The sequence below is a fragment of the Marmota monax genome, unplaced genomic scaffold, assembly GCF_021218885.2.
Source record: "Marmota monax isolate L192 unplaced genomic scaffold, Marmota_monax_Labrador192_F-V1.1 WCK01_AAM20220418_F8-fsc00071, whole genome shotgun sequence".
Lineage (NCBI taxonomy): Eukaryota > Metazoa > Chordata > Mammalia > Rodentia > Sciuridae > Marmota > Marmota monax.
Genome location: NW_026695217.1, coordinates 8,798,720 through 9,078,830, shown reverse-complemented (window position 1 = coordinate 9,078,830; position 280,111 = coordinate 8,798,720). Strand labels below are relative to the sequence as shown.

The following is a 280,111-nucleotide window of genomic DNA, read 5'->3' as shown; positions in this document are numbered from 1 at the left end:
CACACTTCCCTAGCTTTGGTAAGCTCTCCTTTATACATGTTTCCACTGACACATATTCTGGCTTCATTTTTGCCACCTTACATACTGGAGAGAAGGCTAAGGATGTAATCAGTCATCTTCTAAAAGCCTTTTCCTCCATGGGCACCCCACGATGCCTCAAAACCGATAATGGTCCTGCATATGTAAGCCAGGCAGTTCAACGGTTTTGCACCTAATGGGAAATTAATCATAAGACTGAAATCCCTTATAATCCACAGGGACAGGCTATCGTGGAATGAGCCCATCAACATTTAAAAACTTATTTACAAAAAACAAAAGAGGGGGAGATATACCGGAATTGTCAGGGACCACAAGCACTTCTAAGCATAACCTTATTTACTTTAAATTTTTTACTCACTGACACTGGAGGGCGCACGGCTGCACAACGCCACTTTTCCCCTCCCACTGTACAAGATGCTCAAATAAGGTGGAAAGATTTATCCACCGGAAAGTGGCAACCCCCGGCTCCACTCTTAGCTAGAGTGAGGGGAGCTGTATGTGTTTTTCCCCCAGGAACTGAGAAGCCCATTTGGATCCCGGAGCGCTGCACCAAACCGGTGAATGAAAATTCAAGACAAAATGAAGTTCCCAAGATGGCTGATCCTGCCGCTGTTGTTCTCACCCCTTCAAGTGAGTGCCGAGACACACCTCATGAGCTGGACCCCGCTTGTGACATTCATTCTGGACAGGTTTGCTGAAGGAGGGCTTGACCCCCCCCACCTGGGAATATTCATGAATATCTTTTTGGAGCCCCTTGCGAGTGTAAGGGAGGGCCCCGGCACTCGGCCCCCTCTGGTTATATCCAGAGCATTGATTGTGGGACTAAAGTAGCCTACATGGCGGCTGAACTCAATGAAAACATCGGAGGATTTAAGCAACCAAAATGGGTATGTGTTAATAAGCCCGGACTTGTTGTCCCTAATCCTACTGAGACTCTTGAAAGCCGTCCCGCCACTTGTCATTACACCCCGGCAATGCACATCTCCTGTTATACATCAGCCTCAATTTGTGTTAATAATCAAGGAAAACAATATTTTGAGGCCATCCTAACTAACACCCGTGGAGAATGGGGGACCACTTATAATTATATTCCTTTTCTTGGTGACCGGGGAGGGGAAGGCATCACGACTCGGTTAACGGAGGCGGGATGTGAGGGCGTCGTGGGTAAACCCTCCTGCTGGCCCATGCAGGCCCCTATCGGAATCTCTGACGGAGGGGGACCCACTGATGCTATCAAACACCTTCAGGTGATTAAGCTTTTAAAGCCAGAGATCCCTAAGCCTACATACCACCCCTTGATATTGCCCAAATCCCAGCTTCCTGATTTAGATGCCAATATATTAGATATCCTAGAAACTACCTTTTCTTTACTTAACGGTTCCAATCCTACATCATCCTAGATGATGTGCAAACCCTATCAGGAACCATTAAAGACTTACAAGACCAGATAGACTCTCTAGCAGAAGTAGTTCTTCATAACAGGCAGGGTTTAGACTTGCTTACTGCCAATCAAGGGGGAATTTGTTTAGCCCTTGGGGAGAGGTGCTGTTTTTATGCTAACAAATCTGGCATAGTTCGCACAAAAATTAAACAACTCCAAGAAGACCTAGAAAAAAGGAGGAGGGAATTATTTGGGAACCCTCTCTGGACTGGACTTAATGGATTTTTGCCTTATCTTCTTCCCTTATTGGGACCATTGTTAGGCCTCCTTCTAGTAGTGGCAATAGGACCCTGCATTGTAAATAAGATAGTACAATTCATTAAGGATCAAATTAATATCTTAGCCTCTAAGCCAATACAGGTTCACTATCAACGCTTGAAGATGGATGATCGCCCCTCTGAGATATACTTCAGACCGATCCGAAGATGAGTGTCCTCCTTAAAAGAAGAACTCCTGCCATATCTTTTCTCTATGCATACCTCTCCCTCTTGCCTTCCTGTACTAGGATCTTTGCTGTCTAATCTCTCCGTCCAATCACATCTGCCATTCGGTGGTGAAGGTCGTGGGTCCCGTGGGTGGAGACGGTTAAGCGTTTACCGCAATAATGTCTTGATAGGTCATAACACCTTGAGCTGATCTTGTAGTACCCAGTGACGGGCAACTTTCACGCTTGCTGTGCGACCTAAGCCAGGGAATCGGGGCCTTCCCAGAGACGGGTAAGCATCGCAAGGGCTGTGAACGACCTAAGACAGGGGCTACTTGATTCCCACTGGCATGCAAAAAACAAAAGAGGGGGACTTGTTGGCAACAGGTCCACCTTGGCCCCTGGAGCCCTACCTCCACTAGTTTGTTCTGCATGCCAGTGTGGCCAGCTCACAAGGCCATGGCGAACTTGCGGTTTTTCTGTTCCTGCTTGTCCGTCTGAGACATATGTATCCCACGGGAATGCCTTGACCTTTTCTGGTCTGATGGACTTATTGTTAAGGGAGGTTTCGGTACCTGACAATAATAGATGTTGAAACTAAATTTCTCCCCCCTCCCTCCTGCTTTTGGGTAGTTTTCCACTTCTGCTGCTTGGGGTATAAAAAAAGGTGTGTTAGCAATAAAGATTATTATTGACTCCTGGATGAAGAACCTTGGTGTCCTGTGTGTCTTTTAACCTCGCCGTCCCTCACCGGACTCGGCTCCCTTGGCCGGACGCGGCAATCCATGTTGCCCAAAATGACAGAATTCCTCCTCTTTTTTTAAATTAAATTTAATTTTTTTTTAGAGAGAAAGAGAGAGAGAGAATTTTTTAATATTTATTTTTTAGTTTTCGGCAGACATAACATCTTTGTTTGTATGTGGTGCTGAGGCTCGAACCCGGCGAGCCAGGCGAGTGCACTACCGCTTGTGCCACATCCCCAGCCCCAGAATTCCTCCTCTTTTTCGTGGCTGAATAGTATTCCACAGGGAACATACACCACACATGGGTTATTCATTTGTCCACTGACAGTTGCCTTGGGCAACTCTGGATCCAGGCTTTGTGAACAGTGCCGGGGCAGTCCTGACAGGGCAGGTGTCTCTTCAACACACTGACTTCAGTTCCTTGGAAACACCCAGCCCTGGGACTACGCTGGGCCAAATTGTAATTCTGCTTTTAGTTTAGCTTTTTCTGTGTGAAGTGGCGATCAAACCCAGGCCTTGAGCCTACCAGGCTAGTGCTTTACCACCAGCTACATCCAGCCCTATTCCGAGTCTTTGCAGAAAGCGACATGCATTTTCTGTGATAGCCATACATCAGAGTTACGGCAAGTGGCACATCCAGGCAGTGAAATATTATCCACCCCTGAGGAGAGTGGAGTTCTGCATCAGGCTGCAGTGATACAAGCCAGTCACAAAAGCACTCGCCTGCCCCGAAGTCAAATTCAGAGAGAGAAAGCAGAGCTGAGGTTTGGGGAGGAATGAGCTTCCAATGGTCTCTGTCCACATGATGCAAAGTTCTGCGAAGAAGCACCATGATGGCTCCATTGACAAAAGGACTCGACTCCTAGACCCGAGAAATGGCTAAAGTAGCCACAGCTGGTGGGCATGGAGGACTGAGGCACGGAGGGCAGGTGGCATGCAAGTCAGGACAGGGCCTGGCACACTGAGTGTGAGCCCACGGGAGCACAGGATGCTTTTCTCTGCCAGAAGGTGGGTTTCTACAGTGGGTCAGGGGCCAGCTAGGCACCTGGGCTAGTAAACAGCTAGGCCAGCTGCATGAGCAAGGTAAGGCAGCTGACCGTCCACCCTGACCCACCCCCAGCTCTGCCTGACACAGCCTCCACTCCACCCGCCCCTTGGCCTCCTCCCCCTCCCTCCTGAACTCTGATCCACATGAGCCAGAGCCCAGGGCCCACAGCCTCCCCCAGGACCCTCTGCAGCCCAGGCAGCAGTGCCAACCCCCAGGGGCACTGTCGGAACAAACACTCCATTGTCCCTGCTGGAGGTGGAGGAATGGGCTCCCCTCCTCTCGACCTTTGAAGACACGTTGGAGGTGCCTTCTCCACTGTGAAATGTGTACCAAGTCCTTTCAACGACTGGGAAGACCTTCACCAGCAGTAGGACCCAGGAGTGTCCACAGGCCCCGGGGCATCTCCTGGAGACGCCCCTGGGGGTGCGGCCCTCATCTGCCTGTCTCTGTGGGGGGGAGCAGGAGAGCCACCCGAGGGGCGCCAGACCCGGGAGGCGTTGCACACCTGCATGAAGATGTGAGAAGCTCTTTGTGGGGTTGAGGGTCCCCAGCTGCCCGGGTGTGGCTGGGGTGGGCTGCGAGACGGGTGCTGCTGCCCAGCCCTCCCAGGCAGGCTCCTCTTCTGGGGGCTCCCTGACAGAGGTAGGCAGCCCCTTCCCACCCCTGGGTTTCTTAGCACCGGCTCTGGCGAGCAGCGTTCTGGGTCTGTGTGCTCCGCCATCAGGGCTTGCTTTCTCTGCTGCCCCTGCAGTGGGAGACGTCAGCTTCAATACTGTGCTTGCGGCAGGGGACACCCATGGCTCTGGGACATCCCCAGCCTCCTAGCCAGGCTCCTGCTGCCATCTACCACTGTGTCCTCCGAGAGCAGTGCCACGTCCCCTCTCCAGCAGCAGGCCCCAAGCCCACCCTTGGCAAAGGCACCTGGCCTGCTCCTGGCCACCTGCGGTCACTTACACCATCCAGCCCTGCCCTCCTCTCTGTCCCTGCACTCCGTGACCCAGTCACGCTGGCCTCGCCCTGTACCCTGAACACAGGGACCCCATCCTATGCTGGTGGGACGCTGCTGTTCCCACCACCCAGCCTCGTCCTGGCTCTTTGTCCCTCGTTCAGCTAAGATTTACCCTGAAGGGTCCATGTCCACCCGAAGTCCCGCGCCCCGGCTCACGACTGCACTTCTGTGCCTGGGATCACATGAAATGGCACCACCGGTGCCAAGAGCAACCTCCGGGAGAGCCTTCTGTCATTAGAATGACTTTCCCCCTGAGCGGCTGGTGTCCACTGACATGCCAAGGCTGTCTCCTCTACCGCCACTCTGAGCTAGCAGGTGCCAGCAGAAGCTCGTGAGGGACAACCTTCCCCCTGAAGAGCCTGGGCATGCAGCTAGGTGGGGCCAAATCCAGGATCATGCGTTTCTGCAACTATTGTGCTTCTCTGGTGTGATGGGGCCACTGGAGGGCCCAAGGACTGGAGCTGTCCTCATCCCGTGGGCCTCCCAGTCCCCACTTCAGTGTGGCGCCTTCCACTTGGAGGCCATGCCCCAGAGGTGCTCTGCCAGCGACTCGGGGACCTCACCCGTCCTCAGGAGGAGAGGCTGGACCAGGAAACAGGCTGGGTTCCGCTCCTGAGGTGAGCAGGTGGGTTGGGGTAGGCCACCAGCAGCCTGCCCTTCGTCCCTGAGGGCCGTTTCCCGTTTCTCTTTCACAGGCGACCCTCCAACCCAGGCATCCTCAGTACGTGCTGTGGTCTGAGCGTGAAAGTGTGTGTGTGTGAGACTGCCTGTCCATGTGCACACACACATACACACACACACACACACACCACTGTTCTTGCTGTCTACAGGGCATCCTTCAGATACACACATCCAAGGACGTTGGCGTCCCCTTATCTATTTGCACATAATCTACGCACACTCCATGCTCTCCAGCCCTCTCCAGACTCCTTGCACCTGGGAAGGCCACGGAAACACTGTGTCAACTGTCGTTACACTGTACCATTTAGCTATGCAAAGAAAAAGTGCTTTCACTTCCAGCAGATGAGTGTCTTTCCAAACATGCGCCATGCCTGGTTGGTTGCACCCCTGGGTGCTAAGGGCTGACTGTGACAGGAGGGTTCCCCCCCCCCACCATGTGCAGGGCAGAGCCGCCCCCTGGGAAGAGCTGGCTTCACAGCCAGGACGCACAGCCTAAGGGAATACAGGCCCCTGCAGAGAGGCAGCAGAGGGCTGAGCTGGGCTCTCTGCAGGTAGCCTTCATGATCCAATGGGACAGTGGTCAGCTGTCTTGCTGGCCAGCAGGACCTTTCTTCCTGGCGCAGCAAACTGCAGGATGGGGATGTGTTTGTCCCTCCTGTCTCCTTAGAGTGAACCAACCTGGCCTCACTGTCCAGGGTTACTGGCTAGTGCACAAAGGGAATTCTCACCAAATTTCCAAACTAACTGATTTCGTTTAAAAGTTACTATGGAAATGATAACACAGTCCTTTTTCTTTTTTTCTTTTGGTACTGGGGATTGAACCCAGGGTCCTCTACCATGGAGCCACATCCCCTTCCTTTCTATTTTATGTTTTGAGACAGGGTCTTGCCAAGTTGCCTTCGATCCTTCTACCTCAGCTCCCAGAGACCCTGGGCACTGGGATGGCAGATGCGTGCCAGCATACCTGGCTACACAGTCCTTTTTAGATCATCCCTCCTGCCCACCCTTTCTTGGCCCCACCTGAAGGAGGCCTGCAGCCCCGTCCCCCTGGCCCTGAGCTGGCCGTCCTGAGCCCCTCTTGCTCTGCTTGCCATCCTCTTTGCCTGACTTGGGGTGCTGGTGGAGTCCCCAGCTTCCTGGACCCCTACTCTGCAGCCTCTCTCCCCAGCTGGCCTCAGGGGCCTTGTCCTCCCTCAGCTCCCTGTTATGAAGCTGCTCTGCTCCCCGCCTTCAGATGGGGCCCAGGGTGCCTGCTGCTCAGAGCCCAGGAGGCCCTGCAGGCCAGGATGGTTTTTGTGAGCACAGTGCATGGCCACCCCTGAGACCTTGCCTACTGTCCCTTCAAGTCACGACCACCCAAACACAGCCTGAAGACAGGGGGCTCCAGAGTGAGGAGTCCGCGAGACACTATTGCTAAGAGCCATAGCCGAGTAGGAGTGACGCATGGCATTTTTGGTTGAAAGGTGACACCAGCAAGCCATTGAGATGAAAATGATTATATTAAGATGTACATTCAATTGGAGATTAGACCCCTGCTGTCTGCCTTGGCCTGCTACTTTGGAGCTCTGGGGGGGGGGGGACTCCCGGAGAGTTCCCATTGGTTGGGGAAGTGCAGTAGGAGGGATTTCGGGAGGAGGGATTTCCTGTTGGTGTGGTGTGTCCCAGGAGAAGGCCGCATGCATGGCGTTCGCGGGAGTTTTGGAAATAAAGTTTGTTCCTGCTTGAGTGGCTCGTGATTTTGTGCCCAGCCAGACTGCGGCACACTATGGTCTTCGTTACAACGGGTGGTGGCCGTATTGGCCAAGCTCCCTCCCTGGTGCTGGAGCTGAGTCCTGGCTTTCTCCTGTGGCCAGGGCATCTGCTGGGGTCTGGAGCCCCTGGGGTAGGGCTCTGCCGCATCAGTCCAGCCTCCCCTGCCCCCATTCTCTCTCCCCAGGACCCTGACTTCCCTACTCTAGAGAACTTCTGCCACCCTTTAGCTGGGGGTCAGGAAGTGTTGAAACTTCAGGAAGGACAGTGCCATCCCCAGCCAGAGGGCAGCTTAGCTCTTCTCACTCTGGCCAGGGTGGCGAGAAACTGGTTCCTACAGCTATTTCTTGCTATCAAGTCTTGGAAAGGATTCCTCAATTTACATGTGAATGTTTGGTCTGAAGTTGTTTCTTTTTTCTAACTCAGTTGACTCCTTATCATTTTGGTCTTGATCATAAGAGTTATTTTTCAATATTTTGTTCTCTCTCTTGGTTTTTTTTTTTTTTTTTGGTACCAGGGATTGATCCTGGGGGACCCTTAACCACTCCACATCTCCAGACCCTTTTATTTTGAAACAAGGTCTTGTTAAGTTGCTGAGGCTGACCTTCCTTTGCAATCCTCCTGCCTCAGGCTCTGGAGCTGATGTGATCATAGGTGTGCACCACGCACCCAGCTTTTCCTGTATTTTTGAAACATCAAGGGGTGTGAACATAGGTCTCCAGTTCAAAGGGGGACTGGGCAAGGAAGAGACATCATTACTCTCAGCTTTAGGACTTCACCAGATGTCACTTCAACCCCAGGGTTGTTTCCCGATCAGCCACATGATGCCATCTAATGTGGTTTAATTTTTTGAACAGTAGTGAAGCCAGGCCCTTATCCTGGAGTGGCAGGGTAGCAGCTGGAGCCGGTGGGAGTGCAGGCACAGAGCTTGGGCGGTAGCCACAGGGAGCCCGCCATGCCAGCGTGAGCCTGACGCCCAGATGAGGCAGGGTGCACCAACCTGCAAGGCAGAGCTGCCCTACTTGGCCCTCCATGGAAGCCCACAGCACCATATCCACAATCCAACAACCTCAACCTCCCGCTTCCCAACCACAGGGAGACAGGGAACGGAGCAGACCTGCCTGGACGTCCAGACTCGAGGTTTAACCAAAAGCATTGGTACTTTTGCAAACCCTGATTGGCATAAGTTCTAACTATTAGCATCAGAAATTTGCCAAACCTGATTAGTATAAATTTGGACCAATAACAATGACACTTTTCTGCTGAGGGCCACAGCCGAGTTGGAATGGCCCCTGGCATTTTGCCAATAGTATTGGTTGAGAGGCAAGCCATTAAGATGATGACTTTTGAGTTCTCACGGAGTTCCCATTGAGTTCCGGTTGAGCTCTCGTGGGGATTCCTGAAGAGTTTGCATTGGTTGGGGAAGTGCCGGAGGAGGGATTTCCGGTTTGTGGTTCCTGGAGGAGCCGCATGTTGTTTGGGAGAGTTCCCAGGAGCGTGTGTGGAGTGTGTTGGTGGAGTTCATAAATAAAGTTTGTTCCTGCTTCAGTGGCTCGTGATTTGTGCCCAGCCAGACTGTGGCATTTGGCAGCCCGTACGGGGAATGCCTGAAGCTCAGAGGTAAGTGAAATTGCTCTCCCCTAAGGGAAGGGGAGAGAATGGGTGACCATTTCAAAAAAAATGTGTTCTTGTTTTGAATTGTTTTGTTTTTGTTTCAAGCTGCCTATCCCTAGAACTTTCTCAGGCAAACTGGGAAAAATGGTTGGCTCAAGGTTTGAAGTTGTTCGCCCCTGAGGAAGAGATAGAGATAGACCACAAATGCACATGCCAAGAAAATAGGAAAATTGATACAATGATTTTTTGTTCCATTTTTGTTTCATTCTGTTTCGGTTTTGTTTTGTGTTTTCTTGTTGGGATGCGTTATCTTTATAGTAGATTAGAAATTAGTAAAAAACAAACTGAAAGAGTGTTAAGTAAATTGTTAGAGGTTCAGACCATGGTGAAAGACATTTTAGATCAAGCAAAAGAGAAGGTCTCTCGAGCTAGTCAGACAGAGGAAGAAAATTTAAAGGAAAAGGGGCTATTAGGGAAAAAGCTACAACAGGAGGCTGCTACTAACACTGTTCTATCACCAGAGGGCGTAATTCAACCAACAGCTCCACCTATGGAGACAGCTGAGTGGCCCTCAACCCCCATAGTTGATTGATGGGATCCTGAGACAGAACCTCAAAGATTAGCATGCCCTGTACTTGAGCAGGCAGGAGGGCAGCGAATTCACCGTGCTTTAGATTTCAAAACAGTGAAGCAGTTAAAGGAGGCTGTAACAACATATGGTTCCCAAGCACCCTTCACTGTAAGCATGGTTGAATCCATTACCAACTTGGACATGACGCCAGCAGACTGGGCTAGCATGTGTAAATCTGTGCTAAATGGAGGACAATATTTGTTATGGAAGGTTGCCAATGAGGAATTTTGCAAGGAGACGGCTAGGCGAAACGCAGCAGCCGGTTACCCTCAAAGAAATCTAGATATGTTGTTAGAAATAGGACCTTAGAGGGTCAATGGCAACAAATTGAATATGATCCTGCTATATATGCACAAATTGCTGCAGATGCAGTTAGGGCATGGAAGACTTTACAAGGACATGGAGATTTACAAGGTCAATTGTCTAAGATAATACAGGGAGCCAATGAACCTTACGCTGAATTTGTAGATAAGCTTATTCAAACAGCTACCAGAGTTTTGGGGGATACAGAACAAGCAATGCCATTAATAAAACAACTGGCTTATGAGCAAGCAAATCGTTGGTGCAGAGAGGTCCTTAGACCATGGAAACATGGAGATTTAAACACATATATTAAATTATGTAGAGACATTAATGAACAAGGGCAAGTCTTGGCAGCTACAGTACAACAGCCTTTAGATGCCAGGCCAAAAACATGCTACAATTGTGAACAAACAGGACATTTTAAAAGGAATTGCCCCATAGGAGGAGGATTTAACAAAACTAGGTATCAAAGGGGTAGAATACCGGGTATTTGCCCACGATGCCATAGAGGGAGACATTGGGATAATGAATGCTGTTCTCAAACCACCATAGAGGGTACTCCATTATCAAAAAATGGACAAGGACCAGGTGTTTACCCATGATATCGTGGAGAAAGGCATCGGGCTCCATTGCCAAAAAACGGACAGGGGGGCCCAATGCTCCGGGGCCCATGACCACAAATATATGGGGCACTGGAGGAACCCAAAAACACCATGAAGGAACACAGCAAGACAATCAGGGTAGTGCCCAGGACACATTATACATCAGATCCCTCATCAGACAAACCAGAGGGAGCACAGGGTTGGACATCTGTGCCTCCGCCAGAGCAGTACTAACTCCAGAGATGGGAGTTCAAATCAGTCCCACAGGAGTAAAAGGACCTCTTCCCCAAGGAACAGTAGGCTTATTATTGGGACGCAGTTCTTCCACTCTAAAAGGACTTATTATAAGTCCTAGGGTAATTGATCCTGATTATGAAGGTGAAATAAAAATGATAGCTAGTTCTCCAAGAGGTATATCATTAATTTCACCAGGAGATAGAATAGCACAGTTATTAATAATACCCAGCCTGCATGATAAATTTTCCAGTCGTACTGTACAAAGAGGTTCCAGGGGATTAGGCTCCACAGGTGTAGATTGGGCTATGCTGTCTTTAAATTTAGATTCTCGACCCATGCTAAAACTAAATATTCAAGGACATGAATTTAATGGACTACTGGATACAGGTGCAGACTTTAGCATCATCTCTCGTAAAGAATGGCCGAAACATTGGCCATTACAACAAGCCATTCAAACGCTTCGAGGCCTAGGAGTGGCAACTAATCCCCATAGAAGTGCAATGGTATTAGATTGGAAGGATCCTGAAGGATGTGAAGGAACTATACAGCCATATGTATTGGATCATCTTCCTATAAATTTATGGGGACGAGATGTCCTAGATCGATTAGGTTTAACATTAATAAATAACATCAATCCAAATGTGCCCACTATTAGGGCTAGATAAGGTTTTAGGAAAGAAAAAAGATTAGGAGAACAAGAACAAGGTATAGCAGCACCAATTCAAATAGATCAAGGAATAAATAGACATGGATTGGGTTTTCAGAAGGGGTCACTGAGACAATCAAAATTACTTGGAAATCAGAAAGACCAGTATGGGTTCCTAAGTGGCCCCTGACTAAAGAAAAGATACAAATATCCCAGGACCTGGTCGAACAACAATTAGCGGAGGGACATATACAACCTTCCATATCTCCCCATAATACTCCCATTTTTGTCATTAAAAAGAAATCTGGTAAATGGAGATTATTGCAAGATTTAAGAGCCATTAATAATGAGATGGTTATTAAGGGACCTGCTCAATCGGGGATTCCGCAACTGTCTGCTTTGCCAAAAACCTGGAATGTTTTAGCTATAGATATTAAAGATTGTTTTTTTTTCAATTCCAATTCATCCTGAGGATAGTCCATGTTTTGCATTTACTATCCCTGCACTGAATCATGAAGGTCCCGATCAGAGACATGAGTGGAAAGTACTCCCTCAAGGGATGGCTAACAGCCCAACTATGTGTCAAATTTATGTTAACAAAGCAATCCAGCCACTTAGAAATCAAAATCCTGAACTACAAGTATTTCACTATATGGATGATGTATTGTTAGCACACAAAGATAAAAACACATTGCTAGAATGTTATGCCACACTTACAAACTAATTAAAAAATTATAATCTAGAGATAGCAATAGTTAAATTACAATTAAATTTTCCAATAAATTATTTAGGAGTTCTATTATCCTCAACCATGATCCGCCCACCAAAAATTCAAATACGAGTAGATCAACTCAAATCACTTAATGACCTCCAAAGGTTATTAGGAGACATAAATTGCATAAGGCCTTATCTAGGCATACCAACAGGAGAGTTGGGACCTTTATTTGATATCCTAAAAGGTCCATCAGATCCAAATTCACCCCGCATGTTAATGCCTAAGGCAAGAAAGGCATTAAAAATTATTGAAACATATATGGAAAATATGCATTTGGATAGAATTGATATAAGTTTGCCTTTATTATTTATTGTAATACCAACAAAAAAATATTCCTACAAGAGTATATTGGCAAGAAGGTTCATTATTGTGGATACATTTATCTTATTCTCCTAACACTATTCTTACTAGGTATCCTGAGGCTGTAGGACAATTGATACTCAAAGGAATAAAAGCAGCAAAGGGAGTGTTTGGAATTTCTCCCAATAAAATTATTACCCCATATACTATAGATCAAATTAATGAGTTAGCTAATGAGTTAAATACTTGGACAATAATCATGTGTAAATCTAATGTTTCATTTGATAATCACTTACCCTCTAATCCTTTGTTGTCTTTTTGGTCTTCGCATCCTGTAGTTTTTCCAAAAATGATAAGAAAAACCCCTATCATGAATGCTCCAAATATATTCACTGATGGGTCAAATAATGGTACAGCATCAGTAGTTACCCCTGATCAAACTTTTACATTTTTAGTAACCAATCAGCTCAAAAGGTAGAGCTTAATGCAGTATTATAAGCTTTTGTGATGTTTAAAGATTCTGTATTTAATTTATTTTCTGATAGTCAGTATATAGTTAATGCTATAGTATCCCTTGAAGATGCTGGTCGGATTTCCCCTTCCTTTACTGTTTTCTCTTTGTTTTCCATATAGAAAGTCTAATCTGGGACAGAAAAGATCCATTCTTTATAGGACATATCAGGGCACATACAGGATTGCCTGGAGCCCTTAGTTTGGGCAGTGATTTAGCAGATAAAACTACACATGACATACATATTTTCTCTACAATAGAAGAAGCTATAAAATTTCATAAAAGGTTCCATGTCAATGCTAATACTTTATAAAAGCATTTTAAAATAACTAAGGAACAAGCTAGACTATTAATAATAAAACAATGTCAAAATTGTGTGACCTTTTTACCACAAGTTAATCTTGGAGTCAATCCTAGAGGATTGATACCTAACCATATTTGGCAGATGGACATCACACACTTGCCACAATTTGGAAAATTAAAATATTTGCATGTTACTGTTGATACTTTTTCCGGATTTTTGATGGGCTCCCTTCATGCCGGAGAAAAAACTAAAGATATTATAGCTCATTGCTTACAAAATTTTGCTACTGTGGGCATTCCAAAACAGTTAAAAACAGATAATGGTCCTGGTTATACTTCTACCTCTTTTAAACAATTTTGCTCATCATTTGGCATTACTCATATAACAGGAATTCCATACAATCCACAGGGACAAGGCATAGTTGAAAGAGCTCATCAATCTATTAAAATGTACTTATTAAAGCAAAAAGACGGAATTGGAAAGGGGTATATATCCCCCAAAGATAAACTTAAAATAACCCTTTTTACTCTAAACTTTTAAAATTTGCATTCATCAGGGCTTAGTGCTACAGAAAGGCATATGTGTCCAAAAAATGTACATAAGCCTAAGGTATTTGGAAGGATATTTTAACAGGACAATGGAAAGGTCCTGACCCAGTGATTGTCTGGAGTCGGGTTCTGTTTGTGTGTCTCCACAGGGAGAACAGCAGCCGATTTGGATTCCAGAGAGACTAACCAAAGCGATTTCTACAGACCAAAAAGAATATGATTTGACTCAAATCCATAACACCTGATATCCAGAGCTCCAGCTTGGCTATTCTTACATCTGCAACAGTGGTTCTCCCACACCTGGAGGCTAATGAATAATGAACACCATTAAGGCCTATTTCCAATGTAAAAAACCTTGGGGCTTGCTTGTGGGAATACCTTCAGACCCATATGCAAGTTACAGGAAAAAGGATGGGACATCCAAAGCAGAGTCAAACCCAGGTGGTAACCAGGATGCTTTTTTCAATATCTATTTTACTATTGCCTTTTCCCACATCATAAAGTTCTATTTTATTTTTTGAGCTCATACAGACCTAGGTTAATGTTTTTCTGATCAGTTCTTATTTTTTGACTGTGGAGTTTTTAAACATTGCAATGGAAATTTCACCTGTGTAAAGCTACAAGGCCTTTACTATTGTCTTATGTGTTGTATGTATTGTATTATGTGTGCACACTTGTGTTTTGTGTTGTATGTCTGGATGTGTATATGTCCATATATATGAGGAGCGCTCATGAAAAAATGGATCCAAATATTTTTATCATTCACGTGATTTAAATGGTTTAATTTAAATTGGGTAAACAGCTGTTGAGGATTTTTTTAAATATGTGAATAAATAAGGAGGTTAACAGATCTGTTTGTTTACTTTCACCTTTCCTTTTCATTATATTTAATAATTCTATTCAGGATAATGTAAATTGTTCAGAAAATTGTTTTCTTAGTACCTGTTGGAATGTTACATAATTTTTTTTTTTAGCCATCATTGCCAGAATTCCTATCTTCATCCCAGTGCCAGTGAAGACAAAGATAAAAAGCTATCACAGTAGACTGTATAAACTGATGCATCAATGAATAATAACTCAACAAGTAATGCTCAATCAAGGAGTCGATTTACTTTGGGAGGAAATGGACATATTGATAGATTCCTCTGCTTTGACCTGCTTGCAGAACTTGCCTGGTCTATGTATCACTTGTATACATTATGAACTATCTGTTGGTGCAGCGAATTGTGGTAGTGCTGGCATATCTTTGCTGATGGTGTCATCGGTGGTACAATTTTTCCAAAAAGAGCCGTCATTTGGCTTGGTGTCGTGGCATTTTGCATCCTTCTCCCTTCTGCTAGTGATGGTCTAAAATTTGGGGGCCAACAGAGGTGAGGCAAAGAACCTCACCCCCCCACCAGCACCAAGGCCAAATTTGGGGGCCAACGGGGGTGAGGCAAAGAACCTCACCCCCCCACACACTGGTGCATAGGCCTATCCACAAGTATGGCTGTATGCTAGACCAGTAGTCAGTGACGGGTAAGATCCAATTGCAGTGGTACCAACCTAAGACAGGAGGGTTAGGGTTAGGGTCAGCTCATCCAATGACGGGTAAGGACCATATGTTGTATTAGACAACCTAATAGGCATGGTCCCTAAGCCACATTGCTTGTTGTTTAATTAAGCAGAAGGGGAGAGATGCTGAGAGCTACAGCCGAGTCGGAATGGCCCCTGGCATTTTGCCAATAGTATTAGTTGAGAGGTGAGCCATTAAGATGATGACTTTTGAGTTCTAGCGGAGTTCCTGTAGAGTTCCGGTTGAGCTCTCGCAGGGATTCATGAAGAGTTTGCATTGGTTGGGGAAGTGCCGGAGGAGGGATTTCTGGTTGGTGGCTGGAGGAGGGATTTCCAGTTGGTGGTTCCTGGAGGAGCCACGTGTTGTTCGGGAGAGTTCCCAGGAGCGTGTGTGGAGTGTGCTTGTGGAGTTCAGAAATAAAGTTTGTTCCTGCTTCAGTGGCTCATGATTTATGCCCAGCCAGACTGCGGCACTTTTCCAAACCCTGATTAACATAAAATTTAACCAATAGCATCAGTCCTTTCCCAACATCTGGGTTAGCGTAGACCTGGAACCTCATAGTGACCTGGATGATCTCCCAGGCAGCAAACTCCATGCAACCCCCGAGGTCTCCTGTCACCAGCAGAAGGCTTGATTCTGATCTTCCCACCTGGGCAGATCTGACTCCTGCTGTTCCCATCCTTCAGAATGACAGGTGAGGACCTGGCGGACCTGGCGGGGAGCTGCTGCCATGAGCCACACCCTGGAGAGCAGCACTGCTGTGAAAAGCACCACACACAGAGCCACTGTGTGCTACCAAGGGCAATGCCCGGCTGAGACCCTTGGAGCTGGTGCCCACCACCTGTGCCACTTACAGTGAGAACCTGACACACACTGGGGTCTTGTGCCTGGGGTACCCTGTGCAGTGTACAAGAAAAAATAATATTTAGAAGCTATCTGTTGTTATTGGAATTAACTGAGGCTCTCAATGGGACACGGCTCCTTTGTTTATGTTGCGCTGTTGAGGTGGGATCCACATGCCATGTGGTTGTCTTTTAAAATGCAGCTTGAGGGAACTGTGACCACGCACAGAGCAGGCCCAGCGGCCTGCTGAGGGGCAGAGCCGCCCCCCACCCCCCGAGCCTGCCAGGTAGGGGAACTGTGACCACGGACAGAAGAGGCCCAGTGGCCCGCGGCGGGACAGAGCTTCCAATCACTCCTGCAAGGTAGGCGGGCCTGCGACCCACCGGCAGAAGAGGAGCAGCGGCCTGCTGAGGGGCAGAGCCGCCCCCCCCCACCCCCCGCGCCTCCCAGGTAGGTGGAACGGTGACCACCGACAGAAAAGGCCCAGTGGCCTGCGGCGGGACAGAGCTTCCAATCACTCCTGCAAGGTAGGCGGGACTGCGACCCACTGGCAGAAGAGGAGCAGCGGCCTGCTGAGAGGCAGAGCCGCCCCCTCCCCCTGCGCCGGCAAGGTAGAGGGAACTGTGACCACCGACAGAAAAGGCCCAGTGGCCCGCGGCGGGACAGAGCTTCCAATCACTCCTGCAAGGTAGGCGGGCCTGCGACCCACCGGCAGCAGAGGAGCAGCGGCCTGCTGAGGGGCAGAGCCGCCCCCCACCCCCTGCGCCTGTCAGGTAGGCGGAACTGTGACCACTGACAGAAAAGGCCCAGTGGCCCGCAGAGTGGCAGAGCTTCCAATCACTCCTGCAAGGTAGGCGGGCCTGCAACCCACCGGCAGAAGAGGAGCAGCGGCCTGCTGAGAGGCAGAGCCGCCCCCTCCCCCCAGCGCCTGCAAGGTAGACGGAACTGTGACCACCATCAGAACAGGCCAGACCTGCAACCGAGAGACAGAACAGGCCCAGTGGCCTGAGGAAGGGTAGAGCCGCGCCCCCCCCCCGCGCCTGCAAGGTAGGCGGACCTGCGACCCCCTGGCAGTACAGCCCCAGAGGCCTGCAGAGGGGCAGTGCCACTGCCTGCACCTGCAAAGTAGACAGAACTGTGACCACCGACAGAACAAGCCTAGCGGCCCGCAGAGGGACAGAGCCGCCTCCCGCGCCTGCGAGGGAGACTTTGCAACTATACAAGACCAATATAAATATATAGGGGGAAAATTCAATAGCACAACAGTTTCACCAAGTAGAAAGGAATGCGAACAGTATGAAGAGACAAGGAAAGAAAGGACCACAATCATTGCAGGTCAACTCAACGTTAGAAGAGGTAATAGCTGCAACAGATGGAATGTCAGATAAAGAATTCAGGATATACATGCTTCAGATGATCTGGAGTCTCAAGGAAGACATCAGACAGCAAAATCAGACAATGAAAGATCACTTCAACAATGAATTACATAAACAAATCCAAGAAGCAAAAGATCAACTATACAGGGAAATAGAGGTTATAAAAAACAAACAAACAGAAATCCTAGAAATGCAGGAAGCAATAAGCCAACTTAAAAACTCAATTGAGAATACTACCAGCAGAGTAGAACACTTAGAAGACAGAACATCAGACAATGAAGATAAAGTATTTCAACTTGAAAAGAACATAGACAGCTCAGCAAGACTGTTAAGAAACCATGAGCAGAACATCCAAGAAATATGGGATAACATCAAGAGACCAAATTTAAGAGTCATTGGGATACAGGAAGGGACAGAGTTTCAAACCAAAGGAATGAGCAATCTATTCAATGAAATAATACGAGAAAACTTCCCAGACTTGAAGAATGAGACAGAACCCCAAATCCTAGAAGCCTACAGGACGCCGAATGTGCAAAATCATAAGAGACCCACACCTAGACACATTATAATGAAGATGCCCAACATACAGAATAAGGAGAGAATTTTAAAAGCTACAAGAGAAAGGAAGCAGATCACATTTAGGGGTAAGCCAATCAGGATAACAGCTGATCTTTCAACACAGACTCTGAAAGCTAGAAGATCCTGGAATAACATATTTCAAACACTGAAAGAAAATGGGTTCCAACCAAGAATTGTGTTTCCAGCGAAATTAAGCTTCAGGATGGAAGATGAAATTAAAACCTTCCACGATAAACAAAAGTTAAAAGAATTTGCAGCTAGAAAACCATCTCTTCAAAACATCCTTGGCAAAACATCACAGGAAGAGGAAATGGAAAATAACAATGAAAACCAACAGTGGGAGGTAGGACACTAAAGGGGGGAAAATAATCAAAGAGGAAAACAAACCATGTTTAGTAACATAAATAAACAAATATGGCTGGAAGAACAACCCATATCTCAATAATAACCCTAAATGTTAATGGCTTAAACTCACCAATCAAGAGACACAGGCTAGTAGAATGGATCACAAAACAAGACCCAACAATATGCTGCCTACAGGAGATGCATTTGATAGGAAAAGACATACATAGGCTGAAGGTGAAAGGTTGGGAAAAATCATATCACTCATATGGACTTCGGAAACAAGCAGGAGTATCCATACTCATATCAAATAAAATAGATTTCAAGCCAAAGTTAATCAAAAGGGATAAAGAGGGACACTACATACTGCTCAAGGGAACCATACACCAACAAGACATAACAATCATAAATATATATGCCCCAAACAATGGTGCAGCTATGTTCATCAAACAAACTCTTCTCAAGTTCAAGAGTCTAATAGACCACCATACAATAATCATGGGAGACTTCAACACACCTCTATCACCACTGGACAGATCTTCCAAACAAAAGTTGAATAAGGAAACTATAGAACTCAATAACACAATTAATAACCTAGACTTAATTGATATATATAGAATATACCACCCAACATCAAGCAGTTACACTTTTTTCTCAGCAACACATGGATCCTTCTCAAAAATAGATCATATATTATGTCACAGGGAAACTCTTAGACAATATAAAGGAGTAGAGATAATACCATGCATCCTATCTGATCATAATGGAATGGAACTGAAAATCAACGATAAAAGAAGGAAGGGAAAAGAATACATCACTTGGAGAATGAACAATAGGTTACTGAACGATCAATGGGTTATAGAAGACATCAAGGAAGAAATTAAAAAATTCTTAGAGATTAATGAAAACACAGACACAACATATCGGAATCTATGGGACACATTGAAAGCAGTTCTAAGAGGAAAATTCATTGCTTGGAGTTCATTCCTTAAAAAAAGAAAAAACCAACAAATAAATGATCTCATGCTTCATCTCAAAATCCTAGAAAAAGAAGAGCAAAACAACAGCAAAAGAAGTAGAAGGCAAGAAATAATTAAAATCAGAGCTGAAATTAATGAAATCGAAACAAAAGAAACAATTGAAAAAATTGACAAAACTAAAAGTTGGTTCTTTGAAAAAATAAACAAAATCGACAGACCCTTAGCCATGCTAGCGAAGAGAAGAAGAGAGAGAACTCAAATTACTAACATACGGGATGAAAGAGGCAATATCACAACAGACACTTCAGAAATACAGAAGATAATCAAAAATTATTTTGAATCCTTATACTCCAATAAATTAGAAGATAGTGAAGGCATAGATAAATTTCTTAAGTCATATGATCTGCCCAGATTGAGTCAGGAGGATATAGACAACCTAAACAGACCAATATCAATTGAGGAAATAGAAGAAACCATCAAAAGACTACCAACTAAGAAAAGCCCAGGACCGGATGGGTATACATCAGAGTTTTACAAAACCTTTAAAGAGGAACTAATACCAATACTTTTCAAGCTACTTCGGGAAATAGAAAAAGAGGGAGAACTTCCAAATTCATTCTACGAGGCCAACATCACCCTGGTACCTAAACCAGACAAAGACACTTCAAAGAAAGAAAACTACAGACCAATATCTCTAATGAACCTAGATGCAAAAATCCTCAATAAAATTCTGGCCACTCGGATACAAAAACTTATCAAAAAAATTGTGCACCATGATCAAGTAGGATTCATCCCTGGGATGCAAGGCTGGTTCAATATATGGAAATCAATAAATGTTATTCACCACATCAATAGACTTAAAAATAAGACTCATATGATCATCTCGATAGATGCGGAAAAAGCATTCGACAAAGTACAGCATCCCTTTATGTTCAAAACTCTAGAAAAACTAGGGATAACAGGAACATACCTCAATATTGTAAAAGCAATCTATGCTAAGCCTCAGGCTAGCATCATTCTGAATGGAGAAAAATTGAAGGTATTCCCTCTAAAATCTGGAACAAGACAGGGATGCCCTCTCTCACCACTTCTGTTCAACATAGTTCTCGAAACACTGGCCAGAGCAATTAGACAGACGAAAGAAATTAAAGGCATAAAAATAGGAAAAGAAGAACTTAAATTATCACTATTTGCAGATGACATGATTCTATACCTAGCAGACCCAAAAGGCTCTACAAAGAAACTATTAGAGCTAATAAATGAATTCAGCAAAGTGGCAGGATATAAAATCAACACGCATAAATCAAAGGCATTCCTGTATATCAGCGACAAATCCTCTGAAATGGAAATGAGGACAACCACTCCATTCACAATATCTTCAAAAAAAATAAAATACTTGGGAATCAACCTAACAAAAGAGGTGAAAGACTTATACAATGAAAACTACAGAACCCTAAAGAGAGAAATAGAAGAAGATCTTAGAAGATGGAAAAATATACCCTGTTCATGGATAGGCAGAACTAACATCATCAAAATGGCGATATTACCAAAAGTTCTCTATAGGTTTAATGCAATGCCAATCAAAATCCCAACGGCATTTCTTGTAGAAATAGAGAAAGCAATCATGAAATTCATATGGAAAAATAAAAGACCCAGAATAGCAAAAACAGTGCTAAGCAAGAAGTGTGAATCAGGCGGTATAGCGATACCAGACTTCAAACTATACTACAGAGCAATAGTAACAAAAACAGCATGGTACTGGTACCAAAACAGGCGGGTGGACCAATGGTACAGAATAGAGGACACAGAAACCAATCCACAAAACTACAACTACCTTATATTTGATAAAGGGGCTAAAAGCATGCAATGGAGGAAGGATAGCATCTTCAACAAATGGTGCTGGGAAAACTGGAAATCCATATGCAACAAAATGAAACTGAATCCCTTTCTCTCGACATGCACAAAAGTTAATTCAAAATGGATCAAGGAGCTTGATATCAAATCAGAGACACGCCGTCTGATAGAAGAAAAAGTTGGCTACGATCTACATACTGTGGGGTCGGGCTCCAAATTCCTCAATAGGACACCCATAGCAAAAAAGTTAATAACTAGAATCAACAAATGGGACTTACTCAAACTAAAAAGTTTTTTCTCAGCAAAAGATACAATAAGAGAGGTAAATAGAGAGCCTACATCCTGGGAACAAATCTTTACTCCTCACACTTCAGATAGAGCCCTAAGATCCAGAGTATACAAAGAACTCAAAAAATTAGACAATAAGAGAACAAACAACCCAATCAACAAATGGGCCAAGGACCTGAACAGACACTTCTCAGAGGAGGACATACAATCAATCAATAAGTACATGAAAAAATGCTCACCATCTCTAGCAGTCAGAGAAATGCAAATCAAAACCACCCTAAGATACCATCTCACTCCAGTTAGATTGGCAGCCATTATGAAGTCAAACAACAACAAGTGCTGGCGAGGATGTGGGGAAAAGGGTACACTTGTACATTGCTGGTGGGACTGCAGATTGGTGCAGCCAATTTGGAAAGCAGTATGGAGATTTCTTGGAAAGCTGGGAATGGAGCCACCATTTGACCCTGCTATTCCCCTTCTCGGTCTATTCCCTAAAGACCTAAAAAGAGCATGCTCCAGGGACACTGCTACATCGATGTTCATAGCAGCACAATTCACAATAGCTAGACTGTGGAACCAACCTAGATGCCCTTCAATGGATGAATGGATAAAAAAAATGTGGCATTTATACACAATGGAGTATTACTCTGCATTAAAAAATGACAAAATCATAGAATTTACAGGGAAATGGATGGCATTAGAGCAGATTATGCTAAGTGAAGCTAGCCAATCCCTAAAAAACAAATGCCAAATGTCTTCTTTGATATAAGGAGAGTAACTAAGAACAGAGTAGGGTCGAAGAGCATGAGAAGAAGATTAACATTAAACAGGGATGAGAGGTGGGAGGGAAAGGGAGAGAGAAGGGAAAATGCATGGAAATGGAAGGAGACCCTCAGAGTTATACAAAAGTACATACAAGAGGAAGTGAGGGGAAGGGGAAAAATAATATAAGGGGGACAAACGAATGTCAGTAGAGGGAGCAGAGAGAGAAGAGGGGAGGGGAGGGGAGGGGAGGGGGGATAGTAGAGGATAGAAAAGGCAGCAGAATACAACAGACACTAGTATGGCAATATGTAAATCAATGGATGTGTAACTGATGTGATTCTGCAATCTGTATATGGGGTAAAAATGGGAGCTCATAACCCACTTGAATCAAATTGTGAAATATGATATATCAAGAACTATGTAATGTTTTGAACAGCCAACAATAAAAAATTTAAAAAAAAAATAAAATAAAATGCAGCTTGATGCTTGGTATGTGTTGTGACAAAGAAGGCAGTTCTAGAACATTCTGTCATTGAGAATATAAGTTCTCCAGCAATTACCCTACTCCCCTCAGCTCTAGGTATCCACCATCCCAATCGGCTCCCTGATCTAGAGCCACAAGGAGCCAGCCACATGTGGTCCCTCACTAGGGTGACACCTCCAGTTGGTCCTCTACTGTCCATCGTGGCTGAGGGTCTGCACCTGGGACTCAGGTGTTCTGTTTGGCCCGCAGCCTCCTGGTGAGGAGAAAGGACCTCGTCTGGGGCTGAGGGAGGCTCCCAGTAGGCCCACTCTGGGTCCCCGGCCGCTCATGCACTAGCAGCTCCAGGCTCTCTCCAACCCAGTGGTGGGTCACGGTCTCTAAGGCCACTGCCAACCCAGTCCCCACCAAGCAGCAGGGCACAGCTTGTCCTGCAGCATTGAAGCCAGATTTAAAGATAGGTAGTCAGTGTAGTTAGGTAAATTGGGTCTAATATTTAGTAAAATCAAAAATTAAGGCCATGTTGAGAATGGAGTCTGAGAAAAGCAGAACAACTCTTGGAATGTTAATGTCCCCAAGGCCCAGAGCCCATCCCAAAGAAGTGTTAATGAAACAGCTCCCAGCAAACTTGGAGATGCTAACCCTAAAGTCTTTCCTGCCTGCTGCAGTCCGGCTGGGCAGAATAACCGGGAGGTGACAAGCAACTTGAAGGTTGAAGCAGGAACCGCTTTATTGCCAGGAAACTCAGCAGGAACTGAGCAGGAACTCAAGGTAGTGGGCACCCAAAGTAGCAGGAGGTATATATACCTAACTGGTTACACACAGCTTGACTCAATTAGCATCTTCCAGTTTCGGCAATCAGCCAATAAGGAATCTCCATCAACTTAATGGCTTGGTGGCTTTGCTTCACAAACCACTCCTCCAGGCAAACTGCTAGGCGCCATCGTGACTTGATTTGCAGTCCCCAACATCTCCTCCCTTTTGTTTTAAACAACAAGTATGTGGATTAGGGACTGTGCCTGTTTTAGGTTGTCCAATACTACATATTGTCCTTACCTGTCATCGGATGGTCTTACCTCAAATCATCAGCCTCCTGGCTTAGGTTGGTACCATTGTAATTGGATCTTACCCATATTTGACTACCAGCCCAACATATTTAGCCATACTTGTGGATAACAACCATAGTGGTTTTTTATACAAACACCATAAACAACCTGCCACAAGCAGAAGGAGGAGGATACAAAATGCCACAATACCAAGCCATTGACGGCTCCAAGTGAGAAGCCCTTGGAAAAATTGTACCACCGATGACACCATCAGCAAAGATACCCTGGTACTATTACAATTATCAATAGATTAGTTCATAATGCATATAAGTGATACATAGTCCAGGCAAGTTCTGTAAGGAGCTTAAAGCAGAGGAATCTATTAATATGTCTATTTCTTCTTAAAGTAAATCAACTCTTTGATTGAGCATTACTTGTTGAGTTACATTATTCATTGATGCATCAGTTTATACAGTTTGTGGGATAGCTATCACAGAAGCTGCAGCAGTAGCAGCAGAAACAGCAACAGCTGTGATGATGGTAGCTGTAATTCTGAAGTCTCATTTGGTTTCTATTTTTGTCTTCACTGGTACTGGGATGAAGGTAGAAATTCTGGCAATGATGGCTAAAGAGAATTGTGTAGCATTCCAGCAGGCACTAAGAAAATAATTTTCTGAACAATTTAGTACATTATCCTGAACAAAATTATTAGATATAATAAAAAAGAAAAGTGAAAGTAAACAAAGAGATCTGTTAACCTTCTTTTTGTTCACATTTTAAAACAATCCTTGTCAATTTCTGAATTTAGGTAGATTATTTCATAGACATCAACATTTTGAACACCTAGAAAAACTTGCAAGCTTAATTTTAAAGATATCTTTACTTTCATCTGTTTACCCAATTTAAATTAAACTGTTTAAATCATGTGAATAAAGGATATTTGGATCCATTTTTTAAATTTACATGAGCGCTCCTCATAAGTGATATATGGACATACGCACATACAGACATACAACACATAACACAAGTGTGCACACATAACACAATAGTAGAGGCCTTGTAGCTTTTCACAGGTGAAATCTCCATTGCAATGTTTAAAAACTCCACAGTTGATCAAAACATAAAAGTGATCAGAAAAACATTAACCTAGGTCTGTATGAGCTCAAAAAATAAAATAGAAAAAAGCATCCTGGCTATCACCTGGGTTTGACTCTTTTTTTGATATCTCATCCTTCTTCCTGTAACTTGCATATGGGTTTGAAGGTATTCCTACAAGTAAGCCTCAAGGTTTTTTACATTTGAAATAGGCCTTAATGGTGCTCATTATTCATTAGCCTCCACATGTGGAAGAACCATTGTCGCAGATGTAAGGATAGCTAAACTGGAGTTCTGGATATCAGCTGTTATAGATTTGAGCCAAATCATCTTCTTTTTGGTCTGTAGAAATCGCTTTGGTTAGTCTCTCTGGAATCCAAATGGGCTTCTGTTCTCCCTGTGGAAACAAACAAACAGACCCCGACTCCAGACAATTACTGGGTCAGGACCTTTCCATTGTCCTGTTAGAATATCCTTCCAAAGTACCTTGGGCTTATGTACATTTTTTGGACACATGTGCCTTTCTATAGCACTAAGCCCTGATGAATCCAAATTTAAAAAGTTTAAAGTAAAAAGGGTTATTTAAGTTTATCTTTGGGGGATTTATGTCCCTTCCAATTTCCTCTTTTTGCTTTAATAAGTACATTTTAATAGTTTGATGGGCTCTTTCAACTATGCCTTGTCCCTGTGGATTATACGGGATACCTGTTATATGAGTAATGCCAAATGATGAGCAAAATTGTTTAAAAGAAGCAGAAGTATAGCCATGGCCATTATCTGTTTTTAACTGTTTTGGAATGCCCACAGTGGCAAAATTTTGTAAACAATGAGATATTATATCTTTAGTATTTTCTCCGGCATGAAGGGAGCCCATCAAATATCTGGAAGAAGTATCAACTATAATATGCAAATATTTTAATTTTCCAAATTCTGGCAAATGTATGACATCCATTTGTCATATATGATTAAATATCAGTCCTCTAGGATTGATTCCAAGATTAACTTGTGGTAAAAAGGTCACACAATTTTGACATTGTTTTACTATATGTCTAGCTTTTTCCTTAGTTATTTTAAAACGCTTTTGCAAGGTATTAGCATTGACATGGAAGGACTTGTGATAATTTGCAGCTTCTTCTAGTATAGAAAAAATGTGTATGTCATGTGTAGTTTTATCTGCTAAATCATTGCCCAAACTAAGGGCTCCAGGCAATCCTATATGTGCCCTGATATGTCCTATAAAGAATGGATCTTTTCTGTCCCAGATTAGACTTTGTATAGTGGAAAACAAAGAAAAAACAGTAGAGGAAGGGGAAATCCTACCAGCATCTTCAAGGGAATTTATAGCATTATCTATATATGAACTGTCAGAAAATAAATTAAATACAGAATCTTTAAAGATCATAAAAGCTTTTAATACTGCATTAAGCTCTACCTTTTGAGCTGATTGTTTGGGTACTAAAAATGTAAAAGCTTGATCAGGGGTAACTACTGTTGCTGTACCATTATTTGACCCATCAGTAAATATTATTGGAGCATTCATGATAGGTTTTTTTCTTGTCATTTTTGGTAAAACTACAGGACGCGAGGACCAAAAGACAACAAAGGATTAGATGGTAAGTGGTTATCAAATGAACAAATAGATTTGCACATGATTATTGCCCAAGTATTTAACTCATTAGCTAACTCATTAATTTGATCCATAGTATATATAGTAATAATTTTATTAGGAGAAATTCCAAACACTCCCTTTGCTGCTTTTATTCCTTTGAGTATTAATTGTCCTACAGCTTCAGGATACCTAGTAAGAATAGTGTTAGGAGAATAAGATAAATGTATCCATAATAATGGACCTTCTTGCCAAAATACTCCTGTAGGAATATTTTTAGTTGGTAATACAATAAATAACAGAGGCAAACTTATATCAATTCTAACCAAATGCATATTTTCCATATATGTTTCAATAATTTTTAATGCCTTTCTTGCTTCAGGCGTTAACATGCGGGGTGAATTTGGATCCGATGGACCTTTTAGGATATCAAATAAAGGTCCCAACTCTCCTGTTGGTATGCCTAGATAAGGCCTTATCCAATTTATGTCTCCTAACAACTTTTGAAGATCGTTAAGTGTATTAAGTTGATCTACTCGTATTTGAATTTTTGGTGGGCGGATCATGGTCGAGGATAATAGAACTCCTAAATAATTTATTGGAAAATTTAATTATAATTTATCTATTGCTATCTCTAGATTATAATTTTTTAATAAGTTTGTAAGTGTGGCATAACATTCTAGCAATGTATTTTTTATCTTTGTGTGCTAATAATACATTGTCCATATAATGAAATACTTGTAGTGCAGGATTTTGATTTCTAAGTGGCTGGATTGCTTTGTTAACATAAATTTGACACATAGTTCGGCTGTTAGCCATCCCTTGAGGGAGTACTTTCCATTCATATCTCTGATCAGGACCTTCATGGTTCAGTGCATGGACAGTAAATGCAAAATGTGGACTATCCTCAGGATGAATTGGAATGGAAAAAAAACCCAATCTTTAATATCTATAACTAAAACATACCAGGTTTTTGGCAAAGCAGACAATTGAGGAATCCCTGATTGAGCAGGTCCAATGATAACCATCTCGTTATTAATAGCTCTTAAATCCTGTAATAGTCTGCCACAGTCTGGCTGGGCACAAAACATGGGCCATTGAAGCAGGAACAAACTTTATTTCCGAACTCCTGTGAAAGCCACACACGTGGCCTTCTCCCAGGACACACCACACAAACCTGAAATCCCTCCTCTGGAAATTCCTCCTTCCACACTTCCCCAACCAATGGGAACTCTCTGGGAATCCCTGGAGAACTCCAAAGTAGCTCAAGAACTCCAAAGTAGCAGGCCTAGGTGGACAGCAGGGGTCTAATACACAATTGAATATACAGCTTAACATAACTATCATCATCTCAATGGCTTGCTGGCATCACCTCTCAACCATTCTGTTCTGGCAAAAATGCCATGTGTCATTCCGACTTGGCTGTGGCTCTCAGCATCTCCCCCTTCTGTTTAATTAAACACCAAGCATGTGGCTTAGGGACCGTGCCTGTTAGGCTGTCCAATACTACATATGGTCCTTAGTGGTCATCAGATGAGCTGACCTCAAGGCGTCAGCCTCCTGTCTTAGGTTGGTACCACTGCAATTGTATCATACCTGTCACTGACTACTGGTCCAGCATACAGCCATACTTGTGGATAGACCTATGCACCAGTGGGGGGGGGTGAGGTTCTTTGCCTCACCTCTGTTGGCTCCAAAATTTGGCCTTTGCACAAGTGAGGGGGTGAGGTTCTTTGCCTCACCTCTGTTGGCCCCCAAATTTTAGACCATCATTAACAGAAGGGAGGAGGATAGAGAAATGCCACGACACCAAGCCAATTGACAGCTCCTTTGGAAAAACTGTACCACTGGTCACACCATCAGCAAAGATATGCCAGCACTACCACAATTCGCTGCACCAACAGATAGTTCATAATGTATACATAGACCAGGCAAGTTCTGCAAGCAGTTCAAAGCAGAGGAATCTATCAATATGTCCATTTCCTCCCAAAGTAAATCGACTCCTTGATTGAGCATTACTTGTTGAGTTATTGATGCATCCGTTTATATAGTTTACTGTGATAGCTATCGAAGAAGCTGTACTTTGGTTTTATCTTTGTCTTCACTGGCACTGGGATGAAGATAGGAATTCTGGCAATGATGGCCAAAAAAAATTATGTAACATTCCAACAGGTACTAAGAAAACAATTTTCTGAACAATTTACATTATCCTGAATAGAATTATTAAATATAATGAAAAGGAAAGGTGAAAGTAAACAAACAGATCTGTTAACCTCCTTATTTGTTCACATATTAAAAAAATCCTCAACAGCTGTTTACCCAATTTAAATTAAACCATATAAATCACGTGAATAATAAAAATATTTGGATCCATTTTTTCATGAGCGCTCCTCATATATATGAACATATGCACATACAGACATACAACACAAAACACAAGGGTGCACACATAATACAATACATACAACACATAAGACAATAGTAAAGGCCTTGTAGCTTTACACAGGTGAAATCTCCATTGCAATGTTTAAAAACTCCACAGTCAAAAAATAAGAACTGATCAGAAAAACATTAACCTAGGTCTGTATGAGCTCAAAAAATAAAATAGAACTTTATGATGTGGGAAAGGGCAATAATAAAATAGTTGTTGAAAAAAAGACATCCTGGTTACCACCTGGGGTGACTCTTTTTTGGATATCCCATCCTTTTTCCTGTAACTTGCATAATGGGTCTGAAGGTATTCCCACAAGCAAGCCCCAAGGATTTTTACATTTGAAATAGGCTTTAATGGTGTTCATTATTCATTAGCCTCCAGGTGTGGGAGAACCACTGTTGCAGATGTAAGAATAGCCAAGCTGGAGCTCTGGATATCAGGTATTATGGATTTGAGTCAAATCATATTCTTTTTGGTCTGTAGAAATCGCTTTGGTTAGTCTCTCTGGAATCCAAATCGGCTGCTGTTCTCCCTGTGGAAACACACAAACAGAACCCTGACTCCAGACAATCACTGGGTCAGGACCTTTCCATTGTCCTATTAGAATATCCTTCCAAATACCTTAGGCTTATGTACATTTTTAAATTTATAGGAAGATGATCCAATACATATGGCTGTATAGTTCCTTCACATCCTTCAGGATCCTTCCAATCTAATACCATTGCACTTCTATGGGGATTAGTTGCCACTCCTAGGCCTCGAAGCGTTTGAATGGCTTGTTGTAATGGCCAATGTTTCGGCCATTCTTTACGAGAGATGATGCTAAAGTCTGCACCTGTATCCAGTAGTCCATTAAATTCATGTCCTTGAATATTTAGTTTTAGCATGGGTCGAGAATCTAAATTTAAAGACAGCATAGCCCAATCTACACCTGTGGAGCCTAATCCCCTGGAACCTCTTTGTACAGTACGACTGGAAAATTTATCATGCAGGCTGGGTATTATTAATAACTGTGCTATTCTATCTCCTGGTGAAATTAATGATATACCTCTTGGAGAACTAGCTATCATTTTTATTTCACCTTCATAATCAGGATCAATTACCCTAGGACTTATAATAAGTCCTTTTAGAGTGGAAGAACTGCGTCCCAATAATAAGCCTACTGTTCCTTGGGGAAGAGGTCCTTTTACTCCTGTGGGACTGATTTGAACTCCCATCTCTGGAGTTAGTACTGCTCTGGCGGAGGCACAGATGTCCAACCCTGTGCTCCCTCTGGTTTGTCTGATGAGGGATCTGATGTATAATGTGTCCTGGGCACTACACTGATGGTGTTGCTGGGTTCCTCCATTGCCCCGTATAAAACAAAACCAAAGCAAAATGAAACAAAAATGGAACAAAAAATTGTTGTATCAATTTTCCTATTTTTTTAAATGTATATTCATGGTCTATCTCTATCTCTTCCTCAGGGCCGAACAACTTCAAACCTTGAGTCAACCATTTTTCCCAGTTTGCCTGAGAAATTTCTACAGATAGGCAGCTTGAAAAAAAAAATCAAAACAAGAACACATTGTTTTTTGAAATGGTCACCCGTTCTCTCGCCTTCCCTCAGGGGTGAGCAATTTTACTTACCTCCAAGCTTCAGGCGTTCCCCGTACCGGTCACCAAATGCCACAGTCTGGCTGGGTACAAATCACGAGCCACTGAAGCAGGAACAAACTTTATTTCCGAACTCCCGTGAATACCATACACGCGGCCTTCTCCCGGGACACACCACACTAACTGGAAAGCCCTCCTCCAGAAATCCCTCCTCCCACACTTCCCCAACCAATGTGAACTCTCCAGGAATCCCCGCGAGAACTCCAAAGTAGCGCGAGAACTCCAAAGTAGCAGGCGGAGGTGGACAGCAGGGGTGTAATATACAATTGAATACACAGCTTAACATAACCATATCATCTCAATGGTTTGCTGGCGTCACCTCTCAACCACTCCATTCTGGCAAAAATGCCATGCGTCTTTCTGACTCAGCTATGGCTCTCATCAATAGTGTCCATTTGCCAGATTTCTTTTTGATAACAAAAATGGGAGTATTATGGAGAGATACAGAAGATTGTATATGTCCCTCTTTAATTGTTGATTGACCAGGTCATGGGCTGCTTGTATCTTTTCTTTTGTCAGGGACCACTGAGGAATCCATACTGGCCTTTCTGATTTCCAAGTAATTTTTATTGTCTCAATGACCCCTTCTGAAAACCCAATCCAAGTCTATCTGTTTTTTGATCTATTTGTATTGGTGCCGCTATACCTTGTCCTTGTTCTCCTAATCCTTTTCCTTTCCTAAAACTTTGTCCAGCCATAATAGTGGGTGCATTTGGATTGATATGTGGATTGTTATTAGCTAATATTAATCCCAATTAACCGAGAACATCTCGCCCCCATAAATTTATAGGAAGATGATCCAATACATATGGCTGTATAGTTCCTTCACATCCTTCATGATCCTTCCAATCTAATACCATTGCACTTCTTTGGGGATTAGTTGCCTCTCCTAGGCCTCGAAGCGTTTGAGTGGCTTGTTGTCAAGGCCAATCCCTTGGCCATTCCTGATGCTAAGATCTGCACCTGTGTCCAGGAGTCCATTAAAATTTTTTCCTTGAATAGTTAAGTTTAACATAGGGCGAGAATCTAAATCCAAAGAAAGCATAGCCCAGTCTATACCTGTCGAGCCAAATCCCTTGGAACCTCTTTCTACAGTATGATTAGAAAATTTGTCATGCATACTAGGTAATATCAATAACTGTGCAATCCTATCTCCTGGTGAACTCACCAAGGTACCCCTTGGAGAACTAGCTATAATTTTTGTCTCACCTTCATAATTGGGATCAATTACCCCAGGACAAGTCCTTTTAGAGTAGAAGAACTGCATCCTAATAATAAGCCTACTGTTCCTTGGGGAAGAGGTCCTTTTACCCCTGTGGGAATGATTTGTACTCCCATCTCTGGAGTTAGTACTGCTCTGGTGGAGGCGCAGATATCCAATCCTGCGCTTCCTCTGGTTAGTCTGACGAGGGAGTTAATGGATAATGTGTCCTGGGCACTACCCTGATGGTGTTGCTGGGTTCCTTCAATGCCCCGTATATTTGTGATTGTGGGCCCCGGGGCATCGGGCCCTCTCATACGTTTTTTGGCAATGGAGTACCCTCTATAGTAGTCTGAGAACGGCATTCATAAGCCCAATGTTTTCCTCTATGACATCGTGGGCAAATACCTGGTATTTTTCTTTTTTGATCATACCCAGTTCTGTTACTTGTTTTAAACCCTCCTCCTATGGGGCAATTCCCTCTAAAATGTCCAGCTTTACCACAATTATAACATGTTTTTGGCCTGGCACCTAAAGTCTGTTGTACTCCCCGGGTTACTGCAGCTGCCAAGACTTGCCCCTGCACCACTGGTTCACCAATATCTCTATACAATTTAATACATACATTTAAGTCTTTATATTTCCCAGGTTTAATAGCCTCCCTACACCATCTATTAGCTTGTTCGTAGGCTAGTTGCTTTACTAATGGCATCGCTTGTTATATATCCCCAAAGACTCTGCTTGCTGTTTGTATAAGCCTATCCACAAACTCAGTGTAAGGTTCATTAGCTCCTTGTGTTACCTTAGATAATTGACCTTGTAAATCTCCTTGTCCTTGTAAAGTCTTCCATGCCTTAACCGCATCTGAAGCAATTTGTAAATATATGGCAGGATCATATCTAGTTTGTTGCTGCTGATTCTCATAAGGTCCTTCTCCTAGCAACATATCTAGATTTCTCTGTGGATACCTGGCTGCTGCATTTCGCTTGGCAGTCTCCATACAGAATTCCTGATTAGCAACTTTCCATAACAGATATTGTCCTCCATTTAGCACAGCCTTGCACATGCTAGCCCAATCTGCTGGTGTCAAGTTATAATTTGCAATGGATTCAACCATGCTTACAGTAAAAGGGGCTTGAGGACCATAGGTTGCTACAGCTTCTTTCAACTGTTTTACAGTTTTGAAATCCAAAACCTGATGATATCACTGCCCTCCCTCATCCTCAAGTACAGGGCATGCTAATCTTCGAGGTCCTGTCTCAGGATCCCATTCTAACAATTATGGGGGTTGGGGGCCACCCAGCATATGTTGTCTCCATAGGTAGGTGGAGCTGTTGGTTGAATACTTAACGCCCTCTGGTGATAGAAAGGTATTAGTAGCAGCCTCCTGTTGTAACTTCTCCCCTGATAGCCCTTCCTCCTCTAAACTTTCTTCTCTTGTCTGACTAGCTCAACAGACTTTCTCTTTTTACTTGATGTAAGATGTCTTCTCCTTCCTCTACCATAGTCTGAATTGAAGGATTTGGACTAGGCAAAAAGATCATATCAACGTCCATAATGGTAATGTGCCAACTGGCAGAGTTCCTGGGCTTTTCTTTTCTATCTTTTTTAAATCTTCACCATGTGGTCCTGTTGTGATATATTTAACAACTCCTCCTTAAAGAGCCATGGGCTACATTTTTGTATCGTATCAACGTATGCCCTAACTATTCTTGGTTTTATTGCGGTGCCTCCTTCCTCTAGCAATTTACTTAACACCCTTTCGGTTTGTTTTTTACTAGCTTCTGATCCCATATTTCCATAACAAAGATAACGCAACCCACTAAGATAACACAAAACAAAACCGAAATAAAATGAAGCAAAAACGGAAAAAAAACACATTGTATCAATTTTTCTATTTTCTTGAAATGTCCATCTGTCCTCTCGCCCTATCTGTTCTCCCACAACATGAGCCCCACCCCGGCGGGGAGCGAGCGACGGCGGACGACACCACGGCGTCCCGCGGCTCGCTGCCGGGGCATGCATCCTCTGGGGCACGGCCACACGTGCGCCTTCCTCAGGGGCGAGCAGCTTTTCTCCCCTCCTATTTATTTCTAGGGACAGGCAGCTTAAAAATAAAACGAAACAAAATGAAACAAGAACACACTGTTTCTTGAAATGGTCACCCATGCTTAGGGGCAAGCAGTTTACCTTGTCACTTACTCCCAAGCGTCCTGGAGTTTCCCTGTATGGGCCACCATATGCTGCAGTCCGGCTGGGCAGAATAACCGGGAGGTGACAAGCAACTTGAAGGTTGAAGCGGGAACTGCTTTATTGCAGGGAAACTCAGCAGGAACTGAGCAGGAACTCAAGGTAGTGGGCACCCAAGGTAGCAGGAGCCGCCTTATTGCAAAACAGCAGAGGTATATATACCTAACTGGTTACACACAGCTTGACTCAATTAGCATCATCCAGTTTCGGCAATCAGCCAATAAGGAATCTCCATCAACTTAATGGCTCAGTGGCATTGCTTCACAAACCACTCCTCCTGGCAAACTGCCAGGCGCCATCTTGACTTGATTTGCAGTCCCCAACACCTGCCCAGATTACTCCTTTGGCCCACCTGTGCCCCACCCTTCTGGCCTGCCCACTTACATTCCATCACTGAAAGATAACAGAACAGAGGACAGGAATGTGGGAAAGCTAAAAAGACCTTAGCTATAAAAGAGGAAGACCTCCCCCCTTCCACGGATTGCACCTCTTGGGTCCCCTTATTCCTCCTGGAGAAGTCTTTTCTGCTGTCCTTTAATAAAGCCTCTACTTTCCACTCTAACCTTGCCTCTGCGTGCTTCTCTGGTGTTATACTTCAACATTGGGGAAGCAAGGTAACAGCATGACCATGCACTGGAGCAAGCTCTCTTCTCCAGGAGCAGCCGACCCCAGTCAGCTGAGCTGCAGGCTCTTTTGCTCAACTCAAGTTAGGAGGGTCTGTGGTCAGCTTGTGACCCTGTGGCTTCCCAAGGCCTTTTCGCCTCTGTAGCACCCTCCCTGGTCAGAGCCGTCTGGGCTGCTCCCCGAAGCCTGAGTCCTTGTTAGACCCTCTTTTTGGAGATTTGGGTACCTGAGTGCTGCCAGGTCCCTGGAAGCACTGGAGTTGGACTGAAACCGGAGTAACCTCTGCTCTCTTATTGGGTGGAATCTGTGTGCTGTAGGCCTGTGCAGCCAAGGAAGCCATGTCAGTGACCGCAGCTGACCATAGCAGGGACACCTGCTGCATGGGCTGTGGATGGCAGCCAGACCCTTCTCCACCACCAAGGGTGCAGGGTCACCGCTCACCCAGCAGCTCTCCTCTGACAGATCTGGAGAATGGAGTTCACCCAACAACAGAAGGCAACAGCAGATAGGAACAGTCGCTGGTATAGGCTTAAGAACCCCAAAGGCTGGCCCCGAGGGTGCTAGTCCAGGGTTTATATAGCACTTGGGTCACTGCTGTGGGTCCAAACTTATGCTAATTGGGGTTTGGAAAAGTGCAATTTCTACTGGTTCAAACTTATAGTCATCAGAGTCTAGCAAAGTGCACCCGCAGCTCCAGGCTCTCTCCAACCCAGTGGTGGGTCACTGTTGGCCAGGCCTTGAGCCTGAATCTCCCCCCAGCTCTACCCTGCCTCTGTCTCCCTGCCACTGGTTGGGAAGTAAGAGGGTGAGGTCGCAGGACCATGGACGCTCAGGGCTCCTGCTGTGGTACTATGGAGCAGGCCTTGCCCCGCCCAGGTCAGCCTCCACCACATGACAGGTCGGGTGCCCTGCTCACCTTGGCCCTGGCTGCCTCACCTCAGGCGCACACTGGCATGGCGGGCACAGCCCATGCCCACTGCCCAGCCAGGCCACCACTGCACTGCCCCAAGACACCTAAGGCCAAAGATGAGGCATTACCCTGAAGAACAGGGGGGGCTGGGGAGATCTGGGTGGGCAGCCGTCACCTCAGGAGATGACCTTCCCCCACAGGGCCTGGACAGGTTCATTCCCATGGAGCGGGAAGCTTGTGGTGGCTGGTCTGTGACAGGGCAAGGCGGGGTGCAGGGGTGTTCCAGGAATCAGGTCACAGGAGCAGGAAACGAGGGTCTCACTGTAACCTGGGTGGTGGTGTGAGCACAGGAGCCCCTGCGGCAGTGACAGCCAGCACACGGATAGCTTGGGGAAGCAGGCAAGTGCCGCAATCTGGCTGAGCACAAATCACGAGCCACTCAAGTAGGAACAAACTTTATTTCCGAACTCCACCAGCACACTCCCCGGGAACTCTCCCGAACGCCACCCACGCGGCCCCTCCAGGAACACACCACACACCAATTGGAACTCCCTCCCCCAGGCTGCGCGCGCACTCACTCTCGGAACCCCGGGAGAACTCAACAGGAACTCCAAAGTAGCAGGCGGGCTATCGAGGCAGCAACAGCCATCCTATTACTGGACAGTAAAGGTCTAATATACAATTGAATCAATCCAGCATCATCTTAATGGCTCGCCTCTCAACCATTACTTTTGGCAAAATGCCAGGGGCCATTCCGACTCAGCTGTGGCTCTCAACAGGCAAGTGGCAGCTCACAGTCCCTGTGGGAGTGAGAGTCCACTGTGCTTAGTACCTGCGGACTGAGCTGGGGTGGGGTCAGATGCCACATCACCTGCACAGTGAGCTCTGCAGGAAAGGTCAGCACAGTGGGGCTGGCTGCCTGCGGTCGGTCACGGCTTCCCAAGGAACAGGACTTGGGGGCTGGGGAGGATGCCCCAGTGGTGACAGACATGGCGGGGTCCTGGGGAGCAGGGGCAGGCTGAGCTCAAGCCCTGGCTGCTGAGCAGGCTGCAATCCTCCCCTCAAGGTTTCTGGCCGCAGTCCTGGGACCTCAGTGCAGCTGACTGCCTGGCAGCTAAGGTGAGGGGACAGGCTCTTCCTGCGTAGGCCCAGGCGGGAGGACGGGAACACAGGTTCCTGGAGCTGGGACAGGAGCACACCAGGCAGCCCCGCACAGCCCCCGACAGTGCCAAGTACACTCCAAGCCCCTTCCCCACGCTGGGGCCCTTGAAGGGGACACTTCATTTCCCTGCTGAGGGGCCACCAGAAAGCGATGTCTCTCGCCTTGCCCGCCTGTCTCCCTGGTGGCCCTCCTGGATCCTACAGAAGGCGCTGTCTGATGGGGCAGTGGCAACTGGCCGCTGGCAGCTCTGCCTTCTTCAGAGTCCTTAGGACAGATGGACTGGCCCTGCACATTCCAGAGTCCTTCACTGAGCCTGGAACACAAGAGAGTGAGGCTCAAAGGGTCCTGAGAGCAGGGTCTGGGGGTGGGCAGGGTGCAGAGAGGACAGGGAAAGAGAGGAAGCAAGCTGCTTTGTCCATGATCCCTGTGCCCGGGAGCAATGCCTTTGTCCTGGTTCATCCTGCAGAAGCAGGCGCAGATCCTGAGCAACTCGGCTGAGACCCCAGGCAGATGCTGGGGGTTCCCGCTGAGGCAGAGCCCCCCAAGCTTGTATCAGTCCATCCCAGTCGCTGTAACAAAACACCACAGACCAGAGGCTTAGAGACAGCAGACAGTTGTTGCTCCGGTTCTGGAGGCTGGTTCTGGAGGCCAGGAGTCCAAGGCCCCCAGCTTCAATGGGCCTCCTCGCTGCAGCCACACGTGGTGAGGGACACGGGGGAGCTCTCTGAGGCCTGCTGTGAGAACACCAGTTGCATTTGTGAGCGCCACACTCATGATCTAAGCACCCCCCCAAAGATCCTGCTCCTGACACCATCAGGTGGGGGTTGAGACTTCGGCATGGGTTTGGGGCAGGGTTGGGAGACAGTCATTCAGGCCACAGCAGAGTGAGCCTGAATCTCCAACCTCATGTCAGCACCTTTCTTTTTAATGACAACTTGCAGGATCCCTGAACAGAAAACCCGTTGGACCCAGTGACCACTGCTGGTCACAAAAAATTCTCATCAGTCTTGGTTGCCCCCAGCCACTGCAGACTCCTATCACAGAATCACACAGAGATGGTGACCGCTTTGGGAGTGCATGGGGCTCCCAGGTGGCTCGCACTCTCCTTCAGCTGTCCGCGTGTGGGGTTTTACCCAACCAGGGGCTCCGAGCTGATAGCTGGAGAAGAAGCCCAGACAGGTGGGGCTGTGACGTGACGTCCTCTGAGCTCACCTGCCTCTGGTCACACAGGGTGACACTGGCCTGCCTGCATGTATAGGAAGGCTTCCTTGGCTCCCTCGTCCACTCACAGGAAAAGGCTTCCGAGCCCGCTGTGGGTCACTGGGAGGACTTAGAGCCTGCAGCTGTTGTTACAGGGCACCTTCAGATGCACCAGCTCCCCCGCTCCACCCCCGACCCAAAGCCCTGCCAGGCTCCAGCCAGAGACAAGCTCAGACACAGGCTGTCTGTCCCCACTGCCGCCTCCTGCACCAGACTCTTCTCCTCCTCTTCCCATGGGGAAGCCCTCCTCCCCCCAGGGTTCCCCAGTGCGAGAAGCTCAGGTGCTGCCTCCATGGAGCCCCAAGCCGGCCCAGGGCGCTCTCTATTTGCCATCAGGGTGTGTCCCATGTCCGTCTAACAGGGAGGCTCCCAGCAAGCAGGTGGAGGTGGGCGGCCCAGCCAGGGCCTGGGCTACTCCTAGCTGACCAGCACACAGAGCCGCACAGCTAGCCTCTGCCCTTCTTTGCCTCTGCCTCCCACCCCTGCCTGCCAGGAAGCAGCCATGCCTTACCTGCATGGGCCCCCGGGGCTGCAGGCCCATCCTGTCCCCCAGAATGCCCGGACCACTCACTCCTCAGGCCAGAGCTTTGAGCAGCTGAGGCAGGGCTCCCTGCAGACGGGCAGCCTGTTTGAGGACGTGGACTTCCCTGCCAACAACACCTCCCTGTTCTACAGTGAGAGGTCCCAGGTCCCCTTTGAGTGGAAACGGCCAGGGGTGAGTGGGGTGAGGAGGGGGTACAGGGTTTTGTGGCTCAGCGGCCCAGAGGGAGGGTGTCAAGCTCCAGGGGAGGGAGAAGCAGGAGGGAGGGCTCCCTGCACGCCTGTGGCCCAGGGCTCTGTGGCGTGCGGGCAGGAGATGGTGTGTGGGCTAGGGTGGCTCAGCCTGGGCACCCCGGGTGTCTGGGTGCACCCCTCACCTCCTGCTTTTCACTCCCACAGAGGCTGGGGACCAGACAGAGGGGCTATGTGTGGGGAGCTACTGAAGCCTTATCAAAAAGAGCCATCTCTGGGGTCTGAGGCTGGGGCTCAGTGGCAGAATGCTTGTCTAGCAGGTGTAAGGCTCTGGTTCCGTCCTCAGCACCACATAACAATAAATTAATAAGCAGAGATATTGTGTGTCCTTCTACAACTAAAAAAGTGTATATATATATATTATAAATATATATATATATATCATAAATATATATATATTATATATAATAAATATATATATTATATATATATATAAATATATATATATATATATATATATATATATATATATATATATATATATTGCACATCTGTGTGACGTTTCCCCCAGAATTCAGGGGAATCGAGCAACCAGGGCCCAGGCATTCAGAGGGTGGCGATGCAGATGTGGCGCACCTGTGGGCTACGGACACTCCGTGTGGACAGATGTTCACGTTCAGCACATGCAGACTCCCAGAGCCTTTGCCCCTTCCCAGAAGGGCCAGAGTGGGGGCCACCCCACCTTGCAAGTCCGGGGGTGACAGGTCTCAAGAGGCGCCAGCTGGGGCTGGGCGCCATGTCAATATTTACAGTGCGGGTTAGTCAGGGCCCGCCTCCGACCTGGCGCCACGGCTGAGGCTCCTCTGGGCAGGTCCTGCCCTGGGAGCAGCTCCTGTGAGTGAGGAGGGACAGTGCAAGGGTGCCAGGCCTGGACGTGAGCCCCAAATGCCAGTCCCATACTACCCTGTGACCCTGAGCCTCAGTCTGCACACCTGTGGAATGGAGTGGCTTGGCCTAGACGGCTCCCTGCCCAGCACTCAGGACATTTTCAGTAAAGGGCAGCTGAGGTCATGTTAACCCCACTGCCATCTACAGATCTGGAGCACACTCGGATGGGGGAGCGAAGGGCCCCCGCACATATCTCCCCGTCTCCAACAGGAATGGCCACGCCTCGAGTAAACACAGCAATTCTAAAAAGCACACGCTGGAAACAGCTGGGCTCCTCAGGGCGGGACCCGCATGCACAGCTGTTATTCCTGAAGGGGTGGCCTGTGAGGTCAATTCCTGATGTGGGCAGAGTGGGATTCATGTGCATCATGCATTAGGTCACGTGTGTGCACATGTGAGCAGGCATGTGTGTGCATGTGTGGGTAGGGTTAGACCACGCCTTGCAGGAGGAAGGACACTTCCAGAGTAACCGAAGACAAGAGTGGCCCTGAGGGCCTTGCCAGTCTGCAGTCTCTTGCTTCCGGCCCATGGCCCCTGAACAGCTGGGCACGGGGCTGCCCCAGACTTCGGGATGGGTGCATCTTTAACCGAGGGGTGGGAGTCCTTGGAGTCAGGATCCCCAGGGAAGGTGATGCCCCAGCCCAAGGGACTAGAGCCTGGTGTGGCCACTGCAGCCTTTTCTCCCTGGTGCCCAGCAGATACCAGTGCTGTCTAAAGGCACAGTGCAGGCGGCGGGGGGTGGGGGGGAAAAGAGCAGCCACCGCAGACCTCAGCTTTCTCTCCATGAAGGGGGACAATGATGGCCCCACCTCTGGGGTCACAGTGAGGACGCCAGTCAGTGTGGTAGAGTGCTGAGCCTCTACTCTGCACAGGACCAGCAGGTTTAGTGCCGCTGCCACTACTGCCAGTTCACGCCATCCTCCTTCCTCTCCCATTGGAGGCCCCGCCTTGCAGCCTGCAGAGGGGCTGGGTTACCTCTGGAACTGCCACCTTCTGCTCCCATCCCTACAGCAGGGCCACCGTCTCACCCAGGGACTTAGAGTCTCAGACTCAGCCCTGATGTCATCTCGGTTCTGTCCCCAGATCTGGGGAGGCCTTGCTCCACAGCCAGGACCCCAGTGCCTGCAGCCCCTCCACGGTACCCTGCCCTCTCCACTGGGACTGACAACTGTCCCCGTGCATGTTTAGGCCTCCTGTTGGCTGCCTGCCTGTGGCCTCGCTTCTCAGTGGGGCCTGCCAGCCTCTCCTGTGTATGCACCTGAGACTGTCCCCACCGTCCGCTCCAGTGACTGCCTCTACTGTCTGTTCCTGTTCCCACAAACACCTGCTTTCTGTCTGGAGCTCTGCAGTCTACCTTACAGATGACCATGGGATCAGGAGCCAGGCAACTCCACAGTCCTGAGGGGGTGTCCTGGGTGCCCGGTTCCCCAGAAGGCCACTGGGCTCTGCCTACTGTGCAGCCTCATTGGTGCGAACTCTCCAGGTGACACCGGCTCCCTACCCCAGCACGCCTTCTTGTCAAACAGAGCTGCGCGCGGGGAGGGCAAGCACCTAGCCAGGGCAGCACTGGAGGGCAGTGGCAGGCAGGCTTGCCTTTAGCGGGGCCTGGGGATGCAGGGGCCAGGGAGCTGCCAGCCTCAACTTGGAGGGAAGCAATGAGCCAGGAGGCAGCAGCAGTGGCGGGGACATGGCGTGCCTCGTACAGATGCAGAGGGCCACCCCGGCCAGCCAGGACACAGACTCTGGGAGCTGCCCACTGCCTTTGGGCCAGTCCTCCCACACTGGAGAATGTGGTCCTTTGATGAAAAGACTACAGGGCTGCCTGGAGCCAAGGGAGGAATGCGAGGACGTGCGGGGCCTCACGGAGAAGGCGCTGGCCCCAGGCTGGTGTGCCCCTGCCAGGCCTTGAGTTTCTGGGGCATAGCACAGTCTTTTTCAGAAGTCCTCTTGGTAAGCTTGTGTGGGCATTTTGGAAAAGAATAAGACCATGCAGCCTTCCTGAGCCGCTCTGGGCCCACCATGGCAGCAGGCTAGCACAGGGCGCCACCAGCTTAGACCTCCGCTCTGCTGGAAATGCCCTGGGATTAGCATGATCCCCACCCGCTGATTCCCTGGGACCCATGAGCAGAGAAGAAGCAGGGTCTTGGCAGGCTCGAGGTGGTGGGCTCAGGGTGGTCTCCAAGCAGCCGCACCTGGGGCTCCTGCAGGATGGGCTGAGGGGCTCCTGGCACTTCTGGCCTCCAAGCCTGGTCCTCCTCAGTCCTGGAGCCTGGAAGGAGGTGGATGGTCCCTTCGTCACCAGTACCACCCTGCTCTTGTCACCATGGGGTCTAGGACGTGCTCTTTGCCATCCCCATCCCTACATAGCACCCACCGCAATTGCTTGGGCCTCTTCGCTGTCAGCTCCCCAGAGCCCCCTGGCCATCCCACCCCCTCCACCGGGCACTTGCCCCTGGTTCGTGGTCTGTCCCTGTGAGTGCGGAGACTCTTTCTTATCTATTCTGCAGTCTGGTGCCAGGGACAGATACTGGCACTGGGAGAAAGATGGGAAGTCGAGGCAGGCTGAGCGTTGAGGCATGGGCTTCATTTGGGGAGAAGTGGGAGCCCTCCTGGCCCAGAGAGCAGTACTAGGAGGTCCCGCGCACTGGCCGCACCAGCCAAGCAGAACCACCCAGGTCTGCAGAACCACCAGGTCAGCAGAACCACCAAGGTCTGCAGAGCCACCAGGTCTGCTGCCCGGCGTCCCTTATTCACCCCAGAAAGAGTCGCAGTGAGCGGGAGGGGCCTGGAGGGTGCCCACCCTGGGGGCCAGGACCGCCAGGGTGCCAGGTGAGTCCATCTATCACTCCTGCTTCTGGGCTCCAGTCTCAGGACCTCATTCTCGTGGCCTTTTTTTATTGGTTCCTTTTAGTTACACATAACATTAGGATTCATTTTGACATAATGGCAAAAGCATGGACCATGATTTCCCCTAGTTCAGTCCCCAGAGCTTCCCCTGCCCTTCCTCCCCCTGCCCTGTTCCCATCTCCTGCTCTATGAACTTACGGCTTTTCACTCATATCTGTCTTTAGTCTTTAATCTTTAGAGGCTGTGGACGTACCAATGGTGGGGTCGCTGTCCATGTGTGTACCCAGGAAGGTGCCGTCCCATCCTCTACTCTCCTATCCCACCCCTCCCTTCATCCCCCTTCCTCTCCTCCTCTGATCTTTCTTCTATCCCCCACCCCACCCCCCTGACCTTATTTTGGGTCAGCTTCTGCATATTGGAGAAAGCATTTGGCCTTTGACTTTTGGGGACTGGCTTATTTCACTTAGCATGACATTTAAAATAGTTTCTCAACTGTATGGATTTTATGAAAATGCTTTCCAATGCTGTTTTTGTTTAATGTTTTATGTTTATCTTTTATATTATTCATACAAACATGAATGATCATATCAATATGGACATAATTAACAATTATAAAATATAATAACATGTAATATGCAATAAAAATACAGTGTACTTGGCTGAGATCGTATGCAAGGCTGCACATCCCTCTATGCACAGATTTGAATTTGACCTAAATGCTGGTCTGAAGAGAGCAGCTGGCAGGGCTGAGCTTGGTCTGGACACTGGCCTATGCAGCTAAACCTGTCGCCTCTGGGCAAGACCAGGAGTCCAGGGCCCTCAAAGGTGGCAAGGTTCACAGTGAGCAGTGCTCGCTACAGACCCTCCAGCCTCCACATAGGGTCATCCATGTGGGAGTCTATGGCAGAGGAGACTGTGGCAAGAGGCTGCTTTCCCTGGGGACAGGACATACCAGAGAGAAGCCCGGGCAGGGGACTTGGAGCCTTCCTCGGGCCCACCCCTCTGTGGGGTCCATTGCTGCCGTGCCCGCTCTTTCTTGCTGCCCACAGTGGTGGGCCTTACCTGACTCTCACTCCTCCAGGAAATCGTGGAGAAGCCTGAATTCATCCTGGGAGGGGCCACTAGGACAGACATCTGCCAGGGGGAGCTGGGTAAGTGGGGTCACACCCTGAGGGGCCTCCAGGGCAGGAGCAGCAGGGGTCCCCAGGATCTCCGCTCCCCTCTCCCTTCCCCCTGAGCTCACCCCCTGAGCTCCAGGCCCCTCGCACACCTGCTGGGCACACCTGCCATCCCTGGGCCCCACCCAGGAGTCCCCAGAGAGCAGCCCCTCCTGTACCTGACCTGTCCTGCCCTAGGAACACAGCTCCCTCCACGACACAGATGAAAACTGGGGCCAAGGGAACAAGCCACTGGCCCCATCCTGGAAGTGGCAGGTGGGCAGTCTGACTGTGGAGACCTGGCTCCTGCTATGGTGTCTCACTGGCCCATCCTGAGCCCCTCTCCCCAAAAGTACAGCTGGACCTGTGTGGCTGCAGCACGGGGGGTCTGCCCATGCTCCCACATGGCCACTGCATGCTGCCCACACGGACACTGCACACACGCAGCCGTGAGCTTAGGAAAGTGGGGCTGGGAGTCGTGGGGCTGGTGCCTGGAACCCCAGGGAGCACCCCCACCCCTGGGCTAGAGAAGGGCAGGCGGGGGCAGGGAGGGGCCAGAGGCACTGCTGGCCTCTGTCCTTGTTCAAAAGCACAGAGCTGTGGCCTGGGGGACTCCCCACAGCCTCTCTGGTGTTGCGTCTTGCCAGCTGCGGAGGAGGAGGACGCAGGCTGACTGTGGCCCTCCTCGGCAGGGGACTGCTGGCTGCTGGCTGCCATCGCCTCCCTCACGCTCAATGAGAAGGCGCTGGCCAGAGTGGTTCCCCAGGACCAGAGCTTTGGCCCTGGCTATGCCGGGATATTCCACTTCCAGGTGAGAGCAGCGGGGCCAGTGGGTGCCCTCTCAGGCCAGCAGGGTGCCACTGCCCCACTGCACGCAGGAACAGCAGGCTGGAGCACCCTTGGGGGCGTGGCCTGGTGGCCCTCAGGGAAAGCATCCAGGGAAACTCTGGGGGCTGCAGACCTGGGCCACAGGTCAGGGGGTCCCAGAGGTGTCTCTGCTGGGAATTCCTTGAACTTTGAGCATAGAGGCCAGAGAAGCATCAACCTCTGTGGAGCTGGATTATTTCCCCTGAACGGAGGTTTGGAAATGTAAATTCGGAGACCTTGAGTGAGTTTAAATATAAAACCTGAGATTTGCCACCAAGGTGCCCGCGGGATCACCTGTGACCCACAGCGCAGCCTGCCACCAGGACTGTCCTGGCCTGCTCCCGGCCATCTCCGCTGTCCTCTGCCCGGGGTCCTTGCCCAGCGTCCAACCCCATGCTAGTATGTCATGGGCCGGGCACTCAGGCAGCCTTTCCCGTGAGGCCAGCCTCTGCAGGTGTCCCTGGGGAGACAGCCACCAGGAGCCCAGGTGCAAGGCAGGGTGCCTCACAGTGCGGTGGCTCCTGCAGCCCTGTCCCTCCACCCCAAGGCCTGCTCTCTGAGGCACTCTTGGGCCTAGTGACAGAAACCTGGCAGGGTTTAAGGCAGACTGGCAGCAATGTGGGCAGCAGGTCCCCCACTGTGACAGTGGCAGGCTCCCCAAGCCTGGGGCACAGCCCCTCTGGGCCTGGGGAGCCCTCCCCTCCCCCACAGACCCGTCACACTGGCAGTCTCCCCTCTCCCACTTCTGTACACCACTATGCTGGCTTCGCAGTGCCCGCGCCTGGCCCTGCAGACCCTACAGCCCGTCAGGGTGGCAGCGGGCTGCTTGAACCTAACCAGGCCCTGCTCCCAGCACCAGCATCTGAGCCACTCCCCAGGGAACAGTGTCCTCCCCATCTCCCAGAACTCCATAGTCGGCAGGGCCCCCGTTTTCCCCTCGTGACTCTGAGGCCAGGGAGAGAAGTGGCTGACCAAAGTCACAAAGTAACGAGCATAAGCAGGACAGCCCTGAGCCTGGCCCTGGGCCTTGGGCTCCACGGGCCACCTCTGACACCCTGTGTATGCCTATGGCCCTTGGACCTCCCTCTCCCTGTCCTTCTTCACTCCTCCTGTTCCCTATGACCCCTGGGCCTCCACCTTCCTGACCTCCTGCAGTGTTCCTCTGTCCCACAGCACAGCCACACTGTGGATGAGGGGACCAGTAGTACAACAGAGCTGGCCTCTGTCACCCATAGCCTCTCAAAGCCCTCTCTGTGCATGGCCACCCCTGAGCACTCCTCTCCCGTCCCCCAGCCCAGGGGAGCTGGTCTGGACATCAGCAGCACTGCACCCAAAGCCACAAATACCTGAGAGCCTCAGGGAGAAAGGACTGGGCATGAGTCCTGCTTGGCACGTGGCAGGACAGCCCCTAAGACACACGTGGCCTCAGCCAGACACGGGGGCAGCAAAGTCCAGCTGGGGAGAAGCTGCCACAGGAGTGGCCCAGAGTGCCCTGGCAAAGAGCCCTGGGACATGGCCCCCAGGCCACTGCCTGTGCTCCCTGTCACCTCCCTCACACTTGCTACCATCCTGAGGGGCGCAGCCCAGTACACCAGAAGGAGCCAGAGGAGGAGGTCCCTGTTCACACTAAGAAGCACAGAGGGACAGCGGCGCCCAGCCTTGACTTGCTCCCGCCTCCCTGTCCCCTGTGAGCACACGGGCTGGCACATGTGCACTTAAACAAGCACTGTGTGCACACATTCACACCCCTGTACACTGGGACCCATGTCCACTACACCCACACCCCCACGTCCACACCTGGCTCCCTGACTCCCCTGCTGCTCTTGGCTCTGCTCTGGGCCCCACCAAGGCACAGTCTTGGGCTCCACCAATGGGCCAGCAGGGAACTGAGGAGCGAGGGATGTGGAGCCAGACCCCAAGCTGGGCGGGAGGGCAGAGGCTGCCTGGGCAGGGGCAGAGTGCTGCCCTCTCCTGCCAAAGCAGACTGCGCAGGAGAGTTCAGAGCACCGAGGCAGCCAGAGGCCACCAGAGGCCACCAGCAACTGCCACCCACTGCTGGGGGTGACACTGGTCCTGCTGCTGGTGTCCGTGCAGGGTTGAAGGCCCAGCATGTGGCCTATGGACTCAGGTGGCCCCTCCTGGAGCCCAGGGACTCTCGAGATGAGTGTGCAGCTTGCTCAGAGGGGGCTACAGGCGAGCATTTGCTGGTGGCCCCCTGACTCTCCCGCTGCTCCTGGCTCTACTCTGGGCTCCAGTTCTGGCAGCACAGCGAGTGGCTGGATGTGGTGATCGACGACCGCCTGCCCACCTTCCGTGGCCGCCTGGTCTTCCTCCACTCTGCCGACCACACCGAGTTCTGGAGCGCCCTGCTGGAGAAGGCCTATGCAAAGTGAGTCCCTGCGGGAAGGCCAGCGGAGGGGCCATGTGTGAGGCGCGGGAGGGGATGGGGCTGGACAAGGAGTCCCAGGAGCAGGCTTCCTGCTGAGGCCCAATGTACCTGGGGCCCAGGTCCACTCTGGGCACATGGCCACACCTGCCCCTGGGTCTCCCTGAGGGGTGGAGGTGGACTTCAGGAGAGCTGGCGGGAGTGGACCTGGGAGAGCTGGGGGAACTTCAGGCTGTGCTGATGCTTGCGGCTCTTCAGACCCCCCCCAGACATGCCTGGGCTGCTTCCCACCTGGGCGGGGACCCAGCGTCCACACAGGATGTGCTTTTCCTTTGCTTGTTAAAAATGGTAGGGGCAGAGCTGGAGGCTCTTTGATGTGCCAATTTCCCTGGAGATGGCTCATGACATGTGATCAGGTCACGGGGTCAGGGTGCCACTGTGTCTAGTCTTGGGGGTCCTCCCTGTGAGGGTCTTAGGAAGAAGTTCCATCTGCTGAGCTCGATAAGCTCCCACGTCTGATGTTCCTGGTAAGATTTCAGTTGGCCCCTGGGCTCTGTCCACATGGAGTCACTCGGGGGCCAAGTGCTGCACTGCTTTGCAAAGTGGACTGGACACTAAGAGCAAGGCCTGGCCTCTGCAGCGCAGTTCTGTGCATCAGGGAGTCACGGCCCAGAGGAGCCTAAGGAGAGGTGAGGACAGCGGCCATGGGTCCTGCAGGGAGCCTGACACAGGAAACAGACATGGGGTGAAGGTGCAGGGCCCTGGAACCTAAGGCCAGCATGAGCTCAGTCGCCCTCACAGGTGTGCCCATGCCAATGCAGGATGCCACCCAGAGGAAACCTGGGGGCAGGGTGTAGGGATGCGACTCTTCTGGCATTTCTATGAACCAGAACTGCTCTGCTGGGGTTATCTCGGCCTTCATGCAGAGAAAAAGCAAGCACAGCTTTAGGAGAGGCCTAGGCAACTGGCCATGGTCATTCTGCCTGTTGGGGAGCTGGGTCTGGAGCCCTGACCACCTGGGGAGTCCTGTGCCACCCGCCCACTGCTGCCCCAGGGACCAGGATCGCGGCCTCCTCCAGCCAAGCAAAACTGCTCCCACCCCCCTTGTCCCCGTCCACCTGCCCACAGCCACCTGGCCCTGCTGCCCTCGCAGGCTGAACGGGAGCTATGAAGCGCTGAAGGGGGGCAGCACCCTGGAGGCCATGGAGGACTTCACCGGGGGTGTGGCGGAGACCTTCCTGACCAGAGAGGCCCCACAGGACTTCTACACCATCCTGGGGAAGGCCCTGAAGCGCGGCTCCCTGCTCGGCTGCTCCATGGATGTGAGTAGGGGCTGCCCTCACTCAGAGCATGGGGTCTCTACCAGGGGCCCTGGCTCCTCAAGAGGGTGTGTAACCATGGTGGGAGTGCTGGTGCTTATCTCTTCAGCGATACTCAGGCTGCTGCTTAGCTTTCCTGATTAGGTTAGAAGCATTTGGCTGTTGGGGCACCGTGAGCAGCCCGCATCTCCTGCTTGGCCTCCTGGCCCTGGCCAGCCCACCCCTCAGCCCTCTGACCCTGCAGACGGGTACACACCCACACACAGGCTGGCTTGATTTCACTGATGGGGCATCTGCCCGTGCAGCTTTCTGAAGCTTGCTGCCTCCTACACACACTAGGAAGAGAGCCCTTCGCACTGACAGGAAGACACCTAGTAGCACTTTTCTAATTTCTCTGTACGCACAGACGCACACACAGGGCAATGTCGTCTGATGGTTTCTGGGAATTCATCCCTTCTCTCTTGGATTAAACTCGGGGATTTTTTCCTAATGAATTAGCCATTTCCTCTGCACATTCATGTTTGGGGCACAGGGACACACATTTCCCGTACCTGGCAGCATCTCTTTGGTACGTGCAATGGTGCCTCCTGCCTCAGGACTCGTGGCCAGGACTCGTGGCCACCTTCTCCCTGGGGGCAGGAAAGTGAGCTTCTCCTTTCTGGGGAGGAGGGCCTCTGTGCCCTGGGAGAGTGTGCCTGGCTGTGCCCTAGTTAGCGGGTCTGCACACCCAGTTCATGCAGCAAGGGGAGCAGGACAGGCAGCATGAGCTCAGTGGTATGGGGCTGGGGCTGGCCTGGTGGGGAAACCTCAGCTCAGATGAGGGTCTGACGCTGTTCTCATTTCAGATCAGAAATGCTGCAGAATCTGAAGCCCGGACGCCTTTCGGTCTCATTAAGGGTCACGCCTACACCATCACGGGGCTTGACCAGGTGGGCAGGACCGGGAAGCGCCTCAGCCCTTCCTTATTGCACTGCAGTTCAGTCGCCTTCCGGGCCTCCTGAGTTCCCGCACCCAGAGAAGGCAGATGAGGTCATAGCAGCGAGTCCCCCATGGCACCACGCGTCAGCCAGTGGGGGGCCTGGGCCGCGTCTGGGTCTGTTTTTTCTTATCTGCTATTGCTTCCCAAATCTACACTAGAGGGTTTCCTGGGGTGTAAGACCACAGGAGAGTAAGGACGTGCATGGCCAGGTGCTTCAGGAACTGGCCAGATCATTGTGAGCCGCAGAGTCCCACAATTAGCCGTCCAAGTTGGAGATGCTGGGAGGCCACCGCCTGGCTCCTGGGCAGTCAGAATGGGGCCTGGCACAGGGGGGGCTGCGCGACCTCCCAGGCCCCAGGCAGGAAGCAGTGTCCTGGCCCCGCAGCCTGGGAGCACTCCCTCCTCTGCCCCTCCTCTGCCCTGCTCAGGGCTTCTGCAGAGGCCTGAGGCCCCGACACAGGGAGGGCTCCCTGCTCTGCTCAGTCTACCAATTAAATTCCACTCATCCAGGGACACCCTCACAGGCACAACCAGGACAATCTCCTAAAGCAGTTGAGTAAGTGGAGGAGAGGGAGGAAACGGAAGAGGGAAAGAGGGGAAACCAAGGGCTCCACCCCCGGCTCAAGTGCAGCGAAGTCCAGGGTCCTGCCTGGCCCACCCCTGCAGCTGGGCATCTCTGCTCCCTTCTGGGGCCGTCACATCCTGGTAACACACCACGAATGCGTGGCTGGAGCGTGGAGGAAGGCCCTTCTGTGATGTGAGCTGTGGGAGACCCCAGGGGATCCTCTGCTGATTTCCAGCTTGAGCTGGTCCTTGTGTCCACCTGCCCCTCGAGTAGGCATGTGGTTGTTCTACGCATTATTCCAAGCAGAGGTCTCCCTCATCCTGCTCACAGGTTCTGCTTCCTCTCCACCAACAAGGGGCCTGCTTGCTCTGAAGCACCTCAGATCAGGGAGCTCCTGAGTGGTTCCCATAGGCCGCACCAGGCGCTCTGAGAGCTGATATTGCTGGGAGATGTTGACCAGAGCAGGACAGCTCTGGTGGCTGGGGTCTCCACTGTGGATGAGCAGAGGTCCGTCCGCCATGCTCTCCCTCCAAGACCCAAGGCCTTGGCCCCACTCCCTGCCACAGCAGTGCTGGAGGGCCTGGTGCAAGAATCCCCTGGAACAGCAGGTTCCTTCCTGTGACCCAGGGCAAAGCCCAGGAAAAGGAATCTGGCCTTCCTTTGCTGCATTCCCAGCCTGTGGCCCTGTGGTCCTGTCACCCCCTGGGGCTCTGCGAGCTCATCTGAGGACGCTCTATGCCACCCAGGTGCTGAGGGAACCCAGAAAGCCACGATGCAGGGTTCTGTGCCAGAGGAAGCTTCCAGCTTCGTGTTGATAGGGAGTCACTGTCCAGAGGAGGTGTGGCCATTCGCGGGGACTACTAGGCCCTCACTGGAGAGGCTACCGCCTGTTTTCAATAGAAATTCGGAAATTCCGCAAGCTGGTTATGGATGGATGAGTCCGCGGAGAGGGGCCCAAGCCCACGATGAACACAGCCAACCTCCGGTCTTCTCACCTCCCACCTCCCTGATGCTTCTCCCTTCTAGGTAGACTTCCGGGGCCAGAAAATCGAGCTCATCCGAGTCCGGAACCCCTGGGGCCAGGTCGAGTGGAACGGGCCGTGGAGCGACAGGTCAGAAACAGCACAGGTGGCTTGGGCTGCTGCGGACTGGGCACCGCCAGGGTAAGGAGGGGGCTGCTGTGTTTGGAGTCGTGCCAGGGTCACAGATCCCACAGGCCACTCGGAGCCTCAGCCTGAGTTTGGAGGGTGGTGGGCAGCTGCTCCCCACCAGCTCTCCCGAGTCTTCCTGCCCGTGGGTCGGGTGTGCCCACCTCACAGAGCCTGGCCTGACCTCTTCAAGGCTATGCAAAGGAGGGCTTGTTATGAATGGCAGCCTTGGGCAAAGGAGGAGTAGAGGTCACTCTTGCTCCTGGCACCAGCAGGCTGGAGGCCACGCTGAGCTGGGGCTTTTGTGGGATCCTCTGCCCCCGCCCCCCGCGGCCACTCACCTCCTTGCCATTTTCCACTGTGTCTACTGAGCAGGCCCCAGTGGCCAGGTCCTTCCCTCAGCAGCCTTTGGACATGCACTTCCACATTTGGGGACCTGAGGCCAGTGAGCCTCTGCATCCTGCGTGCATTTCTGGGGCCAGTGAGAATTCACTTGGCAGGGCAGCCGCACAAGCCAGCATGGCTCCTGGGAGGACCCTCCTGGCTGACTCCACCCTGTTGCTCCTAGCTCCCCCGAGTGGCAGTCCGTGGGCCTGGCTGACCAGAAGCGCCTGTGTCATGCTGCTCTGGACGACGGGGAGTTCTGGTACAGCTCATCCACTTCTGTTTCTGTTGAGTGTGTGTCACGGCCTGGGCGAGGACCACCACCTCTCCCTTCTCTCTCTCTCTCTCTCTCTCCTTTACTCTCTCTCCCCTCCTCCTAGCTCTCCTCCTCCTCCTTCTCGTCCTCCTCTTCCTCCTCCTTCTTCTTCTCTCTCTCTCCTCTTCTCTCTTTTCTTTCTCTCCTTTTCTTCCTCCTCCTCTCTCCTCCTCTCTCCTCTCTCTCCTCCTCTCTCTCCTCTCTCTCCTCCTCTCTCTCCTCTCTCTCCTCCTCTCTCTCCTCTCTCTCCTCCTCTCTCTTCTCTCTCCTCCTCTCTCTTCTCTCTCCTCCTCTCTCTCCTCTCTTTTCTCTCTCTCCTTTTCCTCCTCCTCTCTCTCCTCTCTCTCCTCTCTCTCCTCCTCTCTCTCCTCTCTCTCCTCCTCTCTCTCCTCTCTCTCCTCCTCTCTCTTCTCTCTCCTCCTCTCTCTCCTCTCTTTTCTCTCTCTCCTTTTCCTCCTCCTCTCTCTCCTCTCTCTCCTCTCTCTCCTCTCTCTCCTCCTCTCTCTCCTCTCTCTCCTCCTCTCTCTTCTCTCTCTCCTCCTCTCTCTCTCTCCTTTATTCTCTCCTCCTCCTCCCTCCTCCTCCTCTCTCTTCTTTTCTCTCTCCTCCTCCTTCTCTCTCTCCTTCTCCTCTCTACTCCTTTCTCTTCTCTCTCCTCCTCTCTTCTCTCTCTCCTCTCTCTCCTCCTCTTCCTCCTCCTCTCCTCTCTCTCCTTTTCCTCCTTCTCTCTCTCTCTCTCTCTCTCTCTCTCTCTCTCTCTCTCTCTCTCTCTCTCTCTCTCTCTCTCTCTCACACACACACACACACACACCATGGCCCCCAGGCTAGCAGGGAATCTAATCTCAGTGACATTTGGGTGGGGACCCTCCCACCTCCAGACCCTCCCACCTCCATGTCTCTTTATGAGTCTCTGGAGAATTGATGTCATCCAGAAAGCTGGGCAGAGCCTCTGGTGTGCAGCCAGCGCCCTCCTCTGACCTCTGCTGCCCCAGTCGGCTTGGCTGAGTTTGAGGACAGGCAGCATGGCCCAGCACCTTGCTGGCCGAGACCTGAGCCAGGAGGTTGCCCCCAGCTCATCCCTGGAATCCAGGCCAAGAGGGAGGCGCTTCCTCCTGCCAGCCTTTGCAGCTCTGTCGCCTGGCGATGGACCCTCTCTGGCCCCACGTCCTCCTGTGTGGGATCTGGAAGCCCACCCTGTGGCTTCCGGCCTGCTCCCTGCATGCTCCCGCGTGGGCCCTTGCATGAGCTCATCCCTCTTCCCACACCTTGTGAACCCCAAGCCAAGACCACGACAGCAAACCCCCAGCTTCCCTTCTTTTCTTTCCTGCCCAGGCGCATGGGCCCTGTCCTGCCTCCTGTGTTTGCAGTTGTCTTGGGAAGCAGCCTTTCCAGGTGGTTCTTGCACTAGAGAGGCCTCCAGCTTGCCTGGCGACCTGGGCAGGACATGGCCTCTCTGCTCAGTAGCTTGAGGTGTGGGCATAGTGCTCTAGGACCCAAGGCCCTCTTGTGGGCTTCTTGGCAAGGTCCCGTCCTGTCCCCTCCTCCCTGCCCTGCTAGCCCTGACACCCTTGGCTCAGCCTCTCAGAGAGGCCACTCGGCCTGCCCTCCAGAGCCTCCCTCCCACATGGCTCTGTCCCACCTTCCCTATCCCTTTCATGTTCACCCTCAACCATCAGGACCTCTGGGCTCTGCCTTCAGATCATGCCTCCCTGTGGCCACCAGCTGGACTGGGCACCCCCTTCTCTTGCCATGACTTCCCAGCTGGCCGGTCAGCTTCACCTGTGTCCCTAAGGTCTGCTCCACACAGCAGCGGTGGACCGGGTTACTCTGCTCCACACCCTCCAAAGGCTTCCCCGTCCCCAGAGTCAAAGCCACGCCCCCTGCTGACCCAATGCCCACGACCTTGCTCTTCGCCTGCCTGGACCCCAGCAGCTGCTCCCCACAGGCCTGCTTTCCATCTCCTCTTGAAGGGCGCCTGGTCCTGAGGCTCCCAGCTCCCGAGGAGGGACACCCCACCCCATGCTGCATGTGGCCCCACCATGGCCCATCACGCCGTGTGACTGTCTTTTTCTCCTTTTTGAATCTTCACTTTTGTCTGTGTTCAGTCCCCAGTTGAGCCTCCCCGCCCTGGAGGACGGGAGCTGGATGGTTGGAGGGAAGGATGGTGGGCTGCCACTGCCCTCCCTCACCCGCCTGACCCTCTGTGTGCAGGATGGCCTTCCAGGACTTCAGGGCCCACTTCGACAAGGTGGAGGTCTGCAACCTCAGCCCCGATGCACTGCAAGAAGACGCGCTGCACAGGTGGGAAGTGGCCGTGCACCAGGGCAGCTGGGTCCGCGGCTCCACCGCAGGGGGCTGCCGCAACTTCCTGGGTGCGTGGCCTCCCTGTCATTCTCTCTTCCATTTCCAAGAGTCCAGTCCATCCTGGGGACATCAAAGGGCCAGGGCAGGACCCCAGAGAAAGCTGGAAGTGGGTAGTTGGTCTGCAGGACCCCAGGGAGACCTGGACATGAGGGCTTGGTAGAAAGCTGGACAAGAAGTACTCATGGAAGCACCCTCTTCTGCCACTTGGGCCATTTTCCAGTATAAGAGACAGATCACCGCTGGCCAGATCGGCTGTAAAGAGGGCTCACCGCCCTGCTGGCCTGACAGTGCCGGGCAGCAACAAGATGGGCTTGGGGTGCAGCTCAGCTTGGCCCTCTCCCCTGGGCTTCTTCCCTCTGTCTGGCCGTCTTCGTGAGCAGGGCCAGGGGCTTGCCTCAGCATCAGGCCTTCCACAGGCCTCACACGCACTGCGAGGTAGCCTCAGAGCCCTGACCCCCTAACTCCTCAGCCCCATGGTGCCGGGGCCCTGAGCACTGCTCAGCTTTGCTCCAATTCTCTGCGGCAAAAGGGATTGCCAGAGACTGGAGTTCATCCCTGGGTTGGGGACGAGGTCAGTCCTACCCAAAGTGCACAATCAACAAAAAGAGGCAGGAGGATGACCCCAGGCCAACGCAGGCCCCCCTGAAATTCCGAGTGGGAAACATAGGGTGGAGCAAACTTCAGCAGGCTAGACCCGGAGGAAGACCCTGGAAGGCTGAGAAGTGGCTCAGAAGGTGGCAGGAAAGGGAGGCCCCAGGAAGCAGGGCCCGAGAGCTGATGGGAAAACCTCAAGTTGGGAGGACTTGGGAGGGGAGGGGAGTGGAGTGCACTTTGCTTTTTTGTTTTGTCCCCTCAAGGAAGGGGCAGTAATCCTTCTCTTTCAAATGGCAGATACCTTTTGGACCAATCCACAGATAAAACTGTCCCTGACTGAGAAAGACGAGGGGCAGGAGGAATGTACTTTGCTTGTAGCCCTGATGCAGAAAGATCGAAGGAAGCTCAAGAGGTTTGGCGCTGACATGCTGACCATCGGCTATGCCATTTACCAGGTGGGGAGCAAGGCCACACTCGGGTCCCATTAGGCTTCTGCATTCCCAGCTCTTTCTCAGTTTTGTGCCAGAGATTGTAACCCATACCAAACTCTGCCTGAGGAGCAAGGCCAGCCTCAGAGAGCCCCCTCCTCCTCCTACAGAGCCCTGGCAATGACGAACACCTGGACAAAGACTTCTTCAGGTACCATGCCTCCCTGGCTAGAAGCAAGACGTTCATCAACCTGAGGGAAGTCTCCGACCGCTTCCGGCTGCCCCCGGGGGAGTACATCCTGGTCCCCAGCACCTTTGAGCCCCATCAGGAGGCTGACTTCTGTCTGAGAATCTTTTCGGAGAAGAAAGCCATTAGCCGGTGAGGAGCAGAGGCGGACCCCAGGCCCCTTCCTCTAGCATCCAGGCACTGGGGCCACCAGGATTGCGAAGCCGGGCCCTTTCCATCCCCCTGGGAATCGAGGCTTTTCAGCCCTTCTCTTCCCTCCCCAGGCAGACCTGCCAGTCTCCCTCCCAGCTGCCAGTCCTACCCCCAAGGCCCTCTTGGCAAGACCTTGGTTTTCTCAGACCCTGGAGTGGAGGCACACTTAGGGATGCTAGACTCCCACCCACAATGAAGAGGACTGTCCCCTTACCAGACTGGCGGGTTCCCTCAGCTCCAGTTTAAAGATGCTGGCCAGTCTGAACTGTCTTACACTCCGCCACGCGTCTTCACAGTATCCTGGTGAAGCTTGTATCCGTTACTTCTAGGGATAAGCTTCCCATGACCGCCCTGTGCTGGTTGCTCTGTGGCAGAGGGGAAGTGCTTGAGAGGCAATGACCCATTTCCTGAACCAGCGAAGCTGTTCTAGAGATTGTAGCAAAGTCTGCCTCCATATTTTAAGCTGGAAAATTCCCCAGGAAGGGACCAACCTGTGTAGAGGTAGAGAAAAGGCAGTGGACGCCGGGCTGCTCTGGCCTTGCGCACAGTGAGGCCGAATCCGAGGGCCGACCAGTGGGCTTCCTCCCAGCTCTGAAGCCTGTGTTCTCCTGGGATGGCTGGTGTGTCCTTGGGAGTGCTGCAGGTCTGGATGTGTAAGACCTGATTCCTCCAACTGTCCCAGCATTGGCAGGAGCCAGGACAAGGCTGCCCCTCCTCTTAGTATCACAGCTGTCCAAACACTGAGGGCCCAGGATGAGAACAGCAAGAGTGACAGTTGCCACCTTTCTTCCTCTTTTCCCCAAACACAAGTGACACACATGACCAGGACTGGGAGTGTGGCATGCAGGCTCAGGTGGCTCTTGGTCTTGACTCCAGGACTCATCCTCTTGAAGTCCTTCCCAGCTGAGTGACAGGTCTCAGCGTCTCTCCTCTGGAGATGCAGAGTTTCCCGCATAGTGTGCAGAGAGCCTGCTCCGCTCCACATGCCACCTCCACCGCCCTCATTGGAGGATACCAGGGGATCAGGGAGCACATCAGGGTTAACTCTGTTACCTGCAGAGCCCAGGATTTGCAGGGTGTCCTTGGATGAGGGCAGCCAAGGGGAGGGTCTGAGTGATGGGGGTGGCGTGTCCATGCATGGGGTCTGCAAATCCTGCAGGACATAAGGGCAGTGAGCCAGGAGGGCTTCCTGCAGCTCAGCAGATGGCACATGAGGGTCCCCCATGAAACACACAGTGGAGGCACTGTGCTCTCTGCCCCTACAGGGACCTGGATGGCACCGTGGACATCAACCTTCCTGAGGTGAGTGCACCCCTGGCTAGGGAGGGTGGGACTCGGTGGGAGGCTGAGGGCCTTCCTCTGACCACGGTGCCACCTTGAGCTCATGTCCAGGCCGTGGGGTCAGTGCCTATGCTTGACTGACCTGCAGGCTGAGCCTGGGTCCTCTGTCCCTCACACAGACAGGACTGCCAAGGTGAGACAGGTTGTGGATGTCCTCTTTCTCTGGGATTCCACCTCCGTGGAGAGGCACCTGCCTCCTGTGAGGGGGCAAAATGAATGCATTTTAATAAAAATAATAAAAAGAAACCAAGCAAATGGGTAGGTCCTCTCTGTGGACTCAAGGACACGAGTCCTCCCACTCTCTGAGTGTTGGGAGGAGGGTCCATTTCATCCCGTCCAAGGGCCATGAGACCTTCAGGAGGCACCAGGGTGTGGTGCTCTAAGAGGAGACCTGCAGCTCCATGCTGGGAACAGATGTGAGGCAGCGGGAATCGGGGCCAGGGCTGAGATGAGTATGACTGCTGGGCCTGCCCCTCTCTGCACATGGGGCTGAAGGGAGGCACTGGCCCTGATGGTCTCTCCGGGATGGGGCCACTCATGCTGGAGTTCATCCCCCACATCGACACCAAGTCGCTCCTCACCTGGGAAATCAGAGCTACGGAGCTACACCCCACCCAGGCCCCTGCACAGAAGGACGCCCTGCAGCCTGAGCACCCTGAGGAAAGTCACCTGGACAGGCAGGGCACTGACCGGTTGCTTTGTGCTCTGCTGATTCCTATTCCTGCTCAAGCTGCCACACCACACAGAGCTGCTCTGGTCCACAGGGTGCTAGGGATCCATCCACAGCGGGCTAGGGATCTATCCACAGAGTGTAGAGACCATTCCTAAAGGCCAGCAGATCTTTAGACTCCATTCGTGATGGTCTGCCTCCTGGAGTCTGAGACAGAAGGGTGCAATGAGTCTAGCTAACCAGGTCCTCCCAGACTCCTCGTCCTCGTCTTGAGGACTTCCTCTAGAGGCTCCCTGAGCCCTTGAGGCTGCTGCTCCGTGGGCAGCAGCTGGTGCACACTGTGTCCATGGTGACTGCTGGCACATGAGGGTCCTCGAAGTCCTGGCTTGTCCCTTGGGGCAGCACTGTGTCCATTCCAGGGCTTTTCTTTCCTGTGTTTCTTTGGGAGAGCAATACCAAGTTTCTCTCCTGCGGGTCCTTCTGTGCCCACCTCTGGCTATTTTTTCAGCCCTCACAGCCAAAGCCACCTGAACAGGAGACAGAGGAGGAGCAGCAGTTCCGGGCCCTGTTCCAAAGAATCGCCGGCGAGGTAGGGTGCACCTGACCAAGGCCTGGCCTCTTCCCAGCAGAGGGTGTTGGTCATGGGGTTTGACAGTGGTGCCTCCCTGAGGCCTCGAGGGGCTTGTTGCAAAGTGACCCCAGCCCTGGTCAGTAGATGCCCAGAAACAGCCTGTCCACACACCTGGCACCATTGCTCCATGGGGCAGCAGGGCCCATGGTGGCTCAGAACTGGCCCAGAGGTCTCTTGTGACAGATTGGGGAAGGCTTGAAGAGGAGGGGTCTCTGAACTCTTCTGCCCTGAAATCACTGCCATTAAAATGCTCTGTGTTCTGCTCTGTGCTGTCCAGGGAGGCACACTGCAAACTGCGTGCCCAGGAGAGAGTTCCTTGGTGCAAAGCATTTCCATCCATTAACACCAGAGGGTGTCCAGGATTGGCAGCCAGGGCCAGGCTTAGGCCACCGAGGAAGGACTCCTGTCCTCAGTGCTGCCCTCATCCTCAGCCCTGTTGCTCAGCTTCCTTGCTGGGCTCATGGCCTCCTGGGGGCCTGGGAAAAGCCTCCTGGCCCCAGGATTGTCCTTCCTCTCAGGGGAAATGGCCCAGCCCATTGTGTAGCCTGGTGAACTGATGTGTGTGGAGGTGCCGATGACATCAGTAATCTCTGCTTCCCCTGCCTGGGGCCCCTGGTGCGAAAGGAGCTGGCTGGTAGCCTGACCTGAAGCTGGGGTATCTAGTGCTGGACTGGGGCCTTGCAGTAGCCAAGCAGGGTAGGAGATGGACACAGGGTCTGGGCCTTGTGCAAAGCGCAGCAGGAAGAGCAGCCACTTCCCTTGGGCAGGGCACAGCATGGGGGCCAATCCCCAGGTCAGGTGCTATCTGGAGATCTCAGGAGGTGACAGGTCAGAGCCAGCATGGTGGCCTCTCAGCTACTGAGATGAAGGGCAGGGACAGAAGTCGTCAGAAGTGGAGTGGGTGAAGGGGGAAGGGGATGCGGGCAGGAGGTCTGCTTCCCACTCCCCCCATCCCCCAGTGTGGGTGCGGGCTACATCCACCCTTCTCACAGGGTGAAACATCCAAACCCAGGACCAGGAGCTCCAAGCAGAACCAGTGATACCGGTCCTGAAAATCAGGATCAGGCCTCATTCCCCAGGTGTTGAAGATTAAACACCGGAGAAATGCCAAGGCAAGAGCAGAACAGTGTCTTGCCCTTTTATGGATTTCAGGTTTCCTTTCTTCTCCTTTCTACTGACCAAAAGGCAGGAAGAGGCCACCTGCTTGTGTTTGGAGAGTCTGACCCTCCCCTCCCCAGAGGCTGGTGGTCAGGAGTCATCTGCCCATTTCCTTTTCCTTGGTAATCAGCCACCTATCCTTGGCCCGTCTCACCAGCAGTTGTTGGTTAAAGCCGTTGTACAGGGGGTCCCCCTTGCTGGCCCAGCTCCTGGACAGATGAGCCCAACAGCAGTGCCACCCAAACTTCCCTGCACATGAAAGCCCCCCAGGGACCCGGCAAGACTGAAGACCCCCTTCTGTAGGTGTGGGTCCAGGCCGGCTGCATCCGCCTTGAGCTTCTGCTCTGTGGATGCTGCTGTGGGTGCCCTTAGATCCCCTAGAGGACTTGGAAAGAGCCAGCAGCCACAGTCCTGGATCAGGTGACCTGACAGTGCCTGGGGCGCTCAGGAGGGGGAGTGTCCAAAAGGGGCGTGCCCAGGAGGGGCGTGTCCTGGAGAAGGCTGTCCAGGAGGGGCGGCAGTCCAGGAGGGGCGGTTCCAGGAGGGAGTGTCCTCCGCTCTGCTCCCCAGTTGCAACTTTGCAGGAGGCTGGCCTGCTCTCCAGCTCCCTGCAACACCTCCAGGGCCATCTGAGCTTTGCCAACCGCTCCAGGTATCTCTGATCCTCGGGAAGGTGGCAGCATGCCAAGCCCAGTATTCTGTGTCCACCTTGGGTGGGCCTCTGCTGGTCAGCTGGACCTTCCCCAGAAGCTGGTGGGCAGCAGCAGCTACCCAGAAGACGGGTGATCTGCTTGTGGCTGTTTCAGGAGGGCCAGTCTGTCCCTTGAGCCCAGTCAAGCTGGAGCTGACAGAGACTCACGGGAGTCCTGAGGGCCTAAGGAGCAATGTCTTCACAGGACATGGAGGTGACCGCAGAGGAACTGGAGTATGTCTTAAATGCTGTGCTGCAGAAGAGTTGAGTGAACCCCTGGGGGCCATGGGGTGGGGGACCACACTGCCAGCCTCTAGACCTCTGCGCTGGGCTTCCCAGGACTTCAGAAACAGCTGTCATTGTTTATTCCCTGATTCCAAAAAAATGACACAAGTTAAAGGTGGACAATTCTAAAAGATGCACAAAAGCCTACTGGCCAAGGTGAAGATCACCAACCCTCACCACCAACAAATCACTCTCTCTTACCAGTCAGTGTGTGGGCACGGGCTCAGTTCCAGGACATTCCCTCCCCTCAGAGGGAGACCCTGTGCCCGCTCACAGCCCTCCCCGTCTCCATCCTCCCCGTCCTCAGGAACCACTGCTCTGCTCTCTCTGGATCTGCCGATCCTGGGCAGTTGGCAGGAGGCCTTCTGGCCTGGCTTCCTTCTCTCAGTGACTTCCAGGTTCACGCCTGCCACCGGGAGTCTGGGCTTTGCTCCTTTTCATAGCCACTGGCATTCCCTGTGTGGCGTGCCCCTTTGTCTCTTCATTTGTCCACTGACGTGAACTTGGGTACCGCTGCAGTGGACCTCGGTTTCCAATGGGCGTATTGCTTTCCTCTTCCCTCCACGGTGAGGAGAATTTCTGTCGGAACTCTGCACTTGATGTTTTAGCGCCCAGCCGTTTTCCAAAGGGACCGTTTGACATTTCCACCAGCAGTGTATCAATGTCCAAGTTCCTCCGCAAGTTTAAATTCCACCTTAAGCTCACTTTGTGTGAGCAGTTCATCCAGGAACACAATTTCCATGGGTATTGCACGTGTGGGGAGTGGCCTTCGTCCTTAGCAAGGCCCTTCCTTCAGTCATCGATTCATTTTCAAGCTTCTGCCCTTAAATGACCTAAGAGAAACCTTCATGGGCGATCTGTCATTTAGAATTATTGAATTAGAAAAAAAAAATGATGAGAGAGTGATCCCTGTTTCAGTTGTTGGGTTTGGGGGTTGGGGGTGTGTGTTCTAGTTTTGCAGTGCTGGGGGCTGGGTCCATGGCTTTGCGGGTGCTGGGGCAGGCGTTTTATCACTTAGCTGCAACCAGCCCGACATTCCCATTTTTTAAGCTTTTTTTCATATATTATAAATTTCCCCCTATTCTTACCACCATCATAAGAATGCCCACGTCACAGTCCAAGAGCCTGGCTCTGGCCACCCTGGGCTTCAGCACATTTGACTGAGGGTCAACCAAATTCAACTTTCACATGTGATTTCAGGGAAAGACCTCAAGTTCAAGAAGCTGAGCCTGATCTCCTGCAGAAATATCATTTCCCTGATGGACGTATCCTTCCCAGCAGGCTTAGGGCCTGCAACTTCCGACAGCACTCTGCCCAGGGTTTGAGGCGCACAGTCTCCATGGGCAAATTCAATAGCTAGGGGACCCCTGGTGCTGAAGTCCATCAGAATCAAGTGGCCTGGGTCCGTCCAGGGGGCAGAGGTTTCTCAAGGGATTTGGGACCTCATTGGCACTTGGTTCCCTTCGCAGGAAACAGAAGAGCTATTTCTGTGCTTTTGAAACCATCTCACCTTCCATATACCCTCTTCAGAGAACCAAGGTTCAGTACTTAAAGCCACCTCCCCAGGGCCAGCACTGACACCCACACCACCAGACCAGCCCACAGGCCATCCTGGGTGCCCCAGAGCTGGCCCCTGAGGACCCTGGGTTGAAAGGTCAAACTTCCTTGACCCATGCGGCCAGACCAGCGGCAACGGGAAACTGGAATTCAGTGAATTTCTAGTGTTCTGGGACAGGCTGAAGCAGTGGATCGTATGTGACCTGGCAAGAACCCCAAGCCTAGGGCAGGGGGGCAAAGGCCAAGGCCACAGGCTAAGTGATGGTGGCAGGGACGAGGAGAGGCACCAGAGTAGAATCCTGATGCTTGCATCAGTCCCCTAGACGGAAGGGAAGACAGGGGCGCTGGGCTGGGGTAGCTGGGGGTGGGGGGCTGGCCTGGGGGAGGCCCTGGGGGAAGCCTGGCCTGTGGGAGGCCCTGGGATCCATCTCCAGCGCTGCTCACACAGGAGGGTGGCCAGCCTCACTTCTCAGGGCCCTCGGGGCCGGCTGCCCTCCAGCTGCTGCTGCCCAGGCTGCCCTTTAGCCACTCCTCCCATCCCTGCCGGCCCCACCCCACAGAACCTGTTCATTCAGTTCGACGTCGACAAGTCCGGCACCATGTCGTCCTACGAGCTGCGGACTGCACTGAGAGCTGCAGGTGAGGACCTGCTGGGGCGTGGGGTTGCCTGAGGTGGGGCCAGTGTGCTGCCTTCTGGGCCCTGGCCCTGGCCCTAGCTGGTGGCCAGTGGTGGGCCTCTGAGCTGAGCTGATGCTGCTTAAGTCACAGACCTAGCACCCCAGGTCTTGAACCCTGCATTTGACAAATAAGGACACTGAAGCCGTGCACCCCCAGCCAGAGAAGCACTAGGCCAAGCCTCCTGGCTGCAGCCTGGCCCCTCATAAGACCCTCATTTTAAACCACTGTGAACAGGGGCTGGAGGGTTAGAAGTATCTTCCAAGAATGAACGTGGCCTGCCCCCAGAGGCCTCTGGCCGTGTTCTCCACTGCAGAGTAACCAGGGACTCTGTGGTGGCAAGCATACTACTTCCTGACCTCTAAGTTCTGCATGGTGATATTGTTGCCATGATGAGACAGCCCATGTCCCCATGCTTTGGGGACCTGCGTGTCCCTCTGCCACCTGTGACCCTGTGCCAGCTTTGTCAGCAACAGACCAAATCCAAACCAGATCATTCCATTGACACTCTGCTACCTTCTCACCATCCACCCAGCATTGCTGTGACTGTCCCAGGCTCTGAGGCCTCGTGTCCTGTGCACCCAGCTGGGGTCTCCGTGTCCCCTTTGCATCTGACCAGCACAGTCGTAAACCAGGACCTGTGCAGCTTCAAATGGGGCCCGCTCCCAGGCAGCAACCCCTGGAAACATGCCCAGGGTCAGGCCTGCTGAGGGCAGAATGTGCCCAGCAAGGTTGCTCGGTCCTTTGTGAGGGAGAAGAACACAGGAGAGCTATACAAGCAGACCACTCTCCTGGGGTCAGTGATCCTGCTCCCAGGGCAGGAGGGACAGAGCAGGGACCCAAGGGAACCTCCAGAGAGGATGGTGTGACCAGGTCCTCCTACCCAGCTCTGGTGAGGGAGGTCCCAACCCTGCCTCTTCAGCCCGCCAAGGCAGATGCCAGGTTCTGGGCAGCACCAGGGCATGGGCCCAGCACTGAGCTCTGAGTCAGAGCAGTCTCCTTCTCTGGCTGCAGCTGGGAAAAACAGCAAAAAACAAAAAAATAAACAACAACAAAAACAAAAAACAGTCCTGGGACCACCTGCACTGAACCTGCAGACCAGGAGGAAGGAGGGCAAGGATACTGCTCCTGAGAGTGTCGAATCAGGGCTGGAGTGCTCAGTGGTGAGCGTCTGCCTGAGCATGTGCAAGGCCCTGGGTTCCATCCCCAGCACTGCAAAATAAACAAGTTGCATATGATTAGACATCAAAGTGCTAAACATGCTACAGGGTTTTCCGGGTGTTCAGACACCTTGAACCCAGCATTTGACAAATGAGGACACTGAAGTCGTGCACCCCCAGCCAGAGCGGCACTAGGCCAAGCCTCCTGGCTGCAGCCAGGCACTGTCCCTCCAGCGTGGGTGTGCAGGAATCAGCAAGCAGCATGTCCTCTCAGGACCATTTCTAGCCCCCTTGCCCTTGGGTTAAAACACCCTGGAGAGTCAGTCATACCAGGTGCCACCCTGGAATCCTCAGGACAGGACCTGACAGAAGTGAGCTCAGACAGAACCAGAGGGGAGGCTGGCAGGACTCAGCATGGGGCTCAGACACTGACCACTGGGAAGGTGCCTCAGGAAGCCTCCTGGAAGGTAGACCAGACCCCAGGGGTGATGTTGGTGAAAAACCAAAGCTGAGAGCTCACTAAGCCCACAGTGTCAGAGCACCTGTGAGCACCTGCCCGTCCTGGCAGACACCTCCATGCCACCCAAACCAAGCCAGGCCCCCACCAGGAAGCTCTCACCTTGCCAGGCAGAACACGCTCCTTTGGCCAGTTCTCCCTGGCCACATGGGACTCCCTGGCCCACAGTGTGGTCCTCTGGGCTGAGCCAGTCCTGGGGCCTCCTGTTCCTCCACAGGCTTCCAGCTCAGCAGCCGCCTCCTGCAGCTCATCATCCTCAGGTACGCCGACGAGGGGCTTCAGCTGGACCTGGACGACTTCCTCAACTGCCTGGTCCGGCTGGAGAATGCAAGCCGTGAGTGTCTTCCACCCGGGTCCACCCCAGGTCTGGTTACCCTTCATGAGCACATACAAGCAACCAGCAAATATGGCAGACAGACCCACAGGGCCATTGGGAGCTATGAGACACATGACCCATGTGGCTGCCCAGGACAGGTGCAGTGTCATGTACAACGTCCAGAGATCCCTGTTCCCCACCTGTCCTGTCTGTGTGAGGACACTAGGCCAAGGTGGGCTCGTGCCCCACCATCCCAGGGAAGCTCCCACCTCAGGTCAGGTCCCAACAATGTACAGAATCAGAATCTTGGTCCCCTCTTCCCTCCCTCATGGACCCAGTTACCTCAAAAGAGACTTGTCCCACCAAAAGGGACAGAGATTATGTGTAGGTGCTGTTTGAGGCTGCAGCCACCTCCTTTACAGGATGGCTAAGAAGGGACACTGCATGTGTCCCGGGCAGCTCAAGCATGCCATCCAAGCACAAAGGGACCATGTCTCCAAGGCACCTTGTGCTGAGTTAAATGCTCTGAAGTCACCATCCTGAAGGTCTTGACTTTTGAACCAGAGGCCCTAGTCTTCCATTTTGCATGAGTCTTGCAAATTATGTATCTGGTACTTCTCGGAATTTGCTAGCTTGATGGGTGACCTCACGGCACCTGGTAAAGCAAGGAGGGGTCTCTGTGGCACGGTGCTACAGCTCTGTTAGGCAGGTGACAGTTCTGATTGCCTGAAGCTTGTTTCTGTGACCCGCAGGCTCAGGGTGGGCTGAGGCCTGATGCAGGAGGCTTGAAGGGGCCAAGCCAGCTGGGCCTGAATGCTGGCCCAGGTCACCAGCAGCTGTGGAGAAGGGACCACCTATAAAGATGGCATAGACACACAGGGTGGGCAGAGCTGACCCTAGAAATTGGAGATTTGTCCCTTCTCCCCTCCTCCTGGCTGCAGCCAGGAGGCTTAGCCTAGTGCTGCTCTGGCTGGGGGTGCATGGCTTCTCCTTTCTTGGACCGCTCAGGCCTGACCCTCCCCACCACGGGGCCCTCAGCGTGTTCTGTGGAGCACCAGGGATCAGGGCCCAAGGCTTCCCAGGCCATTTCAACTTCCCATCAGACAGCTGCAACATCCACTGCATGGAAAGAATAAAACCCCACACTCAGAGCTTCCCAAACTCTACTACAGCCCCTGTGGGAACTCAGACAATCCAGACAGAGGCAGGGTGTGGCTCCAGGCAAAGCCCTTACCCACACTCACGAGGCCCCTGGCTCTGTCCCCAGCACCATGGAGAGGGGAGGAAAGCCACAGGAGCAGGCCATATGTGGCCACGGCCACCTTAGAGAGATGTGGGGGGACAGCAGCAGGTCTGCATCCTGTGCGCAACACTTAGCCTTAACACTCATCACCTGCGACTTCCCCCCCATGTCCCCAATACATCCTTTCCCCCAAGTGGGTTGCTAACCCATCTCGGGCCTGCCCTCCCCTCTGTAGATTTTTCCAGCCAGTAGACTTGGCCTTGTAAGATGGAGCTGCCATTTGCATACCTGACCAAGTTCTCAGGGACCCTCGACGTTACCTAGTGCCAGTCCATGCTGGAATCCCCAGTGGCCTCTTGACTGCTCATTGGCCACCCGGGATCTGGACTCAGGTCACTTGGTTGTTGGGTCTCCCCGTCCCTCTGCTCCGCAGTAGTCAGTCCCCTCTCCCCACTCTGTCCTCACGTGAAAACTTGAAGCCAGGAGTGGTCAGCTCTTTCTAAAGTGGGAGGCTGAGGCCTGGGGACACACATGATGACCCCAACCAGCTCAGCCTGCTCTCCCTGCTGTCCCTGCTGCCTGTCCTGTGACAGCCCCAAGTGCCCCCACCCATGAGGGATTAGACACAGAACAGCTTTCAGACTCAGTAAAACCTTGGATACAGGCACTTGTTTTCTGGGGTCATGGATTTCAAGGGGTCTGTAACCCCAAGGATTAGGACAGGAAGATGTTTTGGACCCAGGAGTTGGCCAGCAGACTGGCATAGGGTAGAGGCCAGCACTGGCCAGCACGGTCCTGCCTGCTGTGCCAGAAGACCCCTGATTCCCACTAGAGGGAGCAGCTCCCCACAGTCAGCCCAGGCTGGCCCTGGGGCTGGGAAACTCCTCCTCTCTCCCGGCAGGGGTATTCCAGGCACTCCGTATGAAGAACAAGGACTTCATCCACCTCAACATAAACGAGGTACGACACAGCCTTCTGCCCAGGGCCCCGCAGAGCACATCTCCTGAAACGCGCCAAATGCACAGTTCCTGAGAGGCCTGGAGTTCCTGTGGGTGGCTGAGATAACACAGTGCCCAACAGCTCTAAGGCACTCTTCACTTGGCTCACAGGGTCACTGTCAAGGTTAAATCCACTGCTGAGTGCCCATAGCGCCCCATTCTGCAGAAGTGGAAACTGGGTCTTAGAAATGAACCACCTAGCATGCTGGCGCCCTCCCTGGCTCCTGCCGCCTGGGCTCCTGGCCGGCCTGCTCCCAACTTCCCTCCCTCCACTCCCCCGCCCAGGTGGTCCTATGGCTGCCCTGGGCGCACGCCTGTGTGTGCACCTCCGCACTTCAGACCCAAGGCGCCCCCAGGGAGGATGCTGGGCTAGGAGAGCATGGGCCACTTTCCAAATCTCGGAAGGAGCATTGGGGCTTCAGTGCACCCCCCCCAGAGGACCTTTCCCAGCTGCCCTGCTGCGGCATGGGAGACCAGCCCTGCCCGAGGAAGCAGGTTAGAAACATAGAGTCCAGACCAAGGCATCGGAATCTTGTTTCACGGGATCCTGTGATTCCTGCATATGTGAGGTTTGGGAACTGAAGCAGGTTCCCTGCCAGGGAGGGAGAGAGGACTCCCCACAGCTGTGCATAGGCATCATGCTGCCATGACAAGCCCGGTGGGAAGCAAGGCGGGGACCCTGGAGAGGGGTGAGAGGAAGTCCACCTCCTGCCCACCAGGCCACTGCTGACGAGCCCCAGTCGCTCCCGCAGCCCTGCTGTGATGGAGGGTTGCCTCCCTCCTGAAGGCAGGGGACCCTGCAAAGGGGAAGCTGCTTTCTGTTGCCCTGGTCATGGGGCCTGAGTGAGGCTGCCCCTCGAAAGGAGAGAGGATATTCCACTGTCCCTGTCATGCTCTCTGGTCCCATCGTACTCTCTGGAGTTACGTGGGGGGATAAGCCCTCATTCCTCTCTCTCTCTCTGCTTCCAGTTCATCAACTTGACAATGAACATTTGAGGCTGCCCTGGTGGGAGGCACCTGTCCAGCTGCCCACTTTCGGAAGGTGGACTGCAGTGCTGCTCCTGGTGGATGGTCTCGCCCAGGGCTCTCTCCTTCCCTTGTTCCACGCCCACTGCCCACCTGGGAGAATGAAATCTCTGCTATTCTCTCGGACTCTGTGCTGCTTTTTCGTAAGATCATTGCCTTCTTAGAGGCACCTGTGCCCATGACCAGGCTCTGCTAGCATTTTCTCCCTCCATGTCCCACTCCTCCCATTCACAAGACGGCCCTGACACGAGGGTCCTGGCTCCAGTGTGCCATGGCCACCCCCTCAGACACCTTACAGAACAGTGTCAATACTGAGTGTGTGAGACAACTCTCCAGGGAAGGTGCTTCCCTACAGGGTGACATCAGCTCACCTCCTCTACCCCCAACGGGTCCACATGGAGATGGCTCCCCTCTGGGAGCTGGTGATTGAGATAGCCTGTCCAAGCAGAGTCTCTCTGTGCCCCAAGCCTGGGGCGGGAGAAGCCGATGGCTTTGCCACTGAGCCACACCCCAGACATTTTCATTTTTTATTTTGAGACAGGGTCTCACTAAGTTGCTTAGGGCCTCACTGAGTTGCTGAGTCTGGCCTTGAACATACGATTCTCTTGCCTCGGCCTCCTGAGTCTCTGGGATTACAGGTGTGGCCACCGTGCCAGGCTCCACTCTTAATTATTAACAGAGCACTGGACAGAAGGTCAGCAAGGATGCAGAAGGCCTCACAGGCCCCCAAACAACTTGCTCACTGACATTGGTGGAGCGTCTGCCCCAAAGCAATGAGCGCACACTGAGGCTGGAGAGCTACACACTCGAGGCCTCGGAGCTAGTTTCAAAATATTTAAAAGAGTTTAAATCATTCAGAATACATTTCCCAGCTACTAAGGAATTCAATTAGAACTAGAAAAAGAAACTTCTAAAAGATTCATGAGTTAAAGGGGAAAAAAATCACAATGAAGTTTGGAAATAATTTGAACTAAACAAAACAAAAATATAACACATCAAATTTAACAACACAGGGCTAGAGTAGCACTCAGAAATACAGAAAGTCCTCAAACCAACAGCATAAGCTTCCATCTCAACAGAGGGGGAGGAAGATCAAACCCAAGAAAGCAAAAGGAAAAGACATAGGTCAGAGCAGAAATCAACTAGAAAATGGAACACAACAGAAAAAATCAAGGAGATAAAGTTTGTTCTTTAAAAATATCAACAAAATTGATTTCTTTTTTTAAACTAAACCAACCAAGGAAAAAGAGAGAAAGAAACTAACAAAGGCATTATGCTGACCCCAGGGGGAGAAGTGTGTGTCAGGAACAGCTTCATGCCACCAACTAGCAGCTCAGGTGACATGGAAAGTCCCGACCTGAGGAGACAGAACCCTGAATAGACCCAGACAATAAGGAACCTGAAATCACAGCTTTCATGTTCCCATGAAGAAAAGCACAGGCCTGGCTGCCTTCCCTGGTGAATTTGGTTACGTTTGAAGTAGTGCCAGTCTGACACTACTCCGTCAGGACAGACAGGGAGAGGGACGACCGTCCAGATCATCTGGGGGGTCAGCACTGCCCTGGAGAAGCTGGGCCCAGGCTGGGTCCTCACAGTGCAGCAGCTCTTTCTCAGGGCCCCGCGCAGGCTAGATGGTGCTCTACCACTGACCCACCCCCAGCCACGGGCAAAAGTGCTGATCGAATGCTGCAGGCGGAACCCAGCAGCATGAAAAGAAGGGAGGCAGTGGGTCCCAGGAAGACAAGGGTGGTTTACGTCCCCAAGTCAGTGACTGTAACATACAAATGGAACAAAGGACAGAGCCCACAAGATGGTCTCAAACAACACAGAAAAGTCCTTCCCATGGTAGAATAGGAGAGAGCTGTCCCAGCTTCATAAAGGGCATCTGTGGAGAGCAAAAGACCAGATGCTTCCCCCACAGGCAGGAAGAAGGCAGCCGTGCTTGCCCACAGCCCTGGGTGAGAAAGCGCAGCGGCAGGCTGTGCCTGAAGGCTGGAAGGGAAGGCCTGGCGGTACGCCGCCTGAGGCAGTCCTGGAGACCCTACTAAGGAGGACTCGAGGGAAAGGGGGTCCCCACACAGGTGCCCCTCCTGGAGGGAACTCCCTGCAAAGCAGCCGTGATCAAGGGAATGTGCTCAGTGGAAATCCACAGATAAATCTTCCACCAAGGCCAGTCAACGGCTTACCACGGCCTCAGTCAGCTTCCAGTGGAGGAAAGAGGGTCTTTCTGCAAACAATGTGGGGACAATTGGATCGCCAGGTACCCAGAGGTACAAACAGAGAAGCACTGTGTTAGTTGACTTATTTTCTACTGTGACCCAAGCGCCCGACCAAAACAACCTAGAGGAGGAAAGCTTTATTTGGGGCTCGAAGTTTCAGAGGCTCTGTCCACAGACAGCTGCTCCATTGCTCTGGGCCCAAGTGAGGCAGCACATCCCTGGGGAAGAGCCCCGCAGAGGAGAGCAGCTCAGCTCATGGTGGGGTCGGGAGGCAGAGAGAGAGCTGGGGGAAGGGGCCACAGGGCAGATGCTCCATTCCCAGGGACCCCCTCCTCAGCCACACTCCACCTGCCCACAGTTACCACCCAGTCATTCAAACTAGAATGGACAGATTAGGTCACAGCTCTCACAATCCAATCACCTCTGAACATTCCTGTGCTATCAGGAGATTTGGGGTTCACCTCACATCTAAACTATAACAAAAACTGAATTTATCTCACACCACACATAATCAACTCAAAATGTAGCATACTTTTAAGAACTGAAACTATCCATTTTCTGCAACAAAATACAGGAGTAAGTCTTTGTCACCTTGGATTAGGCAAAGATTTCTTAGATAGGACACCAAAAGCACAGCTCATTTATAGAAGAAAAAATTGGCAAATTGGACTTCATTGCAATTGAAATATTTGCTTTTGCTTTTTAAAAGTCATTATTATAAAAAAAAGAAAAAGAAAAGTGACAGAGTGGAAGGAAATCGTCACAAATCATGTCTGATAAATTATTTGTATCCAGAATACCTAAGAATTGTAGTCAGTAAGATAAAAAAACAGCCCAATTTTTTTAAATGGGCAAAGATTTGAACAGATATTTCTCCAAAGAAGATACACAGTGGCTAAATAAGCACATAAAGGATGCTTAGCATTGTCAGTCACTAGAGAAATGCACCCCCCACCCCCGTGTTGCAGCCACAGATCCCCACAGACCTCCAACCCCTGTGAGGAGGGCTGACCCGTGTGCGGACAGGCGGGGCCCAGGCAAGGCCTACTCCAGTCCCAAGGGAGCTGAAGGAGTGAACACAGCCTGCAGTCCCTAAAATGAAGCCACACCTGATACAGAGCTTAGTGACCCCACCTCCAGACCATCCACCATGGACGGATGTGCCAAAACTTGGCAGTGCCAAGACTTGGCAGCCTCACTCATGAAGCCACCAATCAAAAGTGTCCCGTGGCTGGGGAAGTGGGCGGAAGGGAGCAGATGAACAGGGCTCCTTCCGTGGGATCCATTCACATTCACAGCCAAGGAGCCGACCACTGACACACACTTACCCCACTCACCTGAGGCTTTCAGAAAGTCAGATGGCAGAAACTAAAAGCAAGTCGGGGCACAGCAGCTGGAGGCTGTGCTGGGTGACCAAGGACAGCAGGAGGGAACTTCTTGGAATTCTGTTAAAGACAGGGCCTCCTGACGGGGTCAGGCTGGCCTCACACTGCTCTGCCTCGGCCTCCTGGCGGCTGGGATGGCAGCACACCCCTGGTGAGGAACTGTTCCCAGACAGGACTGTGCTAGCGGTGGCACAGGCTCCCATATGAGAGACAGATGTGAGAAAAATAGATAATGTCGGATTGATGGATATTCTCCTCCACAAATGGTTTTGTCCAACCAATCACAATGAAATCTGAATTTGTGGGGTATTTTATTTTTGAGAATGACCGTGACTCCCACCCTCTTCTGGGGGATAAGAGGGCTTGCTTGGGGTCAGGCCCAGCGGCCAGCAGCAGGCAGCATGAGCTGAGCTTGGTCCTCGGTCACTACATTGCCACTAGTTCTCAGTGTTTTGATGGCAGACACCAGCGGGGTCGTGCGAAATCCGTACACATCCAGATTCTGTCCCCAACTCAGAGGTGACGTCCACCATGTTTGGCAGCCACATGGACACTGCTGAGCCCTGTGTTGAGTGGATTTAGGCCCTGTTGTCCATCTGGACCTCAGAGGGACATCTTAAGTACTGAATTGAGAGTTGTTTTTTTTTTTTACTTTAATGCTGTCCTTATGAATCCTAACATTTCCAGCACACTACCATCGTCAACACGGAACGAACATTCTTGAATGTCCTCATTGCTGCCCTGTCACTGGGCTCCTTCTGAGTGATCCTACCTGTCTGGAACGCCCGTGCTCTACTGCAGGAGCTCAAGGTGCTGAGAGTGCTTCCTGACAGAGGCCTGGTGGTGACCTTGGGAAATTCCAGAGCAGCTCAGTTAACATTCAGAGGGTCTTAGCTGTGCTGTCCTCAGCTCCATGCAACAGTCTTTAAACCCCACACTGGGGCCTGAGGGGCTGGCAAAGAAGCAGAGGAAGGAAGTGGCATACTGCCATGGGCCCTGCTCATGGGACACTGGGCAGAGGTGTGGAGAGGAGGTCTCCCGAGGACCAACCTGGACAGCAGTGGGAGGCTCACCTGGCCCTGAGCGTCTCCCCTGCTTACATTTTGAAGCCGGACAAAAGCCTGAAGCTCCAGGAAAGATTCTCCGGCGGAGTCCCAGGCTCAGAGGTGAGGACCAGGCCGGCTCAGCACAGGAGCAGCCATTGACCCCTGTGTGACACTGTACAAAGGACGATTAATTGAAACTCACAGAACTCGGCAGCCGAGTGAAGTGATGAATGTAATACAAAGAGGGGAATCCCGAAGCAGAGCCCAGACAGTGCCGCCGCCCCCCAGCCGCTTCAGGCCCGAGCACCCACGGTCCCAGCATCTCTCCCACAAGGCCTTCCCAGGCCTGGGCTCCATCCCAAGAGACCCAGCCCTCTGAGCACCTGGAGTCTGTCTGTAGTAGCAGTTTTCTGTTCCTGACCACTAAATTATCCCTGCATCGCGCTGGGTCTGTTTCAGCCGACTGGCTTCTTTCCCTTCACCGTGGCTCCGTTTTTCCTGCTCCTCTGCATGATCAGGTACTTTTGATTGATTGTCGATGTGATGGGTCTTGCCCAGCTGGTTAGGTCATCTGTATCCCTAAAAATATTTTCGAGCTCTGTCCAGGGATGTAGCTTGGCTACTTGAGGTCGATTGACCCTTCTGAGTCGCTCCTGTAGGTTTGGTCAGGTGGAAACACAGCCGCTTGTAGTTTGGGGCTAATTTTCCCCACTTCTGGGTTCACCCAGAAAACCCGGGGAACCTGCCTGTCTTAGGGTATGGAGTCTTGATTATAACCACAAAACGCCTTTGCTCAGGAGACACACTTTTCTGGGCATGGACATTCTTAGGGACTATTATTGGGCCAAACACAGGTCACTATCTAGTGCCCAAAACTTGTGTCTGTCTTACACAAAAACAGCCTGGTGCCCAGAAGCCAGTCCCTTCTGCCAAGTCACCAGGACTGGAATGTCAAGACGCGCTGCCATGAGCTAGGATCCTGGAGCTGGGACCCGCTCTATGCTCTCAGCCTCATGCCAGGCCAGGAGCAGGAGTGCCCTAGCCTTCTCTCCTCACCTCCTCCAGAGCCCTCCTGTTGCCAGCACCCATGGCAGGTGGGTTGCCAGGGTACCCACAACTGGGACACTCGCCCAGCTGTGTATAGTACAGCCAAGGCCCCTCTGCCTCCCCACCCTCGTGTCTTCCAACCAGCCCATGGAATCCCTGGGAGTAAGGGGCCAGGGAGCTCATCACCAGAGGCCCTAGAGTGCTGCTAAGGGACCCAGGCTGACAGCAACCTGGTGTCTGAGGGATGCCTCTGGGTTGGGCCCCCTGCAGGGGCTGGGGAGGCTTTGAGTGGCAGAAGCCCTGGGTGGTATGGACAGGAGGCAGGCGGGCAGCAGGGGCGAGCCACTCCTGGGTCTCCCCTGTCCCTCTAGGCCCCTCCTGCAGGCCTCACAGGAGCAGCTGGCAAGGCAGAGAACCCCCTCACTGAGCAGGGGGTGTGAGCCTGAGTGTGGAGCCCTGGTCCTGCCAGCTGGACCTCCACGGTGGGACATCAGGTGCAGAGCAGCCGTGGCCACGTCAGTAGGCATCCCATGGCATCACTTTACAAGAGCCTCCCACCCTTGGCCTCTGATGGGTCCCCCCCACCCCTGCCGTCCCGCTCCAGCACCCCTCACCCAAGGTCTCCTCAGAGGGGTTCTCCACTCCCTCTATTCCATAGCTGTAAGTCTCACTCTTGCTTCTTTGTCTTACTCAGAGTTGAGCCAAATCTCTCCCTGAATGTCTCCAAGGCTCTTGTGCTGAAGGCTCGGTCCCCAGTACAGCAGTGTCCAGAGCGGGGGTTTGGGAAGCAGCTGGGTGGTGAGGGCTCTGGCCTCCCGACTGGATTAATCCACTCCTGGACATGCAGCCGAGTGGACTCCTGTGGGGGCAGTGGAAGCTGCCCGAGCGGGACCTGGTTGGGAAACGTGGGTGCATAGGGGAGTGGCCCCAGGGTCTGTCTTCTCCCTGGACCCTTCCTCTCTGCTTCCCAGCTGCCTTGAGGCAAGCAGCTCTGCTCCAGCTCTGTCCCTGCCACAAGGCTCTGCCTCACACAGGCCAGAGCATTGGAGCAGCTGACCCTACCGCAACTCTGAAACCGTGGCCAGAAGAAACCCTCCTGCTCCACGTTGCTCTCCTCAGGTGCCCGCCACAGGGACAGAAACTGACCCGCACTCCCCCTGCACACCCCCACCATGCTCCCCAAGACCAAGAGATGGTCCTGCCAGACCGTCCCTCACGAGTGTCTGGCAGAGCTTCTCCCTGATATCGCCCCTCACCCAGCATGCCCACCTGCACCCTGTGGCCCACATCAGACACTCTCCAAAAGGGACATGCAGGACTGTTTGTGCATGGCCTCCTTCCCAGCCCCCGTCCCTGAATCATAGGTCTCAACTTTCCAGACTAAAAATTTCTTCAAACAAACCCAACCACAGCACACGTGGCCAGTGTGTTTTCATCCCCGTGGTGCTGAGGAGACAGCAGAGCTCTGCAGAGGCACGCACGGGTCTGGAGAGCCATGTGGTCGTTGGGTATGAAATCCCACAGAAGAAGGCTGAGGCAGCACGTATCGCCAGAGTGATGGAACCGTATGTGCCTTCTGAGGACAAGCCTGCACTGACCAGAGACAGCATGCTCTGGAAAGAGCCTTCCTCCTCTGAGCTTTCAGAGGATGGAGGCCAGGGCTCCCGAGAACCTGCCCTGCAGGCATGGGGCTAGCATAGCTCTCACCAAGAGCAAAGAAGCACAGATGCTCTCAGATCTTGTGCCCTCAGGTCTCCAGACCCTGTGTGGTCCCGCTGACAGCCCATGACCTGGACAAAAGCCAGTCCACATCTCATTTCCTCACTCCACCAATCCAGGATTTCGGTCATTGTCTTCAAGGGAGGGTGGAAGGTCACAGTCATGTCTTCACCACCATCTAGAGGAAGGGCTGCAGGCCAGGATCCATGGGGACAGACAATCATTGGGGCAGACAGGGTGGCTGACCTGTGACCCAGGGACAGGGAACACTGCTAAGCTGATGGGAAGCTGGAGAGGGAACCCGCTGCAGGCTAGTAGACTGGGGTCCTTGTGGAATAGCAATGTGAAGATGTCACTCTAGTAAATGGTATTCAGTCTGGTGATTTGAATCTGGATAGTACCAGTTCAGATAAGTCAATTAAAAGTCAAGTGTCGGCTAGGGGTGGTGGCAATGCCTGTCATCTCAGCTACTCAGGAGACAGAGGCAGGAGGATGGAAAGTTAAAGGTCAGCCTCAGCAACTTAGCAAGACCCTTATCTCAATATAAAACAAAAGGGGCTGGAGGTAGCTCAGTGGCAGAGCACTTTGCCTAGCACACATGGGGCCCTGGGTTTCATCTCCTGCAGCACAAGTTAAAAAAAAAAAAAAAAAAGAGGTGGGGATCACAGTTTCACAAGAAATCTAGTGCAGACAGAACACCCAAGAGATGGAGGCTTAAGGCGCTGGAAGCTGGGATGGGGACGCAAGGAAACACTTTAAAAATGCAAGACGGAGGTGCCGTCAGAAAGGAAGGAGAGGTGCCACACTGCCCGGGGCTGGCTGGGGCAGGGCAGGGGATCCCAACCCCTGAAGCCAAGCCAGGGTTGCCCGTGTGGCCTCCAGAGCAAACGCAGTTGCCGACCCAGCCACTCCCTCTTCCTGGGATATAGAGTCTTCCAGAGAGGGGTCAACCTCAAGGGCCGCAAGAAAGGGCCCTTCAGAGGTCGCAGAAAGTGGGTGGTCAGTAGGCAAGGCCTGCCTGGAGAGCCACTGAGTCCACAGCAGAATGAGGCCCTTAGGAGGGGCCTTGTTAGGAGACACACAGCCAGAAGCTGCTCAGAGGCACAGCGGCAAGTTAGACAAGGTCCTTCCTGTGGGAACTGGAGCTGGCTGGGTGTGAGCAGGGGGCCAGGGCACACACCTCCGAGCTGAGGGCCTGCTCTGTGGGCAGGACAGAGCCTGCCTCAAGGGGGACTGGCTGCACGAAGCTCCCTTCTCACCTGCCAGTGCCTGGCCCAGCTCTCTTTGAGGGACCTCCCCTTTTACTTGGGAGCTAGCCAGGGGACACGGTGGCTGTGGGACACAGCTGGAGCCTGGAGGAGCACATGCTTGGTTTGCCCTCTCTGGTTCTCACCCTCCACCATGAGAACTTGCTCGTGCACTGTGCCCACCTGCCAGAGGCAGAGATGCTCGGCAGTCACCCTGACGCCCAGTGCCCGCCAGCCACAGACATGTGCCCCAGTCCCAGGTACAGAGTCCTGCCAAGATCCCCAGCCCTAGACCGAAGATGAGGAGCAGGGTAACTGCCTCTTGCTCTGAGCCATGGAGTGTGAGTGGGGGCTCCTGGGGTCCCAAGGCCATGGGTAACCAATGCACCATTTGAATCGGAAGAAGGGGCACTGCCCTCTGACGGGCACTCCAGGGCAGTGAGGGTGGCAAAAAGGCATGAAAACAGAGAAGGGATCCCATGCTACATAAGCAGAACAGCAGGTCCTTCACAGTGTGGGCATGAAGGGATCCCATGCTACATAAGCAGAAAGGCCGTGTCCTTCACAGTGTGGGCAGTTCGTGGCGGGGCCAGGGCCCGTCACTTGCCTGGCTCCCACCCACACAAGAGCTGTACAGCTGGCTGGAAGGCAGCTCTTGGGCTGCAGGGCATTACCTGTGAGGCGTAAATAAACCTCTCCATCTTCCGCTGAGTGACGGTCAAGGCATCAGACCACTCTAAGGGGCAGAGAGCTACAGGAAAATGCAGACATGGACCCACAGTGAGAGGGTCCAGTGCGTCCCAAGGAGCTCCTGTCCTGGGCAGCCAGCCACAGCCTGGGACCATGGCCCACTTGCCTGGGCTCCAGAGTCTGGGCAAGGCCAGCCAGCCTGGGCTCCACGCCACCCCACTGCTCCTCAGAGTCCAGTTTCTCTGTATTGTACTCCAGGCCCCAATGGCAACCTGTAGCTGGAGGCCTGGAGAGACTTAGAAAAGAGGCCACGAGACACAGTGTTCCATTCTGAGGCTGGCTGTCTCTGCCCCATCTGGGAGGCTGAATTCCCAGGCCCCAGTAGCCTACCATGACCTCTGACCTGGCCTGCAGGCAGCAGGAAAGGCAGGGCTTAAAGGGAACTGAGGCTGTCATCCGTGAGCATCTAGGAGCTGTGGACAGTGAGAGCAGCCCAGGTGATGCCACGGCTAGGCCAGATCCACCCAGAACCAAGACACTGGCCATGCTGGACAGGGCTCTCTCCCTGTGAGGCCCGTCAGTGACCTTCCTGATCTGTGGACAAGAAGCCGAAGGACATGGTGCTAAGGAGGAAGATGGTCCAATCACCCAGGAGCAACACGGAGGTGCCTGTCCTACCACACCAGGGTGGCACACAGGGGTGGGGCCGTAGACCTCCTGGAAGCTTCCCTCTGAGTCACTCTACCAGGGCTGGCAGGACAGATGCACCTGAGGCCTGAGGCACCTGTGACCCAGAGCCTGGGAAGGCCACGGCTCCCCTGCAGAGCGACAGAGTTGGGGCACTTTGGGAACGGGGTTGCTGACGGTTTGCAGGGAAGGGCTGGACTTCAGTGTTCCCAGCCCCCACTGTTCCTAGCTGCTTGGTGGCTCAACGTCTTCCATGAAGGACTGCCACCTCCCGGTGTCTCCTACTAGAACCTGGGTCTGGAGCCCCAGCACGGCCTCCAGAGTTCCATTGGTGGTGTGTGTCCAGAGTCTCAGAGGGCAGCTGAGCAGGCTTCTCTGGCAGCTGGGATTCCACCCATGTGCTGGGCGTGCAGGGAGGGCAGGGCTCACTCCCCAGGTCTCAGTGTGGCCAGGTCCTGGGGCCCTAATGAAGTCCCAAGGTGAAGAGTGAGGTGTTTCCAGGCCCTAAGTGTTGCCTAACTGACTGACTCACCTGGTTATTAAGTCACTGAGTTCCCTGGGAACCCTTGGGAGATGTCATCGTGCTCCCTGGCCACTGACATGGAACCTGTACCCTCTGGATGCAAACCCATCTCCCAAGGTCTGGGGAGGGGCAGTGACTGGCACTCTGACATGAATGTCCAGCACAGCCAAGCTGCTTTGGTATGTTCCCCTAAGCTGGGGAAGCCTGCACACCTTCTAACCCCAGGCAGTGGAATCGGGGTCGTGACCCCAGACAGCCCCCACCACTGTTGGACAGGAGTTGCTAGAGAAGAATGTCAGTGACCAGGCCATGAGGACAGACACCCACCATGCTGGGCACTGCTCCAGGGGCTGACAGAGCTCCCCAGGAGCCCATGTGGAGGTGGACTTGCAGGCCAAGGGGCTTTTCACTGGCCCTGCCCATCCCAGCGATGTGATATGGCGTGATCACTGAGACCCCAAAGAGCAGAGAATGTTATTCCTGTCCATTTCCGTTAAAGCTGAATCCCGAGTGTTCAGAAATAGCCGCATGAGTCACCATCAGAGTTGTGTTTCAGGACAGAGAGCAACTTGCTTAGCAAGGGCCCAGGGCTAGGAGGGGCACCTCACAAGCCCAGGGCCCACGGTGTCCTGGACATGGACCTGTGTGTCCACCCACACCTGCTGCAGATGACAGCTTCAATGCAGAGACTCCACGACTCTCCAAGCTGTTCATGAAGAGGTCAAAGTTTTAGGGGCAGGAGATGGGCTCAAGGAGTCCAGTGTGGCCCTCCAGTAGTGCTTGGGCTGGGTTCTGTGAGTGTGTCCAGCTTTGCTCCTCTCATCCCACCCAGCCCTGCATCTCAGAGCCACTATTTTACTCAGGTCACAGACAGGAACCTGGGGAGCAGCAGAGGCAAGCAAGGAACTGGGTGCTGAAACCCTGCAGGGCGGCCAGAATTCCTCAGCCCTGTGCACCACAAGGATCCCAGGCTTTCTGTGTGGGGTCTGCTTCTAGAAGCAGGTTGTCATGAAACAGCACACACTCCTAAGTGACATTGCAGAGTCCTATGGGACCTGGGACGCTGGCAGAGGGGAAAGGGAGGGAGACTGTCCTTTAGGCCTGTAGAGCTCCCTGAAGGCAGAATGCAAAGTCAGCTCTGGGGCCAGATGCAGCAGATGCCAGGTAAGTGGTTCCACAAGGAACCAGCTACTCCACCTGCCTCCCGTGGGACCATGGCGCCTCCCAGTCTGCCTGGCACAACAGAAGCAAGAGAGCCAGGGAACAGCTGAGCAGAGCTGGGTGCAGGGTCAGGGCCCTCCAGCTGCCTGAGGTCATCCAGGGCTTCTCGGCCACCAACATACACTCATACCGCCCAGGTGCTGCCAGGCACTGAACACCCTGGAGGAGGAGCTGGGCAGACCAGGGATGGGAGGCTGGGAGCTGGCACTTGGTGGGACCTGGTGAGGCCTAGAGCCAGCACCAGACACCCCTCTGCACATCAGGCTCGGGGAGCACAAACAGGGAGGGGCAGCCCCCTCCTGCAGAGAGGCCATCGAGCAAGGTGGCACAGGGGCAAAGTGGCACAGGGCCAAGGTGGCACAGAGCAAGGTGGCACAGGGACAAGAGGCGACAGGGCCGCCAGGGACTGGAAATGGGAACACTCATAAAAGTGCATCATGGCCTAGTGATGGATGGCCTGGCTTTGGAGACAGGCGAGGACCCCAGAAAGAAAGTGACCAGCTATATAGAACTCACTGGGCACCAGCACATGGGCACCTCTACCCTCTCCAGCTGCCTCCCCGCCATTGTGTGACGGCAGGACAACACCAGCTGTGGATGCGGCATCGACGCTGCTCTGTGCCTTGGGTGTGCCTGCAGCAGCCAGTCAGCCCTCTCGGAGACCCTGTGAGGCCGCCTGTCCTTGAGCAAGGAACAGCACCTCACACAGCTCCCTCTGGCTTGCTCACCCCTGAGCTGAGACTGCAGGTGGTGTCCAGAGCTGAAGACCAGAGACCCCGTGTTGGTGACCCTGTGGGCCAGGAGAGCAGAAGCCCACTGTGGGTGGACACGCTGTGCCAAGGCTGCAGGAGGCAGCGCTGGGATTCAGGATGCCTTGCCCCCTAACGACACCCTGCCATGAGCAGGGCTGGGTGGCTTCAGCTGCCAAGCCACAGGTCAAACCGGGTCCCCCTCCCCGGTCCACAAGGTCCTCCTACCCTGGAGCAGAGGTAGGAAAGGGAAGTGACCTCACCCAGGACAAAGACTTCTGCTCCCAGCAAAATAGAATGGCCACCCCGGAGTTAGGAGACACCTTGGTCTGAACCTCCATGGCCTCTCATCCATGCACACAGTCTCCAAGGAGGCACTGGGCCCAGTGGCCAGCCCGAGCCCACCATCACCAGGCCTGGGACGGCCCTTCCTGCCTCCGCACCTGCTCCCCGACCCTGGAGGCTGCTCTGGTGAACGGAATGTGCAGTCAGCCTCTGTCCTTCCGCTTCTTCTACAGGAAAACAGAACCATGGTCCCTGTCCTTCTGGGTCCCTCACCCCTAGGGATGGCCCGGGGGGCTCCATCCATGGGCGACTTGGGAGAAAAGCTGTGGCCACTGTTTCTTGCTGCATGTGTTCCGGGTTGGTATTCATCCCCCTGGCTCACCAACCTCAAAGCCTGGGCTGGACCACAGGGCAGACCTGCCCTTTCCAGGGGTCCTTCCTGTCACATCGATGTGACAACTCACTGGAGTGGTGGGTTGGCGGGGAGCGTGTCCCCTGAGATGAGTGGTGGAATCCAACAGGAGAGGAGATGGATGATGTGCAGGACCCCTGGGCCCCAAGTCCTGTCTGGAAAGGCTGTTCCTCTGGCCATGAGAACCCTCTGGCCCACCCGCCACGAGCACGGGTCTGTCTCACCAGAGCTGCGTGGTGCTGTCAGGCAGGGACTGTCTCCCTGCTCACAGTGTCCACGTGTCTCACACTGAGCAGCGCACACCCTGACCCCAGCACAGAGCTGTGCACAAGTCTGGCAGGAGAATGCAGGGAAGGCCCGTGTGAGCTGATGGCGCTCGCTGCAGCTGCCCCCCAAGAGACAAGGCCAGCCACCCGGTGGTTTTTACTTTTCAGATGGTCATATTTTAAAAGAAAAGCAAAGTTGATCTCAATTAATATTTCATTTTATTTAAGCATATGTATCCAAAATATTACTTCAACATGTGACCAACATGGCAAGATTATCCAGGAAATATCTTCCCTTATTTTTTTTTAATATATATTTTTTTAGTTATAATTGGGCACAACACCTTTATTTTATTTATTCATTTTTTTGTGGTGTCGAGAATCAAACCCAGTGCCTCGCACGTGCTAGGCGAGCGCTCTCCCCCTGAGCCCCAGCCCAGCCTCTTCCCTTATTTTTTGTGTGAAGTCTTCAACATCCCGTGTGTGTGTCTCTTGCTCCCAGCACTTTTTCGTCAGCTGCAGGCCTGTCCCAAGCTCAGTGGCCACGTGGGACTGAGCTGGGCTGGGGAGGCAGGGCAGGAACCTCCTGGGGGCGGCTCCTGACCTGTGGAAGGACACATCCCATGGGGACCCCACTGCTTTGCTTCCGACTTGGCCCCGAGGCTTCCCTGAGGTCCCCCTCACCTGGGCCCAGGCTGTCCCCCTCCCTGCTCACTTTGGCCCCTCCAACCTGGTGTTCAAGGGTGCAGAGCCCCTTCCCCAGCACTGAGGATGAACCCACAGTTTCGTTTCTACACCAGAGACCCTCCCCACCTTTCTACTGGGTTGTCCTGACCTCTGACCCCATCTCGACGCTGTCTGTCCTGCGCTCCTACCACAAGCCAGGCTTCTGCCTGGAAGGTCCTCTCACAACCAACAGCATGATCCCCACTGCATTGCTTCTTCAGTGAGTTGTTTAGAGTTCAAAGTAAACTTGTCAAATCTCTCCAAATGCTCATCTGGAGCGTTCAAGTCTTTGCACACTTAGCTTAAGTTGGCTCCTGGAAATCCTGTACTTTTGGTCACCATTATGAGACGTACTTTTTGTTTGATGCCAATCAAATGTCCCGCCCCCAAATTCATATGTCGAAGCCCTAATTCCCAGGACTTCAGAATGCGACTGCAGAGGTGGGCTTTTTTTTTTTTAAATGTTTATTTTTTAGGTGTAGATGGACACAACACAATGCCTTTATTTTCTTTTTTTATGTGGTGCTGAGGATTGAACCCGGGTCCCGCCCGTGCTGGGTGAGCGCTCTACCGCTGAGCCACAATCCCAGCCCCAGAGATGGGCTCTTTGAAGGGCAATTAAGATGTAAGGTTGGGGTCCCTGATCCAGTGACTGGTGTCCTGATACACATGCAAAGGGATGGCCACGTGAGGACACAGCAGGAAGAGGGCGTCTGCAAGCCAGGAGAGGGCCGGGGGCCAGGTTAGGGCACCCTGAGCTGGGGCCTCAGCTCCAGGGTTGGGACAGAATATAATTTCAGTTGGACCCTGAGGTGTGTACTTTACTGTGGCAATTGACTCCCTGCTCCTGGTGGGGCAAGTGTATGCCCAGGACTGCTTGCTCTCTGCCTGAGTGTGGGTGGACACAGAACCACGGGTTCCTGAGGGGAACCCTCTCAGCGTCAGGGCACCTGGGGAGCTGGCCAGCTCACCAGAGGATAGCTGGAACATCATTCATAACAAAGAACTCACCAGGAACTCCCCAGGTGCCTCCAAAAGGCAGCAATGTCCCTCAGATATGGTCTCCCTCCCTGGCTACAGAGTGCCCAGTAAGCTAGGCGCTGTCTCTGCGTGGAGGACACCCTGAAGAGCAACACATGCTGAGCATGTTAACCTCACACACCAAGCGACCCCAAGCCCCAAACCCAGGAGCCGCCCAGGAGGCTTGGCGACAGTGGAAAGAGGCCCCAGGCTTTGGGCCACACGGAGCCCCAGCACTCAGGTGGCTCCCTGAATCCTCTCTCCAGACGCAGGGCACTCTGTGTCCCCGGGAAGTCAGGAGAGGCCTGCCAACCCCACCAACATGCTTACACATTCTGACTCCAAGGATGATTTGATAGAGGAAAGTGACATCTACACTTCTCTCTCATCTGTGGCGAAAACTTCAAGCTTGCACTCTAATGAATGGGATAGGATGAAGGGCCAGGCTTTGTGATGAAGCTCCTCAACCGCGAAGCTAAACAAACACCCCCAGATTTGACTCACTCAAGTGAAAGCTTCCGGGGCCGCTTTTGCTCTGCAGGGTCCCAGAGACTCCAGAGACTCGATGCGCTGGACCTGTCCTGGGAGCCCTGCTGTGGCTCCCATGTCACTCAGGGCTGCGCCCGAGCCCCCCAGGCAGAGCTGCCCTCCTGTCGGGCAGGCACCCAGTGGCCATCGCCCGGCTCTAGCAGGCTGCAGAGGCCGTATCCAGACTGTGCCCTGGGCTCCTGCCTGTGTTCAAGTACCATCGTCCCAGCAGGCCTCCGGGATCCAGCAGAGGCCAAGACAGACAGGCTGGCATTTTTAAAAAGGCTTTATTAAAGGCAATTAGTATAAAATACAACCAAGTTACACATTATAAGAACTCATCATCTCTGAAAATGTGTATCAAAGGAAGGAAGACCAAAGGGAGCCTGCTCCACTCCCCCCATGGGCCACACCCAGGCCGGAGGGACAGGAGCAGGCCCGTGACACTGACCCTGGTTCTGATGTCCTGGAGGGCTTCTGCAAAAGCAGTGAGAGCAGGGCGCTGGTCCTCAGCCGAGACCTAGGTGCAGGACCAGACACAGGCTTCTGCTGGGGAGTGTGCTCATGAGCTCCTTCTTTGACAGACCCACCTGGAGTCTGGGGGAGAAGCACGTGGAAACAGGGAGCTTCAACCTGGGGGAGGGAAAGTCGCCTCTGCACCGACCACCCATGTGGGGGATGGTCACCCGTCAGGCAGGATGAGGACTGCACTTCTCCCGAAGACAGAGCCAACATCACGAGACCCCTCAGGACTCCCTGCTGAGGCTTCCACTCACTTATGGGGGGCTGCCCCCCAAGAGTAACTAGAGCTTGCAAGGCTGAGACAAAGGGACCAAGAGCATGGAGTCCTCAGAGGCTCCACCCCTCAGCTCTGAGGACGACCGGAATGCTGAGATTCACAGGAAAGTTGGAAAGAAAGGGGGACTTCTGGCAAGGAGAGAGATCGCTGACCAGGTGTGCCAACAGGAGCCCTCTCTCTGCTGCCCACACCAGCAAGCACCCCCACAGCAAGGAGCACCCTGGCCTCCAGCTCAGCCGCCACCCTGAGGCGGAGGTACAGGCAGGGGGGAGGCCCTGGGTTCCCTGTGTGACAGTGCTGGCCCCTAGGGGGCTGGTGCCCAGCTGGGCTGAGCTGGCGGGGGTGGGGGGGGGGATGCGTCAAGAATGCTCACGTGGTACAGAGGGATGTCTACCTGCCACACTGCAGTCAGGGACCAGAGGAGGGAGGTAAAACCCACGCCCCGCCCTGGGGCACAGAGCGAGGGTGGGGACCAGCACAGTTGCTAGCCATGGCTTTGGCAGAGACTTTGCTGCGGGTGGAAGCGGTTGGAATCAGATGATGTCCTGGAGAGTACTTCAGAAGGGCCTAGGAAGCGTATTTTTAAAAGCCCCCCTTTGGTCCTAAAGCTTGCTGGCAGGGGTCCGAGGGAATAAGGCCTTAGGTGAGGGGACACAGTGGCAGTGGTGTGTGCACGGCACAGCACAGGGCGCCTCCTGCCAGAGCACAGGGCAGGGCACAGTGAGGGCAGTGACCTCCAGCTGAGGTCTACCCTCCTGCCACACAGCCCGGGAATCTGCTCCAGCCCCAGACAAGCCCTGCTGGGGTGCTGTGGGGCCCCAGGGCACTACTGCTGGGGCCACCAGCCACCTCTCCCACTCTGCTGTGGTCAGGGCTGGGAGGGCCCATCTTGACGCAGCCTGAGCAGTTGGGGGTGGGCAGCCACAGCCCGTCTCCTCTGGAAAGCAGCAGTAGTGAATCAGAGGGGCCTCTGCCCCAGCAGCACTGCCACCCCGACCATTCATGTGCAGCATGGGGACAAGTAGCAGGTCACATAAGTGCTGGGAGCTTCCTAAAAGAAACTGGTACAAAACCAAGCAACGTGGTAGCCCACAGCTGCTGAAGCTAGGTACGGATAACAGGAGGTCGGCGCACGACTCCAGACACGCAGCTCTTGTTAAACAGGATCGATACTTCAGTGACCATGGGCAGCTCACGGATGCTGTCCACCGCGTGTGGACGGACTGTTTCCTGGAAGCTACCCAAGGTGGCGGGTGGCACATGGTGCAGGATGTGCCTCCAGCAAGGGGCTGTGAGCACTGGGAGCTCGTGAGGGCAGATCTTCCTGTGGGAACAGCAGCAGCCAACATGCGGGACCGAGGTCGTGGCAGCCACCACCAAGGAGACCAGCTGCGTAGGGAGGGCACGAACAGGAGACAGGATTTGGTGGGGACTTGGTGACGTTGGTGAGGAGGCCTCCTGAGACGAGGGTCATGGGCAGAGCTGGAAGGGCTTACTAACAAGATCCACTAAATTCCTAATGGTCCTTAAAAATTCCAGATGTAAAACTTCCATTACCAAATTGTTGAAAATAGCATATATATCTGGTTTTAACAAAATGAAGAAAAAACTGGCAAATTTACCAGCTTCTAAAAAATCAATAGTAGTGAAACCAGGAAACAGGCTGCAAACCCTTCCTGGGCACAGCACCCTGGACACCTCGGCTCCCGGCTGCACTGTGCCCGACACCATTTACCAATTGTCCAGAAAGTCGAAGCCGGTCTTCAGGATGACGCTGGAGCCAGCCTGCAGAGACAGGAGCACAGTGAGATGCAGCCCTCGGATGTGGGGCTAAAAACAGCACCTCATTTACAGTGGCCCAGATGACGCTGCCTGCTTCCCTCTCGGGCCCTGACCTCGAATTGAGAACAGCACAGCAAGTCCAGTGCCAGCACCCCCACCTGCGCCCCACGGTGGCCCACGCGGCTGTGCGGCACAGGTGCGCAGAGCCAACCAGCGTGGCACAATCCTCTGCATCACTCGGCAAGAACAGAGATGTTCTTACACACGCAGAGAGGAAGGCAAGAACTCTGCGAAGGCTAGTGTGCACGAGTGGGGGAAGTGAAAGGTCATGGAGTGGGTCTCTGAGAGCAGGGACAATCCAGGGATGCGGCACTGGCTGGGCGGCCCCTGAGAAAGCAGGCCAGGCCCCTGCTGCACCATGCTCAGGGTCAGCTGGGTCCAGCGGGGAGCCGCCTGCTGGGCAGTGACCCTGACGTGCTACAGCACACAGGAAAGGCTGGGCAAGGTCAGTGGCTTCCCGGGACACGTGTCTTAGGCCAGGTGTGCTCACCTGAGATGCCACGGAAGGAGCAGTGTGGTCTATCCCCTTCCCTTCCCTCCTGCCTCCTGGATGTGGTGCCGCAGTCTGTGCCTTGGTCCCCGTCACAGGTCCACAAGCCTCCGGGCCCCCATGGAGCCGTCCTACTTCCCGTCAGAGCCAACAGGTGGCATTTGGCACAAACACTTCCTGCAAAGCCCGCAGGACTGGAGACAGGGACCAGGTGGGGCAGCAGAGGACAGGCTGGGAAGAGCAGCCTGCAGAGATGGCTGTGGAGCCGTGGGAGGGAGAAGGTGCTGGAACTGTGGGCTGCACCTCCTCAGGAGGCGCAAAGGATCAAGGATTCCTCAGGAAACCCAGAGTAACCAGAGACCACCTCGATCCAACAGCAAACCACAAACACCCAACTTAAAAGTGAGCAAGGGAACTTAGTGTTCTTCAAGGAGACGGCCACCAAGCTCAGGAAAGACTCACTCACACGTTAGTGGCCAGGGTGAGAGCCACGTGCCAGTCAGGAAGGGCAGACGCAGAACCTCACAAGCGCTAGGGGGACAGTGGGACGGTGCATCCGCCATGGGAAAGAGCAGAGAGGCTCCTCAAAAACACTGATAGCGGGCTGGGGCTGGGGCTCAGTGGTAGAGCGCTCCCCTAGCATGTGTGAGGCCCCGGGTTCGATCCTCAGCACCACATAAAAATAATTAAATAAAGATATTGTGTCCAACAGCAACTAAAAAATTTTTTTAAAAAAATATATCACTGATAGCCCAGGCAGTGCCCTCAGGAGGCTGAGGCAGGAACATCAAAATCTTGAAGCCAGCCTCAGAAATTTTAACAAGACCCTAGCCAACTAGCAAGGTCCTGGGTCAGGAAAAAGAAAGGACTGGGGATGTGGCTCAGCGGCTGAGCGCCCCGGGTTCAATCCTTAGTACAGTCATCCTGCATCTGGGAGGCACGCAAAGAACAGGGACTCAGAAAGATCTGCCCACCCACGTCCCAACAGCAAAGGGAGGAAGCAAGCATTTGCCCACAAATGCCGGGCGACCACAGCAGCAGGGCATTACTGGCCACTCCACTCGCTAAGTGAAGCAAGCCGGTCACCAAGCCAGGCAGCTTCTCAATGCCAGCCCGCGTCTCCAGGGGTGCAGGGGTGTCATAGCAAGTCTGTCTGGTTGTGAGCTGGCCCAGGGCACTGAGGAAAGCTCTGGTTCAGAGGAGGCGGGGGCTTGCATGACGCTGACACTGCTCAGGGCCACTGAACCCCACACTCAGAAAGGGCAGGAATGACGTGCTCATGTCCCGTGTACTTCAGTGTGAGTTTTAAGTTTTAAAGATGTTTAAAACCAAAGAAAGTGTGACCATCAGATGACCACAGGGTCCCACAGGCCAGGAGGCCTGACTGCTAACAGCCACGCCCTGGGGCGCACAGCAAAGCAGCTGGGGTGCAGTGGGCTTCTCCATGTGCCTGTATCCTGACCAACAGGTAAATCAGACAGCTGGACGGCAGCCCCAGAGAAAAGGCCTGGTCATGGTGGAGAGTGTGCAGGAGCGCTGACCTGTTTGAGGGCGTTTCTCATCACCATAAGGTTCTATTGTGCAGCCAGCACCAATGGGTGGACACTCCTAGGAGGCCAGGACCCTCGTTTCCTGCTCTGGCCATGCCAACCTGTTCCCGTCCTCCCTCAGGACTCCTCCAGTGAGGCTCTGCAGGTCACAGCCAGGGAGACATCACCAGGCAGCACAGCACCAGGGGGTGAGCAGGGCCATCTCAAGGACGGACGACAGAGCCCTGTTGGGGCCTCGGCCACCCATGATGCCCAGAGCCAGCTCCCAGCCGCTCACAACACAGCACTGTTCGTGAACAATGCCCCAAAGCCAGCCTCCTCTGGAGAGAAAGGCTCCCCTGTTTCTGCGTCCTGGCTGCAAGCAACCCTCCAACACTAGCGTCATTTAGAATCGCCACAAACATTCCGTCTTCACTCTGCTGTCTCCACCTCGTCAGTGTCACAGACTGCCCAGGAAAGATGACAGGGGCCACTCCTACCAGGAGTCAGGGACACTCCAGCCACCAGCAATTCATCCCTCTCCAACACCCAGCACCTCACCCTGAGGGTTTAGCAGACCTGGCCTCTGCATCTGTCCACGCCCTGGAGAGCTCCTCTTTCATCCCTCCTCTGGACACCCCAGCCTGTGCTGCAGGCAGGAGGGCAGCAACCCCGGGTCCCCCCTGCTTCTCCAGGCCTTGGGATGCTGTTCCCAAAGCCACAGCCTGACGCCACAGGCCCCACGGAGAGGGCAGGCCTCCCAGCCTCCCCACACTGACCCTTCCTCCCAGACTCCCCCAGCCCCTCCCCACCTGCCCACAAGGGAGGGCTGGAGCCATATGGCCAGCAAACTAGTCAGAGTACCAGGCTGGGGTGGAGCCAGCTGTGAAGGCAAGTGAGAGGGCAAGCAGGGCGAGGAAGGCCACATGGACACCCTGCAGCCATACTCTGGGGTCCCCCTTGGCTGCCCCTGGAAGAGGCACCTGGACAGAAGAGGCCCTGGCACGGGCCGCCCACCTGTGTAGGCGTGGGCTCTGAACCCAGAGCGCTGTCCTCGTCCTGTGTGGTATCTAGGGACAGTGGTTTCCCCAAGGGTTCAGAGAGTTGGTCCTCGGGCAGCATGCCAGAGGTGGCTTGGGCAGGCGGTGGTCTCTCCCGGTCCACATTCACACTGGGAAGGACCCACTGCTCCTGCCGGTAACAGGCAGGCAGGACCTTCTCCCCCTTCTCCATGGACTTGATCTGGCTGGGGGTCAGCGACTGGAATCCGGCCTCGGGCCCCTCCCGGGATCTCTCCGCATTGATTTTCCAGAAGGGCGCCTCATCTTCCTTCCTGGCTGGACCCAGGGCGTCCAGGCTGGACGACCTGCTGCCCTGGGTGGGCTTGAGGGCCTGTGGGCCCTGGGAGACCTTGGGCAGTGGCCTCAGCTCACTGGTGGGAGTGCCGCTGCTCGGCTCCTGGATGCACAGGGAGGAGAGGCTGAACTCCATTTGGCTCTGCAAAGAGAAGGAAGATGGAAGCTCAGCAAGGAGCAGGCGGTCAGCCCCTCACCACCTCCCCTGCTCTGGACAGACACTTCAGGAGCTGCTGGCCGTGCACTGCCCGTGTCCTGAATGGCTGTTTGCAGGACTGTGCTTGCATACCCGAGACACAGCCATCTCGAGGCACAGCCTCACCACGCCCGGCCCTGCCAGCAGCTCCAAGACCCTGAGTCCGAATCTGGCTGAGGCCAGCAGTACACAAGCCTCCTGCAGGCCCTGTGAGTTGCTGCCCACAGGTGAGGCCCCAGGAACATGAGGAGCAAGGACGCGGCCTACAGAGGGCCAGGTTGCATCCTGCCACCCAGCCTCCAATGGTGACCACAGGGGAGGAAGGGGCAGGGCAGGTACCAGCCACATCTGAGACCCAGCCTCCCGCTGACCAGAGCCACCTGGGACGTGCTGCCAAGCAGAGCTGACAGAGTTTCACTCTAGGGAAATGTTCAGTGGCCACCACCTCCAGAAGAGCCCACTGGAGGCCATCACATCCCCAGCTCTGCAGAACAGGGTACCTGCTATCCCATCATTTCTGAAATCAATTCTGAAAATTCCCCTTGCCCCCACCTCCACTTCCTCATACCTGCCCTTTTCATAAGTAAGCAAGCTGGGTGCAGTGGCCCACGCCTGTGATCCCAGCAACTCGGGAGGCTGAGGCAGGAGGATCACGAATTCAAAGCCAGCCTCAGCAATTTAGCGAGGACCTAAGCAAGACCTTGTCTCAAAAAAAAAAAAAAAAGGCTGGGGACAGCGGTTCAGTGTGGAGTGCCCCTGGATTTAATCCCCAGTTCTGCAAAAGAGTGAATAAATAAAGAAGCAATAAAATGATGTCACAGAGAGCAGGGGAAACAGAAGACTCCAACATAGCCCCTGCCCTCCCACGCCACAGCCACCTTTAGGCATGCTGCCCCTCTAGCTCGTGTGCTAGGAGGGGGCCTCCAGCCTGCAGCTTCTCTCAGTCTTGGGCACCACCCACGCTGCCGGGTGCCTGCCGTTGCCCTCCGTGCTGCCAGCTTTTCCTCCAGCTGCCTGACACCTGGTCAGCACTTCCCGCTCACACAACATTCTCCTGAGTCCTCACTGCAGGAGTCGGGGGCCAGGGACACTGCGTGCATGGCACTGTCCCCACTTCTGGGCTGCCATGTTCGGAGAGGTTTCCAGAAGTGAAAAACCAACACACAAAGGTGGTATACAGTTCTGGACACCAGCTGTCCATCTGCTTCCCAGGGAGCCCATCTCCCTGCCCCGGCCATGCGTGGACACAGAGTGAGTCAAACCATCTGGCCAACCCAATCGCTTCTAGCTCTCCAAGATACCACACGGGCTCCTGCACTTGGTAAATGTCCTCTTTGGCTCTCACGTTCTTGCAGTCTCCCAGGACTCTCCCCATGGGTGGGACATGCTGCCAGAGCGAGGGGGACAACAGGCCCTGAACAGAGAGCCACCCACTTCTCTGAACGGAGGTGCTCCTGGATCCCAGGCTGGTGGCCAGGAGTCACCCCTCTGGGCTTAGGACAGAAGACAAAGAGCTCACATTCACACCGCAAGGCAAGGTCCTGGGTGCTCGGTGTTGGAGGAATAGACCCGACACACAGCCATCAAAGCCAGCCCTGCAGAAGACATGTTCAAGAGCACATGGACATCCCGGGCATGCCCCGGGCACATGGAGTGCAGTTTTTAAATTATTTTCATCCTATAAATGAGGAAATGGAGGTCTGGAATGACTCAATTCCCCAGGTCATGAGTCTATCAGGAAGCTGTACGCTAGGACTTCAGCCTGACCCAGTGATCCCAAAGCCTGGCTGCATGGACCCAAAGCCAGTGGCCACCAGGTGCGGGGAAAGCAGAGCTTGGCAGGACCCACGGGACCTCTGCATGTCCATCCTCGGTGATGCAGCCCTTAATGGACAACTTCTGAGTGAGACTCTGAATACACTGCTCATTTTTTAATTCCACAGCAGAACATGGGGACACCATGGGTGCGCAGATGACCTGCTTCAAACAGGCGGCCTACCCCATGGAGATGGGGCACTATGACCAGGAAACTCTGTACAAAGGCTCTTCAAACCGAGCACCTTGTTGAACCGCAGGCTCTTTTGGGATCAGCAATTTCTCTGGCCCGTGTAGGACGAGGCCGGAGGGTCTGCAGACCTGGGTGCAGCAACAGGCTGAGCCAGGCCACTGTGGACAGAGGCCATTGGCAGCCATTCTTAGGACACATCACTGTGGGGAAGAAACAAACAGTGACAGGTTGCTCCTGGGGCTTCACGGGTCCCAGAGGCCTCAAGACGGAGGCCTCGGGACAGCTCCCCAGGAGGGCCTCATCTGGGCAGAGGTCAGGCTGACCCAAGCAGCTGCCTAGTTTGGGGACTTTGGAGGTGAACAGGGAAGACAGGGAGTCAGAAGAAAAGCTCTCACATGCCTGCTTCTCCTGTATTCTTAATTCTAAAAACAAAGCATGGCTGCAATCCCCTTTAAACCATGCCATGTGAGAGGGTCTCTGGCCCACTCCCTACCCCACGGGATCTGGGTTTGTTACCCAGAATTTCCAAACACAGCCTCCCGTGTGGTCCGCGACCACCCAGCTCAGCAGCCCCAGGACCCACAGCAAGAACTCTGGCAAGGCCAAGGGGGTGGAGAGCCGCCCCTCCCAGCCCAGGGTCCCCTGGGGCCCTGCTCATGGGGACACCCACAGCGGCCCTCGCACCCAGCCAGGCAGTGTAGCCGTCGGCCAGGTGGACACAGCCCCCTGCCATCTCAGAGCAAGTCCCATGGGCTTCTGCTCTGTGACTCCGCGTGTGGGAGTGCCCTTCCCTCCCAGACCCAGGCTTGTCCTGGGCTGCTGTCCACTTCTGGTGGGAGCCATCTGAGTGCCTCCCAGAGCCCACCAAGGAGCTGAGGCAACTTGCCCTCTCCAGCCCAGACCCAGCTGCTCCTCCTCAGGAAGCTGCACACCCCACAGCACCCTGCCCTGTCCCTGCATGGCCCTGGACGCCCTCCCCTCCCCATTCCTGTGGTCACCAAGCCAGCTTGGGGCAACAGGCACCACACCCAGGGAACCAGAGTGAGGCCTGAGAGGAGCCAGAGTCTGATGGGGATCCATGGGGATCCGGGGGCTGTCCCACAATTCGGGGTCCGAAGGGGAGGTTTGCTGACCTCAGACCATGCACATCTAGGAAGAACAGCTCAGGTAGCCACTCAGTGAGCACCTACTGTGTGCCAGGCACAGGTGGAACCTCCAAACACACTCACTCACATGGAGGGACCAGGACCACCACTCTCACTCACTAAGCAGGGCTGGAGCAACAGCCCCTCACTCATCTGAGGACCCACAGCGGCTCCTCTGCCTGGCCCCAGGCCCCTGGCAAGCTCAGGGCTGGGAGAGGAGGTGGGAAATGGGAAGACTGTGAATCCGCAGACAAGTTCCTCATCTCTGGAAAAAGTCCCTTTCCAGACAAAGGAAAAGAGCTGGGTTCTGGGGAAAGGAGGTCATGACAGCCTCTCCGAGCATGGGCAACACTGCATGGAAAACCGTAGGAGCTGGTGGCCAGTGGACACCACTGGTCATTGGTACCTGCGACAGGCGGAACAGCGTGGGACTCAACACAGTTGTTCTCTGTTACCTCCACACAGGGAGACGGGAGAGTGAACAGGAGGCCCCTCCACTCTCAGCCCACCTTCCACACCCTGAGGAGTCCGGCCAAGCTGGGCAGGGCGGCAGTCAGCCCACATGGGGACCAGGGCTCAGCGGGCCACGTCTCTTCTAAAAACAGCGAGGCCACAACAGAGCACTGTGTCTATTTTTATGTCCCACTCACTGGAGAGGAATGCGCGATATTCCAGCAAGGGGTGTGCCCGCTGCCAAAACTAACTAGTGGGCTTGGCAGCCTCCGACAGGCCTCACTCACAGGGACGAAGCTACAGGGGTGCGGCTGGACAGTATCGCAGCGCTGGACAGATCCTATAACCTCACTGAGCTGTTATTCTTCTTACCTCCTCTCTACACAGGCAAGGACGGGAGGAGCAGGAGGCACATAGGAAAACCTTCAGAATCACAGCCCAACAGGGACAGGCCAGCGGGGCCAGACCCAGGTGGGCAGGGCCTAGCAGGGTCCAGGTGTAAATACCACATGCCAGTGTGTTTACCAGGCAAAGGGCACAGGCTGCTGGGGTGTGCAGAGGCAGGCGGGAGAGGGCAGAAGAGGCCCTCACTGGGGCCACACAGCCCAGCTGACCTTGGGGCACGGTGTGCCCACCTAGGGGCTGAGCCTCACAGGGACAGAGGCACACCAGCCCTGGCCTCTCTCCTGGGCACTTCCTGGGGTAACAGGAGAAGGGGCAACAGGGGCTGCAGCAGGTGGGCACACAGCCCTGGAGGAGCACTGCCTGCCCTTGCCCATGGGCCTCGGGCACGCACCCACAGGACTCAGCACAAGTGATGCACAGCAGGGGAGCCCCAGCACGGCGACCAGGATCAGGATTTGGGTAGCACTGGGGGCAGGCGAGGAGGTGAGGAGGAACTGGCCTGCAGGAGGGCAGCACAGGCTGAGGGCTGCAGGACAGACTGGTGGCTTCCGGGGCCAGAGAGCAGGTGGAACCACAGGGATCAGGGAGCCTGGGGAGAGGTCAAGGGCAGGGGACTGGGAGCTGGGCCCTGGGCCTCAGGAAGGGATTAGGGAGAGCCCAGAGGGAAGGAGGGAGGGACAGGCAGAGGAGGGGACTGCAGGGCAGAGATGGGGACTGTCGGTGAAAAGGATCACACTGGGGGTGCAGCCAAACAAAGCCACCACCTGTGCAAGATCACCTCTCCTATAGAAGCTGACCCTGCAACAGGACACAGGCTCCTCTGCTGTCACTTGACCCCGTGTAGGGCAGAGCCAGCTTGTATCAAAACCTCGTGGGCAGGAGCCAATCCCAGCTGTGGCCCTCTCCCATACCCACCCTGACTTTAAATCAGCTAACTGTGTAGACCATCCCCGAGCCCTTCCTGTCAGAGCAAGGGGCAGAGGCTCGTTAGGGACAAACCCTGGGGAACTGCCTGCCCAGGTGTGCCTGCTCACAGGTTCCCTTCGGGGGCATCTTCTGCAGAAGTACAACTTCTGAGCATGTGTGGTACCTGGGTATTCCTGACCCCTGGAAGCAAAGGAACCCACTACCTGGAGGGAAGGCCCCTTCCCCGCCAGCAGCAGATGGTGCAAGCCTCAGACAGACCCAGGCTCCCTTCTCTTCATCCACCCTGACTGCCTGCCCTGAACTGTGGCGTGCTGACCAACGGAAGGAACGGGCGACTGAACCCAGCCTGCACAACCCTGTACTGGGACACACCACGGAGGACATGAGCCTGCAGCCCCACGGAGGCCCTGGAAGGCTTCCCTACTCTGGATGCCCTAACTGGCCCTCAGAATGAAGGAACGGATCCCCACCCAGCTCGCTTACCACCCCCAGAAAGAGAGCTGAACACCCGGGCAGACACAAATAAGCCAGGCAGCCTGGGCAGGCTGAGGGTCCTGGGGCCAGCTCTGCCTGCCCAGCCCCCCCAGGCATCTCCAGACCCTCCAGCCCAGGCGGCCAGGGAATGCAAGGAATCCTCTGCACTCCGGCCTCCTCCAGGAGCACTGGGCGCTGGTTTTTCCTCTTGAAACTTCAGTAGCATGAGAGAAGAATGCAGCGGGTGGGGTACCACCCCTCCCCGGCTCTCCGCCAGGCCGAAGGACGGGAGGAAAAGATGACCCTTCCAGGGGGCTGTGGGAATAAGAGGGGCTGGGGACTTGCTGTTTAAAGGGCAGTGTCGGCTGTGCAAGGTGGAGAGCTCTGGGGACGTCACTAGCTCAACTCACCCCACAACGCACAAGACCCCACGCTGCACCCCACAACACATGCAGTTTACAATAAGGCATCCTGGAGGTGGACGGCGGGGTGGCTACAGGATGTGGGCTGCTCACCTAACACGCTGACGGCTGGGGAGAGCTCTGCATAGCCCAGGTCAGTGGCCGCTGTGCCCCAGGACGCCCATCACACTGGGCAATGAAGGTGATTGTCCCCTGGACGGCTCCAGGACACACAGTGGGGGGCTCCACGGGCCCATGAGACCTCGGCCAGCACCTCTGGATGCCTGGCCTCGTCTGCCTCACCCTGTCGTGTCACCAGACCAAGGGCCCAGAACAGGACAAGGAAGGCCACCATGCCCGAGGCTGGCACTCCTGACAGAGCCCCTGCTCCTCCCTCCACAGCTTCCCCTGCAGATGCTCCTGCCACTCTTGTGGCCACAGAAGAGGAAGAAGAGGGCCTGGCTGAGCACCAGGGTGCGGAAGGGCTGCCTGGCCACCCAGCCTGCTCTGTGGCCTCGGGAGACAGGTCCATGTGGGTGGCAGCTACTGTCATTCCAGGCTGCTCCCCGACACCCAGCCCAACCCTGGTCACCCTCCACCAGTGCCAGTCCCTATGCAGGCTCTGGCTCCCATCAGACCACTCCCACTCCCTACCCTCTGCACGGACCTGCGTTCTGCACTAATCTACAATGAAATTTTGAAAAAGATGTGCAGGGTGTAGATGCCAGCATCTTTAGGATGCTTGGGGCCTGGTGCGGTAGTGTCAATGGCAAAGGGAACCTACACTTTCCAAATGAACATGCTCCAGTGAGCGCATGTCGTACAACCCCCAAACCTATCTCTAAGGTTTAAAAATAATCTCCAGGACACCATGGCACACACCTATAATCCCAGCAACTCAGGAGGCTGAGGCAGGAGGATCCCAAGTTTGAGGCCAGCCTCAGCAACTTAGAAGTAAAGGGCTGGGGATGTGATTCAGTGCAAACATACCTCAGCTGCACCCAGTTTGCATGGTCTGGTCAGCCAGCATTTGTAGCAGTTAGCAGCTGCTCACTAAACACTGAACAGTGTACTGCCAGCTGCCCAGCACCTGGGGAAATGGCTCATTTCAGGACAGTTCCCAGCGGAAGCCTCACAGTCTGCTCAAGGACTCCTCATTCCTTTCTCCCCACCTATTCTCCCAGCTGTTCCTGGATACCAGGGCAGGGCTCTGATCAGAAGCTGTGGGGACAAGTGACACAGGCCCCTTGAAGTAGCAGCACTTGAAAACCCCAGTGTGAGCTGGGACCCGCCCAGGCACAGCCACCTCTGCTCGCACACGCTGCTATGGCCACTGCCCACCGGCACACAGCCTGTCTGCCGCTTCTTTTCCTGGTGTGAGAGGCAGCTCCCGTAGTCACTGGGCCCCTGTCCCTCTGGGGCAGCAAGACGGCTGAAGGCAAGGCACAGAGACCATCTGGACCCCTGCTCCTGAGCCACTCTGGCAACGGAGACCCCGGTGCCTGGAGGCCAGGCCCCCGCCCACAGTGGGTTCTATCAGCCACGAACCAACTAGCTAAGTTCACCCCACCACAGGTTCAAAGCTGTGTCACCAGCCCCCCACTGTGGTGCCAAGTGCTGGTGGGCAGAGGGATGGGCAGAGAAGGGCCCCCACAGGGCAGCCCAAGCCTGGGCATCAGGGGTGTCACAGGGCCTTATGGGCCCAGGCTATCAGACCGACTACCACTCTGCCACTGCACACGTGTCCGGCTTTTCACAACCTCTCCTCCCTACCACGATGGGCTGCCTGCTGCCTGCAGCCGGTGTGGGCCCCGCTCCCCATGTCCATCCAATGCTGCAGAAAAGGGTGAACTACTCAACTCTGCTTCAAGGGACGGACCTAAGTTTAGCCAACTTACCCGAGTTTCCCAGGAGAAAGGAGCAGAGTGCTCGTCCTGCCAGGTGATGTCCTGGAACAGAAATTCAAGAATGAATCCAGACCTGGGCCATCCCCGTGCAAACGCCACCCAGGACCGTGGGAGCAGGGACAGGCACAACCCAGGCACAGCCTGACTATGCTAAGCAGCCCAGGTCTCCAGCCTGCCCTGGAGGTTGAAGCCCTTCCCTGGGGCTCCTCCCTCACCTTTCCCACTGGGGCTGCCACCCCTCTAGACGCTGAGCCACTTCCAGGGGATGGAGGCCAGTCCGGCAGGGAAGCTGCATGGGAAAGGAGCTGGCCCAGCAGTCTCAGCTACCAGCACAGAGCTGCCTGCTCGTGGACCATGCCTTAGACTGCCCAGCCTCAGTTTCCTCCAGTGAAGGGAGAATCGCACCCCCGTTAGCCGACCTACGAAAAGCATGCCAGGCACAATCTGCCAGCAGCACCAGCCACAGTGGGGCTTCCTTCTCCCCGAGGGCCAGCAGAGAAGGCAGGCCTGGGTCAGCAGGACAGTGGAGAACGCCCTGAGACGCAGGGCCTCCTTCCAAGGTCTCTGGCACCACTCCCAGGCCTCACCAAGCAGGAAGAGTCCCGGGACAGTCCCTGGGATTTGGCCTTGGGGCCAGGGGTGGGGGGTGGGGGGCAGGGCAGATCTTTGGGATCTGACCTTGGACCTGCAGGTTTTGTCCACTGGCCTAAATCCACGGCTAGGGGGGCCTCCTGGGCTCCCCTCTGCTCCCTGCAGCATTCCTGAGCTAACAAAGACCTTATCTGCACCCTGCTATTTAGGGACCCAGGTTCTGGACCAATGTGGGTCACCACGGTTGACACAGACTGAAAATAGGATAAAGAATTTTAACTGAAACTGGTATTAAAATTATATCCAGATCTCACCACCCACCAATAAAACCCAAGTAACTATGTATTTCCATGAAGAACCCAGTGCATTCTGTCTTCCACACAGAGCAGTCCTGCGCTGCCGTCAGGGACCTGCCCCACCTCCATGGTCCTGCCAGGGCCCTCCACTCAGCTTCCAGCAGAGCCCACCGCACCCCAGCCTGGCATCCAGCATGGCAGGGACTGGGGAAAACCCCAGGGCCCGCAGGCAGAGCCTTCAACACAGCCGCTCTGCCAGGCCCAGCTGGGTCCCCGCAGCCAGCCTTCTCTGAGATGAACAGCACGGGGTCCACTGCTGAACTGTAATGATGAAGGCCATGCTGGGCCCGGGCAGTGGAAGGCCTGCTCCCCCAGATGCAGGAGGGGGGAGCCGTGATGGTCCGCAGGCCCCACCTATGGCTAGCACTGGGCCTCCCAGGACCACAAAGGCTGTTCCTCCCCCAGCCCCAATGCCTGCCCATCGGGGTCCACACCCAGTGACGCCCTGGCTCTGGTCAAGCCATACCTTCCCACATCTCACCCTAACGTGGGACACAGAGCCCAGCTCTTCTCGCCTCTGGCCCAGGAGTGACATGTCCCCTGCACTAGGCCCCTCTGTGGACCCTGAGGACAAGGGCAAGGAGGAGCTATGGGGAGACCCAGGTTCAGGCCTTTAGCTGACCACAAGTGTGCCAGGACAAGGATGGCACAGCCGTGAGCACAAGCCCTGGCCCAGGCGTGAGCCGTGAGAACCAGGCCCCAGCAGCGGGAGGGCACCTGGGGCCTACCCCATCAGAGCCCAGGGCAGGTCCCCCGCAGTGGAGTGTCACCACACGTAGCAGCATTCAGGGGTGGTCCTAGCTTCAGAGCTGGCTTGTGCTGTCTATTTGCCTCCTGGCCACCAGCCAGGACTTTCAAGATGAGAAGGACGGGGTCACTGCCATCCCCTTTGTAATTTCAGTTCAATCCCAACTTTTTCTGGAAGGATGTGCACTACCACGCCCTGGAGCAGAGGTTCCAGGCGGAGCCAGGGTCAGCCTGCTATTGAGGCCCATCCACGTCTCTGGGTGCCTGTTGAGGGAGGGGACCGTGCGTTAAATGACCTGGAAGTCTCTGAAATTCTGTGCTGTTGGGACCCTGCAATCCTCTTAGAAGTAATAGCACAACAAGATCTTTGTTCTTAGGGGGAGACAGAGAGCCCTGATGCCTTGCCTTTTGGATGTCACCGTGGGGACGGCACAGGAGCCATCTGAACAAAACCCTCTGCACTGGGCTGCCAGCCTCACTGCCTCCAAGGATGGAAGTGTGTGGGGTCTACAGAGTGGAGGCAACACGGGACCACCAGCACAGGATGGGGCACATGGGAGCTAGACTCTCACAAGTCACGTACATAACTCGAGTCCCTTGAGACTTAGAAAGATTAGACCAGGAAGGCTTTTGGTTCTGGAATGTGACTGATCCCTGGGGAGCACAGGGTCAGCCAGAGCTTGGGAGGCCAGGTCCCAGTGGTCGCAGACCAGGCCAGGTGAAATTCCATGGGGATCACAGACGGAGACATGTCACGCTGAGATTTTTTCCCCAGCTTCGTGTCAGTAGTATTTTGTTTGCTCCAGCAAGAAACTAAGTCAAGGGGCAGATTCCTTGGATTTCTGCAATTCTGAGTCCATAAAAGAAAACAGTAAAGTACTTAACAAAAATAAACTCACCAAACAAAAATGTGACAGGGGCTGTGACGTCAGCCACCAGCTGCACACTCCAACCGCAGGAGTGCTGGTGGGAGGAACGGGCTCCCAGGCTTCGCGTGAACATGGTGCCGACTCCCAAAGGAACAGCACCCATCACACGCCCACCCTCACTCGCACATTTGGGTGCCCGGACACACACTCCGACACACACCACAGCACAATGCTGTCCCTTGTCCTGTGCTCCTCACGTTCCTACTTCCAATGGATACCTAACAATAGTGACCTGCCACTGTGGTGCAGTCCACATGCCCCTCGGGCTGCTCTGGGCCCCAGGGCTGACACTGCACGGAGGGACACCTGCTACTCAGACCATGGACAAGACCAGTGGGCTTCGCCCTGGAGAGCACCACCCTCAGAGTCCAATTCCTCTCCGTGAGAGACGTCCACTCCACAGGCCAACTCAGCCCAGAAGCACGCTCAGGTCACCAAACTCCAAGGGAGAAAACAAACAACAGCCACACGTTCACCCATCCTGCAAGAGCTGACTATGAGGCACTTCCCCTTCCTGTAATTCCGCACAGCCATCATTAAAGGCTGAGCCATGCAATCTCACAGCTGAACACATTAGGACAGAGGTGAGATGCTCCACATCCATGAGGGTGGCCACCATCACAAAACGGAAAACAGTGAACCCCAGCAGGCCCACAGAGCCCGGGGCTCTGCCGGGGCAGAGGAACAGCACCCTGGGGAGAACAGGGTAGCGTCCTGCAGGAGGTGACTCTTCTGTCCCACTGTCCCAGAGGTGGCCCACCACAAAACTTAAATACAGTGTATGATGTGGAACGATGCAATAATCACGTTGTAATCACCACCTAACCTCTGGAGGACAACATCAGCCTATCTCAACACATCTGTGTTGACCAGCAACATGGACCCCATGGGACACAGAGTGAGCAATTCACCCAGCAATTCCATCCCAAGGTGTGTGCCCCAAAGAGTTGAAAGCAGGGGCTCACACGGGCAGTTCCACACCACAGTCACAGCTGCAGGATTGACCGGTGCAGTCCCTCGGTGCAGCAGCGCAGTGTTCAGTTTGAGGAAGGGAGGAAACACTGGTGCACACTCCAAGGTGGTTGGATCCTGAGGACACTGAGCCCAGAGGAGAGCTAGGCAAGAGGCAGACACTGCAGCACCACTTGCACGAGACAGCAGCAGGAAAGCAGAGGCAGAGGCAGAGCTGGCTTTCAGGGGCAGGCGACGGGCACTTGCTGCCTAAGGCGCTCAGGGCTTTGTTCCTTACAGGGCGCAGAGTTCCATCATAAAATGGCAACCTCTGGAAATGGGTGGCGGTGATGGCCACGGGCACTGAGCACACAGGCCCCTGCACACCTAAGAATGGTTAAAGTCACAGCTGAAGGTTGTGTGCTTCGTCAGAATAAGGCCACGGAAGACCTGAAAGGATCTTAAGAACCAGTGCCCACGGGAGAGGAGCCCTCTGAAAAGCCTGCCTGGCTCTGCCAACCACATCCTGGGGAGACAGCAGGGTGGGGGGGAGAAAGCTCAGCAGCTGTGGGGGCTGGGAAGAGGAGGCGTGGACAGGCGGGTGCAGAGGACCTGGGACAGCAAGTCCAGCACATATGACCCTAAAACATGGCCCTGTGGTGAGTGGGACGTGGGGAGACGCTGACCACATCCTGCAGGTTCTCTGATGAGTGTGGCAGGCTGATTGGGGAGGCTAATGATGGAGAAGGCACGTCTGCTCCAGCGAGTCTGGGCGGAAGGCTGTGTGCTCATTTCTGCTGGGAAACTAAAACTGGACTGAAAAACAGTCTAACTTTTAAAGGTGTTTCTCCTCTAAAAAGGGCTATGCTCAGGCTCTTGCTTCCCAGGTACATCAGCACATGGTGCCACCATCTGCTCCTGAGCCTGCTGCGCCTCTGGCTCCTGCAAGCTGCCTTACAGTACTGCTGCGCAGACTCTGCCACAGCTGATGCCGTGCAAAGGGCCTGTGCCAGATACCAAGGTTGGCCCCGCCTCTCTCAGAGCCAGGTGTCAAACATCTACCAGAACACCACAGCTGCACCCAGCAGCAAATGGACTGAAGTCCATCACAGGCTATGGTGAATGTGATTTCTGCTATTAAAATTGAAAATGATTCCGGTAATATCGCTTTTGAGATTATCTAGCTCACTCAATTATAGTTGGTTGTGATTTCTCTGTAAAAGTCATGACTGTTGCAAAATTATTCTAGAATGGGGAACTCTAGACTTCAAATTCATTTCAAATGGGGTGAAATTTTATAAATATTAACATTTCCTCTAATTGAAGTTGATGAGAAACCATTATGCATTTAGTCTTTGGTAACGTTCTCTCTGATTTTAGGACCAGTATGTCTGGGCTTCCAACTTGTAAAATGGACAGGTCCCCCAGGCCCTGCTCAAGCTGATCCAAGAAAGGCAGCAGGGCAGGAGCAAGGGGCTTCCTTGGCGGCCTCTGCACATGGCCCGGCAACCAGCAGCCAGCAGCCAGCCACCTCTCATGGGATCCAGTAGGAATGACCCCCAGGACCCCAGGGCCCTAGGTAGCCACTGAACTCAAGACTCTGAGAGCCCTAGCCCCACAGTTCCCAGATTTGGCTACAAATCAGAGCCACCAAGGGTGCCGTTTTCAAAAGCAGAATCTGTGTATTCCACTCAACTCAGTCACATCAACAACAGGGGCTGGGGAAGGAGCTCAGTGGTAGAGTGTGGGAAGCCATTCTCGCACGTGATTGGGCACCTCCCGGATTGGGTGTGAGGCGCTCTGGCTAAACTGTGTCGGAGCTTTCCCCACCCTCTCCAGGTGCGAGAGCCTGTCAGTGTGGGGTGTGACTGACCACTGACCCTGAGGCCAATCACTGACCCTGACCTTGGAATGCTGCCCCCCTCGACCTTCACTGGATGGAATTTTCCCCTGAATTTCTTGTTCCCCAATAAAAGGCCACTCCCTGGCATGCTGTCTCTCTCTCTCCTGCTAGCCCTGAGTAAGCCTTGCTGCCCTACCGGGTGGTTCGAGGTGTGAGCCAGAGAGATGAGAGCCGTCTCGGACCTGGTCATAGAAAAAGGTAATTGAGTCTGTGTGTTTTATTTTGATCTCACTAGTTAACTTTTATGCCACGAACCTCTTTAATGAAACCAGTGTGCTGGTCGCCTGGTGGAAGTAGAGCACACGCTTAGCACGAGCAAGGCCCTGGGTTCTATCCCCAGCACCACTTGGAAAACGAAGCTCCCTAGGAAACTGTTTCTGGTGCAGCTCCTCCCCAGGCAGCCCTCTGGTTCAGTCACTCACAGGACCCATGGACCCTGAGCACGCTCTTAGCCCCAGGAGCTCAGGAGCTCCTGGCCATGCCGCGGCACAGCTGCTGGTGCCCAGAGGCCACATCTGTCTGGCCAGCTAAACTAGCCACAGCATGCACAAGGCTCTCACAATCTTCCAGTGGACTCCCTTGAAACCCCTGGTTCATGTGGGTCCAGGCCAGGCCTGACCACCCCCCAAGGCAGAATTACAGCTGTACATCCTAATAACCAACCAGGGCAGCATACCCGCGCCCAAGGAGCCGCAGGACTCAGGCCACCTCCTAAAGGCTTCTGTTCCAACTGGCGTTTGCAGACTCCATACAAAGAACTGCAAGTACCCGTTTAACAACAATGTTTCACTATCTGCTCGCCCAGAAGCGGAACAGCACAGACTATCAACCACCACCTCTTACCAGGAGTGCCAACTTCCTAAGAATAAGAATCCCAACTTCCAATGCCCCACACAGACTCAGGTTTCTTGGGAGATTCAGAAGCAGCATCCAAAAGGCTGCAAGGAGATCACGGGACCAGGAATGGCCACTTTCCTCCCCAAGTTTTCACATTAGAGGAGCTTCTGAGTTTCTGGCAAGTACACAATGGCATCTTGCTTAAGCTGGGAAATGCTATAAGTTAGAGAGATGAGACTCAGAGAGCAGAGCCTGCAGGAAAGGGAAAGACAGGCCCCACGCATGGCTGGTGATATCAGGTGGCCAGGAGCTTCTCGGCCCAACCAGGCAAAGCACAAGGATGCAGGTGAGTCGTCCGAGCTGCAGGGACAGAAGAATCCTTCTGCGGACTCCACTGAACGGCACAGCACCCTGGGCCTGTCAGTCAACTGAAAACACACAGCTCAAGGCAAATCCATCTACACTTGTGTTGACTTCTCCTGCTAAAGAACGAGATCTTTAAGGCAATCTTGATTCTTGGTGTTGGAAGTTAAAAACCTACCTCCGCACAAAGACTTGCACCAGGACGTCTACAGCAGCTTTACTCATAACGGCCAAATAGTGGAGGCCATCGAAACATCCTCAGCAGGCGAGTGGACAAGCTATGGCCCATCCTGGCACTGAGTCAGGAGAGGCACAGAGGGACCTCACACACAGCACCAATGCAAGAAGCCCCTCTGAAGAGGCCGCAGCCTGAGCGACCCCGGCTGTGACACCCTGGGAAAGGCAGAGCTGGGGAGAGGCAGAGAGGGGTGAGTAATGGGGTTGGCAGGGGGTTGGTTCTCAAGCAGTGAACCTGGTCTGTGTGATGCATTGTGGTGGATCCTGTCTTTGCACGATGGGCGAGGTCCACAGACAGTGCATCAGCCATGGTGAACCCGAACACGAACTCTGACCTAGGGTGATGAGACATCAGCACAGGGCCGTGACCACGGACCGCCATGACCATAGACTGCCTGCCCATGGGGGTGCACTAGGTGAGCGAGGCTGCCTGCGAACCAAGGGTAGGTAGGAACTCTGAACTTTCCACTCATTTTTGCTGTAAATCTAAAACTGCTCTAAAAAAATTAAATCTATTAAAAAGGGGAGGAGTAAAGAATGATAAAAATATGCTTTTTACCTATTGCCTATTCACAGCAACTGTACACACTTATGGTATCTGGCTGTTTGTTTCCTTTAACTGGAATATATTTAACTCTGCTGAGATGGGCCTTTCCATAACTGGAGATATGAGTGCAGCTCCGAAGACAGAAAGCAGCTGTGATGCAGTCCTGGGTGCGTCCACTGTGCACGCGGATCCAGAGACTCAGCTCCACACAGCAGAAACAGAACCGAGTGCCTCCACCATGGTGACAGGCAGGGTGCAGAATGGGTGGAGCATGCTTCAAGGAAGGAACAGAACGTGGGCAGGAGTCTAAGGAGACAGGTCTGGCCTGCACTCACCCACTCCTTATTTATTTATTTTGAAGAAAATATTTTTTTCAGTACTATGGGAATGTCTTGGTCAGGGTGTGAGCGATTCCTAGTTACCTGCCTGCTTCCTGCGTGACTGTGAACAAGTCATTTCATTTCTTTGTAAAACCTGTACCCGGGTGCCACTGGAGCCGGCAGGCAAAGGCACCTAGGCAGGGAGGCCACTCTGCCTGTGCAACCAGGGCACGCAGCCAGGTGCTGATCAGGGTGGAGAACCCTCAACATGCCAGGGAAGCTTTCAGGCAGCCCACGGTCTGCGCCTAGCAGAGACTTCAGAACTGGCTCTGGCCATTTCTCAATGCCTGCCCAGTGGCCATACAGAGCCCCAGCCAGAGACACAAAAAGCCACACCCACTCTGTCATCTTTTCTAGATCATGCACGGGTGCACCACACAGAGGGGGGATCAATCCACACATTCTACCTCCTGAAAAAGCAAGTCCAAAATACTGAGACAGCAACTCCCAAACTACCTTCTTTTTAATTTTAACAAAATCTGAAAAAAAATAAAAGGCCAAAGTGTCAAAGTAAATGAGAAGGGAGACTTCAGGAGCCGCAGGTCCTGCAGCTGCCTGCTCTCCCCAGCAAAGGCTGCTTCTGCGGGGCTTGAGACAACTACCATACTGATGTATGCAACTTGTTATAATAAATCTGTTTACTTGACCAAATATCTAGGCTGTGCAGGACTCAGGCCCACAGGCCCTCCAGAACCTGGACCCTCAAAAGCGGGCAAGGCAGGTCCTGGGCAGGCAGCCCCTGGAGGATGGCCGCTGACAGATACTCCACCCCTACGACACCTACAGGTCCTCCCGCTGTGGACTAGGAAAGCCACCAGGACTTAAAGGGCCTAGGACAGTGCAGGAGATGTCTGGGAGCCCGGAGACCAAGACTCAGCCTCAGAAAAGGAGGTAAAGCCATGAGGCGTGAGAGAGTGGCCAGCAAAGCCCTAGGTTCCCGCAGCAGGAGAGGGATATGGGTCCAAGGATAGCAGCCATCATGCTCAGCTGCTGAGGAAAGGGCGAAACTAACTGGTCCTAGGGTCTTAAAACTCAGGTATGGCCGGGAGCAACACTGCAGGTCTGAATCCCAGCCACTCAGGAGGCAGAGGCAGAAAGAAAACAAGTTCCGTCCTGCCTTGGTAACTTAGACCCTGTCCCAAAATAAAGTAAAAAGGAGTGGTGGTGTAGCTCAGTGGTAGAGCACCCTGGTTTCAATTCGCAGTGCTGGGGGTGGGGGGCACTCCCCATGCAAAACCCAGATCAGGGTTCTGAGGATGGGTGTGAGGAAACGCCACTCCTGCCCAGCCCCACCTGCTTCATGGAGAGGTAGATGCAGCAAGCAGATCCACACAAAGGAGCTGCCCGGGCTCAGGCCTCCCAGTCATCTGCTGGCCTGTTGTAGCCAAGAGGGCGGCACCGGGTGAGCAACTCTGCAGCCTCCCACACCTACTCAGATCTTGCTGGATGGGTGGCATGGAGTTTGGGGGTGGGGACAGGAAGCAGAAAGCAACACAAACCCAAGAGTTCAATTTTCTATGGATAACAGGAAGCAGAAGAAGCATGCAGGGTGTTCCCTAAACCCTTAGAAAGCAAGAACCTTTCCTCTCCCCAGGTCAGCCATTCCCAGCACTCACAGCCATCAGGAGCGCGGACAAGCCAGACTGTAAAGAGCCTCCACCTGCAGACAGGCCTTGCCATTCTCACCGAGATCCTCCACCAGGAGGGAGCATGCTGTGTGCACCTGCTCCAAGCCAGGCCGACTCCAGGGGGCCAAGGGCCCGCAGGAGGCAATACCTGCTGCTGACTGCGGTGAGGACCTGGGTCCCAGATGTGGGGGCCCCTCCTTTGTGTTGAGCTTTCCTCCAGCACCAGCCGAGGTTTACCACACAGGAGGGCCTGGGGCCTCGGGGAGGCAGGAAGGCTGGCACTCTGGGCAACATTCCACTCTGTAGATATTTACTGAGGTCACAAGCCGGATTTTTAAAGGAGCTGGTGAAGACTAAGCTAAGATGCCGTTACTTCCTAATACAATAGGACGTGGGGAATACTTGCTCAATTGATTACGAAGAAAAAATGTGAAACCTGGCAAGTACCTCAAGGCCTCAACAAGGACAGCCACCTTCTTCTCTGCAAGGGGCCAGATTAAATCATCAGAGCATGGGGACCTGAGCCAGCCCAAGTTTTCCACCTCACCAGGCATGGAAACTACACACACACACACACACACACACACACACTGCTGCACCTGTCCTGCACACAGGCAACTTCAGTGCATGAACTGAGCCCCTGACCACACCCAGAGCCACTGAGATCTGTGGTCACCATCATGTAATCAGACTTCTATTTATTCCAGTAACACATACAAATAACTAGATTATGGTCATTATGTCTGCATTCACTGACTTAGGATATTGCTATGTGGGACACAAAAATGTCACTGGCAATGAGGGAGTATTCAAAGAAGTAGGCAGCACCCTTCAGGGCAGCTGACAGGGCATGGGGACCCCTGTGACCACAGGAGAAGACAGATCAAGTGGGAAGGGACAGCCCTACTCAAGCTAGTCCTTTGCTCAAACCTGGGGCCACCCAGCTGGGGGTCATCTCCCATTTTGTCCTATCCATCATCCCTTATGCCCAGGAGCTTGCCCTCCTCCACAAGTGATCTCCCGTGAGCAACAACGAGAATGCAAACTCCACTTCAGTGCCAACCCCTTGCCTCGTCTGATGGCATTTAAACTACCCAGCCACCCTGGCAATGTTCCTGCAGACTTCTCCTAAAACCAAGGCTGTGCCTGTGGTGGCCACCTGTGCTGAGTTTGTCAGGGGTAAGCCAGGGTATGGGCAAGCTCTCAACATGTGTGAGAAGCTGGGATTCAATTCTGAAAGACAGGGCTGGTGGCTCTGGGAAGCTCCCAGGCGGCCGCAGCGGTTCCCTTGTTTTTATGTCACACTGGGTCTGCAAGTCCAGAAAGAGATCAGTCTAGCTCCAGATAGGGACCCAGAGTAGAACTTCAGCCTGGTGGAAGGCTGTCCCTGCCAGCGATCCTGAGCTGCAACGTGGCCTGGCTTTTTGATGACAAGCAGTCATGCCACTGCTCTCAGCTGGACAAACCCAGGGCCAGGGCTAGGGCCAGCCACTCTCCAACATCTGCAAGGAAATTACAGGCTTACTGCCCTCAGGTTTATTTACTTATGCCTTCCAAGGGCCGCCTGACTTCTCACACCCAAACCTGCACATCTACAGAAGTGCACATCTTCCCCCTGGGCTGTTTCGGCTCTGGAAGACATTTTAAAACCTATATTTTCCTTTTCCCAGCTTACCACGCCCTTGTTTTTCCTGGCAAGCCTTCGAGTTGAAAGTCCAAGGGGGAGTTTTCTATTAATTCCATGAGAATCCGGGCGCTGCTGGCAACACAGTCCTATACTTCACACTTCCCGACCTGACGTCAGAGTGAATTTATGGCCACAGACATTCTGCATTAACGAACGTTTCCACATATCCAAGCCTGCAAGTTTGCTCTAAGCCTCATTCTGAACTTGAGTCCCTTCACAGTCCCCAACTTCCCGGGAAAACCTCCCCCGGCCCCTCCCCTCAGCAGCCTGAGTAGCAGCCTCAGCGGAGTGGACCCCACTGCTGCTCCTTCTCACTTCGCCCCTCCAGGCAGAAGTCAGACCAACCGCCAAGCGAGGTCCCAGGGCACGGAAGGCTTCGGGGACACTCACTCCCAAGCGCACCAAGCTTCCTAGCGCACAAATCCCGGGCCTCCCAACCCCGAACTCCCTGCGCATAGCAGGGGTAGACTTGTGGCTGAGCCTGCCCTCCCCTCCGAAGGGGCGAGGCTGTGGAGCGCATCTAAACTCCTCTCCCAGGATCTTTCCGTAGAAAAACAGGGTCGCCACGCTCGCCGCACAAAGCGCATCGTGCCCCCCAGTCGCACCTCGGGACGGTGGGCTCGGGACGGTGGGTCCCTGTCTTGGAAGGCGCCCCCTCCTCCCCGAGACCGGCCTCTCAAGCCTCATTCCCCACGGAGCTCACGGCCCGGCACAAGTACTAACTGACACCGCGAGCTGAGTGCCTCGCGGGTGGGCGCCATCCCCGTTTCACTCGAGGAAACTGAGGCTCTAAGACTCTCCCTGGGCCACACAGCTGCCAAAGGACAGAGCTGGGGCAGAACCCAGTTCAGCCGGCCTTAGAATTCCCGCTGTCGCCACTTTGGTCCGCTTTGCTCAGTAAGTGGCCTTTAAAGCCCCCCTTCCCTTCTCCCCGAGGCGCCCCCAGCCCCGGCGCCGCCCACGTCCCTCGCACGGGGCGGGGGTCTTGGAGCCCCAGTCTCCGCTGGGCCCCTCTCGCCGCCCATTCCCCCTCGCGCGGGGCGTGTCCGGAGCCCCACCTCATCGCCGAAGCGCACCACCTTCTGGCCCGTGGGCCCGCGCAGGCCGGGGAAGCGCGCGGGGTCTTCGGGGTCGCCGGGGTACCCCGGGTCGGCGGGCGCCGGGGCGCGCGGCCCCACCAGGCAGCGGTCGATGATCGCGTCCTGCTGCGCGGGCGGCAGCCGCGCCCACTCGGGCCCATACTTCTCGCGGATCTTCTCTTTGTCCTGCATGATCTTCCTGGCCATGGGGCTCAGCGACGAGAAATAGGTGAAGCGTTTCCGCTCCCGCTCGTCCAGCGGCCGGTTCCCGCTCATGACCACGGAGCGCGAGGCCGCGATCGCTGCCGCCATGGACGCCATGCCCGGCCCGCCGCGCCGCGCCCCGCCCGGAGCGCCGCCCAGCGCCGGCCGCCCCCGTCCCGCCGGAGCGCCGCCCCCTGGACCCGCGCTGGGTCCCCGCCCCGCCCGGAGCACCGCCCCCTGGGCCCGCTCGGGGACCCGCCCCTCCGGAGCACCGCCTCCTGGGCCCGCGCTGGGTCCCCGCCCCGCCCGGAGCACCGCCCCCTGGGCCCGCTCGGGGACCCGCCCCTTCGGAGCACCGCCTCCTGAGCCCGCGCAGAGTCCCCGCCCCGCCCGGAGCACCGCCCCCGGGGCCCGCACTCAGTCTCAGCCCGGAGCGCGGTCCCAGCAGGGCCCTCCAGACCCGTCCTCCGCTCTGGGTGCCGCCCGCACCCCCCCGCCCGGCCGGTCTGGGATGCCGCCCTTCGCTGTTCCGCGGCGCCGGCTTTTCCCGGGCCGGCTTTGGCGGGGCCGGCGTAAATCCGAGCCTGCGCCCGGTGGTGGTCAGGCTGCTCCTTACTTCGCGGCGGGCGCCAAATGGTCGCCACTGACAAAGGAAACTTCTTCACGTCCCTAGCGAGATTGGGCCCCGGGCCTCGAGGCAGCCGAAGGGCCACCTGGGAGGCGCAGCCCTAAGGAAAGTGGAGTGGGCCCTGCTAGTGGCTTGGAGAGTAAAGGAAGCGCAGGAGGCCAGGCCTTTCCCCTCTCTGAGCTGAGCTGCCCAGTCCACCAGCGCAGTGCCTGACTCTTGGACCAGTGCCCCACGCGTGGACCACAGGGGCTTTCCCCACACCGGCTCAGCCCTTGCCTTCTCTGACTCTTGTCATTCCAAAGCAAGCTCCCAGATGTTCATTAATGAATTTCAAGAGTGCATCTTAAAACATCACCAATGTTATGAAACAGGGATTAAAGGGGGAAAATAAGTGGATCAGTGTACTGAGGCTATACAGCATCAATTTAAATGGAGAATAACACCACCAAAAAAAAAAAAAAGAAAATCCCAGACACAAATGGAAGTCAGTTTCCTGGGTCTCAGAAATCACAAGAACCCGTGCAGCTCACTGTTTGCAAACAAGAGGGAGGAAAAGTTTTCATACAGAGAAGCAACATCCCTACAGGGGAACTGGCCTGTCATTCGGTAATATCTTCCTTTCAGACCAAAAAATTTTAAATTACACAACACCACTCCACCCACCCACCAAGTCTGCCTGACCTGGACTGATTTTAGCAAGACTTAAAAGTCTCAGGTGAGAAGTGAGTGTCCTTAAAAGAACTCCAGTCAACCCATGCCTAGGGACTTTGCCTCTGAAGTAGCACTTGGAAAATTCCAAACATGAGGGATTGTGGTTGTAGCTCAGTGGTAGAGTGCTTGCCTAGCAGGTGTAAGGCCCTGGGTTCAATCCTCAGCACCGCATATAAATAAATAATAAAATAAAGGTATTGTGTCCATCTACAATTAAATTTTTTAAAAAATCCAAATGTGAATGCAAAGCTCTGTTCCAAACATGAGACACCCCATCTTCCCACTAGAATCCTAAGATTTTTTTTTGGAATGTCACAAAAGTGGCAGGATGGCAATAAAAGATATTTTTATCAAGACTATTACCAGCATAATATGTACAAGCAATGGGAAAAGCAAGTGCCCCAAGTGAGAGCCAAATGGCCTGTATGTACAGGCTTATTTACAAAGCCATAAGCCTGCAAGCCTACTTCGTGGGTATTATTATTCTCATTTGAGTTGAAGCTATATAGGCAGAGTTGACTGACTGGATCTGCTAATTTATCCCTCTAATCCCTGTTTACTAAGGCAAGGGGTGTTTAAAAATGTACTCGTGAAATTTAATTAACATCTGGCCCCTGCTCTGAGAGTCACATTAGAGGGTGATTGGACCTTGAAGATTTATGTCCTTGGGTCCATTCACTTGAAATACCATCAGCATACCAAGAGGACGTGAAGACTTGCCGTGCTGATGGAGAAGTGAGGGTCTGCGTGCCAGGAGGTGAGGGGGAGCAGCTCCTGCCCTCCAGTGAGAGAAAGCCGCTACCAGTGCCTAGGCCAGCCCTCAACAGACAGTTTTGAGATGAGTAATTATGTACACTTGCCATGGCAGCCACTCGGGAGGCTGAGGCAGGAGGATCTTAAGTTTGAGGTCAGTCTGGGCAACTTAGCAAGACCCCGTCTCAAAAAAAAAAAAAAAAAAAAAAGGACTGGGGATGTAGCTCAGTGGTAGAGCACCTCTAGATTCAATCTCCAGTACCATGAAAGAAAAAGAGAGAGAGAGGTAACCCAGCCCCCAGATACGATGGTGTAACCCAGCCATATACTCTTCCCTTAGCTGTCCATGGCCACCCACAATCCAGGTCCTGCCACTGGGACTACTGGGGGCTGATGGCCTCCCACCTGGTGCTTCCTTACATTCCCACTTCCCTCCAGTCTCCTCCTCCACATACCTCCCTGGGGGTCTCCCTCTTGCCATCACTTGAGGCCTCGGCCATCTTTGGCCTCGGCTGGCCCTCACCTGTCCCTCACCTGGACTTTAGTTCACCCAAGGGCAGGCCCTGCCTTTGTGTGGCTCTCCTCAGCCCATGTGGCTGGGCTCCCCAGGTTCTGTCCACCTGTTCCTGCTCATTGGTGTGACGAGAAATGTCCTTCCTTAGCCCAGGAAGGCTGAGAGAGGCGGTGGGCCCTCTGGGGCTGCCTAGGGCTTAGCTGAAGGCCCCTCTGTAAGAACAGGAGCTGGCCAGCCCTGGACACTGAAGTTCTGGGAGGGCCAGGAGTTGCTCCCCGGGACAGACCAAAGCTGCTTTCTCTCCTTCTGCCCGGGCTCCTCCCTGCACCCTCAGAGGCTCTGAGGCTGCATGGCTGAAGAGCCTTGCTGTCCCTCTGTCATTTGGGCCTGTCAGGACTTGGCCTTCTTCCTCTCTCCCAAGCCTGGACTGTTCTTTTCCTTAGCACCGATTGCATCCCGCCATCTCTGCCCTCCCTCTGCCCCACTGAGCCAAGGTCACCTCAGCATCCTGAGGTGAGACTCCACCCTTAGCACCTTCCTTCAGGACAGTGGGCTGTGGCGGTTCTGTCCCCATAGGAAGCTCTTCCCTCAGGCTTTCTCACTGACCTGAGTTGTTTCTGCTTCCCCCTCCATTCCTTCTGTTTCCTTGCTCTCCCCCAAGACCCAGTGCCCGGCCTTCCTTTCTACAGCTCCTGGGCCTCTGGACCACCTGCAGCCTTCCCTCTCCAGGGCTCCACAGAGAGGACATGCCCTGCCACAGCCACGAGCCACTCTGAGCATGGAGGTCTAGAGAACAGAGTGCCACTCCAAAACCTAAATTATCTGCCTCATAAAGGAGCGCTTGGGGTTTACTTGTAGCTCAAGGCCTTCTGAGAGCAGGAGGCTGTGGGGGGGTGGGTGGAAGGCCGGTCACAGGAGAAGGCCGTGCTCCAACGATGATGGTGCTCTGGGGCCTACCGCTTATGCATGAAGCCCTTGCTGCTTTCCTCTGCATTTGGGAACTGGACTGCAGGCCCTGCTGGTCACCTCACCTGTGCAGCCCAGCAAGGGCAGGGCTGGAGGGCAGCATAGCGAGTCTCATGCACCCAAGGGAGCAAACTCTCAGGATACATATCACACCCTCTTATTTTGAAAACTGCACCCGCAGAAGGTCCTGAGGGCCAGGCTTGAACTTAGACTTTTCAGAATCCCTGGGTTCCACCTGACCTGGGGTACAGGATCAGGCTTCCCCGACCCCTCCCTGGCACAGACATCACACAGCAGCACTTGGACATGGGTTGGTCATGTGCAGGACAATGATGGCGGGGTTTATGCTCAGATCACTGGGATCGTGGTGGAGTGAAGAATGGAGGTGAAGGTCTGCAGGGAGAGGGGTTTCTGAGGAGTATGGCAGGGCTGGAGTTTGAGAGAGGAGCACAGGGACAGAGGGGAGCTGCCAGCTGGGAATGTGAGGTCCACGCCAGGAAGTACACAGAGATGCTGGTGAGGACAGGCAGGGTCCGTGCGAGCATGGCACACAGGAACCTGGGGCAGAGTGTGGGCCCAGTCAAAGTGGCACAGAGCAAAGCATACCCTTCAGAGCAAAGCTTCACCCATCCTTGCTACTGAGGCCGAATCGTCTTCTCAAGTCTAATCAGTTCATTCCCATGCTTCAGAATCTGCCCACAGAAGGTGAGATCCACATTTCCAGGTCTGACCACAAGACCTCTCCCTCTGCCCCACCCACAAGCCACGCGGGGCATACCAGGCACTTGCCCTCTGAGCAACTGTGTCCCGCACCCCTCTGGCCTCTGCTGGGAGGGTTCTCTCCATCTGGCACATGTCTCACCCCCAAGCCCCAGGACTCCCCGCTCTGTGCAGCCTTGCCCAGCGGCCCAGGGAGGAGGGCAGAGCTGTTGGCCCCTCTGTCCTCGCAGCACGTGCACCACTTTGTCACTGTTTGTGTCTTCTCTTTGGATCCAGCCTAAGACCAAGCAATCCAGACCAGGGAAGCGAGTCGGAGAACCAACAAGAAAGCCAAGGCAGGCAGCAGAGAGACCAGGCTGGTCCTGGACAGCATAGGAGGAGAGTGTCTCTGGGAGGTCACGGGGGTAAGCCTACTGGAGGAGCTGCCCAGCTGCAGAGCTGGGGAAGGGCAGCAAGCAGGCGGGAGCTCCACTGAGGCAGCAGGCAGGAGGGACAGCTCTCCGGGCCCTGCACTGACCTCCCCAGAGACCGTGACCTGCTTTTCTAGTTTCTCCTGCCTTTCCTGGCTTTCCCGTATTTGGCCCATCTCCAGGACTCCAGGGACCCTCTTGCAGCAGGCTCCCTGGAGGCCCGGCTCCCTCCCGGGGCCCTCCCTTTCCTGCGAGATCCTGGGACCCCTCACCACATCCACTGTTTGGTTTGCTATTCCTAAACTGCATTCATTCTGCACTGAATACACGGAGTCGGCTTTTAAAGATGTTTTGGAACCTGTTTTCTGCAACACTTCCAGGCTGGGACCTTCTGGAGGTCTTGGCTTTGCAGGGACCATTAACTAGAAAACAATAAAACCTAAAGAAAAAACACTGAAATGGGTCCTCCAAGTACTAAAAAGACTACTAACTCTTTTTAGGAAATTGTAGTGCATTTATTTGTATATGCCAACATTAGAAATGATTTCTGATTCAGAATACAAATTAGATTTTTTTACATTCCTGACTCAGTTAACTTCCCCCCGCCCCCACAGTGCTGGGGCTCAAACCCAGGGCCTCTTGCATGCTAGGCAAGTGCTCTACCCCTGAGCCACATTCCCAGACCCTTGTTGGTTAATTTTTAAAAATAACCATCTAAAAATAATAACTAACAAAAAATTTGGAAAATAAACACAATATACAACTATGTGAACATTCTATTTTATACACTCTGGTCTTTCTCCACATATATCAGTAAGTGTATGTCCTGTGCTGCTCCTTGTCCGTGAATTGGAAAGACCCTGAGAGATGGAGGAAGGCTGTAGTACCTAAACATTCTTTGTGCAAAATGCTGTCTCTTGTCCGCTTTGTGATGTGCTTCACAGGGTCCAGGTCACAAGGCGGAGTGGGATCCGTACTCTGCCTCCCACTTTGGACGGGTCCAGGAGTGCCTGAAATTTCCACCTCTGATCACATGCCCGCCCTCAGGCACCCAGCCCTGTGTCCCAAGGCCCCTCATGAACCATACCCCGTGACATCAAAAGCTTACTGTGTGCAACAGAAGGTGGCCCTCTCACCCCACCACTCAGGAAATTCCAAGGGCTTAGGAGCTATGTACCAGAAGCTGGGGACAGAGACCAAATATATATGTTACTTACATTACAGTTTTTTTGTGCAGTTGCTTCTGTGAATCAGAATGTTCAAACTTAGAAAAAAAATCTGGACCAAAATTTGTTAGTAAACTAGGAATTTAGTGTGTACTATTTTGGTGTAGAAAGTATATAAGGGACCAGGCGTGCTGTCACACACCTGTAATCTCAGACCCCAGAGGCTGAGGCAGGAGGATCGCAAGTTTGAGGCTAGCCTCAGCAATTTAATGAAGCCCTAAATAACTTAGCAAGACCCTGTCTTAAAAATAAAATGGGCTGGGGATGTTGCTCAGTGGTAGAGCACCCCTGGGTTCACTCCTAGTAGCAGGAGAAAAGAATATGAGGGACAGGAAACGTACCTCCAACCCTAATAATTACCTTTGGTAATAGGGAAGGACAGGAACATGATTTACGTGGACCAGAAGAGAGCAGGATCACCCTCAGAAGCCTCACATGTCCCAGGCCAGCAAGGCGTGACAGATTCATGAGCATGCTGAAGGGTCTGTCACGGAGCCGCTGTGGTTCCCCTTCCCTTCCTTGGATCATAGTGACACTGAACCGGTGTCCGCACCAGCCCTTCCTGGTCCCCACATTATACCTCACAGCTCGCTGTCAGAGGAGGAGGTCCAGCTTTGTCAAAGCCATTTAAACTGACCTGTTGAGAACCTACAGGGCTTTGTGGCGGCTCGGTTATTCGTGCCCAGCCAGACTGCGGCACTGACCCAGATCAGACAACGTACAGTGGGGTTCCTGAGTCTCACCAGTGGCATCTCGAGGGCTCAGGAGACACACGTCCAGCAGGCACTGGATGGCGCTCTGCCCAGAAGACAGTTCCCACCACACTGCTGTGTCAAGGGACGTCCTGCTGGGCAGGGTGGTGCCTGCCTGTAATCTCAGCAGCTCGAGAGGGTGAGGCAGGCAATCCTGAGTTCAAAGCCAGCCTCAGCAAAAAGTGAGCAACTGGAGGATGTGGCTCCGTGGTCCAGTGTCCCTGGCACCGCCCCCCCCCCCCCACACACACACAAAAGAATGTCCGAAGGGGCTTGGTCATAGGTCTAACTGGCTTTTCCCTGCGAGGCAGGGGCAGAACGGTGAGCTCATCAGGTGGGTACACAGAAACAGGGAGAAAGCTAATTGCTCACCAAGTTACCGCAGGTCACTTTTTCCGCAAAGTTAAAGCCAGGGGAACCCCCTGTCAGGCAGACTCGGGTGGACTGGAGCCTCCTGTTCTGGGATGAAGCCACTATTTGGGGTTCAATCGCTTCCTTACACTCTGGGTTTGATGAAGTGGCACTTGAAGCAGCGGCTCTCCTGGCCTGGTCTGGCTGTGGGGCCAGGGCAGTTGCTAGCCAAACACGGCCTCCCATTGTGTCTGAATGGAGATGAGGGTGGGAGTCCCTGTGCACTCAAGCAAAGTCCAGGTTTCAGGGGGATTAGAGTAAAGGGTGTCTGGTGGCAGCCTGGGGAGGCGAGTGGGAAAGCAAACCTCTGAGCCTGGCCTGGAAGCTTTCTGTACTTTGCTGGCCGAGAGCCCGCCCCAGGGCCTCAGTCAGACTTCAGGAAAATCCACCTCGATGCCCCGCTGCCATTATGACTACTGTAATTCTGGTTAGGATCATGGTAGCTCTTCTTTCTTCAACCCATGTTCTCATAAATATAAAATTTCTGCAGTTCCATGTTTGCAAACAAACGTTACTAGTGACACTGTACCCAGCCCTCCTGCCGTAGCCATCAACAGTGCCACTTTCAAAGCGCCTGGCCTGAGTGATGGTTCATGTGCCCCTGAGTGGCCTTGGGTCTGGTGTGTGTGAAAGTCCAGGGACTCCATCAGCCCCCATGGCACCTCCTCCGGCCCAGCACCCACTAGAAGCCAAGCTGTGTGCTAGGCATTGGAGACAGAGTGTCTAATATGCTGGAACTGGTGAGATCTCTAGGAGCCATCCCGGCACAGGGAAGGGACCCTGACGTACAGCAGCTCAGACACAGAGGCCTGACTTGAGACGGGGGTCTGGGAGCGGCTCACCCTGAAATCAGGACTTTGTGAGGAACTCGGCTCCTGGGCACAGCCCATCTCCAGGGCCCAGGCACAGGGCCCCCTCCCTCTGGTGGAACTCCACACTGTGGGGAGGCATAGAGCAGGGGCTAGGGAGAGTGGCGAGGGGGCTGGGCGCAGGAGACCCAGGCACTTCAGGGTGACTGGAGCTGTGGGGTCTGAACAGGGAGCAGCGGGAGGGAGCCAGGACCTTCTGCATGGCCTGGAGGAAATGGGTGGTGTGGACCCTGGGGCTGACCCCTCCAGGCCCTTTAATACTCCTCTCAAACCCCTCAGGGGGAAAAGGTCCTCCAGGGACAACCAGGGAACCACCTGGGGGTTTCCTGTGATGAGACCACACCACAGGGCCAAAGCACAGGCTGCAGTCAACCCACCAGGGGTTAGAAATACTCAGGAATGTGTAGAATGCATTCTTGTCATCCCTCCCTGAGCAAGGCAGTACGTCAGCTACCTAGGTGGCTTGCATGCTGTATCAGGTAGCAGAGGTCTCACAGGAGGGGCCCAGCACTGGCGTGATATGCCCGAGGCCCAGGGCTCCATCCCCAGCACTGCAAAACATAAGGAAAAAAGGCACTTCCAGGATACAGGAGGCTCTGTGCAGGACTTCCACAGCCCACGGCCCCATGAGGGCCTCATGTGCAGTCTGGTCATGGAACCTGCGTCCCCACCATCAGGGAGCACAGGACCTGTGTCCCCACCATCAGGGAGCATGGCTGCTGCCCTCTCAGTCTTCACCACAGCTGGGGCGCTGAGGGGCTATGGAGCCACAGACACCTCCAAGTCCTGCCTCCCACTCCACAGACTCAGGGGGCATAAACAAGCATCAAGACACACTGCAGGCATTTCCTAGAAGGAGAACCTGGACGCTGTTGCCATGCCTGGGACTGTAATCCCAGGACTCCTGGGGCAGGAGGACTGCAAATTCAAGGTCAGCATCAGCAACTTAGTGAGGCCCTAAGCAAGTTAGCAAGACCCTGTCTCAAAATAAAAAATTAAAGGGCTAGAGGTGTAGTTCAGTGGCAGAGAACCCCTGGGTTCCATCCCCATTGCTAAAAAAAAAAAAAAATGAGAGAGGAAAAAAAGAAGGGTCTCTATAAAAAAGTAGAACTAGGGCTAGGGCTGGGCTCGGTGGTAGAGTGCTTGCCTAGCTTGCATGAGGCCCTGGGTTCGATCCCCAGCACCACATAAAAAACCAAATAAACAAAATAAAGGTATTGTATCCATCTACAACTAAAATATTTTTTTAAAAAAAAAAGGACCACTAGCCAGGAGCGGTGGAGCACGCCTATTATCCCAGCGGCTAGGGAGGCTGAGGCAGGAGGATGGCGAGTTCAAAGCCAGCCTCAGCAACGGTGAGGCACTAAGCAGCTCAGTGAGGCCCTGTCTCTAAATAAAATACAGAATAGGGCTGGGGATGGGGCTCAGGGGTTCAGTGCCCCTGGTTTCAATCCCTGGTACCAAAAATAAAGAAATAAAAAGTACAACCAATGTGAACTTTTCAGAGAGCGATTCATGTAGTGGCCACTTGCAGCTGGAACTGTGGTTGACCTTCTCACTGTTGCAGGTGTGACAAAAGAACCTCCAGTGTCACCACATACACGTACCCCCTTAGCCTTCCTGAGAAGAGGAACTCAGAGCACCAGCACCGCCTCGGCCGGCAACAGAGCTCCTTCACCTGGCCATGACGCAGGTCCCCAGAGCCTCAGCAGTCCCTGAGCCACATGTCCCCAGGATGCCACAAGTCAGAGCCACTTCTTGCCTGAGCAGAAATGGGTCATCAAAGTGGAAATGCAGGAATCTGGAGTTAGCTAAGTCATGAGAAGGATAAATTCTAATTCTGGGGTGCTACAGACTGAATACTTGTGTCCCCCAAATATTCACTGCTGACCAGGCTGGTGTGGCTCAGTGGCATCTCCTGTGCCTGGCACCATCCCAGCAGGCCAAAGACTTCAGGACCGCCTGGTAAGGACTCTGTCCCGTGCAGTGCCAGGCGAGCCAGTCAGCCGAGGCCCTGGTTCCTAAAGCATGGAGAAGCAGGGCACACCTGGGGCCTCAGTGAGTTGCTAACCTCCCCAACTGGCACACCCCAAGCAAGACGACCTCTCTGAGCACAGTCGCAGCCCCAGGAAGAAGATGATATGTGGGTGTGAAATCTATTTACAAACTGAGGCACTTGAGGACCAACATGACTGCCGTCTCCAGGTTTGCCAGAAGAGGGCACAAGCCACCTGTGTGTGGCGGCCACCTGGGAGCCAGTTCCTGGGCAGTGTCTTTCCCAGGGGTAGGGGCAGGGGCAGGGGCAGGGGCAGGCAAGGACCAGAGGTACCATCCCGGAGGCGCACAGGTACCCCAGGCGGATTCCTGGGGCCTCCGCAGGCTGGTCTCACACACATTCCAGGACACACACTGGGCAGCCCAGAGCAGGAAGGGGCTTGTTTGAACCCTAACAAAAGCAGAACACAGAGTCAAGGAGCCAGCGCCAGGGTGACTGGCAGTGCCAACAGTTTAATGACATTCACTCCCTGCCACTCGCCCTGTCTGCACACGGACAAGCAGCTTTCCGAGTGTCCTTAGGCACAAAAGCCAACCTAGCTCACAAAACAGAACATTTGCAATCCAGGGCCAAATAGTGACTGACAGAGTCACCTCAGTCTTTTTCTAATGGTTCCGTGATCCGGGGCCGGGATGCTGGCACTGTCGGCGACGCGCTCTAGCTGCAGCGGTGGTGCACTCCTGGGCCCAGCTCCTCTGCCCATGCTGGGAGAGCTCAGGCCCGGACCACACCTGGCACAAGGTCTGCCAGGTCTGCGAGCAACCGGCCCCACAGCTATGAAGACAGGCCCGTGTGTTCTTGGCTTTGTTCTCGGGTCATTGATTTTTGGCTTCTGAAGTGAACTTTTTTTGCTCAAGGAAGGAGTCCCATGACTGTCATTGGAGACCCACAGACACCAACCGACACTTTCCCCTTCCTAGTCAAGTAGCTTCTCTCCAAGAACCTGTTTTCATGATTTCTTTTATGGTTTGGAAAAGTAAAGAAAATGATTTCAAGTATTCAATTCCTATCAAAAATTGGTATCAAAAGTAATAAAGGACCTAATTTCTTAATAATTTCATGTTTTAAAAAATAACTTAAGAAGCAAGAGGCCCGGCCCTCTGTGTGCAGAAAGCCCATGGTGCAGCTAGAGCTGCTTGAGACAGCGTGGAGAGGAGTCCGTGTTCAGCACCTCGATCATCGACCGCAACGTGGGGAACGTCTCTGACACAGACGGAAGAGCCTTGTAGGAAGGAGAGATGCTGGAAGAGAGACGAGGTCTGAGGGTCTGTACCGCCTCACACACAGGCCAGAGCTCACCTGGCCCTCGTCCCTCCCCTGGGAAAAGCAGGCAGGAGGTGCAGTAGTTACCCCTCCCTGCAGGGGCCCCAGACACCCTGGCAACTCAGAAGTGAAAGGGATCACGTGGGCCTGCACCTCTCCTGCTGTGCTGCAGCTGGACCTGGAAGCTGAGGACACCGCACGCCCCCCACACCCCCGGTGGCTTCTCTATGCCCAACTTCCCCCTCAGCAAAGGCCAGCATGCAGACACTGACCCACAGGGCTAGGTCCTGCTGTCACTGTCCCCTTAGGGGCTGCCAGAAGGCTTGCAAGAAGAACTCCCCCATTGGCCAGCCTTGTGACCACGTGTGAGTTGGCAAACCCCAAACAAGGACTTGGGGCAGGCAGAGGGATGGTGGGCCACAATCCCAGCCGCACACCTCTCTCTTTTAAAGAGCACATATCACCCAGTAGCCATCAGAGGGCTGTTGTGGGCATGAAGGCAAATTTGTAGCTGGTTAAGACGTGAAAGCAGGCCTGCTCCTTGTGCTCGCCATGGAAGCAGCAGAGTCTGACCCCGGGCTCCTCCCCAGGGCCCTGGAGGTGGGTGAGAGCTGGGCAGTGGGTCTGCGGATTCCTGGCACGAAGCACCACTGGCTTATTCCTGCCCATGTCACCACGACGTGCCACACATGCAGCGACCAGGCTCTGTGCCAGCACCAGCAGGGAGTCAGGCTTTGACCGTGAGCAGGCCCCTTTCCAGGGCAAGTGGCCCCAGCAGCGGAGGCTGGGAGTGCAACTCTGACCCACCTGCTTTTCTCACCTACCACCTTCCTCACCTTCATCTCTAGCCCCCCTGCAGGACAACCCTGAACCCACACAAGCACCCGGGACCCACAGTGTCCACGCGGGCTGGGCCTCCGTCCCCCTCTGCAGGGAATTACCTTTTCAAGTTCATCCAGCTTTTGGCTATTCTGCTAAAGGCCTCTGAGCCAGGAGCTGTCATAGCTTCAAAGTCGACCAACTGAAAAAGGGAGAGACGAGGGGTGGCAGTGAGACGGGGTGGCAGCCAGGCCCCACCCAGCAGGCCCCCAGTGGCACTCACGCACCTTCCCCTTGGGGATCTTCCCGGCCACCTCCTTCCCACTTGCCATGAGCGCGCCCACAATGACCGAGTAGGCGATGACACTGTAAGGAGAACAACTATCAGGTGGCAGGACCGTCACCAGGCCTCACACGCTTGCCACCACACAAGGCGGGACATCCACCACTTAGTCACACAGCAAGGCTTATACTTGTTTAAAAAATTGAGTCGTTTACTACTAAAAATCGACTGATCTGCTATTTTAGGGTAAAGTCACTGAGTACGTTCTTTCTGAGAAAAGTACTTTTATGGGTTTTCTTCCCATTTTCTACTGCTGTGAAATAGTAAGTTTAAAATGGCACTAAGACACACGTACAGCAAGTTTTATAAAAACAAATGCACTAATCATATTTTTTAAGCATTAAAAATGTTGGCCCCCAAAGAACAGACAACTAACAGGCAGTGGTCTGGAAATCAGGGGTATGTGAGCTGCCGGGGACAAGGAGGCCACAGGAGACTGAGCGTGGCCCTGGGGCCCTTGCCTGCTTGCTCGGGTCCCATGAGCAGAGTCTGCCGCCTGGTCTCCCTGGACAGGTCCAGGGCAGCAGGTGTTTGGAAGTGGCCCTGCTCCCATTCTTGGCAGGAGGAATGGGGTGGCTGCGGTGCTGGATGGAGGAGACTTGGCACTGAGACCATGGTCCTGTGCTTCTTCCCAGACTAACGGCTCCAGAGGGAGCATGGCCAAGTGGCCAGCAGGCGGGGCAGAACGCTGGGCCAGTGGCAGACACAGGAAAGCCAACCCACCTACGGTTGTCCACCAGAAGACTTCATAGAGGCGGCTGACATGAGCTGCAGCTTCTGGGCCCAGGTAGGGAGAGGAACAGAGGAGGAGGAGGAAGATGGTAGAGGGCTGGGGTGGACACACAGGGGTAGAGAGAGAACTGAAGGAGGGAGCCGCCTGGAAGGCCTGCAGAACCAGAGGCACTCAGCTTGCAAGACCTGGATGCTGGAGGGGAGAGCGGTGCTAGTGGGAGAGGCTGAGGACCCACCAGCAGCAGTGTCAGAGGGGAAGCCAGGGGCTCCAGCAGGGCAGGTGGAGTAAGGGACATGGCTGCACACCTTCAGTGCACACGTGGGCCAGCAGAGCAGCCGGGAGGACAGAGGACAAGTGCCGTCCTCTGCAGGGAGCCTGCAGTGGCCAACAGTCGGTCTGCATGGGCTCAACGCCAACTCACTCAGTGTATAGGGCCAGCAAGCGTCACCCCGAAAACAGGACACTTATGCTCCTGTTTTGTTTCAAAGCCTTGTAAATACCATCACAAAACTTACTATCTTTCCAAAACGTGAAAGACATTCAAGTGCATTTCAGCCAAAATACCTTAAGTTCAAATATGGGCAATGTGCCACCTAATCATGCGGCACCGTGTCCTGGGAAAGGAGAAGGGAAGCAAGCGCTGCAGACACACCCTTATCTAATACCTGGCAAGAATCTACCCCACGGAGGGCCAGTAAGGAAGGACTGGCAACCCAAAGTAGAGCACTTCAAGGTTAAAGGGCCACTAATGGCCAAAGAGCGGAGGAAAGGCAGGGGCAGGGGAGGGGCTGTGAACTCTGGAGCTGAAGCACAGGGCACAGCACAGCCGTGGGCCTCCAGCAAGAGTGGCAGACTACACACGCCACATTAGATCCCTTTCACAACGCTCTGGATGACATGAAGATTAAGGAAGACATTTTTGTGGGTGTGAATTCAGAGAAAACAAACAGGAGGCTGCTCAGCATTTCTCAGATGCTTTTGCACCTGTGTCCGGGACAAGAGCCAGCCAGAATGCACTTTTAAATGAGAAAGCTGTAATCATCAGACATCACTTACCTAGATCCCCGAGAGAGAGGCATTAAATTGTAGAAGTAATAAACCAAGGATAAGATCAAGTTGCAGACAGCATCAGCCTCCTGGAAAAGGACACAGGCTCGTGAACTGAAGGCCAGCCCGACCGACACTCCGCAGGCGTGAGGGCTGCCGAATCAGGAAAGGTGGTCCACGGTCCTCCTCTAAGATCTGCCCTCAGTCCTCCAGCAAGAAGGTGAGTACACCCTCTGCCTGGAGCACCGGGTCCCCAGGTGTTCCTCCCACAGCAGCCTTATTTTTTTTAAATATATTTTAGATGTAGATGGACACAATAACTTTATTTATCTTTAAGTGGTGTTGAGGATGGAACCCAGGGCCTCACACATGCTAGGCAAGCACTATACCACTGAGCCACAACCCCAGCCCCCACAGCAGACTGTGACAAACAGAAACCTCAGCTCCTTTAATGCTATTTGGAACGTCAAGACACATACCACAGTTAGGATTTTAAAAGCACTTAGCAACACCTCATATGTTTTCTTGCTTGTTCTTTGCCATGCTGGGGCTCTGACTTGGGCTTTGTGCATTCGAGGCTAGCACTGAGCGACGCCCAGCCCTTAACATGCTTTCTCAAACAACATGTCTTCCTGCTCCAAAGGGTGCTTAGCGAGATGCCTCTTTCCTCTGCATTGAAACCCAAGTGATAAAAACCTTCGTCCTGTGCTTGGACTTCAATGCTTCATGGATGAAGAAAGAACTGGTTAAATGTCAGAGAAATGAGCGACTGCTCAAGCTCAGAGGTGCCCACTGCACGGGGGTAGCTCACCAAGCAGACAAGCGAGGTCCCACCTGCACAGGGCCACCTCTAGTCTGGGCAGGCAACCAAGGGAAGAGGCCCCGCCAAACAGGGCCCTAGGCTCGAAGTGAGCAACTTCAATGTGATTTCACTGCCTAATCCAGTGAGAACACATCGTGTGTTCAAATCCACAAGTTCACTGTGAGTACTGGGAGGGGAGGGAAGAGGAGGCCCAGATTCACACTGTGACCTGCCAATTCACCACCCAGTTACTGCAACTGCTAAACATGGGACAGGTTCTGCCTCGAGGAATCTCTAAAAAGAGGTATTTATACATGTTTGTAGATGTTCAAGCACAAGACGTACCACCTCAACAAAAGGTGGAGGTTTTTAAACATTTGTGAAAAAGCTGGAAATGGCACAGAGACCTACCCCAAATTCTGAGGAGAGGATCAGCACTTTTCCTCTTGCCGTCAGGTCTTTATACAGGGCGTCTATCTCAGCGTGATATAGCTGGGTCCTTTCTTCTGTGGTTTGAGTTTCCACAGAAAATAGGATATTTCCAACTCTGAAAACACAACCAGGAGAGTCAAAGGCATGTATCTACCACCCAGTCCACACAGCCAAACAAAGAAAGGAAGGAAGAAGGAAGGAAAGAAGGAAAAAAAGAAAAAAGCTGAGAGAGAAGGAAGAGGGAGGAAGGAAGCCCGCCCATGGCTGAGCCGCTCCTACTCAGCCCAGCGGCTCCTCACGACGCCGGCCATGGTCTGACACTGGCTTACACTGAAAGAAGCCATGGCTTGTGGCTCCCATTAATCCAACCACACATCCCTGTCCCAGGAGCTAAGCCGCTGAGGGCCCACCAGGACAGTGCTGAAGAACAGCACAGTGCGTGGGCTGACAGCAGTGACTTCCTCAGGAGCTTTACCAGGCACTGGGCCCTGAGTGCCGGAGCCCAGTAGAGATCCTGCACCTGAGGAGCTGCCACTCGAGGCCATACCAGACAGGCTCCTTCTCAGGCCCACACAGAGAAGCACAGGTGCTGCTGCTATTGAAGGGACGGAGAGGAGATCCCAGGAGACCAGGCTCATGGCCCAAACACAGCTGTCAGAGGGTCAAAAGCCAGGAAGGTCTCCTGGAGATGTGGCCTCAACGTGGGCCCTGGACAGGAGGAAGGCGAGGACACAGGAGGTGGGGGCAAGTGTGTGCGGTGGGGGCAAGTGTGTGTGGTGGGGGCGGGGCAGGACGGCCAGGTTCTGGCAGGACAGGGTCTACGCAGGGCCGAAAGCACTATCTGAGGCCACCAATGACAAGCCGGGAACTGGAGCTGGTGCTGGTAGCGAAAGGCAAGGGCAGGGTGTGTGGGGAAGGGCTCTTAGCAGGGGACACCCAGGGAAAGGACTTCGTAAAGGCTGTGAAGCCCTGGTGAAGCAGCAGCTGGATCTGGAGACCAGCCTCAAGTCAGCCCGAGGGCAAGGGAGGAAGTGGGTGGAAGGCAGCTGGGGAAGGGATGCCATGTGTCTTTGTCCAGTCGTCCCACTTCTGCCTGGGACTGGACCCCAGGACACAGACCCTTAGTGTGTGAAGGAAAAAGAAACAGCCTTTATATCAAACAGCATTCCCTGGAATTCCACTGGCGGAATCATCTTTCCTGGGAAAGTATTTGGCATAGAGTTGAAGACCTCAACAACAGAGAGAGGCACAGAGTTGGAAGTTGCTAACCAGTGCTCACTCATGAAGGCCTGTTAGTTTCCACATGGAACGCCAGGAGGCTTCGCCAGTGTGAGGACAAATGCTCACGAGAAAGTGAAGCACAGGAGCCAGAGGGGCACCCAGGGCCATGCCACCAGTGGGCAGAAACCCCAGGAGGGCTCCAAGTTCCCACAGGCCTCCTTGGAGGACCCTCAGAGGGAGGCTCGAGGCCTGTCCCCCTGCCCAGTGCCAGGGGTTTGGAAGCTCTGAGATGAGATTTGGATTTCAGATACAAGTAAAATGCAGCTCATGAAAATGCTTACCAGGGCGATTATTCAGCTATAAAGGGAAACACTTTAAACACATATCTGTAGGGGAAACACTGCATCTAAATTCTTACACTATGGTTGCTACAGAAGCTTCTAAGAAAATGACTGGAAGGGCCACGACAGCGGGATGGTGAGAGTGCAGAGGCAGCGGGCCCACCTGGCGCGCTGACTCCATCCCAAGGACACTGACCTCATTTTTACCTTGTTGACTCTGCTTATCTGCATCTTCTGAATGTTCTACAATAAGACACTACTCCTGCAATGCACTAAAGCCTATGTACTTAAAGAAAGCCCCTCGGTGTCTTCAGCCTGCCACCCGTTCGCCTGCTTTCTCTCTCTGGTCAAAGCCTTCCCTCGCCACACACTCGGCCTCACACAGGGTGGCCAGAGGCTGCTGGTCTCAGGTGACAGCCTCTGAAGTCTGCTGCTGCAAGCTGGGCCCTGCTGCTGTTCCTTCCTAGACCAGCCCCATGTCACGCCCTGCATGTGTGCACCCACCCCAGTGAACGTACTTGTCTCCGGTGACTGTGATGGTGAACCCGTCATGCTCCTTCCCTTGGTCCCGGAGGCTGGGAACTTTCGTGTTTACAGTGAACCCATCCTTTGTTTTGGTATTAAACTGCTTTCAGGGGGGAAAAGAAAATCACCGTTACTAGTGTCTACCCCACCGAGAACCCCAGCTGCGGTTCTGCAGTGCTGACCCAGACTGCCCGAGTGTGTTCACGGGGTCCAGGAAGTCACCGGATGTAGGAGGCAGAGTGCTCTGTCCTGTCACACAGGAACGAGCACACCTCTCCAGTCCTCAGACCCAACATAAGCCCCGCAAGCCTAAGTCCACTCCCCAAGACCAGCCAGGGTGGGCCTCCTCTAGGAGCTGCCTCTGACTCCCCCATCCCATGTGGCAGGCAGCAACCAGACCCCACAGACAGCTGCTTTCACACAGGTGCTCCCTGCTCAGAGCTGAGGACCTCGCTGGCACGCCGGGGTCCCCTCTCACCTGTGGGTCCCACCACAGGCACGCTCGCGCCACCTCTGCAGAGGCTAAGGGAACTCCTAGCACTCAGTGAGACGCCACTGTGTGAGGCTGCTCCAGACGCCAGCTGTTTAAACAGCTGTGACAAACCCAAAATCCCGTAGAGATCACTGTTCCAGAAAAACGCCTCCCAAATCTGACTCCTTTATAGGATCTATGTTTTCTTTATATATATATTTAGTTGTACCTTCACTTAATTAGTTTGTTTATTTTATGTGGTGCTGAGGGTAGAACCCAGTGCCTAATGCATGCCAGGGAGCGCTCGTCACTGAGCCCCAGCCCAGGCCGTGGTCCATGTTTTCTCAAGGCTGATGGAAACCAGGAGGAGCGACAGTGTAACAGAGGTGGTGCTGATGACCCCTGGTGGGAGGGGCTGTGCAGCCCAATAGAAGCCCCTTTGTCCAGGAAGGCAGCTCTCAGAAGGCCACCCAGCCTGGGGTACCACGCTTATTCAGGTGCACACCCACGGAGGGCCAGGTGGGAATCCACCTAGCGACTGAGCAGGAAGTGGTGGGTGGCATGAACCCAGGCCCCTGCACTCCTGCTAACCAGCCACCTGCGGCTTCCAGGCTGCTCCTACGTGGCTTCTCATCAACAGCACATCGTGCCCTTTGGAGGCAGCAGGCTTGCTTCATTTTGTCACCTAGATAAAACGCAGACATCTTGCTGCAGATATCCGCCAGTGCTTGTGAAACATGACATGTCCATTCCCTGGCGTCATCATTCCCACCCACAGGACTGGGCGACTTCACACCGAGACCGGTGTGCTGGCCTCTCTTGGGCTCCTGCTGAGGGACGGTCTCACTGTCCAGTCTGCTCTTCTGTCTAAGCCACCCTGCAAGCAGCTTTTCTGCTCTGATACCACAGTAAGCCTCAGTGCCTGATGCCCAGGGGGCAGAGGCAAAGGCTGAGACCCTCCAGTTCCTTCCTCTGACGCGTCCCAGCATTGACACTGACCTGCCCCCTGGGGACACTGGGGGACTGATGGGACACTTAGGCTATTGCAGTGATTGCACCAGGACCATCCCATTGTTCAGGTCACACATACAACTGTGCTGCTGGGCTTCCACATGGAGGGAAAACCTGTCCATGATTCAGTTAAAACTGCGCCTGAAACCAGACTCTGTCTACACCCCACTCTGTTCTTCTAGGGTCCGTGTCTATGCTGGGGGCAGCTGAGGCTCCAGCCCATGGCCGATGCATGCTGGCCAAGTGCTCTGCCCTGAGCGGCATGCCCAGCCCTGAACCACTGTGTGTGTCACGGATCACTATGTGGTCACCTGCTCTTCCAGAGAAAACAAGGACCTCCATATATTTCCACTCCCACCATCTACTTTTAACGCTGAGGTGACCAAACATTTCGACTTCAGGCAACTTTCTATTTTGCAACATGCATTCAAAAGCCAACTTTAGTCTGTTCACCACCACATCTCTATCTTGTTTTCCTTGCATTTGTTTTTTGAGAATACTTTGTTCTTGAGTTATTCTGACAGAGGATCTGTGCTTACTGGGATTCCTGAATTCCTACATGCTTGAAACTGCCTCTGCCACACCACCACAGTCAGGTACGGGACTGGGTGTTCAGAGGGATCCCCTCCACTGTCTGTGAGAATCCGCCACCCTGGCAGGAAGTCAGGTACCGACTTTAGATGTGAACAGGACTGAACCCCGTACACACTGTTTGCCCTACGTACGTACCTATGGTGGAGTTTAATTTGTAAACTCTGCACAACTATAAAAACAGAGCAGTTGCAACATACTGCAATAAACTGCATAAAAGGGGGCAATTCTGGTCACCTTCACGGTGCTGTGCAATGTCACCCCAGTTTCCAGGACCCTTTCACTGGCCCAGTCTTGAACCCATCTCTGTAACCAGAGCCCTGCCCCACATGCTCTGCCCTGTCCTGGTCCTGGTGCATCCGCCATGGTGCCTCTGGCTGTTGGAGAATGGAGCTGGCAGCTGCCCTCTGGGGGCTGGCCTGCTGCGCTAGGCGGGTCTTCCAGGCACGTCCCTGTCGTGTGTGCAGAGCACGCTGTGTCCACTCACGGCAGGCCGCGGGTCACTGAGGCACATGTGGCTGACTCGGGAGCATCTATCTGCTCCAGTGCCCACTCCAGTTCCCAGAGTGCACGCAGGGCTATGCGACTCTGTCTCGTTCCTGAGGAACTTAGCTTTGGGCCTCAGGGTGCTCCTGTACGTGGGGTGCCGCTCTTGGACACAGTGAGCTGCGGGCTCGCAGGCCCCAACTCACCTCGCCCTCATCGACCCGTCCATCATCTGGCTGGCTATGCCCCCGCCCCCATCTTTCTTCTCTCCTGGGCTTCTGCCAGCTAGGGCTGCTCTTCACCCGTCTCCTCCCACCTTGGGAGGACTCCGGGCAGGCGCCTCTTCCTTGGACACAGTCCTGCAAGGCCAGCTGAAGTGCTTGTGTCTGCCGTTCAGCCATCTTCCAACTGGCAGCCACTCAGACTTGCTCAGCTCGTAAGAACTCCATTTCTTTCCCATCACACATCCATTCACCCCATGACACTGACTCATTCTCAGGAAATGACCCATGTGTTCTCACTGAGGTCGGATCACGTAGTCAGTGCCTTGGTACAGCTGACGTACTTGGCACACGTGCACCCGTGCAAGCAGCCTCGCATTCTGGGCCTCTTCTGCTCTTCTAAGCAGGCCTCTCCTGCTCTGGCTCTCCCCTGCCAGCTAACCGGGGCTCCTTCCTGGCTCTGTTATCTCCTGCATCTGGCTTCGTTGGCCAAAGCAGTGTTTCTGAGATCAGCCATAAATCTTCCCTTTGGTCTTAAACCTCTTCCATATACTCACTGAGGAGCACTCACAGGTCCCTGGAAGCCCTCCTCTGGACCAGCAGAGATGTAGACGGCAACACACATTGTGACCACATCTTGCCATGCACATCTGAGGTGGGGGTGTTGCAAGTAGCCAGTTCTAGTCTTGCGGGGCCCTGAGACCTGTGTGTTGTATGACTTACTGCCGTCCAGCTCCCCCAACAGAGCTGCCCCAAAGCTGCTGAGCTCCTGAGCTGATCACCAGTCTGGATCAGGGACCACTGACTTTTCAGTCCCTGGATTTTCTTTTATTCCTCTGGTAGCTCCCATTTTCCTGCTGAGGTTCTCCATTAGTAAGTTCCTGTTTTGCTCTGGGCCCCTGAACGTGTTTACGAAGCAGACAAGACCTTCTGTCTACTTTTCTTGGTTATGGGTCCCCTTTCTTCATATTTCATGCTACTCTGACAGAACACCCGATTTTGGGAAATTTATAAGAATAGAAATTCACTCTTACAACATGGAGGCTGGAAGCCCAAGAGCAAGGCATCATCTTCATGTGGGAGAGTAGGTGGGCAAGAGGCAGAGCCTGCTCCCAGAGCCCTGCCCAACCGCATCACCACTGGCCACCACAACAGAGGTGCCCTCCCCACACTGTGCACCAGGGACTGTTCCCGCAGGTGAGCTCTGGAGGACATGCAGACCGCAGCACTGACTCCCCGTAATTACTGTTAGCAAGCATGCACTTAGAGATTATGAGGCTGTAAGTGCTGTTGCTTTTCCCCTGAAGCCACCTCTGCAGTTCTGATGATCAAGTTACCTTCATAATTGGAAGAAGGTCTTCTACTTTGTGTACCTTTTCCAAAGCTTCTCTGACTTCCAACAACCCTTTAGGATTATTAGCCCTTTAAGAGAGGGGGAAGGAAGGAGAGGGCAACTGAGGTTATGCAGAAATATGATTAACCAATCATGCAATTAGCATTATCTTAAATAAATAAGTCACTCCTAATTGCAAGTAGTCAGTACAGCTGGCCTCCGTATCCTCAGGTTCCACATGTGCAAATTCAACCAACGGATCAAAAATACACAGAAAAGTCTGGGAGAAGTGCGCACACCTGTAATCTCAGTGCCTTGGGAAATTCAGGCAGGAGGATCAAAGGTTCAAGACCAGCAGGGGCAACCTGGCAAGGAAGGCCCTGTCTCAAACTAAATTAAAAAAAAAAAAAAAAAAATCGCGATATGGCTCCATTAGAGCACCCGGGGTTCAACTGGGGCGGAGGATATATAAAAGTACAGCCTTAGTACTGGACATGTGTGGGCGTCCTTCCTGTCATTACTCCTAAACAACACAGTAAGCCAACCATTAATAGCACCGTGCTGTGCTCAACAACAGTGGCAACCTAGAGGTGGCCTGGGCATGGGGCTAACGTGCAGGGGTCCTATGCAAACACTGTCATTTTTAGAAGCACTTCCTCATTGCTATAGCACCTGCGGGTGTTGGCATCTGCCGTAGGTCCTGGGGCTGTCCCCGGAGGAGACCAGGGGATGTCTGCACTTTTGTGCTGGGCCAAAACCTCAGTTCTAAATGGTGCGGGGACAGGGGTGTGCACAATCCTAAGGAGTTCAGGCTGCAGATGAGAATCATTGAAGTGGCGGAGCAGGGAAGGCCACAGGGACAGCCAGCCAGCATCATGTCCCATGTGTGGTATGGATTCTGCCCTAAAACCTCAATTCCCCAATTCTGCAGCTGGCCATACAATGGCTTTTCACCCTGAGGCTATTCAGTGAGCGCATCCTGCCAGGGTTCACACCAATGTAGGCTGAGTTAGTGCTCTGTGGCCACTCAGTGCTGAGTTCCCTGGAGAAAGGAGGAAACCCTGAGGGCCCAAGTGCCAGGCTAGCACTCAGCCCTCCAAACTCTGGCCATGGAGGAGGAGGAGTGCCGACTACAGGCCTCACAAGCTGAGGCCCTACACAACACCTGGTCCAGCCTGTACGCCCCCATCAGTGGGCATGGTGTTACATCCCTACAATCAGTGAACATAACAAACGTAAAAGCTATCCAGTCGGTCCATCACCATGAAGGAGAAACTGGAGGCTTACCCATGATAAACAAGAATTCTATCTTTGATAAAATGAAGTATTTTCTCAAAATATTCCAGATACCTCATGTTGATCACCTGACCCCTGAAAGGCAGAAGAAATAATGAAATTAACAATCTTTTCACAAAGGAACATGCTTGGAGTGACATCTGTGTTAATTCAGGAACATTAGGAGTCGCGAAAACAACGCAGCCAAGACAAGGTTGGGGATCCCTTGCTCGGTCTTGAAGGCAGAAGCAAGTCCTCAGCAGGCTTGGGGGCGGTCCTGCCTCAGCAGGCTTGGGGACCATCCTGCCTGGAGAGTTGGCTCTGCCCGGGGGCAGCACAGCCCTGAGCGCAATGCAGGTGCAGACTTGGATGCAGCTGCATGCCCTGAGTGGCCGCCAGCTCTCCTGATGTGCCATCGCTGGGCCTCCTGCTCTCCAGCTTTCTTTCCTCTGCCTACTCCAAATATGCTCCTTGCTCCACGTCACTTTTTCCTCTTCCAGAAATTCACACCCAGCCATACTGGAGTCCCAGGGCCCGCCTTGCTGCCTCCCTGGCCCCCCACCTCAAGGTCACCACTGTATAGCAGGAATGGAGCCTTGCGTAGCACTTCTTGGGCTCCACCGACTCCGTCCTGCGTTAGCTGGCTACCTAGATGACAACACTCCTGAGCTGGCAGCCTCGGGGCCGTCCCTGTGGCCAGGCTCCCCACCACTTCTGACCCACCACCAGAGCTCCTGGCTGCCCCTCCTGAACATCTTCTCCTTCATCAACTCACTGCCTGGCAGCTCCAAGGCTGCTGATGTGTTCACAGCTCTCCAAGCTGGTCCCCCACCACTGCCCAGCTGCCACTCCTGAATGGCTCACCACCACCTTCAGGGAAAATTCCTCAGAGGGAACTAAGAGCTATTTGTATCCTGGCTTCTGTCTTTCCAGCCTCTGCACCCCCTGCCCCTCAGCTCACTGGGTCACCACTTCTGGGACCTTGCCCAGCACATTCCTGGACCCATGCCCCCTCATCCCCTCTCCTCTTCCTGCCAGCCCACCTTCCTTGCAGCCTGGACCAAGCCCCTTCTCTGTTCCCTGGGCATCCTGCACCAGTGGCCACCGTCTCAGTGCTGCACTGTCTCCCTTAAGCCAGGCCTGCTGCACCTCCCACAGTCCACCACACTGCCCAGCACATGCCCAGCAACAGTGGCCTTCAGTCACAGCCAGTTGACTGAGGCCAGCTACACGTCTCAATTTGGTTCCATGTGAAGTAGGAAGATATGAGTCACAAGAGAAAAAGAAATTTATTTTCTAGAACTTAAAAAAAAAATGGCATTTCTATTAACACCCAACCAAAATGTCAGTCATGTAAAAGGATATCTTGACTCAGGTTTCTGTAATCAGAAGCATTTTTGATGTGACATAGTATATTTGTAAGTTTTATCTAAACTTAATTTCATTAAAGAAAAGGCTAATTGCATAGATCTCCTTGAAACTGACTCTAATGTGTTCATCATTTACTTAGAGGGCAGTTAAGATGGGGAGGGAGGGAGGTGGTAAGCGCTGCCCAGGGCCCAACTTGCAGAGCTCCTGGACAAAGCACAGCACTCAGCCATCCACTGGCCCTCCCATGTCAAGGAGAGGCAAGCTTCCCTCTGCTACTGCAGAGTGGTCACCAGATTCTCAGCATTCTCCATCTCATGGGTGTCTCAGGACCCCTTAGAGACTGAATCTGGCAGCCCACCCTTCAATTATGCTCGACATTGAGAAGAGCTGGGGAAAGAGCGTGGCAGGCAGCAGAAAGGGGTGCCACGGGACTGTGGGTGCAAAGCTGACCTAGGGGTGTCCACTCCCACGGAGGGAGAGGACACAGAAGGCACACGTACCTGATCAGGTTGATGTGGTTGTTGAAGCCTCTGCTGAGACTCCTTGCCGGCATCTGATCCAGCCACAGCACGGGCTGGTCTGGGTCGGCCACCCTGTGAAGCAGAGTGTGTGACAGCTGAGACCTCAGGAACCCAGATACTTGCAGACACGCACACAGAGCACACTGGCCTTGAACCACTAGGCTGTGGTGTCCCAAAGTGCGACTCAAGCTGCAGAGTCCAACAGAGGTCCCAGGGGGTCAAGCAGGAAGCAACAAAGGTTTACCAGCAGAGCAAACGAGGACCAAAGACCCTCCATACCGGCTGGCCAGAGAGGCACCCGCCCTGCCACCCATTCAAAGCAGCCACAGGTAAGAAATGGCTCCTCAGAGCCTCTTCCAGACTCTTCCAGAACTGGGGAAAGAACGCGGCGTTTACAAAGGTCTGGAGCCGTGCAGCACTCAGCTCCTGCTTCACAACCTAAGCTGGGTGCTTTTCACAGAAAAAAAGAGGCCAGCAATTTCTGGAGGCCTTTCCAGAGAGCAGCCTAACGCACAGGCCAACCGTTACTAAGCACAGCAGCCTTCACACCTGCGGGCCAGAAGAGGCGCCACCTGCCCACAAGGAGACCAGGGCCTGCTCCCCCTGGCCGGTTACCTTCTCCACCGCACCGCAATGTCGAACATGTCCCTCCACTGCATCAGCCGTGTTCTCCCGCCCATGCGCACCTTCCCGTTGGTCCAGGTGCGCTGCACAGCCTGCATGACCTCCAGCGCCGCCAAGCCCATGGCTGCGAAAAGAGAGAAAGGCTGAGACAGGGCACCACCTCTTCAACCAGGCACCAGACTCAGAAGTCCTGGCCACAAAGCAGGACGCACCATACGCGCCTGGCACTGTCTTCCTAAACCAAGACCAAGGGGTCTCCTCCCAGCTCCCCCAGGAAAGCAGGGGAAGCTCCCATCCTCTGAACTCCTCACTACACTATAACAAACCAAACCGGTGCCCCTGGACCACCCGCCCGACCCAGAGAGGACCCGAGAGGACCTCTGTTCTGGGTCTGTGAGGGCAGGAAGTGGTGTTTCTTTCACAATTCCCCCTGAATGACTCAACGCGTCTCTGTGGGGATTGCATAAAGGGTGAGTTCAACACATACTATGGATATTTTTTAAAAAGCAGGAAGTGGGCTGGGGTTGTGGCTCAGTGGTAGCATGCTTGCCTAGCATGCATGAGGCACTGGGTTTGATCCTCAATACCACATAAAAATAAAATAAAGATATTGTGTCCATCTAAAAACTAAAAAATAAATATTAAAAAAAAAAGCAGGAAGTGGACTGACCCTAGGCTCTTATGCTTGAGACAGTGGCATTCCAAACCAGTTCCCAGAATACCTCTGTGTATCCGCTTGTTGGGCAGGAAGCCGGGCGTTTCGTACTGCATCAGTGATCCCAAACGATCAGCCACACAGATCAGCTCCTGCACTCCAGGCTTGTAACTCTCAAAACTCTGATGCAGCACGTCTCTGGAAGAAACATCACTACCTGGTGAGAACCTACACAGCAGACACGAGTGAGCCATCCCTCAAGAGCAGACCACGGTGGATCTGCTGTTACTTTGTATGTTGGATTCCTATTTCATCAATCACATTTTCTATTCCTAAAACTTTTATTTAAGATCTATTTGTGACAGTCTCTTGTTCTCTCTTCACCATTTCCTTAAACATTTCACTTGGAGTAATTTTCAATCTGCATTCAACAACTGCAATATCCAGGCCTCAAGGTTTCAGGCTGTGGTCTATTGTTCTGTACATTTCTTTATATGGCACTGGTGACTTTGGCCCCTGGCTCTCATACCAATGATGTGGATGTGCAGGGATCCTGGGGGCCAAGTGGTACTGCTTTCCCACCAGGAAGGAAGGATTTGCACGTGCTTCTGTTAAGACCTGGGCCACGCCTCCAACGAGGATGCTACAGCCCCTCGGTGCTCAGCAACCCAGCCTTCCTGTGCCCAGGGGCCCTGTTACTCCACTGCATTCACCCCAGGACACTACTGTCCTCAGAAAGGTGCTTTTCACCCTCCACTCTGGCTTGAGAAAATGGAAGGGTCCAACTTTAGTAATTCTCTCCCTTAAGGCATCGTTAGACTCTTAGGCATCCAATTCTATTCCAGACCCAACTGTTTCGCAATGAGAGCCCTTTAACATTTCCATTTTGCCACTTTACAGCAGTAGTTGTTACTATGTAACTTTAAACTTTTGAAATGTTAAATAATTTCTTATGAAAGTAACACAGTAAAAGAATCAAGCATGTCAAAGTGCCTAAGTGTAAGCAGCAGGGAAAGTGAGGTTGGAAGGAAAGATGTCCATCAACAGCCTCAAGGTACTCTGTGTGAAAACAGCTGAAGTCCTATGAGCTCCAGGAAGAAATCAAATGCGAACATGGACAAGGAGCCACGTGGTGATGGAGAAGGATGAGGATGCAGTGGACAGGGAGCCACGTGGTGATGAGAAGGATGAGGATGCAGTGGACAGGGAGCCACGTGGTAATGGAGAACAGTGAGGATGCAGAGGACAGGGAGCCACGTGGTGATAGAGATGGATGAAGATGCAGTGGACAGGGAGCCATGTAGTGATGGAGAAGGATGAGGATGCAGTGGACAGGAGTCAGGTGGTGACGGAGAAGGGTGAGGATGCAGTGGACAGGGAGCCACGTGGTGATGGAGGAGGGTGAGGATGCAGTGGACAGGGAGCCACGTGGTGATGGAGGAGGGTGAGGATGCAGTGGACAGGGAGCCACGTGGTGATGGAGGAGGGTGAGGATGCAGTGGACAGGGAGCCACGTGGTGATGGAGAACGGTGAGGATACAGTGGACAGGGAGCCACGTGGTAATGGAGAACGGTGAGGATGCAGAGGACAGGGAGCCACGTGGTGATAGAGACAGATGAAGATGCAGTGGTCAGGGAGCCATGTAGTGATGGAGAAGGATGAGGATACAGTGGACAGGGAGCCACGTGTTGATGGAGGAGGGTGAGAATGCAGTGGGCAGGAGTCAGGTGGTGACGGAGAAGGGTGAGGATGCAGTGGACAGGGAGCCACGTGGTGATGGAGACGGATGAAGATGCAGTGGACAGGGAGCCACGTGGTGATGGAGAAGGATGAGGATGCAGTGGACAGGGAGCCACGTGGTGATGGAGAAGGGTGAGGATGCAGTGGACAGGAATCAGGTGGTGATGAAGAAGGGTAAGGACGCAGTGGACAGGGAGCCATATGGTGATGGAGAAGGGTGAGGATGCACTGCTGCTGGGCTCTGAAAGGCAAAGAGCACCGTGTTCCCCGGCAGCACTCACTTTATGTGGGGCTGCAGGCCTGGCTGCTCCTCGTAGTCTTCTATGAGGAAGGGCAGACTCTTTGCCCAGTGGTCCTTGAAGCTGCCAGGCAGGTCCACGTCTACGCTGTACTCTGTGAGGGGCGTGTCGAGGTGTGCGTGAAGGTACCGGGAGTATTCTGTGGAGGCAAAGGCAGGGCCGTGCTCTCTAAGCTGCCAGCCACACAGATGCACCTAACACATTGCTGTTTGGTTTCAGGACTCCACAGGAGACCCTAAGCTTTAATAGCCCCCATTATGACATGGTAACAGGGCCACCTGACCGTGACGTGAAGTGCCAGGGTCAAGGACAAGGCAGTTGACCTGGTCAACTCTGGTTACACTGTAGACACCTTCCCACAAACTACAACGAAGACCTCATCTTTCAATTCCAAAGCCTGAGAACCAAGCTCAGCGCCAGGCTGAGGCTGGGACTCTGCCAACTGATAGGCAGATCCGTGAGGACACAGCTTCTCCGGCATACCCTCTGCCCATCACTGCAGAAGCACTGCAGGAGGACTAGGTGCAGGGGACTATCCTCGGCCTGCGGTCCACAAGGCCACGCTCCCTGAGCCTGGAAAAGGGTGAAGAGCAGGACTGCCGAGGGAGCAGCCTGTGCCACCTGCCAGGAACACGTAGGATGAGCCTGAGGGGACAGGAGTGTATTTTTATTTGATTTGAATTTAAAACTGTTGCTTGGGCTGGGGCTGGGACTCAGTGGTGGACACTCACCTAGCACGTGCGAGGCCCTGGGTTGGATCCTCAGCACCACATCAAGATAAATAAATAAAGGTATCGTGTCCACCTACAACAACAACTGATGCTTGATTCAATTATTAGAAAACCTTGGAAATTTGAAATAATCTGCATATGCGAATCTAACTTTTCATCTGTAAATTTTATGAGATCTAAATCCAGGTGAGGACTCTGCAGTGAAAGGTAGGCACAGCAGTGCATACTTGTCATCCCAGCTACTAAGAAGGAGACTCCAGGTTTCAGGCAAGCCTGGGCTACTCATCAAGACCCTGTAGAAGCCGGGCAAGGTGGCCACACCTGTAATCCCAGCAGCCTAGGAGGCTGAGGCAGGAGGATCGCGAGTTCAAAGCCAGCCTCAGCAATGGTGAGGTGCTAAGCAGCTCAGTGAGACCCTGTCTCTAAATGAAATAATACAAAACAGGTCTGGGGATGAGGCTCAGTGGTTGAGTGCCCCTGAGTTCAATCCCTGGTACTTCCCATCCCCTGCAAAAAAGACCCTATACCAAAATAACATTTTTTAAAAGGGCTTGGGTTGTAGCTCAGTGCTAGAGTGCTTGCCTGGCATGAGTGAGGCCCTGGGTTCAATCCCTACTGTCACAGGGGGAAAAAAAAAAAGAGAGAATATCCAATAAAAATTTACCACTCAAACTGAGATATAATAAAATTATAAAATATACACCAGATTTCACTTAGTGCAAAAATAATGTAAATTACTTAATCAATACTGTTTTATGTTAATTATATGCTGAACTAATACTTTGGGTATATCAAATTAAATAAAATATATTATTAAAATTAATTCCACCTGCTTGTTTTAATTTTTAATATGGCTCTCACAAATTTTAAATTACATACATAGGGAGCAATGTTTTTTTTCTGTTGGGCAGTGATGGTACAGAGGGCTAACAATAACAAAACAAGACAGGCCTCATCCAGGCAAGAAACACCTCTACGTGCTGTGGAGAAGGTGAGACTAACAGAAGGTAACTAAGATTCACTTCCTCATACACAGGATTCCAGGAAGAAGGAGGCAGGTGGAGGTGGCACCCCCACACTCCTAGCAGGCATGCAGAGGCCTCTCTCCTTCCCTCTGTGTCCCAGATGAGCTGTGGCCAGGCGGGAGCATCCCAAAGACCGTCACATGTGATGATGTGTTTCTCACTCAGGTAAAATGTATTTGAACTTCAGGAATAAATACTGCAGGAACGGTAGGAAAGCATGAGCTGGCCAGAGGGGCTGGGGGCAAGAGACCCAGCCTCTCAGAGACTGATTCTGAAGGTCCGAGCACTTCCTGACTTACCACGGAGGTACTTCACTTTGAGGTACTCCGGGCTAGCCTTCTGGCCTGGAAGAGGATCGTTCAGCATGACTTTGGTTTGTGCTTTGATCCCTTCATAAAACTGTCCCATGGCCACGTGGCTGAGCCCCTTCATGTACTGGCACACTTCATTATATGGCTCCAGCTGCAGACACCTCTGGGCGAGGAAACACAGAATGCCATGTCAGCACCCACGCAGCTTAAGAAACTGCAGTTCCTCATTCTTCAATCTGGGGTCTCAGACACACCTCTACTCTGTAAACTACAGGGCAAGACAAGGAATGTCCCCTTCCCTTCCATGGACTGCATACTGTCCTTGGCTCCCTTCCCTAGTCATGTACTCAGCTCTCCAAAGAAAGACCCAGCACCCACTCCAGTGCCTCCTGCTGTGCGGGCCCACCTTGAAGTTCTTCAGGGCTTCCTGCAAGCTGCCGTGGTGGTAGAGCATCATGCCCCGCAGCTGGAGGGTCTGCACGTGATTCTGGTTGAGCAGTAGAGCCTTCTGAAAGCTCTCAGTGGCCGCTTCAAAATTGCCCAGTTCTCTAGATATTTAACACCAGGATGAACACAGTGTAGACAGCACAAAGAACATGCAGATTGTGGAGCGGGCGTGGGTAGACGCCACCTCGCCACTGAACCTGGGCAGAGCCTCTGACCCAGTGCGCTCCACCCGCCTGTGAGGCTAGCCAGGCCACAGGAGGACAACCACACAGCTCCCGAACTCTGGGACGTTTAACGTACTGATTTCCACAAGGACACACTACTCAAAACCCTCTGCCCAATTCAAAATGAGCTCTCACCCCTAAAAAAGTGAATTTTAGTAAATACTAAAACATACTTTTCCCTTTGGAAAAAAGTATGCAGATTATAATCATATATAGGTTTGTTGTTCTGAATCAAATTCACAGACTTAAGATTTGTTTTATTCTCATCATTATTACTATTATCTTGGTCCACTGATATTACTCCACTTAATCTAGGAAATCATTATGTAATTTGATTTTTTTTTTTTTTTGGTGGTGCTGGGGATTGAACCCAGGGCCTTGCGCATTTAAAGCAAGCACTCTACCAACTGAGCTCTATCCCCAGCCCTAAATTTGAAATTTTGAGATGAAAGTATACTTTATAGAATTTTAACCATTCCAGAATGAAATAATTCTTACTAATCTAACAATTTTCAAAGAATAGGAATAGTTTCCAGATACTCTATACATCAGTTTTCTATAAATAACAAGTATTTGTTATAAAATATCTGCTTACATTCATAGAGCACTTTACAAGGTGATTTCCAGTCTGTTTTCAATTTCTACTCCCAACGATTCTGTGGGACAGGAGGGATACATATGATCCCTTAAACTCCAAACAAATCCAAATGCACTTTCTCCAAGTCAGTGTAAGACAGTGTCTCAAACTACCACATTCAGTAAATAAGCTCTTCAGTCTGACCCACCTGAGTGGGGGACCTGACAGGGAGACCCTGGAGCTCAGGGTAGTCAGGGTCCATACCTGTGGAGGGGGCCAGGATATAGCCTCTCAGGGTCTAAGCCATGAGCCCCACTGTCATGCCACCCGCCTCCTCTTGGGATCAGAGTGTAGTCAGAGGCTCTACCAGGGAGCTCCAGGCTTGGAGCCAGGTGCCAGGTTCCAGTCACTAGTGCTCTCGCCCGGCAGAGGCACATTATAACCAAGATGTTCTCATCCCTTCACCTTCAAGCAGATCACGTGATGTGGAAATTGACCATATTACCATCTGAAAGTGACAGCAACATCTACAACCCAGAGCTTCAAAATGCCAGGTTCAAAATGATGACTTCGAAGGACTAAGGACTTCCTGGCCAACAGGTTATACCCAGGGTGCTCAAGATGCTGATGTGACACACAGTTGCCTAGGTCTCAGGGACCACCCACCTGCTGCCTAGGTCCTGGGGACTACCCACCAGCACACAAATGCCCACCCAAGGCAGAATGACCCTCTCTTGGGTAAGAAACGTATCTTCTATAACATCCTGCTCCAGGCCTCTTCCTCAATCTCCCCGTGCCCCATGACCATGACTTACCTGTAGGCCTGCCCCAGGCTTTTATATGCATCAATAAAATCAACTTTCTGCTTCAGAGCTTCTTTGAAGGACTCAATGGCTTCCTGGAAAAAGTATGTGGAAAATTATTTCATTTGCATAGCTCTTAAAACCAAGTTTCATATAAATCACTAAAGGATTTAAACAGATATTACGCATGGTCCCTGACAAGAGTCTCTTTTAAAAAGGTGGACTTGAGAGAGGAAATGCAACAGACTCTGAGGGTTTGATTTCAGGGGTAACAAATGCACTAGAATGCACCTTCATCTGAATATCATTTCCTTCATTAATAAAGGCCTAACAGACCAAAAGTAACCTGGAAGCTGCGTGAGAGCATTTGAAATGATCACACTAGCAGCGTTTAAAATCTCATCAATAAGAGACAAAAATGTGTGTAAAGAAAGACAAAAGGCTCCCAGGAGTGCCATCTGGGGATTTCCCTGGCCAAACAGGAAAGGAAGCACCCAGACGAGGGCTCCCAGAACCCTCCTCTTCCCTGAGAGCCTGCAGAATGGTGTTCCGTTCTGCTTAAGGGTGACCCCCTAGGTCTGGTCCTGAACTTGTCACCACAACTTCATTATTACTGTAACAAAAAGACACGTCACATTGTCCCCGGGAAGAGCATCTTACTACAGTTAACTGCCACAAAGTTGCTCTGTGGTAGCTTTAAGGAAAAGGGCTTCCCTGTAGACAGGCCACTGATGGGAGAGTACTCCTGAAGACACCTTGCACATGGTAGGCACTCTGCAAACATCTGCAAACTGCTTAGCAAAAGCAGCACAGTCTCAACTCTTCTCAGAGAGCTATCTGCCCTACATCTGACTGTATCTGGTGGGATGGAGGGCAAGAGGCTACTCTTAATTTGGCTTCCTGCCATGGCAGAACCTTGATTTTTAAGATCTTTACAACTGTACTTTCACCAACAAGCATGTATTGAGCGCCTACTATGTGCCAGAAAGAGCTGAGGTGGGGGGCACAAAGATGAGCAAGTCATTATCTCTGTCCTTAAAGAATGCAGTCTAGTTAGAAAGCCAACTGCTAGCTGGGTTATTAGACGTAAAAATCAGCAGCCACATGGAGACGGGTAAGTCTCTGGGAATACGGAGAAGGGAACGGCCAACTGCACCTGGGGTCACCAGGAGAGGCTTGGGAGGAAGTGGGAGTGCAGTGGGACTTGGAGACAGGAGTATTCTGCCGGTAGGTGTGTGGGGCGAGCAGAGCATTTGGAGGGCGAGGGGGCAAAGGCCCACTGCGGCAGCAAGCGGGGCAACGCTGCCCGCAAGGACCAGGCGCCTCGGCAGGTGCAGCCCCAGTAGATGCCACCCCAGGGAGAAGGCTGCCTGCCAGAACAGGAGGGCAGCAGACAGAGCAGCCCAGCAAGGTTACCATGGCAGTCCAGGCAAGAGATAATGAAAGCTCACACAGTGCTCGAGGACAGGAGAGAAGGGTCAGGTCCAGGGGACGTGTTTGAAGACAGACACTGGGACAGGGTCTGGAGGCTAGGGGGACGGGGCGAGGGAGAGGAGGGCAGGGAGCCTGAAGCTGAAGAGCTGGGCGGACGCGAGGAGTGCAGGAGGAAGGACAGCCGGGCGTGTCCAGTCCGAGTGCGTGTGGACACCTGGTGCGGTGCCCAGGAGGCACCTGCCGCCCGCTCCACTTACAGCATGCGTGGACGCCACAGTTCTTCCAAGTCTGAGTCTTTCCAGCTCCTAAGAGCCTTGGGTTTCGGGGCTCCTGTCTAATCACTGCACAGCTGGCTACCTCACTCTGCCAGAGAGGGGACACAGCAGAGTCAGGATGGTAAGCCACCAGGAACAGAGAACTGCGTTCAAACGAGTTGGTCTTTACATACATGAACTGGCCCTGAATTCATCTGTTTGGCATACTATTGTCCCACAGTCACCCACCTGATTAATTTCTAAATTGTCATTGGCCTACTCAGACTATTTTTAGGATATAAAAACAGCTCAAACTCATTGGTAATGACCACTGAGAGTCAATACCAAAGGCTGACGGCCACCAACCCTCTGTGGTTGCTCACTGATACCAAGAATACACTCAGGCAGCTCAAAGTAAAGGTTGGTAAAAACAGTGGAGTGAATAGCATCGGACAGACTTCAACAGAAAGACTCTGCTCTAGTTTCCCTAGGAACATCCAAAATGCCTGAGAGCAGCTAAGTTGGCGGTTGTGAAATCTGTAAAATGACATTGCCTAATAGCTACTGTCCCATAGTCACCCACCTGATTAATTTCTAAATTGTCATTGGCCTACACAGACCATTTTGAGGATATAAAAAAAGCTCAAACTCACTGGTCCTTTCATCACTTTGGTTAACAAGAGAAACAGAAGCATCTGGACCCAATTCCTGCATTAACTCTGCAGTTTCACCACTGACTCAGGTTCCCCCTAGGTAACGGGGACAGCCCGGCTCCTTCCATGCCTCCTATACTGCTGGGACTCCTGTGAGGCCAACCTCCCAGCAGGTCTACAAGAATGCAGAAAGTGTCCCACTATGACTCTTGGGGACTTTGTGCTAGGAGCACAGACCAAAAACCTCGGCAGGACTGGTTCACAGAGGGGCTTCTGATGCTCAGGACATGAAAACCCCGTATCTGGGTCCTCATCATGCTGATCCAGAATAAGCTAATCACAGCCCTTGTCCAATCTGTAGTAGTGTGTCCGTTACAGTACTTCTCTAAAAATGTCACTTCCCGACAGCCTGAAGCCAGCTGCATAGTGCCAAGGTGAAGGGAAGTCAGCCGTCTGCCTCTGTTCACTGTGAAAGCACTCTGATCTTTAACAGGATGGGCTTCTCTACGTTTTAAGCTTTCTCCTCCTCCACGAGCCACTCGAGGGTTCAACTGAGCACAGTACTGTGGGTCTGGACCTGTTCATCTAAGGTGGCTGTGTGAGAACTGCAGGAGCACAGGGCAGATTCAGAACGAAGGTTAGAGTCTCCAGGCAGCTGCCTGAGTGCACCCTGACCAACAACTCTCCAAGCCAGTCTGTCTGAGGGACGCGACTCTACTGGAACCACCCTCCACTCACTGGCCAGGGCATGTGAGTGCGAGACACAGAATGTGCAACATCCTTCTTGGTTTTGTTTTTGTGGGATGGAGGTTATTTTTCCAGAATCTATACAACCTCGACTTCCACAGGGAAAACATTCATAACGACACCCGATTCCCATTTAGAGTTCAGAGAGCATTTTTCACACACAGTACTGTACTCAGTCCTCAGTCACTTCAAGGGCGGACAACAGGACTGTCCCTGCACTTTAGATGTGGAAGGATAGGCTGGTAGAAGGGTTCAGGAGCATGGCCTGCAGCACAGCTAAAAGCTTCAGAGCAAGACTTTCCAAGGCCAGATTCAATGCTGTACTTGAAATCCATTCATCCGATCCTTTTTGAGAACCTGCCGCATGGTGGGCCCTGTCCACAACACTGACACCAACACATGGCTCTGCACAGGGGACTCTGCCCATCCCCACCACATGCACAACTGCCCCTTGGTGTGGCAGGTACAGAGGTCTGCCGAGGCCTGCAGGAGCTCAGGTGCATGCAGCCCACGCCCTCTGTGCACTTCAGGTCTTCTCCAGGGCTTCCCCTCTTCCTGGATGCCTCCTCCACAGGTTGCGGGACAGGGCTCTGCTGTGCTCTCCAGGAGATGACGGCAGGAGGTCCACGTTGCTCAGTGCCACACGATGCTTCCTCCAAGTACAGATGTGGGACCCACAGATACAGAGGGCCATGTGTGTCGGACTCTCAAGTCAACAGAACTGCTTTCAGTGACAAAAGGCATGTTCTGTTTGCCACAGCACACGCCTGCCCTGTGCTGCTGCCAAGTCGCAACACAGACCCCAGACCAAGAGCCTTCCTGCCGCCCTCCGCCTCCCCCCAGTGCCCTGTGGTCCTTGAGCCACACCAGCCCAGCAGCACCTTCCTCCTGCTCCCAGAGCACCTCAGCAGCTCCTCAAGGCCTCCTCAGGCACAGGGGACACCACCAACACCCACTAGCCGGTCTCTGTCCCTCCTCACTGTGGCCGCCACAATCCTAAATCTACTTCCTAAATCACAGATTTGGTTCCAATTATAGATTTTCCCCAAATCTTCAACTCATAGCTCCTCTGGGTTCACAAGCTTCAGTCAGAATGCTCAGCACAGAGCCCAGGCTGAGGCCTGGCCTCCACTGACGCCCACCTGCCTGTGCCTGCTCTGTGCCCCTCACAGCCCCCAGGGCTTTCTCCCTGTCTCCCCCCAGCTCTGCGACGCACTCCGAGAGTGCAAGTCCTACTTCTCCCTCATCACCTTGTATCGTCTGCCTTTCTGCACCTCCAAGGACCTCGCTGCTACAGTTTGGAACTAGAATGTGCCCCAGTCTCCCATGCTAGAGGTGGGGCCTTTGAGGGGTGATTAGACCAGGAGGACTGGCCCCATCCATGAATTAACCCGCCAGTGGCGGAAGGGATGACTGTGAGCAGGGCCTCTCTGGAGCAAGGAGGTCACGGGGGCACGCCCTAGAGGTTTATCTCCTCCCAGCCCTTCCCTTCTCTCTGCTTTCTGGCTGCTAGGAGCTCAGCTCTCCGCTACCACAATGTTCTGAGTCAGCTGGGGCCCCAGGCAATGGAGCTGGCTGACCAAGGACTGAAACTCTAAACCCTAAGCCCAAATAAACTTCCTTCTCTCGGGTGTTTTGACTGGGTATTTGGGTCACAGCAATGCAAAGGTGACTGACACACTGGCACACAGTAGGAGCTCAATAAATATCAGACGATTTTCTAGGAGAGACCAATCAGACACCCGAGATGCCTTCTTAACATGTGTCATACTGAATTCCCCTGAAGCCCCTGTCCCTGCAAAGTGCAGTGCACCCGCGCTACAGAGCACCGTCACCTTGAGAAGCCCTCTGTGGAAGAAGGTCAGGCCTTTGTACAGCATGGCTGTGGGCTGGTTCCTGTTCAGCTCCAAGGACTGCTCGAAGTCCTCGTGGGCCGTCGCATAGTCCTGCAGGAGGGAGGGGAGACCGCGAGGGGTGGTCAGATGGTAGGATGCCTCCTGCCTCTGACAAGCACACTCGTCCTGCATCCTCAAGGACTCCACAGGGAACACTTCTTGGCCACACTCAGATCATTTGTTGGTAGTTGGTTATCATAGAGATTTAATTCAAGTCTTTTATCTCAACTACAGAAATAATAATATTCTGGGTACTTCTGAAATACCAGGCCGTGGGTCCAACCTGGCTCCTGCTGAGGCCCTTTTCACGTATCTTCTTTTCAACAAAAAGCTCTTATTGAAAGCACTACAGACCCACAAGAGCAGCGGTGGCACTCACAAGGTGCACAGAGGACGCTCCTGCCAGTCTGGGCTGCTCACGCAGAGCTGTACCGAGAAGCCAGGCGAGCTCAGGCCAGGCTCCTCAGGATGCTCAGACAGATCCACACAGCTGCACGCCCTGCTTCCCTTTGCTGGCGTCTGCAAGAGGAGCAGAGGCATCACCCTGAACCAGACTTCACCTATTCTTACCTTTTTCTTTTTAGGTACAGGATTGAACTCAGGGGCACTCGACCACTGAGCCCCATCCCTAGCCCTATTCTTTATGTTATTTAGAGACAGGGTGTCCCTGAGTAGCGTAGTGCCTCATTGGGTTGCTGAGGCTGGCTTTGAACTCATGATCCTCCTGCCTCAGCCTCCAGAGCTGCTGGGATTACAGGTGTGGCCACCGTGCCCAGCCTCTTCTTACCTTTTCTATCAGCTCACACTTTGTTGCTAACAGCTTAGAAGAGAACACGTGATTTGGATATGTCCCTTTGTCTACCAGGCTTCTGGGGCTGTGCTGTGGCACCGGGGTCTTACTCAGCCCAGGCAGATGGGGGCAGGAGAGCTCCGCTCAGCAGCACGAAAAACCGAGCACAGCCACTCACCTCGGAGATAAAGTACAGGGTCCCCCGGTGCCTGTACAGCCGGGCGGACGGCTGGAGCTGAATGGCTTTGGTGAGATCACTCACTGCTTCGTTAATTCGTCCCAGAGGGGACAGAATCTGGAAACCCAGAAAAGGTGATCAGCGCTGAGCTGATGCTGGCTTCTGAGTCTCCCTGACCACACACGCACCAGCTGCTCCCTCAGCCACGTCCTCTGAGGGTGCGAGGACCGAGAGCTGAGGGGCCTGAACCCTCGTCTAGTTGGGGCAGGCTGAGCAGCTGCAACCATAGTGACAGTCCTGACACTATCTCACCCTCAGCGGTGACTTTTCTTGAAATCTGACCCTTATTGCTGGGACTATATAAACCTTTCAAAATTTGGCAAATACAAATGAGGTTGTGAAAACTCATCTGAATGACAACTTCTATCATTAGCACAAGCAAGTCATTGGGCAGAGGTTACAGCACTCTGAGGTCTTCAGCTCTGTCCTCTGTGGGAATGGCAGCTGCTGACTGCCTCTCAGAGCCCAGATGCTGCCAGCCCCTCACCCATGGTCTGCTCTCATGCCACTTGGAGTCCAGTCGCTGTTGGGCAAGCTGACAGCACAGATGGCCAGCATCCACAGGGCAAAGGTGACTGAAGAGGCTCAGGGCACCAACGGGCACCGGCAGCCACATAGCAGGGGCCTTCAGCCCAGTGCTGCCAGCTGATCCATGCTCTCCAAAGCATCACAAGGGACAGGGGACGCGCCATCCCCAGCACTCAGTATGGCACCTGGCGCTCAAGGGCAGCAGTGGGCAGGCTGCACTGAGGAGGAACGGGCCTCCTCACTGGCCCAGGCACCAGGAAGCACACCTCCCAGGCAACCTGGGGCACAGGACAAGTGCTCCAGGGAGGTGCCCTGCCCAGTGAGGTGCCCTGCCAAGGGAGGTGCCCTGCCAACGAGGTGCCTTGCCCAGCGAGGCTGCTCAGGGAGCTTACGCGACACCAGTGGGGGCCAAGATCTGGCTGTGAGACCCACTCTGGGCCGCTCCTGCCCAACCGTGCTGTACAAGGAGAACAGTACTACGTGGCCATGATCGCCAGGAATGTTTCTGGATAAGCAATTAGTTCTCTATCAGGAGCAGGAAGCTCTGAAGCTGCCAAGTCTCAGCACCTTAACCGACTTCGCGACTCATCAGACCAGCGCAGGGTAACCCCAGCCGCCAGGCAGGGCCCAGGCCAGCCCTGCCCCCTGCAAGGCAGTGCAGCCGCTGGGGAACGACAGGTCACACATATGGGTGAGGAAGATACCACCTGAAACCCAAACCCCTGGCTAAATGCAAAACCCACTTCAAGAGAAGGGACCGTGAGACACTGAGCATGGACCCCACGGAGGAAGCTTCCAAAGCCCCGAGTACACAGTGCTCCTGTGCTTTCTCTCCCCAAAGAGGAAGCAGAGGTCTTTCTTCTTAGTCCAGCTATGAAGTCCCACCAGGTCAGATGCCTAAGGTCAGGTGTCACTCAAGGCAAACGCATCACAGGGCGACCAGGGGCCATGGCTATCTGAGGAACACAGCACACCATGCCCGGCAGCGCCCCCTTGTGCCCAGCACTCCCGCAACAAATCGGACTCCTCAGGTCAGGACACAGTCCCCCTTACCTGCTCTGTGCATCTGGGTAGGCAGGTCCTTCTTGTAACAGCCACAGGGCTTTACATTTCAGTTTGACCAAACTGTCACATTACGTTTTGTTGAAGTGTATCATGTACACCGGAAGTACATGTGCAACATGTCTGTAGTGATCACCGACAGAGGTAGTGCAGGTCGTAACCGCATCCCTTGAACCCTAAGCGTCACTGCTGAACGCTCAGTTCTCACTGCTCCAGCAACAGCAGCCACACTTACAGGCACTAGAGCCTCCGTAGGAAAGCCACAGGCGTAGGGGTGTGACAGTCACCGTGACAAGACAGTAGGGGAAGATCCAAGTTCCACTAACCCGATAAAGACAGGGAAAAAGAAACCGCACTCACTTCTGCTCGCTGCTCAAACACCTCTGGGCGGTCTGGTTCCAAGGCAATTACTCGGCTCAGCTCGAACAGAGCAAGCTCAGCGTTCTTAATGTCCTTGAAAAGGCATTAGCTGGGTATGAGAAAGACTGCGGCTGGAAAGCAGGTGGTGTTGTTCAGAAACAGACATGCACTTCATTTCTGTGTAACGACAGCACCTCAGCCCACTCCTCTCCCTTCCTCCACTGACCTGGCCGTCTGTCTCAGGTCCCGCAGGCAACAGGCTCCGCTTAACTGTAACCTACCTACATCTGGAACCAACCGACCTCAAGGACAGGCATGTGGGCACCCGTCTACAGTGCTGCTGACCAGTGGCCACAGGGGACAGAATGGGGCCAAGTGCCCATCAAAGCCACAAATCCAGAACCTGCACCTAACAAGGCCAGGGGAGTTCTCTTTAACCACTGCATATTACTTTCACATAAAAAGCATCATTAAAGAAAAAGCAAGCTGCATATCAAGATGCAAAATTTTAAAAGTTAAGAATCAGAAAAAAGCCTGTCTCTAAAGTTTCTTCCAGGGCAACTTCAACCCAGGGACTTGCTATCTGTGTTTGCAAGCCTGAACTCACTCTGGACTTCTGTTGAATCAGAAGTGCACAGATGCTGCATAAAATTTCTCCAGCAAGCCAGCATCCATTTAATTTTTTAATTTTAATGTTTAATAAATTTTAATTAAAATGTTCATGATTCAGCCAGGTGCAATGGCGCACACCTGTAACTTCAGCAGCTCGTGAGGTTGAGGCAGGAGGATCACGAGTTCAAAGCCAGCCTCAGCAAAAGTGAGGTGCTAAGCAACTCAGTGAGACCCTGTTTCTAAATAAAATACAAAATAGGGCTGGGGATGTGGCTCAGTAGTCAAGTGCTCCTGAGTTCAATCCCTGGTACCCGTCCCTAGAAAATGTTGATGATTCAGTATTTTTAATGCAAAAGTTACAAAAGTGGCATTTACCCCTCAAAACACATTTTCATATTAATATTTTTAGTAATCAAAAAAAAAAAAAAACCAGGAAAGTTTTGTGCACAGTGCTCTAGAGTGAGAGTCCAAGAGTGGAGTCTCAGGCCAGCTCCCGAGGAACTCCAGTCTGCGGACAACGATGGTCACCTGGGGCTGCTCATATGAAATATGCATGGGGTAGCTTTCCTCAGAGAAACGTGGACATCACTGATGGCAGCTAAAGATACCACACTGTGTGAAAAGCATGGAAATATAGCATGTAGGACTGGGCTGCGGCTCAGCCTAGAGCGCTTGCCTAGCATGTGTGAGCGCTGGGTTCCATCCTCAGCACCACATAAACAAGTTAATTAAATAAAGGTATCATGTCCGCCTATAATTACATTTTTTAAAATATAGCAAGTAAAAGTAGAGTCTGCTCACTCAACCCCCCATTCTTTTATTCAACCCCCTGAAATACCTGGAAAGCTACAGCTCTAAGTCCTGTTACCCCACAAGGCCTCCTCAGCTCCCGCTGGTGCTCTGAGGTGCACCTGGCCCCGGCTTTTCCTGGGCTTGGAAGGCCTCTGGCCATGGGCAGACCACCCACTGCCCTTTCACATGTGTCCCATCAGCTCAGTGGACAGAAAGCAGCTGTGGCAGAGGCTGGTGGGGGTCGGGCGGGGGCTGGGCAAGCGTGACTACTCATACTCACATGTAGGCCCTTCTTTCCATAGGCTATCCCTCGGCCATAAATTGCACTAACCAGATCAGGCTCCTCCTAGTCAGACCAAAACAGAAACACGTCAAAAACTATAAATGAAACAAAAGAAAAAATCAGTTTCTGCTTAAAGCACGTTATTGCCTCAAGTGGCCGCTCTCCTTCATGCTGTCCCACTCCTCAGTCTGCAGCCCGGACCCAAAAAGCCTGTCTTAGCCTCACTTGAATGAGATACAATACAAATTTTGCACTGAAAACCCACAGGGAAGGCCAAGTTTCTCGCACAGGAGTCTCACTCTCAGCCACTCTGACAGCTGCTTGTCCTGGGGAGGAGACGAAGGCTCAGCAGGAGGGCAACGTGAGGGGAACAGGAGGAACTCTGCAAGCTCTTTCCCTGCCCAAAGGGAAACCTCCTGAGGAGGCGGCAGCAGCAGGAGGGCAGGTGTGCAGCGCCCTGTGGGCTCCTCTGGCCTGAGCGCTCCCTGCTTGCTGGGAGCCCTTCTCACAGGCCTCCAGTCCACAGCCAGCCTCTGCAAGTCACACCTCTCTTCTGAAGCCTTTGCTACAAAGTCCTGGTCACACTCCTGAGGCTGAGAGTCTTAGCTACACGGGACGCTCAGTTTCAAACCTGAGGCGGGCGATGTGCTGGTACCAGAGGGAAAGAACACATCAACCTCAACCAGAAGCCAAAGGAGAAGGAGAAGGAGGGGCTGCCATGCAGGGAAGCTCGCTAAAAGGCTACTCACACAGGACAAGGACCATCGGTACCAGGGGCCAACGGCACATTACAGCCATAACCTCGTCAGCAGACTGGCCTATACGGCTTATGTACCATCACAAAACCTCGACCGAGCGATTCCAGGTGCTGGCTTCTGGAACCTCAGTAGACCCAGCCAAGACAGGCCCGTGTCCAACAGCCCACCCAGAGCTAAGCACCGGCTGCCTCTTCAGACGGGGCTTCACGGTCGTCAGCTTCTGGTGCCACTGGCACTGCTCCACAGAGCCTCCTCCCCACACGGAAGCTCTGACATGTGGCCACTGCCACTGCCACACAGAACCTCCTCCCCATACCGGAGCTCTGACGTGTGGCCACTGCCACTGCCACACAGAGCTTCCTTCCCACACACAGAGCTCTGACGTGTGCCCTGTAACGTTCAGGGAGATAGCACATAGGAAACCTTGCTGTTTGTGGAGGGGAAAGACGTCCAGGCCACAGGCCCACAGAGGCATGCAGGACTGCTAACTAATGCAGCGCATAGGGAGGCTCCCCAAACACTTGCCACTCTCCAGCAAGCGGTCACTAGCATGCTGTATTCCTTTCAGCTATTTAAAGCACACATTCATTCATCCACAATCAGAAAAAAGATGTGTTAAGCAATCTGTGTATTTCAGTACAGGAAGCCTAGAGGATGAAGAAAAACACAGAAAGAGACGGAAAGGCTCCCTGTGACCCTGCCCCAGGAGGCACTGCGAGTGTGGGCAGAGGATGGGGTACAGAGACGGCGGGCAGGGCGGGCAGGATGCAGGCTGCCTCCCGAGGGCGCGGAGGACACTACCCTCCTGCTTCTCAGCAGAAATTCCTGCCATATGACGGACGGGGCCCAGAACAGCACCTCGCCAGGGCGGGCAGGACACGAGCTCACACAGCCCATCGGTGGGAGGACATCTCCCTGGAGTGAAGCCTGGCTCAGCTGGTATTAACCTGAGCACAGGTTTGTCCAGAGGAGCAAGAGACCAGTGAGAAGAAGGTCTACGTACACAGCACTCCACTGCGGGCACTGCATCCCCAACACCTGCCGCCAAGGAGCCTGGCCACAGCCCTCTCGCCAGGCAGCCGCAATGCTTTCCCACCTCCTAAGACTACACGGCTGTTCTCCAGACAGGTTCCTGTGTTATCCCCACAGGTGGGACCTGAGCTTGCCCCCCCCACACTGACCAGTGACCTTTCAAGCGCCCACTACAGGACATTCTGCACTACCAGTGCACACATGCATAGTGTCACACACACAGCAGGACACGCTGCTCAGCCATCGCAGCCTTGCTTTCTGACCAGTACAGTCTGATGCTTCCCATCCTGAAGGCCCCTGTTATTTAAAAACACCAGAACCCATGATTTAAGTATCAGCAAGGCCATGCTGTGATGCCCTGTGACGCCACTGGTGGCTGTCCACCCAGTCCTCCTCCCCCACTCCACGACACGCTTCAGAACCTTGCCCCACTCGTGCATGGGACATCTCACTCACAGCCTCTGCCCAATGCACCTCTCCAGACCCCTTCTAGATCCCTGGGAGGCAAACAGGCTTTCCTTTCACTTCTGCTGCGTGCAGTACGGATGTCGGCACCTCACTCCACGCTCTCTCTGGCCGCTGCTGCAGAAGCAGGGTCCATGTGCGAGACTGCCCTGCAGAACCCTGAGCAGGACCGTGAACAAAGCCCCAGAGAAAGCGAGGGAGCCCTGCTTTCTGGGAGCACAGCCAGACAGCCACACCAGAGACAGTGACACAGGCAATGAATGGTGCTCCTGGAAAACCAAGACCTAGACAAGGTTAGGAAGGACTTCCCATGGGAGAGACCACTGGGCTGGGATCGGGGGGTGAGGGGATCCTGCAGCTGTGCAAAAATGCAGGAACTTGGGGAGCACGGCCGCTGGCCCATAATGTGGGAGCAGGGGCAGGAAGGGCGGGAGCAGGGTCTGAGCACTCCAAACGCACCTGGGGATATCCAGCATGTGCAGGGGGACAAGGCAAGCCCAGCATGTGGTCATCTGGCAGTGGACAGTGGCCTGGGTGTGGCAGTGCAGGGAGGGCAGCGTGGTCTGTGGAGACCCTCAGGAGGTGCAGAGTGTGTGGGGCTAAAAGAAGCAGGAGACGGGTGAGTGCAGCCACAGACCCACTACCAAAGGAGGGGGCAATAGGGAGCCCTGCGTGGGCCTGAGAGTCACAGGGGCACACTGATGTCACACCTGCCACCGCGACTGCAGCATCCTGACATGATCTCTTTGTTTTCTGTGACGCCTGGCACACAACAGACCTTGCCATGTGGAGTTACCATTTAGCAAGGACAATGAGAGTGCATCAGGCAGCTAGGAAACCCTGATGAGTGTTAAAGGGACACCAGATCAGAGTCCACCCCACTGAGCCAGCTCTTCCTAAAGGACAAGCTGCAGGAAGGTGGCTGAAAATGGTGGGGTACAGTGAGGAAGGAAAGGGAAGCACAGGCAGCACGAGGCAGTGTGGCCAGTGAGCACTAGAGATGGCCAATGCTGAGCCTCTACCCCATGCTGATCCTCCACCAACCATGCTGATCCTCCACCAACCATGCTGATCCTCCACCAACCATGTTGAGCCACCCCAAGCTGGGCCTCCACCCCCAATCTGAGCCTTCACACCAAGCTGAGCCTCCACCAACCATGCTGAGCCTCCATCAACCATGTTGAGCTACCCCAAGCTGAGCCTCTACCCCAAGCTGAGCCTCCACTGTGATGGCCCTGACAGTTTTCCACTGAGCACATTTGGGCCTTTTGAAAGTCTACACTAGTTGCTCTGTGCACGCTGCTGACCCCTGAACTCAGCCCCGGCCTCCCTTCTCCACATGCAGCCCGTGGTTAAGCCCTCCTGAGCCACAAGGTCTGTTCCTCACACACTGAACAAGCTCCTGCAGGTGCCTCGAAGTGTGTCTCTACTCATTTACTCTGTCTTTTTAGATTTTCCTAACAGCACAGAGGATGCATAAGAATTTTGGCTGTTATCCTATTCAGAGTCTAAACTGTTCCTAAATTTATATAATAGATTTTATACTTTCTAAAATTGATACAACTCTATTTAATACTTTATCAATCACTAGTTTCAGATGTTAAGAAGTCAAACTTTTATTTGTGGAATGTAGTAGTGAATTATTGGTTTTTCAGCAAAAACAATACTCCTTAAAGTAAGTTAGGATGAGAGTATCAGTTTTTCAAAGTATTTTTAAGTATGTGAGCCTAATACTTTGTACATTATGAAGTTTTCAGAATTCCAAAGAAGTTAAATGAAAATTAGCATTTAGTCCTCTAATTTTACTTACTTTACCCAACTGCAAAATCAGGAGACAGCCCTTCAGTGGAGCGTGACCCTTGGAGCCTAGGCCTGCCTGGCAGGGCACCTCCCACTGCTCCTCACAGTGACCTGGAGGCTCACCACGTGCGCTATGCCACGGGTGGCCTCTGATTCCAACAGGCAGTATCTGTGTCCAAGACGAGTAAACCAGTCCCAGAGCACTGGTGGGAGGCACATGTCTACCAGAGGACCATTTTTAAATGCTACCCACCCAAGTAAAGAGGAGTTCTGTTACAACATCAGTTCCTCCAGAATCAGATCAGAACCAGCAAGCTCAAGGTCACCTGAGCAGCAGCCTGATCCAAGCTGCCTCACGAGGCTGCTGCAGGACTTCCTGTGCCAGCCCTGCACTGGGACAGAAGCCCAGCAAGTGGGAAGCGGTTCCCCTCCCAGAGCCTACACTGCTGGCCACCCACACAGTGGGAGAGCTTCAGAGCCACAGGTCTAAGGCCACCCATCAGCTTCCATGGTGCCTGGGCCCAGGGAGAGGCCAGGATGCGGGAGGAGTGCGTTCTCCATTACAGAAGCATCAAACAACAGGGCGGATTCCAGTGGGCCCCGGGGATGCCCAGGATCACTGAACATCCCAGACTCTCATCCCGATGGTGCAGCCCAGGCAACAGGAGGGCATGCGAGCTTCTTGCCACAGGTCATTCTGGAAAATGAGGAGCCTCGTCGCAGCTCTGAACTTCACTGCAACAATCTTATCCAAACAGACCCCTACGATACAAGCTCCCGGGGGCCCATGGTCAGCACACTGTGATGGACTCAGCCATACTTGCTGTCTCGTGCTGCAGCCAGGCCCGTCCAACAGAAAAGCTTTGCCACGTATTCCTGAGCTCAAGAGACCACAGCCCTAGGTGCAGTCGCCACAGGGAAGATCTGTCGGGACCGTTCCCGGCTTAAGAACAGATATTTTGCACACTTGGAAGCCCCTGCAAGGACAAGTTAAAATACATCAGCTTAGGACTGAACCCAACCAAGGCCCCATGACAGAAATAGGCAGAGCAGCCACATCTGCTGAGTGCAGGACACGAGTTGCCAGGAGGAAGTCAACTTCACTAGTACAAGAAACTTCATCACTGAATTTTCCCATTAAAAGGAAAAGAGCCCGGTGTGGAGGCCCACACCTTAATCCCAGCAGACCGGGGACTGAGGTCACAGTTCAAAGCCAGCCTCAGCAACTTAGTGAGGCCCTAAGCAACTCTTCAAGACCCTGTCTGTAAATAAAATACAAAAAAGGGCTGGGGATGTGGCTCAGTGGTCAAGTGCCCCTGGGTTCAATCCCCAATATTAAAAAAAAAAAAAAAAAAGAATGAATGATCAGATTTGAATAATGACCATGATTTAAAAACAGTTGAAGAGGCTGAGATCCAGGGTGAGAAGAGGAGTACTGGTCGGCTGGAGAAGCAGCACTGACCACTCTCTGGACACCTGCCACGACCTGGTTGAACAGCACCTTGGTGACAGTAGCTACAGAAAACCTCAAGAAACCCACAGGAACTTTGCATATCAATTCAAAGTTAAAACCCAATGTAGAAAAGTTCTGTCCAGAAAACAGGATCAAGTTCCTTATTAAAATTTTTAGAAAACAAACACTGGAAGCATTTAATATTGAATCTTTGTGTTTTCTAGGCTTTATCATAATCACATACAAGGAAGAAAACATGACGATTTCCACCACCCTGTCTGGATGCCTCGCCTCTCTCCTGCTTACCCCACATCGACGACCTGGGACAGCTGGAAGCACTGAGAGACCACCAGGACAGCATAGGGTGGCCGTTTTGTAACTGAGCTGCCCACTGTTGCCCATCACGCCTGACCTCAGAAAGGCAGTCCAACCTCGCCATCCACCCATCACACCTCTGGGGAGAGAGCCACCACCTTATCCCAGAGTGACAAAAGCTGTGTCTCGTGTCAACATACTCCTGTCTTTCCTTTGCACAAAAGAAACTGTGATCATCTTTCTGAGCCTCCACCCCAAGCTGATGACCGGGAAGTATGTTGTACAGTGTGATGGTCATCAAAGGCACATCACAGAGCCATGGAAATCACAGATTACAGATGAACAGTGAAAAACATTTACACTATGAAATTAAGTTCAAAACACCCAAAGTGTATAGTATGTGCTCAGGCTATAAAACACAAATGCACACTACAAAAAAGGCAAAGAACAAAACATTTAAATAATGTTAGAGTGTCAGAATTAGGAAATTTTTATTTTAAATTTTTTTCTTCAATATTGTCATCAATTACAAAGATAATAACATTTTCTAAGAGTTGAATGAAAGACAATGGGCCGGCAAGCAGCTGTGGTTACTATGTTACACATCTCTGGACAGATGTAGCAAAACCCAGCTTTCACGCCAGCATTCTGCAGCTCAGGGTAAAGTGGGGCCCACCCTTTGCAATGCTGCAGACTAGAGAGGTGATTCCAGCCTAGGCTACCTCTGCATTCCAATTCCACGTGACCCCCAAACACAGAGCTGCTCCATCTAAGGAAGGGCCTCAAAGTCACAACCAAAAATATCTCATCAATTTGTTGAGAAAAGAGAATTACCAACTTAATCCTAGGTTCTGAAAAGGAAAACAAAAGTAGAGCTGACACCTCACAACCAGTACTTTGGAATCCTGTCCTAGAAGGTCAGACCTTTGCTGGCTCCTGCAGAGGTCAACACTGACAGATTTACTAGAATGCACTCTGAGTAGCTAAAGCTTACTGAGCACCTGACTATGGGCCAGCACTGAGTGCTCAGTGCTAACCCCGTCTCCTTCCCTGTAGCGCACCAGGCAGACAGCTGGCACACTGTGGCAAGGACAGGCAAGCACCATGTGAGACCTTGTGAGATGAGGTGCTGCGGCAGGCCCCCTCAGCTCCCGCAGGCCCCGACTCAGCTCCCGCAGGCCCCCTCAGCTCCCGCAGGCCCCGACTCAGCTCCGGCAGGACCCCTCAGCTCCCGCAGGCCCGGACTCAGCTCCCGCAGGCCCCCTCAGCTCCCGCAGGCCCCGACTCAGCTCCCGCAGGCCCCCTCAGCTCCCGCAGGCCCCGACTCAGCTCCGGCAGGACCCCACTCAGCTCCTGCAGGACCCCTCAGCTCCTGCAGGCCCCCCTCAGCCCCACTCAGCTCCCGCAGGCCCCCCTCAGCCTCCCTCAGCTCCCGCAGGGCCCCCTCAGCTCCCGCAGGCCCCTACTCATCTCCTGCAGGACCCCTCAGCTCCCGCAGGACCCCCTCAGCCCCCCTCAGCTCCCGCAGGCTCCCCTCAGCTCCTACAGGCCCCCCCTCAGCTCCTGCAGGTCCCCACTCAGCTCCCGCAGGACCTCCTCGGACCCCCTTGGCTCCTGCAGGCCCCCCTCAGCTACTGCAGGCCCCCCTCCGCTCCTGCAGGCCCCCTTGGCTCCTGCAGGCCCCCCTCAGCTCCTGCAGGTCCCCACTCAGCTCCCACAGGCCCCCCTCAGCTCCTGCAGGCCCCCCTCAGCCCCCCTCAGGTCCCGAAGGATCCCCTTTGCCCCCCTCAGCTCCTGTAGGCCCATACAGGCTTCCTCCTCTGTGGATGCCAGAGTGACCAACCCACAAAGGCTCCTCTGAGGCGGCTCAGTCATATTTAAGGTGAATGGAAATGAAGTCAGCCTGCAGACTCCAGGCAGGAAGGGGCTGGAGCGTCAAGAGTGCCTGTGTCCCTATCTCAGGGGAGGTGTTGTGCTGAGGCGAGGAACCTGGAGCTGCTTTCTTTTCCATCTTGCATCTGAATGCTACTCTGCCACCGGACAGCTGGGAGACTGTGCAGACTGCCTGGCTCAATGGACTCGACTCTTTTAAAACAAAGTAACCCTGCAAAGCCCAGCACCAGGGCAGTGCATGGTCAGCACTGACATCTCTGCTGCTTGGAACCCTACAATAGAGCATCCCATGGCATTTGGCTACGCAGGAGCCCATGCTTTTATCATGATTGTAAACCTGAACTACATAAATAAGAAGAAAAATTACCTGAAGCATTGTTGAGAAATGCCTTATTGCTTCATCGTAGAGACCACTGCCAATCAACACGTAAGCGATTGCTGTAAAGTAAGACACACAAATGTTAAGATCAGAACCAAGGGCTCCGACAGCATCAGGGCTGAACACTCGGCTGACATGCAGGGGCAGCTGCAGGGCTAGGAGCAGTCAGAGAACCCAGACGTGAGTAGGGCCACTGGACTCTCCACTCCCACCCCGGCACTGGCCAGCCAGGCTCGGTGCCTCCAGCTGTGGTGACGGAGGTCCCCTGGGAAGTCTCCAGGCTGCCTTCTGTTTCCCACATCTTTACTGGTGCGTTATAGTTGCACACAATGGCAGGGTCTATTGTCATATATTCATACGTGCAATACCGTCACTCACTCTCAAACCCCAGATGCCTCTGTGATGTCTCCTGCCTACATGCCAGGGAGACGGGAATGGCCCAAGCACTGTCGCATAGAGTGGGCCTGTGACTTCATCATGAGCATCCAGAGAAACGCTGACAGCCTCAGGAATCTCAGGTGCGAGCCCCCTGCCCGCTCCCCAGCTAAGACGCCTGGCAGCGCTGAGCGGGAAAACTCACCCGGCAGCCAGGCTCCCCACCCAAGACACAGCCGCAGCCTGCGCAGGACTCACACAGAGGAAGGCAGTTCTGATCTAAGGGTCGGGAAAGTGGTGTTCTGAAATCAGAGCTATGGAAACCTCCTGAGTCATAGTGACATTCTGACTCCACTCTCACCCAGCAAACTGCCAACAAGCCAGGGTGGTGGCGTATGTCCGTCACCCCAGCACTGGAGGACCATTTGAGTCCAGGAGGCAGAAACCAGCCTGGGCAGCACAGCAAGACTCCATCTCAAAAACCAAAACAGAGACCAAAACACATGAATAAGTCACAACATTCAGGTTACATTCCACCTGTGATATTTGCTCTAACCCTCCCCCACCTCCCAATTCCTGAAAGACATTTTGGTCCTCACTCAACCCAGTGACGATTTTGATGACATTCTTTGCATAAAAGCCATCTGATTCTGAACCTAATGGGTACAGACAGGCAACTCACTGCTGCTGTTGAGACACACACTTCCTGCCAAAGAGAAGCAACAAACACTTAACAGAGATGCACTAAATGAACGAAGAAATTTAGAAAAATCTTTAAAACAGCCCAAGAAAAATAATAGCTCAAAAAAACTGAGCATAATACACGAGAGCTTTGGGGGCATCCTCCAAAACAAAATGAAGGCTATTTTTACCCTAGTTGTTTTGAAAAGATAGATTAAGGCCAAACTCATGTTCAGAAGGAAAAGAATGGACAGCAACCAGGTAGTTTCTCAACGGGGAAGTGGACATCAGGAGCTGGCTCAGTCCTGCCCCTTTGCCACATCAACTCCTCACTCCCTAGCTGCAGGGAGGGACAATCTACAGACGAGGACATGAGGCTGGGGTGACTAGAAGAGCTGGGGTGACTGAAGCCAAGCAGCCGTGAGTTAGGCCAGTGAACCAGGCCCTGGTGCATAGCTGACCTCCTCACCACTGGCTGTGCAGAAGCAGCATAGGTCCGTCCTGGGGACCCCACGTGCCAGGCTGCCCTGCAAACGCAGAGGCACAAGGACAGAACTGCTGGGCCAGGCTTCTGCAGACAGGACAAGGAGAGCTGGGCTTCAGTTCAGGTCCACATGGTCCAGGAGACCTCAGTCACTTCCCACCATGTCAAGACTTTTTGAAACCCACCTACCTACCTACCCAAATCAGCAGTATCTCTTGAATGAACAAATGAATAGAGATTATAAAAAACAAGCAGAGGAGTTTAGGGGGAAATGTACTTTAGGACTATATTTAAATTTTTTTTCCAAGGCTTGGCTATTCAATTCCACTCGAATAACATCAAATGTAATTCCTAAATCTTTCCATCTAAAAGTAAACAGAAAAACCCAAAGTTAAAAAAAAGAACCTAATCCAAAACACTCACAAACATAAATAACTATTAGGATCTAAGTTTTGTTGTAGGAAAACAAATACATAACAGATAAATGAAGAGCTGTAATTCTCAGCAATCTCCACTAGCCAGCACCTCCTAGCAACTCTATACCACAGAAGACATTCCTCCAGGAAGAATCACTGTCCCTTGAAAGACCCCAAACTCCTCAGGGCCCATGGGAAAAACTCCACTACTTTGTCTGCTGCTGAGACCCAGTGGCGGGCGAGGCGTGGCAATGGCCTGACAGCCCCGCTGCATTCTGTCCACGCCCCTCCCTCCCTCCCTCTCAGGTGAGCTCACTAGACCGTGAAGAGGCACACCCAATGCACACCCGACTCTGTGCAAATCTGAATGAACTCCGTTCTCTACGCCTACATCCTCACACTCATAACCGTGGACTGGCCTCAGAAGTAAAATACTCTTGAACCCTAAGACTGAAGCAAGTGTCCCGAGACTCCATCCTGCCTTCGCTTCTTTTTGTTCATGCTTGATGACAAGCACCCAGGTGACAGACCATCTGCTATACAGCCAGGGCTCAAAGTCTACGCAAACATAGGGCTGCAATGGCACCTACTGATGGCTGCACACAAACCTTCTCTTAAAAATGACAACCAACAAGCGGAACCTCCGGGGGGCCAGAGACACTGTGCAAGATGCAGCCCTGCTCTGCTGCCTGCCTGTATCTCGGCCTCAGTGGTAGAGGGAGGCCCAGGAGGGAGGCCCAGAGCCGGCTTACCTAGCTCTTCATTGGTGCTGTCATTGTCGGTAGCAAACGGGAACCTCTTTTGTTCTGCAATAGACCTGGCCTGGCTCTGGAAAAAAACAAAATAGAAACACATACTTTACCTAATCACAAATGAAGAAAAACCTCTGTTAAAAACTTGTATTGTAAAATATTAAAGCTATATTTTATTTAAGTGGAAGCAGGAAGCATTTGCAGTTAGTACTAACAACCATTGTCTTCGAGAACACCATCTGGTGCGGCTGGTGCTTCCTCTCTCCCCACTGGTTTTTGAGAGAAAGTACTTCTTTCCTTCCGTGGCAACAAACCTTGCCAGCTGTTTCAAGGACGCTCCCCATCTTCACAGGGAGCGTCAATGACTTCAATCCCGTCACTCCAGTAACCAGTCCTCCAATGTGGCTTGAATACAGATACTGTGCATAAAACCCTGGAAACACCAATCCAATCTAAGAGCAGGACTTCCACGGAGGGAAGCACAGCCAGCAGGGTGCAGCATCCCGCCCAGCACAGACCCACCCAGCCTGGAGACAGGCCCCGGAGAAGCCAGCAGACAACACCCACGTGCAGAAGCCAGGGGACAGCAAGGTAAGGAAGTGGCCTGGTCACTGGGATGGATGCACATGCAGTCTCTGCCCACCACACAAAGTGACGGCTGTCCTGCGCTCTGGAGACAACTTGGGTCTGATAAAACACACACCTGCCACCTCGCCAGAAGATCTGCCATCAGGAGTGGTGACATGCCAGCCTACAGGGTGCACGTGGAAACGTAACTCCACAGCAGAGTCGCCCAGAGGCAGTCAGAACACACAATCCACAGGGAAGCTAAGACCAGAAGAGACCAATGATCTGCGGCCTTGGCAAGTCTAGAGGCTCAGAGCCGGGGACAGCGCAGTTAGAGTCCTCCGGGCCCAGTGCGGACACTGGGCAGACAGCCATACCTGGGACACCCTGCCAAGGCATAAGCTTCTCAGCCTCTGCCTGGGACTTCTTAGCCACAGCCCGCTGGGCCTCACTGACTCAAGGAAGGGGGTTCCAAAGGTATTTCCTCATGTGCTCCTTATACGCTCCAAGTCCCAGTTAGCGGTCAGCTACAGAAAGCTCCTTGGTTTGCCTGGACAGGTGCAGAGCTAACACACAAGCCACTGCTGAAGACCCCAAGTCAGAGACACAGGCGGGAGGCACCCATCTCAGGGCTCACACCTCCCTCCCCTCTCATCCAGGAGCCCCATGGAATGAAGCATCTGGATGAAGTCCCCTGATGTGACTCTACAGTCTCATGGTCGAGCCCTGGAGATTAGAGAAGCTCATCAGCCCCTCTGGTTCTGCCATGGGGCAGGAACTCCTCAGTGGGACACTGGTGAGCCTTCTTCCAGATGCAGCATTACCAACAAGACTGGGGAGCCTTCCCCTGTGGGCCACTCCCAGCCCCAGCGAAGGCACTCCAGTGCCGCCAGAGGAAGGGTGGGGATTTCCGTCTGAGGAAGGACTTGACTCTAGGAACCTACCTGCACAGTTAAACACTTCCAGTGATGGCCAACTCACTACCTTACAAGAGCGCCCCAACTGGTTTCTGACAAGTCTCAAAGTTTCTGCCACATATCAAGTTGACAACTGGGAGCAATTTAGGAAAACCAGGGGCTCACCCTCCTGTCCCAATTCCTAACTGTCTTCAATGGGTCTGTCAAAAAGGCCCAGCTTTGGAAAACAAAGACTAGCGGAAGGGGAATTTTAAACAGATCTTCTAAGAACACGGAAAGAAAAGGCCAGTGGAAACGGGCTGAGCCCGGGCACTCAGCGGCTCAGCCCCAGAGCCCATGTGAACACAAAAAGGCCCATCCTCCTTGAGGTGGGGGCAGGCTGGGGACACATGCCAAAACTGACAGGCAAGGGCATCCCTGAAGGTCCGGATGAGAAACACGCGAGAAAGACCGTGCAGGCGAGGCAGGGGAACACGGAGTGCAGGGCCCTCCTGGAGAGAAGGCCAGAAAAGCTCCCTCTGCTCACGCCCACGTGCATGTCCCAGGTCGAGAAGAGCCAGCCAGCCAACCTGCCTCTAGCAGTGCAAGGTGACCAGATGCCAGGTGTCCCGCCTTTCCCCTCTGCATACAGAGCCGGGGACGCCTGTGCTTCAGGACACAGCACAACAAGCAGGACAGAGATGCATACCAGAATCTTCTCGGTGTTGAGAGGAAGCAGGGAGTCGCAGGGTGGTGAGCCTTTGGGTTCGCAGTCGGACTCGTGGAAGTTCAGAAAGGACGACTCTGGAAAGCAAGCACCCTGTCATTCTTCTTGCCATGAATTCAGCTGCTTAGCGTGAACTGGAATTTCAGGAACCCACAGAACAAAATGAGGACGAGGGTGGAAACACTGTGACAGGCGTCCCATGTCCCTCTCCAGCGCCAGGCCCAGGACCTTCCAGCACCCACATGTCCATCCCCACGGCCACCCTCAAAGGGCACAAAGCCGGCTAATGGCACACGGAGGGCGGCGCAGCTGCAGCCTCTCTAACAGCAGCAGGCAAGGCGGCCCTGCTGGAGGCTTGCTCAGCATGGGACAAAGGGCCAGAGCTGGGCCTCTGGCTCTAGGTCCTCCTGGAGCTCTCGCCTCACATCCCAGAGCGTGTGCGAGGGAGTGATGCCAAGCCAGGGAGACAGCACTAGATAGTGTGCAGAGTCCAGCATCCAGAGCATGTAAACCACTCAACAAGACAGGGGCCAAGTGGAAAAGCAGCAGAGGGCTCAAGGAGGAGTCTCCAGAGTTCCAAGTGGTCCCCTGCACATGAAATGATTCTCACTATCATTTATAAAAACGCAAACTAAACCACAATGAGGACTTCCTCACACCCCTATAATGGCCAACTTAAAAAGAAGAAAACAATTGTCGACAAGGACATAGGAGAACTGGGAACTTTGGGTCTTGCAGGTAAGAAGGTAAAATGGAACAGACACTATGGAGAGCAGTTTTGCATTTTCTCAAAAAGTTAAGCACGGAATCATCACATGACCCAGCAATTCCAGGCCCAATTACAGAACTGAGAATAGGGACTCAAACATTTGCCGTGCCCACTTGCTCACAGCAACTCTGTTCAAACAGCCCACATGTGCACCAAGGATGAAGAGACACACAGAACTGTGTCTGCAGAGGACTGTAACTCAGCCACACACTAAGATGCTGAAGCACCTGACCCCGTGGAAGAACCTCCAAAACATGAGGCCGAGACAAAAGGTCACAGGTCACACAGCACCACTGACAAGAAATGCCCAGAAAAGGTCTGTTTGAAGAGACAGCATGGACTGCTGGTGGCCAGGGGAGGGGAATAGGAAAAATGCTTCATGGGCAGGGCAGACCTGGGGAGGGAGGTGCTCTGAGGAGCCCTGCCACAACTGCATGTGCTGTGAGCAGCTGGAACTGCTCACTTTAAAACAGTCACACCTATTATCCCAGCAACTCAGGAATTTGAGGCAGGAGAACCACAAGTTAAAGGCCAGCCTTAGCAACTTAGCAAGACCTTGTTTCAAAATAAAAAAGACTGGCTAGGAGTTGTGGGAGACCAACCTTGCACGTGACTGAGTCACACTCCCCAGCAGGGTGCTGAGGCACTCAGTTGCAGAAATGTGGCAGAGCTTTCCTCGCCCTTCTTTTGTTCCAGGGTCAGTGTCTCCTGCATGGATGTGTCTTGCTACAGCCCCATGGTGTTCAGAGCCACAGCCTAGTCAGAATGACGCATGGCATTTGTGCCAGAAGGGGGCTCTCAGCAAGCCATTGAGATGAGGATGGTTATGTTAAGCTGTGTATTCAATTGTATATTAGACCCCTGCTGTCCACCTCCACCTGTTACTTTGGAGTTCTCCCAATACTTTGGAGTTCACGCGGGATTCCTGGAGAGAACCCATTGGTTGGGGAAGTGCCCGAGGAGGGATTTCCAGTGTGTGGTGTTCCTGGAGGGCCAGTGAGAGTTGAAATAAAGTAGTTGCTGTTTGAACCTACAAGGCTTTGTGGTGGCTCGGTTATTTGTGCCCAGCCAGACTGCGGCATTTGGTGGCCCGTGAGGGAACGCCTGAAGCTCCAAGGTAAGTGAAATTGCTCGCCCCTGAGGGAAGGCGAGAGAATGGGTGACCATTTCAAAAAACAATGTGTTCTTGTTTTGATTTGTTGTTTTTGTTTCAAGCTGCCTATCCCTAGAACTTTCTCAGGCAAACTGGGAAAAATGGTTGGCTCAAGGTTTGAAGTTTTTCGGCCCTGAAGAAGAGATAGAGATAGACCACGAAGATACATTTCAAAAAAATAGGAAAATTAATACGATTTTTTGTTCCATTTTTGTTTCGTTTTGCTTCGGTTTTGTTTTGAGTTATCTTGTTGAGTTGCATTATCCTTGTAGCAGAAATATGGGGTCAGAAATTAACAAAAAACAAACTGAAAGAATGTTAAGTAAATTGTTAGAGGAAGGAGGCACCCCAGTAAAACCAAAAAGAGTCAGGGCATAAGTTATACAATACAAAAATGTAGCCCATGGCTTTTTAAGGAGGAGTTGTTGAATATATCACAATGGGACCATCATGGTAAAGATTTAAGGGACAGGGAAAAGAAAAACCCAGGAACTCTGCCAGTTGGCACATTGCCATTGTGGATGATGATACGATTTTGTTTGCCTAGTCCAAAGCTTTCAGTTCAGATTATGGTAGAAGATATATTAGATCAGGAAAAAGAGGAGGCCTCTCAAGATAGTCAGAAAGGGGAAGAAAATTTAGAGCAGAAAAAGCCATCAGGGGAAAAGTTACAACAGGAGGCTCCTACTAACACCTTTCTATCACCGGGGGGGGGGGGGCGTGAGTGTCAAACCAACAGCTCCACCTATGGGGCCCTCAACCCCTGTAGTTGATAGATGGGATCCTGAGACAGGACCTCAAAGATTAGCATGTCCTGTATTTGAAAAGGCAGGAGGGCAGCGAATTCACCATGTTTTACATTTCAAAACAGTGAAGCTGCTAAAAGAGGCTGTAACAACCTATGGGCCTCAAGCACCCTTCACTATAAGCTTGGTCGAATCCATTACCAACTTGAACATGACACCAGCAGATTGGACTAGTATATGTAAAGCTGTGCTAAATGGAGGACAATACCTGTTATGGAAGATTGCCAATGAGGAATTTTGCACGGAGACGGCTAGGCGAAATGCAGCAGCTGGTTATCCTCAGACAAATCTAGATACGTTGTTAGGAAAAGGACCTTATGAGGGTCAGCTGCAACAAACTGCATATGATCCTACTCACAAATTGCTGCAGATGCAGTTAGGGCATGGAAGACTTTACAAGGACATGGAGATTTACAAGGTCAATTATCTAAGGTAATACAAGGAACTAATGAAATTTGAGATAGGCTTATTCAAACAGCTACCAGAGTTTTGGGGGATACAGAGCAAGAAATGCCATTAATTAAACAGCTAGCCTTTGAGCAAGCAAACAGATGGTGCAAGGAGGCCATTAGACCATGGAAACATGGAGATTTAAACACATATATTAAATTATATAGAGACATTAATGAACAAGGGCAAGACTTGGCAGCTGCAGTACAACAGGCTTTAGATGCCAGGCCAAAAACATGCTACAATTGTGAACAAACAGGACATTTTAAAAGGAGTTGCCCCACAGAAGGAGGGTTTAACAAAGCTAGGTATCAAAGGTGTAGAATACTGGGTATTTGCCCACAATGCCAAAGAGGGAGATATTGGGCTAATGAATGCCATTCTCAAACCACCATAGAGGGTACTCTGTTATCAAAAAATGGACAAGGACCAGGTGTTTACCCACGATATCGTGGAGAAAAGCATCAGGCTCCATTGCCAAAAAATGGACAGGGAGGCCCAATGCTCCAGGGCCTACAACCACAAATATACAGGGCAATAAAGGAACCCAGCAACACCATCAGGGTAGTGCCCAGGGCACATTATCCATTATAACCCTCATCAGACAAACCAGAGGGAGCACAGGATTGGACATCTGCGCCTCCGCCAGAGCAGTACTAACTCCAGAGATGGGAGTTCAAATCATTCCCACGGGAGTAAAAGGACCTCTTCCCCAAGGAACAGTAGGCTTATTATTGGGACGCAGTTCTTCCACTCTAAAAGGACTTATGACAAGTCTTGGGGTAATTGATCCCGATTATAAAGGTGAAATAAAATGATAGCTAGTTCTCCAAGAGGTATATCAGTAATTTCACCAGGAGATAGAATAGCACAATTATTAATAATACCCAGCCTGCATGATAAATTTTCCAGTCATATTATAGAAAGAGGTTCCAGGGGATTAGGCTCCACAGGTGTAGATTGGGCTATGCTGTCTTTAAATTTAGATTCTCGCCCAATGCTAAAACTAAATATTCAAGGACATGAATTTAATGGGCTACTAGACACAGGTGCAGACCTTAGGATCATATCTCGTCAAGAATGGCCGAAACATCCTGAAGGATGTGAAGGAACTATACAGCCATATGTATTGGATCATCTTCCTATAAATTTATGGGTACGAGATGTACTAGATCAATTAGGTTTGACATTAACAAATAACATCAATCCAAATGCGCCCACTATTAGGGCTAGACAAGGTTTTAGGAAAGAAAAAAGATTAGGAGAACAAGAACAAGGTATAGCAGCACCAATTCAAATAGATCAAGGAATAAATAGACATGGATTGGGTTTTCAGAAGGGGTCACTGAGACAATCAAAATTACTTGGAAATCAGAAAGACCAGTATGGTTTCCTCAGTGGCCCCTGACTAAAGAAAAGATACAAACAGCCCATGAGCTGGTCAAACAACAATTAGCGGAGGGACATATACAACCTTCCGTATCTCCCCATAATACTCCCATTTTTGTCATCAAAAAGAAATCTGGTAAATGGAGATTATTGCAAGATTTAAGAGCCATTAATAATGAGATGGTTATTATGGGACCTGCTCAATCAGGGATTCCCCAATTGTCTGCTTTGCCAAAAACCTGGTATGTTTTAGCTATAGATATTAAAGATTGTTTTTTTTTTCAATTCCAATTCATCTTGAGGATAGTCCACGTTTTGCATTTACTATCCCTGCACTGAATCATGAAGGTCCCGATCAGAGATATGAATGGAAAGTACTCCCTCAAGGGATGGCTAACAGCCCAACTATGTGTCAAATTTATGTTAACAAAGCAATCCAGCCACTTAGAAATCAAAATCCTGAACTACAAATATTTTACTATATGGATGATGTACTGTTAGCACACAAAGATAAAAACACATTGCTAGAATGTTATGCCACACTTACAAACTTATTAAAAAATTATAGTCTAGAGATAGCAATAGATAAAGTACAATTAAATTTTTCAATTAATTATTTAGGAGTTCTATTATCCTCAACCATGGTCCGTCCACCAAAAATTCAAATACGATTAGATCAACTCAAATCCCACTTAATGACTTTCAAAAGTTATTAGGACACATAAATTGGATAAGGCCTTATCTAGGCATACTAACAGGAGAGTTGGGACCTTTATTTGATATCCTAAAAGGTCCATCAGATCCAAATTCACCCCGCATGTTAATGCCTGAAGCAAGAAAGGCATTAAAAATTATTGAAACATATATGGAAAATATGCATTTGGATAGAATTGATATAAGTTTGCCTTTATTATTTATTGTAATACCAACAAAAAATATTCCTACAAGAGTATTTTGGCAAGAAAGTCCATTATTGTGGATACATTTATCTTATTCTCCTAACACTATTCTTACTAGGTATCCTGAGGCTGTAGGACAATTAACACTCAAAGGAATAAAAGCAGCAAAGGGAGTGTTTGGAATTTCTCCCAATAAAATTATTACTCCATATACTATGGATCAAATTGATGAGTTAGCTCATGAGTTAAATACTTGGGCAATAATCATGTGTAAATCTAATGTTTCATTTGATAATCATTACCATCTAATCCTTTATTGTCTTTTTGGTCTTCTCATCCTATCGTTTTTCCAAAAATGACAAGAAAAACACCTATCATGAATGCTCCAACTATATTCACTGATGGGTCAAATAATGGTACAGCAGCAGTAGTTACCCCTGATCAAACTTAGTACCCAAACAATCAGCTCAAAAGGTAGAGCTTAATGCAGTATTACAAACTTTTGTGATGTTTAAAGATTCTATATTTAATTTATTTTCTGATAGTCAGTATATAGTTAATGCTATAGTATCCCTTGAAGATGCTGGTGGGATTTTCCCTTCCTCTACTGTTTTCTCTTTGTTTTCCACTATACAAAGTCTAATCTGGGACAGAAAAGATCCATTCTTTATAGGGCATATCAGGGCACATACAGGATTGCCTGGAGCCCTTAGTTTGGGCAATGATTTAGCAGATAAAACTACACATGACAAACATATTTTCTCTGCAATAGAAGAAGCTACAGATTTTCATAAAAGGTTCCATGTCAATGCTAATACTTTATAAAAGTGTTTTAAAATAACTAAGGAACAAGCTAGACTATTAATAATAAAACAATGTCAAAATTGTGTGACCTTTTTACCACAAATTAATCTTGGAGTCAATCCTAGAGGACTGATACCTAACCATATTTGGCAGATGGACGTCTCACACTTGCCAGAATTTGAAAAATTAAAATATTTGCATGTTACTGTTGATACTTCTTCCGGATTTTTGTTGGGCTCCCTTCATGCCAGAGAAAAAACTAAAGACATTATAGCTCATTGCTTACAAAATTTTGCATTCCAAAACAGTTAAAAACAGATAATGGTCCTGGTTATACGTCTACCTCTTTTAAACAATTTTGCTCATCATTTGGCATTACTCATATAACAGGAATCCCATACAATCCACAAGGACAAGGCATAGTTGAAAGAGCTCATCAAACTATGAAAATGTACTTATTAAAGCAAAAAGAGGGAATTGGAAAGGGGTATATATCTCCCAAAGATAAACTTAAAATAACCCTTTTTACTCTAAACTTTTTAAATTTGCATTCATCAGGGCTTAGTGCTGCAGAAAGGCATATGTATCCAAAAAATGTACATAAGCCTAAGGTACTTTGGAAGGATATTTTAACAGGACAATGGAAAGGTCCTGACCCAGTGATTGTCTGGAGTCGGGTTCTGTTTGTGTGTCTCCACAGGGAGAACAGCAGCCAATTTGGATTCCAGAGAGACTAACCAAAGCGATTTCTACAAACCAAAAAGAAGATGATTTGACTCAAATCCATAACAGCTGATATCCAGAGCTCCAGCTTGGCTATTCTTACATCTGCAACAGTGGTTCTCCCACACCTGGAGGCTAATGAATAATGAACACCATTAAAGCCTATTTCAAATGTAAAAAACCTTGGGGCTTGCTTGTGGGAATACCTTCAGACCCATTATGCAAGTTACAGGAAAAAGAATGGGATATCCAAAAAAGAGTCAAACCTAGGTGGTAACCAGGATGTCTTTTTCACTATCTATTTTATTATTTCCCTTTTCCACATCATAAAGTTCTATTTTATTTATTGAGCTCATACAGACCTAGGTTAATATTTTTCTGCTCAGTTCTATTTTTTGACTGTGGAATTTTTAAACATTGCAATGGAGATTTCACCTGTGTAAAGCTACAAGGCCTTTACTATTGTCTTATGTGTTGTACGTTATGTGTGCACACTTGTCTTTTGTGTTGTATGTCTGTATACGTGCGTATGTCCATATATCATATATGAGGAGCGCTCATGAAAAAATGGATCCAAATATTTTTATTATTCACGTGATTTAAATGGTTTAATTGAATTGGGTAAACAGCTGTTGAGGATTGTTTTAATATGTGAACAAAAAAGGATGTTAACAGATCTGTTTGTTTACTTTCACCTTTCCTTTTCATTATATCTAATTCTATTCAGGATACTAAATTGTTTAGAAAATTGCTTTCATTTAGTGCCTGCTGGAATGTTACGTAATTTTTTTTAGCCATCATTGCGAGAATTCCTATCTTCATCCCAGTGCCAGTGAAGACAAAGATAAAACCAAACTACAGCTTCTGCGATAGCTACCACAACAAACTGTATAAACTGATGCATCAATGAATAATGTAACTCAACAAGTGATGCTCAATCAAGGAGTCGATTTACTTTGGGAGGAAATGAACATATTAATAGATTCCTCTGCTTTGAACTGCTTGCAGAACTTGCCTGGACTATTTATCACTTGTATGCATTGTGAACTATCTGTTGGTGCAGCGAATTGTGGTAGTGCTGGAGTATCTTTGCTGATGGTGTCACCGGTGGTACAATTTTTCCAAAGGAGCCGTCAATTGGCTTGGTATCGTGTCATTTCTGTATCCTCCTCCCTTCTGCTTATGATGGTCATTCAGCTAAAATCTGGGGGCCAAACAGAGGTGAGGCAAAGAACCTCACCCCCCTTCTGGTACCAAGGCCAAATTTGGGGGCCAACAGACATGAGGCAAAGAACCTCACCCCCCCACTGGCACCAAGGCCAAATTTGGGGGCCAAAAGAGGTGAGGCAAAGAACCTCACCCCCCACACTGGTGCAAAGGCCAAATTTGGGGGCCAACAGAGGTGAGGCAAAGAACCTCACCCCCCCACTGGTGCAAAGGCCTATCCACAAGTATGGCTGTATGCTGAACCAGTAGTCAATGATGGGTATGATCCAATTGCAATGGTACCAACCTAAGACAGGATGCTGACACCTTGAGGTCAGCTCATCCGATGACGGGTAAGGACCATATGTGGAATTGGACAACCTAAGACAGGCAGGGTCCCTTAACCACATGCTTGGTGTTTAATTAAACAGAAGGGGGAGATGCTGAGAGCCACAGCTGAGTGGGAATGAAGCATGGCATTTGTGCCAGAAGGGAGTGGTTGAGAGGTGATGCCAGCAAGCCATTGAGATGATGATAGTTACGTTAAGCTGCGTATTCAATTGTATATTAGACCCCTGCTGTCTGCCTCTGCCTGCTACTTTGGAGTTCTTGCAGAGATTCCTGGAGAGTTCCCATTGGTTGGGGAAGTGCTGGAGGAGGGATTTCCGGTGTGTGGTGTTCCTGGAAGGGCCACATGGGTGGGTTCGTGGAAAGCGCGCATGCAGTGCCAGTGAGAGTTGAAATAAAGTAGTTGCTGTTTGAACCTACAAGGCTTTGTGGTGGCTCGGTTATTTGTGCCCAGCCAGACTGCGGCACCATGGTTGAAGCTACGCTCACCTGTTCCTTTGTAATATAACTCCTTGCCTGTTTAGGGTAGAATCTTCCATGGAAGTGCCTTGTGTGTGTCCCCTTCTCTTACTGTGCCCTTGGGTGTGCCTACCCACGTGTCAGTCAACCTGCTCACAGTGGACATCATGAAGATAGACTCACCCCCCTGAAATCTGGCCCCTTGCCTCATTTGAATAGCTTCTCCTCAATAAAAGAAGTCAGTGCATGCTCTCTCTCTCTCTTCCTGCAGACCCTTAAGGTCAGAAGAACCGTCACAGCGACCCCAAAGAAAAAGGTATTTGTGTCTCTTGTGTGGTTATTTTGCACAGCCCAGTTAGCCCAGTTCAACTGGAGTAACCCCTGAGCCTTTTAGTCTGGAGAACAGAAACCCAGCAGGGAGTGAAGGCGCATGCCTGTAATCTTGGTGGCTCAGGAGGCTGAAGCAGGAGGATTGCTGGTTCAAAGCCTGCCTCAGCAGCATAGTGAGACGCTGAGCAACTCAGCAAGACCCTGTCTCGAAATAAAATATTCTTTAAAATATTTTATTTAGAGGCCAAGGCTCAAGTGGTAGAGCACTCGCCTAGCAAGTGCGAGGCCCTAGGTTCAATCCTCAGAGACACATAAAAATAAATAAAGGTATTGTGTCCGTCTACAACTAAAAAGGAAATATGAAAAAAAAACGGGACTGGGATGTGGGTCAGTGGTTGAGTGCCCCCATTCAATCCCTGGTATAAAAAAAAAATTAAAAGACCAGGGACGTGGCTCAATGATTAAGCATCCCTGGGTTCAGTCCTTTGGACAAACATAATAATAAAATAAAGTGGTCAATTTCATTATGAGACCCTCACCTCAACTATTTTAAAAAGCTATGTCCTAATTGAGCATCCATTAAGGAGCACCAAGGGGCGTCCAAGGAGCCATCTGGGGGACAGAACTGACCAAAAGTAAAACTGACAGCTTGCCTCAGCCCCCAGGGGCTTCGGCACAGGGCAGGCTGAGGAGCCAAGTGGGTGGGGCACGGGGTGGGCTGTGCGGGTGCAGAGGTGGGGATGCGAGGGGGCGGGGAAGGAGGGGCCTGCTGGAAGGGGCGCCACGGCACACCCAGCCCATGGGGGCGACCCATGGAGGCCCGTGGGGGTGGCCTGGGAGGCTCGTGGGGAAGGCCAGGGAGGCCTGTGAGGACAGGCTGTGGGGAAGGCCCAGGAGACCCCTGCTTTTCCGTGCCACACCAGTGCTCCAGTGGGTGTCCGTGGTCTCTATTCTGCACATTTACCAATCAGGACGCACGTGCACACACTTGAGCAACAGTTGTGGACTTTCTCCCTGGTCCACTCCCTTGGCTCCCTGGGTATCAGCCTGCTCGTCCTTCCCAGTCCCAACAGTACTAGCACGTCACATGCGGGGCTCCTTGGCTGCTTTGGGTCCTTGTCATGGCCTTTGCTCATTTTCTCCCCCCACCCTTTACCAATCCTGTTTGTTTTATTATTTTTTGAGATCTATTTATTGATGTTCATTTTCAAGTTGAATGACTTTCCCTGACTTCGGCCATGAAGGATCCCCAGTCACCTGATTTCGCAGCTGTCCCAGCAGCACTGGCCATGGATTTCTTCATGAGCCTTAGAACACATCACAGCCACTAGAGGGGCATTCTAGACTTTTCCTTCAAAGGAATCTTTAAGATTATTCAAGAGGCTGGAGACGGCAGGATGGTACAGCCCCTGCCCAGCACAATGCCCGTGTCACCTCTGACAGATCACAGTCCACTCTCGATGTGGACATTTGTTAAAGAGTACAGCAGCAGCCAGCTGCGCTGGCTCATACCTGTGACCTCAGCAGCTGGGGAGGCTGAGGTAGGAGAACCCCACATTCAAGCCAGCCTCAGTGGCTGAGCAAGACTCTGTCTCAAAATGAAATATAAAAGGGGCTGTGGATGTGGCTTAGTGGTTAAGCACCCCTGGGTTCAACCCCTTATAATCCCCCCCGCAAAAAAACCCCAGCAATAATTCATGTTCTTTGAAGAAAATAGAGAAAATCACAAAACACAGAAGATGTCTGGAATAGCACAATTCCAGCCTCTGCCAGCACTCACCAGCTCTTGGCCTTGGAAACCTCAGTGTCACTGGTAAAAGGGGTCAACAGTACCACCCACTTCTCAGTTGTGAGGCTAATAAGGATTATGTGAAAAGCACACAGGGCCACCACACCCCCCACACCCCCAGGAGGAGACCACGACAGGCTGGCTGTTACCACCATGGGGCTGCATGAACTGAACGAGGCCCTTCTGCAACCAGCCCTTTCAACAATACAACGTGTTTTCCCACGATTAAATTTATTTTTGCATTTAAATTCAAAACTTGGGAATGACATGTCATTTTTAACATTTTTAAAATAAAGATTTCCATTTTCTTCACTGAACCTGCTTTGTTGGCTCTAGACTCCTCAATCCCTTGGAAGGAACTATTTGGTTTCAGTGTCAATGTTTTGATTGCTGTAGGCTCACAATCATGAGGCAAAGCCATCAAGCTCTTTCTAAGAATTCTTTACTATTTGTATAAACATTCTTTTTCCTAGTAACCTTAGGACATTTTGTTTAGGTCCAAAACAAAAATTCTTTCTATGATTTTTATTAGAATTATACTAAACTTTAATTAATGGGGAAAGGAATACCTGATTTCTTCACAAGATCTAACTTATGTGGTTGGTCAAAGTTTTTCTCAGACCTATATGATATATCTTCAACTGCTGATGCGGCCACTGACTCAGCACATCTGTGGCAGGCTCCGCCCCGCCCACGCCCAGTGGTCAGCAACCCAGGGTGACCCACAGCAGTCAGCTAGCAGCAGCAGCAGCCAGCACAGGACTACACCAAGGGCATAGTGAGGCAGCGTCTGCCCAGGATACAGATAAAGGAAGCAGCTAAAATACCATCACCCTCCCACCCGCCGCAGGTGCTCCCTGAGCCCACTCATCAGAGACCAGAGGAAAACAAACCCAGCTGAAGCCTTGCTCCACCAATGCGGGAGGGCGGGACCTGAGCCCAGAGGCTGGCTCTGGAGTAGGTTTCATCGCTGTTGGGCATAGTGGTGGCTGCTTTATTTGGTGGGTTTTCCTTTTTTTTTTGTACTGGTTGAACCCAGGGGTGCTATACCACTGAACTTCCTTCCCAGCCTCTTTAGTTTGAGACAGGGCCTTGCTGAGTTGTCCAGGTTGGCCTCAAACTTGGAATCCTCCTGTCTCAGCTTCCCGAATAGCTGGGGTGACAGTGTGGCCACTGCACCCAGCAGGTCTGGGTGAGCCATAGACAATGAAGGTAGAGCTTATGGGAGTCATTGAGGTGACAAAGGCCTGAGGGCTGTGGCACAGGGGAGTCCAGGCAGAAATGGCCACACATTCTGAAGATGTGTCTAACTGGCTGGAACTGGGTTTTTCATCTGTCCACATTTCTGACCTCCTAACAAGTCTACTAATGTCCTCATTTATTCAGCTAGGTCTATTGTCTCCATGTAATGTCACCAAGGCTTGTGATATATAGACTCACTCAGTACCTTATTATGTTGGGAGAAACATCCATTAAAGTGCCTACAACACCAGTGGCAACAGACACCCTTCTCATCCCTGACATGAACACCGAGCCTAGGAGCCCAGAGTTCCCGCGACTTGTTTTAGATCTGTGTCTGCATCTATTTCATGCCGAGTTCACTCCTGAGCCGTAAGCCTGCTTCTTCACTCTTTGGGGATGTCGTCTTCTTTCATGCAGACTCTTCTGGGTTAGGAACAACCCATTCCTTCTCAGTGGGGACCCATCCACGTGGCAAGGGGTGCCCTGCGGATCATTCTGTGAGGTCTGTACATGCAGTGGTGCGTCTGGTTCACCTGGAGAGTTCAGTCCGGATAATCTACATCCAGACCCTTAAGCTCTTGCTGGGCCACCACCTGTGTCCAGCCCCACTGTCTACACCTCTGCCACTATCCCGCAGGGTCAGCACATCGCTTCCTTAAAGTGGCACCTTTCAGGTGGGTTTGGGGAGAGGCTGGCCCTGGACGGCCTGGGAAGTTTTTCAGGGCTCTTCAGGTGAACACGAAGACATGAACCTCCTCATCTGCATGATCTTGTGGGGCTTTCTCAGTCAAGAGGGTACAGACCACATTCACAGATGGCTTCAGGCCAGGAGCAGAAAAGCGGCTGACTCTAAGGTCACGGCCCTGCAGCCCTGGGCTGAGACTGTGTGTTCACCACGTAAAGGAAGTGTTCTTCTACCCTGTCTCCCCAGAGTGTTGAGTCAGGAAAGCTGCCTGCCTACCACCAAGTGCTTTTGAAGATTTCTTTAGAATGAGTACGCAATTTTTTTCCTTTGACCTATTGTAGTGATTAAGCCAGTGTTTAAAAAAATGAACCATTTTTGTACTTCTGGAATAAACTAACCCAAAAAGACTGCTCTTTTCATTGCTTGCTGGGCTCAGTTTAGTAATATTTAATTTAGGATTTAATTTATAGATGTGTATGTAACTTTCTCCCAACAGCATTAGATTTTGGTATCAGTGCTTTTCACTGGTTTGGTAAAGTCATTGAGAGAAAAAACAAGCCTATTGAAACCACAGCTATTTGGAACAGGAGGCTAAAATTTGTTCTTTGATCTTCAAGTAATTAAACATCCTATAGTCTTAGTTGTTTTATCATACGTAATCATGCTATGGTATATTAATATACTATGTAGAATAAAGCATATATTTAGTAGTAGCAACTACATTATGTAATAATTATTTAATATCACAGACAATTCAGCCCAACCAGCTACATACTTGTTTGCTTTTTGAGATAGGGTCTTGCTACCTTGCCCAGGCTGTCTAAACTCCTGCCTCCGGCTCCTGAACACTGGGCCCAAAGATGTGTCCTCTACACACTACACATATATGACAGCCCATATATACTACCCATTTCTTAGAGAGGAAAAGCATTCGTTCTCCTCCCCTCTTTGGCTGTACAGGTTAATAGTGGTTACTACAAAAATTGTTTCAAAACACATCACAGAATCTTACTTTTCTCTGGACATTTCTTTACTGCTGCAGAATGTGACTGCAGGAGCAAGGTTTCCGCACCACCTCACGTCCTGATGGCCTCCGCACCCTGCTCGCCTGGTTCATGCTGTACCAGTTCACGCTGTTCACTTGCTCTCCTGCTCCCTTTGGCTCATCTACTTTACCCTCTCTTTTTGGAATGGCCTAAGAATTTGTTACTCTGGGGTGTTTCTTGTGCTTAAAAAAATACATAAAGCAACTGACCACCGTAACCATATTAAGCCTGTGGCCTAGTACTGCTGGGTACACTCACACAGATGCAAAACAGCTCTCCAGAACTTATTTTAAATATATGCTTTATTCTACTTTATTCTATTAAAAAAACAACTCTTGGGCCAATTTGTTAGTTCTACTGCTGCTGTTTTAATCCATTTATTGGAGCTTTCTTCCATTTAGTCCTTACAACTTCCCTCATTTCGTCTATTCACTTTTCAAGTTAGCCACCTCAGCTCCTTTACTCTCTTTCTTCTTTGATGCTAAGTCAGGACATGACGGCAGGAAGAGAGATGGCTGGGAGGCAGGGCCAGCGGAGCACAGGAAGATCTGGCCAGAGGCTGGATCTGGGCTGAAATGCAGGGTTCCAGTGTAGAGAGAGGTCAGCTTGGAGACAAGCCGGGCATGCTGAGAGGGAAGGCACGGGTCTCTGGGTGTGCAAGGAGGGAAGATGTGGTGTGGGCCAAGGAAGGGGCCACAGAGGGCGAGCAGTCCAGGGGCAGGAGGGGGAGGGGCCGCAGAGGGCAAGCGGTCCAGGGACAGGTCTGAGCCAGTGCTTGTGAAGTGCCACCCAGAAGCCATCTGCAGGCATGGAGGAAATAAAAGCTACAGACAGAGGTTGTTGCTGTGGCTCAGTGTTAGAACACTCGACTAGCACGTGAGAGGTGCTGGGTTGATCCTCAGCACCACGTAAACATATTTTTTTAAAAAAAAAGCTACAGGCAGGGCCCAGACAACCACTAGCCCATATGAATGGCCTCTGAATGGGCTCAGGAAATCCACCCTTAAGGAAAGGGCTGGGGGGGGGGGACACAGGGACAGGGAGGATGGGGGATGACACCCGGGGGCACTGACTTGGCAACTTTCTTAAAAAAAAAAAAAAAAAAACTAGCTATTCTCTGAAATATCCTAGCTCTTGGCTATAACACTGTCCAAAAGCTCATCATGGTCTTCATATCTCATTATACTTCGTTATTCCTAAAGATGACGTTTATTTTTTGTCATTTTTCTATATCAGGCTTGCTCGGTAATTGTCTAAATTTTACCAGTATCTTCAAAGAACTAGTTATTATATTTAATTCTATTCTTTCCCTGACTTCCAGTTTAATTAGTTCAGAGGAGACTTAACGGGAACGCAAGAGGCTATGCAAGCACAGATGCAGTCAGTGCCTGGCTGGCCATCTGACTGGGCGCGTCCTCCAGTGTCTCAGCCTCGGCGCCCTCGCCTACAGGGCAGGGAGAGCCACACACCTCCACACAGGACCACTGTGGGGACCCAGGACATGGACCACAATGCCCGATGCCAGCACAGGCTGAGAGCCCCTTATCTGAATCACTGGAGACTGGAAGTGTTTCAGATTTTGGATGTTTTCCAATTTTGGAATACTTAAATATACATAATAAGATATCTTGGGGAGGAAAACCAGGTCTAAATATGAAATTTATTTATGTTTCATAGATATCTTATACACATAGTCTGAAGGTAGTTTAATTAAGCATTTTAAATAATTTTGTATATGAAACAGTTTCATAGTATAAAAATTTCCACTTGTGATTTTTTTCTCTGTCGATTTCTTCTTTCTGCTTTCCTTATTTTCAGACCAAAAGAGCACTTTCCAGTTTTCATATGCTTCACAAACTCTTTTGTTCCTTAATTTTCTGAATATACGTTATACCCATCACACACACAGGAGAACAGCTCAGCAATAAGGAATGTGTTTGAGATCAGGAGACTAGCAAAGCTACTATAAAACAACTCGAAGACGAAGACTTTCTACTGTGGACTACAAAGTAAGCACATAATTAATTTCTCAGAACAAGGATCCACAAACTTGAATGTAATCCAATCAAAGCTACATCAGGCTACATACAAGTACTAACCCATGCAAAGAACTTGTAGACCGGGAGTAGAACAAGGCACCAGGCAGACTGTGTGGTGCAGTCCAGGACAGGGAGACAGGGGCTGATGCCAAGCGAGGCTGAAGACCCACTTAGTGCACACACTTTCAAGAGCAAGATCTTCCCAGAAACTCAATCCTGTGGTCAGACACCTGGGAGCCTGTGATTGCTTCAGGCAGTGACAGAGGTGACAAGTGACAGGGAAGGAAGCCCCTAAGAGCACCCCAAGGAGAGTGGGAAAGTGGCAGAGCAGCCCGCTGGCCTTGTGTGCAGGTCAGCAGATGGGAGCCTCCCAAATGTAGGGAAGAGAGCCGCAGCTCTAAGCTAGACCTTGATTCAGAGAGGACAGTAGAGAAAGCATCCAAATGAGATTTCACCAAAAGCTTTAAAATACATAGCTATTATTTGTGTTATTTCTAGTTACACAAGTTGTTCACGTCATGAAAATTCCCTGAGCTACACATACAGACTTGTGATGTGCATTTTTTTGCATATGTCATATTTTAAGAAAAGGTAAAAAATAAAAGACAATAGAAGGAAGACGTTGGAAAGTCAAAAGTACCCAAATTGGCTGGAAACGGTAGCTTACACCTGCAGTTCCAGTGGCTCACACCTGCTGGCACAGTGGCTCAGGGAGGCTGAGGCAAGAGGGTCGAAAGTTCAAGGCCAGCCTTATTTATTTAGCAAGACCCTAGCTCAAAATAAAACATTAAAAGGGCTGGAATTTGGCTTAGTGGTTAAGTGCACCCAGGTTCAAACCCTGGTACAAAAAAAAACAACAAGCCAATCTCTGTAACTCTAATAAGTCTATTTAACTTATTTAAGTTGAGCCCAAGTCAGCAACCTCGAGAGAGCACACCATAAAGGAACACACCTTGCCAGCCAGCCTGGTGTCCTGCGGGTGGAGCCAGACACCTGCCTTCTGCTGGAGAGGCTCCCTGAGGTACACAGGGCTCTGCCATTCCCCAGCCATGCCTGCGGCGCGTGCAAGTCTGAGCCCAGGACAAGACTGGGTGCAGCTCAGAGTTAGAGCTCTTATCTAGCATGCACTAGAACCTGGTCAACCCCTAGCAACACAAAATCAATTATCAACCAACCAATCCCAGGCCGCATGACCCTCTGGCCTCCCGCAGAGATTTAAAAAAAAAAAAAAAATCAACCCTCACCACATGTGTTTGGTGGTGTGCAGACCTTCTAAACAGTGACACACTCATTTGTGTTTTAGGCACCAGAGAGGAAACCCAGGCCTTACACATGCTGGGAAAGTGCTCCGTCACTGATGGCACCTCAGCCCTGGTGAAGTCATCCTTAAGGACAACACAAGTGAGTAAAAAGCAAACCAGTGTGCAGACTTGACAGGTGCCCACCTGAGGGCTCCCAGGGCATGTCTGACTAAACCAGGGGCCTTCAGAAGATGCCATCCAGTCAGCAAGACCATGCCTAAGGGTGATGCCAGTGCCATGCCTCTCCACACAGGGCCCAAGCCCTAGGCTTGCAGTGAGCAGTGACTGACCTGCAAATGGATGTGGGTTGGCCCTGAGGAAGAGACCCGAGACCCGCCACAGAACCAGGTGCTACCACGCCCAGGAAGTCAGGGCAGGGAGGCTGGGCACAGAGTAGCAGCAAGGGCCCCCGGGGCTGCCATTCAACACTACACATGGGTCTCAATTTCCTCTGGACCCAGAAAGCAAACAGCCCTGGTGACACAGCTTTCCTTCTAAGGACTCTCCACCATCTCCAGGAACAGCAACATCTGAGTGCTGTGAACAAGAAAATCAATTTCCTGTCTTCAAACAAACCCCTCCACAATTAAGAAAGGGGCTGCACATTGGCAAACTGTGCGTCTTCTTGTCCAAAGGCAGAGCTGGGCACAGGCTACTTGTTTTCCTGGCAGTGAACCTCAGAGTGGACAATCACCACATGCTTTCTCCACAAAGAAACAGAAAGATCAAATAATCCCAATTCTGGGTCATTCATTTCAAAAAACTAAAGAAAACTACTACTGGGCATGGTGGCACATACCTGCAATCCCTGTGGCTCAGGAGGCTGAAGCAGGAGGATCACAAGTTCAAAGCCAACCTCAGCAAAAGCAAGGCTGTTAAGCAACTCAGTGAGATGCTGTCTCTAAATAAAATATAAAATAGGGCTGGGGATGTGGCCCAGTGGTAGAATGCCCCCAAGTTCAATCCCTGGCACCAAAAAGAAAAGAAAAAAAACTACTAAAGGATGTAAATTAATCATTCATATTGAGTGAAATATTAAAAATGGACTGTGCTATGATCACCAATGGATGGAGGTGGCTATTAGAAAACTACCATGAAAACATCAAATATGGGCTAGGGTTGAGGCTCAGCAACAGAGAGCTTGCCTAGCACATGTGAGGTACTGGGTTGGATCCTCAGCATCACATAAAAATAAAGGCATCCTGTCTATCTACAACTACAATAAAAAAACATCAATATGACTGTTACCTACGAGCAGCCAAAGTCTGCCAACAGCTAAAAAAGCACATGATCCCCTGTTCCCATTACTACCACATTGCCAAATGGAGAGGAAGCACAAGTCTCTCTGCAACAGCTAGAAGCGCACCTGTGTGAGCCACTCAAATGCATCCCGGCCTGCCTGAAAAGCCGGTCATTTAACCCAGGCCACTCAGCTTGGGCAGGAAGAAAGAAGAACCTGCATCCTTAAATCAATGACAAGCCACACTTGGTCTAGGCCTGAGTTTACCAGACCCACAGAATTAGGGGTCTCCATCTGGTTGTGCCCAAAGCTCCCAGGCCACCTGTCATAGCAGCACTCCCTTACTCCCAGCCCTGCTGCACCCGTCAGGCCAGCCCCAGGCTCCAGACAGGACCTGGCCAGGCCATGGTGGTCCAGAACCCTGAGCAGCCAGTGTCTGATGGGCACACAGCTTCCTAGTGAGACCCAATCACTCCAGCACCACAAGAGTGGGGTGTCCGCATTCTTGCCAGACCAGAACTCCAGAAGGCATTTAGGAAGACAAACAAATAGAACTCAGGAGGAGGGCTGGGGCTGGGGCTCAGTGGCACAGCACTTCCTCACACCAAGAGGCACTGGGTTCCATCCCCAGCACCACATAAAAATAAAGATATTGTGTCTATCTACAACTAAAAATATATATTTTTTAAAAACGTGGGGAGTAGTGTGGGGTTTAGTGTGGCAGAGCGCTTGCCGAGAGTGGATGAGGCCCTGGGCTCAACCCCTGGCACTGGAGATTAGCAGCAGATCACAACGTACCAAACCCGACAGAGGCACAATACCCCACGAGGAATGAGGGACGGTCAGGTCAGCCTAGTCAGGGTCTACTCCTATGGTGCACTCTCACTTGTCCCCAGTGTCATGAGAGTGCAGAGTGTTTTCAAAATGTAACTGGAAACCAGAGTGGTGAGAACTGGGAACAAACTCCTGCTCATAGTCTCCTCTAACAACTAAAAATTAAAAATAAGGATGAAGTAATAAAGAAAAATAAAATTTTAGTGGACCCTCACCCTCAGAGATGAAGGTGGCCACCCTGAAGGTCTGGGAGCCGAGAGGTGGGTGGATGATGAGTGGTTGCCATGGTACCTGTGAGCCATCAGCGCTGCCCAACACCTGCCCCACATTAACCCTCACATGTCCAAGGTCCCTGCCATAGGAGGTTCTGTCTGGTGAATAGGACCAGTGGCTCAAGCGCCCAGGCGGTGGGTCCAGCTACATTTTCTGTTCCACTGTGAGATGCAGGATGCAGGCAGGGCAGGGGGTGAAGCTGGACCAGACCCAACAGCCTGGCCCCCAATAGGTATAAGATAGTACCTATTTTTTTTTTTTTTTAAAAGACTAAGATCATTCTTTCCACAGGAAGACACAGAGGGCAGATCGTGAGAGAATAGTCACACATGCACAAAAAGAAGAGGACACCTGAGTGTGCTGGGAGAGAAGTCACGAGGAGCCTGGGGACATGTCAGGCTCAGGCTGAGACAACAGCCCCACGGCCACTGGACAGCAGTCTGAGGCCAGCCGCCCAGGATGCCCCTTCAATGCGGTGTATCCAGCTGGGCTGGTCACTGCCAGGACAACTCCAGATGGTGATCCCGCCAGCAGTCACCCTGCACCTGAGATCACTGGGGTGCACAGTCCACCCATCAGGTGAGCAGATGCAGACTGGGCAGCTTCCACTTAGTTGAGAAGCAGTTGTGCTGCCAGGTTGGCTCTTCATACAGGTGCTGGCTTCATATGGACAGGCTTGAGGTTGGATAGACAGATAGCACAGGAAGATGACCACTGATGAGATCTGGCCTGTGAATCTGAAGAGCTTATCAATGTTGGATTCTGACACTCATGCAGACCACTGTGTTGATCATAAGGGGCTCTGGAGACAGACATCAGCTGCCCCTCCGGCTAGGATGTGCTTAGTTATAGACCCTGAATAATGCATCCCTGCCTCTTAGGACCCAGGACTGGAGCAGGCTTCAAAGGCTCCAGCTTCCACAGAACAGTCCAGGGTTAGGAGGGAGAAGCAAGAGGCATTTCAGGAGTCTCCACAACAGAGTTTTTATCACAGATGGCAACCAGTAAAGGCTAGAGCCCCAAACAGCGTGCTGTTGACACTGGGAAGAACAGGGGCGACTACAACTGGCACTGTGCCTCTTCTGCATCTGCTGGCAGCTCCTGCACATTCAGGGCAGCCGGGGAAGCTGTCTGAAGTCCCACAAAGAAAACTGAAGTATCTAAACCCGTCCAGTTCAGAGCCTCACAGTATGCCTCCCAAGAAGCAGAGACATGAGACAATGTCATCCATATTGAGGAAATGGGAAAGGGACAGAAGGGCTCCTCCAATTGCCTAGTAGAAACTACATTATGGTTAACTGGAGGGAAACCCTAACACAAGTCTGAGTTGGCTCAAACAAGGATTCTTAAATAGGCACAACCTGATGCTGCTGGACGAAGTGAGCCATCTAAGCCAGTGCCATCAACTGACTCCCTTCAGCTAGTGTGTATCATGGGCCTCCAGGAGGGAGGGGAAAGGCAAAACGGTGACTGACAGGCTAGAGAACACTACTGGTGTGGCTTCCTACATACAACCAACCAGCAGCAAAGACAAAAACAGGCATCAGGCCGAGTGGGCAGCTCCTCCTACCAGTGAGACTTCAGGGAACTCACACTTCCACTGTGCCTTGGCTTCTCCACCTGAGCCGAGAAGCTACCATTCAATGAGGCAGCCATGGCTTTTCTGATAGACTTAACACAGGAGGCCTGCAGACCAAGAGCTAAGGACAGCACCTGCACATTGCTACCTTCCTTAGCTGTTCCTCCTTTGTGGAAAACAAATCCCAGCGTCCAGTCTCCAGTGATGGTGCACACGGTGTGCACAGGGGCACTCAGATCACAGTGACACCGGTAATGGACATTCCTTTTCTATATAACACTGGTCTTGTGAGTTACCAGAATTTATACTATAAAGAAGTCACACGCCCTCAGTGAGAATTCCTCCAGGAAGTCAGATTGTGCCAAAAGGAAATCAGACATCTGATCTTGACACCTCAATAAAACATAGATATTGTCTTTGCAGGTACAAGTTGTTAAACAACCCTGTGAAGCCTTAAAAGCAACTAGTCAGGTCCTAATGAGCCTAGGAGACCCAGGCCCTTCCCAAGGCAAGCCACAAGGGAGCCCACACACAGCGGAGGGGAAAGAAGGGCTCAAAGGCGAAAGACACTACAGAAAGACACTACAAAAAAAAAATGCGCATGTGCATGTTACGCCCAGAGACTGTGGCCAGAGATAGCAACAGCCCGACTTCAATGAATGAACCGTCCAGCGGCAACGCGCGGCCTGCGGAGGCCCCAGGTTATTTACCGGCGGGAGCCACCGGGCAGGCACAGAGCCGGGTGTCCGCGCAGATGCTAGGGGCCTGCCCTTCCTTCTCCCAGGTAGAACTCTAGGGAGAGGACCTTGACACCAGACGTGCAGCCGGCGGGCTCCCTCGGGAAGTGTCCGCGTCCACGTCCACGAGTCGCCCTCGCCCCCCCGCCGCCTCCTCCCTCCTCGTCGCCCGCCTTCTCCTGGCCCTCCTCCACCCGCCTCCTCCCTCCCCGTCGCCCGCCTTCTCCTCCCGCAGGCCGCCTTCTCCCCTTCCCCCCTCCTTCTCCCTCCGCCCGCCGCCGCCCGCCTTCTCCCTCCCGCCCCCCGCCTTCTCTCTTCCCGCACCCCCGCAGCCCCAGGGCGTCGCCGCAGCGGGGAGACGCGGCCCACTCACCGCACTCAGCCGGGTACTGGTCCGTCCAGTCCCCCGACTGCGGGCAGCCGCCGCCAGCCGCGGCGTCCTGCTGCTGCCGGTGCTGCAGCTCCTGCTTGAGCAGGGACAGCGGCGAGTAATGCTCTGTAGCCCGCGCGTAGCCCAACGCCGCCAGCAACAGCAGCAGCAGAGGCAGCAGCGGCGGCGGCGGCACCCGGGCCCCCAAGCCGCCCCGGCAGCTGCAGCCGCGGCCGGCAGGTGCCATCTTCGCGCACGGCGCAGGCGCGGCGCGGCGGGCGGGTGGGCGCGGCGCCGCGGCCTCACCCGCCGCGAGTGGTACTCACGGCCGCGCGCCCCGGCCCGCGCATGCGCATAGACTCTGCGGACTTCCGGAGCTGTGTCGTAACTTCCGCCCAGGACCGGAAGGGCACCCGTGGCCATGGGAACGGGCGGGCGCAGCGGTCCGCGGCCGGCCAAGGGCGCGGGGGGCGCAGTCTCGGGCCCCTGCCGGTACCGCTGCATCGAGTGCAATGAGGAGGCGCGGGAGCTGTACCGGGACTACCGCCACGGCGTACTGAAGATCACCATCTGCGTGAGCGCGGCCGGGCGGCGGCGGGGCCCCGGGGCGGGGACGCAGGCTCCGTCGGTCCGGCGCGCGCCTGCGGCAGTGCCAGGAGGACCCGGAGGACGTTCCACTTGAGTGGCGGGTGGGGGGCAGCACTTGGGGAAAGGCCCGTGCTGGAGGGCGAGCGAGGGGAAGTGAGCTCTGACTCCGTAGTCCCGTTGGTCGGCGGCTGCGATGGGGAGGTGGACGGCCACGCAAGTAGGGTGGCGCTGGGCGCTGCCCTTTCTGGGCCCCCTGTCATGGGGGGGCATGCTTGTGTTCCCTTGGCAAACTCTAAGGTCCTGGGGGCTAAAGACAGTGGTCCCAGGTGACCGTCCGGCGTCTTGGATGTGGCTGATCTCAGAGTGCCTGAGAAGGAGCTCTTGCTAGGAACGCACAGCCGCTCGCGGAGTGACTGTCGCTTGAAGGAGTGGGTGCACTAGGAGCAGGAGCTTATGCCGCCTGCTGCTGGTGTTTGCTGGCCTACTTATAAAGATGGGGTTTAGAGAACTTCTGAAGGACAGGCAGGAACCCATTTAAAAATGCAGGAGCATTCCACCGTGAAGGGAGAACGTGTGCTCCGCAGGAATAGCACGGGAGGGGTCTATGAGAGAGCCTTGCCTGTGAATCTGGGGTTGTCAACTCTAGCTTCTGTTTAAAGCTGACACACTCTTTACTCAAGAAGAGAGCCGCAGAAATATGAACTCCTGCCAGGCACAGTGGCCTGTGCCTGTAATCCCAGGTCCTTGGGGATGGCAGAGGCAGAAGCAATGCAAATTCCTGGCCACCCTGGACAACTTAGCAAAACTGTCTCTAAGTAAAATGTTTAAAAGGGTTAGGATTGTAGCTCAGTGGTATGGCACCCCCTCCAGCATGTGCTAGGTCCTGAGTTCAGTCCCCAGCCCCATAAAATCATTCATTCATTCATCCACTATGACTTCCCAGCCTCTGTTTCATTGGTTGGATTTGAGTTTGAGGAGTGGCACATCTCCCTTGCTGATTTACTTGGGGATTGGACAAACAAGCCTATTTCCTATAATGACATGAATGAAGTGGAGAAGCTCTTCAAATTGGAATTGAATCCAATTTCGTATTGAAGCACAGGGTTAATAATCTTCTAGTGTTTTGGTGTAACTAAAAGGCCATGCCAGTGTGTTTGTATACTGGTTGCTTCTCCTTCCATTTCTGTTTTATCTAGTCAGAGTTTCAAAATGTCTCATTTGAATTGTAGCCACCAGTCTTTTTGCAGTGAATTGTAGCACTGACATAGCTTTGTAGTTAGCACTGCTTCCACAAGTCCATGTTCTGCTGGTACTGTAGTACATTGTAGTCAGGTGTCCAGAGAACCCAACTCTATTGAACCTGGTGATCTTTGTGGAAGGCCATTTAGCAGCACATGCTATGGAAACCAAGAAAGCAGTGATTGGTGACCTAGGCCCAGGCCACACACCCCTATTCTCAGAAGCTGAGTAAAGAACAGGACACCATGCCAAGAATCCTGAGCCAACAGGCAGAGGGAAGCCTGGATATTCCTCGTCAGCACTGAGAACAGGAAGGAATATGGGCTCTCTGCTACAGTAGAGACGTCGGAGGGTGCTGCGCAGCCTGGAGTGAGACCATGGCTGAACGCCCTTCTCCAAGTCATGTTTCAGGACCACAACACTGGGGCCATCAAGCCAATGGCAACAGTCGATCAGCGAAGGACACTGTAAGGTTGTCTTTTAACAATTCCTATAGATCAAAGGTAGAGTTGAAAGTAGAATCTTCTGGGAATTAGCCTTTAAGTTGACTATCTTTTAGCTTCCCAAATATGATGTTGAAATTCATATTTCTAACCTAGAAGCTTATATTTAGTCTCTTGTAAAGCCATATCTTACATATAGGAACATTTTTATCTGAATGGAAGTATACCTAAATATGGATGTGGCCTTATTACTCTACAAGTCTGCTACAGTAGAGACGGTGGAGGGTGCTTAGTCAATCTGAAATTGACTAAGATTTCAGAATGTATAAATTTGCTTGTTCTAACATTATCTGTGTTATTTCAGAAATCCTGCCAAAAACCTGTAGACAAATACATTGAGTATGATCCTGTTATCATCTTGATCAATGCTATTTTGTGCAAAGCCCAGGCCTACAGACATATACTTTTCAATACCAAAATAAATGTGAGTTGTGGCAGTTTTTAAATGTTACTTGGTGATGCTTTTGTATTTTGAAAGACTAAAGTGAAAGAAATTCTGACTGGAGTATGGGTCTTTTCTCAACATGGCTGGAAATTTCTAAAATTAACAGATGTGGATGCACGGAGTGAGCTTTGGCCATTGGCAAGATGCAAACAACTAGTTGTGATGGCTCTTCAGTGGGCTACCTATTGAATGGATTCTCAACAGAATGAAATCAAACAGCTGGGTAGGGAAAGAATCATACCTAAGAGAAATAGACAAACATTAAAAGAAAACTATGAAAAACATAATTTGTTTCATTTCACACTCTGCTGCTAAGGAAATGTATGAGGTGAATATAACAACACTGAGTTGTTAGGAAAGTCCTAACTTTTAAAGTAGTTTTCAAAACATAATCTAGTGTATTGCATGGTAAATGCTTGAGTAGTTTGAGTAGGATTGATGGGTAAAATACAGGACACCCAGAACCTTTGAAAATCAGAAAAACAAAGAAAGGTATGTACCAAATGTTGCATGGAGCACACTTGTACAAATTATTTGTTTGTATATGAAACCTAAATTTAACTGAGTGTCCTATATTTTCATTTACTTGATTTAGCAACCCTAAATTTGCCCTAAGGTAGATATTAACAGTTGATTTATCCCTGCCCCATCCCATAGCTGAGTCACTGGAGCATTGATTCTCAGCCTCGGCTGCACATCTAGGACCATCTGGTTGGCCAGTGGAAGGGGAAATATTCCAAGCTAAGGCCTCCTGGCATCTGCGTGGTCACAGCTCCCCAGGGGTTCCAAGCATCCCTGTGCTCACTGAGAGCCTCTGAGCATGCTGGACTCTAGTGTGGGTCACGCTGGTTGGCATAGGGGCAGAGGCTCGATTCCTAGGAGGAGCTGGGAGGGGGCAGCTCTTACTACTCAGTAGTCCCTGTTGACCATCAGACATCCAGCTTAGTTTTCCTTTTAACCGTTTTCTTTCAGTATTGATTTGTATTCATCTATCCAGAGGCCTTTTTTTTTTTTTTAGTTCACGTTCATACCAACAGTTCCTTCTATGCTGCTTGGAACCTTAGATTAAATGTATTCTCTGACTGTTGTCTGCACCTATATGTGGGTCACATAAATTTTGTGTCAAAAATGTATCAAATGGTGAAATATTTTAAGCAATGATTCTTATGTACATGTTAGAGTTCCCCTAGGAATTGCTATAAAATATACACTTCTAGGTTTTAGTACCAAAGATTCTGACTTAGGACTGTGGCCCTGACATTCGTAATTTGAAAAATCTCCCCATGTGATTCCATTGGCCATTGCTGATTAGGAACCTCTGATTTGGATCCCAGCACAGTGGCGCACACCTATAATCCTAGCGGCTCTGGAGGCTGAGGCAGGAGGATTGTGAGTTCAAAGGCAGCTTCAGCAGATTAACAAGGCACTTAGCAACTTGGTGAGACTCTGTCTCTAAATAAAATATAAAAAAGGGCTGGGGATGTGGCTCAGTGGTTAAGCACTCCTGGGTTCAATCCCCATACCCCCCACATACAAAAAAAAATAGGGCTGGAGATGTGGTTCAGTGGTTGAGTGCCCCTGAGTTCAATCCCTGGCACCCCCACCCCCCAAAAAGGACCTGTGATTTAGGATAGGGCTGTAGCTAGTGGCAGAGCGCTTGTTTCCCTGGCACATATGAGGCACTGGGTTTGACCCTTAACACCACATAAAATAAAATAAAGGCATGCTGTCTGTCTATAACTATAAAAAAAAATTAAAAAAAAACAACTTCTGATTTGCTGAGCACAGTAACACACACCTATAATCCTAGTGACTTGGGAGTCTGAGGCAGGAGGTTTGCAAGTTTGAGGCCAGCCTCAACAAATTAGCAAGACCCTTTTTAAAAAAAATAGGCCAGGGGTGGGTAGCTCAATGGTAAAGCACCCCTGGGTTCAATCCCCAGTATCACAAAAGAACCACTGATTTTCAGAATAGATACAACTGGCCACTTTATTGGGCAGTTCTGAATTTGAAAATGGACTAGAGGGGACAGTCTTCAAACCTACAGCTGTGCCTATTGATACTTGGTATAACTGAGTGCTTCTTTACCTGATTGAGTGGCAATGTCTTTGACCTTTAGATCCATGGAAAACTCTGCATGTTTTGCTTGCTTTGCGAAGCATACCTCAGGTGGTGGCAGCTTCAAGATTCAACACAGAACACTGCTCCTGATGACTTGATCAGATATGCCAAAGAATGGGACTTCTATCGGATGTTTGCCATTGCTTCTTTAGGTAAGGAGATGCCTACCTTTCCATTCTTATAAACCTAGTACTTAACTATTTTGGCACTGTGGTGCATTCCTGTTATCTCAACAGCTCAGGAGGCTGAGACAGGAGTTCAAAGCCAGCCTCAGCAACTTAACAGGTCCCTAAGCAACTTAGTGAGACCTTGTCTCAAAATAAAATAAAAAGGGCTGGGGATGTGGCTCAGTGGTTAAGCCCCCCAAGGTTCAATACCTGGTACCAAAAAACAAAACTAAGACAAATGGTTTTAATCCTTGGCAAGAGGAGATAGTTAATATAGCACTTGAGACTAAATTTTCAGCTCTACCACTACCCTGCTAGGTGAGTTCATCTAAAAACTTCATCAAAAAACTTTATTTGTTAACAAACATGCATAGAAATAGTCATATTTAATATTAGAAAGTTTCATAAAATGTTTTGAAATGTTGATAAAAGTTGTAATTTTAAATTTCTGATTATCCAATTTGAAGATTATTAAACCCCATCTTTATTAAAAAACAGACTGACAATGCATTAGCCAGCTGCTTAGTACTAATGCAATATATTGAATAGGGAAAGCTTGCAACTTAACTGCCTTGTTCCTTGGGGAAATAGGCTACCCCCCGCACCCAACACATTCATGTTCGGAAAGTTCTTTCTTCAGCATTCAGATTTGTGACTTGTCCTTCTAGGGTCAGAATTATGTGAAATTGATTTCTGTGGCTATTTTCATACTAATTTCTATGGTTCTCTGCTGCTAAATCCTTCAATTAAAGGGCACAGGAACCAACTAGAGTCCCAGCTTCTCAGACAACTGAGGCCAGAAGATCACTTGAGCCCAGGAGATCAAGGCAGCCTGGGCCACACAGTGAGACCCCCTATTAAAAAAAAGAGTTTTGGCTGGACATGGTGGCACACACCTGTAATCACATGCCTATAATCCCAGCAGCTCAAGAGACTGAGGCAGGAGGATCGTAGGTTCAAAGCCAGCCTCAGCAACAATGAGGTGCTAAGCAACTCAGTGAGACCCTGTTTCTAAATAAAATACAAAATACTGCTGGGGATATGACTCAGTGGTTGAGTGCCCCTGAGTTCAATCCCTGGTCCCACCCCCACAAAAAGAAAAGAACTTTAAAAATGATAATAATAGATAAATCCTTTGGCTATAACGAATATCATTTTAGTGGTATGAAGTCTCCAGTCCATTCCAATGTCGTATTTCTGGCCTGCGTGTCCTCTCTCTCATCACTACTCCCTTGGTCTTCTCATCTGCCTTCTCAGAACTCCCAAGTGTCTGTCTCTAATCTAGACCTTCTTGATCCTAGACCCTGACCCTCTGCCTTCTCAGCACCCTGAAGCCTTCCACCACACTTCTCAGTACCAACTTATATTTTGGTCAGCTTTTTTGCTTACTACTGTAACCCAAAGACCTGACAAGAACAGTTAGAGGAGGAAAAGTTTATTTTGGGGCTCACACTTCAGAGGCCTCCATCCCAGCCAGCCAGCTCCATTCCTCAGGGCTTGAGGTGAGCCAGAAAGAACATCATGGCAGATATGTGTGGCCAAGGAAAGCAGCTGGGAACACGGCTCCAGGAAGCAGAGAGCTTGGCTCAACAAGGACAAAACATATACCCCAGAAGCACGCCCCCCAGTGACACAGCCTGCCGGCTCTCAGTCACCACCAAGTGAATCCCTTTCAGGGGATTGATGTGCTGATTGGGTTAAGGCTATCATAACCCAATCATTTCACCTCTCGATTTCTTACCCTAGATCTTGGGCAACACCACACATCTAAACCTGCTATAATATGACACATGTTCCAGAGGAGCCTGATTCTGGAGGTATAACACAGCTCATGGGGAAAAGAGAGCTAAGGACAGGCCACTCAGAATGCATGTGGGTGGGTGAGCAGAAGGTTAACAGTCCTACCCACAGCAGTCGCACAGGTGAGGCCCCATTGGGCAGGGTCTGACAGATGGTGCAGTCCCATGGCCCCAGGATGCCAGGGCAGCTGCTGCCTCCCCTAATCAGGACTCCATATTTCAAGAATATTTTCTAGAGTATAAGAAATTGCACTCAGATATATTATTAAAATGAATAAGGGAAGTCTTTTAGTTTAGGTAACAAAACATTCCAAGTCTTGTCGATGCCTAGTGGGAAAACAGACCAAAACAGTGCCTGCAGGGGCCTCAGAACAGCTCCAGGCCTCAGACCTGGCAGCCTTTGTTGGCCCTTTGACTCCCTTTGCCCAGAAGCCTTCACAGAGTGGGCTACCATTGTCTCTCAGAGTTGCTTTTTTTCAGGGGACGTTGACAGGCTTGGTTAGAGTATGTTGACATGTATTTGTTGGCTCCTGTTGGCCAGGTGAGACACAAAGGCCAGGGCGCTGGGGAGAAAGAGGGTCTGGTATTGTGGAAACATTCCTGTGGGAGTCAGGGGATCTGTTGTAGTTTGGAATTGAGGGTTGCTTGTTCTGAGGTGTAGTTTGGATGGAGATATACATGTTTTCATTTCCTGTTTCCTCCCAGAACAGACTGCCTTTTTCATTGGCATTTTTACTTTCCTGTGGGCAGAACGACCTAGGACAACAAAGAGAAAGCCCCACTTTATTTTGTTGCTTAAAGCGCTGCTGTTGTCAAGCTACGGGAAGCTCCTGCTGATCCCGGCTGTCATCTGGGAGCATGACTATACTCCTCTGTGCCTCAAGCTCATCAAAGTGTTTGTGCTGACGTCAAACTTCCAGGCGGTCAGAGGTAAGCTTCTGCTCTGCTTCTCTGCCTCCCACCCATAGGGAAGGTGAAGCCTTGCTTCTGGGCCTGCGGAACCCTGTGGTTGCTTCTGGGGCCGCAGAAGGCTGGCGTGCCTGTAGTCCCTTGCGCAGGCGGGTGCTCAGGGTTCATTCACTGTGACCAGGTGCCCTCCTCTGCCCTCCCCCTGTCCTGTGAGACTCGTGGGTGGCCTTTGTTGCATTACTTTGTGAATGAATTCACGGGACTGCAAGGGCTGAGTGGCATGGCCAGAATTAACAAGGCCAGGCAGTTGCCACCCCAGGATGCATGCCAGGCATGGGCATCCACAGCAGGCAGCACCTGCCACGCCAGGAAACATGTCTCCCATTCTTCCTGTCACCGTTTTAATGACTGTTTTCTGATGCTGTCACCATCATACTTACCCTCTTGCAAATGTGACCTTGAGACTATGGTTCTCCTCTGTTGCTCTCTTTAGAACCCGGGAGTCTGCTTTTTGTTTTTCCAAATGTTGATGAAACTGTGTCTCTCGATTTTTTTTTTTTTTTAAGAGAGAGAGAGAGAATTTTAATATTTATTTTTTAGTTATCGGCAGACACAACATCTTTGTTTGTATGTGGTGCTGAGGATCGAACCCGGGCCGCACACATGCCAGACGAGCGTGCTACCACTTGAGCCACATCCCCAGCTCTCTCTCGATTTGAGAAGCTCAGTTTGTTAAGAGCAGTAGCTTTGATTCTCTCAAAGGCTTGCTGATGGAAGTGCTAGAAAAGGAAGCAAGCAGAGAAATATAAACAGTGTACATGTCCTAAGAACATCTTTGCCAAACAGCTCACACTCACAGAATTCACATTCCAGTGTCATGGAGACTCCTAAGACTGTGTTGGCTGCCTCTTCTTTCACAGTGGCCCTGAGCATCAACCGGAAGCTGTCCCTGCTGGCCATCCTGAGTGGCTTACTGCTGGAGAGCTCCATGGTGTGCCTTTTCCAGAGGCTGGAGTGGGATGTTGGCAGCGACTGTGCCATCTATAAGTCCCAGGACTTCTGAAGGTACGGGCAGCCTCAGGCCTTCCCAGCCTAGGCAGCCTGCACCACCTGGGCACCTCAAGTCTACAGCCCGTGGCTCTGGGCCCTTCACTCGGGTCCACATTCCTCCTCCTGACAGCAGCGTCCCTGCTTGCATTACCTTGGATCCTGCCCTCACAGAGCAGGGTCTGCCCTAAAGCTCAGCCTCTGCAACTGCCTGCAGCCCTCTCTTGCCCTGCCCAACGAGTCCCCTGCCTCCCCACCTGCTTTTCGCTGCCTCCCCACCCGCTCTTCGCTGCCTCTCTTGCCTTGTCCCTTCATTTCCACCTCTCCTCTGCTTTTGGCCTACTCTGCCACTGTTTGCTCGTACCTAGAGCCTGTAGGCAGCGGCCAAGCAGTGCTGCAGCCCTCCAGACACCACACTTCATCTGGTGGCCTGCATCTTCGCCTGTTCTGCTCTTTTCACCCTCTCTTGCAGGCGGCTGTGGCTTCAGCTGCCCTTCTCCTCCATGGGGCATCTTTCCTCTGCCCACTACCTGTGCCCAGCAGTTGGCCTGAGCCTGCCTCTTCCCCACGCTCATGACTCCTGTGTAAAATGTGCTTTCTCAGGCACAGTGGACACACCTATAACCCCAGCCACTCCAGAGCCTAAGATGGGCTGTTGTAAGTTTGAGGCTGTCTTCCAAGATTTAAAGAGAACCTGTCTCAAAAAGTAAAGAGCTCAGGATTTGACTAAGTGGTAAAGAGCCTCTGGATTCAATTCCCAGGACCAAAAATAAATAAATAAAAGAAGGTTCTTTCTCCCAGAGTCTCGGGAATTCTGTGGCCTTAAATTTCCCAAGGCAGCTGGCTGCTGGCTGCTCTTCAGGGTCTTGCTCCTTCTGAAGCAAACCTCCCTTTCCCCTTCTGCCAGGTCTCTTGCCCTGAGTGCCTCCTCTGCCCTCGGCCCTCTTCCTGTCTCTTATGTGCACCTCTGTGCATGTTCCTTCTAGGGCACCCCTGCCAGCTCTTCCTCTTGCCAGGTCACTGGGCACTGTCCATTGCTCCTATGTAATGACCAGATGGGCCTTTCTTCCATTTCCTAAAGTCAGCCAGCCTAAAACTGAACTCCCTGGGATCTGTGCCCCCCAAAATAATGCTTGCTGATGGCTTTCCTCAGGCAGTGCCCCTCCTGTCTCACTCCGCCTCCTGCCTAAAGGCCTTCAGCCTGCTGGTGCCACCTCAGTCCTCCCAGAGCACCAGGCAGGGGTGCCCCTCAGTCTCCTGTCACCTCTTCCTGCTGACCTAGGAGCACCTTTGGTTTCTTCTGGGACGGGGCAGGACCCTGGCACTGCCCGCTGAGGCTCCTCTCTGTGCTCCACCCCCTGCAGGTCTGCTCTCCAGCTCCACTGCTGCCCCAGGAGCCACGCCGGGCAACTGCACTCCTGCTCACTGGTTCCTGCCCACCCATGGCAGCTGTGTTCCCAGGATCTGCCTGGATCAACCCAGTGCTGGCATTTCGTCCCGTTTCACAAGTATTTGTATTTGTCACTGTCAGTGTGATTCACAGTTAGGGAAGCCCTGTCCTGCTATACTTCATCTCCCACCTGCACCCAGGCTCTTGCTGCCCTGCCCCCTCTCGGGGTGCTCTGGAGAGGCCCTGCAGCAGCCCCTCCCGGACTGTCAGCTGCACGTGCCTTTCCAGGACCCCTCCTCTGCCATCTGTGGAAGGCAGGACCGAAGCCAAGCTCTGTCCTGATGAGCAAGTGAAGCAAAGATAAGAGGCGGAGATGTGGAGTAGAAGCCCTCACACTGCAGCCCGCCGGCCAGCAGCAGCCCACTCAGCCAACAGGTCCACTCCTGAGCCCCACACAGGGCAAGGTTTCATCCCTTGGGGTGGTTATGTATTTTCAATTGAAATGTTAAGTTACTGGCTTAAAATGATGATATTTTGTGTTCTTGAAACAGCAGAAACACTTTCCTCTTAATAAAGTCTTTCAACTGAATTTTTAAAAATTTTTAATGTAGTAATTAAATTACTTTTTTAAATTGTCAGATGCAGGGCTGGGGATGCAGCTTAGGGTAGGGTAGAGGGCTTGCCTTAGTATGTGTGAGGCCCTGGGTTCAATCCCCAACCCTGCAAAAAACAAAAAAAGTTTGGGGTTCTAGCTCAGTAAAGCACATGCATGTCCACGTCCTGGGTTCAATCCCCAGCCGTAAAAATAAAAGGTATTTTGACCATCTACAACTAAAAAAAAAAAAAATTTAAGTATTTAGAAAAAGAAAAAGATACAAAATTAAGTCACTTTTAGATATCCTGCCTTTATTAAAAACCATGAGCACTCCAGCCACCTGGAAGTCCTGCCTCATCCGCAGCCATTGACGAGCTGTCCTACAAATGGACGGAGTCCACTGCTTGCTCTTGAGTTTCAGCAGAGCTGAGAACCAGCAGGGGAAATGCACAGGAGGCGCACACGGCAGACTGACACGGCCATGGAGACGGACAGAGGCCTTTTGTTAAAGGCTTCCTCCAGCAGTGTTTGGAGCCTCTGAACCACATTGGGGAGAAAACAACATGGTGTATGTTTGCCAAAGAAAGAATATTGCAGCTATTACAAGACAGAGGCACGAATCAGGAAATCCGAAGACAGTTTTATAACCAGTCTTAGAATGGCTAAAGGATCTGCTCAAGGTCACAAGTGACCAGATTGGGTCCTTTTTAGTCTGTGCCTAGGCTAATACAGGGCCCCTAATGTTGGCCTGTTGGTAGTCTAATGGTGGCTCTCTGAAAGTTGGTATGAAGAAGGAATGCTTACCGGTCTTCAAATATAGTACAGGAAGTAAAGAATAAAAGACCTCTTTCCTCCTGTTTTTGTGCCGGGGACTGAACCCAGGGGTGCTCTACACTGAGCTGCACTCGAGCCCTTTTACTTTTTTGAGACAGGGTTTCGCTAATTTGCTCAGACTGGCCTACAATTTGTGATCTTCCTGATGCAGCTTCCTGAGTCCCTAGGATTACAGGGGTATGCCACTGTGTCCAGCTAAAAGGGTTTTTAAAAAAATGAGGAATCCAATAACTGGAACCACATCTAAATACACCTTAGGGTTAGGCTCTGACAGCCCCTTTTCTGCAGGAACACCTGAGACCCTTGAAGGTTACAATATGCCTTCCTGATATCTAACTATAACCTGTCATTCTAAAATTGGGAACAGATTCTGAAGGGGAAAGTTTTTAACTTCAGACTAAGTCTCAAATATTTTCTGGCTCCTGAAGGGCCAACAGAGGGAAAACAGTACCAAAGCAAAAGACCTGGCTGCCCCAAACAGGATTCTGCTTCCTTATTTCTACTTAATGACTGTGTATACTGCTTTGTGCCAGGCACTAGTCAGAAGCCCTGAAGACGCCTGTGATTAGCTCACCTGCTTCTTGGGAGCCATCAGGAAATGCTGAGAGGGTGGGGAGAGAACAGCCTCAGGTCAGCAGGTGTTGCCACCTACGGGTAGGCCAGGGAGCTGCTGCCCAGGACTCCGCGTTTGGTGGCTCTGGCTGCCACAGCAAATGACCACACTGCGTGTCTTAAAGCCACCCGTGATGCTCCCACCCCTGGAGGCAGAAGTTCAGAGTCGGTTTCACTGGGCCCAGTGGAGGTGTCGGCAGAGCCAAGCTTCCTCTGGAGGCTCAGGGAGAACCTAGGCTTCCTCGCTGCTGTCGCCCCCTCACCCTCGGCTAGCCGCTGCAGCACTCCAGCCTCTCCCACCCCCACAGGGCACCCCATCGTGTGTCAGGTGTCCCTCTACTTCCCATAAAGCACCTGTGATGGCATTGAGGACCCATGTGGGTAATGAGAACAATCTCCCCACATCAAGATTGCTGAAGACCCTGCAAAGGCCCTTCCACCAGATAAGGTCCCGTCTACAAGTTCCTGAGACTCCTTGACTAGGCATCTTTGGGGGACCAGTTTTCAACCTGCCACAAAACCATTTGGCTAACAGGGGCTCCCCCACAGTGACACCCCCTTTCAGGTTTGGGCAGGACTCCTATGGAGACAGCCTTTATCTGTGACCTCATCAAAGGATAGGAAGGCAGACATCAGGGCAATACAAGGAGCCCTTTGCCAGGCAGCCTGCAACGAAGCGCACCGCCCTCCTGGAGCTGCCAGGCCTCTGGGCTGCCCTGGACCACATGTCTGCACCAGCCAAGAGGCAGACTTGGCGCAGCTCTGAAGATTCCCTTGCAACATCCACAGAATGCTGTTGAACCCCTCCCAGTTTCCCAGAAGACACCTGGCACGGACAAACCCAGCAGGGATGCCAAGCAAGCACCTGCCCAGAGGTGAGCCTCTACCTTCTGTCCCTGGGCTGTGCCTTGAACTCCTTACAGCATGCCCCCAGTCGTGCTGAATCCCCCAACTTCCCTCACCTGCCCTGCCCTCCCTCCTGCCCCTCTGGTCCTGACTTCCAAGCCAGGACTTCTGACTTTTAAAAGCATTTTATTGTGTTGTGTGACTTTTTATAAAGCAGAATTAAATAACTTTGGAAGCAAAGGTGGCATGTTGGTGATCCCAGTCCACTTAAGATAAATGAGTGTTCATGGGTTGCCCCCCTCTGCACTGGAGCACTGCCCTCCCGGGAACAGGCTCCAGCTCCCTCCAGAGATGGCAGAGGAGCTCCGTCCCCAGAGATACACAGATGCACAGTCACCACCTGCCAAGGAACCATGGGTGCCAAGGGGTGCTGCCAAAGCCTACACAGTCTTGTTGAAGCTCCCCAGTTGATCCTCAACATGGTCAGGCTGACCTAAGTGCTAACTCATGGTGAAGAAGGGTCAGCCTCAGAGACATAGGATCCTACAAGTGACCTGCTGCTTTCGACTTCCTGTCTTCGCAGAATCATCTTGTCAAAGGGTGAAGGCAACTTACTGGCACCCTTACGGTAACTACTGTCAGCAGAGGAACTGAGCAGGGTGCCTTCTGCCAGTGTGGCCCAGTTCCTGAGACCTGGCATGCTCTGCTCCTAAGTCAGGCTGTACTTCCCAGCACCATCCTGAAGGAGGCACCAGCGAGCACTCATCACACTGGAAGGAAGAAGGCAGGAGACTGGACAAAGTCCAGACCTTGCTACAGATGGTGGCCTGCTACTAATAAGAGGGCTGCTGAAGCTCAACAGAGGATGGAAGCTGTTTTGAGATGCATTTAACAGCAAGGAACACTGCTTTTCTTTCCACACATGTTTGTTTGGAATAGCATTCAGGTCATGAAAGTGGATTATGCATTGGATTCTGCATTGAAAACAAAGTAACACACAACACAGTTTGGGCATTTTATCCTTGTGTTTAACAGTGTAGTTCTCATAAAGTATTTTAATAAATATATGAAGGCTCAAGGTAACCACTGCTTGGAGGGGAGGGTGGTTTGCTTTCCACATACTAGTTTACGTTCAGGGTCATTTAAAATGAACACAGTCGCCATCCAGCGACTATGCAAACACTGGCCTGCCCAGGTTTGGTTTTTTTCCCACTCAATGTATCTTGGTATTATCTTCCTTCCTCCTATACCAGAGGGACAAAATGACCAAATTCTAGTAGGCTGTGAGAATGCCATGATGGCTGAAGCGGAAACGTTTGTCTTCTCGATAAAAGGCTTCCCTGGAGTCACCTGGACCATCAGTGATGTGGCCTGAAAATAAAGCTGAACAAAGAGGCTCCACCACTTGTTAAACAGCAAGAAGTGCTGCTGGCTAGGCTGGGGAAGGGGCAGAGGAATGGCTTCATCCATCCCCAAATGGAAGCATGACCCTCACGGAGGAGGTGCCAGTGACCTGTCTGTAAGGAATGACTCAGGCCTCTTGCAGGGCCTCTTGCAGGGCCTCTTGTCCCATGAACCTCCAGCAGGGGTGTCTACACCCAGCACAAGCTGCCAAAGCATTCTCAGTACCTCGGGGTCACCCAAGCAGACCACCACTGTGCAGCAATGGACTCCCCTCGAGTCCCACGTGGCCGAGGACTGTCCACAGTGGACAGGCTAAACACATTCTTGCAAGAAGAGCAGCAGATGCTGACAGTGGGTCCAGTTTGAAGCCACCACCACCCGAGGCCTTAGATGGACTCCAGAATCCAGTCACTGCCAGAGAGTTGGGGCACAGGCAGGGGCAGGCTCCCAGGAGGGCCTCCATCCTGGCCTTCACGAAGGGAGCTCTGGTCCTGGAAACCCTCTTCTTCCTCATCAGAGAAGCCGTTCTCCAGTGCACATGAGCAGTCAGGGCTGGAGGCTGCCTGGCACGCACCCTTGTACTCCTGAATCGACTCGTAGAGGCTGTACAGCTGGCAGAGCAAAGATACGTCCAGCTGCCGGAGGCCAACCTGAGGGAGGGCGGGAGGCAAAACAAGTCAGCACGACCGGCCAGCTGTCTGCCGAGGCTAGCTCAGTCCTCCCACACAGGAATAGAGCCGCATCACGCGGACACTGGGGACTCCAGTTTGGAGAACACCTTCCCTGTGTCAGTCCCATCCACAGCCTGGGGAGGAGCGCTGCTGTGAGGTGGTGAGCCCAGCCTGCAGAGATTGCTGTGGCACTCCAGCTGGCTGAACCAGGCACACCAAGCAGGTCATTTCCTCCCAGCCACCAGACTCAGAAGACCCTCATTTGCTTTCCCTGTCATTATGTCAGGATCTGAGCGCCACAGTCACAGCTCCAGGGGTTGGAATGCAGCCACCCCATAGCATCCAACTCCAAACCAGCTCAGCCCCAGGTTTACCAGAGGACATTTGGAAGCCAAACACCCTCTGCTCCAGACAATGGTTGTGGGATCCCTCCCCAAAGCAACCAGCTGACCATGAAGAAACCCAGTAACAATGGGATATGACTCAGCCATAAAAAAGAATGACTTTGAGCTGGGCGCAGTGGTACACACCTGTATCCCAGCAGCTCTGGAAGCTGAGGCAGGAGGATTGTGAATCCAAAGCCAGCCTCAGCAAAAAGCAAGGCACTAAGCAACTCAGTGAGACCCTGTCTCTAAATAAACTACAAAATTGGTCTAGGGATGTGGCTCAGTTTTCTTGTGCCCTGGTTCAATCCTGGTACTCCCCCCCCACATACACAGGCAAAAAGAATGACTTTATGACTTTTTATGGTAAATGAATGATCTGGAGACGATCATGCTTAGTGAAATAAGTCAATCCCCCCCAAAACTAAAGGCTGAATGTTTTCTCTGATATGTGAATAAGGTGGGGAGTAAAGAACAGAAGTTCATTGGATTAGACAAAGGGGAATAAAGGGAAGGGAGGGGACGGAATAGGAAAGACAGTGGAATTATTAGATATAACTTGGGCTGAGGTTGTGGCTCAGAGGTAGAGCGCTCACCTACCATGTGTGAAGCCCTGGGTTCGGTCCTCAGCACCACATATAAATAAGTAAAAATAAAGATATTAAAAATATATTTTACAGGGGCTGGGGTTGTGGCTCAGTGGTACAGTGTTCGCCTCTCATGCATGAGGCACTGGGTTCAATCCTCAGCACCACATAAATGTAAATATATATATGTATATATAATTTTAAAAATTAGACATAACTTTCCTATGTTTATACATGAATACACAACCAGTGTAACTCCACATCATGTACATCACAAGACACAAGAATGTGATCCTAATTAGAATAAATTATACTCCATGTATATATAGTATGTCAAAATACCATCACATATCTAAAAAGAAAATAATTTTTTTTTTAAAGCAGCAGTCTGGTAAGATGCAGCTAACAGCTTCTCCTGGAAACACTTGCCACAAAAACAAGTGGTGGCGGGGACAGCAGCACACACCGGGAATCCCAGCAGCTCGGGAGGCTGAGGCAGGAGGATCATGAGTTCAAAGCCAGCCTCAGCAAATCAGAGAGACCCTGTCTCTAATAAAATATGTTTTTTAAAAAAAGGGCTGGGGGGATGGGGCCATAGCTCAGTTAGTACAGCGCTTACCTTGCAAGCACCAGGCCCTGGATTCAATCCCCAGCACCAAAAAAACAAAATGGCTGGGAATGTGGCTCAGTGGTTAAGCACCTCTGGGTTCAATTCAATCCTCAGTACCAAAAAAAAAAAAAAAAAAAAAACCCAAAACAAGTGGTGACCAAATAAGGGACACATACTTATTTATCTTCAAGTTCCTCCCTTCCCACTGCCCACCCAGGGAAGGCAGCTAGGGTAGGAAAGGTACCATTTCTATCAACCCAAGACAGAAGCTCTTCATGTTCTTGAAAATGCAGGGGAGCCAGCACACTTGGATCCTCAGTGTGCTCAGGAACCACACAGGAACCCTGCCCAACACACAGCTCCATTCAGCAGCTGGGGCTGCTGGAAGCCATGGGCGTCGCTGACCACACCTAGGGGACAGCCCTGAGGATGTGCAAAGCAGGGGAGCCTGGCTTCCGCTCTTAATCCCAGGCCAGCTACTTAGACTCTGCTGGGAGGTCTATATGAAGCCCAGTCCACGTTAATAGACACTGCCTGCATGCTAAGAACCCTTACATATGGACATGTGCTTACAAAGAGGCAGATGGCATGCAAAAATGGCTTCCTTACGCAGCACAAGATTCTCCAGGTAAGAGTTTGACTTTCATAAAGGAAGCTGGAGCCCAGTTAAAAATTGCTATTCTTGGGATGAGATTGGGTGTTAAACTGAAGGTCATTCTTTACACCCTTCAGTCACTCCCAGCCACCAGGCAAACACTGGCTGGCTTCTGAATAGACCAGACATAGCACTGTAGCTGTGGGGATGCACACCTATCCTAGCACTGGGGAGACTGCAGAAGGAGGATTGCAAGTTGGAGGCCAGCCTGGGACTTTATTCAAGATCCTATCTTGAATAAAATAAAAGGGGCAGAGGACGCAGTTCAGTATTGGAGCACTTGTCTACCCTTGCATGCCCAAGGCCCTGGGTCCAACCCCATACAGAAAAAGAAATAAGAAAGGAGCTGGGTTTGCCCAGCCCCCGAGGGCAACCTTCTAGACTTTCAGATAGGCTGTCCTGCTGTCACTCAGGCACCTCATGGGCCTAGAACTCCTGGAGAAGCCTCCCTCAGGCCCAGCTCTTTCTCAGGGGCTTTGCTTAAGTCCACACCCTCGGTGGGTCTGTAACACAAGACCCAGTGCCTGGGTAGACTGTCCTAAGAATCAGCTCCGCCCAGTGGCAGCCTGCCCTCAGGCAGCCTCCCAGGTGAGCAGATAGCAAGCCTGGGGGCACCCAAAGCTGGGTCAAACACAGTGGGTCGCCCTCCTGACTGAAGCCTGGGTATGTACACCTGTCAGGAAGTGCGGGATGCTGGCTTGGAACTTCACTGGTGACTGATATCCATCCCAGCAAAGAACCAGCATCTCCACACAAAGGCCTCTGTCTTTCCTGAGCCACTGACATTTATGCTGCTCCCAGGATGGCATTTGAAGCCACAAACAGAAGAAGAGCAGACTGAAGATTGCCCGCTGGGCAGAACCAGGCTGCCACGACTGCCAACAGTGGACAAAGTGCCCGGCCCTGCCCTCCTACTGTGATGAAGCAGGCGGACCCCCATGTGTATGCAGCTCTACCAGACAGAGCGGGACAGCAGCACTGGGTGGGAAAGCAGCCCAGGCACCCAGAAGTGCCCCGGGCCACCCTGGGCAGGACACGGTCAGTGTAGCAAACAGGATGAAAATCACCAGCAACATGGTACCTGGAGACCCCGGTCAGAAAGGACCTGGATGTTCTGCCTCCGACTCCACAGGCCGACCCTCCAAGCCAATCGAGGCCTCCATCAGCCCTGCTGTGCTGGGTCCTGTCTCCAGCACCCTGGTGCTAGGTGCGACCCCATTGCTCTCTCCCATCTACCCTTTAAATACCTGGAGGCCGGGTTCAGTCCATACCCTTACACCTAACAGACCAGCTAACTCCTCTCTAAGCCAGGTACCTCGGGTACGGCCACTACTTTCACAGGATGCTCTGGTCTGCTGACCACCGAGTCCTTCCTCCAAGCTGGCTCCTGCTTTCAGAGATTCCTTTCGAGATACAGGCCCTGCACACAGATCCTGATTCAGCAAGCCCCAGAGCACTGAACTCCTCTAGGGCTAGAGTGAGGGAACAATGGAACTTTAGCAACACCACACCCACCCAGAGTCACACCAGCAAGACTAGGGACAAGGCTCGCTTCCACTAAGTGACTCTGACACCATCGGGGTGGGGGTGTGAGACTCTACTCCCACCTCAGGGCAGACCAGAGTCACCCAGGATCACCAGCAGCATGCTGACCTCCACCCTCCCAGGGTGCCTGGTGTGCCTGAGGGAGGCAGGAGCCTGGGCTCCAGGGCGAGACGGCCCCTTGGAGAGTGAAGGCTCTGCCTCTCCCCTCCTGTGACCCGGGCCTCCTTTACACGCGTGGTTCCAGGCTTTCCAACGTCTGCCCAGAACCCTGAGTGGGCCCGCAGCAGTGAGCTGGAAGCAAAGGACAGTGCCGGGACCTCTTGGTGCCATAGTACCAGATGACTCAAAGCTGCCCTGTCATGGGTGGGACACTGGCCTAGAAAGGAAGGTGTGACCCGCCCAGGAACACAGGTCCATCCTGCCCATACCTGCAACACAGGTGACCACACGCCAAACACTGGGCCACCAGCAAGGACACACACACCCTGCACACGTCTCCGGGCACCCAGACTTCCCTGACTTAGCAGAAATCCTTGGAAATAGCTATAGGGACAGCCCTGACTTCCTGTCAGGACACCTCCTCCTGCTGGCTGCTGAACATGGTCACTCCATCTTCTCAGGGAGCGGGAACTCGCTGGGCAGCGTTCCATCATGGTCAGATGACTCTTCGGCTGTGTCCCTACTCGCCACTGCACCACATGCACCAGTCAGGTTGAGGCCCCTTCGCCCAGACTAGCCCCAGATGTCCGCTCCACACAGGCCAGAGCCTCTGGGACCACCTGGCCCAGCAGCGGCACCCTGCTGCTAGTGACTGGCTCAGCCAGTTTTCACCCCTTTCCTCCTGGGATGTCTTGGGTCATTCCTGGTTCTCCACCTTATGTTCCAAGTGTGCAGATGGGTCTCCTTCCTCCTGCCACAGGACAAGCTGCTTTAAGGAAGTGACTCACGTCCCTCTGGGAGTCCTCAGCCACCAGCCTGGAGCTTGCAGCATGGACACGCAGATACCAGGTGCCTCAGTGCACACCTGGCTATAGAGAGCTCAGGTTGGCCAGTCCTACCATGGGCTGTGCAGAGACCCTGGCCACACCCCCAGGCAGTCATAGAAGCAGCAGCTGAAGAGGAAGCCCTCTGTGCCCAGTGCACCCCAAGGTGCTCCTACAGAGAGCATCAGGCCTCTGAGTGCCCGCACAGTTCCCATGGCATCAAAGAACACCTCTTGCCTGAGCAGCAGATGCCAAGCCAAGCTTCCTCCAGCAAAGGTCTGGGGCCCAAGAGGGGAGAGAGGGCCATCCCAGGAGCAAACTACAGGAAACAAACAGCCCAGAGCAAGAACTTGCGGAAAATCCAGCCCATGGACACAGTGCAGTCCTAGCTACTGCGGGGGGAAGCACTGCCCTCATCCACAGCTGGATTCGGAAAATACAGCTCTCTTCCGAAAGCATGCACTTTGAAATTCAGAAAGGCTCATTAAAAGAAAAATACAGAATTGTCAGACTCTGCAATATACATCCTTAATTCCAGACTCCAAGATGGGACAACCAACTAGCATCCACTGCTGTGAGCTGCTAACGTCCTTCCTCTTTCCTGTTCAGGCTTCCTGCTTCCTTCCTGGCCATTCTCTCCACTTCCACGTGGGGCTCCTTCACCCCGCTGCCTTGTGCATAGGAGGCTTCCCAGCCACAGAATTCCCACGAGCAGGCCCCACCGTTCTGAGCCAGCCTCCTGCCTCCTCGCTGTGGCACAGGCTCGAGCAGGAATGAGCTTCAGGCAGGATGGTGGCTCCCAGCTAGGGTCCCTGCAGGTCTCTGAACACTTCCAGGGCTACAGGGGGCAGGGGCTCTTTCCAGCTTGTGAAAGACCAGTAGAGACACTGCCACTAGGCGACAAGGTTTAGACAAGAGGACCTCTAAAAGGAAGATTTTTATTTTCTCTTTTTCCAGGACCAGGATTGAACCCAGAAGGGGACACTCTATCATCTTAGCCACATCCTCAGTCTTTTTTTCATTTTTTGAGGTAGGGTCTTGCTAACTTGCCCAATCTGGCCCCAAACTTGAGATCCTGCTGTCTCAGCCTTCTGAGTCACTAGGACTATAGGCAAGGGGCCATGACAACTGGAAAAGGAAATATTTGTTGATTAAAAAAAAAAAACTTAGGTTGGAGTTGTGACTCAGCAGTAGAGCGCCTTCCTTGCACACATGAGGCACTGGGTTCGATCCTCAGCACCACATAAAAATAAATAAAGGTATTGTGTCCATCTACAACTAAAAAAAAAAAATTTAAAACTCATGAAAAACTTTAAGGTGTCTTTTAGAGAAGAAACTAAAAATAAAAGTTGGGGCAATTTATATTTGTATTTAAGAGATACAAACAAGAGACTTCTTCCCCAACACAGTGGAGGAGTTCCATTGAGGCCAGCACACCAGGAGACGGCAGCAACTGGTGATGTGACAGCTGGTCTCAGTAGGTCACACCAGGAGCCCACCCTCTTCATGACTCCTTGACCCACTCTGCAATGGCCAGGTCCAGAGGCTGGCACAGCCACACACCCACATTAAGGCACCATGCCAGAGGGGGGAGTTCCGTCTGTGGGTGCAGCTAAAGAGCACGACTAGCCCCACAGGCCACCACAGAGGGACACATGCAGGGCTCACATGTATGTACACACATGTGCAAGCTATGTCAGGACTTCTGGGATGTGGCACTGGATGGAGAAGCCTCGCTTGTCCCTATTACAGCCTCTGCACTGCTCAGCCTTTTTCCCAACAAGCACGCTTCTCTTGAGTTTAAAACTCCTAATAATAAGAAGAAAACACACAGAGGACGCACACAGCTAGCAAGACCACGTACTACAAACCCTTTCTGGAGAACTGACTGGTCATATCTATCCAAAGCCTTGAAAATGTGCCATATCTTTGAATCAGCTAAGGTTTTGCTGGAGAGGAAAAAAAGTCTTCATTGTACAGAAATATATCTTCTTTGTCCTTCTCCTATGAGGCAGTGCTGATTCTAGTAAAATGGACCCTGGCCTGTGGCCAGTCAGCAACAGAGCAGGAGCTGCCCCAGATTTGCAGGACCCTGGTCCATTTGTAGGAAGACCCGAAGCAAGAAGCCCCAAGGTTAGCAGGACTTCAGCAAACTGCTGGGATCACTGCAATTTTTACTTTTGGGTTTTTTGAATTTTCTAGATTTTCTACAGGTATTAACTTACAATGAGAGACCCTTTACTATTACCTTTTAGAAATGCGATGAATGAGAAAGCATACACAGATGGTTTAGAAAAGATGTGGCAAATGCTCAAAATCTAATCCAGGTGTCCATATAAATATGTGTCCACAGGACTGGCAGTAACCTGATTCCTGGTAAAGGACGGTTGACAGAAGGGTGCTGACCTATGTACTGTTTAGAAAAGGAGAGCAAAGAGGAGGACATGGCTGGTGTTGACGTAGCAGGGAAAGACTACTGACCCGGCCACCAACACTGGATAGAAACGCCTGGTGGCCCTGTATTCCCCTGGGCCTCCACAACACAGCCTGCCGTCCTCTGGTCAGCTTCACTTCCTGTGGACATATCATCCACCAGGGTGGGACTAGCCTGAGAAGAACCATGGTGATTCAGACGAGAGAAGCCAGGATGACTGAGCCCCCAGGTTAGGATAAACTCAGAGTTCGTCACACCCCTACCCCGTCTGTGGGCCCTTCTGCTTGCTGACTTAGGTTGATGGCGTCCAGAGACACAGGACAGGATCTTCGTAAGCCCCTCTTGTTATCTCCAACGGCAGCACAAATAAGCCTGCTTCCTTTCCTTCTGTCCTAGACAGAGAGAAAAGCAACTGCCATTTTTTTTACTATACCTTTGTTTATTTATTTATTTTTTTTTATGTGGTGCTGGGGAGCAAACCCATGCCTCACACATCCTAGGCAAGCTCTCTACCACTGAGCCACAACTTCAGCCCCTGCCATTTTCTTTAACAAATGTCTTTGTGCATTCTTTTGTTTTTCTTTGATTATAAATATAAAACATTTTCACTGCACTAAAAATTCAAATGGGGGCTGGGGATATAGCTCAGTTGGTAGAGTGCTTGCCTTGCATGCACAAGACCCTGGATTCAATCCTCAGCACCACAAAAAAAAAAAAAAAAAAAAAAAAACTCAAATGGTTCATTAATCATAGGAACCAGCTTTTTTCCATTCTCCGTTGTGAAGTAGATTTCAAATGTTTTGGTCTTGGGAACCCATCATACTCTCAAAAATTACCCAGGGTCCCCAAATGCTTTCATTTATGTGGATTACACCTGATTTTCTATCAATATTCACCTTAATGGAAATTAAAACAGAGAAGCTTTAAAATACTTATTTTTTATTTGATTTGCAGATTCAGTGTATTTACTATAGAATTTTCATCTAACTTTTTGTATAAATTGAAAAGCTTGCATTAAAATTCATTTAGAAATTCAAAAGACACAAAATAACCACAAAAGTCTTGACAGAGAGGAACAAAGTTGGAAGACTCACTTTTCCAAATTTCAAAACTCACTTTAAGTTACATTATTCAAGATAAGGTAGCACCCTCATAAGGATAGAGATATAATTATCATATTCTATCTTTAAGAGATTTGCAATTAAATTCATATTAAAAGAAAAAATACACGGACAACCTAGAACTTATGAAAATATAATGCAGAATCAAGCATATTGAGCAATATACGAAAGATTCAAAGGAAAACATTAATTCCGAAAATGATCTATTACATGGATCTGAAAAACATTTAGGAAATAATATTGAGGTCTCAGAAATATAAAGTAAATTATTGATGAGATAATATGGGGAACAATTTGAAAGACTTTCCCAGAATTTACAGGATAAAGATGAAAATTAACAGAGAAAAAATGCAAGTATATCTATGGAGACCATAAACTGGCAATTTAAAATGCAGATTATTGGTGATTACTTAAAGAACAGAACAAATAGTACAGAAGTAGTAGCCACAATTACAGGGCAGATTACTTTGGGATCAAAAAAAATTATACTGCATATATAATGAAAAAAAATCACTGGGTTACTAACACACAACATAATTCTTTTTTTATGAAAAATATTTGAATTTTTTAAATTTTTTATTTATATATATGACAGCGGAATGTATTACAATTCTTATTACACATATAGAGAACAATTTTTAATATCTCTGGTTGTATATAAAGTATATTCACACCAATTTGTGTCTTCATATAAAACACTTATTAATCCATTAAAAATAATAAACCCATCACATGCTACCAGACCCAGCACATGTTCATAACCTTCATGAACAGTAACATTTTTGTAAATACTTTTTAATGTCCAGCTCATCTGCTTCTGCATTTGGTCCTCTGGGACACGTGTTCTGGTTGAAGTAAATGAAGAAAATCTGGCCCAGTGTGTGTGTGCGCGCACATATATGTATATGTGTGTTTGTGTGTCTGGGAAGAAAGGAGCATCCATGTAACAGCCTCCTCTAACTGCCTGCTCTGTGCTGCCCTCCGCCAGCGGGGGACTCTGAACTCCAACCAACTTCCATCCTGCTATACTGAAACTACCAGTCTTGCGCTCTGAGTGGACATTGAAGTATCTAGCACAAGTCACATGAAAAATGTGGAAATGGATTAGCCAAATTACACTCATCTTCCAAGTGCTAGTGCATGTCCTCAGATGAGAACAAAAAAGCCACATTTGTCACCATGACTCATGGACCCCTGCAAGGACCTCAGAAACCCCCAGGAGTCCCCAGACCACATCCTAAAAACCCCTGTTCTAAAAGATACCAGCCTTCAGCACCACAGGCCTGTCCCTTAAGGCACCCTACGTGTCTACTTTGGATTCTGGCTGCTGTGCCACAGGTACAAACTTGTGGGACCTGTCCCATAGCTCACACTTCCACTGTGAGCACTGTTTCTAGGTCCTTAAGTGAGAATGTCTCCACAGTGTTTTCAGCAACTGTTCAGCACTGTCACTACTTGACTATTATTAAAAGAAACCACCAATATGCACCAACCTACAAGTACTGCTCTTCACTCATGTGACCACCTCTGTGAGACACATTAGGAAAAATGAGATATCTGTGAGGAGGCAGGGAGGGAGAAGGATGTCGTCATCCTCCTGATCCCTCCCAGACTCGGCCTCAAATCTGTAGAAGCTTTAAAATATGTGTGATGATGGCAAGAATGAGGCCCACTGATCAGGCCACTGGACCCAGACCACTCTTTAATCCCAGGGCAACCTTATGTCCCTGCTGGTAGAGGAGTCCACAGGCAGCAGGAAGACAAGATAATCATGCTGCAGGCCCCAGTTACCGATATTTAAAGCCCCCTTGCAACTCTGACTTACTATTCAGTAGAAGCCACTTTAGGGCTTTTAAAAGGAAATGAAATTAAAGGGCATACACTCAGTTTCCTAAGTCTTACAAAACTGCCCTTCACAATAGGACGTGAGGCCCATCTCTCAACCCTCAGGTCACTGTGATCATTCTCGTAAGTCCCTTCTTCAGGTACATGATGTGCTATAGTAACAAACTGCAGATGTACAGATAGTAAAGGATTTAAACCCCCTGCAGTTTAACTTGGGTATTTTACCTCCAATTCTAACTACAACTGAGGGTCCCAAAGACCCTCCTGTAGTTATATAGGTTATACTTGTCAGTGTTGACCTTATCGGAAATAAAAATTGAGGACTTTTGTTCATCCGTCTCACCAATCTAGTCAACCACTCAGGAACATGCCAGACACCCCTCTCTGTACTTCCTAATCTCCAGTCATCCTGTCCCCATCTTCCCCCTCCCCCATCACCTTCTCCCTTGGCATATGGGCTACTGGCAGGGACCGGCCAGGCATTCTGCAGTCCCAGAGCTCACCCTCCTCAACTGGGAAGCTCTGGTCAGAGGACAAGCACCCTCCCTGCTCCCCAGGCCCTTCCCTGCAATACACACACACAATGGAGATTCAGAATGCCCACACCTGCAAGACAGGCCATCTGTGGCTCTTAGGGCCAATCAAGGAAGGGAACACAGTACTCCCCAAAATGGAAGAGGCCACGTATCTTAGTGAATGCTATAGCCAGTAAGGCAGGCTTGGGGACTTCCTGCCTCCAGCATCTGAGGCAGAGCATCACCTCAGGGACAATCCCAGTGTTGAGCATCTGCAGGATGGAGCACGGAAGGAACCCACAATCTTCACGGGAACGTGCAGATGGAGGTGGGGCTCTTGCTAAAGGGTCGCACTGGAAAGGGGCAGATCTCTGCCGCCGGCCTCAGGGCTGGCTGCCTGCTCCCGAGGTCTGCATTGTACATGTGCAGTTTCCCCCATGGGATTGTGAAAATGGCTTCTCAGAGGGAGTCAGTGTCTGTGAAGTTCATGTTGGTCCTGCTGCTGCATGGTGGGCGTGACCCAGAAAGGCCAGGGTTCCCTGCTCCAGCCTGCCCTAAATATCCTTGCCCACCTGACCCCAGAGAGCTACAGCAACACCCGCCACAACCAATGCAGGCTGGGCTGTGGCTGTTGGGGGCACTGTGACCCTGACATGCGGCAGAAAGGGGGAAGGCTGTGAGTCCAGGCGTGGCCTGTCCAGGGCCCTACAGGTGGGGAGGGAGCAGACACGAGTGTACAGGGGCACAGAGAAGCTTTTCAATCCTTTGGAGCCTCAAATCTTCAGATTATATTCCTATGACCTTATCTGAGGGCCTATCTTTGGGGAACGCCCAGTCCTCAGACTTGTCATATGGTCCTGTCTACCCAGTCCTGTCCACATAGCCCAGTACCCCGTCCTGTCCACATTGTCCTGTCCACATGGCTTCACATTAAGAACATCCCCTCCTGTCCTCATCCCTCGCAGCTGGCCCAGGCTGTCCAGGCCACCTCATGTCATTCTGCAGCTTGTACAAATTGGTCCTGTGCAGTATCCTGTCTTGTCCACATGGTCCTGTCCTAAACTGTGGCCAAAACTGACCATGGACATTGTCAAGGGTCAGGTTCCAGAGGAAGAACTACAGTGGCAGGGAGAGGTGAAAAAAACACCTCAGTGGACAGCGGGTCCAGTCTGTCTCTGAACACATCCAGCCATTTCATAAGACTCTCCTTTTTCAAAAGCTAGTGCAGTTTGCAGTTCTATTATTATTAGAGTCTTCACCACATTGCCATAAAGATGGCACACCACCAGGTGTCAGAGACTCTAAATGTCCTCAAATCCTCCAGAGCACCTTATAGACATTCACCCAGTGACATGTTGAAAGTGACCTAAAATATTCTCTAGTGTAAAAATAACAGCAAACATTTTCCAGAGTGTCTTTTCATTATTGCTGTTACAGGGCAGCAACCATTTGACACTTAAAGCTTTCCAAATGGGTCCTTCTGGAAGGCTCAGGGGAATCGGTGATAGAGAAGTCACAGATGTGAGATAGCTGCAACAGGGAGTGGTGGAACTTGCAGCAGAAACCACCACTCTGAGCCGCTCAAGGTGTCACCCAGCGTGGGTCGGAGCCCTTTGCCACGCGAGCCCTACCTTCTCAGCCCAGGAACCAGCTCCCCAGGCTCCACCCACGGCATCCCTGTCTCTCCTCTGAGATTTCATTTGCTCACTCAGCCACCACCAGTTCTTCAGCAATACCCAGCCCCTTGCACCTCCAGCTCCACACTTGGAAACTCTCAAACGCCTAACACACTGGCACAATGGCCTGCCACCTTTCCCCAGAGCAGCCACTCCTCCAAACTACCCCTGGGAGCCGTGCCTTCCAAGGTTCAAGTGGCTCCTACTGCTGCCATACAAAGGCAAATGTACCCTGGTGAATGTTTGCAATAGGTGCCTCCCAAAGCACGCTGGCGCGCACAAGGTGATCCTAATATGTGGACAGTACAGTGCTACAATTACACAGGGCCTTGGAGCCCTGCAGACCTAAAGGGACCTGTGAGCTTATGGGAAGTATGGTTAGCACCTCATTTCTTCTTTTTAATATAAAATAGACTTTAACTACCAATTCTATGGAAAATTATATGGATTGAGAAGGAAAATAATGCACAGAAAGCACTAATATTTTACCTATACAGGAGATATCCCAAAATATTAGCAACAATCATCAGTCAGTGCTTTGTAATTTTTCATTGTTTTGCTTAACTACACTTTCCATTAAAATGTTTGTCATCTTTGATTCCTTTTTATCACCTTTCCGGACCCTAACACTTTATCTCCAATTCCTGCAGCTTCTGCTTCCAAACAGTGGTTCCCAGAGAATTGTTTTCTGGTAGAAGCCAACCCTCCTGGGCACATCTGAGCTATCTCCCCAAGAGCCTCCCACGTTTAGCTCAGCCTCCTGTACCCTCCAAGTGCAGCCAGAAGGGTGCCCTCCTGCTTCTGAGCATTCTCTCCTCCAACTGCAGACTCACAGGTACAAGCTTCCTGCCACCTTCCTCAGGCTCCTCTCCCCTGTGGCCAGGCCCCCCACACCTCCAGGGCTGCAATCCTCCTGAAAAGAAGCCCTCTCCATTCCCCAACCTCCGCCTCCTTTCTGTGCTTGCAAGGGGCTTTTCCCTCAAGCATTTGGTCACATTCTCCCAAGACATCCAGATATGTCCTTTGTCACAGCTTTGACCTCAGGCCTTCAAATTAAGTGGATCAACACAGACATTCTGCAGATGATTCAGGAGTGAACTCCCTTTCTTGTTTGGCAAGAACTCCCCAGTGGGAGCCTCAGCATGGGACCCCACTGGCCCAGGTCAGTAAACCTCTTTAAAAGCCCCAAGACAGTACTTTTAACGACCTTCTGACATTTCTTGAAATACCTAATCTAATCATAGCTAAATATCAGACAGACTAGAGAGAGATGTTCATTAGGAGAGGAGCTCTGGTCCAAGGCATAATCATGAGGTTGAGTTGTACTTCAGTCACACCTGGAAAGTACTTTGCAGAATGGCCTGTGGGCTCCCAAGCCACCACAGCAAGACTCCCCTGGGAGCATGTTTACAAACCAGAGCTTCAAAGAGGAGTGGCCCTGAGCCTTTCCTGCCTCCCATTCAAGAAAGGAACTTAAACACCAGGGTGGGTCTTCCTTTAACCCAGGGGCTTTGCTAAGTGACTTTCAGGCTGTAAACACAGAGGTGCCCCTGTGTCTCATTAAAATGCAGTAACATCAGTGTCACTTAATGTCTGTTAATAAATGAAAGTGTTCAGTAAAAAGCCTAAGGAATCTTTTTAGAATCAGAAATCACTTCAGTGCCAGCTGCAGAGTGGGACAATATCTAGTTGATTACAATGTGCTAAGGTTGCTTTCTGAATTCAGTTAAGCCTTTTCAGAACAGACATGATCCTTGGAAACTAAGCATAAATTCAATTCTCCTGAGCGAAATGTTAAAAAACATCAGATGCTTACTTAAAGATTCCTCTAACAACTTTTTGGCAAATTCAGTCTTTGGAAACCTGGCTCAGGAGAGGGGACACTGGACTGAGGGAAGGACAGACCTGAGGGGCACCGAGGGCCGGCAGAGGATTAGAAAGGAGGGAGTTTTCTGTTCCAGTTCCTCTGGCCTAAGCCTGGGACAGAGAGTTTAGGTGAGGCTCCCTGCCCCAAATCTCTACTCTGCTTTCGTGGTCACCCTGGCCCACGAACACCTACTATACTTTCCAGGTCTGAGAAAAACTAAATCCGGTTGTTGTGGTCCGGACACGACCCAAGGAAGCCCCGGGCTCTCGCCCGGACGGCAGGACTACCGCCACCTCGGGTCTGCAGACTCCGTGCCGCGCCTCAGTCTGCGGCCCCCGCTGCCCGGCTAATCGGATTAGGTTCGCGCGCGGGGGAGGGCCCGGGCCGCTCCACCCCGGCCTTCCGGAACTGTACCCCACCGCGTAGCCCCCGACCCTCGGCCACCACGCCGCCAGGGCGAGCCTCGCGCCGCACCCCGGGAGCCGGCGGGCGCCGCGTCGAAGGCTGCCCTCCGAGAGCCGCCCCGCCGGCGCGCGTCTTCCGCGGGCAGAGGGGACACGCGAGAGGGGCGCGGACTTCCGGGCGGCTGGGCCGTCTGCCTCGACGGCCGGGCCGACGGCGCCTGCGCCCCGCAGACCCTTACCATCTCCCTGCGCAGCAGCGCCAGCGCGGCGTCCAGGTTGGGGGGCTTGGCGCGCGGCCCCGCCGCCCGCGCCCCGCGGCCGCCCGCGCCCCCGCGGCTCAGCTCATCCTGGATGCGCGACTTCTGCGCGTACAGCCGCTCCAGGTGCCGCCAGCCGCCCGCCGCGCCGCCCGCCGCCGAGCGCAGCAGCCCGCTTAGGCTCTTGGGCAGCGGAGGGAGTCCGTCCACCCGCAGCCCCCGCGCCGCGCCCGCCGCCCCGGCCCCGCTCATCCCTCCGCGGCCGGCCACGCGCTGCCACCCGGCCGAGGCCCCGGCGCCCGAGGTCCCCGCCCCGCCCCGCCCGGCCCCGCCCCTGTGCCCGCCTCGCAACCCGGCTGGTCTGGGCGGCGGCCCCACCCTCCGCCCACCCCCGGTCCAGCCCCGTGCCTCCTAGGCGCACCCCGCCCTTCGCCCGGCTCGCCCGCAGCCCGGACCCCGCCCCGCTCCTCCCGGATCAGCCCGCAAAGCTGCTGGTGACTGCTTGGGCCCCAGCTCCAGGTCCGACCCAGGAGGCCGATGGTGCGTGCGGGGGTGCGGGCGTGCGGGCGGGAAGTCAGGGGAGCAAGCAGGGGTACGTCCGACGGGCTCGCTGGCCCTCTGACAGATGGCAGTGTCCCCGCACCGCAGCAGCCAGGACTCTGGGAATTCCAGGACACCAGCAAACATTCTTTCAGTCCTGCCATGAACAGGAGAGTAATTCTAATTGAAATGTGAGGAAATACGAAAAGAGATTAACTCTCAGAAACTGTCAACTCCGGCAAAAATAAACAGCGCGTCACAACAGAGGAGAGAAGGCTCTGCCCCTTCCAGGAAGAGTAAAAGTGACAGGCTGTTGTAACCAGGTGAGAGGCAGGGAAGGCGAGGAAGGGGGGCTGCCGCCCAGCTGCTGGTGGAAAACCGCGGCAGCATACAGTCTGCCTTAAGTGCCCATGATTGTGGGGCCTAATTATAAAGGGACTTGATTGTCCTAAATGCATTCAGTAGGAGCATAATTACAAAGTGTGCTGAGAGCTTCGGACACCCAACATAAAAGCATTGTCTAGTCCTGGAGGACTTTCTTACCTTTAATCAACCACCCATGGAGCCCAGCCAGAAGCAAGGTCTGAAAATGACCCTAAGTCCTGCAGAATGGACCCTGGGGATGGAGAAGACTGGGTGAGCATCTCCATCCCAGACAGAGAGATTTGAGGGTGCTCAAGATTCCCACCCCTCCCTTAGCCAGAATTTCCCACCTCCTCTCTGGGCCTCACCTTCCAGTAATTACCTAGTTGCCTTTCCAAACGTCTGGTATTCATCCATTCACCTGTTTAGTTGGCCTGTGTAGGAGTGAGGGAAGGACAGGAAGCATTCTGACCTGCCATCCACACCCAGGTGGGAATCCCTTCCATTGTCACTTTGCAGCACCTAGCAGAATCACTCCAGCTGGCTGGTAGGAGGTGTGGCTCTGGGAAGCTACTTCAAAACGCCTGGAAGTTCATCCCTCAGAGAATGGGGAAGCAGGAGTAGGGCCAGCTGGGTAGCAGCATAAGATCCCAGTGTCAGGACAGAAGGAACAAGGACAGTGTGGATGACAGCCTCAGAATTCTGGAGGGTACTCAGTGGGGTAGATATATATTGATATCAACACAGCACACCCAAAATGAATAGAAATTTCTACAGAATTTTTTGGCACTGGTTAAAACTATTGGTATAAACCTGAACAATTACGCAACAGCACACTAAATATTTTGACATGCATGGGGATCGGCAGTCAACACCCCTTTTATTTATTTATTTATTTATTTATTTATTTATATTTATCGAGCTGTTGCGTAATTGTTCAGGTTTATACTAATAGTTTTAACCAGTGCCACAAAAATTCTGTAGAAATTTCTATTCATTTTGGGGTGTGCTGTGGATCAAACCCAAGGCCTTGCACTCTGCCACTTATACTTAGGTGGCAGGTAGAGCACAAGAACTTGCACTCTGCCACTGTTACTTAGGTGGCAGTTAGAACACAAAAACCTGGAAAACAGTGAAAGTCCACGTGAACATACTCTTTGGAGCTGAGGACATTGAATGGCACCAGCCACAGAGATGCTCACTTTCTGGTCTGCGGTGGTCATTTTCCACTTGGTGCAGGACCTAGGATGAGAACACATGGAACACACCTTTAGCCTGCAGAAGAAGTAGGAACAGGGGTTGATGGGACAGTGGGGTAGAGGACACAAGAAGTGGAATGTCAAGGCAGGGAGAGCCTGTGAAATAGAAGGGAAGGCTGGTGGGAGAAGGCAACCTGCAGAGGAAGTCCACTCACTTCTGCCCGCCCTCCTGGCTCCCTCCTGCCTCCCTCCCTCCTCCACGGTCTGTGTGCCAAGCAGTACTACCAGGCTCAAAGATACGGACAGTAGCTCTGGGATGAGGAACGAGGGCCTTTTAGGAGCAGAGCAATGATTTCTGTCCGTAGGACACCAGCTGTTTCTTAAACATTGAACATGATTGGAGGGGCACACTCAGAGAAGCCCATTAAAATGTCCAACCTTCTAATTTTAAAAATAATATTGGCCCCGGAGGTAGCTTCCAATTTAGCATTTATTACCTCTCCTCACCTCCACAAAAGTTTTTGCTTAGTCAAATGTGCTGCTCAAGTAACAGAATCCTGGTTACAGAGGTCACCCCAATGGCTGTGCCCGCCCCCTTTGCAACCAGTCACTTACCTGCCATGTCCCTTCTTCAGGTTGCATATCCTTACATCCTGCTCCTGTGGTCCTGCAGCCACCTCTGTCCTCTGCCTCCCTGACCATTCCCCCAGGCAGGACCAGTGTGAGCAGCTGTCCTGAGAGGCAGTGCCCACAGGAGAAATCCCAGGTCTGTCCGCCCTCCTGGTGGCACTGATACTCCGGTGCCACCCTGTTCACCTACTCCTTTTGAAGTCTAAAACCAAAGTTTGGAGTTAACACATCCACTTCTGAATAATAGTGAACTTTAATCCAACTCCACCCCTTCCCAAGTAGGCTGTACAGGGGAGTAGCTGTCCCTGCCCACGCGCGTTAAGGCTCAGAAGGGATGAGTGACATCTTCTTGTTTGGGCACAGGATTCTGAAGGACACAGAAAAGGGAGTCCGCAGTGGCTCAGGAGTTCCAGAGACAGGCTCCAACCGTCCTTTGCATCCTCCTGTGCCCTTTGCATGTCTACATGAAGATTGTAACAAAATAAAAAAGGTGTTTAAATAATTTTGCTCCTAGTTACATTTTAGTCAAATTAATAAATATCTCTGTTCCAATGGGCTACAGTTAGTCTGAAAGCTTATTTTTGTGTGGCTGGATGTTTAGACCCTGAATGCAATACTTTGATTTGTGAATATTGCATCTCATCCTGTTGGAAAATGTCTTCTGAACCTTGATTCTTCAATCTAGTTTAATACTTGGCTTTCCCAGAATGAGCTCATGCACCAACAAATGGACTCGCCTCTGTGGTGGTAGTGACAGTGGTGTAGGTGTGATTTCCAAGGCAATACCTCGTTTGCTCCTCCAATGCTCTTGAGGCCTGGGTGACCACTGCACTTACAGAAGATGAAACCAAAGTCCAGAGAAGGAGCCCGAGCTGGACTTTTACATTCATACTGTGTTCGGTGGGAGAGCAGACAGCTGAAGGTAAGGCCTCGTAGACTCCACAGTTGTTCCGTTCATTGTGGTTTAAAAGCCATGGGACAGGCAGTGTGTAGGTGCACAGCACCATGCTGACTGCACAGCTCTGGAGTGGGCGCTTGACCACTGCACAGCAAAGTCCCCAAGAGCACAATAAGCAGGAAGGACAGAGAGGAGGGCGGAAGCTTGTGCCAGACCCTGCTCGGTGGCAGCATTCTTCATGTGCATCACACAGTCACCCAATGCTGACACTCAGCTGTGCACAGGACAGCCACTGGCCACGGAGGGTGACTGGGCCTCCAACTGTAGCCTGGTCCCCAGGAAGAAGTGCCAAACAGTCGATGCAGAAAGCTTGCTACGGAATCGAAAATGCAAGACATCTCATTGATATCTGTTCATGTTGTTCAAACAATGTGTTGGAGATGCTAATTTAAATAAAACATAGACATATGGGTGTGTATGTGTGTGTGTGTGTGTGTGTTTTGTTTTGCATTGATGGGGATTGAACCCAGGGCCTCTCTATTAGTGAGCTACAATTTCAGTCCTTTTTATTTTTATTTATTTATTTTTAAGATTTTTCTTTTAAGTTGTTGATAGACCTTTATTTTATTTATTTATATGTGGTGCTGAGAATCGAACCTAGTGCCTCATACATGCCAGGCAAGTACACTACCATTGAGCCACAACCCCAGCCCTATTTTTTTTTTTTTTGAGACAGGCCTTGCTAAGTTGCTGAAACTGGCCTCAAACTTGCAATCCTCTTGCCTCAACTTCCCAAATCATGGGACTTACAGGCAGGTACTACAGAGTCTGGCAATAATATATTTTAATTTTACCTATTTTTATTTTTAAAAAACATTTTTTAGTTGTCAATGGACCTTTATTTTATTCATTTTTATGTGATGCTGAGAATCGAACCCAGTGCCTCGAACATGCTAGGCAGGTGCTCTACCACTGAGCTACAGCCACAGACCTAATTTTACCTATGTTTAAATGTGGCTACCTAAAAATGCAATTACATGTGAGACTTGCATCCATGGCTCACATTATGTTTCTGTTGGGCAGCACTGTCCTAAAATAAGTCCTAGAATCCCAGGGGTTAAAACTCAGTTGTGCGTACACACAAGGATCTTTAAAACAGTGAAAAGCCTAGTGGACAATGTAAACACTGTGGACCGCAGGAGTTCACAATTGGGACCAGCTGTGGAGAAAGACCTTGCAGAGGAGTTGGACTCCTCTGGGTCTTGCAGGAGCCAGAGACAGAACAGGGGTGACCTGTCCTGTGGCACTGTGGAGATGGCTAGTGGGTGTGCACCTGGGATGAAGATCTGATAACCTGCTTCTAGAGACTGGGAGCCCTTGCCAGCCATGAGGTCAGGTCAGGGTCTCAGTCTGGTCTCAGGCAGTGGGGAGGCAGAGGCAGAGGACCTGTCAGCGTAGGGATGACGACCTGTGCTTAGAGGGTGGACCAGCAGCTTGCAGAATGGATGTGGGGGAGGGGAGGAGCCCACAAAGCCTGGGCTTTATCCCCAGCACTGGGAAGGGGGAGGGGGATGCAGGAGTCTCAGCTCTGGGGCAGAGGAGGAAAGACAGCGACATCTTTCAGGACTTGAAGTGCCCGGCCACTCCATGACCGGCTGCCTGAGACCATTCATGTTTCCTTTTTTACCTTGAGGGAACAAGAGTTGAGAGAATGGCCCCAGTGGTCACCGGGGCTGTCACATGGAGTAAAAGTCATCCAGCTGGCACACATCCTGTGAAACCACCACCCAAAAACCCCTCTAGAGTTTCTAGGAGGGCCTGGGTTGAGACAGCAAGCCTTGTCCAGGTAAGCTTCGGAGACGGAGGACCATAGTGAGTCCCCACTCTGCATTATCCACTCTACAGTGAACATCAAATGAAAGGGATAAACCTCCTGAACAGAGTACAGAACCCAGGGCGCTCAGAGCATACAGGGCCAGGACCTCACAGAGAGGGAACTGGGCTCTGGACACACTGGAGACCCAGGCAAGACCAGGTCCCAGCCAGCAGTCTCATGCAGCAGAGGGTGAGAGACCTGAGCAGCAGAGATCCTTTGCCCAGCAGAGAGCCTGAGGCCCTGCAGAGAGCCTATGCCCTCCAGAAGTCCTAAAGCCCAGCAGAGAGCCTGTGACCAGCAGAGAGCCCGAGGCCCAGCAGAAAGCCTGTGACCAGCAGAGACCCTGAGCCAGCAGAGACCCTGAGCCAGCAGAGAGCCTGTGCCCAGCAGAGAGCCGAGGCCCTGCAGAGAGCCTATGCCCTCCAGAAGTCCTAAAGCCCAGCAGAGAGCCTGTGACCAGCAGAGAGCCCGAGGCCCAGCAGAGAGCCTGTGACCAGCAGAGACCTGAGCCCAGCAGAGAGCCTGGGACCAGCAGAGACCCTGAGCCAGCAGAGACCCTGAGCCCAGCAGAGAGTCTGTGACCAGCAGAGAGCCTGTGCCCAGCAGAGAGTCTGTGACCAGCAGAGAGCCTGTGCCCAGCAGAGAGACTGAGGCCCAGCAGAGAGCCTGTGCCCAGCAGAGAGTCTGTGACCAGCAGAGAGCCTGGGACCAGCAGAGAGCCTGAGGCCCAGCAGAGACCCTGAGCCCAGCAGAGGGCCTGAGGCCCAGCAGAGGTCCTGAGGTCCTGCAGAGAGCCTGTGCCCAGCAGAGAACCTGAGGCCCAGCAGAGAGCCTGCATCCAGTTGAGAGCCTGTGACCAGCAGAGAACCTAAGGCCCTTCAGAGAGCCTGTAACCTGCAGAGAGCCTGAGCCCAGAAGAGAGCCTATGACCAGCAGAGGGCCTGAGGCCCAGCAGAGAGTCTGAGTACCACCAGGGCTCCCTGCTTGGCATCCACATCTCCCTTGGGAATACACGGGCCAGCTCAGTGCCTGGGCCTGGCAGTACTGTTGCCAGATTGCTCTGGATGTCAGTCAATCCTGCAGACTGACACTCCTGGGCGTTGTGGCCCCGGGGAGCAGAGAGCCTATGATCAGCAGAGAGTCTGTGCCAGCAGAGAGCCTGAGGCCCAGCAGAGAGCCTGCACCCATAGAGAGCCTATGGCCCAGCAGAGAGCCTGTGACCAGCTAAGAGCTTGAAGCCCAGTGGAGATCCTGCGCCCAGCAGAGAGCCTGAGGCCCATTAGAGAGCCTATGCTCAGTGGAGAGCCTGTGACCAGCAGAGAGCCTGTGCCCAGAAGAGAGCCTGAGGCCCAGCAGAGAGCCTGCGCCTAGCAGAGAGCCTGGGCCCAGCAGAAAGCCTGCCACCTGCCTCACTCTGCTGTGGAAGTTTGGTTCCACGGCTCCATCAGCAAGTTAGAAATGAATGTGTACATTCATTTGGGCAGATTTATTGCTAATCCAAAATGATTTTTAAATGAATACCCTCTTATCATCCAGAGACCCTAACCCTACCATTACTAATAAAGTTCCCCGTATTATTGTTTTCCTTCAGCACCTACTCTGGTACATACACGTTGGTCCTATGACGGGGGACAGATGAGACCCACCCCCCGGGCAAGGTGCTGCCTGCCAGGCAGGGGCTCAGGATCCAGGCACCCACCCAAGAGTTCTCAGCTTCTCCATCTAGAGGGACGCTGTGTCTGTGAACTCACCCACTTGATCAAAGTTACTCTCACCTTGAGATGAGCCCCTATGGCACTGCCTCAGGGCCGTGGGTGTGTAGATTGAGAGCACTTTGACCTATTGCCTGCTTCCACTCGTGCAGACCTGTTGGTGCTCAGCCCCCTTGCCCCTGCTCTCAGATGTGACAAGTGTCCTTTAGCCTACTTAGAGCTGTGTTTGCCCATTTTTTTTTATTTTTTTTTGGGGGGAGGAACAGCTGATTTTGCTGTTCAGAGCAGCCCCCAAGCATAGTGCTGAGGGCCAACTCATGATCCTCAGGGCCCCAAGGCTGAAACGTGGGGAAGGAAATCGAGTTGGCAAAGCTTCATCCAGGCCAGAGCTGAGTGAACTCAATGTTATTGGACCAGCAGAGGATTAAAGAACGTGTCTACCCAGGAACTCCCACAAAGCAAGCAGCACACAGAAGGACCAAACTCACGGAGCCCAGCCCTAGGTAACTGCTCCCTGGGAGCTGAGGTGTGGGTCGATGTCACTAATCAGCACTCAGCTGGATACGAGTATTGCCAACCAGGTGTCGAGTGGATTTAGAAGGCCGAGTTCGCTGGAGCTGTGGTGGATGGACTGGAGGCATGTGGCTGGCCGTCACTGATCCAGCTGGACTACCACAGCACTTCAGCTGAACGGACCAGGGCCTCACCCAGGTAGAGGAGAGGATCTACCATCACGCACACACCTGTTCCTTCAGGAGCTACTCGTGCACACCTGTGATGTGTGGGCACTGCCAGGCGGGGCAGGCGGTGAGGAGGGCTCAGCTGGGCAGGCATCGAGGATAGGGAATGACGGCGATGGACCTGGTACGAGGGAGAGAGGAACCAAGGTGAGCCAGGGCTCTGTTTTGGGCACCAAGTTTCCTGCGCTGGTTCTCCCAAAGAAGAGGGACACGAGGAGCAGGGACATCCTCCAAGGAGAAATGAAGAATTTGACAGGACAGGTACCCGGGTGTCCAGGGCTTCATTGCCTCAGGGATGAAGCTCCCTGCTCGGCATTCACATCTGCCCTGGGGAATACACAGGCCAGCTCAGAGCCTGGGCCTGGCAGGACAGTTGCCAAATTGCTCTGGACGTCAGTCCATCCTGCAGACACTCCTGGGCATGTGATGGCCTGGGGAGCAGGGTTTGTTAACTGTTCTTAGACATGCCCGTCCTAGCTAGGTGCAAGTTACTTAGTGCTGGGGCTCAGATAAGGACATCCTCCACATTGGGCAACGTGAGCAAGCAGGCCACAGAGAAAGACCGGGAAGCTAACGTGGGTGAGGAGAGGGGTGGTGACGGCAGCAGAATAGCAAGAATATTTTGTGACAAGCAGGGCTTCTCTTTACCTTGTCCCCTCCAGGCCACCACTTACTTCGCCAGCCTAAGCCCCAGGAAGCAGGAACCCAGATAGTCTGCCCTCTGCTGTATCCCAGACCAGAGGAAACCTGGTCCATGCTAGGCTCACAGTGATGGGTTTAGTAAACCATGCTTGGATTTGGTTCTGTAACCCCACCAGCAGTTTTAAGAGATATAAAGAGCATTAGGTGTTCGTCCTGCATTCCCTCAACTTTCAACCACAAAATAAGCAACTCTGTCCAGGAGCTGAAGCCTCAAGCCTCAAATATTTGCTTGGTGCTTTTTGTTTCTGGCCATGATAGGGCTAATGGTCCCAGAGCCTGCTCCACAGTCCACACTAGAAAACTGGACAAACCATAGGAAACAGCCAGGCCCCAAGCAACTATCCTCCTGAGAATATGGACCAGCGAGGGGCACCTCATACTTGTCTGGCTTGTGCCCATCTGGAGACACTTCCTGAGTGTAGGCAGAGCACAGAGGTCACTGTCAAGAGACGGAGGCCACAAACCAGAGCCTGGGGCAGATCCCGGAGGGGACTCAGCCATGCAGAGAAAGCATCTTCAGTCTGCATGGGCCCTGGCCTTTGCTGGACACCTGGGTGTGAGGTGGACAGCCAGGACTGATGGGCTTCTGAGTTCTTCCACCAGAGGGGAGAGGCTGGGCAAGCTGCTGTGAGCATAGCCAGAAACCAACTTCTCTTGTTAGCAGGCATAAAGGTCCAGCAGAGGCCTGTGCTGTCTGAATGCACCCACCTCCCCAGACTGGCTTATCCTGTCCCCCCCCAAAAAAAAACTGTTTGTACAGTTCATAAGCTCAGATCCTTCAGAGACCAGACACCAGTGGCTTGAGACAAAAATTTAGCAATTTATGTTTTATATTAGAAAAATTGTTTTAAAAAAAGCTTATTAATGTTGAAAGAATGCTTTAACTTCTATTGGTATAGCACTACATGGTGTCTTTTTAAGACATATTACATTTTACTAAAAATTCAAAATTTTCAGCTTTTGTTTGCTTTATTTTTAGTAGTTCACTTTTCTCCAATATTTGAATTTAATTCCATACAAATTACTTTCAGACTATAAAATCAGTTAGCTGAAGTCAAACAACAAAAGGTAGAAAACAAAACAAGAAGTTGTGCCCCAAACAGAGCAAGGGCAAATGAGTTTCATAAGGTGAACAAGCCCCTCCCTCCTAGTATTTAAATATCGAGGGCATACACAATAGGAACTGCTGCTTGTGTTTATTTATTCCCTCCACAGAAAACACTGGAAAACTTTCGAGCCAAAAATACAGGCTGACTCTTCTTTAGAAAGGTGTTTTTCTTTTAAAATTGAGTAATTTTAAAAGTCAATAAATTTTTATTTAAGGAATTTCCCATTGTGATTTTTCTGTTGACCATTTCAAGGATGCCCTTTTTAAAAGAACTGGAGGCTTACTTAGTTGTTTCAATCGCCCACCATCCTTTTCCCACTTGAATTATAGAACAGCGATGATTTCACTATTCTCCACTGTCTGGAGCCGCTATGGTCAAAAGATATGTGTACACCTGTAAGTCCTGAGTAAAGGGGGTGCTGAACAGGTATTGCACCCTGCAATACATTGGGCTTTACCCCAGGTTGGATAAGGAAGGTGTGGGCATCACCCAATGGGGTTGAGTTACACCCACTTGTTCCTTTGTAATCCTACCCCTTTGCCCTTTTTGGGATAGAATGTTCCATGGAAGCTCCCCTTGTGTGTCCCCTATACAAGAATAAAGAATTCCAGTGGCTCTCTCTTTCCATGAACCCCTAAGGTAACAGAGCTGTCCCTGAATTTTGAAAAGGTACTTCTGTGTGTTGCATGCTTTCTTCGCTGTTTTCTTAAGTTACCGGAATAGTCAGATTTGTGAACCCAGCAAAGGTCGCCAGCTCTGATAGATGGCGATACTCCACCTAGTATATTTGGGATTTAATTTTTTCAAGTAATTGACTTAGGATCCAAATAGGAGAAAAACAAACAGCCATAAGCAATGTGCACAAAGCCTTATACTTTGGGGTACAGATGGATCTGCCTGGTTCTCAAGGGCTGACATCTTCTCTATACATCAGTGAATTCAAGTCATATCTGTTCCTATCATCACACCCAGTCGTGCAGATGTGGGATATGCCAATACCCAGAGAAGAAGAAAAATTAGGTCTTCCATATTTTTTGATTGTCTTGTAGTTCCTTCCCATAGGCCTAACAGTCCTATGAGTAAAACAAAACCATAGAATTGCCCTACGAGGCATTTCCAACAGTGAGTGGCTGCAGGAGAAGACAGACCTCAACTCCATGTTTATTTTTTAAAGTGCCAATTATAAATGGAACAAAAAGAAAGCAGAGATGGCCTGTGGTCCACCATCCACAGCTGACTCTTCTTCCCCCGGGAGTTCCAGAGAGCACCTTTGTCATCCCAGTGGCCCTCAGGCAGATGCAGGGCACATTCAGATTTACAGGTGAGGCCAAGCATCCGCCTGAGGACACATGGCTTAATGGCCAGGGAGCCAGACATTGGACCAGATACCCTGGCTGCAGAAGCTTCTAGGCCCTGGGAGCAGCAGTTCCCCAAAGTTTGAGTGGACTGACTGGGAGGTAAGTACAGCAGGTGGGGCAAGGCTGGAGGAGGTGGGCACTGGGGGCTGCCCTGGAAGGGTACCTCTGCCCTGTGGCCTCTTCCCCTCCTCTCTCTCTGCTTCCTGACCCCACATGGAGCTGAGCTCTCCTCTGCCAGGCCCTTCCATGATGTGCTGCCTCATGTTGGGTTCAGAGCTACAGAGCTGGCCATATGTGGGCTAATGCCTCTGAAAAACTGCAAGCCCCAAATAAAGTCCTTTCCTCTAGGCTGTTCCTGTCAGTCACCCTAGGGGGAACCATGGAGGGCAGAGTCCAGGACGGGTGCATGATGGAGTGGCCCTGGGAGGTACAATCTGCAGGAATCACAGCTGAGTGGGAGGGCTGAGGAAAGGGGAGAGTAAGAACCTGGACTGGCAGCCAGAAAAATGATGCTGCCCTCTGACCAAGCATGGATTGCTCAGGCACATCAGGAGCATGCTTTGAAATAAGGTCTTACTGATTCAAGTTCTGAGGACGTTAGTAGAAAAGCATGCTGCTCAGATACCTGCAGGTCCAAGCTCAGAGGTGAGGTAGGAGCTGGAGACCTGGCGATGGAGGTGAGCTTGGCTGGAAGAGCTAGGCCAGGTGAACGTCCAGCAAGAAGAGAAGGCTGGGGATGGGGCACCCAGGACATAAACCCTGCCACTCAGGCAGAATTTGTGTGGGTCACGGGCTTCCTCCACCAGAGATCAAGGAACTGACCCCCAATGGCACCTGCAGAGCCCAGTCACATGTCTCGTCCTCATGAGATTAGGGATTTCCTATTCCATAGAGTACACCGAACAAGAAGTTGTCGTTCATAATAGATAATCAAAATGCTGCTGCCTACACGACCCTAAGCCTTGTTCCTAGGGACTGTGGACCTAGATGGGTTCGTCTCATCAAGGGAGAAAGACATGAACAGCCCTGACATGGGAGCATGCTGCCCGGAGACAACTCCATTCAGACCCGCAGAAGGGCCTTCTCCATGCACATCCACCAGCAAAGTCTTCTGTGCTCGGGGCCTGTTTGTTGATCCTTTGTTCATCCCTGTGCATGTTAGCATATGAAGTCACATGAGGTCATTGAAGAAGGGTCAGATGAGAAAAAGCCTCCATAGCACAGCAGTCAGAGAGCCAGTCCCCCTGGAACAGACCAAGAGCCCTCCTCTGAAGTACACAGAAGCAGTCAGGTGGGTTCTCAGCACTGGACAATGCTTTTCAAATTAGAAAGGGCAGTAAAACTTTCCTCCAAAGTTAGAGACTGAATTGTAGCCACCCAAAATTCATGTTGACGTTCCAACACCCCCACCCCCACCGGCCCCTTTCCTCAGAATGTGACTGTATTTGGGCAGAAGGTATAAAAAGGTGATCAAATAAAGTGAGGTCATCAGGGTGGGCCCTGATCCAATCCGACTGGTGTCCCTGAAAGAAGAGACTTGGACAGAAGATGCTACCTGCAAGTCAAGGCGAGGCCTTGGGGACACTGTCCTGTGACCCCAGCTCTCTGCTGGCAGCCTCCAGGTTGGGGGCCGATGCCCGTCTGTCATGTGAGCCCCTGGCTCTGCACTGTTGCTGTGGCTCTCATGAACTAACACACTGAATAGTCCACACTTCACAACTCCGTGGCCGTGTCCCCGATGGCTGGATGTGGTGCTCAGTGTGATCACAACAAACGCCCTGCCTCAGCCAGGACAAAGCTGCTTTCAAGGGCAGGCAGGAGAGGGTAATTGGAAACCCCCAGTGTGAAGGCTACATCTGGAAGCGGGGTGCTCACAGCACCTTGCCTTCTGCTCGGACTCTGGTGAAAGCATGGTACCCTGGCTCCTGAGTCCCAGCACCAGCAGTTGCTGGCTAAGGGCAAAGGCAGACACTCAAAGCAGAAAGGAGGCAGCCTGTGGACAGCTCCGCTGCTCATCACTAGCCCGTCCACAGGCCTTCACTTGAAAAAACCAAAGCTATCATTTCTCTAATCAGTGCTTGCTGAGAGGACTGTCTGTCCTTCACCTTGTGAGATTAGGAACAAGAGGCAAGGAGGCCAAAACTGCCTGCTCTTCTCGGCTTGGTCTGTTTCCTACAATCCAGTGAGTTGAATTTGGAAGGCGCATCCAGGTATCGTTCTCTGGGTTGTAACATATTCTCTCCTCTCTGAAGTGGCACCCCCTTTCTCCACAGAAAAGCCCTCTTCACCATGGCTGATTTTAGGACTGTCAGCAAAAGAGTCTCTGCAAAAGAGTCCAATGTAGATAAACTTCCTATTTTTGTGTCACCCTGTTTACTTGGCCACTGGGCAAGAAGATACCAGCACTCCAGGTGCTGGACACTCCCATACTAGTTTTTCACAAACATATCCAGTATAGTACTTTGTAGAAATGTGAAAACAAGGCCTCTGGCTTTGAGCTGGGCTTCACAGAGATGTCTACATTTTTAAGATAAGTTACAAATGGGCTCCATGGTAACAGCTGGCAGGGGGAGGAAAGAAAGGGGAGAAGAAACTCTCCCCTTCCCAGATGTTGTCCTTGAAGAGTTAACTTGCCCAGAACAGTGAAAGAAAAAGCTGCTTTTATGAGAACTCCTGCAGACTGTGAACTTCTGAGCCCCTCCCCTTACATGCTGGGTATAAAACTCTGAAACTCCCTGAACTCTGGGTTCAGGGGATTGATTGATTACAGCAAAGGCTGTACCCTCTGAACCTGGCTGCAGCCAAATAAAACTGTTTCCTGCTGTCTTCGGTGCCTTGCCTCATTTGTCCCTACAACATCTCTACAGTCTATAGTTCTGGACTAGCTCCTATTTTCTTTCTCTGCTTCCTTCCTTCCCTCCCTCATTCCCTCTCCTTCTGTTCTTCCCCAGCAGAGCGCATTAGTGTCCCTGTGTGGACACACACATGGGTCCTGCCAGGCCTCTGGCTGCATCATTCATTACCTGATCCTGCCCACAGGCTCTGTCCAGAGGTGGGTCCTGTGAGCAGGCTGAGCATGGGCTGGAGGGATGCCAGCCCATTGCCCTTGCCTTGTCCGAGGTCCCAGAAGAAGGCATCGGTGGACTGTTAAGGAGCACAGAGCAGGCCCTTGTCCAGTGTCCCCTTCCCACTGCCTGACCACTCTCCCCACCTCCTTCACCAGCTCTCCTCCTGGGTGCCATTCTCTCCTGACCTGGGCCAACAACCTTATCTGACTTCTGAGGCCAAGTCCTTCTTGTTTGGGCCCAGGTCGGTGGGCCTTTTCTGGTCCTCTGATCACCCTCAGGGATCTCTGTTTCTCAGATAATCTGTCCTATGACCAGGCCAAGGGCCGATTGTTGAGAAGCGGCCTCCAGCGACTGCTGCCCCAAGCTTCTTAAGGAATGGATGTGCAAAGGTGAAACTTGTCACAGAGGCAAACCCCACAGGACATGAGGAGGGGCCCTGGAAGGGAAGGGTGTAGCCAGCCATGTGCCTGAGAACAAAGACAGAAGCTGGGCCTGGCTGTCAGTCCTCCTGGAGAGGCTGGGTGTGCCCTGGAGGATGGAGTGGGCAGGAACCAGCTGAAAAGTAGTTCTTGACAATCACTGAAATCTCACTCCATTCCTCACAGAGGCAAGCTCAGTCCTCTGCACCCCACAGGCCTGGATGCGCCTGAACTCGGTGGGTGCTCTGAGCTCCGAGAAGTCTGCTGGGTCAAAGCACAGAACCAGAGACCAGGCCCAAGGAGATGCCACTCCAGTCCGTCAGGCACTGCAGGGAAGCTGGGCCTGTATCAGCTGCACTCACCTAGGGCTGGAGAGCCACTGCAGGATTGGGAGGGAGACAGCCAGGATGTCTAACAGCCACGTGCCCACGCAGGGAGAAGCTGGGCCAGACACCATCCCCCTAGCTGGCCTGGCACAGCGGGGTGGCCTGGCTAAGCTTCTACCACCCCTAACGTTCCATGTGTCTATGAGACACGATGTCCCAAGCTCAGAAGGGCCTCCTCAGGTAGCCAGGCTAACACCAGGTGGACCCATGTTGTTGCCAGGCTGACACGATGACTGCTGACTCTGCCTCGGTCAGCCTCACTGTCCTCCTTCCTTTGCCCAATGCCTGTGGGTGAGACGCTGGGTTTTGAGTTGTCTCCCACTTCTGTTCTTGGCCAGGAATAAAAGTCTCCCTCACTGATCAACAGGTGCTCAGTCTTGTTATTGGTTCCATAATTCCCAGAGGGAAAAAGGACCCAGGCTTTGGGCTCAAAATTTGATAACACTGGGACACCACAGCAGCAGCATCTTGACCGCTGTGGTAGCCCCAGTGGGTGCCTCTTCTACCTAACCCTGGACCTGGGCCACCTGCTGAGCTGGACCAGAGGGAGTCCTGGCTGTGGGCAGCTGTCCTGGGGCCTCAGAGCTGGGTGGACTGGGAGGGCCAGATAAGTCCTGAACCCAGACAGACCTCGCCTTACAAACCACTAGCAGAGCTGAGGTAGCTCTCACTTGCACCCTGGTGTCAACGCCCCGTGGCTTAGAGTTCAGAAAGGGAGAACCTGGCTTCTGGGTAAGACTATATTTCAATAAAGGCTTATTAGTGAAGGTTCTGTGGTTGAAAGTTGTAGAAATCAGGCAAAGAAGAGGGTTTATTGGAAGTATATAGGTCTGGGTGTTTTCTTGCCTTTTTTCTTTTCTTTCTTTTTTGGGGGGGTGGTATTGGGGATTGAACAGAGAGCCTCGTGAGTGCTAGGCAAGCACTGCACCATGGGCTACCTCCCCAGCCTGCTCTGGGTGTTCTCTAGCACCAATGGCCAGGTTTCCTTTTGTTTTCTTTTGGCACTGGGGATGGAACCCAGGGCACTTGACCAGTTAGCCACATCTCCAACCCTTTTCATTTTCTATTTTGAGAAAGGATCTTGCTAAGTTGCTTAGGGCCTCACCAAATTGCTGAGGCTGGCCTTGAACTTGCAATTCTCATGCCTCAGCCTCCTGGGTCTCTGGGATTATAGGTGTGCACCCAGCTCAACCACCAGTTTTCTGCTTCTCCAAGAGTCCTTCAATTCCAACACTACCCGGAGTCAGTGCAGACCCAGCAGAGCATCAGGGCTCATCCCACCCTCCACCTCAGGAGCCAGATGCAGGTCCCAGCCTCCGGTACTTCTGACTGAAGATCTCCTCACTGGCTGGGAAACCCAGAACAGCTCAGAAAGCACTTCCTTTGATGGGTTCCTTTTAAAGGGTGCACTCAGGAACCGCTGGATGGAAAAGCTGCTGGAGACTAGGCCCCTGCGTGCAGGCTCCATGCCCCATCAGGCAGGCCTATGGGATGTGCTCACCAACAACAGCTAGTCTCCTTCAGGTTCTGTCCTCCTAGCTCCAGCTCCCTGGCCTTCCTGGAAGTCCAAGAGGAAGCCAAAGTCTCACCCTTCTACTCGCTGGGCCTTTGGGTGATCAAATTCATCATGAGACAATCTATGGCCCCACACTAAATTACAATGTTAGCTCAACCTCAGATATGATTAATCAGAAGGGATTTGTTATTATTAACACCAGAGACACACCTATCAGGAATTCCAGGGGTTTTAGGAGCTCCGCACCAGGACCTGTGAACAAAGACCACATTTGGTTCCTGCTCTGGTGCCATGGGTTCCCCTAGATCTAGAGGGAGGCTGAGGAAGCAAGTGTGGGCAAGGGCTCCAGAGGTCTTGGTAGCAAGGAGGCTAGCCTCCACTCCCCCGGCTGCTGGGCGTGAGCCACCGGGCCCTGGCCTCGGCTCACAGCGACCCCGGGAGCCTGTCGCAGTGTGGGCTTCCCCCAGGACCGGGCCCAGAGGCTCCGGCGGAGCAAACCTATACCCCTGCAGGAAGGGGCCTGAGCGCTGTTCTCCCCGCGCGCGCGTTGCCGGGTACTGCCCCAGAATGGGGAACTGCGGGGTGCCGGCCTCGCATTCTTCCTTCCTCTCGGATTTTCTGTATTCCTGGAGGACTGCTGCGTCTGGGCACTACGTGGAAGTCCACGATTTCCGGGCGCGGCGAGGCAGGTGTGCAGCGCAGAGCCGCCCTGAGCGACGGAGCCCCGCCCTCCGGCCAGTGCGCGCTGGGAACCACCGCACTGGGACGCCAGTCGCCCTCGCCGGGTGCTGGCTGGCCCTCAGCTGCTCGTGTGCCCGAAGGGGAAGTACTGATCCCTCAGGCGTAGGCGCGGGGGTCTGAAGTCGCGCGGTCAGAGCACAGAGCAGGTGCTCGCTGGCGCCCCCTGCGGACCCGGAACCGGCCTTCCCTGGGGAAGATGAAGGACTTCTGTAAGGCAGGGTGACCGCGGGACCTGCGGTTCCGTGCAGCTGCAGGCGCGGGGGAGGGGCGTGGAGGCGAGCTGGCCCGGCCCTCGGCGAGCTCCGCAAGCTGGCTCTGGAAGATGTCTGTTCGCTCTTTGGCTTTTCACCATTTCTTGCCATCTGAAAAATGGGACTGGCAAAGCTTGATTTGCGGTTCTGAAAATTACCCCAGAAGATGCAGCACAGCCCTCAGTAGCTGTCCAGTTGGTGACAGGCGTCCCTGTTGGACTGGGAGATCCAGGAATGATTTAGAGACACGCAGTATCGGTTGCTCCGCAATCCCACGTCTGGCTACCAGAACCAAAGAACCAAAGAACCAAAAGAACCAAAGAAACAAAGAGGGAGACCACTGTGTCTCTTGGAGTGTTTCTCAGAAAGAAGGAAACCAAATTTAGATCACAGCGCGTAGATCACAGCGAGTGTTTCTAAAGGACTGGAAACAAGCGCCCAGTTATGTGGTCACTTTTAAAACAAAGGCAGTAAAATGTGCTCCCTCACAAGTTTCTGGAGCTCTGGAATGAGGGGTGCTGCTCTGCTCCGGAGAAGCTGGGCAGTCCCATACTGGTCCTCCCGGCTTAGCTCCCTCTGCTGCCCACAGGGACGCACCAAAGCAACACGTGACTTCCTTTCTTCTCTCTGAAACCATCCGCGCCTCCACTGAGGTGCAGCTCTGTGGCAGAGCGCTTGCCTAGCCTGGGAGGCCCTGGGTTCTACCCTCAGCACCACAAGGGGCAAATAAGCACAAAAAGTCCCTCCTGTCTGTGTCATCCGACTCCCAGGCCTAGGAGGAAAGGCGGTTCAGGATGGTAGTATTTATTAGCAAGACACCTTCACTGTGCGGTGAACCTCACCTCCAGCCTCCAAAGACATCTTAAAGGTGCACACGGAGGGCTGGGTTGTAGCTCAGTGGTAGAGCACTTGCCTGGCACGTGTAATGCCCTGGGTTCAATCCTCAGCACCACATAAAAATAAAGACATTGTGACAATCTACAACTAAAAATTATTTTAAAAGAAAAAAATGGTGCACTGGAATGCCCTTCATTTTTTAAAGGGAAGAGTACACCCCCTCCTTCCGGGCTTGCTGGTCGTGGCAGGCTCCAGAGGCCCCTGCAGATGGAGCTGCTGGGCATGTTCCCTATGCCTCTCCCTCCAGGGGTCTGGTTTCCGCCCACTGCTGCCCTCTACCCTGGGCTCCCATTCAGGCAGAAATTCCCATCAGACTCCCTGTGTAGAAGATGGGACTTCACTGGCAAACACTGTGCCCGGATGAATTGGTCCAGCTGATTTGTGGCATTTTGATTGATGCTCAGTCGGATGTGACTTTTTTTTTTTTTTTTTTGAGAGAGAGAGAATTTTTTTAATATTTGTTATTTAGTTTTCAGTGGACACAACATCTTTATTTTATTTTTATGTGGTGCTGAGGATCGAACCAAGCGCCCCACGCATGCCAGGAGAGCACGCTACCGCTTGAGCCATATCCCCAGCCCGGATGCGACTTTTTAAAACCCAGTTTCCTTTGGAAAGGCAGCAGAAAATCACTGGCTCTGTGCGTGTGTGTGCATGTGTGTACCCTGAGCAATCTGAATGACTCTTCAAATGTACGATTTGTTCCTACTTAATTTAATCCAGGGGTCTCTAAAGGTAAAGAGCAAAAACAAACTCCACATCTATGGGTCCTCTCCAAGAGAGGGACCCAGGTCATTCCACATTCAAAATGCACACAGTGTCCTGTGACTGCACCTTGGACGGGGTATTTGCTCACAATAGCAGGCAGCAGAGCAGCCAAGCATCCCTGCTGCCCCAGGTCTCCTCTCGCTCAGAGTTTGTGGCTCTGCCCTCTCCCAGGCAAGCACTAGTGGCTGCTTTGCTAGGACATTAGACAAGAAATACAGGCCTGCATTTGCCCTGTCTGTGCTGGACAATAGGCGGTGATTCTGAGTCCCACTGCCTAAACGACAGGTGATAAGAGTATGGAAGTGGTTCCTGTGTAAGTCCAGCTGACAGCAAATCAACCATCAAACACACATCTGCTTGGAATCAGGTCAGGTAGTGTGGTGTTTGCCTCAAAACTGTCCAGTCCATGAAGGCAACAAATTGTTCCGAGTGGCCTGATCACTCCCGCTCACAAGCTCTGGCATCCCCTGGAACAGGGTGCAAGAGCATGGTAAGCACACCTTCCCGTTGACAGCACTGCCGGCCGAGCGGAGGATCCATTGCCCTATCTGTGTCTCTGCTCTAGGTCTTCGATCTCACTGAGAACACCTCTCTTTACTGCAAGTTCCTACTCTGTGCAGGAGTCCAAAAGACATTCATGGTGGCTTCACAGTCCTGCCATGGGGATTTGGAAGAAGAGGCATCATTTGAGAGGAACATCAGTAATAGTAGGATCCACCTGCTCCCCGGGAGAGGGTTCCTGTATGTTTCCTAAGAGACCTAGTAGACCCCAAGCCCAGAAGGGTGCACAGCTCATATCTGCAGAGCTGGGATTTAAGCTATGTGCCAGAACCAGTCCTGGCAGCCCTGTTGTCTAAACTCAAGAGGTTCTAACACAAGGTGAGGGCTGATGCACCAACGGTGGCTGGGGAGGCAAGGAGGAGAGTGTCAGCGCTTCCTATGTCCCAGGCAGGAGGGGGTGTCCTAATTCTAGAGACTCTTGCTCTTTAGCCTCCTGGAAATGCCTCCTGGAAAGAGAAGGAAATTTTCACCCCTTTGGGTGAATAGAAATGTCCCCCAGTAGCCATCTATTTCTTCTGCCCCAATTCTGTGTCACAGCAGAGCTCTCTGAGCTGGAGCTGTCTCCTGTCTGCGGTCTTCCATGCAGCATCCTGGGAGATGACAGCTGGCCTCCCTCTGCCAGTGTCACTTTCTGAGGAATGCACTGGCTTATGGATCCGTGCTGTTTGAATTTGGCCAGTGAGCCTGTGCTCTAAAGGTTTGTCAGCTCTGAGGGCAAGGGTGATGTTGGCTGCTCCTTGTCTAATGATGGGTGAAATACAGTAAATCAAAATGAACTAATATGCCTAACCTCCCAAACATCCTAACAGGCTTGCCAGCCTTAAACTTGCCCAGAACACGTGCACTAGCCTACAGTGGGAAAAAGTCATCTAACATAAGCCTTTCTTTAAAATAAAGTATTGTTAGCTCACATTATTTATTGAAAAATACAATGGTTCTATGGTGCTATGGTTTAAATGTGAGGTTTCCCCAAAAGCTCATGTTTCAGACAATGCAAGAATGTTCACAGGTGCAATGATTCATTTTGAGAGGTATAACCTGATCAGTGGATTATCCACTGGTAAAGATTAACTGGGTGGAGACCATATAGGCAGGTAGGATGTGGCTGGAGGAAGCAGCCACTGGGGTTGTGACTTTGGGGTTTATATTTTGTCCTTGGTGAGTGGGGCTCTCTGCTGCCTGGGTTCCATGCTCTGATTACTCTCTCTGCTTTGCCCTTCCACCATGAAGCTCCGCCTCACTTCAGGCCCAGAGCCATGGAGCCGGCTGATCATGGACTAAATCCCTGAAATCATGAGCCAAGATAAACTTCTGCTCCTCTGAGTTGTTCTTTTCAGGTCTTTTGGTCACAATGACAAAAAGATGACTCAAACAAATTGGTACCTGGAGTGGGTCATTGCTGTGACTAATCTGACCATGTGGTTCAGAAGTTTTAGGAGCTGTGGGAACAATTTTGAAAAGTTTGGAGATGTAGGCCAGAAAATCTTTGGTATGTTGTAAGTGGAGTTTAATGGACAATTCTGGTGGGGGCTCAGAAGACCAGAATGCCAATGAGACTGCAGACAGTAAAGACTGGGCTTGTGAGTTTATAGAGGCGAAGGAGGAGATTGGACGAGAGGCCATTCAGGTTACATTCTGGCAAAGAAGTCATTTACATTTTGCCCATGTCCTAAGACTTTAAGCTACATTTAAAAGCAATGTACTAATTCATCTGATGGGGGAATTTCAAGGCAGCACAGCATTTGGGCAGTGGCATGGATGTTGCTAGTGACTTTTAGTCGTTTTTACTGTGATAATCAGGACAGAAAGCAAAGCATACATATTTTAAGAAGCTTGCAGTTTGGCCATAAAAGTGCAAGCAAAACTGGAGCTAAGGAAGTTGTGGCTGTTAAAAATATTGCAGCCACTAGAGAAATGTTACATGCTTTGTGCAGGGATGATAGGGAAGGTGGCTTGAGGGCATTTCGGGAGTTAGCAAGACCACACTCGTCTTAAGCCCAAGGACGCAAAAGTTAAAATTCTTTTGAGAAGAGACCATGAGGGCACCCTGCTTGCACAGGGGGCCTAGGAAGTTTTTTCACAATGCTCAGCTGCCAAAGCACTCAGAAGATTATGCAACCATGGTTCCTGGAGGCTTGGCTGCTGCTCGGTCAAGATGGTGGCAAACCTTGGCATCAACCATGTGGTCCTGGTTCTGCAGGAATGCATGATGCTGGAGTTAGGGGGTCATGGAGGATCTACCAAGATTACAAAGGAAGGTCTGGGAGGCCAGGCAAAGTGCAGGAAGGTCAGCATCCCTGTGGATGCCCCTGAAAGGGTGATGCATGAAGACACGAGAAGGAAGCAGAGCAGCAGTGGAGATCCCCCAAGACTAAGAGATGCCAGTAACTGGAGTGTCTCCCAGGAAAGCCACAGGAATAGAGCAGATACAGCCAAGAGAGAGACCTTGCAACCAGCAAGGCCATAAGGCTGAGTCACAAAACGTCATGATGCCGTGGGCCTCAGATGCTGGTCGTGGAGCAATAGGACTTGTCTGCCCAGCTGACCATGGACTGAACCCCTGAAACCATGAGACAAATTAAACTATTCTTCCTGTAAGTTGTTCTTGCCAGGTCTTTGGATCACAAAAAGCTGACTGAAACACACGACTATGCTTTTGCACCATAACTAATGTTGAACCATCATAAGTTGGGGATCTTCTGCACAATTCCGGACTTTAAAATCTGGACCTCAGACTCTGGACGCTGAGACGTACAAGGCATTGCTGGGGAGTGTAAGGCAGAGTGCACAGAGGTCCTGAGACCTGAGTTCCCTGCAGCGTAACAAGTGTCTGCTGGGTTATTTGTGTGTGCAGACACAAGCTGCAAGTGGCGCTTGGCACTCTGTGTGGCTCTGGAGATTCCAGGTCATGGTGGGTGCAGTGCCATCTCTGCCTGAACCAGTGAGCCTCCCTGGGGTCCCAAAGCCAGACTCTGAGCCAGACTCTGGGACAAGTGGCTTATTTGAGAGATGACCCCAGGATACACTGAGGTTGTTGGGGTATGAGGCTAGGGAGGGGGAAGTCTGTGAGGGCAAGTTGGACCCCAAGGGCATGGGACTTAATCCCCCAGGATCCCTCAGAGGAGACTGCAGAAGCACCTCAGAGTGGTCCATCTGTGGGGTGGGGAGTCACCCCACCAATGTCACCTGCTTTGGCCCAAGTTTGCACCTGGGCACACTGTGTCCTTAGCGTCCTCCTGGCTGCCTTGCTTGCAGGCAGAGCAAGGCAGGGAGAAAGCCATGGGGAGAGAAGGAGAGAGGAAGCCTCAGGTAGAAACTGACAACTATGGGAAATCGTCCACTGAAGCCACCAGATAGTGCAGAGGTGGCTGGAGGGATCAGAAGCATCTGTTGTGGGTCCCATGTGTTTGTAAAACAGGGGAGTTGAGCCAGAGCATGTGCTGGGCTCCCGCCATGCTCCATGCCTACAGAGCCTTCTACCCCAGACCTGTTCCACTGGCCACCTGACCTGGGCAGGGATATGCCACCTGACAGCACCTTATATGTTGAACACCTGCTGTGACCACAGAGAGCTTTTGTGGTGGGCACATTGTGCAATGTCCACAAAAAATAAATTGGTTATCGAGAGGCCTGGAAGGACCATCCAGGAAAGAGGCCATCCTTCCCTCTGAACACTTGGTTTGGCGACCTTGCTTTTCTCGTTTCAATGTAGATGGAAAACACACCATCTCATCAATAACAAGGACCTTGCATTTGTAGACAGGTGTCACCTGCACATCCATCATTGCATTTAATCTCCCCATAGCCCTGTAAGACAGGCAAGAACATTTCCCCCATCTTATTCCATTCTGGAATATTCCTTGTCAGCCACTTCTGCAGCAGCATCTTCAGCTTCTCCAGCCTGCTGTGTGACAGGCCTCACCCATCACTGCAAAATCTCACCCCAAATGTGAAACAATAAGCATTAAAGGTGTTTTCTGAAAAGTTTTTAAAAAGAGTTAGTTACCTTGGGGCTGGGGCTGGGGCTCCATGGTAGAGCACTCGCCTAGCATGTGTGAGGCACTGGGTTCGATTCTCAGCACCACATATAAATAAATAAATAAATAAAATAAAGGTCCATTGACATCTAAAAACAATATTTTTTTAAAAAAAGCGTTATCTCACTGTGTTCTGGCTCTGGGATCCAGGAGCAGCTTAAATGGGCTCCTGGCTCTGGCGCTGGCAGGAGGTTGTAGACAGAACGTTGTTAGAGTGTATTCATCTGAAGGCTTGGCTGGGGCTGGGGGACCCACTTCCAAAACGACTCGCTCACAAGGCTGAGTTGGCAGGGGGCCTGTTCCTCCTACAGTAGACCCCACCCTCAGGCTGCTCCAGGGTCTGTCCCCACCACCTGGTAGTTGACTTCTTCCAGAGCAGGAGAGCCCAGGAGGGAGCAGACACCACTGTGTTTTCTGAGTTAACTCTGAAGCCATACTCTGCTGCCCACCACATCCCACTGGTCACAGAGCAACACAAGGGCGTAAGCCCAAGGAAAAGCCAATGTCACTAACCCTGTGACAGCAATTCCAATGTTATAAAAAATCTCATAATGAAAAACAAGCACCTAACATATGCTGTTGAATTCCTGACCCTAGCTTTCTAATTTACCTTCATCAAAATAAGATGTTTGCAATAATAATTCCTGGTTTTCAGTGTTGTTTATTGTTGGTTGACTTTCTTTCCCCCACAGAAGAGGTGGGATTGGACCCTCTATGTTGTTCCCCTAGCCCCACACTTCAACATGCATTCCTCCATCTTCCTAGTATAGTTAGATTTTTAAAAAATATTTTTTTAGTTGTAGATAGATATAGTACCTTTATTTTATTTATTTATCTTTATGTGGTGCTGAGGATTGAACCCAGTTCCTCACATGTGCCAGGCAAGTGCTCTACCACTGAACTACAGCCACAGCCCAAGTTTGATATTTTTAAAGATAATTATAGAATTGATTATTATATCCATGTATTATATCCAGTGAAGCTATACTGTGTACCATGATATATTTGCTTTTGTTTATTTTTCCTGGAGTTAATAGTTACCTTTTATTTTGTTTAGTTTTTTATGTACCTCTAATTTTCAAGATCTTTGACAGAGCTTTAAAATTTATTTCAAATATGTTTAAGTGGGATGGCAGCCCACCTCCACTCCTTCCCCCAAAACCCTCTTTTTGGAGCCCTCTGCCCTCTGGCACTGATTTGGCCTGGTTCTCTCTATGCCTGTTGCACACAGCTGCCCTGGGATTCTTTATACTGGGAAATCCTGGCTTTTCTTTCACTTCCCCATTTTCTGAATACCCCCATCCTCCTTATTTCTAACTTGATATGGTAAGGAATGTCATCCAGTAGCATATGGAAGTTTTTCATGCCTTAACAGTATTTGGAACTGCCTTTGACATGGCTCCTGGCTGCCAGGCTGAACAGCCCACCCTCTGTCCCTGCCCAGAAGCAGCAGTGGGGCCGTGAAGCTCGGAGTTCAACCCAAGTAGATTGGACCACAGGCAGCAAGCACAACCGTGGTGCAGGTGTGGGGTCCTGAGGGCTGCAAGGCAAGGCACTGGCCTGTCACCCTTGGGCTGTCAGGCCTGGGCACAGTAGGGACACCTACTGCAGAAGCCTACTCCATGCATCAGTGCAGCACAGAATCTGCAAGAACAGAGCATCCCATGACCTCCACCTCCCACTTCCTGACCTGTGGGGAGAAAGTGGAAGTGGGCAGAGCAAGCCAGGACTCAGTTGACCTTAGTAGGTCTCCAAACCCTGGTTAGCGTAAGTGTGGACCAACAGCAGTGACCCAAGTGTTATAGATGAGCACACGCCAGCTGATAAAACGTTCTGTTTCCCCTTGCATTCCAGGGGGTCTATCTCCCTTCTTCAGTGAATGTCATCATGGTCTGTGGGTTTCATTTTTTTAATTCAGGAGACAAAACCCAGAGGGAGGAAGTTGAGGGTGAGCCACTGCAGCACTGAAGGGCAGAGGCTCCGGGCTGCGGCCTGCTCTGCGGCTGCAGGGTCTGCAGTCTCAAAGTCCCTGCCCACCAGGGAAGCAGGAAACCCAGCGCATCTCAAAGCCCTGGTTTCATCTTCATCCTTTTCCATGTTCCTAAATCATAGTGTGTGGAGATGACGTCCCCAGCATTCCTAGGCTCCATTCAATGGTCACCACTTCCTGGGCTTGCTGTGGGGGAGCGCAGTCAGTGCCTCCGTCTTTCATGTCACAGCCATTTAAGATGTCTCATAATTCTTGTACATTCACTGTGTGTGTGTGTGTGTGTGTGTGTGCTGCTGGGCATTGAACCCAGGGCTTTGTGTGCAAGGCAAGCACTCTACCAACTGAGCTGTGTCCCCAGCCCCATGTATTCACATTTAAAAGCAAGACTTCACCACTTGTCTGGAAGCTGTATAATGAGAATTCAAGATGTTTCAGTATCGTGTAGGGTGACGAGGCTAGAAATGCCTTGTTGGAGGACTCTGAAGGCAATTCACTTAGTTCTTTTGTTAGACCAGGACCCAAAAAAAGACCACTGATTCCAATTAAAATCAAATTAAAGCAAGCTTATTATTTTGACTGGCTGGGCTGCCTCTCCCAACAAAAACCACGGGAACAAGATGCACTACAGCTTTCTTGCAGCCCAGCTTTATAGCCCAGAAAGTCACACAAAGGGGGGTTACAGATAACAAAACTCTGACGAGCATAACACAAAGGCTAGTTTACATTTTTGCTGGCCCTGACATCAGAATTTATGAAGGTCATTAGAGCCTCAGAGAGAGTCGTTATCTGTCCAGGGAAGGCCAAGATTTATGAGGCGTCACTAAAGTTTCAGAGAGGGCTACCTTCTGGTAAGAGAGAGCCAGGCATGGGTGAGTTCAAGGCATGAGCAGGCATTCCAAGCAAGTTCAGAATTTTCAGTAATTTATGGTAAAGCTGAAATTATCTTTTCATGGCTTTGTGGCGAGATGGTCCCAATGTTAAGAGGGAATCAGCCTGGGTCTATCACTTTCTCCTGGGCTCACTAATTTCCCCATAGAGAACTCCTCCACCTCTGCTCAGAAGGTAGCATCTGAACCCAAAGGAGACCAGTGGGGTGGGGATCTAGCACCTAGCAGGTGCCCTTTGCTGAAGCCTGTGTTCAGGGCACCAGCAACCGACACTCAGGAGACCCAACCTCCAGGCTTCTGCCGGGGCCATTGTTCAGCTGTGTGACCCATGGAGCAGAGAGGACTCTAGGGTGAAGCTGCCTGTAGATGTCACCTCAGCCAAACCTCCGTTTTTGTCCTCACCATCTGCCCATGTTTGGAAAGACCCAAAAGCTGCAAACCCTGTGCCCTTGGGGTCTCAGGAGAGTAGGTTTGCTGCTTCCTGGCTTCTGTGTCCACACCCACTTCCTGCTCCTGTGGCCTTCGTTCTGCTTTGATGGCCAGTCAAGGGCCCTCTCTGTCCATCTGCTTTCCGGCTTGCCAGATGGCGCCTGGACTTCTCATCTGCTGTCTCTCCTCCGTGCTGCAGAGCTGCACACAGCAATTCTGTTCTGCAGTCTGAGGAGGGCCTGGCTGTGTTTCTGAGCCTGCTGTGGTAGCTCGTAACATGGAAGCCCATGTCTGAGAGACGAGCATTGGGGAGACAGCAAGGAGGGAGCTGGGCTCATGAACCCAGGTCTCATGCCAGGACCAAGGGCTCAGCCTGGGGGAGCAGGTGAGGGCCAGCTCTGGCCAGCCAGGAGCAGGAGGCCTCTTGTCTCTTCTGGAACTCAGAGGCTGCCTCTCTCAGGTCCTTCCTGGTGTTCCTTTGACAGTCACAGTGGCTGACAAGTCATGGTCAGTTTTAAGTGGGGCAGGAGACGAGGCACATCCAGGTCAAGTGAATCCTATGTCACAGTTGTAGACAAGACATTTCCCAAGTGCCCAACAGGTCCACAGGCAGAGCTAAGTAGAATCTGACCAAAGGTCCAGCAATGGAGGATTCGGGCACAGCAGCGAAAACAGGTGAAGCTTTTCACCCTGTTCCAGTCACCATGGGGCACCTGCAGGCCAGTGTTCTCAGTAAGAGTGACCTCAGTTCCCAGGAGACTATCGACAGCAAAGCCAGCAGGCACCAATGTACAGCCCAGTCGCGTGACCTCTCACATCAGTGTCTTTCTGTCACTCTAAAGCAAACAAAACGATGGGGTTTAATTTGTTTTTTCCTGGGTAACAGATGGGAGTAAAGACAGGTATGTTCAACTGGTCATAGTTAAACAAGTTGTCACGTTCATAGGACACTTTTTATTTTCTTCTCTGTGACTTACCTATTCCTGTCCTTTTTCCACTGATAAAATTATTCATCTTTCTTCACTAATGACTTTTTTTTGGGGGGGGTACCAGGGATTGAACTGGTGCATTCAGCCACTGAGCCACATTCCCAGCCCTATTTCATATTTTATTTAGAGACAGGGTCTCACTGAGTTGCTCAACACCTCGATTTTGCTGAGGCTGGCTTTGAACTTGAGATCCTCCTGCCTCAGCCTCCCAAGTTGCTGGGATTACAGGAATGCGACAGCACACAGCTCTTCACTAAAATTTAAGAGCTTTTTACGTACAAAGAAACATGAGTATTTAAAATATGTTGCATTTTCATTTTGATAATAATTGTTTTTGAAAGTAGGTTCTGGATGATCTGGTAGATAAGCTTATGAGTAAGAATGGGGGAATTCTCAGCGCCTGATTTGCATTTGTGAAGTCGAGGCGTTGTGGCAGACAGTACAGATGAAGAGTCTGAAGCAGCTTAACACAGTGCGGAGGAGCTGAGCAACCACAGCTCATGACAGCAGGAGCAGAGTTCTAGGTCACATGGAGCGTCCTGTGTGTATGCTGTCCCCAGGAGAGTGCTCGGCTCCCGGCTGCATTGAGACTCTGAGTTAGATGAGGTCTTGTCTGAGTTTCAGTAAAGTCCAAATGCTGATCTCCTTCTCCAGTGAACAATATGACTTCAAAGAATCCTCAACTGAATCATTAGTGAGATTTTAATTAAGTGTAAATAGTAATTTTCCAGGACTTACAAAAAAAGCTTAAAATTATTTATACTGTTTTGTACAATGTGTTTATATAAACAACCTTTCTTGGCATTAGAGTTTTTAAAATAAAATGCAGAAACAGATAAAATATCAAAACAGTCCTGAGAAGTCATCTTTCCATCTATGAAACCTATTATCAGCCACTCCACAGAGCTAACAATTTCTATCAGATTACATTAGAGATGTTCATTTCAATTAAAAAAATACATATATACATATAGGGGGAGAGAGAAAAAAATGAATTGATTTTACAGAATTGGCTAACATGATTTTAGAGATGGGAAAATCCAAAATCTGCAGGGCAGGCTGGCAGGCTGGAGCCCAGAGAAGGCTGGTGTGGCCACTGAAGTGGGAAGGCCACCTGTGGCAGAATTCCTTAATGAGGGGAGGAACTCAATGGCTTTTCATCCCAAGGCCTTCAACATTGGAAGAGGCCCACCACACCACAGGGCTACCTGCTTTAGTCATAGTCACTAATGTAAATGCTACTCTTATCTACATAACATCTTCACAGACATCTAGATTGGTGTTTGACCAATTGTTGGTACAATGACACAATTAGGTTGACACATAAAATTAAAAATTAAAATTTGTTATAGTTTATTATATAAGAGCCTCAAGGGCCGAAGGCTTCAAATTTTGTCTTATGCACATATTTTTTAAGTAATATGATAAAAGCATTGTAACTGTACCTTATCTGGGGGTGTCTGCACGTCTTTTCTCTTTAAAAGCATTGGAACCACCCGCAGCTCGAAAGGTGCTGCTTGCAGGACTGAAAGCCATGCTGAGGACTTCCCTCCAGAGGAGGGAGCCCTGCTCCACCCTGTCTGCCTCCGTCCATCTCTGTTGGTGGCTCTGCTTGGTCCTGGACGCCCCACAGTGTGTGCTCCACACTGGCTATGTGGTTCCACATCTTTCTCTTGAGCATATTTCTCCTCTTGCAGGTGAGGCTTAGGTGACGGTGTCAGTGGAACACAATGCTGTCACTCACGAGGATCCCTGAAAGGCCAACTGCAAAGTGACCTGGATGGGCACTACAGCGAGCAGGAGGGCACAGAGGCAGGAGTGTTGTGACATCCCCTGGCTTCCACAAGGGACCCTTTCACCTGGGCCCATGTCGAGCAACCCCTCCTCAACCCCCCCTGCCCCCCCCCACCGTGAAAGTCCCCTCAGGCAGGAAGAGAGCCAGCTACCATTTGCATTAGGACAGGAGAACTGGACCAATAAAACCTGCGCCCTGGGCTGGCAGCAGTAGTGTCCCCATCAGGAGTGCGCAGACCCGGCTATAAATAGAGCCGGCAGCAGATAGGGCTGCTCTGTAATCAGGTCACCCGAGTCTGCCTGATTTATTTTCTTTGAGTCTTTGCCAGTTTGCACTCGGATCTGGTCTCTTTGTGACAATGATGCAGCAGGACAGGAGCAGCCCCTTACGAGAGCTGCCCCTCCACCCGCCCCGTCCTGGTTTCCTGGTCTCTCCTCTATCTCTCATTCTCTGGGTGGTCTCTGGCCTTCTCTGTCCCTCTCTCTCCCCTTCTGTCTGCCACGGCTTATGCTCTTGTTCTCCATCCTCTGGGAAGTGAGGCAGGGGCTCCCATCTTGGGGGCCTCCTTTTTGGTCATGCTCCCACCTGGGTGAATGGTACCCTGGAGCTGGGCTCACCCCCAGCCCTCCCAGGGCCACTTAGCTTCCTCCTGAACTGCGTGACTGGGGGTGAAGGGTGGGGAGTGGTAGTGGAAGAGGGGGGACTCCCCGCAAGATGCACCTCAGTAGGGGCCGCTGTATAGTGTCCTTCTCTTTCCCCAGCCCGGCGTGGCAGCTCCCCCAGGCCTCCAATGAAGGAGAAGTAGAAAGGACCCTCCGGGGTGTCCCGAGTGCTGGGAGGGGCTCTGCCTCCAAACTCCCCCCACCTGCTCCCGTCACAGGTGCATAATACCTTCCTACAGAGGTGGCCCATTTGGCGACTCTGGAGGCCTTTGTGTCCCTGATTCAACCACAGCCTCTGAAAGGCATGCTGAGGAGTTTTGAGCCAACAGTGATCTAGGTCTGAGCTGGGAGGGGACACAGCTCCAGGCATCCCTGGGCCCTGGGGGCGGCCCCTGTTACATCCAGGAGCCCAGATCCCTTGCTGGCCCCAAGAGCCCACGTTGCTGCCCCCACTTGCCTCACTGAGCTGCTGTTGTGGAGGCCAGGCTGCATCTGATGGGAGGCCTTCCCATCTGGGTCATGGCTGTGGAGAAGCTGGCTGCCTCACTGTCCAGGTTGGGAGCTGCTGGGTCCCCAGTGCCTGGCTCTGGCCTGATCTGCAGTAGTGTCCTGTAAGAGTGGCCCTACGTCTGAACACTCAGGAAATAGGCAAGTGGCATCACGTCAGGATGTCCTTCAGGGTACAGAGTCACAGGTCATTCACTCAGTCACTCAGTGGATTCTTCATTCACCTTCCACCTAACAAGAACCCCTCCCTTTCCTGGGAACGAGAAGCAGGGTCCCAAAGCCCTTGCGGTGCTGGGGGAGGTGCTGTGTAGGCACAAGGACGAGATGCGGCCTCTCCGTGGGCTGCAGTCCATTCTGTGCAGGAGCCGCACCCTGTATGCAGGGACCACGCAGTTTGCTTGCTGTCCTCCAGCTCCAGCCTGCAAAGCCCGGTCAGAGCTGTGAATCCCAGAATCACGAGACGGGCCGGTCCAAGGCCATTCTTAAATAGCCCAGAGCAGGCACAGGAACCGGGCTGACAGGCCCTGTGAATTTTCAGCTGCTGGAAGCCAGACGGCAGCAGGACAGAGGGTACTGGACACCTGGGCAGCTGCAGGGTGGACACAGGAAACTGCCTGGTGCTCTGCGAGTTGTTTCTGCTTCGGTCAGCGTGTGGCTGCAGGCTACCTGCCAGCCCAGCTTCTGGTCTGCTCCTTAGCTAGGCAGTTGGTGTGGGAGAGGGGAGGCCTCTGCCTGGCTCCCGACCCAGAGATGGAGGACAGTTCTGCACCCCTGGAAGGCTCTGGCGCTTCCTCTGAGGGGTGCACGGTGAACTGTCCTGGTGTTTCCTGTTAGGACAGATTGCCAGCAGCACTGGGCTGCACCCCCTTTAACTAGGGTTCTTAGACCCTTCACCAGATCACCAGGTGCCCACCAGGTGGGGCACACTGGGTGGCCCAGGCACCCAAGCCAGGCAGCTCACCCTGTGCACTGCTTCATCCCCCTAAAGATAAGAAGAAATAGGTAACTTGAGCTGTCCTTAGCTATTAAATAAAATGAACTCCTAGTTCAACACCTTCCCACAGGGATATACCAGGCTCCAGTGGCTAAATGGAAGAAGTCCACCAAATTTTAAGAAACAACACCAACCTTCCATACATTTGTCCTGAAACTGTAAGAGGAGCAGCCTCTTAACTGTCCCTGCCAGGCTCCCCGGCCACCTGCAGTGCACTGATCCTGTCATTGGCCTTTGATGCTGCAGCACCTACATCCCAGAACTTTCTGCTGCTTTTGGCTTAGAAAAGACATGTCAAGAACTTCCTGGGGAAGAAACGGGAAGATGGCGGCGAAGGGAGTGCATTACCCCTGTGTACCGCGTCACTGTGCGGGAGAATGACGAGTTAGAAAGGCTAAAAGCTATCTTGTTAGGAATTTACAGCAAAATTGGGGTGCTCCAAAACCTAGAGGAAGGATTTCCATCGCACGAGGATCAGCTACGGGGGCTCAAACGCGAGAGATTTGTCCGCACGGAGGGTCATGCTGCTTATTTGGCAAATCGCCCCACGGCTAGAGTCTGCGACGCGCGCTGGGAAACGAGGAGATAGCAACGCAAAGATACAGCGCTGCAGTTTCCGCGGGCTTCTGCCAGCTGTGCAATCACCGTACTAAGTGCTGAATTCTGGGTTTGAGACGGGGGAAGGAAGCGGTCCAATTCGGTTCTCCACACCGGTCGGACCACAGAGGAAGCCAACGGCCACCATCTTGGAGAGCTGACATCACCATCCCTGTTTTCGACTGATCGCAGTTCATACAGCCATAGAACAGGTAATTTCAGGCTGCCATTCGCCTGCGGCTCGCAGACAACTTACTCAGGCTCAGTGCTAATTAACCCGCGGAAACTGCTTCTTGGAGCCTGCTCCTATCAGAACATACACCGAGCACGGAGCGGCCGAATTCCGGCTCCCGGAACTGCTCTGGCCCACAACTAAAGAATCCACGGAAACTGCTTCTCCGTCCGGGTCCTGCTGAATACTGTGGAGGTAAATACCAACCGAGCCTTCATAGGCAGTGACAACAGGACTGAGACGGGGCTTGTGAGGGCCGGTCAGGACTCACCCGTTGCTTTGGTCACCCGGCAAAGGGAACGAAATGCTGCCATTCGCATGGGATACCAACATGGCAGAGATCTGATGTCATCAAAAAGCGGCGGAGGAGAGAACTTCATCGATACCAGCGGCGACAGAAACAGTTGGTCTCCTGGTAAAGAAAGTGAGTCACAAACACCCGAGTCTCTCTCACTTTATCATCAAGCCAGAGGGGCAGAGCAGAGCCGCCGCCCGCGCCCGGAACAGGACCAGCTGCCCGCCGGCGTGACCCCAATTGGAGTAGGGGCAGAGCAGAGCCGCCACCCGCGCCCACAAGGTAGGTAGACCTGCGACCGACCGGCAGAACAGGACCAGTGGTCCGCGGGCATGGTAGGAGGGGCAGGGCAGAGCCGCCGCCCGCGCCTGCAAGGTAGGCAGGCCTGCGACAGACCGGCGGATCAGGCCCAGCGGCCTGCCAGTGTGGTACACACGTCACCCCAACTGGAGTAGGGGTAGAGCAGAGCCTTCGCCCGCGCCCAGATCAGGCCCAGCAGTCTGCCGGCGTGGTACACACATCACCCCAATTGGAGTAGGGGCAGAGCAGAGCCTTCGCCCGCGCCTGGAACGGGCCCAGAAGTCCGCGGGTGTGGTAGACAAGTCACACCAATTGGAGGAGGGGCAGAGCAGAGCCGCCGCCCGCGCCTGCAAGGTAGACAGACCTGCAACCGACCGGCGGATCAGGCCCGGTGGCCTGCCAGCATGGTACACACGTCACCCCAATTGGAGTAGGGGCAGAGCAGAGCTTTCACCCGAGCCCGGGACAGGCCCAGCGGCCTGCCGGCGCGGTAGTCACGTCACCCCAATTGGAGTAGGGGCAGAGCAGAGCCGCCGCCTGCGCCTGCAAGGTAGGCAGACCTGCGACCAACCGGCAGAACAGGCCCAGGGGTCCACGGGCGTGGTAGACATGTCACACCAATTGGAGGAGGGGCAGAGCAGACCCGCCGCCCGCACCTGCAAGGTAGGCAGACCGCCGCCCAACCCTGCAAGGGAGACTTTTCAACTATACAAGAGCAATATAAATATATAGGGGGAAAATTTTTCAAAAACACAACAGTTTCACCAAGCAGAAAGAAACGCAAGCAATATGAAAAGACAAGGAAAGAAAGGACCACAAGCAATGCAGGTCAACTCAACTTTAGAAGAGGTAACAGCTGCAGCAGATGGAATGTCAGATAAAGAATTCAGGATATACATGCTTCAGATGATCTGGAGTCTCAAGGAAGACATCAGACAGCAAAATCAGACAATGAAAGATCACTTCGACAATGAATTACACAAACAAATCCAGGCAGCAAAAGATCAACTATACAGGGAGATAGAGGTTATAAAAAACAAACAAACAGAAATCCTAGAAATGCAGGAAGCAATAAACCAACTTAAAAACTCAATTGAGAATACTACCAGCAGAGTAGAACACTTAGAAGATAGAACATCAGACAATGAAGACAAAGTATTTCGACTTGAAAAGAACATAGACAGCTCAGCAAGACTGTTAAGAAACCATGAGCAGAACATCCAAGAAATATGGGATAACATCAAGAGACCAAACTTAAGAGTCATTGGGATACAGGAAGGTATAGAGGTCCAAACCAAAGGAATGAGCAATCTATTCAATGAAATAATACGAGAAAACTTCCCAGACTTGAAGAATGAGACAGAATCCCAAATCCTAGAAGCCTACAGGATGCCGAATGTGCAAAATCATAAGAGATCCACACCTAGACACATTATAATGAAGATGCCCAACATACAGAATAAGGAGAGAATTTTAAAAGCTACAAGAGAAAGGAAGCAGATTACATTTAGGGGTAAACCAATCAGGATAACAGCTGATCTTTCAACACAGATTCTGAAAGCTAGAAGATCCTGGAATAACATATTTCAAACACTGGAAGAAAATGGGTTCCAACCAAGAATTGTGTATCCAGCGAAATTAAGCTTCAGGATGGAAGATGAAATTAAAACCATCCTGAAGCTTAATTAATAAAATAAAAATTAATAAAAACCATGCAATGGAGGAAGGATAGTATCTTCAACAAATGGTGCTGGGAAAACTGGAAATCCATATGCAACAAAATGAAACTGAATCCCCTTCTCTCGCCATGCACAAAAGTTAACTCAAAATGGATCAAGGAGCTTGATATCAAATCAGAGACACGCCGTCTGATAGAAGAAAAAGTTGGCTACGATCTACATACTGTGGGGTCAGGCTCCAAATTCCTCAATAGGACACCCATAGCACAAAAGTTAATAACTAGAATCAACAAATGGGACTTACTCAAACTAAAAAGTTTTTTCTCAGCAAAAGAAACAATAAGAGAGGTAAATAGGGAGCCTACATCCTGGGAACAAATCTTTACTCCTCACACTTCAGATAGAGCCCTAAGATCCAGAGTATACAAAGAACTCAAAAAATTAGACAATAAGAAAACAAATAACCCAATCAACAAATGGGCCAAGGACCTGAACAGACACTTCTCAGAGGAGGACATACAATCAATCAACAAGTACATGAAAAAATGCTCACCATCTCTAGCAGTCAGAGAAATGCAAATCAAAACCACCCTAAGATACCATCTCACTCCAGTAAGATTGGCAGCCATTATGAAGTCAAACAGCAACAAGTGCTGGCGAGGATGTGGGGGAAAGTGTACACTTGTACATTGCTGGTGGGACTGCAAATTGGTGCAGCCAATTTGGAAAGCAGTATGGAGATTTCTTGGAAAGCTGGGAATGGAACCACCATTTGACCCAGCTATTCCCCTTCTCGGGGAATATTCCATCGTCCCAGAACCACTTGGAGGAAGAGGAGGAAGCACCTTTCTCCACTTAGTGCCTTTGGAGAACGTAAAAAGTGATCGATCACATGTGTGCAGGTCTATTCTTGTCCACTGACCTCTGTGTCTGTGTTTTTAAGCTAAGATCTTTGTCTTGGTTACTGGGGTTTTATAGTAAGACTTGAAATTCTGAATTCTTTTGGCTTTTCCAGGACCTTTGCATTTCCATATAAACCTTAGAATCAGTTTGTAAAACAAACTGCAGGGATTTTAACTGGGATTTTATTAAATTTCTAGACTGATTTGGGGAAATTTTAGTTTTCCAATCTGTGAATACAGGATATCTTTCTATTTGTTTACTTATTCTTTATTTACGTCAGGGCTGTTTTATAGATTTCAATGTATAGGCTTTGTACACATTTTATAAACATTTTCCCTAAATACTTGATATGTTAATGGTTCAATAATGGCATATAAATTTTTGTACACAATTTTTCATTGTTTATAGAGAAATACAATTTTCTTTTTCTTTTCTTTTTTCTTTTTAGTGCTGGGGACTGAAACCAACGGGCTACCTACCCTTGGCTTTTTTTTTTTTTTTTTTGAAACAGGGTGTCAGTAAGTTGACCAGGCTGCCTGGACTTGCCATCCTCCTGCCCCAGCATCCTGAGGATCTGGGATCATGGGGGTGTGCACCACCGTGTCTAGAACCAGCACAATTAATTTTTGTATCTTGACCTTTGCTAAATTCACTTGCTAGTTCTAGTAGTTTTTGAATAGATTTTCTATGTTAATCCTGTTACATTCAATAAAATATAGCTTTTTCCTTTCCAATTGGAATGTCTTTATTTTTCTGGTTTACTGTACTAACTGGGACTACAACTAAAATACTGGCTAGAAGTCGTGAAAGGCATCCCTGGTCTTGTTCTTGACCTTTAGGGAAACACGCTTAGTGTTCACCGCTAAGTGCTGTAGGCTATAAGGATTCCTTCATAGGACTCACTCAGGCTGGGGACTTTGCTGTTCTTAGAGGGCTGAGAGTAGACTTTAAATTCTTGCCAAATGCTGCATCTTCATTGATTAAGATGAAGTTTTTGTTGTTGTTTAAGAGTATCAACCGAGGGCTGGAGTTGTGGCTCAGTGGTAGAGTACTTGCCTAGCATGTGTGAGGCCCTGGGTTCAATTCTCAGCACCGCATATAAATAAGTGAATAAAATAAAGTTCCATCAACATCTGAAAAATATTTTTAAAAAGGAGTATCAACTGAGTGAATTATAGTGACTGATTTTCTAATGTTGAAATAGGTTTGCATTTTTGGGAAAACACCACCTGATTGTGAAGTACCTTCCTTTTCACACATGCAAGAGCTTGAATTGTGTAGAGTTGTTTTCTGTTTGTTTCTTTTGTGTGTGTGTGTGTGTGTATGTATGTGTTTTGTTGTTGTTGTTGATGTTTTGGTACCAGGGATTGAACTCAAGGGCACTCGTCCACTGAGCCCCATCCCCAGCCCTATTCTGTATGTTATTTAGAGACAGGGTCTCACTAAGTTGCTTAGCAACTTGCTTTTGCTGAGGCTGGCTTTGAACTAGATATCCTCCTTCCTCAGCCTCCCGAGCCACTGTGCCCTGTGAGTTGTTAGAGACTTGTTAGAGATTCTTGCTCTCTGCTCATGAGCGAGGCGGGTCCTGATTTTCTGTCCTCCACAAACCTTCGTTTTGTGTTGGCACTAGATTTATGCTGGCCTCAGGAAAATGGGCTGGACTGTGTTGCTCCTCTTACAGTTTCAGGACAAGTGTACAGAAGGTTGGTATTATTTCTTAAAATTTGGTGGACTTCTTCTGTTTAGCCATTGGGGCCTGGTACGTCTCTGTGGGAAGGTGTTGAACTAGGAATTCATTTTATTTAATAGCTAAGGACAGCTCAAGTTACCTATTTCTTCTTATCTTTAGTAATCTATGTTTTTTAAGGGAATTTATCCATTTGGCTTAAAATTGTTCTCAGTGTTCTCTTTGCATTAGTGACTAGGCATGTGTAGCAATGTGCTCTGATTCCTGACATAGGTATTTGTTTCCTCTCCCTTTTGTTGATCAGTCTGGCTAGCACTTTGTCAATTTTATCAATTTTACTGGATCGTTTTTTTGGAGTTATTTATTTCCTCTATATTCCTTGGCCTTCTATTTCACTGGTATCTGCTCTCATTTTCACTATTGGCTCTCTTCTGCTTACTTGGTTACAATTTGCTCTTAAAATTCTAGTTTCTTTCTTTCGTTTTTTTTATGGCAATACTTTATGTTTTACTTATTTCTTTTTATGTGGTGCTGAGTATCAAACTCAGTGCCTCACATGCGCTAGGCGAGCGCTCTACCACTGAGCTACAACTGCAGCCCTATTTCTAGTTTCTTAAGGTGGAAGCTTAGATTCAGCTTGATTTGCTGTTTATTTAAGATGCCTCTTCTTTTCTGATGAAGGCATTTGGTGCTATGCATTTCCTTGTAATCACTGCTTCCTCCTTAAGTCACAGTTTGATGAACCCAGGGCCTCAAGCACGACAGGCAGGTTCTCTACCACCAAGCAACATCCCTAACACTTTAAAAAATTTTATTTTGAGATAGGGTATCACTTAGTTGCTGAGACAGGCCTCTAACTGTGCCTGACCCCAGTAGTTAGGATTATAGGTGTATGCCACTGTGCCTGGCTTTCCACAATTTTGACATATATTTTTCCTTTTATTCAGTTCAAAATACTTTTCTAATTTCCCCTTTGATTTTTCTCTGGCCTCTGGCCTTTATAGAAGCACATTATTTATTTTTCCAAGCATTTGGGAATTTTTCTGATATCTTTCTGTTATTGACTTCTAAATTAATTTTTCTTGTGGTCAGAGAACATAGTTTTATGACTTTAATTCTTTTACATTTTTAGATTTGTTTTTTGGTCAAAAATATGGCTATTTTTGTAAGTGTTTTGTGTGCACATGAAAATACTGTGCATTCTGCTTATGTTGAATGCAGGTTCTATAAGTTGACTAGATGGAGCTGGTTTAGTAGTCTATGTTTTTTAAGGGAATTTATCCATTTGGCTTAAAATTGTTCTCAGTGTTCTCTTTGCATTAATGACAGTGTACAGAAGGTTGGTATTATTTCATATCCTCACTGATTCCTCACCTGTTTGTTTACCCATTGTTTCAAATTGTAATTGTGGATGTGTCTAATTCTTCTCCTTTTTCCTTATTCATATTGCAGTTCTGTTCATGTGCTCACATACACACAGAGGATGGTTGTATTTTCTTGGATCTGTCTCTGTCTCCCAGCACAGTGTTCCTCTCTGCTGTGGTTGTGTTTCCAGGTCTGAACGGACTCTGCTTGGCATGAAGCCTCTAGGTTTCTTGGTTTGGGTGTCTACGTGCCATGTCTGTACACACCTTTGCTTTTCTCCTGTTTGTCTAACTTTGTATTTCACATGGCCATCTCTGCCTTTTAATTGGGGTGATGAGAACGTGGACATTGAAGGTTCTTATTATATGACTGGGTAAACCTCCTGTCTTGCTGTTTTTCATGTGTGCTGTTTGGTCCTCTTTTCCTCTTTTCTAAATTGAGAGTTTTTGTAACGACTCCATATTACCGCCCTCTGACTCAGGTGTCCCTGGGTCCTCCCTGTACCATCCGCAGTGTGCACCTTTCCTCTGTCAGAGCCTGTCCCATTCCCTCTCTTCTTCCTTCATTCCAATCACGCGCATGGTGTATCCTCTGACTTGTCCCATGGCTATAAGATCCATAGGATGTTCTCTTAAACTCTCTGGTAGGCTGACTGCTGTTCACAGGAGCAAGGAGTGGGTGAGGACAGGAGGAGCAGGTGGGGCCCAGCAGCACCAGGAGTTGGCCCTTTGGGCTGGACAGAAATTCAGAGGTGCATTGTCGGGAGCAGACACTCAGCAGACCAGCAGGGTGCAAGAGCCAGGCTCATGTCCAAGTGAGGCTGGAGGCTCTGAGTCAGAGGAAGAGGGCACAGGCATTGAGAGACTCAGGAGGAGCTGGGTACCATGTGCTGGGAGCCATTAGCCAAGTAGGTATGACAATTTCCTTGCCAGCGTACCCCATGTTGCTTAGTGGAAGGACTCGTGGAAATAGGACATTTTGCAGTGACATTGCATGTAGGTGACCTTGCTCAAGGACCAGGGCGGAATTGGGTTTAGGGCATTCCCGGTTTAGGTTCCAGGTTTAAGGTTTAAGATTATTCCTGCTGGGAATAGGGCGTATCCTGCTGCCTGAGTTCCCCTTGAGTTCTCACGGGATTCAGACAGTATTTTTTGGGAGACAGAAGCCCAGTGGATGTGGATTTGGGCAGAGAACGTGGATTTGGGCAGAGAACGTGGATTTCCCCAGAACGTGATTGTAGACGGCTGGTGTGAGTTCAGGAATAAAGAGTTGCTGTTTGAATCTACAAGCTGTGTGGTGGCTCGTGATTTTGTGCCCAGCCAGACTGCGGCATTTGGCGTCCCGTGCGGGGAACTTCTGAAGCTTAGAGGTAAGTGAAATTTCTCACCCTTGAGGAAGAGAGAAAGAATGGGTGAACATTTCAAAAAACAATGTGTTATTGTTTTGATTTATTTTGTTTTTATTTCAAGTTGCCTGTTCTTAGAACTTTCTCAGGCAAACTGGGGAAAATGGTTGGCTCAAAGTTTGAAGTTGTTCGCCTCCGAGGAAGAAAAATTGTTAGAGGAAAGAGGCACCCCAGTAAGACCAAGAACAGTTAGGACATATGTTGATACAATACAAAAATGTACCCCATGGCTTTTTAAAGACAAGTTATTAAGTATATCAATGGGACCATCATGGTATCCTGTAAAAGGATTTTTCTTCAACAAGAAAGAGATGGCTAGTTCTGTTTACTACATTTGTCTAATATCTTGGTTTTTACAGACATCTGATTAATTTACAAAGCTAAAGTGTTAAAATATCAACCACTAAATATGAAATCAAGTACTCTTTACTTATTAAGTTCCATAAGGTAATATATTTAAACATTATGTGTGCTTTCATAAATTGGTAAATGGAAAAATGTTTAATATTGCTTTGTGTCTGTGTCTTTGCTAAAACAAGGTTACTAAGTGTTAAGATTCTACCATGTGTAATTTATATACAAAGAGTAGAAAAATTTTCAGTTGGGTTTCAATTATAGTATTATAGTATCATAAAAAACATGAAAGTCTTTCATCTTATTAAAGTGGAGTAATTTGTCTAAATCAGAAATTTTATAAGAGTTGTTTCAAAATGTGAATTTATAAAAAGGGTTAACGGTTAAAAAAGAGATAGAAAAAGATTCAAGATATGGAAATATATTTTAATATAAAAGGTTAAAGGAAAAAGAAATGTTTCTAGATGAGATAATCTCTGTGTGGTAAAGTAATAAGTTGTAAAATGCCATTTAAAAAGATTTTGAGGAAACTAGACTTACTTTAAAAGCTTGAGAAAGGAAGAAAGAAGAAAAAGATATTTGTACATGGCAGATTGAGACAAAGCTTCTTAATGGAAAAAAAAAAAGCCTTTGGTTGAAGGGCAGCCATGTAAACTAACATTAAAGCGATTTAAACAGAATCTAAGCCTCATTTAAAAGAGTGAAGTTGTAGGTGGTGAAAAAGTACATTTAAAAGTACAGTATAGATGATAATTAAAAGGCTTTAAAAGGTTAAATTGAAGGTGGTCGAGATACCTTCATGGCAGAAAAAAGAAAAAAGAGATATAAAAAGATTCAAGATGTGGAAATATATTTTAATATGGAAGGTTATAAGGAAAAAAATGTTTTTAGATGAGATAATCTTTGTGTGATAAAGTAAAAAGTTGTAAAATGTCTAAGTAAGTTGCAAAAGGCTTTAAAAGGTTAAATTGAAGGTGGTTAAGATGCCTTCATGATGGAGGAAAGATTGCATCATTCGAAGCCTAGTTAATCGTAAAGGCATTACTTAAAAAAAATGGGAAGATAACAGGATAAAAGATATTTAGATAAAGAAGATTAAAAATTTGAAGTGAAAAACTTTAAAGACAGAAGTATAGAAAGTTAAAAAGAAAAAAAGATAAACAAGATGTAGAAAGATAAAAAAATGTAGGAAGACAAGAATTTTAAACCCACAAAATAGGAAGAAAAAAAAACTAGGAGGAAAATAAGCAAGTAAGGGTAAATATAAAAACCTTAGGAAAAAAAACTAAAAGATAGAAATAAGATAAAAAATGGTTGAAAATGTCAAGTAAGGTATTTCAGATAGAAAAATGCAAAAAGCTAGACAACTATTAGATACAGACATATACTTATTAAAGCAAAAAGAGGGAATTGGAAAGGGGTATATATCCCCCAAAGATAAACTTAAAATAACCCCTTTTACTCTAAACTTTTAAAATTTGGATTCATCAGGACTTAGTGCTGCGGAAAGATATATGTATCCAAAAAATGTACATAAACCTAAGGTACTTTGGAAAGATATTCTAACAGGACAATGGAAAGGTCCTGACCCAGTGATTGTCTGGAGTCGGGGTTTTGTTTGTGTGTTTCCACAGGGAGAACAGCAGCCGATTTGGATTCCAGAGAGATTAACTAAAACAATTTCTACAGATCGAAAAGAAGATGATTTGACTCAAATCCATAACAGCTGATATCCAGAACTCCAGCTTGGCCATTCTTACATCTGCGACAGTGATTAACCAGTGATGCAATTTTTATTTCCTTGCCAGCGCACCCCATGTTAATTGTGGTAGTGCTGACATATCCTTGCTGATGGTGTCACCAGTGATGCAATTTTTCCCAAGGAGCCGTGAATTGGCTTGGTGTCGTGGCATTTCTGTATCCTCCTCCCTTCTGCTAGTGATGGTCTAAAATTTGGGGGCCAATGACTGTATGCTGGACCGGTAGTCAGTGACGGGTATGATCCAATTGCAGTGGTATCAACCTAAGAGAGGAGGCTGACGCCTAAAGGTCAGTTTTCCGATGACGGGTAAGAACCATATGTTGAATTGGACAACCTACCAGGCATGGTCCTTAAGCCACATTAACCTCACTCCCCCACTGGCACCAAGGCCAAATTTGGGGGCCAACAGAGGTGAGGCAAAGAACCTCACCCCCACACTGGTGCATAGACCTATCCACAAGTATGGCTGTATGCTGGACCGGTAGTCAGTGACGGGTATGATCCAATTGCAGTGGTATCAACCTAAGACAGGAGGCTGACGCCTAAAGGTCAGTTTTTCCCATGACGGGTAAGAACCATATGTTGAATTGGACAACCTACCAGGCACAGTCCTTAAGCCACATTGCTTGTTGTTTAATTAATCAGAAGGGGGGAGATGCTGGGAGCCATTAGCCAAGTAGATATGACAATTTCCTTGCCAGCATACCCCATGTTGCTTAGTGGAAGGACTCATGGAAATAGGACATTTTGCAGTGACATTGCATGTAGGTGACCTTGCTCAAGGACCAGGGCGGAATCGGGTTTAGGGCATTCCCGGTTTAGGTTCCAGGTTTAAGGTTTAAGATTATTCCTGCTGGGAATAGGGCGTATCCTGCTGCCTGAGTTCCCCTTGAGTTCTCACGGGATTCAGACAGTATTTTTTGGGAGACAGAAGCCCAGTGGATGTGGATTTGGGCAGAGAACATGGATTTGGGCAGAGAACGTGGATTTCCCCAGAACGTGATTGTAAACGGCTGGTGTGAGTTCGGGAATTGCCGCAGTCTGGCTGGGCACAATCAGGAGCCACTTGTCAAAAGAAACTAACTTTATTTTTAGAACCACACACGCCAAACAAAACAGCCTCTCAGGAAAAACCCTCAGAGCCTCAACTGCCACCACCGGCTTTCCACAAGCCTCTCTCTCCCACACAAGCTTCTCCCCACCTCCCACAATCCTCCTGCTCTTGAGGCCGATTGGCTGGGTCACGTGGGCGGAGCCAAAAAAGTCCCCCAATGAGCAGCTCCGTGGTCTGAAAGGGCAGGGAAACAGCCCAATGAGCATCACCGCAGAGGAGCCAATCAGCTAGATGTTGCTGGGGCCGCTGTGAGCCAATCATCAGCCGGCAGCTGGAAGTTTGCTGGCAGCTGGAAGTTTGCTGGGGCCCCTTCGGCTGTGGCTCTCAACATCTCCCCCTCTCTGTTTAAACAACAAGCATGTGGCTTAGGGACCGTGCCTGCCTTAGGTTGTCCAATAGTAAATATGGTCCTTAGGTTGGTACCATTGCAATTTGATCTTACCCGTCACTGACTACCAGTCCAGTATACAGCCACACCTGTGGAGAGGTCTTTGTACCAGCGGGGGGGTGAGGTTCTTTGCCTCACCTCTGTTGGCCCCAAAATTTTAGCTGGACGATCATGACAAGCAGAAGGGAGGAAGATACACCAAGCCAATTGACGGCTCCTTTTGGAAAAATTGTACCACCAATGACATCATCAGCAAAAATACCCCAACACTACCACAAGTCGCTGCACCAACAGATAGTTCACAATGCATACAGGTGAGCTCACAATGTGTCCAGGCAAGTTCTGCAAGCAGTTCAGTGATGGCTATTGTAGAAGCTGTAGATTGGTTTTATCTTTGACTTCACCAGCACTGGGATGAAGATAGGAATTCTGGCAATAATGGCTAAAGAAAAAATTATGTAACATTACAGAAGGCACTAAAAGAAAACAATTTTCTTAACAATTTACATTGTCTTCACCGGCACTGGGATGAAGATAGGAATTCTGGCAATAATGGCTAAAGAAAAAATTATGTAACATTACAGAAGGCACTAAAAGAAAACAATTTTCTTAACAATTTACATTATCTTTAAGAGAATTATTAAATATAATGAAAAGGAAAGGTGAAAGTAAACAAACAGATCTGTTAACCTTCTTTTTTGTTTACATATTAAAACAATCCTCAACAGTTGTTTACCCAATTTAAATTAAACCATATAAATCACGTGAAAAAAAAATATTTGGATCCATTTTATCATGAGCGCTCATCATATATGATATATGGACATACTTACATTCAAACATATAACACAAAACACAAGTGTGCACACATAATATAATACATACAACACATAACATTATAGTAAAGGCCTTATAACTTTTTACAGGTGAAATCTCCATTGCAATGTTTAAAAACTCTATAATCAAAAAATAGAACTGATCAGCAAAACATTAACCTAGGTCTGTATGAGCTCAAAAAACAAAATAGAACTTCATGATATGGCAAAGGGCAATAATAAAATAGATATTGAAAAAAGCATCCTGGTTCTGTTGCAGATGTAAGAATAGCCAAACTGGAGTTTTGGATATCAGTTGTTATGGATTTGAGCCAAATCATCTTCTTTTTGGTCTGTAGAAATCGCTTTAGTTAATCTTTCTGGAATCCAAATCAGCTGCTGTTCTCCCTGTGGAAACACATAAACAGACCCCCGACTCCAGACAATCACTGGGTCAGGACCTTGGTTAATCTCTCTGGAATCCAAATTGGCTGCTGTTCTCCCTGTGGAAACACACAAACAGACCCTCGACTCCAGACAATTACTGGGTCAGGACCTTTCCATTGTCCTGTTAGAATATCCTTCCAAAGTACCTTGGGCTTATGCACATTTTTTGGACACATATGCCTTTCCGCAGCACTAAGTCCTGATGAATCCAAATTTAAAAAGTTTAGAGTAAAAAGGGTTATTTTAAGTTTATCTTTGGGGAATATATACCCCTTCCCAATTCCTTCTTTTTGCTTTAATAAGTACATTTTAATAGTTTGATGAGCTCTTTCAACTATGCCTTGTCCCTGTGGATTGTATGGGATTCCTGTTATATGAGTAATGCCAAATGTTGAGCAAAATTGTTTAAAAGAGGTAGAAGAATAACCAGGGGCATTATCTGTTTTTAACTGTTTTGGAACACCCACAGTGGCAAAATTTTGTAAGCAATGAGCTATAACATCTTTAGTTTTTTCTCCGGCATGAAGGGAGCCCATCAAAAATCCAGAAGAAGTATCAACTGTAACATGCAAATATTTTAATTTTCCAAATTCTGGCAAGTGTGTGACGTCCATCTGCCAAATATGGTTAGGTATCAATCCTCTAGGATTGACTCCAAGATTAACTTGTGGTAAAAAGGTCACACAATTTTGACATTGTTTTATTATTTGTCTAGCTTGTTCCTTAGTTATTTTAAAGTGCTTTTGTAAAGTATTAGCATTGACATGGAACTTTTTATGAAAATTTATAGCTTCTTCTAGTGTAGAGAAAATATGTATGTCATGTGTAGTTTTATCTGCTAAATCATTGCCCAAACTAAGGGCTCCAGGCAATCCTGTATGTGCCCTGATATGTCCTATAAAGAATGGATCTTTTCTGTCCCAGATTAGACATTGTATAGTGGAAAGCAAAGAGAAAACAGTAGAAGAAGGGGAAATCCTACCAGCATCTTCAAGAGATACTATAGCATTAACTACATACTGACTATCAGAAAATAAATTAAATACAGAATCTTTAAACATCACAAAAGCTTGTAATACTGCATTAAGCTCTACCTTTTGAGCTGATTGTTTGGGTACTAAAAATGTAAAAGTTTGATCAAGGGTAACTACTGCTGCTGTACCATTATTTGACCCATCAGTGAATATATTTGGAGCATTCATGATAGGTATTTTTCTTGTCATTTTTGGAAAAATTACAGGATGCAATGACCAAAAAGACAATAAAGGATTAGATGGTAAGTGGTTATCAAATGAAACATTAGATTTGCACATGATTATTGCCCAAGTATTTAACTCATTAGCTAACTCATCAATTTGATTCATAGTATATGGAGTAATAATTTTATTGGGAGAAATTCCAAACACTCCCTTTGCTGCTTTTATTCCTTTGAGTATTAATTGTCCTACAGCCTCAGGATACCTAGTAAGAATAGTGTTAGGAGAATAAGATAAATGTATCCATAATAATGGACCTTCTTGCCAAAATACTCCTGTAGGAATATTTTTTGTTGGTAGTACAATAAATAATAAAGGCAAACTTATATCAATTCTATCCAAATGCATATGTTCCATATATGTTTCAATGATTTTTAATGCCTTTCTTGCTTCAGGCGTTAACATTCGGGGTGAATTTGGATGTGATGGACCTTTTAGGATATCAAATAAAGGTCCCAACTCTCCTGTTGGTATACCTAAATAAGGCCTTATCCAATTTATGTCTCCTAATAACTTTTGAAAGTCATTAAGTGATTTGAGTTGATCTACTCGTATTTGAATTTTTGGTGGACGGACCATGGTTGAGGAAAATAGAACTCCTAAATAATTAATTGAAAAATTTAATTGTACTTTATCTATTGCTATCTCTAGATTATAATTTTTTAATAAGTTTGTAAGTGTGGCATAACATTCTAGCAATGTGTTTTTATCTTTGTGTGCTAATAATACATCATCCATATAGTGAAATATTTGTAGTTCAGGATTTTGATTTCTAAGTGGCTGGATTACTTTGTTAACATAAATTTGACACATAGTTGGGCTGTTAGCCATCCCTTGAGGGAGTACTTTCCATTCATATCTCTGATCAGGACCTTCATGATTCAGTGCAGGGATAGTAAATGCAAAACGTGGACTATCCTCAGGATGAATTGGAATTGAAAAAAAAACAATCTTTAATAGCTATAACTAAAACATACCAGGTTTTTGGCAAAGCAGACAACTGAGGAATCCCTGATTGAGCAGGTCCCATAATAACCATCTCATTATTAATGGCTCTTAAATCTTGCAATAATCTCCATTTACCAGATTTCTTTTTGATGACAAAAATGGGAGTATTATGGGGAGATACAGAAGGTTGTATATGTCCTTCCACTAATTGTTGTTTGACCAGGTCATGGGCTGCTTGTATCTTTTCTTTAGTCAGGGGCCACTGAGGAACCCATACTGGTCTTTCTGATTTCCAAGTAATTTTTATTGTCTCAGTGGCCCTTTCTGAAAATCCAACCCATGTCTTTCTGTTCCTTGATCTATTTGTATTGGTGCTGCTATACCTTGTTCTTGTTTTTCTAATCTTTTTCCTTTCCTAAAACCTTGTCTAGTCATAATAGTGGGTGCATTTTGGTTGATGTTATTTGTTAATGTCAAACCTAATTGATCTAGGACATCTCGTCCCCATAAATTTACGGGAAGATGATCCAATACATATGGCTGTATAATTCCTTCACATCCTTCAGGATCCTTCCAATCTAATACCATTGCACTTCTATGGGGATTAGTCGCCACTCCTAGGCCTCGAAGCGTTTGAGTGGCTTGTTGTAATGGCCAATGTTTTGGCCATTCTTGACGAGAGAGTATGCTAAGGTCTGCACCTGTATCCAGTAGCCCATTAAATTCATGTCCTTGAATATTTAGTTTTAGCATGGGGCGAGAATCTAAATTTAAAGAAAGCATAGCCCAATCTACACCTGTGGAGCCTAATCCCTTGGAACCTCTTTCTACAGTACGACTGGAAAATTTATCATGTAGGCTGGGTATTATTAGTAACTGTGCTATTCTATCTCCTGGTGAAATTACTGATATACCCTTTGGAGAACTGGCTATAATTTTTATTTCACCTTCATAATCGGGATCAATTACCCCAGGACTTATCATAAGTCCTTTTAGAGTAGAAGAGCTGCGTCCCAATAATAAGCCTACTGTTCCTTTGGGAAGAGGTCCTTTCACCCCTGTGGGAATGATTTGAACTCCCATCTCTGGAGTTAGTACTGCTCTGGCGGAGGCGCAGATGTCCAACCCTGCGCTCCCTCTGGTTTGTCTGATGAGGGATCTGATGGACAATGTGTCCTGGGCACTACCCTGATGGGGTTGCTGGGTTCCTCCAGTGCTCCGTATATTTGTGGTTTTGGGCCCGGGAGCATTGGGCCCCCCTGTCCATTTTTTGGCAATGGAGCCTAATGCCTTTCTCCACGATATCTTGGATAAACACCTGGTCCTTGTTCGTTTTTTGATAATGGAGTACCCTCTATGGTGGTTTGAGAACGGCATTCATTAGCCCAATGTGTCCCTCTACGGCATCGTGGGCAAATACCTGGTATTCTACTCCTTTGATACCTAGTTTTGTTAAACCCTCCTCCAATGGGGCAATTCCTTTTAAAATGTCCTGTTTGTTCACAATTGTAGCATGTTCTTGGCCTGGCATCTAAAGCCTGTTTTACTGCAGCTGCCACAATTTGCCCTTGTTCATTAATGTCTCTGGCATCTAAAGCTTGTTTTACTGCAGCTGCCACGACTTGCTCTTGTTCATTAATGTCTCTACATAATTTAATAAATGTGTTTAAATCTTCATGTTTCCATGGTCTAATGATATCTCTGCACCAACGATTCGCTTGCTCATAAGCCAGGTGTTTTAGTAATGGCATTGCTTGTTCTGTATTCCCAAAAAATCTGGTAGCTGTTTGAATAAGCCTATCTACAAATTCAGCATAAGGTTCATTAGCTCCTTGTATTACCTTAGATAATTGACCTTGTAAACCTCCATGTCCTTGTAAAGTCTTCCATGCCTTAATTGCATCTGCAGCAATTTGTGCGTATACGCCAGGATCATATGCAATTTGTTGCTGCTGAATAAAGAGTTGCTGTTTGAATCTACAAGCTGTGTGGTGGCTCGTGATTTTGTGCCCAGCCAGACTGCGGCAACCATGTCCAAGGTGGGTGGGTGAAAGGCAGGCTTCTAGAACAGGCCCAGCGGCCTAATGAGGAGCAGAGCCGCCCCCCACCCCCCGCGCCTGCCAGGTAGGCATAATTGTGACCACCGACAGAAAAGGCCCAGTGGCCCGCGGAGGGGCAGAGCTGCCAACCACTCCTGCAAGGTAGGCGGGCCTGCGACCCACCGGCAGAACAGGAGCAGCGGCCTGCTGAGAGGCAGAGCCGCCCCCTCCCCCCGTGCCGGCAAGGTAGACGGAACTGTGACCACCCACAGAACAGGCCCAGCGGCCTGCTGAGGGGCAGAGCCGCCCCCTACCCCACCCCACCCCCACGCCTGCCAGGTAGGCAGAACTGTGACCACCAACAGAAAAGGCCCAGTGGCCCGCGGAGGGGCAGAGCTGCCAACCACTCCTGCAAGGTAGGCGGGCCTGCGACCCACCGGCAGAACAGGAGCAGCGGCCTGCTGAGAGGCAGAGCCGCCCCCCCCCCGCGCCTGCAAGGTAGGCAGAACTGTGACCACCAACAGAACAGGCCAGACCTGCAACCGACAAACAGATCAGGCCCAGTGGCCCGCGGAAGGGTAGAGCTGCCCCTCCCCCCGCGCCTGCAAGGTAGGCGGACCTGCGACCCACTGGCAGAACAGCCCCAGAGGCCTGCAGAGGGGCAGTGCCGCTGCCTGCGCCTGCAAAGTAGGCAGAACTGCGACCACCGACAGAACAAGCCTAGCGGCCCGCAGAGGGACAAAGCCGCCGCCCGCGCCTGCAAGGTAGGTGGACCTGCTACCGACCGGCAGAACAGGCCCAGCGGCCTGCCGGCGTGGTAGGCACATTGCCCCAATTGGAGGAGGGGCAGAGCCGCCACCCACGCCTGCGAGGGAGACTTTGCAACTATACAAGACCAACACAAATATATAGGGGGAAAATTCAACAGCACAAAGTTTCACCAAGCAGAAAGAAACGCGAACAGTATGAAGAGACAAGGAAAGAAAGGACCACAAGCAATGCAGGTCAATGCAACTTTAGAAGAGGTAACAGCTGCAGCAGATGGAATGTCAGATAAAGAATTCAGGATATACATGCTTCAGATGATCTGGAGTCTCAAGGAAGACATCAGACAGCAAAATCAGACAATGAAAGTTCACTTCAACAATGAATTACATAAACAAATCCAAGAAGCAAAAGATCAACTATACAGGGAGATAGAGGTTTTAAAAAACAAACAAACAGAAATCCTAGAAATGCAGGAAGCAATAAACCAACTTAAAAACTCAATTGAGAATACTACCAGCAGAGTAGAACTCTTAGAAGATAGAACATCAGACAATGAAGATAAAGTATTTCAACTTGAAAAGAACATAGACAGCTCAGCAAGACTGTTAAGAAACCATGAGCAGAACATCCAAGAAATATGGGATAACATCAAGAGACCAAATTTAAGAGTCGTTGGGATACAGGAAGGTATAGAGCTCCAAACCAAAGGAATGAGCAATCTGTTCAATGAAATAATACGAGAAAACTTCCCAGACTTGAAGAATGAGACAGAATCCCAAATCCTAGAAGCCTACAGGACGCTGAATGTGCAAAATCATAAGAGATCCACACCTAGACACATTATAATGAAGATGCCCAACATACAGAATAAGGAGATAATTTTAAAAGCTACAAGAGAAAGGAAGCAGATTACATTTAGGAGTAAGCCAATCAGGATAACAGCTGATCTTTCAACACAGACTCTGAAAGCTAGAAGATCCTGGAATAACATATTTCAAACACTGAAAGAAAATGGGTTCCAACCAAGAATTGTGTATCCAGCGAAATTAAGCTTCAGGATGGAAGATGAAATTAAAACCTTCCACGATAAACAAAAGTTAAAAGAATTTGCAGCTAGAAAACCATCTCTTCAAAACATCCTTGGCAAAACATTACAGGAGGAGGAAATGGAAAATAACAATGAAAACCAACAGTGGGAGGTAGGACAGTAAAGGGGGGAAAATAATCAAAGAGGAAAACAAACCATGTTTAGTAACATAAATAAACAAATATGGCTGGAAGAACAACCCATATCTCAATAATAACCCTAAATGTTAATGGCTTAAACTCACCAATTAAGAGACACAGGCTAGTAGAATGGATCACAAAACAAGACCCAACAATATGCTGCCTACAGGAGACGCATTTGATAGGAAAAGACATACATAGGCTGAAGGTGAAAGGTTGGGAAAAATCATATCACTCATATGGACTTCGGAAACAAGCAGGTGTGTCCATACTCATATCAAATAAAATAGATTTCAAGCCCAAGTTAATCAAAAGGGATAAAGAGGGACACTACATACTGCTCAAGGGAACCATACACCAACAAGACATAACAATCATAAATATATATGCCCCAAACAATGGTGCAGCTATGTTCATCAAACAAACTCTTCTCAAGTTCAAGAGTCTAATAGACCACCATACAATAATCATGGGAGACTTCAACACACGTCTCTCACCAATGGACAGATCTTCCAAACAAAAGTTGAATAAGGAAACTATAGAATTCAATAACACAATTAATAACCTAGACTTAATTGACATATATAGAATATACTACCCAACATCAAGCAGTTACACTTTTTTCTCAGCAGCACATGGATCCTTCTCAAAAATAGATGACATATTATGTCACAGGGCAACTCTTAGACAATATAAAGGAGTAGAGATAATACCATGCATCTTATCTGATCATAATGGAATGAAACTGAAAATCAACAATAAAAGAAGGAAGGAAAAAGCATACATCACTTGGAGAATGAACAATAGGTTACTGAATGATCAATGGGTTATAGAAGACATCAAGGAGGAAATTAAAAAATTCTTAGAGATAAATGAAAACACAGACACAACATATCGGAATCTATGGGACACATTGAAAGCAGTTCTAAGAGGAAAATTCATTGCGTGGAGTTCATTCCTTAAAAAAAGAAAAAAACCAACAAATAAATGATCTCATACTTCATCTCAAAATCCTAGAAAAAGAAGAGCAAAACAACAGCAAAAGAAGTAGAAGGCAAGAAATAATGAAAATCAGAGCTGAAATTAATGAAATCGAAATAAAAGAAACAATTGAAAAAATTGACAAAACTAAAAGTTGGTTCTTTGAAAAAATAAACAAAATCGACAGACCCTTAGCCATGCTAGCGAAGAGAAGAAGAGAGAGAACTCAAATTACTAGCATACGGGATGAAAAAGGCAATATCACAACAGACACTTCAGAAATACAGGAGATAATCAAAAATTATTTTGAATCCTTATACTCCAATAAATTAGAAGATAGTGAAGGCATAGATAAATTTCTTAAGTCATATGATCTGCCCAGATTGAGTCAGGAAGATATAGACAACCTAAACAGACCAATATCAATTGAGGAAATAGAAGAAACCATCAAAAGACTACCAACTAAGAAAAGCCCAGGACCGGATAGGTATACAGCAGAGTTTTACAAAACCTTTAAAGAGGAACTAATACCAATACTTTTCAAGCTACTTCAGGAAATAGAAAAAGAGGGAGAACTTCCAAATTCATTCTACGAGGCCAACATCACCCTGATACCTAAACCAGACAAAGACACTTCAAAGAAAGAAAACTACAGACCAATATCTCTAATGAACCTAGATGCAAAAATCCTCAATAAAATTCTGGCGAATCGGATACAAAAACATATCAAAAAAATTGTGCACCATGATCAAGTAGGATTCATCCCTGGGATGCAAGGCTGGTTCAATATACGGAAATCAATAAATGTTATTCACCACATCAATAGACTTAAAAATAAGAACCATATGATCATCTCGATAGATGCGGAAAAAGCATTCGACAAAGTACAGCATCCCTTTATGTTCAAAACTCTAGAAAAACTAGGGATAACAGGAACATACCTCAATATTGTAAAAGCAATCTATGCTAAGCCTCAGGCTAGCATCATTCTGAATGGAGAAAAATTGAAGGCATTCCCTCTAAAATCTGGAACAAGACAGGGATGCCCTCTCTCACCACTTCTGTTCAACATAGTTCTCGAAACACTGGCCAGAGCAATTAGACAGACGAAAGAAATTAAAGGCATCAAAATAGGAAAAGAAGAACTTAAATTATCACTATTTGCAGATGACATGATTCTATACCTAGCAGACCCAAAAGGCTCTACAAAGAAACTATTAGAGCTAATAAATGAATTCAGCAAAGTGGCAGGATATAAAATCAACACGCATAAATCAAAGGCATTCCTGTATATCAGCGACAAATCCTCTGAAATGGAAATGAGGACAACCACTCCATTCACAATATCTTCAAAAAAAATAAAATACTTGGGAATCAACCTAACAAAAGAGGTGAAAGACTTATACAATGAAAACTACAGAACCCTAAAGAGAGAAATAGAAGAAGATCTTAGAAGATGGAAAAATATACCCTGTTCATGGATAGGCAGAACTAACATCATCAAAATGGCGATATTACCAAAAGTTCTCTATAGGTTTAATGCAATGCCTATCAAAATCCCAACGGCATTTCTTGTAGAAATAGAGAAAGCAATCATGAAATTCATATGGAAAAATAAAAGACCCAGAATAGCAAAAACAATGCTAAGCAGGAAGTGTGAATCAGGCGGTATAGCGATACCAGACTTCAAACTATACTACAGAGCAATAGTAACAAAAACAGCATGGTACTGGTACCAAAACAGGTGGGTGGACCAATGGTACAGAATAGAGGACACAGAAACCAATCCACAAAACTACAACTATCTTATATTTGATAAAGGGGCTAAAAGCATGCAATGGAGGAAGGATAGCATCTTCAACAAATGGTGCTGGGAAAACTGGAAATCCATATGCAACAAAATGAAACTGAATCCTTTTCTCTCGCCATGCACAAAAGTTAATTCAAAATGGATCAAGGAGCTTGATATCAAATCAGAGACACGCCGTCTGATAGAAGAAAAAGTTGGCTACGATCTATATACTGTGGGGTCGTGCTCCAAATTCCTCAATAGGACACCCATAGCACAAAAGTTAATAACTAGAATCAACAAATGGGACTTACTCAAACTAAAAAGTTTTTTCTCAGCAAAAGAAACAATAAGAGAGGTAAATAGGGAGCCTACATCCTGGGAACAAATCTTTACTCCTCACACTTCAGATAGAGCCCTAAGATCCAGAGTATACAAAGAACTCAAAAAATTAGACAATAAAATAACAAACAACCCAATCAACAAATGGGCCAAGCACCTGAACAGACACTTCTCAGAGGAGGACATACAATCAATCAACAAGTACATGAAAAAATGCTCACCATCTCTAGCAGTCAGAGAAATGCATATCAAAACCACCCTAAGATACCATCTCACTCCAGTAAGATTGGCAGCCATTATGAAGTCAAACAACAACAAGTGCTGGCGAGGATGTGGGGAAAAGGGTACACTTGTACATTGCTGGTGGGACTGCAAATTGGTGCAGCCAATTTGGAAAGCAGTATGGAGATTTCTTGGAAAGCTGGGAATGGAACCACCATTTGACCCAGCTATTCCCCTTCTCGGTCTATTCCCTAAAGACCTAAAAAGAGCATGCTCCAGGGACACTGCTACATCGATGTTCATAGCAGCACAATTCACAATAGCAAGACTGTGGAACCAACCTAGATGCCCTTCAATAGACGGATGGATAAAAAAAATGTGGCATTTATACACAATGGAGTATTACTCTGCATTAAAAAATGACAAAATCATAGAATTTTCAGGGAAATGGATGGCATTAGAGCAGATTATGCTAAGTGAAGCTAGCCTATCCCTAAAAAACAAATGCCAAATGTCTTCTTTGATATAAGGAGAGTAACTAAGAACAGAGTAGGGACGAAGAGCATGAGAAGAAGATTAACATTAAACTGGGATGAGAGGTGGGAGGGAAAGGGAGAGAGAAGGGAAAGTGCATGGAAATGGAAGGAGACCCTCAGAGTTATACAAAAGTACATACAAGAGGAAGTGAGGGGAAGGGGAAAAATAATACAAGGGGGAGAAATGAAGGACAGTAGAGGGGGTAGAGAGAGAAGAGGGGAGGGGAGGGGAGGGGAGGGGGGATAGTAGAGGATAGGAAAGGCAGCAGAACACAACAGACACTAGTATGGCAATATGTAAATCAGTGGATGTGTAACTGATGTGATTCTGCAATCTGTATACGGGGTAAAAATGGGAGCTCATAACCCACTTGAATCAAAGGGTGAAATATGATATATCAAGAACTATGTAATGTTTTGAACAGCCAACAATAAAAAATTAAAAAAAAAAGAAAGAAAAAATGACAAAAAAAAAAAAAAGAAAGAAAGGCAGGCTTCTGCTGCCACAGACGGCCACAGGCGCAGGTGAAGCAGTTGGCACCCTATGAGGTCACCAAAACTCTGTGAAGGGCTTTGGGCTTTCAGGAGATGCGAATCTCCAACTTGAACCAAAGGTATCTGGATTTCAAGGTGCCTCGGATGGCGTCCATCACCCATTTTAAGTTGCTGCCTCCTCACTTGATCTGCAAGTTCTGTGGAGATGGAATCCTGTCTGCTCCTGCCCTTGAGTCCCTGATAACAGACACACAAACGTTTTCAAAGACAGGACGATGTGAAGCCAGAGGCCTGGATCCTCCACCTCCTGGCCAGGCACACCTGAACAGCCCCTTCCTGAACTCCACCCCTTCCTCTCCTCCTGAAAGTGGATGAACCTGATCCCACCTGCCAGTTGTGCTGGATAAAGAGTGGAACACATGAACCAGGCAAAGTCCCACGCTGACCAGGGAGCACGGACTTTTTACTGCCTGCTGCATGATGGGAGGTCATGAAGGTCAAGTGCTCTCTCAGCTGTGGTCCAGGGCACCCTCTCTCCTCCCTTGGCTCCTCCCCATGGGAAATCCCACCTGGAGACAGTGAGTCTGTGGGAGGAGGCGGCATTGGGCTGCTGTCACTGTTGTCCTCTCCACGCTGACATTAGCTGAGATATTCTGATCTGATCATGTGACTGTAGATTCCGGCTAAAAGGCCACCTTAGGTGTGCCGAATTTCTGGGCTAACTCTGAGCCGCACAGACAACACTCTGGTGCTCTGTGCACATGTGGGGAGTGGAAGGACCTGGCAGGGCTGCCTTGGCCTCTCTGCCAGGACACGTGTGCAGCCATGTCCGCCTGTGACCTGTGAGCCTCTCCACATCCTCCACAGAGCTGGTGGCTTCTAAGGCTCCACCAGGAGGAAAGCCTGAGCCCCGCAGCCCTCAGATCCCCACCCTATGTGCGGGGTCTGTCATCCTGTATCCCTCAGGACCAGGGTAAAGGTGGGACGTGAGCCCTCTCAGTGACACTGGTATCTTGGCTCTCTGGTCCTCTGTCTCTCTCTTCTCGTTTCCCAAGACAAGCTATTGGATTGGCTTCTGCTTTTTCATGGTGCATGAAAAACTGACTCCAACTGATCTTACTGTCTTCCAAAACAACAGTTTATAACACGAAGTATGTTTACTGAGTTATTTTGAGCTCAGACTCTTCTTTTAAAAAAAAAATTTTGTAGTTATAGATGGACAGCATGTCTTTATTTTATTTGTTTATTATTATGTGTTGCAGAGGGTCAAACCCAGTGCCTCACATCTGCAAGGCAAGAACTCTGCCACTGAACTACAGCCCCAGCAATTGAAAGTCAATTATTCCTCAAAATATTATCTTTGCCATAAATTTAAAATTCATAAGTCACAAGCCAAGACGCGACTGTCTTCTTTGTCTCTGGTTCTACTAACGACATAGCTGGACCACCAAGCTGTGCTGCTAGCCCACTCATCCCTCTGGAGAAGTGGCAGTAGAGCAGTGACCCAGGCAGGCTGGAGCAGAGCAGCCAGCCACGGCCTGCCTACCTGTCACCCTGCAACATCCAGACTGGGTGGCTGCCACACCCACTTTACCTGGCACTGCAGCATCCGAGGTCTGCCCACCTCAACTTCCTGGGAAGCTGGGTTGCAGCAAGGGGCCAGAAAAGGAAGTGGGAAGAGCTGGGTGGAAGTTCAGACTCAAGGGTTAACCAAGAGCCTTAGTACATTCCCAAACCTGATTCGCACGAGTTTGGACCCATAGCATTATCCCAAGTGCTTCGGGCGGTAACTTGCTATCAGGTCCCCGTTCTCCTGTGAGGGTCCTGTTCCTATTTATGAATAAACCTTGCTTTTTTGCATTCACTATTTCTAGGTTGTGAATTTTTCAAGAACCTAGAAAGAAGAGGTTGGCTGTGAGCTGCTGGGGTCTGCTGCAACACTGGAGGGCAGGGCCCACGGTTAAGAGCTGTGACGCTTCTCTGCTGCAGAAGCTGGCAGTGTGCGCAGACCCCAGGCCCCTTTGCCAGCAGGAGAGGGAAACTGGTTTCACTACGACCATGACCATTGTTCCTTTGCAATGGGTGCTGAGTTGAAATAGAAAGAGCTTGAGAATTTATTGAAAATAGAAAAGATATTGAGCCTATTTTGATTAATATATAAAATGCTATCCTGTGACTTATGAGTAAATGGTGTACAGTTATTAGCTGGTCATAATTTCTTTTTTTTATTTTTTCAGTTGTTGATGGGCCTTTCTTTTCTTCTCTTTATTTATTTACATGTGGCACTGAGAATTGAACCCAGTGCCACACACATGCCAGGCAAGCACTCTGCCACTGAGCCACAAGCCCAGCCCTAGTGTCATAATTTCTTAAGTTTTTTTCACTAGAAGCTTTAAAAACCTATAGAAGTGACTAACCTATGTATGGTGCCCATATTTAAATGTCTCTTTCTTTCTTCTTGCCAACCATGGCTCCTGCTGTCCTGACTGTGAGAGCTTCCTGAGGCCCTGGGGGCTGTGTCCTCCCTGGGGGCTGCACCCGCTTCCTGGCAGGGTTGTCCTCTGGGTTCTTCACTGGCCCTCTCACTCCCCGCAGGCAGGCACAGCTTCTTACCTGCTCAGGTGTGTCTGCTGATCCCGCCACACAGTGCAGACAGTGTCTGCTGAGAACCAACCATGTGCCTGTCCCCAAGTCAACGTGTGGGGGCGGGGTTCGAGCGTATAGAGACAACAAGGCTTGGCGTCTGCTGAGCAGCCCACGCACCCACTGCACAGCATGTTTTGCCTGAGTTGCTTGTTGAATTGCCTCCTCCCATGGAGATGTACACTTCCTAAGTTTCTGTTTTATACTGAAGAACCCAAGTCACTGAGAGCGTCTTCCAAAGCCTTCCCACTAGTGAGCAGGAGGGCTGGGGTTCCAACCCACGTGGCCCAGCTCCCAAACCCACTCTCCCACCACCTTACAGCAACACCCGGGAGGTTTGTGGGATTCCTACCCACCCCCAAGGGATCTGCAGGCAGAGTGTGTCACACGTGGTCAGTGTTAGGAGGCTGCAGACACTGCATCCAGTGCAGCTACTCCCAACCCTGCATCATGCTGAAGATAGCCCTCCAGGAGGTGGGTGTGCCACCCTGGGCGCCAGAGCCTTGGAGGGGAGATGCCCAACACAGGCCTGGGAGTCAGAAGGCACTTCGTGCTCTGACCTCTCTCATTCCAATTGGGACCTGCTCTGTGGCTCCACTGGGCTCACAGGCCATGGGGGAGGAGCTGCTCTTTGTTTCCAGGCAGGGGAGGGGTTGGCTGCACTCAGGCATTGCCACCATGAGCATCCTGACACCTCACTGCTCTGTTACAGAGAGTGTGGAGTGGAGACAACAGGACATGGCGGAGTCAGCTCCCATGGCTGTGGCCAGGAGCAGGGAGCCCATGGGGGAAGCGAATGGCCCATTAGCGCTGGTGGTTGTGGGAGAGAAAGGGAGAGGGGAAGCTTAACAGATGAAAAGGCCAAGCTGTGAGCAGAAAGCAGCACCCAAGAACAAAAAGGGCAAAAGCACCAACAGTCCCCGGCAGGGTCCCATGGAGACAGGTCGAGCCTAAGCACCACCACAATCTCCAGAGGTTTCTGAAGCACCCATCTCAGTCAGCGGGTCCCTAACTTCTCAATAGGCAGACAGGCCAACCCCCACCCCAGCAAGTGTTAGAGGTGGGAGGAATAAGGAAAGGAAATCATCGTCAGGATGGAGGGGTATTTTATAGGCTCCCTTCCGTACATGCTGGTCTCAGACACACGCAAGGTGTGAGACCCTCGGAGGCCGCCTCGCTGCTCTGACTGTGTTTCTGCTCTCCTCTGCTGCAGAGGTCCATCTGGAGGGCACAGCCCAGGGAGCAGTCATTTCCTTCCCACCAAACTGCGCTGGGCCACGTGGTTCCTGGGCTGCAGATTCCTAATAATTTCCCCAAATCTTCCTGCAGTTTGGCAAACAGGAAACCCAAACCTCAAATGACACCCCATAAAAATGCCCAAAATATTCAACTAAAAAATACCATCGACTTTCGTTTAGAATTTGTTTTAGAGATTCCTGCACTCAAGATTGCGGCCATCTATTTTTAGCTGATAAGCCTTAAGCTCCATTCTACCTAGGCCTGAAGTTCAAGGGTCTGGAAGGCTTCACAGATTGCCTTTTATTTCTGGCTTGCTGTGTCAGCCGGAGCTAAATTATTTAACTGAGCTGTGCTTGTTTTGGAGAAGTAACTCGAGTCTGTCTCTTGAGGGTTTCTAGGACACTTAGGGTAAAAGCCAGGCTGGAGGACATTGGCCGGGGTGACTCCTGCAGAGTGTCCCTGCTGATGGGAGTGTTGAGCATCGACTCGCTCTCCATGACTGCGGGTGATGGTAAGGTGCACCATCAGCTCACCAAGCAACCACCAGGGCAAAGGCAGGGAGTGGGCGGATTTCAGCAGCATCGTGACCATTGTGACTTAAGAACACACACACCCTAATACTGAGGGCCAGTGGTAATGCCCAATTGCCCAGCTGGGAGGCAGAAGTAGGACTAGGAAGAGGCGGTGGCTTCTGCTGCGAATATCACACAGAGCATAGCCACCTGCCTCATGGGCACAGCCCTGGCTTCACTGGTGCGCCTGAAACCTGGGACATGGGTGTGTCACACAGCACCTGCATCAAATTTCTTTATGAAATTCACTTTTTAAAAAGGGAGATATTTCATTCTTTTTTGAGACAGGATCTTTCTGAGTTGCCCAGAAATTGCTGGCCTTGAACTTGAGATCCTCCTGCCTCAGCCTCTGGAGCAGGTGGGATGACAGGTATGGCCAAGGTGGGAGGTTTTGTTCTTTTTTTAAAATTTATTTTTTAGTTGTTATTTGTTTATTTTTATGTGGTGCTGAGGATTGAACCCAGGGCCTTGCATGTGCTAGAAGAGCACTCTACCACTGAGCCACAACCCCAGCCTGGATGTTTCATTCTTAACCACACAGTGCCATGCCCCTTTCCCTGTGGCCTCCCTCCAGTGGGCTGTTCCTGTCCCTAGGAACCGAGCCAAGCAAGGGCTGCTACCCTCTCCTACACAGACTCTAGAGCCAGGAGAAAACTTGAAGTTCTATTGCAGCATTATGTAAAAGGAGAGAACCAAGGTTCAGAGAAACCAGTGACTTCTCTCTATACTTATGGTCATGGCAGAGTTGGGTCAGAAAGCGGATCTTTAATAGATGATGTTGACAATTGTTAGCAATCGCTGTGGTAGGATGCCAGTCCTCCAAAGGGGCAAAGCCCTAGGCACTATGCAGTACACAGCTGGTTCAGGTTGTGGAAATGGGGCAGCACAGATTGAGGGCGCACGAGGAATGCACAGCTGCAGGAACTGGATGTGTTAGATAAGCATCCTCCTCAGGGGAGACAAAACCATGCTCAGCCTGAGCAAAGGAGGGGCTTACTGTCAGTCCCCTTACACAGGGTGCCCTTCAGGAGGCCACCCTCCCAAACCCAAGCAGTGTGGTCCTGGGTGCGAAAGTGACAAAGCAGAACAGGAGTCAGGTAGAGCGGTGGTCAGGGACCAGCCTGTTCCCCCTGGAACTGCAGGAGGCATGACTTCCCCTGAAGTCACCAGAGAGCTGGGCTGGGTGAGTGAAGTCCTGCTTGAGTCACCAAAAAGTGCACTTTGAAGTGCCTTCAGTTGCACTTGGTGACTCTGGGTTCCATAGCCACTTTCTCCTGGGCTTATCAAAGCATTGCAGGCAGGATCGGGCTCCAATCACAGAAGGCAGATTAGGACAGGGTTGTCACCATCTCCCACTGGGGATACTGATGTCTGGGGCTTGCTGAGCCAGGTTGCTTAGTCCAGTATGGTGTCCATCTGGCCTCAGGTCGGCCTGCTCTTGAACCTTGTGGCCGAAGCAAGCTGCTCAGCAGGAGTAAGGCTGAACTGAAGATGCACAGAAGCCGCGGCGCCCGTGTTTACGAAGATCCCGCTTGGTTCCCATGCGTGCGTTTGTTATGATCCCAGACAGGGAAAGCTTAAGCAAGCTGCTGGGGCGGGCACCTTGTCCCTAGGGAGTCCTGACTTCCGAGGTCTGAGTCTCTTTGGGGCGCAGCGCCGTGCCCCTCCCGGTGGGCCGTTCCCCTCCCGAGGCTCCGGGCCACGCAAGGGCTGCCGCCTCCTCCTACCCGGGCCGCAGCGGCGCAGCGCTCGCCTCGCACTGGCAGACTCCGACCCGCTCCCTGGCGCCGGCGCGGGCCTGCGGTCTTTGTTTGGAGTACAGGGGAGCCCGGCGTCGCGCGGCTCCGCAGGCACAACATTCCTAAACACGGTTTCCGAATTTGCGTGGGTTTCCTGCCCGCGCGGACTTCCGTGGGCAGAGCCACCGCTCCAGCCCTTCCCCGGCGCACCCGCACCGCCCCGCGGTGGAGTCGGAGCCGCCTGGCGCGGGGATCTCGCATTCCCGCCGCCCTGCAGCCGGGACGGCCCCGCGTGGTGCCCAGCCGAGGCCAGCTCGCGCGCCTGCTCCGGTGGGACCAGGAAGCTGGTTCTGCAAAGCCCACTTGTTCTCGCCCGGGGTGCAGACCCCGAACCGCCCGCGGACGAGCACTCCCAGGCGAAACCAGGAGACAAAATGGCTTGTGCTTCGATTCACATGTAAAACCTCGCCCTTTGGCTCCAGGTTGTCCGACATTTTGTGACTGGCTTTTTTTCTTTTTCTTTTTGCTTAATCATGATTTAGGAAGCCGTGTCGCCGGTCCCTTTCTAAACGGCTGACCTTTTAGGACTTGGTTTTTGCCCTTTTATTCTGGCGAGCGGGGACCAGGGACCGAACGGCAGGGGCGGGGCGGGGCGGGGCAGGGCGTAGTGCTAATTCTCGATGCAGTCTCCATGCAAATAATGGGTTGTTATTAACAATGATCCTCCCTGC

General features: G+C 51.0%; 5 protein-coding genes, 1 long non-coding RNA gene and 1 other non-coding gene across 15 annotated transcripts; 3 read left to right on the top strand and 4 right to left on the bottom strand.

Moving 5' to 3' along the window:
* The first annotated feature begins 38,414 nt into the window (after positions 1–38,414).
* On the top strand, positions 38,415–67,772 carry Capn9 (calpain 9). 3 transcript variants are annotated; one of them, XM_046432111.1, is made up of 20 exons: positions 38,415–38,627; positions 43,521–43,590; positions 44,289–44,407; positions 46,719–46,852; positions 48,003–48,171; positions 49,014–49,097; positions 50,739–50,824; positions 51,429–51,506; positions 53,772–53,932; positions 54,816–54,973; positions 55,117–55,325; positions 56,651–56,687; positions 57,905–57,985; positions 60,082–60,139; positions 61,362–61,426; positions 61,844–61,912; positions 62,279–62,357; positions 64,288–64,404; positions 66,531–66,589; positions 67,597–67,772. In XM_046432111.1, the coding sequence occupies exons 1-20, from the start codon at positions 38,415–38,417 to the stop codon at positions 67,621–67,623; spliced, it is 2,073 nt and encodes a 690-aa protein (XP_046288067.1). In that variant the 3' UTR covers positions 67,624–67,772. The 3 variants fall into 3 exon arrangements, with proteins under 3 accessions (XP_046288067.1, XP_046288068.1, XP_046288069.1); XM_046432112.1 differs by lacking the exon at positions 51,429–51,506; XM_046432113.1 differs by lacking the exons at positions 43,521–43,590; positions 44,289–44,407.
* A 15,919-nt stretch (positions 67,773–83,691) lies between these two features.
* Positions 83,692–109,943, bottom strand: CUNH1orf198 (chromosome unknown C1orf198 homolog). Its single transcript, XM_046432099.2, has 4 exons — positions 109,569–109,943; positions 97,346–97,396; positions 89,101–89,580; positions 83,692–86,007 (listed from the first exon to the last, which is right to left on the bottom strand). Exons 1-4 carry the CDS (start codon positions 109,908–109,910, stop codon positions 85,954–85,956), a joined length of 927 nt encoding a protein of 308 aa, XP_046288055.1. The 5' UTR covers positions 109,911–109,943; the 3' UTR covers positions 83,692–85,953.
* Positions 109,944–120,221: 10,278 nt separating this feature from the next.
* On the bottom strand, positions 120,222–187,418 carry Ttc13 (tetratricopeptide repeat domain 13). 6 transcript variants are annotated; one of them, XM_046432037.2, is made up of 23 exons: positions 187,169–187,418; positions 164,677–164,771; positions 162,505–162,580; positions 159,785–159,855; positions 151,699–151,764; positions 150,015–150,107; positions 148,005–148,121; positions 146,977–147,087; positions 142,066–142,148; positions 140,409–140,550; positions 139,991–140,165; positions 137,918–138,074; positions 135,963–136,093; positions 135,232–135,364; positions 134,596–134,688; positions 132,737–132,820; positions 131,454–131,538; positions 127,329–127,438; positions 125,228–125,363; positions 124,024–124,103; positions 122,179–122,257; positions 122,014–122,093; positions 120,222–121,050 (listed from the first exon to the last, which is right to left on the bottom strand). In XM_046432037.2, exons 1-23 carry the CDS (start codon positions 187,410–187,412, stop codon positions 120,936–120,938), a joined length of 2,556 nt encoding a protein of 851 aa, XP_046287993.1. In that variant the 5' UTR covers positions 187,413–187,418; the 3' UTR covers positions 120,222–120,935. The 6 variants fall into 6 exon arrangements, with proteins under 6 accessions (XP_046287993.1, XP_046287994.1, XP_046287995.1 ...); XM_046432038.2 differs by having other exon boundaries at positions 127,329–127,435; XM_046432039.2 differs by lacking the exons at positions 150,015–150,107; positions 151,699–151,764.
* On the top strand, positions 123,669–142,126 carry LOC131423730 (uncharacterized). The gene is made up of 3 exons (XR_009225649.1): positions 123,669–124,234; positions 139,703–139,856; positions 141,726–142,126. It is a non-coding gene; the product is annotated as an uncharacterized LOC131423730 (long non-coding RNA).
* Positions 187,419–187,564: 146 nt separating the features above from the next.
* Positions 187,565–197,962, top strand: Arv1 (ARV1 homolog, fatty acid homeostasis modulator). Of its 2 annotated transcripts, XM_046432130.2 has the most exons (6): positions 187,566–187,739; positions 189,800–189,919; positions 192,060–192,213; positions 194,733–194,957; positions 195,857–196,001; positions 197,348–197,962. In XM_046432130.2, exons 1-5 carry the CDS (start codon positions 187,587–187,589, stop codon positions 195,997–195,999), a joined length of 795 nt encoding a protein of 264 aa, XP_046288086.1. In that variant the 5' UTR covers positions 187,566–187,586; the 3' UTR covers positions 196,000–196,001; positions 197,348–197,962. The 2 variants fall into 2 exon arrangements, with proteins under 2 accessions (XP_058430992.1, XP_046288086.1); XM_058575009.1 differs by lacking the exon at positions 195,857–196,001 and having other exon boundaries at positions 187,565–187,739.
* A 2,473-nt stretch (positions 197,963–200,435) lies between these two features.
* Positions 200,436–217,469, bottom strand: Fam89a (family with sequence similarity 89 member A). The gene is made up of 2 exons (XM_046432170.1): positions 217,200–217,469; positions 200,436–202,314 (listed from the first exon to the last, which is right to left on the bottom strand). Exons 1-2 carry the CDS (start codon positions 217,467–217,469, stop codon positions 202,051–202,053), a joined length of 534 nt encoding a protein of 177 aa, XP_046288126.1. The 3' UTR covers positions 200,436–202,050.
* Positions 217,470–228,022: 10,553 nt separating this feature from the next.
* LOC124084791 (small nucleolar RNA SNORA18) lies at positions 228,023–228,140 on the bottom strand. The gene has a single exon (XR_006849245.1). It is a non-coding gene; the product is annotated as a small nucleolar RNA SNORA18 (small nucleolar RNA).
* Between the last annotated feature and the right edge of the window lie 51,971 nt (positions 228,141–280,111).

Coding starts and splice junctions, on each gene's coding strand:
- Capn9 (XM_046432111.1), top strand. CDS start 38,415: ATGCCTTACCTGCATGGGCCCCCGGGGCTGCAGGCCCATCCTGTCCCC. Junction 54,974..55,116: donor TCGGCTATGCCATTTACCAG/GTGGGGAGCAAG, acceptor CTCCTCCTACAG/AGCCCTGGCAATGACGAACA. Junction 57,986..60,081: donor TCCAAAGAATCGCCGGCGAG/GTAGGGTGCACC, acceptor ATGTCTTCACAG/GACATGGAGGTGACCGCAGA.
- CUNH1orf198 (XM_046432099.2), bottom strand. CDS start 109,910: ATGGCGTCCATGGCGGCAGCGATCGCGGCCTCGCGCTCCGTGGTCATG. Junction 97,397..109,568: donor TGGTGCGCTTCGGCGATGAG/GTGGGGCTCCGG, acceptor TTTCTGTTCCAG/GACATCACCTGGCAGGACGA. Junction 89,581..97,345: donor CTTTCTCCTGGGAAACTCGG/GTAAGTTGGCTA, acceptor TTCTCTTTGCAG/AGCCAAATGGAGTTCAGCCT.
- Ttc13 (XM_046432037.2), bottom strand. CDS start 187,412: ATGGCACCTGCCGGCCGCGGCTGCAGCTGCCGGGGCGGCTTGGGGGCC. Junction 140,166..140,408: donor AAGCCCTGAAGAACTTCAAG/GTGGGCCCGCAC, acceptor TTCCTCGCCCAG/AGGTGTCTGCAGCTGGAGCC. Junction 122,094..122,178: donor GGAAGATCCCCAAGGGGAAG/GTGCGTGAGTGC, acceptor TCCCTTTTTCAG/TTGGTCGACTTTGAAGCTAT.
- Arv1 (XM_058575009.1), top strand. CDS start 187,587: ATGGGAACGGGCGGGCGCAGCGGTCCGCGGCCGGCCAAGGGCGCGGGG. Junction 189,920..192,059: donor TTTTCAATACCAAAATAAAT/GTGAGTTGTGGC, acceptor TTTGACCTTTAG/ATCCATGGAAAACTCTGCAT. Junction 194,958..197,347: donor AAACTTCCAGGCGGTCAGAG/GTAAGCTTCTGC, acceptor CACCCCCTGCAG/GTCTGCTCTCCAGCTCCACT.
- Fam89a (XM_046432170.1), bottom strand. CDS start 217,469: ATGAGCGGGGCCGGGGCGGCGGGCGCGGCGCGGGGGCTGCGGGTGGAC. Junction 202,315..217,199: donor CGCTGCTGCGCAGGGAGATG/GTAAGGGTCTGC, acceptor GCCCTCCCTCAG/GTTGGCCTCCGGCAGCTGGA.